Below are 283,397 nucleotides of genomic sequence, written 5' to 3' on the forward strand. Positions count from 1 at the left end.
TTAACTGAATATCCCACAGGCAAAGCGCTTACTGAACAAAACAAATTAGGCTGGCAATTTTAATTATCGTTGTGCTGTTTTCTCAAACATTGCTTGTCTCCTTTTCTGCCTGATGAGATCTCAACAGCAGATGTTTTAAAGGAGAGAGCTAACGTTAGACTTCTCATTCCCATTACCTCTAAAACTACGGAGCAAACTTTAGCCAACACGCTCAGCAGGATATATAATGTGATAATTGAAATTTTCACTGCTGCAGTTTTCACACTCGTGCTTATGCAAGTTGGGCCAGTGAGAATTTGATGGTGGTCTAAATTGCTTGCAATCTCATCTAACAGCACAAGCACTGTTTGAATGTTTAGTGCCAACACATTGTTTAGTGTTTCACATTGATGTAAAATAAACAGGACCTCTGATGTTTTTTTAAATGCATATCAGATGCTCTGTGAGGTTTGCAATACAAGTAAGTGTATCTAATGCCAAAACCAAAATGGTGAACAGGAGACTTCTGTGACACTAATGGAGATATTAAGATACTCATGTCTGATGAGTTAGGGGCAAAATATGATGCTGGTTGGAACCTGCACTGATGCATTTTATATTTACACTAGTTTCACTCTTTTCATTACACATGTACAAGTGGATTTAAGGCATTTATTAGAACTTCAGGGGCTAAGGGTTTTACGAAAACTGGTGGACTGGGGTCACTGTGCAGGTGTTACTCTTGACAATTAATGACATGCTCATAACTATGCCTTCATTGCATTGTATCAACAGCAAAAGGTAAGCAGCATCAGTTGCAACATTTGTGCATTCATTCATGCGTCTTGTAAACACCACCAACATCTCACCACTGCGTTCCAAATTACATTGATCATCCCAAAGGGGAACATCAATTACAGCTCCAATGGAGGTGAATGAATGGCACAGGTGGAAACTTCACCATGCGTGGATGATGACATATGTCAGCTATTTCATCAATATCACTATCAGTTTTCTGGGAAAGAGGTTGGCTTCAAGCACTTTTTATTGATATGAAATGTTAAAATAAACTGAATTTTGTGTGTGGAAACACATACTGGGTACTGTATATTATAATGTATTAGGGGTAGAAACATAATATACAATTTTATATCAGTTTTTCTTCTACGATAGATGAACAAAACTCTAAAAAATCTGTATACAAAAGTGCTTTTATCATCTATTTTTGACAAGGTTCAGAGGTCAAGCCTGCAGCTTAGCCTGCTGCAAAACAGACACTAAAAAAAGTTAACCAGATTTCTGCCTCATTGAAGCCCACTGCAGGAAAACAGCATAAAGCATTTCTGTAGTTTGAAGATTGGACAGTTCAGTCCACTTCAACCCCCTCAAACAATGCCCCACATTGCATGCATCTATAAATAGGGTTACTTGGCTGACTGTCGTCGCACTGCTCCTCCTTGGCTGCTGTTTTAGCCTGTAGCATGGCCTGCCACAGCAGTGCACAACCATTCGCCATGCTCTGATGCAGCATGCCGCACTGGTGGTTGACACCCCTGACTTACTGGATCACATCAACATCACACGCAGCTCCAACTTTGCTCTGACCTCCAGCCTGCGAGGACTTTGCAAAGATATGGACTAGACCGCATGAGTGTATTAGACAAATTTGTTTGAAAAAAGTTTAAAATTAATTTCCAAAAGTTTTATCTTCATCCAACAACTGAGAATATGATGGCATTTGTAGCTTCTAATCCTCTAATCAAGCATTTTATAAATTATGTAATACTCCAGGCAGCTAATTACAAAGGAAACTACTGGGATATTAAAAACTTGATGGTTTTAATAATATGTTTTAGAGACAGCTATGTCCTTGAGAGAAAATAGATGGTAAAAACTGACCAGTTTTAAGGATTTTTATAGCGTATTCCAGTCACTGGCTGCAGCAAACTTGAATGAGGACTAGCCCCAAGAGGACCTGACTTTGGGGACATTTGACAAAGTGTGACAGAATGTATTGCAGGCGGAGGATTTGCACAACACTTCAGACGTGTGAGGTTTGAGTCTGGTGGTCAGTTGGCAGTGCAGAAGACTTGTGTCTGCTTTTATCTGCAAGGACTTGTGATGAGCAAAGATAGAAAACGTGACAGCAAAGAAGGAAAACAACCTTGATGAACCATGATGTTTTAAACCTGTCCACTGGCGTACATTTGTCAGTGTGGTGCATAATACGCAGCTATGTTTCTAATCTCAAAGTATTTGAAGGAATTGGTTTCCATGTTTGCATTGTCATACATATTTGACCCAGGCTATAGCAGTAATAAGGCTATTAATAACAATTTAATAAATAATAAATTATTACAGTTCATTGGAAGGGCAAAATTATTTCCGCAACATCCAAACAGTAGCACGAACCTGCAGGTTGGGGCATTTTGTTTACACCAGAATGTTTTTACCGAGGCTTGATGCAGACGCTTGATGACAGGCGGGGCCGATGACAGCAGATGTTGTGGTTTGACACGCTGCACTCTGACAGCACAGTATCAGCGTCAGAACCACAGGGAGGACGGTTCATACATACACGCACACAACACGATTGGTACAGACACATTGAAAAAAAATAACACACATTTGGTTGGCACTTGTTTGTTTGGGACACTTATTTTACATGCCATTAATTCTGAATTGTTAATAAAAATCCACTAGGAGCTTATTGATTGTTTTTTTATTACCTCGTTTATTTCATGTCTTGTGTGGAGTGCAATGCTCTACTGAATTATTTACAAGTTTACTACAGTGTTGTCTGGCTGCTGTGCAACTCTTTCCACACTGCTGAGACAATAAAGATGTATAAAATGCATTTTTTTCAGGTTGTATATAGTAACATGGAACAGAACAATTTTGCATCACGTTGAACGTTTATCACCAGAATCCAGTTGTCATGTTGTTTAAAAGGTTTTAATTTGCCATTGGTGCAGAAACAGAACACAGCACGGGTGGCATGAAATGCTGATGGAAAAGTTTCCTTTACATTTGATTTTTTTTTTTTTTTAATGAAGTACTGATAGTTGGTTGATTGCTTATCCTCCTACACTCACTGCCCAACTTAAAGCTGCAAGCAAAAAACACTTGTATAACTAATAGAAATAATATTGTTCTTTATTATCTAATCATTATATTATTATGAGGAAACTGCACATCACAGAGGTTAGCTTAAAATAATGGTGGACATCACTGTCTGTGCTGTTCTAAGCTTTGACAACACTACCCTCTGCTGGACTTAAACTGCATGAGAGACATTTGCTTTCAGCTGCCTTTGTGTTACACTCAAGTGGGCCCACTTGTACATTTGCTATCATGACTCAGTTATTAATATTACAGAGATATTGATAAAAAGCTGCTTCTCATATTAATGTATGATGTTAATATATAATAAGATCCAAAGTACAGCACATGAAAAGGCAGACGGTCAAAGATGGAATATTAAATTGGTGGCATGTTCCTTTAAAATTATTCATCACAATACATGTAAGTTTAAACAATATACACATTTACTTCACTGTGTAAGTTACACTAGTTGTTTTTTATATTAATCCTTAGATACTAAAATGTCCTCATACTTTATGTGTTGTTCTGCAGACTCTGAGGCACCAGAAATAAGCAGGAGTGCACTAGTGAAATCCAATAATATTCTTTTAAAAAATTTAATTTGATGCATTCGTTTTCTGCTCTGCAAGATGAATCACCTCGCCAGTAACCAGTGTGTCCCTGCAAATGATTTTTGATGCTCTTAGAAAATGGAGTAGGAAAGTCTCGGCTTTATTAGTATTTTCACTCCGTTCTCAATGAGATGCTTTTACCTAGAGGCTTGCAACTTTTGAACTATTGCAAAATGTATTAGCAATCATGACAACATGACAAATAGCCCAATTATATGGTTCATCATAATGTTTATCAGCGTCCATCCTATGATTGCAAAGTCATTTTAAAATTGACCTCTATAGAGGAACTTCAAATTGAAAATATAGATCTTTTTCAATATGAAATCATATATAAGTCTTCCTAAAAAAACTAAAACATTCGCAAACTGAATAATCGCAGCAGCTCTACAGCCCTGAAAAGATTGTGTATATTTTAAATTCTTAATGCAAAAATTAATTTCTAACTTATTTAAAAACTTGCTTTAATGTTTTATATGAGTTTTGACCTCACTACTGACCATTAGCTGTGAGCTGAAGTGATGCCATGATCAAATTATAACTTTCTTCATCATCATTACCCAAAATACTGTTAAAAACATGTCGTATGACACCATAGAACTTGCAATACAAAAATACTTTATTAAGTCACAATGAAAATAAGACTGCATAATAAAAAAAACCCACTTGGATCATCACATGAACTTTTAAACGAGTACTATGTCAGCTGTATTTGTATCCGTCCAGCTTCTCTTTGCCAATGAATAAAAAGCTCACTGAAACTGACAAGTCTAGTTAAATATTTACATTTAATGAGGTTGTCACCATGTGTCCAGTTATTTTCCATTGACAAGTTATTTTTAATCCTGTTATTTTATCTGTAGTTTTTGCGGATATATCTTCACAACAAAAATCATCTTGGAGGTAGATGCAGAAGATATATTAAAATAAATGTATAAAACCTCTATTTATATTTTTGTTACATTTAGTTATCGTAGCTTTTGTTCTAGTTATACACCCAGTAACAACGTGATATCCATGTTTTCCTGTTATTTGTCTCCAGTAATTGCATTTTTTGTCTCCCAAAGCATCAAAACTGCCCACCTGTCATACAAATTAAATGTGTGTTCACTGGCTCCAGGTATCAGCTGTGGATGGTCCCACGCCTTTCATGCTGCCCCTCCTCTTCTGCAGAGTCCTCAGAGCTGTTCGCCACTGCAGCACTGAGAGTGTGGAGCTCCTCCAAAACGGAAAAGAGTCTCACTAACAGGATACAGACAGATCATTGGTCAGATCAATCATATCTGTGTAACTGTTAAGACTCAAGAACAGGAAGCTACTTACTGTCTGCAGGTAGTTGGATTATTGCTTCTGCAGAGCGACTTCTATCTGCAGGTTTTTCTCGTTGTTCCCAGGGAGCAGTAGAGTTTTGTAGAGCTGGTGTGCAAGCTCTTGTAAACTCACTCATGAGCCCTCTCTCAGATGCCTGGAACAAATTCAGGTCAGAGGAGGTCATCAACAGCAATGAAGACAGAAACAAAATATTCCACAACTGACTTTTCCTTTAAATAATGTTACCAGCAGAGGGTTTTTGTCCCTGTCCGTCTCCTTCTGTTGTTTATACTGGACGTCCCTCTTTGTGTGTTCACTCTGCAAATGCTGGGTCATTTGGCTCTGTTTCTTCGCCGTCTCTCTCTCAAACTGCCGCAAAGTCATAACTGCAAGAGACAATACAGACATATCAAAAGCCGCAGGGACATGCTGTTATATACTGTGCAAACAATTCCCATCATATTAGATCACAGTCGGCCTTACAGATATGACTTCAGCCCCCATGTTAAGCTGTTGTGGGCTGAGGTAGCATGATGTTAATCCTGCTACCTGCTTTGGTGTGCTCCTTCCTGGCCATATTGACTTGAATCTCCATCTGTCTCAGCTTCTCAGCACAGCAGTCTTCGATCTCAGACACTCTCTCCTGCAGGGCTAAGGGGAATAACAGATACATCATCCCTCAGTACAGAATCTCACACAAAGGGAAACAATGACTCTTTAATTGTGTATTTGTATGGACCTAAGGGGATAAACTGGATTTGATCAAATCTTTTAGCTTATTCTCATAGATAGCGAAACCTCCACAAACGAGCAGATGTTTGAATCAATTTCAGAGTTATCTATTTTTGCTTTGTGTCCATGGTAATGCATAAAAGACTGACAAACAGCAAGGTAGCAGAAGCCTTAAGTTCTGACAAAATATCAATTCTATTTAATTTTAGAAATTATAGCTGGTGGCAAAAACTAGCAAAGCTTTTATTTCAATAAAGGCACAGAAATATACAGTGATGCATTTCAAAGAAATCACATCCAACAGTGTTTTATTTATTTTAGTGTTTTATTTAATGTCTGCACCATTAAGGTGGCTATAATCAATATCTTTATATTAACAATGCATCAAGTGACTACTTATATGTGAAAGCGTTCCCTTGTTGTGATGGATCCACAAAGAATTAACTCCTGACTCTGTAGTTTATCATTGTTTTGGTTTTGTGGCTGCAACTTTGCTGTTTTGGTTCACTCTCTCATGTCAATGCTTTCCAATGCTTTCAGCTGTTTCCATCTAAAGAACTCTAAAATAACTTCGCCATATCAATTTAAAAAGGTCATGATATTGCAAGTTTACGAAACTCGCAAGTGGCCAAAAAAAATCAGTTATTGCAGGTTTAAAGCTTAGAAGATTTAAAGGTGGCCAGGTTGAATCCTTGAACCAGCTGGGAAAAACTGATTGGGGAAAACTGAGTAACACTGTCCATGAACAACTACAGTCAAGGTGCTCTTGAGCATGTCATTTAATCCCCAAATGCTCCAGTAAAGCTACAGAGCAGACTGAAGTGGCAAACTGATCCTAGGTGTGAATATGTGAAGACTGTGATGAAGGACACTTCTGAAAAAGAGCATGGTGCTCAGTCTGCTCTCTCTGAAGGCTGAAAAACAGTCGTGCAGCTTTAGGTTACTGCTGCCTCACCCTGCTCGCTGTGCTCCTGCTGGCTTAGCAGTTCAGATTGGAGTTTGTCCAGGTTGACCTTGCTCTCGTCCAGCTGGGCCTGGGTCTGCTGCAGGCTATGCTGGGCCTCCTCTTGGCCAGCCACAGCCTGCTGGACTTCGACACAGCTCTGCTGCAGCTCCTCCTGCTGCTGCCTCAGTCTGCTCTCATCTGAGGACACGTCCAAAAGGTAAACTGAGACACATACATCGGCAAAACATGGATGCAAACAGATCATGAATTTTAATGAGGTGTTGAGAGTTGTGAAGATGCTCACATTGTTCTTTCAGATCAGCCAACGCTTTCTCAATGAGCTCCGGGGTTCTTTTGAGTTCCTGTGTTACGTTGTCCCTCTCTTCACACACCAGACTCAGCTCTGTCTGCAGGTTTCTGATGCTGCAGGGAACATAAACAAGATGGCAGAGCAAACAAAGTTGCAGAAAGTCAACCAGAGGTGGAGATGCAACAGCATTACGTGTATAACAAAACAAACCTGCCACAAATCATGTGTTATTTCCAAGAAGACTAATAACCCCTTAAGAAGTACTGACTTTGCATATAAATGACATATTGTGATATGCTGACAAGATGTCATTTTCATTTTCTGCTTTTATTTGGACACTGTATAAATCAAGATTATACTTAATCAATACAACATGGTAAATGGGCTGCATTTATACCAATCAGTCGACTGCTTATCTGACCAGTGACACATTATTTACATAATTTAACAAATAAACACATTGTATCTGCTGGTCGCAGCCTAAAGATAAGAGATGGGTTTGTTGGTACTGTGGATCAGAATAACTATTGACGTTCACAAATACCTGTCAGCAGCATGTTCTGTCTGTTTACTGGCCTGCTGAACTTTCTGCAGAGCCTGCCTCCTCATGATCAAACCTGTAAAGCAGAAAACATTGAGACATCCTTTATATATGAGATATATGCAATTTGAATTGAAGAATTGCTATCAGCTCATTAACTGCACCATGGATGGTGTCCACTCGTCTTTTAGCGAAGGTTAGCCTCTGGGTAAAAGTGTTGAGCCTTGTTTGAGCTGCGTCCACATCCCCCACTTTGCTTTCAAATGCCAGACTGAACCTGTGAGGCACAGCAGATACACATGAGAATATGGCATTAACTATAGTGAAACTTTAACATTGACAACACTGAGTTCAAATAAACGTGTTTTACCTATGCACTGCTTCTGTTATGGTTTTGAGTTCAGTCTCTGCTTTGTGACTCTGTGACTTCAGCTGTGAGTTTTCCCTGTGAGCCTGGGCAATGTCCTGTTTCAATGTCTGGGAAGAAAAACACACATCCAAATAATGTGGTACTGGTCTTCATGCCCAGCTGCTGTTCTGAAAACCTCAACCCTGCTACTGGAACCTTGCAAAATGTTCATATATTCTTTTACTTGTGGTAAAAAATGCAAGCATTTATCAATTTTCTAATCGCCCCCAAATTCATTGTGCATCATTAGAATTTCAGACAGTCACATCACTTGCTCTGTTACTAACCTCCTTCTCAACTCTCTCCAGGTCCAGCTCAGCTATCCTGTCATGTAGACTGTGTTGGAGTACACTTGCCTGGTGCTGCTCTTGCTGGAACTGCTGCTCTATGAATCTGACCTGAAATGCAGCATAATACAGGACCCCATTTCAAACACTGTTTCAAACACGTTGGAAATGATTGTACTGTGGTGTACTAGAAGACGACTGTTTTCATACTTTTGACAGAAGTTTATCCTTCTCTCCTCGTAGTTCAATGTCCTTTGAACGAAGCTGGACACATAACTTGAAGACTTTCTCTCTCCAGAGGTGAAGCACATGGAGGCCTTCAGATCCATTTTTCACAAGTGGGTCTGTTGAGGTCTATTTAAACATGCACTTTTTAAAAAATGATGAATGATTTTTCTTTTTCTCCCACAAGTATATTACATATAGTATGAAGTATATCACAACAAACATGTAACGTCCAAAAAAAACTATACAGAATACACGTTGTTTACTGTGATGAATTAACAATCCTAAACTTTCAAGTTTCTGCAAGTTGGCAGTTGGAATTCATTCCACAATAACATGAATGGAAATCAAAACCTGGTACAAAGGTTAAGAGAAAGGTTATATTTGTCACACACAGCACCAGAGTCAAACTGTATACACTCAAAACTGGGATGGAGTACATCTAGTAAAGTGCTCTGCTACCTGAATCACTCCCTGCAGGGCTCTGTAGTCCTGTCTTCCATTATCAATCTAAAACCCTGTGATCTGCTTTGGAAAATGGTTGGCATGAATGTCATCCACATCTCTTCAGACCATTTTTCCAGACTTCTGAGATAGGACCACCCTTGAAAACTTTACAGCCTAAAGCCAACAGCACACTGTGATAGGTAATTACAGTACTTGGTTGGCACAGACATATACAGAGGAAAGCAGTGGCTCAGTCTGCAAACAGCAGTGGTACTGCTCAACGTATGCTCTCAGCCAAGGCTTGTATCCATTTGATTGACCTATTTAAAGATTTATGATTTGACTTGTGGCTTTTCTGACAGTTTTTTGAGTATCCTTGATGTTGACTGTAACCGTAGTTGCTGATTTGAATTCTCAATAAACCAAAAACATTTACCATCTTCACCATGTTTTCTTCTTGGAGGGCGAGTATCTCGTTCATGGAGGTAAGTCTGACTGTCAAAAGCTCTGCTGTCATCTGAAGAGCCGCTTTCTCCTTCTTCAGCCTCTACAAAATGTGCAAGATTGTAATGAAAAAAGTACACATAATAAAATGAATTAGTATAATATGCAAATGTATCACTCATTTCCTCCACAATTCTTTCAGCAACCTACTGAAAAAAAAAAACATTTAAATGTGTTTTCCTGTGCAATTACTTTACAGTAGGCTGATTGCAATCAATACAGTTTATATTGTCTCCACCTCGACAGTTTCATTTAATTGTTCCTTCTCTCCTTTCTCGGGGGTGAGCTGGCCGATGTAATTTCTGAGGCTGTGCAGAGTTGCCGATTGTGTCTCAAAAGCTTGTCCCATTTGTCTGAAATATGATACACATAAAAAAATAAAGAAAGTAGTTTTTTTTAATCAGTGACTCTGACTACAAAATGAAAGTCTATTTAGTTTTATTGAATGTGGCACCTTAAATGTTCTTTTAGCCCGTTTCTCTCAGTAGATACCTCCATCAGACTGCTTCTAAGCTGCAGCAATTCTGAGGTCGTTGCTTGAAGTCTGTCCTGTAGTTCACTGTTTGTTTTTCTTGCTGCGCCCAACTCTGCACATTGGGAAGCATTTAACTGTTGCACCTGAAAGTGAAACAAGGCAAACAATGGAAATTTTAAGATAGATACAAATAATGATGTAACACTGTAGTATAAATCTTCCTTTCACCCTCCTAAAGAGGGTCAGAGTAAAGAAAAGCTCAGGGACATTTCAGCAGGGTGGGCAGTCGCTAATGCGAGGGGGCTTGGGCTGCAGGGCCATTAGCTGAATGGAGGTCACTGAAATCACTGTTTTCTCTAAAATCGTGTAAAATGTAGGATGGTATCAATTCCCTTGCTGTTTTGCCACATACCTCTCTCTCATGCTGCTTCTCCATTTCCGCCAGTTGCTTTGACACTCTAAGAGTATGTTTTTTGGCCTCTTCCTCTGCTTGTAGCCTGCTCATCTCAGCCTTTAGAGCAAGCTCCCGGGCTTCCTCTTTGCTCCTCTCTACAGCTCTCCTCATCTTTGTAAGTTCCTCACCAGACTCTTTCTTTAGTCTTTCATGCTGCAAGACAGAAATGATGTTGAACACAACTTGAAACATGAAACACAGAAGAATACTTATATATGAAAGTAAGCAAATTTGTTGTTGAATTAAAATTGCCAGGTGAAAATAAATTATTAAGACTACAAGACTATACTAAAAACATCAGGCTACAAGCTGTCAAACTAAGTTATATAATGTCAGCAACTCTCTAGCGATCTTAGTCAACAGTAATGTCAAAATGAAATGTTTTTTCAGTAAACAACACCACCTCTGAGCTTATTTCCTCCTTCTGTCTGCTGCTGCGAGTGAGCTCCTCTCTGACTTGGCCGAGTTCAGACTTTGCCTTACAAAGCTCCTCACGCATTGCTTCCAAATCATGGCCCTGTCTATTGTACAAAGGTTAAGGTTATTCATCACTGATTTCTAAAATGTGTAGTTACACAGAGAATACCAGACTCAACAATAAAAGGACTACATTGCCAAGCATCATCAGCTACAGTACAAGAAAACCACTGCTTTGCTACATAAGCATATCCTCTACCTGTTCAAGGTGCTGTCTTTGTCTCTCATCTTTTCCCTGAATCTCCCTGCAGTCTCCTTTAGGGCCTCCACCTGCCCCTTCAACCTGTCAGCTTCAGCCTTGTGCTTTTCTGCCTCAAGACGCCACTCTGACTCCCATCTGGACCACTGCTCACTTTTCTCTGTAGATCTGTGTTTGAAAAAGAAGAAATATTATATATATATATACGCATTTCCAATATGGCACCCAACTTACACATAATAATGGTATACCTAACCATATAAAACATATTGTGGGATACCTTGCCCCAAAGTCTGATGGGTGATCCACAGGGGTTCTTCCTCTCACGGTGTCTCTTTGCATTATCCTCATCCTTTGATTTTCCTTCCTCAGCTCCAGTATTTCTTGCTGGGCCTGAGTGATGACCAGCCATGGGTTGGCAGAACTGGGATCCCCTGATTGTGCTGATGATACCTTTGGGTTTATCCAGGAGATGGATGGTGGGGTCCCTGAGACTTGGATGCCTCTGTGTGCTCCAACAGGCTGGGCACTTGATGCAAAATGCGATGGGGGCACCAGGCCATCCTGGATATTCCCTGCATAACATAAAATGACGTAAGTGAGTATGTACACGTTAAGCAGTCAAGACCTACACCAATGTATTATGCTGAAGTTAGCTTCCAATTCACAGCTTAGGATTCAGGAGAAAGTTAAGGGAAACATAAATAATGATAATCAGCAGCTGTTTCTTAGTTTTTGCAACACTTCCACTTGTGAAAAAGTGTTAGACATGGTAGCAAAAGCCTAAATGCGTTCAAACCCACTTTCAGATTTGTGAAACCTTTATGAAAGCAGACAAACAGGCAATTTCAATCGTTTTCCCAAAAAACTACTATACTACAGACTAGATTGACGGGGAGACACTAAACAATCATTAAAAACAGTTTCTAATTGGGTTAGGGTTAGGGTAAGCCTTTATTCTCTTCGTGAAAACAGAAAAAATAACTTATCTGAATGGAGAAATAGCGGTGAAATTGCCATTTGAGAAATCTGAAAGAGGGTTTCACCGTGTTATATCTTTTTATACGATGTTCAACACTTTTCCACAAGTGTATGAGGTGCTAAAATAGAGTATCAGCCTCTTGTGTTTGCCTTAACTTAACCCCGAATCGGAAGCTAACACCAGCGTTGTCAGCAATATAGGTTACTGTCATATTTCTGCTATCCCAAGCCTTTTGACAATGAACTTTAAAGAAATTTACCAAGATTAACATGACAACTTCCTTCTCTTTAAAACAGCCTATTCTGCTTGACAATAATCAGTAAACAGCAGAGCAGAAAGACGCGGAATAGCTCAGTTCAGTTATTGTGTTAATGTAACACAAGCTACACTGAAGGCTAGCTAACGTTTGTTTTCACTGACAAGCAAATGTCAGCTTCAACACAATGCGGCTGGGAAAAGCGACTTACTTGAAACCGGCTGTGATGTGAAGTCAGTGGGTACGATTAGCCTGTCGTTTCCAAAGTTATGTCCCTCCATGTCATTTACATATCACTGGAAATTATAAACTGAACAGGAAAGCAAACAGTCCCCCGGTTGCTGTCGTGTTGCTCTTGTAGCGTTTATTCTCCCGCGACTGACGTAATGCGTCGTTGCCTTAGTTACAAGTTAACAACGGTAAACTCTCCGCCTGAGCTACGTTTGTAAGCCAACTTTTTATGAACAAACTAAACGTGGGTTAAATTAGTTAAAGGTCTGCTGTAGTCAATACAACCTGGCTAATATTCATGTTTATGAGTTTAATATACATACACAACAAATTACAACAGCGCGGTGCATCACGGGAGAGTGGAAGAAACCTGAAAGTAAAATTGTTAGTCATTTACCCTGAGTCAGGTCTCGCAGGGTGGACTTCCTTCTGTATCATGCTGCCCCATTTATCGTCTCCTTCCTGAGAGAAAACCCTGCATTGGCCCAAGCTAAGTGACTACATTGGTGCAGAGTTTACCTGGGACGGATCCAGTACCCATCCTTTTTTGTTACACATAGGTGGAACTGTGAGTTTGATTGGCATACAGTATTGTATGACAGGAGGTAAATGATACAAGGGCTCTAAAACTCCTCAGGGGATCCTTATCACAGGTTATACTTCAGTGCAGGGTAAATTACAAAGCATTATAAGCTGTAAGGTACTGATAATGAACACTGGTTGGGAAATCACAGTGGGGATAGCAGCATACATCATGTGAAAATCATTATTTCTGCCTCCCTGTCCCTTAGTGTGTGCAATTACAGTTCTGGTCCACAGGAGTATTCACATGAGATGTATTTATATATATGTGAAATCATGGGGCATGCACCACTGTATTCCTTTTAAGGTCATTCCATCAGGTATTTTCATTCAGATAGAGATATCATTGTGACGATGAGTTGAAAAGGGGCTCGGTGGAAATGCATCTAATGAATTAATAAACTAGACCTTTCCTTCTTTGCTCAGGATCTGTCTGACCGACTATTTCCATATGATATCTTTTCCCACAGAAAAGGGAACAAGCACACCCCTAAGAGTAGCAAGTAAATGCAGAATCGAATGGTTTGGTAATAAATTGATTTTTTAGCTAAATTTTTGGCATGAGGTGCATCTATAAATGTGTTACCTCCAACTGTAAAATTATCAGCATATGAATAATTTACATCATACATTTGCATATTTTTACAGATTTCTGTGTACTCACTATCCTCCGTCTGCAGTGATACACATTTTGTATTCACTGCATCTATAACCTAAAAACTTGCGCTCACCATCAAATTAATGACTATCTCCATCACTTATTATACAACTAGCTGTATATTCAGGGTGCAATATTCACTATAACCACCACATTTTATTCATATATCCTGTGGTGTTTTTTCATCTAGTGTCTTCAGCAACCATTTCTGTTTGCTCTTTTCCTATCTACAGTATATCTCTACAGCTACCATGACCCACTTTCCCCTGGGGTTCATTAAAGTTTCATATAATCTAATGTAATCTATTTATGGTGTATTCAAGGAACACAGATACATTTTATTTTGTTTCATTTACATTAATAATCAAATAATATAACAATACAACCTGATATTGACAATACAATAACATACAAGTAAATTAACTGAAAGGAAGTAAAAGTAAGATGGATCAACAACAAAAGACAAAAATGTATAGAAATATGGGTAAACTGCCAAGAAAGAGGAGAGAAGCCAGGACAGCATGAAAGACTTTGAATCTTGTATCATATCCATTTTGTAGTGAAAGTAGTGCTGTTTGAGGAGAACACTATTAGTGCAGTGTATTATTTGGGCATGCTGGTGTTGTAACGTCTCAGTACTCGACAGACACTGCAGTAGGTCCTGAAGAACAAAGCAGAGGAAAATAGGGGTGGGAAAGGGCCACTGGGAATCCAGAAAGCAAAGACAATACTGACCCTTATTAGACAGAGGGCTGAATTAAAATGCTATATCTCCTTGAGGATACTTAAGACATAATGAAGGTGGATGTTCGCCGACTATAGTGCTTGAAACACAGACATGACAGCTGAGCTGAGAGGAGTATTTTTAAAAGCCAGACAGCAGACTGTAGCAGGTTTATGAATTTTCGCCAAAAAGGTTTAATATGGCAAATTGATCTGGGATTAGGGTGCAACGACAGCAGCAAGGTAGCACAGCTGTCCATCTCTTCAGTTACGTCTTCCAGCTCCTCGTGGGTTATCTTGAGGAGTTTTCAGGGCAGATGGGGTATGTAATCCCTTAACTGTGTTCTGGGTCTTCCCCAGGATCTCCTCCCAGTTGGATGAACATCCACAGGGAGGCATGCTTATCAGATGCACAAACCACCTAAGCTGAGTACCTTTCATATGTCTGAGGTTCTTACTAAAACCCTTAGGGTGAGCCCAGACACCCTATGGAGGCAGCTGAATTCAGCCTCTCGTGACCTCGATCTTAATCTTTTGGTCACTCAGTTGTGACCACATAGGCCCTGTTGGTAGTTGTTCACAGTTGAGTTTGCCCCACTGATGCTCTTTCTTCCTGCCAGGCCCGCAGGGGATCTTGTGGGCGAATGTCTGGTGGCCAAGGCCTGCAACCATGGGGCCCAGTCAGGCTCAGCTTGAAAAAACACAATATTGGATTATTGTCATGTGGACTCACCAGGGCAGGCTGGTTGGGGCCTTGATAGGCTGATCCCAGGCTGAAAACACTGGGTTTTGTGACGTACTGGTGCAAATATATGCAGAAATTAAGTATATGGTGCCTGAAAGACTGACATGAATATGCCTTTTGATGCCTGAGGCACCATAGCAACAGTTCTCTGAGTACAAGAGCTCGCTTGCCACAGGACCTCCTATTTTATAAGCTATGCTGAGGACTGTAAACTGGCAGAGAGTTCAGAGACCCATGTCAGATGCTGCTGAGGTGTCCTTCAGCAATGCCCTGAATGCCCACCAACCCTTGATGTGAATCTTTGTATTATTAAAGAAAACACTGAAGGATAACGGATGCTCTCTAGCACAATCATGGGCACGGAAGCTGTTTCATCTTTCTTCCCAATCAAGCTGATTCAGCCCACACTTAGAGTTCATGTGGAGAAACTATCCATGACTGCACATATCTGGAGTGGAAATTGGGTCCTTAATTAAAATGTCTTCCTTTCAGAGTGTACTTGTTGGACTTTTCACATGCAAGGGTAATGCTGATAAGTCCAGTGCAGAAAAAATGTCCTCTTCAGAAAGTCTGCATTTTCATATCTGCATAGTGGTGACCTGCAGTATAGAAATAGAAATAGATATATAAACTAGATATTGTGCACTGCATAAGCATCCGCAGGAATCTATGCAGGCCATTTTCTACTGTAAAAAACCTTTTCTCTGCTTTGGTAACACAGCTTTAAACAGACATCAAGAGACAGCATCTCTCCCAAGGACTTTAGAAGCAATCCCTCTGCTCTCAACATGCCCAGATCACAGCTATGGCCACTGGGCATTGTGGAAAAAAACGATATGTGGGGAAAATGTTTGCTTTGTCAGCAACTGTCTGGATTTCATTTCTGTTAGTGGAGTTCTAGTGTATGGTCAAAGCAGATTCCATTTGGGGTGGAATAGCCAAAATAAGCTTAAATCTCTAAATTAAAAATATTTAAAATGAACACGTAAGCAATATTTATAGCAGCCAGCAGGCAATGAGTTCAAGAAGCACCAGAAACAACACAAAAACACCAGTAATTTTCAAAATGAAACATGAAAAGAAGTAACTTTCACTTCCCTGTCTTCCACTAATTACCTGCCACCTGTGGTCATTTTGCCTCACAACAGTTGTAAACGAGGTTTCTATTGTGTCTTAATGGGTTCAGACTCTAAGCATTACCCATCCAATCTGGCATTAAACAAGAGTGCAGGCCTGATGTCTCAGCGCTGTCATTAATTTGCAAGGCTCTTCAGCACTGAGTTGTTCAGTTTGTTTGTTTTTAGAAACACTTCTCATAGTGATGAGGTTTGATTAGTAAATTCATTTTTTCATTAGGCTACAAGGTGGTTTATTAGGAATTGAATTTAAACCAACATATTACACATCCTAAGGGAAAACATATTGGAGGATAGTTTCCAGTTTCTTTTTGGTGCTTTTCTTTAATCTTCCTATATCCCATTTTGCCATGTCTGTCACAAATTTGCTAAAAGGCTTATATGCCAATGAAATGTAATGTATTCGCTCTGAACAACCCGCACATCTTCTCTCCACGCAGGCCTGCACGCTTCTTGTTTATCTAGTAAAAAAGGTGTGGGTTTTTGCCGGAGCACAAAGCGTGTGAGTACGTGAGTGCTGTCCGAGGTTTAAGGTGGTTAGTTAATGGTTTCTAAATTGGGATTTTGTCGGTTGTTAGAGGGTGAATTTAATGCACTGGCGTATCCCGGTGGTTGCCTAGTAACGCGCTGGCAGTGGGCGCCGTAGAGAGATCTCTATGGTGGGCGCTCCATTAAAACCGTTGGCGCTCCTGACCTTGGCGTCGTGAATGCGCAAAGCACGCAGACCGTGCAAAAGCAGGAGATAAGAGTGAAGATCTGTGTGTTTGATGCTGAAACTGGGAGATATTTCAGCCGCGGTCCGTTGTCTTTTTGCGAAACAGACGGGCATGGTATGGAGGAAATCTCGAGATGGAGCGCGTATCAGCTTCTGTAAAAGCAGGTGAGTTAACCTAATGATTCTGTTTAAAATATATATATATATATATCCGTGGGACGAATCCTTGTTCAGATTGATCACAAACATCTGGGCTGATTATTTAATCTCGAGCTACTTCTCAATGATAGACCGTGTTGGAGCAGTTGTTGGCTCGTTAATTTTTACCCCCATTTTATCCAATATTACACCGTCCTAGACCTAGATTAAACAAGCTTCACTGTCACAACGTGAGGCAGCGCGCGTGCACACACACACACACACACACACACACACACACACACACACACTACAGCAGTTTGTCGATGCTATCTGGGCTGTGGCTTGGTTTTTCCTCTGTGGGTCGGAATCATTTCATTAATTTATAAAGCAGTGATCATTATGTGGAGTGCTACCTGCATGTTTTCTGTAAGGTAGTTTTCTCCGCATCAATCCCTCCTCCTCTTTATTGCATTGCTAAATTAGGCGGATTTTGGCGGGGGGGGGGGGGGGGGGGGGGGTCCACTAAAATGGCTTAAATCCACACCAGTCGAATTGCAAGGGCATTGGGAGTCCAGCACTGCTTCTGTCTGACATAGTAGGGGCTTCTCCAATGCTTTCATGACGAGGGGCCCCTCCGGCTACCAGAACCCAATCAATAAGATGCTGTCCCAGAGATTTTTATTAGTGGTGAATTGGTGTTGACTTGTGTGCCTGTCAATGATGAAGGTGTAGAGATGGTAATGGGGAGAGTGAAACATGATTATAACAATCATTCTAATATGTTTTACCTGCCATCAAAGTCTGTCATACTGATTTAAAGGCTTCAGGAAACCCATGAGACCCAGCCACCACTGTGATGCATCAACATCTGGCTGCTGCTGCAAAATTGTGTTAGAATAAAATGTTACGGCCATAAAACATGTTGATTTTTGAAGATGTCACTCAGCTGCTGAGTTATCGTAGGCATTTAATTGGAAAAAATATTTTACCCAGCCAGTGTTTTTCCTTTCTTGTTGCCGGGCACATTGCCAGTCTAAATTGCCCAAAAACTTGCAGTGTATCAAACTTGACTGAGTGATGGCTCACTTTTATTACAAGGCCCATTTGGTGTAAGCTATAAAGCTTTTAACCACATCTGTCCCATCGCAGACCACAAGTTGGAAAAATTAGACTTTGCAGCTTGGTTGAAGGCAGTAGCTGTTCAGTTGACTGTCTGCAGTAACATCAGTAAAACAAAATGAAAGAAGTGTATATCAGATATAGTCTTTTTTTTTTTTTTTTTTAAAGAAGAAGCTACCTTCATTTGAAGTCAAACTGCTATAAAATTCAAATCTATTGATACAAATATCACAAATGGATGTATAATTTAAATGGAAATGCTGCTCATTTTAAGAATTCATTTTATCCCATTGATCTGCAGCTGCCAGGGCTGCATCTTAAGCTCGAGAAAATGAACCAAGTCTGATTGGTGATGCCCACTGTGCAGCCTCTGTCTGCTAATTTGTTAACTGATGATGATTTTACATCAGATTTTGAGGATTTTTTTTACCTCAAAATTGATTCCAATTGATTTATTATCAGCATTTAAAAGAAAATGTATATCAGGTTCTCTATCTTTTCCATTTTGATATCTTGGGAGCCGTATATATCACTGTCACATAACAGATAAGAGAAGGAGCAAGTCTAAGTGTTAATTAATAAGACAAAGCTGGCCCAGGGCAGAGGGGTACAGTATTTCTCAAATGAACTTTAATATTACTCTAATTTATCTTGTTCTTTTGAAAGATGTACAAACAGTGATGATCTGCATATCAGGTAATGTGCTGCACCTGTTTCAGAGAGAGGGAGTGGGCTGCCTTTATTTGTGTTTATTTTCCTGCTAGTGTAAACAAAAGTGTTGCAGTGAGAGAGAAAAGCCAATGCACCACATCTACGGTTAATTAGTCGCTCATATTTGAGGGAAGAAATTGTCTCCCGTCTTTAATAGATAGGTTCATCAGTTTGAAAGAGAGCTGTTTAGCTGCAGTGTTTCACGGCGCTTGAGGCAGCGCTCGGTTTGATTAGGTTAACAAGCTTGTTTTTGCTTTGTTCATTGACAAGCCGGCGAGAACCTGATGTCGAGCAATATATCCTTACTGCTATGAGGACTGAAACGGGATGCAGTATAGATTATAGAGTTGAAAGAGGTACAGCACAGTTTTTTCTCTGTACATCTGAGCATACATTCAACGTACAGTATGCAGATGTGATTAGAGTTGAATGTCTATCTCATGTTTACTGAAGTATACACTGTGTACACTGATGGACCAGCTACTAGTTAATTGTCTGAAGCTCTGGTAACAGTGGTTTGGGTTAGAAAATAGATTGTAACAGTTTATATCTCTACATCATGTAGTGTAGCTACTAACAAAGATCAGGGAATGTGTCACTGAGAAAAATGTGGAATCAACAGGATTTTTTGTAAATCATTTCTTAATACTTGATTTAGTGTTAAAATAAAATAAAAAAAACAGTAAATAAACAATAAAAGTTTAATAGCATGCACTTTTCTTCCATTGACTAACCATTTGTGTTTGCTGATAGAGGAGAAAACAGAGGGGAAATGGATTGCAGCACACTCAGGCTACAACAAATCAGCTTTTCAAAAAGAAGTGTCAAAGAATCCTTTTTCCTTGAATGCTGAACACAAACGGCCTTTTGTTGCCTGTAAACCTTCCTCAAGTCTTTCAATTAACCTGAAATTACTCTGCTTTATGAGGAGGGTTTGTGCTGGCGTAACTCCCATCTGACAAGTTTGTTCTGGGAAACATTTCCATCAAGCATCTTCATGTCAGCAGCTGAAAGTGTTTCTCACTGAAGACGTCAAACAAAACAGAAACAAGCATTCCCTATTCAGGATTTGAGATAGCCTGTTTTGTGCTTTTGAAACACCGAAACGTCATAATAAACTCAGAGATTTCCTTTCAAAGACATTTTTAATCTCTCTTCAGTGCAAATTAAAGATTTGTCTTTCTTTGCTGTTCACTGGGTTGCTTTTACATAAGAAACAGGGTGCTTAACACCTTTTTTATCTTGAGATGCTTTCGCAGCATCACTTCAACATCACAGCAGATGGGTCTCTCAGATTCTGCCTCCTCCACTGGTACATAAAGATCAGTATTCAGTGATTTGCACACGTACAGTAAAAGCATACATTTTCCCTTTTAAGGCTGCATTTTGTCCAAAGAAGTTATTAGCATTGAAGTAACACAGGATTGTATTAAGCTTATGGATTTTGAGCCCTAATATTTAGTAGGAAGACACTACTTTCATCAAAAATGTGTCTTATTATAAAGATTTTCAAGACTATCTCCACATATGTCTGATGTTTAACTGTATAATTTCTCTCATCATCTTGTTTTCAGATCTGTGTGCACTGCAATGAAAAGCGGAAGTGGGGGCGGTCCATACCTGACTGAGGTGTATTTGGATTTGATAACCGTTGGAGCCAAAGGCACAGTGAGTGATGTCTGTTTGACAGGGTCAGTGCAGAGGGACTGAGCGGACACTACAGTGCGCATTCGTGTTTTGCAAGGGCACCGTCTTGCCCAGACCATGTGGCTGGCTACATTTAGAGACCATCTGTTGCCTGCACACCTGCCACATCAACAAGGGACTGTCACCATCACCCACTGTGCTCTTCTTTGGTGGATATTATGTTCCTGCTGGTCATTCACCAAGTCAACGAGCCAGAAATTCTACCCGACAGTGACCACCCAGTTTGGGAAGCTGCGGGGCCTCAGGGTGCCCGTGCCCAGTGAGGTGCTCAGGCCTGTCGACCAGTATCTGGGGGTCCCCTATGCTTCTCCACCAGTGGGTGAGAAGCGTTTCATGCCCCCAGAGCAGCCCTCCTCTTGGTCAGGTGTCAAGAATGCTACCCACTTCATGCCTGTGTGCCCTCAGAACATCCACAACACCGTGCCAGAGATCATGATGCCCATATGGTTCACCTATAACCTGGACACAGTAGCCACATACATTCAGGATCAGAGCGAGGACTGTTTATATCTAAACATCTACGCTCCGACAGAGGATGGTGAGTCGGTGTGGTAAAATGGACAGCAATGATTCTCCATGTCCATTGATCGCCGTTATCATGTCCCTGATGTCGTCCTGTGATCATCATAAAGCATGTGTGAGACCACCGCTCATGTCATTGCTGCCATCAAGGGCTGATTCACCATCCAAAGCATCATCGTCTCACCTGTTGCAGTCATATTATATTTAAAATAACAACCATGCTCCAATTGATAAGTAGGAAATTACTTTTGGTAGTCAATGCAAATGTAGATACTGACCTGATGCCACTGAATGAATCTTTTATTCAGAGAAAGGCATAACTAAACATAAATATACTGGACTATGTCTATATTTTCCCACTAGTAGACATCTAGTGAAATATTGCTGAAGTAAGGTGTTCAAGTATTGGTCTGCCTAAACTAAGCAATAATTTTCAGCTTTTAAAATGATGAGTCTAGCATATTCAGCTGTCACCTCTGAGCATCAAAAGTAATCATGAAGACTTACTTAGTTAGGAGATCTGGTGAAGCTAGCAGTGCCGGCTTTTCATGTTTGTTCAAAATCCCAAATTACTGTTTCTTCATATTTTACTGAATCGTAGCTGTGTTCAGACAGTGTGTCTGTTGGGGGCCAATTAGTGAGGTACAAGAGTCAACTTCTGTCTGTCTCTTGCTGAATCTGTCCTATTTTTGTATCTAATAGAACAGTAAAATGAACCAGCAAGGGAACGTTTTGTGTGTCTGCTGTGAATCTATAGATTAGCAGTACAATGTAATACCACAGTGACTCTGTATCTTCCCTAAATCCTGTGCTGACAAACAGATTTATCTAATTCAGATGACTTCAATGCACCAATTAAACTCAGTTTCTGACAATATATTGCCTTTCTCACAAGCATTCAGTGCAGTATAATACAAAAAACATGCAGCATTCAAACTTTAACTGTGCTTATAAAGCAGCACTTCTTGACTGGCTTTATATGGTAGCGTAGCAACAACAGATAAACAGCCTGCTTGAGAGGTAGCTGTCCAAAATGGTGCAGCCCACGTTTTATAAAAACCCCTGGTCTGAGTTCTGAGTAAAAGCCTCCTCACCTACCACACAAACTGGTTAATTAAATTTCACATTTGCATTCATATTTCAAAGGAAATAACACAACCCACTGGTTCTGTACATTTTCAGCCTTTAGACTGTCATTGTTTATTTAAAATGCACCTTGGGCATTCTGTGACTTCATCATTTCTTTATCACTGATGTGAAACCTTTGCTGTTATCCTTTCTGCTTGTCTCCGGTAGTCTTTTTGCTGTGTCAAATTGAAGAGTACGTTTTTGAAATTCATGCTATTTAATAGCTATTTTTGCGGCTTGATGGCCCACTCAAGGCAGAGTAGATGTCTACTTTGTTCATTAAATTATTCGTTAATAAACCATATGCCTCATATCTTCAGTAGCTGTCTGAAAGTGGTTTACCTGGAAAATTAACATGATAGTTTGTGGAAAAAAGTAAAAGGCATAGAGAGATAAAAACGAACCAAGAAAGATGTATCATTCCAGTCAGAGCCGAGGCAGCCGAGTCAATATAATGATGTGTGTGTGTGTGTGTGTGTGTGTGTGTGTGTGTGTGTGTGTGTGTGTGTGTGTGTGTGTGTGTGTGTGTGTGTGTGTGTGTGTGTGTGTGTGTGTGTGTGTGTGTGTGTGAGTGTGTGTGTAAATATATGCATGCGTGCATGTACAAACTGTGTCATCCTTTACAAATATCTAACAAGGAGCAAGAATTTGTTTACTTGATCAAAACAGAATTATGAACACTTATTATTTTGTTAGAGCTTTAACTCTTTAAATCTCATCTCTAAAGATTTTACATAATATTGTCCACATTTTGTACTAAAGTAATTACAGGGCAAAGTACAACATGAACATACTGTATGTAAATTGCCTTAATTTATGGATTTTTTTCTCCGCATTGTGTCTGTTTGATTGGACGGCATTTCAAATAAGAGGCACACTCAACCACACTTTTTTTCCTTTTTTTAAAATCCTGTACTTCTTTTTTTTCCCTCATGTGAATCCCAGGGAGCCAACACAGGAAAAAGGGGGCGGCTTTCTCACATGCTGAGACTCATATATCTGAAGGTATTTTCAAGAGCTCAAAGTCTTGATGCATGGATTCTTTCAGTTTGAGTTTGGCGAATGAAGATCTCACAAATCTTGTTTTTTACTTTACTAAGAACTTCTTTACTTTGAGTGGAATAAAACATTTTTATCTGATTATATAAGTCTGCTGTTGCTGCACCTCATGTCTTGAATCGACTACTGTTGCAGTCCTCTCAGTAAGGGCTACATCTCTGCTGCATGAACATTGATCTACAGATTGTATTATCCATTAATCCGTCTTATTGTTCCTTTTTAAAGACAGTTGTCGGTCAATATAACAAATCGGTCTCAAACATGAAATATTGGAACACTCATGGTGCTTTTCTGCTCTCAAAATAATAACAGTTTCTATTTATATACGTATTCGGAGATAACAAGCTCAGTGTAGTGTGGTACATTTCAGTTGGAGTCCGAATCTGCTCTGTTCTCTCATACATGCATAAAACACGTCTTTAAGCTTGTGTTGAACTGTACAATTTCATCATTACAGAATTTTCTTCTCAACTGGGACTAAACAAGTCAATTCAACTGATTTTTTTCTCCTTGTATCTCTAATCCATTGCATTTTATAATAAACAGCAGTGTCCTGATATGTAACACAATTCCTTAAAAAATATGCACTCTAAAAAACTGTTTTGAATGACATTTGACCATTTAATTCATACACCCCCTGTCAGAGTGTATATGCCATGCATTTTCTGAATGTCATTACAGCTTCCAAACCACAGGCCTACCACCCTAGCTTGCTTCTCAGCTCCTTTTCTATGCAGCCTTTACCCACACCTCATACACAACAGTTGGGATATAAAATTTTAGTAACTGTGCTCCATTAATTCTCCATTTCATTACTGTTGTCTCTGCAGTTGTTTGCTCAGCATGCGTTTGTGTGTTGACGTTGCAGATATAAGGGACTCGGAGGCTCGCCCTGTGATGGTCTACATCCATGGAGGCTCCTATATGGAGGGCACTGGGAACATGATGGATGGCAGCGTGCTGGCCAGTTATGGGAACGTTGTCGTCGTCACGCTTAACTACAGAATTGGAATATTAGGTGATGACAGCGGCTCTGTGTGGTAACTTTTAATGGTGTTACAAATGAGGCATTTAGCCTCTGTTTGATCAGAGAGAATAAACTGTAGTAATGGTCGTTAAGTTCCACTTGTGATGTTGTTATTAACCTATAAAAAGAAGGAGAGACATGAGAGGAAAAATGTAAAATAGCAGAAGAAAATATATAGATCTTGGTGGTATGGCATGGCTTGATTTGCATTCAAATGTTGTCCTCAGAGGAAAAGTGATGCAAATACTTATCACACCCTGTCCTTGTTCCACACAAGCTGCTTTATACCCACTCTGGAAACACAATTTATCTTCCTTTAGATGGATTTATCTAATCTGTACAAGAATATCAGCCCTTGCCACTGAAAACAAAATGATTTAAATACAGTATGGAGGAATGCAGCATACACAAGGTCAAGAGAATTTCCCTTTGTTTAACATTCAAAAAGAGTGCGTTGTTTAAAGTGAGACTGGAATACTAGGCATCAAGTAACAAGATCAATTGTAAGAGCACTTGTGACCTTAACATGCTTTTATGAAATTCATTTAAAGAATCATGCACAAGTAAAATATTTATTTATTCATGCACACTGAATGTTATGAATTCACTGCTGCGAGGAGAGTATTCAGATTTGATGAGCAGGCTCCCAATCACTTCCTGAGGCGCACTGCTGCTTGTAGACTATTACAAGAACTTGACTAAAATAGTCACTGTAGGAGAGAAAGTGAAGGCATATTTGCACCTGTGGGGAGCGGTGTCAGTTTCTTCAGATGTCCTGCCGAGCTACAACTTTAGATCAAAGCGTTGATGTATGCTGTGTATCTACTGCAGCACTAGCTCTTGTCTCTTTCTATACGTTCAGGCTTCCTCAGTACGGGTGACCAGGCCGCAAAAGGAAACTATGGACTACTGGACCAGATTCAAGCTCTCCGTTGGATCAGTAAGAACATCGGTTACTTTGGAGGAGACCCCGGTCGCATCACAGTGTTTGGATCCGGAATCGGTGCCTCGTGTGTCAGTCTGCTAACACTGTCCCACCACTCAGAGGGTAGGAATCAGCTATTTACCACATCACAGTTACAGTATCTCCAACTTTGATCAATACAAATTCCCTTAGTTATTAAGTTGAGTGGTAATTAATGCACAAGCGGTAATTAATGCACAATTAATCCACATGTGGTAATTAATGCACAAAAAAATATGTTAACTTATTTTAATAAGCTGATATAGGTTTCTAATTTTTTTCCTTACCAAATGTTCTTCTTATCTTAAAGTTGTCAATACTGCTATTAACAATAATATTTAATCATTTTGGAAATTTGTTCTTTGTTTCAAGTGCAGCTTTAAATGGTCTGTCAGGGAGATGAAGTGTTATGATATGGGAGCAGGGTAAAGTGTGTATTCGTTAAATAAGTGATTGCTTTTGTTCCCCCTCCACTCAATCTAATCAGCCTAAAAGCATTGCCTCTTTAAATGTGAAGCTCTTAAAGAAGCCCACTGGCATTATAAAGTTTTCAGCATGTCATCACATTCACCTGTGTCCGTCCGTTTTGTAACATTGCAGCTGATTAATATTTCAGTCTTTCAGCGTAACATTTGTTTGCCCTTCTTCTCCTACTTTCATAAACTGTTTCAAAATGTGTCCAAAATCTATTTTTAAAAACCCTGTTAAATTTCGTTCATTGCTTTTCTGTAATTGCAAAACCTTGGGTGAAAACACCAAAAAAAGGGTTGGTGTGAAGTTGATGCAGGACCACAATAAAACATCCAAACTCTTCTGATATTTTCTGTTTAAAAAAAACTTTTTTTTCAACCCTGCAGATGTATCAGTGTTTTTTTTAATTTAAAATGGCATACTGCAGTCCAGCGTCCATTGTGTTATCAATTGCTGCAGTATTATTTTTGAAATGACAACATAAATCAATATAAATTAAATGACACACACTATAAATTACCCTAAGGAAACTGGTATCTGATATCCACTGAAAAGATAAATAGGTAACATGAAAACATGCCATTTGGTGAACACTTATCCAAAGCTCCTTGCAAGAATCAAAGGTGCGCATTTTAATATGGGTGGCCCACTGGGAATTGAACCTCTAATCTCTGCGGTATTATTGCCCCAGTCTTCCCATTGATGCTGGACAGAATCACAAGAAGGGCAGGAATTGTGTGTTTTCATCAATGCCAGGGAGGCTGCAGCAACTGTCCTTTGTGAGGTTAGTATTTGATGCCCTGGCTCGGCTGCATCAAATGCACAAAGACCTCTGGCAGTCTTTGAAGTAGACTTGCTCGCTGCTGCCCTAAAAAAATGTAAAATAAATGACAGGAGTGGAGGGAGAAAGTGACACTGTCCCTGCGCTCTTTTTCCAAAGACTGCAATGCCTTAACCTCAGCAGAGTATTTTTTGAGTCAATACATATCACTTGTCATTTTTAGGTGGTAGATACAAAATCCATAGAGACAGAGGTGACGCACTGCATATAAGAAATTCAACAGAGCAGCGTGTTTACAGTATCAACATTGAAGGATCAGGGTTACTTGCATATTCAGCTCCCAACACAGACCCTCCACCGCACAGTTGGCATCAACAGTCTACATGTAAGCTATGCAGCTTGTTAGACACACAGTATTAAAGATTCTGCAATTACAGTACGCCTGTGAATAACTGGTATTGGAAAGCTAGCCACATCCTCACTGAAACAAAGCTGCAAATTGATCATTAATTTGATGTGTATTCAGTGTCATCTGCATACAGCAATGACACCACATGAAATAAATAAGGGGATCAACAGACACCAGCAAGTATTTTTTTCATTTTTTCATCATTATAATAACCAAAGAAGGGCCCAACATCCTATTACCAGTTCTGTGCTTTCCACTTAGTGTAATATGTTTTTTGTCCCTGGCTAATATTCAAAGTACATGACATCTACATTTGTTTGCTTTTATATACCTAATTTTTGTGTGGCAACAAGCCTTTGCTAGTAGCAGTTAGTGTAAAGTGAATCAGTGAGGGCATGTATTTGCTTTGGGCAGTTCACCATGTTCTTCCAGTTTGTCCCGTATGATAATACTTTTAATGATGGTCTGAAGCGGTAGAGTACTAACCACTGTTCTCTGGGCCTCCTGTGTCTTTTCGTTCTGCATTCTGTGTCCCAAGGTTTGTTCCACAGAGCCATCATCCAAAGTGGTTCGGCACTGTCTAGCTGGGCTGTCAACTACCAGCCAGTCAAATACACTCGCCTGCTGGCCGAAAGAGTTGGCTGCAATGTGCTTGACACAGTGGATATGGTCTCCTGCCTGCAGAAGAAGAGCGCAAAAGAGCTGGTGGAACAAGACATCCAGCCCGCCCGATACCGCGTAGCTTTCGGCCCCGTCATTGATGGAGACGTCATTCCAGATGACCCAGAGATCCTAATGGAGCAGGGCGAGTTCCTTAACTACGACATAATGCTTGGTGTTAATCAGGGTGAGGGACTGCGCTTCGTGGAGAACGTGATGGACCTGGAGGACGGCGTGTCCGGCAGCGACTTTGACTTTGCTGTGTCAGACTTTGTGGACAGTTTGTACGGCTACCCAGAAGGAAAGGACACCCTGAGGGAGACAATTAAATTCATGTACACAGACTGGGCTGACAAGGACAACCCGGAGACCAGGAGGAAGACCCTGGTGGCTCTGTTCACCGACCACCAGTGGGTGGAGCCTTCAGTGGTGACCGCTGACCTACACGCCCGCTACGGCTCGCCTACATACTTCTACGCCTTCTACCACCACTGCCAGAGCCTCATGAAGCCTGTGTGGTCCGACTCAGCGCACGGAGATGAGGTGCCTTACGTGTTTGGCATCCCCATGGTTGGCCCAACAGACCTGTTCCCCTGCAACTTCTCCAGGAATGACATCATGCTCAGTGCTGTGGTTATGACGTATTGGACAAACTTTGCAAAGAGTGGGTGAGTAACAGCAGGCACAAAAAGTATTCAACTATACATAGTCTCATCTCATTCAGTCTCTCATTTTACATTCCAGCGTTGGTTTAGAAATGGTCGATGTGTTGGGTTTAACATGACAGCCCTCTCTTGTGCAGCCCTTATTTGTGTTGAGATCTTCAACCTTGAACTTCTGCTACTTTCGCTCTTCCTTTATCACCCTGATTAAAGGACTATAGCATTCACTCTTAAGTAGTGCCTCCTAATTAAGTGCAGTCTGAACTCCCACTGTCATTTCCTCCTGCCTGATCTCCTTTTCTCCTTTGTTAGTTCACAAGAATTCACACAAGAAAAATGGTGCTCCGGTTTTTATCAATTACTCTGAATTCCTATAAGTCTGTAAATTGGGTTTATCATTATTATTCTGCATACTGTAAACTTCTTACTGTAAGTTAGGTGTACTTCCACATGTTCTAATTGTATAAATTATCCACCCTAAACATATCAACATGTGATGCTTAATTGTATAGTCACATTAAAAGATGAAACTGCAAAGCACACACCATCTTGTGGAAGTTGTGCCAGGCTGTCTTTTCTTAAAGAGTCAGTGTCCAGTTTAGTTTTCCATAAAATTAAAAGTTAAAAGTTTCATCACTTTGGGCAGGTTTCCTAAAGGTGACGGATCTTAACCTTTACAACTTAATTCACATTAATGTTTAAAGCAGTTCCTCAGTGTTGAACAAAACGGTTATAATGGAAAGGAAATTTCAATAGGCAGTTAAGATGTACCCCATAAACCTCTATGTTATGTGGGGCGGAGCAGGTGAACCCAAGTGCAGAAACACAGAGGCAAGAGGACAGGGACACGGTCGGACAAGATATGTATTAAAGCAGGCCAGGGGGGAAACTAGTAGTGGAGCTGAGGCAGGCCGGGGCACGGTCTGGAACAAAATTCATGGAAGCTGGGTAGAGCGGGGGTCCAGAGCAGAGAAGCAGGGCTGATGAGACTAGGGACAGGATACAGGGACCAGAGACAAAGCAGATGGGACTGTAGGGAACAAGGTACAGGGTCAGGCTAGGGAAAACAGGCAACAACAAGAAAACTGATAAATGCAGGCAAAAAGCGTAGACTGAGTGGTGCACAGGTTACCATCTGCCTGGGCTGAATATAAGTTGAGCTATCTCCACTCACACAATCACACACACAGGGAGAGAGTGGCAACAGGTAGAGAGACACAGGACAGAGGCAGGAATCGTGACACTCTGCCCTCTTTACTCTGAGTTGTGATTAAAGTAAGTTTGGTATAAATAATATATTCATAGATATCATACCCATGTTTACTTGTAGTATATGATATTGATACATTGGTAATAGGTATCAGTTTAAAAAAAAATTAAATGTACTGTTTAGATTTGAGTATGAAGCTTTAAAAGCTTCATACTCAAATCTAAACAGTACATTTAATTTTTGCAGGTCATGTTCTGTAAAAGGCAAAAATTGCCAGAATTTAAAAATAAAGCCCTCATAATGCAGGTCTCCCCCCTCCACTCTCTGTCCTAAAGCCCGTCCTGGACATGGAAGCATGGACATATGTATGTGCTTCACACGAGCACGCAACACAACAGTTACTGCACTCACTCACACAGACAACCTCCGCTCAAGGCAAACTTTAAGTAAACCGTTGAAGTCCACCACAAAAGTAATGAGTGCTCCCTCTAACCGCTTGAGTTCACTTCCATTGAAAGTCTCTCGCTTTGACGTCACTGATAAAATTATGCGCTGTTCAGTTTCTCCCTACAGGCAATAGTGTGATTTCATTCTACTTTCTGTTGATATTTCCATATTTTTCTTTTCTTCTCTTCTTCTGCAATTCATGCAGTCCCTCACTTCCTATCCATCACTATCCCACTTCTCACCTGGCCTCTAAACTTTCAGTGTTTCACATGCGTACTGTGCGTACTGATAGGCAGGTAGCCCATCCAATCATTTATTCGGGCCGAATGAAATGATTGCAGGCTCATCACAGGTCTGCAGCAGCTACAGTTACCAGATTTTTTTTTTCTTTACAGAGAATTTCAACAAATATAACACAAGTGCTTCTAAAGTACATTACCTACACTAGCTTTAATCTAATAGGTGGAGGTGAACTGACTTTACAAAAACATGAACTGTTGAACATCTTCCGTTTTGTCAGTTATGGGAGATTTTACAAAGAAACAAACACAAAAAATATATGCATCTATCTTTCTATAGCTCTCCTTCAGGTACCTGTGATATATAGATTTGGGGTTATTGTTGGAGGCAGTGACATTTTAAGGACTTCAAAGGGAGGCAGGAGACATTTTCGGGTTAATAAAGTGCCCCAGTTTTCCAGCAAATGAGAGTTTATTAGCCAAGACAAGCTATGGTCTCACGTTGAGCTCATGTTACACTACAGTAACTCAGCACTTGAAAAGCGGGCTGTTGAAAGTGCAACAGAGTGAAGCTCTGCAGCACTCCCTCCGGGCAGCTTTTTCGTTTTACAGTTTGCCATGTCGAGGTAAAAAATTGCTGTGTGTTTTTGTAGATAAGTGATCTGTGTCGTAGTAGAAGAAGACTTCTGCTGCCCTGCTGGAGTCTTTACTGAATATTGAATGCAGAGCTGCAATTAATCCTTGTGGTTGTTGACTCAAGCAGTAGGAGGAGGCACAGTGCAGGTCACTGTAGGCTACTGTGTTAGTGTGTAGCATTGAGGGAGTGCTGAGCCCTTGAGGGCAGATGGTGATATTACATTGTGTTGATCTTTCCTTTTTGTTCTTTTGTTTTAACAAACAGGACTTCTCTTTTGCATTTGGAATAGCAACATTGTATTAATATTAATGGGAAATGAGGCTAAAATCATTATCACAATAATAAAGAGGACATTTTCCAGTAATGCTATATGTCTTTAAGTGTTTAAAGGAATCACATATATAATCGTCAAACTAATATTCAAAGTGAAGAACTGTGTTCTACTGAATGGAAAACAACATTAAATAAATAATTTTGTCAGGTTTCAAGATTCGGAATCATTAATTAGGGCAACAAAACATAGGCATCAAAAACGAGATAAGATCATATTATCGCAATATGATTTTGCTGGAAGTTGATAAGATAATGATGAATCCTCACCCTGCCTTAATATTAGCATTTCATTTTCTTTTAACACATTTGTGTTTTATAACATAAGTTTTTATGTCTGTTGTGTGTTTGTAGGGATCCTAACAAGCCAGTGCCGCAGGACACCAAGTTCATCCACACCAAGGCAAACCGCTTTGAGGAAGTGGCCTGGTCTAAGTACGACCCCTATGACCAGCTTTACTTACACATTGGCCTGAAGCCTCGTATCCGTGATCACTACCGCGCCACCAAGGTGGCCTTCTGGAAACACCTTGTGCCCCATCTCTACAACCTCCACGACATGTTTCATTACTCATCCACCACCACCAAGGTCACCCCGCTGGATCCCACCCAGTCCAACAATAAGAGGCCCGGCAGCACTGGTCGGTCTCCTGTGTCCACAGCCCACAACGATGACGATGGTGGGAGAGAGATGGGTCCTCTGATCATGCCGAACCCGAGAGATTACTCCACAGAGCTCAGCGTCACCATTGCTGTAGGGGCTTCACTGCTCTTCCTCAATGTCCTGGCCTTCGCCGCTCTGTACTACCGCAAAGACAAGCGTAGTCGTCAAGACACGTCCCAGCAGCCCAGTCCCCAGCGTGACAGCAAAGGCAACAACGTGAGCCACACCACCACCATAGACGAGACCCTGTCATCCCAGCAAAGGAACCAGTGCGAGGCCCTCCACAACCCTCACCACGTCTCTCCCAGCTTGGACTACTCGCTCAGCCAGCGTCGTTCCCCCGACGACATCCCTCTGATGACCCCCAATAACATCACCATGATCCCCAACTCTCTGATGGGCCTGTCCAACATGAGTCCATACAGCACCTTCCCTGCTGGTTACAGCTCCGCAGGCCTGCCCAGCACCCACTCTACCACACGGGTATAGCCTGCCCGAAGACGAGGGGAGACGGAGAGGAGACCTGTGACGTACATAAAACACGGAAATGTAAAGCTGTATTTAGGATGTGTAGGTAAAATAGGATTGAATATGTTCGTTCTGTCTTTTCCAAAGGTGTAAAACCTCCAACATCCTGCCTTTGCTCTCTCATAATAGGAAGTCTAACTGCAGAGTCATTTTATAATAATCATTTTCAAAGGCAGTGAAAAAGAAAAGAAAAAGTGCATTTCATTTTCCACTTTGGCTTTTTTGGAACTTTACCTAGCAAGAACTTAGTATAATGTTTATACAGTTGGATTTGTATGGGAAGCTTTTTCTTACTCTGTGATATCTATTTTGATCTCGTGGAACAAAGTGACATTACAACTCGTGGAGGACAGAGATGAGATCTGGCAAAAGCTGAAAAGCAGTATTATTATTACTATTATCAAGCTATTTTATACATATTTCTCATGGTACATTGCTTATTATGAAAATGTATTTTTACTGTAATTACTTTAAAATGCCTTGTAACTCGCTCACATAAGGAATTGCTGTGGAATCATAACAATAATGGATTGAAATTTTACTCAAATACTGGTCTCACATGTGTTAACAATATCCAGTTTAACCAAAATATGTCTTTCTGGCAATGCTTAACATAGCACCCCCTTGTGTGTGTGTGTGTGTGGGTGGGTGGGTGTGTACTGAGAAGTGCGCTACAAAAATGTAAATTAGGCATTGTTTGAAAGTAACCATTCAGTTTTGCATATGTAGTGTTGTGTAATCTATTGTAGTCTTTTTTAGTATCCTTGCTATATTTTTATTTCATGTGTCTCTGATTTGCTTACTACACTGTAGGAATATGAATTCTGCTTTACTATAAAAAGAGGCTCGCTTAACATGTGTTTTCCTACTCTAACCAACACATGGTTCTTTTGGCTTGGCTTGTTTGTACAGAATAACGTTAGACCAACATTTTATTTGTCGTTTGTTTATGAATACTGTAAGGTCTTCAGAAAGATAACTGTAATTACATTGTATTGTATGTATACCAACTCAATTATTCACATTTTAAAGAGGAGTTTCATGAAACTTACAGATTAATGCTCCAACTCCAAAGTGGTTCGGACCCTGTGCGTACCAAGATATTTCCAGGGGTCAATCTTTACTGAATGGACATGATGGACGTCAAGCTTTGAGATTTGATGTCTTTGAACCTATCATAATGTTGTTTAACCTAAATGAGACGACTATTAAAAGATTTTTGGAACTAAAGATGAGTCTTGTCAAAAATTGGGATTTGATCACACTTTGTATGAATAACGCAAGTGTAATAACTGGCGTTAAAATGTCCTAACAAGTTTACAGTGATAAAGAGATACTCATAATTGTGTGAAATGTATAGAGTTGGGGTTAATGTTAGAAAAAGGATCAGGTTGGGAATAAAATGGGGTCAGGGTCTAGTTTAGTTTGGTGTTCAGGGTTAAATCAACACTGTAATTTATGTAAAATAAATTATACATTCTTCCTCTAACAAAACTAAAAGTTGACTTTTTAAGAAATGAAATGGAACCTTTCTCTAGTTCCTCACACTCAAGTGTGCAGCTTTACTTGCTCTAGTAGCTTATGACACACCATCCCTGAACTGACATATATTAAACTACAGACCCCAATTTGATTAGACTTTGTCAGTCATAATAAGTTTAAAGGATGAGTTCACAACAGCCAGGTGCCCAAATGAGCACTGAAACAGGGTTTTCTTGCTTTAATCCTTCAATCTGTTCATACTGACTGTTAGAAGATCCCTCCATAATGCACTTACAGTGATGGAGGACTAAATCCACAGTCCTCACTTTAAGCAAAAATGCATTCAAATGTTTATCTGAAGATAATAGGAAGCGCCAATAGTCAAATAGAGATATCTTTCACAGTTAGTCTTTTTAGTAGAAAATTCACACCTTGTGTCTCGACAATGTTTGGGAAGTTGGCATCAAAAGGATTTAAAATTTGAACGATACTGAATTGATTTGACTAATTTGGGCAGCTGAAGCTTCAAATAAATACTTTTTTGCATGGCAGTAGGACTGTGGATTTTGTAAATAATAAATTATAAATGAACAGGAGGAAGTAAATCCTGTTTCAGTGTTCATTTGGGCACCTGAACATTGTGTTAGGACACACTTGTAAGTCTGAATCTATCCTTTAACTACCTCTAGCAACACAATAGACACATCTCTCCCAGGTCTCTTTGCCCTTCCATCTTCTTGTGCTCCTTCACCTGCAGTTTTAGGGCGCGTCTTTGAAAACGTTGAAACACGGCAGTGTCTGGTTGCAGTTTCCCCAGGCTTCAAACACGCAGCCAGGAGATTATCACGACAGACAATCAAACACGCAAACAAATAAACACCCAGTTGGAGAAGAGCTCAGTCCTCCCCTTACTTCATCATGCGGTAAAACAAATAATTCAGGCGTCCACCACAGGAGGTCATTGCCATTGAATTCTGACTGAGCCTGACACGTTCTTGTCCTCCAAGTGCTTTTTTGTTTGTTTGTTTGTTCGTTTGTTTGATGTCAGTTTGTTCACTTTGTCACAAGATAACATAACACAGATTACCATAGCAGGGATAGGAGGTGGTGCAAATATTTTTAGAGGGCCCCCTCCTCCCCTGTACAAACACATGCATATTATCATGTTCAATGCGCAAATATTAGCAAGTGTCTCTATCACACAACAAACATTCATGAAAATGACATACAGATAGATTTCTGTGCCACATACATATATACAGACAAGGTGCATTCATAGTGTTGTCTACTAATATAGATACACTTTTCTACCTGATTATGCAAAATGTGTTATGATATATGCAGCTAAACAGCATTTTCAACTAATTTGAAAGCTTGGCGAGTAAAGTGTTTGTTCAAAATCAGCTCATGCATTAACTGATGACTGTTGGTCGGCCTTATTAAGTGTTACCCAATAATTCATCATCTGAGCTGCTCACATCCCTGACCACCATCTGCACCCGCTTTATTGGAATATAGTTTATTCAGAAAATTAATGAATAACCCTCTTCCTGTCACCCAAGCTAGCGAGCCTCTAAAACGTATCCTCCTACCTAATCCCTTCCTTTGATTGTCAACATCATTGCTTATTCACATCTCACAAGTAAAGCTGACAGCCATTATACACACTCACATGCAGTACTTCAGGTTAATGAATGCTTCTTGCCCCCCCCTCCCCCCATTCAGCCCCCCCTCTCTCTCTCTCCAGTCTTTTTTTTCTCAGAGATTTTAAAGGCATCATTCCTCTCCACTCTTCTCCTTCAGCTTAACAATGCTCATGCCATTAACCCTCTCTGCATACTAATTAGTGATCTGTTATTTATTATCTCAGGGTTTTTAGGAGACAAAAGACAACGGACTCACACCGAACAATTTACCAATTATGTGGGTTGTCTGAGGAGTGAGTTTGTTTTCAATAGCAGATCACTCTAAAATGTTCATCATTTTTAAATGACCATATGATCTTTAAATGGACCATTATCTGTAAGTGATGCTGACTTACAAAGTGTAATCTGTTACTAACTACTGACAGCATTTCATTAAAATGCAATGTTATATAATGGCATGATTATAAATGTCTTTTGATAACATTGTCCAGTTGTTTGTCATGGGTTTAAAATGGCAAGGAAGATGAGGGGCTTCTCCAAAAAAAAAACAAGATAGCATGGTGTTTTCTCCTGCCCCACACTAGCCTCTTTGTACTGAACCCAGCTTTGACATCAACTGGGTCAAACATGAGGGAGGGAGGGAAGGAGGGCAGCAGCTGGACCCGACCTTCAATGTTACCCTTGTTAGTCAACTTCATCAATGTCGTTTCGATTTATTTCACTCTTTTGTCTGCACTTTACCTCTTATCTCTTTGTGCTTTTTAAAGATGCTGCTCCAAGGACACTCAGACCTGCTAATTATATCTTGCGGACATGCAGCATGTGGCGTGTGCAGACAAACAACACATACATTTTAACCATAAATAGAAGAAGTGAATGAAATGTCATGCACTCTACACTTTAAAGTGCACAATAATTTAACAAATCTGAGGTGACAGTGTGTAAAAATTGCTAGATAAATGTGTAAATTAATTAACATTGTACACATTAAATTAAAGAAAAAATATTTCATCTCTAAAAATGAAATCTACATGATTTTAAATTGGCCAAATTGTATAAACTGATTAAATCTGATTTGTGGCCAATATACTGCACTGTATTAAGTGTGCATGTAAAAAATGTCTTACTTAATTACCCAAATATTTGAGTCAAACTGCTAAAATGCAGTAAATAGCACCAAATACCAGGGAAAAAAACTGCTCATATTGGAATTTGTGACCCGTTTTTGTCCCCAGTACTGAACCCAGGGCTCTATAAATAATGATTGGCAGCTGAAATGGGACTTTGTGACTTTAAGATGTGACTCGGGGAGATGTGGTCTATCTATTGTTGATGAGACAAAAGCGCGAGTCAGATTCATATAGGAGTGGCGGGGAATAACTTCTCATATCCGCATATCACTACTCACAAAGCCACTCAGCAAAACTTCAATAACCCCCACACTTCTTTCTCGACATGGGTGAGTGCACAGAATCTTTAATAACTCTTATCATCTATTATTAATGTGATTTGAAGATGTGAATTTCAATAACTTACTACTGTAGCCTTTAATATGTCCTTTCTGGCCTTAGACATCATGTTGCCCTCATGCACCGTGGGCAAATTAATCCAGCGTTTTCATTTAGCAAAAAATATTCTGATATCCACCTATGGATTATTAATTTATTGTGGATTTACCCTTTGTTCCCAATATATGGTATGAGTTAAACATAGAATGATGATTTCAGGGGACTGAAAAGAAAACAGCTCATGGATTCAACTTGCTTTCCAGTGAAGAAAGAACTCCTCTTTACCTCCTCTGACCCCTTTTACCCATAAACTAGACTGGACTCGGCGGGGCTGACAGAGACAGGCAGTGACTTTCAACATGGCAAGGTCACGCCAGGTCACTCATGTCAAAGAGGTCACATACTCCCACATGTGTCATGGGTATAAATGAACAAATTTCCATGAGGACTGTGGATGCAAACAACTTCTGATAACGATTTTCTGCCACTTACATCTCGTGCCAACTTGCGCACATTTTATTTAACAGCTCTGTAGTCTTGATTTATTATCTGGCATCTACTGTAAATGCACTGATGGCTTTAGCAGCGAATTCAAACATAATGGACTGTTTATCACTCTATCACTCTAACCACTGTTGCAGGGTACAGCTGAGGCGTGGGCGTTCGCAGGCACTATAATTTTTGAGACTCAACAGTCTTCCTGCTGTTACTATTTATACTTTGGTAGCAATTTGTTTAACTAACAACTTCTGCTCCTTCCAAGTGAAATCCTGTTATTTGTGAAATTATCTGAATGTTTTATCATGCTGGGATACTTTAGGCAACAAAGGATTTCACAATGTGTAACCACAAAATATTTAGTGGGGCTGTTGTTGTTGTTGTTGTTGTTGTTGTGAACTTATTCAAATTGCCCCTCTCCTTCATTATTCTCCCACCCACTCTTTGAACACTTGAACCCAGCCCCCACCATCATTGACACTCAGTGCCATGGTACCAGTCTCAGCCAGCTGTGGATGGAGGATGGCATGAGTTGTGACATTGCCAGTGGTGTTGAGACCCCTCTACCACTTCTTACTGCTGTGTATGTGTGTATTGTGGCACCATGGTCTTTGTTTGTTTGACATCGCTGCCCTTTGTTCCCCCCTTAATCACCACAAACACAATGGATATTGTATTAGCACCCACAAAGAGAAGCTCTTTCTTCAGCCCCTCAACACCAGTGTTTCACTACCATCTCTCGCTTGCCTGGTGACGCCTGTGACCGCCGGAGAAAGAGGGCTGGACCAGAGTTAGTAGGGGCTGAGCTGTGAGCTGTTGGTACAAGCATAGGAGCTTCCACATACGGATGAAATCAGCACAGAGAGGCTTATTTTACAGTAGCAACACCTTGTAGGCAGCACTGTACATCACTGGTTGGCACTGGGATCTTTCTTGTTGTGGAGTACAGGATCAGAAGCAGCTAAATGTTTCCGGTCAGACAGCCTTGGCTTTGCAAAGCCTTAGGTGCTTTCCTCTATCCCATTTCTGCCAATGCATTTATTAACACTGTGGATATTTGCTACCTGCTTCAACAGTGCAGCTTATACTGGAAGAAGTGCATGAGGTTGTTGCAAAATCAGTGGTGACTGCTTTTGTTTGGACGCTTTATTGGGAACCGCTGCTTGAACTCTTGTTTGTCACAGCTGTCTAATTTTTTTTTTCTGTTGCTTTCTTGCCTGTTGGGGTTTGGTGTATGCTCATGGATTTGCAGATAGAGCGAGGCCTTTTTCATAGCTCCCCCACAGGTTGAAAGAGCTCCCCCATCGTGGCTTAGATGTGTTGTGTGGTTATATGTGCGGTGTGTGCCGCCTGTGTGCTGATATATTATGCCCCCTCAGGTTGCTATGATTGCTGTATCCGGTGCATTGGGGCAGTGCCCTACCCATCCCTGGTGGCCACCTTGCTGTGCTATGCTGGCATGGCACTATTTTGTGGCTGCGGACACGAAGCGTTGTCTCAGACTGAAGTCCTCGTCGAGACTTACTTCGCCCGCAACGCTCAGGACTTTGTGGTCATGGCCTCCTTGTGAGTGATGCTTCTCTGAATTGTGATTTTTGACCTCTCAAGAATTGCTGCATTTTTACCGCTTGACTGACTTCTCCCTATGACTTTCCCAGTATCAAATACTTCCAGTATGTGATCTATGGCCTGGCGTCATTTTTCTTCCTCTTCGGGATCCTGCTACTGGCTGAGGGATTCTACACCACGAGCGCTGTCAAGCAGACCTTTGGGGAATTCAGAAGCACCCAATGTGGCCGCTGCCTCAGCCTGACGGTGAGAGCAAGGAGGGAGGAGGGAGGAGGGAGGAGGTTTAGAGGTACAGAGGGATGGGAAATGTGATGTTAAGATGCTGAATGCAGGTTTGTTTTAGCTCTAAACCCGATAAAATGCCCATTTTTCCTGCTATATCTGCACAGAATCATAAATTATGGTTGATGGTTGAATTAATGACACCACATTTATCACACAGAGACCCAAGCTCCTATGCAACATCTCTATGACCTTATGTACCACACTTTTTTATTTCAACAGTTTATCATCGTGACGTACATCTTGGCCTTCATCTGGCTGGCAGTGTTTGCCTTCACTGCTATCCCAGTCTTCTTCTTGTTCAACATGGAGCAGACCTGCCACAACATCAACATCCTGGCTGAAACCAGCCCCAGCATTAATCAGCATAGCTGGATTTGCATGGACGCCAGGCAGTATGGTGCGTTGTTCTTATAATGACTGACTGCATGTCCACCTGAGGAGAATGTTAATGTGTCTTTGAAAGCAATGAATTAATCAGTGGATGCAAAACTAGACTAACTGTCATTGCATAGGTTATGAAATAATGAAGATAAGTACACTTTTATCTTAATTTCTTCACTGCTGCTTCCCTGATATGCTATATGCAAGCAGCATTTGGGGAAATATTAAACTCATCGTGATTCAGCAATGGTATGAGATACTTACCTCATGTCTTCATTTAAGGGCTGCTCCCTTGGAATGCAATGCCAGGCAAGTCTTGTGGGATGACCTTGGCATCTATTTGCAAAACCAGTGAAGTGAGTAGATGAATTCAATATTTCACATCACAATATTTTACACCGTTTAGTATTTAAAATTTGCTCACACTGGTCAAACTGTGGCAGTTTTATTAAGTCCTGGATGAGTGTATACGTGATCATTTTTACATAATGGGATGACTCAAACATAGAAGGGATTGGTTAAATGTTATGAATATGCATGAAACTAACCTGTGTTTGTTATGTCTTACAGTTCCACCTCACCTATGACTTGTACATAGCTGCATTTGCTGGTGCTGGGGTCACTCTCTTAGCACTGGTGAGCAATTGTTTTCATCATTTATATGCTTTCGAGTGAAATTACATATTTAAAATGCCCCTCTACTCAAACATGTGTTTTGCTTATTGGTACCTCATTTGAATGTTTGGGCTTCACTGTGCAGACTTTGGCACAAAGATACAGTTCCTCTGTGCTCACTTTAAATCTGAGTTTAAGGCATAGGCCAACGAGTATGACTTGTGACATGACAGCTAGTTTGGAAGCCAATCATGATCCAATATTAAATTTACACACGTGATGTAGAAACTTGAAGCCTGAGGATAGACAGTGAAGTAGGAGACATCTTGTATTTAGTAAACATCTCATGCTTTTTATGTAAATTAACATCTAGACCAAAGTTATTATTCCAAGCAAATAAGCCCTACAACATGTCTGGAGGGGATCTTTAAGCATACTATAGTAAATACTACAACTTTTAAAGGGCCTGTTCACTCAAATCACAAAATGACTGTACATGTTTATTTGCATTAAGCCATGTCAGTAGTTCTGTTTTATTCAACCACATCTTGAAATACTTGTTTCTGTTACTCTAATACAGTGGAGATGAATGAGATTTATTTGCTAAAATAATTGAGAAATAGTTAATGCAGCAGTAAAATCTCTTTCCAGGCCTTGGTGTTGAACTTTTTTCTACTGATTAAACCAGTGGTCTCCAACCCTGCTCCTGGAGAGCTACTGCCCTGCATGTTTTAGGTATCTCCTCACTCTAACACACCTGATTCTAATAATCAACTCGTTAGCCCTTTCACGAGCCTCAGCTGCTTGATAACGAGTTAGAGTGAGGAGATACCTAAAACATGCAGGGCAGTAGCTCTCCAGGAGCAGGGTTGGAGACCACTGGATTAAACTGATCACAGTGAAGTATGTAGATTATCTGGTGGTAAAAGGACAAATTCAAATTCAGTTTTCAATACAGTTAGCAGCACATACAGTCCGTTGCAAATGTCCTGTGAGCTTCCGTCCATCCAGGACATTTACAACGGACTCAGTATTATCAAAGACCTCAGCCTCCCCAGCCACGGACTGTTTTTAGCTGCTGCCGTCTGGCAAACAGCACCGCAGCCTCAAGGCCCGGACCAGCAGGCTCCGGGACAGTTTTTTCCACCAAGCAACCAGGCTTATGAATAATGGACACTATCACCCTGTTGCCTGTCTGTCTGTTACATACATACTACATACACACACAGAGATGAAGCTGTGCATACACAAACAAACACACACACACACAGCATTTTAAACACATAATGAATTATTTGTACTTTTATTGTATTGTATTTTTTAGTACTACTTTTCAACTACTATTTTTAGTACACACACAGCATTTCATGCACACTATACATTATTTATATTATTTATATTTTCATTGCATTATTTTTTAATACTATCTTTACTACTAGTTCTATTTTATTTGTACTGTTGCTACAATGTCAAGGAGTCAAACCCAATAATTTCCCTCTCTTATACTTGTATAATAGGATTTAACAATAAAGGAATCTTTCATCTTTAGTCTTGAGCACCACAAACAAAATTCAACCCACCTAATTGTATTGGATTGGTAGCAAACATCTTAGAAGTTGATATCTCAAACACTAGACAACTTTTTGGTTTTTTTTTGTAATTTGGGTATACTGACCCTTTAAAATGATGCTGTTCATAATTGCCAGAGAAAATATGTGTGTATGTTCAAATCAATTTTTTCACTCTTTTCCTTCCCGGTCCTCCTCCATCCATCAATGTCTTCCTTTGCAGTTTGTGTATATGATTGCCACCACCTACAACTACGCGGTGTTGCGGTTCCTGGGCAGGAAAGGCATCCGCTAATTGCAGTCATGCCCATCCTCTGGCTATGAGATGGACAGCCTACTCCGTCATGCAACACTACATTTTCATTCTTCTTCTGGGAAACAGCGATTTCCAAGCACCTGGATCACCTGCTAGTTTTTACTTTAGACATGTTCAATAACAGACAAAAATATTTCTCATCACTATTTTGTATGAACAACAGATAGAGAGATGAAGATAATTCATTCCCAGCAGCGAGCTCTGGCCTTCTCGTCAAATCCTCCTCTCAGATGATTCTCTTAGCTTTGTTGTTCATCTTCCTCCTAGCAGGTTGCATCTCTTATCTTATGCTTTTTTTTGTGACGCTTCATTGGTGCTGATGCTGTTGTCAGATTGTGATGTATGACGTTTTCATGAATAATTAAGAGCAGCTCGCCCCGCAAATCATAACCGCATGCACTTCATTCAGTGTTTACTGATGCACATTGGTTCTATGAATATGATTTTGCTGCTGCTTCATTATCACCATCTTGTATATCAACATTGTGTGAACTAAAGCAAGTGAGGCTGAATGTACCAAAGTTCTCTTGGGAGGGTTAGTTGTCACCCACCATCACTTCTGTTTACCTTCACTTACGATACATGTACTTTTCATTCACTCATAATGCATTTTTGCTTTGTTTAAACACCACTGTGTGGGGGGGAAACAAAGGCATGTATCCATTTTCCTGGAGATGTTTTGGTTACTGCTTAAAATAAGCTGTTTTTATGTTGCTGAAGTGTTGATGCTTCCACATTTAACGATAATTTGCCTCCAGGTGACTCATGTTTAATGTGTAGTCCTGCTGCTTACTAAGCTGGGCTGTGTTGTGTGTGCTCAAATGAAATTAAAGCTGATTAAACACTTTAAATCTGAGGCATTAAATTGTAATTTTACTTTAACCATGTACTGTATGTTGCAATAAAAATCTTCCATGATGATTGCTAGGTACTTCATTTAATCATCTTTGGCATTAAACAATATGCTGACAAAATACTTCATTACAGAATTCTTCATCCTTACAATACACTTTGTCCTCAAAACTTCAAGTGGGGAAACTGGTTCAAAAGGAAGATACAGAGTGAAGGCAACAGCGGTGAGGTTCTCAGTCCAAACAACACATTTATCACAGTATGCTTTGAGTCTTCCACAGTGACACATTTGTCCCAGTTATGGCTTCAGGTCTTGAGAGCTTTCGCAAAGCATTCACCACAGTAGATCACTTGGTCATGCAGGAACATGGAAGTCAACAAATCTCCCAGGGCCTCAGCGCACACAGCGCACTGCAAAAATATACTCAGTATTAACATTTATGCAAAGACAAGAGCATGCCAATGAATATACATATTTTCCAAATAGGTAAAGAAGACAAAACTAACCTTTAGACATTCAGGGTGGCAGCTTAAGAAAGGTTCACTGAGGCTGAGCTTGACAGTTCCATCAATTGTTTGGTCACAGAATGAACAAACTGCTTTGCCATCCCTGATAGAAAGAGTTAAAAACATCATGAGCTTTATTAACATTTGTGTTTGAACTTTGGGATCTATAACATATGACACAAAATATGTTGTCTCGCTATTGAGTCCAAGTGTTGACTGTAATGTAAGACACTTCACACCCACCTGGTCTTATACATGGTTTGTGTAGGTTGTTGCTCCTCTGCAGGTTTTTCAAACATTTCACCGCTACAAAAAATGCCATCAGCAAACAATAAGTGTGTTTTATTGTGTACAAGATAAACCATGTGAATATGCAAGACAGTTACTTTATATCAATTGATCTTACTCACTTGTTAGCGTCATCAGACTTTTGATTTGGTTTCACCTCCTCTGAGTCGGATTGTTTTGGATCTTCCTCAGGTTCAGGGTCAGTTTCAGCTGTGGGTGCCTCCACATCTAATGCATCTGTCAGTTCAATAGCTCCCACACCTGACTTATCCTGAACAGCTTCAGCATCTGAAGCTGTTGCGGGGTTAATAGCATTCTCGATCCTCAACTCTGCTGCATGCTCTGCTGGAGTCTCAGGTGCTGGTTGGACAGCAGTGTCCTCAGCATTCTGAACTTCACTCTTGCTTTCTTCTTCTGCTCTGGTGTTTGGAGCTGGCTGTGCTGGGGCTGCAGACGCTACAGACTTGACAGCAGTTTCAGTAGCAGGTTGAGTGGGCGATTCGGATACAGTATTGGCCAGTAAATCAGGGACAGGTTCCCTGCTGTCTTTGCTAGCAGTTTCTTGTGCTGCTGCTACTGCATTAGTCACAGCAGGAGTTTCAGGCAATGACTCCTCCACAACCACAGCAACAGCTTCAACAGTTTCTTCTGTATACTTTTCTGCAGGACATGCAGTCGATTCCACTCCTGCAGGCTCGTGATTTGTCACATCTGTTGGCTCTGTTTCACTTGAAGGTTCCACCTCAGGTTTCAGTTCGACTGTGAGCGCAGCAGGGACCTCAGCAGCCTCTTTATTCTCCTCTGTCCCTGCCTCAGATGAGGTTTTTGCAACAGAAGCTTCAACAGGAGCAGCTGCAGAGGCCTCAGCTGCACCCTTATTATATTCTACGTCAACTGGTGTATTGACATATTCTTCCTTCTTTTCTGCAGTTGTGTCTGAAACAGGTTGGTCCACTAACTCCACAGGAGACTCTGCCTCTGATTTTTCTTTTGAAATTGATTGTGTCTCACTATTTTGGATGATTTCTATGTGAACATCTGCAGAGCTCTGAGCAGCCTCCTCACTGCATTCTACATTTGACTGATCAACTTGTGCCTGCACATACTCTTCCATCTTTTCTGCAGCAACAGGTTGCCCAGCTGGCTCCACAGGAAACTCTGTTTCTTCCTTTGTTAAAAACACTGATGGTGTCCCACCATTTTGGATCACTTCTTCTACACAAGCATCTACAAAGCTCTTGACAGCCTCCTCATTGTGTTCTACCTCTGATTGTTCAATTAGTGCACCAACATTTTCTACCTTGTTTTCAGAAACTGTGTTTGAAACTGTTTGCTCAAATGGTTCCAAAGGAGACACTGCCTCTATTTTTTCATTTAAAACTGGTTGTGTCTCACCATTTGGGGTAACCTTTGCATGAGCAGCTATTGAGGCCTCTGCAGTCTCCTCACTGCGTTCTACATTAGATTGGTCAACAGGTGTAATGCATTCTTCTGTCTTTTCTGCAGTTGTGTTGGCAACTGGTTGCTCAGCTGACTCTACAGGAGTCACTGCTTCTGATTTTTCATTAGTCAAAAAATCTGGTTGCACCTCATCATTTTGGATAATTTCTACACAAACATCTACACAGCTCTTGGCAGCTTCCTCATTTTGTTCTACGTTTGACTCAACTGGAGCACTGACAGGTTCTTCCTTCTTTTCTGCAGTTGTGTTGGTAACTTCTTGTTCAGCTGGCTCCACAGGAGACACTGCCTCTGATTTCTCTGGTGGTGCCTCGCCATTTTGGACACGTTCTTCTGTGGATGCTTGGGGCCTGTAATAAGCAAACTTACTTATTCCCGACTATGCAGAATGAACAAATGATAATAAAAAAAAAATCCCTAGGCTCAGCATCTGTTAATTTAATATTTGCAGTTACAGTCAGTAGAGCTCTTATATACTTACTTTGTATCATTTGTAGTCTCTGCTGTTGACCCCTCAGGCTGAGCATCTTTTTGGGGAGGTATGACTTCACTATTTGCCTGATTAGTTGAATCACTAAAACAGAGAAGTTAAAGTAAAGTTAAATTAAATGAATCTTCCATTAACATTCAATATTTGGTGCAAAGGTTTGGATTTATCTGAGATTAATAATGAGGTATACACATGAATAATGAAGTGCATACACACCCCTCAGTGGAAATTAGCTCTGTCTTTTGGGGAGGAGGGCTCTGTGGAGTCTCTACTGATCTATAAGAATAAGAAACTCACCATGAATCTTAATTGGCATTTACAACCTTATTTCAGACTACAAACATTCATTACAATAAAACATACACTACATTATTATAATATTGAAATTACAATATTATACATTCTTCAGTAGGCTACTGATGAAAGATTTCATCAGCTTTAAGGTATTATGACTAAAAATTGCCATCAAATGTAGTTTATCCTTTGGGGATCAATAAAGCATACCTACCCACCTACCTACCTACCTATCTAATGCCACACACTCTACAGGATGGTTTTGGTAAGGTTTTTGCAAGGTATAACGTAAACATAAGGAATTACAATAGGTTATTGTAAAAAGTCCCCTTTTCTATTGAATATGGCATCAACAGAGAAAGCCTTTTCAGTCTGGAATGAGATGTTGATGCATATGGCAGTTTCAGCCTATGACTTTGTTTATCTTTTATATAAGTTAGAGATTCTTATACATCATGCACAAAAATGTTCATTTACAAAAAAGTCCGACTTGCAGTAGGGGGTGAGCACTAGAAATTACACATATAGGACATCTGAATATGAGCTGACTGGTGAAAAAATGACTTTAAAGCCAGCTACACATATTGATGAAGCAATGCTGACAAACAAAACCTTAAATGTCAAAACACTCTTTATTAAAGATGTAACCATCACCAAACACATTCCACTGAAGTGAGGGGGTGGAGCTGTTTTCCAAAGCAAGGAATGTGATCCAGTTACATGCATGAGTCAATTTAGCCCCACTTTCTGCCTCTCACATAGCCTATTACCATTGCTAGTAATACATGGCAGGAACTAATGTGAACTAAAACCAATTGTGCCATATCAAGACAATAGCTTTCAGTGTTACAGACATGTTAGTGCCAATGTCTCTCTATTTGTTAGCATACTTCCACTGCAGCTCGACAGGGAAACATTGCCCGAGGAAACACAAAGAGGGAATTTAATGCTAAAAAAGACTGTAAATGTGGCAGATGTCCATTGGATATGACTAACTAAGCCTGATAAAGCATCATATAAGCTTCAGATATACTTTGAAGTACAATTTTCTAAATGTGAGGACTGTGGATTTTGACCATCTCTTAAACTGAAAATACATTTGAATGAGATCTTTTAACAGCCAGTGTGAACAGTTGGAATGGGTGCAGCGAGGAAAACCCTCTTTCAGTGTTCATATTTGAAAAAATGTAAATGTATCCTTTATTGTGATGTAATTTGTATAATTCGACGACGCTTATTTTTGTAACGGAGCTCCAAAACTTATTTTGAAGACACCAACACAAAACTTCCGGGTTTGTCGTGCTTGGAGGCAGTGACGTTATTTTTCCCACCCGCATTCTGCGAAGACCCGTCCTACTCGGCCTCTGATTGGCTCTGATCCGGATATTCTTACCCTATTCCAGAACGATGCCTTATCCTAACCAATCTAACCAACGAAGACAACAACAATTAGCCAATCACAGGCTGAGTAGGGCGGGTCTTTGCGGAATGGCGGTGGGTAAAATATCTGCGGTGCAGCGTTGTGATGCTAGGAGGAGAAAGAAATGCTAAACTGTAAACTGTAGCCGGCTCATTTCAACTTTCTGTAACCGACAGACATTAGGTGACAAATGCAGAAGACACACTGCTACCTGGTTGATGATTTTAAGTGTAATTTGTTGTCTGAAAAACCACAACGGCTCCCATTAGAGTAATCTACAAGCAGTATAACGTTAACGACACGTAACAGCGTGTGGCGTCAAAACAACCAACATTTGACCAGTTTTCTTCTGTCCCCACTGAATATCTCTCCTGACTCAGCAAGACCAGTAAGTCAGTCGGTATTATAACAGTTTTCCCGACGTATAAGGGCAGCTTTGACTGTCATACAGTAGGAAATACATACATCTGTAGTAGCCTAGGTGAATGACGAATGTGAAGCTTGCTTCCTATTCAGGAAATTAAGGTTAATATTTCTGTTGTTAGGATATTTACAATCGTCCAATATAGATACAAATACAGATATTTTACAAGATAACATGAAGAGCATAAACATTGTTAACTTTTACTGTTGGACAACGACCAAGCTAGACCCTATTTGTGCAGAATAGGAAACATCCAGAACACATAAGTCAAGGTATGTACAACACCTGCACCGCTGACTAGTTAAACCTGAAACACTGTTGGCTGTATGACAAGGGAATACATCTAAATCCAGGACACATACATTACAACTGTCTTTAGGTTATCCATTTTAAAGGACAGGTTTACAATTGTTCAACTGAAACAATAGAAAGAAGTTTTCCTCATTGTGATCATTCCTCCTCTTCAACTATGCGTTTAAGGTCAGTGATGGGAGCCAAAATCACCTTCACCAGTCTGAGTTAGGCCAGTGTGAACAGGAAAAATGATTACAGAAAGAAAAACAAGTCAGATGTTTATTTTGGCATCTGACTGTTGTTTTAAGACAGACTTGAAAAAGTGTGAACTTGTTAAACAAAGGGCAGTTTGTAATCCTTTAAGACAGTCGTAATACATATCTGAATTTATGTGTCCTGAATGTAGATTTAATTCCTTGTTATACAGTCAAAAGTGTTTCAGGTTTGATTTGTCGGCAGTTCAGGTGTTGTACAGACCTTGATCTATGTGGTCTGGATGTCTCTTATTCTGTTTTAAAACTTAAAATAAACTGATTTGACCACTCCAAGTAATTATAGCATTTATGTAGAGCTGGTTTGTGTGTTCTGCATGACGGAAAATAGCAAAATGATAATTTTTTTGTCCTCATAAATGGCCTGAACTTATTGCTGCTATCCTATTTACATCATTCACGTGTGCATTTTCTGTGCCATCCTAGGAAAAAAAAATGCCATCGAGAAATCATCTTGACAAAATCGGGAGGAAGAAGAAGAAGAAATGGACAGAGGAGGCCATGGAGCGCGCACTAAGTGAGGTGAGGTCGGGGAGGTGCACGGTGAGACAGGCTGCCAAGGAGTTTGGAGTCCCTAAATCATCACTGGGGGACAGAGTCAGTGGACGGGTGACACCAGGGAGTCGCAGCGGGCCGGCTCAGCTTATAACCTCTGATGATGAAGACCTGCTAGTGGAGTTCTCCTTGTACATGTCCAAGCATGGATTCCCACTCACTAAGCAGCAGCTGGTGTCCTTCGCCTCTTCCATTTATAAGCGGCAGCACCGCAGGGTGGCCTTCTCTAAGCTGGGCCAGACTTGGTGGCTCAATTTTAGAAAACGGCAAGAGAAGAATATTAACATCCAACCGGCAGACAGTGTTGTCCGTGGCAGGACAGTGTGTGTGAGAAAGGAAGCGGTGGACCAGTATTTTCACTTGCTGAGCTCCATCATGGATGCTCACGGACTGAGGGACAAACCTCACCAAATCTTAAACTGCAATGAGACGGGCTTTCAGCTGGGCAGGAAGAGGGTGATTCTCCCCAAATCTGCCAGTCTTGGCTGCAAGCCAGTGCCAGGCTCCAGGGACAACATCTCTGTCCTGGCTTGCTTTAGTGCAGCTGGAGAGGACATCCCCCCGTTTATTATCTACTCAAAAGCCTACCCAGGCGGAGTGTGTTACAAGACTCAAGGCCCGCCAAATGCCCTGTATGGATGGTCGGACTCGGGGTGTATCAACTCTGACCTTTTCAAGAAGTGGTTCCTCAAACACTTCCTAATGCACGCACCAAAGGAGCGTCCACTGCTGCTGATTTTTGACGGCCACAAGTCGCCTGTAAACCTGGAGGTGGTGGAAGCAGCTCGCAAGGAGGACATTATACTTCTGTGCCTCCCACCTCATTGCTCTCACGTCCTGCAGCCGCTCGATGCAGGGGGTCTCTTTGCGCTCCTGAAGCGGCACTTCGCAGTACTCATAGGTGACAGTTGTACCACTGATACTCACTTTGCAGTCAGCAAGAAGGAGTTCTCAGGTGTGTTTAAGGGGACGTATCAGTTAGTGAAAGAGGAGGAGGGTGTCCGGATTGTCAAGGAAAGCTTTAGGAAATGTGGAATCTACCCGTTGAATGACTTTGCCATTAATGAGGCAAGTTTAATGCCACAGCACAGCACGGGCCCAGCAGATAGACCCTCCTTGTCCACACCAGTACAGGGGATGCACACTGTAGGGGACCTCACTGTTGCTGGACCCTCATCCTAACAGGGAAAATTGACTGACTTTATAATTTAACAAAACCTGAATGTATGACTGGGCAATATATCAATATTGTATCAATATCGTGATATGAGACTTGATATCGTCTTAGATTTTGGATATCGTAATATGGTGATATGGCATAATTGTTGTCTTTTCCTTGTTTTAAAGGCTGCATTACAGTAAAGTGAAGTAAAGTCTGAATTTACCAGACTGTTCTAGCTGTTCTATTTATTGACTATCTACATTACTGATCATTATTTATCAAAAATGTCATTGTGTAAATATTTTGTGAAGGGGCCTAAAATTGGGTTTTGTCCATATCACCCAGCCTTACTTGAATAATCAGAAAACATTTCTATTATTTCAAACACTGAATGCATTTACACTTCTGCTTGAGGATTGTGCCGCCTCCTCTCTCAGCGCTGTGTGTGTCTGCTCACCAGAAGAATGAGGCATGTTGATGTTAATTACTTGCCAACATTGTGCTCAGATTTAGTAACTGAGGTTTTATGTCTGATGTATTTTGTTTGAACGCTGTACAAGATTGTTTTCCAACCTGGTGGCATCTCAAGAGAAAAAAAAAGATATATTTCTGGTACACAAAACTGTGAGTTTCTAATTGTTGCATTTTTCTGGTGAAATATGGGATGCGTTCCCCTCTCCAGGCCTCTAAAAATCCTGCAAATGAAACAATCTGAGAAAGAAATGCCACTTTTTGGCCAAACTGCTCATTATTAAGGCGAGACAGGGGGTCGTAAGTCGATGTTGCTTTTTTGTAATGGGTCAAAAGTCACAAAGGTTTAGAACTACTGCCTTACAACACTCATATCAGTTTGTCAACCCAAATATAACCTCAGTTCTGTCATTTTTCTTGTATGCCAGCTAGCTAAGCTAACTAGCATTAAGCCCGGACAGTAAGGCGTAGGTTAGTCTACAAGATAGCACTGTGAGCTAGCGTTCTAATTCTGCCTATTTACTGATCAAAGTGGTTGTTTACTCTTTTAATGTAATATTTATTCAGCTAACAGAACATACAGTATGAGAACAGATTCACCTCATTATCCTGAACAAAGATAAAAGCACAGATTCACAGTCTGCTATCTAGTTTGAGACACTCATAATTGGAGTAAGGCATACAGCAAAAATGTAAAATTGTAATTGGAGCTTGAGGTTTTGTGAAATGTATTTTGGTCCAGTACCCATACAGATGATTTGCAAAAAGACTTGTGATATTTCCTCTGTGATGTTCTAGCCTGCTGTGAAACACTGAAAGAACAGCAGCATAAACAATGTTTCCTTCAAACTGATAGAAAGGAAAATGATGAAACTGTAGCCTCCATTCGACTGTGAATCCTCTGTTCCTTCGCTTGAGTATTCTGAACGTACTTGGCTTATTAAATAGTTATGAGAGCAACATTGTATATAAACACTATGAACTATCGAGGAAAGTTTAGTTCTTTTTCCTATTTGAGGAGAGGTTATACATGTTCAGATGTGTAAGGTTTCCTCTTCACTCAGTAGAAGGCAGTCTGTAGTAGGATCTCAGGGATAAAATCCAGAATAAATGTATTTTTGCAGCACAAACGTCTCCGTAAGCTAAATAATTTACGACAGGGGCTTGTACTTTCTTTTTCCCTTGTTTTTTTTTTTTTTTTTTTTTACAAAGTGTCTATGTGTTATGGACGTGTTCAAGTCTGGTGATGCAATATCAATGCAACAGCTTCAACTGGCACAATACCCAGGCAGGGAAGTGTATGTATTAATAATTACAATTACTGTGTAAACACTCACTGAATGTTTCAGATCTCTCCAGTCTATTTACAACATTAAGTACATAACTCTGAATATGGCTTTTAAAAACATACAATAATAATAACAAACACCATTTCCATGACTTTTTATACTCGAGTACAGCATTTAACACAACAATGTCATAATCGTTATGACTGTTAATCAAGCTTGTACAGCTGAAATCAAGGATATTTCAATAATGCTGAGAAGAGCCATTTGGCATTGAAGGGAAATATTCAGGTGTTGTATGTTTCTGCCTGGAGGGGAAATATACCCGTAAAGATTGTACAGTATTCAGATTAATGCTTCATCAACCAGCACAGGTCAGCCTGCAGCTCACTGAAGGTCTTTATGGATGCAGCAGAGCTGCCCCAGAGCTTAGTTAATGTTTATGTATGTTAATATCACAGATGGTGATTTGTGCCTGAGGCCCTTATACATTTTTTAGTTATTATTCACTGACACAACAAAGTCAAAGGACAGTTTCACTTTGACTTGCATGACTGTCACCACATGGTTTCATTGAACCGGTCCTCTGATATTTAAATAACCCATGATTCAAATGTATTTGTTTTACTGCATTGAAACCTCAAGGTAATAGATTGTTAATTACACATATAAAAGAATGACCATTTGTCAGAAGCAAATATTGTTAAACTGACCTTTACCAAATATTACTTCATCTGATCTCATAATATTTAATGTATATTACATTGATATTCGTTCTGTCCATTTAATCCTCTACTCTGTAATTGTTTCCCCTCAAATATTAAAATCAACCATCATATCTGCATAATTAAGAAAGCAACTCAGTATTGTTCTCACTAACATTACTGAGGGTTTTTTTCACCCATACACTGAGCAGCACTTTTTACAGATGAGCACTAACGTTCAGATCTGAATGTTTACAGCACTTACTCAAATTTCTTGGCTTGGCAGAGGACGAATGAAGTCTGTCTAGCAAGAACAGGTTTGGTCTCCGCAGCAACCTCCTCACTGCAAGACAGAGGAAGTTGTAAACAGGCAGCATGTTTGTAGCGCCATTTCTCTTGTAAAATGTCGGCGTTCATGATGTAGGACTATTAGAATAAACTGGCCAAATGAAAGAAAATGCAACAGCTTTTATGTTATGTTTTTTTGTGAAAATAGAATAAGAATGATGGTACATCAATAAGATACAGGAAAGCACATTCTATTCATGTCATTATTTGACTAAGACTTTATTTTTGACACTGCATCTATATCATTATCTACTGTATGTGGCTTTTGTCAGAATACCTCGCTTCCTTTTGCTCTTTCTTCGCCTCTTTGGATCTGTGGATCCAACTGCCATCATTTTTCAGCAAAGTCCGCACCCTGGTGGTTTGAAACACCCGGTCTCTGTCAACATCTACAACACACACACTTTCTGTCAGTGCTGGGTACTAAAACTCTTTAAAAGGAGCAGGATGCCGCAGCCTGCTTCATCTTATTAAGAGGTAAAATATTGGATGCAAACATACCTTTTGACATGATGCTGATATTTTCTCAGAGGTTCAACCTGATGAAATTATTTCAAGATCTAAAGGGTAAAAATACAGATTTTCATTTATTAATAAAACTGTGTACACAATTGTTATACAGAAATACAGCAAATATGTCTTTTTGTCTTTCTGTCTTCCTTCCACATTGTCACTGCTGACTTGGGGCTTGTTTAATGCCCTCTGCACCAAAACTCAGCATGACTCAGTATATGAAAGTGACATTTAAGCATTTAAACATCTCTACCCAACCATTCTGGACAACTACGTTCTGTTGAATCAGAATTCAGAGCAGTGATGAAAGCTGAACTGACATATTTTACAAAACACTCTCTTCACATTTCCTGTTCAAATACAACCAGAGTGGTGTGAACTATGTCAGCCTGACAGGATTAATAAAATAAACTACACACTCGGTCACTGTCCTTTCTCTCACTCTGAATGTTAACTCTTGCCCTGTGTTTACAGTTTCATGTCTCACTGTGCAGCCTGTCTGTATTCTCTTTGAGCTCCTGTTAACATTTTTGACCTGCACTCAGTGTTTTAATCTCCTATGATGAATCTCTCTGGAGATGCGCCAGTGCCAATTAACCAGATCAAATTCATTATGCTCAGAAAATTAAAGCAATTCCGACTTAGTATTGAGCTCTTAACCTGCATAGCCGATGAATGTGAAATGATAAGTGGTGTGAAGTTCATTGTTGCACCATGTTGTGTTCTCACCTGTTCAGGTCAGCTGTGTGAGCGCTGTCACTGTTGAGCCTCCTTTGGGTCTATGTCTCGCAGGCAGGCAGGTAGAGTCACTTCAAGCTGAACCCCCGCCCCCCGTCATTCAGATTCCACCCCCTTTTAGTGAGATGCCATACCTGGATGCTGCTACGCAGGTTGATCGAGTGGGCAGGTGGATTGTTATTCATGTCACCCACAGTGTGTGCACACAGGTTCCATTGCTTAATAGTTTCACATTGCTGGTTTCAAGTTTACAATTTTATACGCTTCTAATCAATAGTTTTTCCTGCCTTGTGTTAATCTCCTTACACCATTTAATCAACCCTACAATTTAGTACTTAACAGATTTTTTTTCATATACCGCTTTTAGTCTTGTACTTTATCCTAACTACACAGAAAGCCCACATCTGAGTAGCAGAAGACATTTCATCAGAGACATTTTAGTGTTGATTTACTCTCAGCTCCAGATAAGGATATTCCTTCACAAACACGTTGTTCCAGTCAGAGGGATGCCAGGAATCAAGAGAGACCTGATCTCAAACTGCAGCTCCTTTGAATTTAATCGGCTGCCTCATTACAACCTTTCAACATCATTTACACTTAAATGCCCCTAAATGAAATGTGCATTCTCTCCAAAGAAACTTAAATCACAGGCACATCAACAAGCTTCACCTCTTATGTGAAATAATTTTGTATTTTCATAAAGTGGAGGGTTCACAGTTAGGTCTGTGGATTGATAAGCATATCCAGGGCACAGTGTCTGTAAACAGATGTTGCTGCCACTGACACTTAACGTATCTTTTGTTCTCATCCAGTCCGAATCTGACAAAAAGACAGATGTGCATATTATGCATAAGATTACATCAAACAAAGCAGTCACAGTATAGCTTGCAGGAAACACTGTAAATAATTTGTTTGCAGGGATTTGTATTTTGTCTCCTCTTTTCTGAGTTTTATTCTCATGTTGAAACACTTGAACTTGACATAAGTAAGACCTTTTAGACACAGAATATGTGAATGCCATGTGGAATCCAGCAGAACCCCCTGCGGTGGTTTATCTTGAACCTCGGCCAACATCTTCAGGAAAGATTTCTCGTGTTGTCACTGCACAGAACGGAGGTTGTTAAAGTGACATATGACATGTTCATGAACAGTATGTACAGAAATGCTGGAATCTGAATTATATCATTAAAATGCATGCCATGGACATTAAGTGACATGCATAATGAACAGAGGAAATTATTTTTAAAAGAAACCCTTGCTGTAAGTCATAATGCGTTATGATTCTCCTACAGTTATTGTATCTACACAGATGAATAAACCTATAAACATTCAATGTAGCAGTATGTGTGTTTTGAATAACTTTCATTCTTAAAATGTTTTTCTTCAACACATTTTACAAAGATTTATGTACATGTTCAAGTATGCATGTGTTCTGTGTTTTACTTGGCTGCCAGACTAGTTTCCCCTCAGGGACACAAAGTTAAAGTTTAAAGTTGCTGACAGCTTGACATTGTCTTCCTGTAGCTGTTGTTTACACTGTCTCTCATTACTATGTTATCTTTAAGATGTCACTGGCCTGAAAAAACAGTGGTTCAAAAGGATGTTTTAGAAATGTGGTTTACCTTTCCCTGGTATTTCACCATCTCACTGTGTTACGCATATGTGTTGTGTACCTGCATTTCATGACTTACATATTATGTAGAATATAAATTACTATTCAAGCTTTAACACCTAGTAATTACTGCATTGCAGCCAAAATGCAACTAGTGACTTCTAGGGCATTCAAATTACCCAACCCTGATATGATCATGTAAAACACCGTACATAACACATAATACTAAACTGTATATAATTTTAATTTAATTTATTTAGTCCTTGTTTTACAGTGTTACAAAAGAATGCATATATATATATATATATATATATATATATATATATATATATATATATATATATATATATATATATATATATATATATATATATATATATCAATCATAACAAATTATATCAAACAAACAAACAAAGAAACATTATTGACCTAAAAGGTGTTGGCTCCTAAGGTCTGCAATTTTAGCCTCATACAAAAACAAAATATACAAAACAATAGTTCCAAAATACAAACTCAAACATTTTATTCACCATTATGTTCATATCTCAGTTTTATATTTGTTTTGGGGTTTTTTTACATTATGTTTAAATCACAAAGTGTACTTCACATTTTTTATACACATTCAATGACTGTTATACATTCCTTTAAATGTTATGCATTTATATTTTATATTTGTTTTGCCCCTGTTTTAAAAAAAAACAAACAAAAAACATACATATTCTCCTAAATCCATACTGACTCTCTTCGATTTTAAACATCTTTTGTAGGCAGACAAGAAGAAAATTATTTTTTATGACTTACATTATTTTTTGCAGTTTTAAAGTCAACCAGATCACTGAATTTTAAAGCATGAGAGTTAATAAATAGTGTATTGGCTGGTTAATATTAATCTGTTTGATGTACGTCTCTTCTAGCTGTGCTGGTTGAGTTTCTGCCCCCTACCTTCTCCACTACCACACTACACTATCTCATTATGAGAACACTTCATGTATCGCCCTGTGTTGTCTGAGCTTGTCTTGAAGCAAAGGTTGGAATACCTGATACAATTTCGAAACAGTTGAAGTTTATTAAATAAAACGTACATACCCGAAACATTTTTTTGCGCAGAATACTATTTAGACAAATGTGTGAATAACTGATATTCGTTTGGTAGATATATATACGGGAGTTTTCTCCACTCCGAGTGTTTTTGAATGCATCAAGTCTCTACAGGAAGTGACGTTCCTCGTTGTATCGGGTCTTCCTTTTTGTCGTGTGGGAGCAGCACGTAAGTGTTTTTACTTTTAAATTATCATCTAAAATACCTGTGAGTTGAGTTCAAAGGTTATTTTAATAAATAAATATATGTTTATCTGTGGTGATACACAGTCGGCTGGAAAGGAAAACTAGCATTATTTTCCTCATAAACTTAATTATTAAACCTTGTTAGCCTGCTAGCAACTCATTAGCTGTAATGGCTAACTGGTGAGGTGTCTGGCTTGTGTTTAGTTTGTTAGTTAATAAACAAACAAACAGCTTATATGTCTCCTAATGACAAGGTAGAAATAACTTGAGTGTTCTTATTTTTTGTCTTTGATCAGCCACACTGCTTACTTACAGATTTAATGTGTTGCTTAAGTTTTTTGTTGAATGCTCTTCAGTTGTTTATTCAGTGCTAGCAGAAAAACAACGTATCTCAAAGTCTCCAAACTGTAATGATAAAAGCCTTAAAGAAAATAAACTGTTGACCTCTTACCCAATACCTCAACCAAATCCTCTGTAATCTATTATATATGCACAGTGTATAATGATAACTATGTTCCTATTGTACACTGCACATCGTATAATACTAGTTTTTATTCTCTAATTTTATTTTAGTAACATATTTAATTATATATTATGTATACTGCACAATGGATAACTATTTATCTATTTCACCAGTCTGTTATTATATACCACATATTTAATAATTCCACAATGTATAATAACAACCTTTTCAATTGTAGTATATAACTATTTTATTTTATCCTTTAGTTGTGTGTGCTTTTGTGACACTTACATTTCCCTAAACATTAATAATTTACTTCTTATTCATATTCATATACATGTAATACATATAATTATATGGGATTTTACGCCCTTCCACTGCTGGCAGTTTGAGTTGTAAGACTTACAGCAGGGGATTGCTGCTTTGTCATGGTCAGGTTGGCTTGATATTTGTGTCAGGATCTGCCTGCTTCTATCTTCCCCACCCTCAGTAATTGTTCTACGGTCTTGCACGTTTAGAACATTACCTGGTTTTCATTTCACACTTGTTCTTCTTTCATGTGTTTGCCACAGCAGAGCCATCGAAGATGACTACAGCTGCAAGACCAACGTTTGAGCCGGCGAGAGGAGGGAGGGGTAAAGGGGAGGGTGATCTGAGTGCGCTGTCAAAGCAGTACTCCAGTCGAGATCTTCCAGGTCACACCAAGATCAAGTACAGGTCAGCAGATTGAACATGAATGAGGTTTTGTGTTGTAATCAGTCTAACGCTGGCTGGTTATCCAGTCTGTGATGCACAGTACACCCAGTGAGATACCTTTTGAACTCTTCGTACTACATCCTCTCTTTGCTCACTCAGAAGGTGGATTTATACTGGAAACAAAATATACAAGGAATTGTTTCATGAGCTGCTTTTTAACATTGAAAACACTTCACATGTCTAATAGTGAAAAAACAGTCTGACCAGAAACATACGTTCTTCCAAATCTGTACTAAAACACACCAATTCATCAGTGATGTTTTTTTCCCCCTCTTCATCTATTGTCTTGTCTTCAGGCAACCTACCCAGGATAACCCCGAGGAGGTGCGTGCCCGTGACTTCCGCAGGGAGCTGGAGGACAGGGAGCGTGTAGCTGTTCGTGAAAAGACCAGAGAAAGGGGACCAAGAGGTTGGTCTGTCTGCAGATATTAAACCCAATGTTTGTTAAAAAAAGGTCTTTTAGTGTAAATTTCTGACCACATCCCTCATTATATCAAAGAGTTTATGGCCACGTGAAAAGCCTCTTAAAATACTTCATTGACCCTCATTTTTTAGAGCATACCACATCATCTTCATCCTCCACCTCAAAGAGGCCCAGATTGGATCAGATCCCAGCAGCCAATCTTGATGCTGATGATCCTCTCACTGATGTAAGTACTTGCACAGCAAGACCTACTGGACACTTAATGATGATTAGCACTCATTAAGCTCCCTCACCAATGATTCTTGATTGCTTATAGGATGATGAGGATGAGGATTCTGAGGAAGACAGTGACGATGACGACACTGCAGCCCTTTTGGCAGAACTGGAAAAGATCAAGAAGGAGCGGGCTGAAGAGCAAGAACGCAAAGTAAAGTATCATTTCAGACTGATTTGTTTGTACTTTCTGTCTGACAAGAACCCAGACAAAAGTACAGTCAGCAAATAAGTAAAGACAAATGTTATTTTTTTACATTGAATTTTTTTTCCTATTTTAGGAGCGGGAGCAAAAGGCAGAGGAGGAGAGGATTCGCATGGAGAATATATTGAGTGGCAATCCGTTGATTAATTTGGCAGGGCAGCAGCAGCAGCAGCAGCAACAACAGATGACACAGACTCAGAATACATTCAGAGTCAAGAGAAGGTATTTCACACAAACACATTTGTGTGCATAACATGAGCGTTGTATTTTAAGAAATTAAGTTTTCTCTACTTGCCACTAAATCATCAATAACTAATTTAATGTCTTCCTAGGTGGGATGATGACGTTGTGTTTAAGAACTGTGCTAAAGGAGTGGATGAAGCACGCAAGGAGAAACGCTTTGTCAATGATACGCTGCGCTCTGAGTTCCACAAGAAATTTATGGAAAAATATGTCAAGTAAAGGACTTACGTGTTAATTTTATGTGATTTGTTTGGGTTTTTTTTAAATCTTGTTTGCTCTCCTCTCTCCTCCTGCCCTCTGTCCCAAGAATGATAAATCGTCATTCAAATGCATTCTGTATTTAGATGCATTAGTGTTTGTACAGTCAACACGTAAAAATGTACATAAATGAGTCGGTGAGTTGCATCCTTTCAATAAAGCTCGTAAATAGTTGAACGTAATTGATAACGTTTTCCTTCTGTAGGTTTTTTGTTTGCCTTTTTTTTTTTTTTTTTACTATTCAATAAACAAAGACTTGTGTTTAAAATGACTCAAATTTTTCCTAGAAGGATGGACGTCAAGAATGACACATTTACAGCGTTGTTTTTCCAAGTTCTTACCTTAGAATTAGTTAATGATACACTTTTTAGTTTTTAAAATATCAAAATGGATATAGAATACAAATGATTCTGTTTATCCCACAAAGTGGTCACATAGTTTAAAGGCTTTAATGTCATCTTAAGTATTTCAGGTTTTCTAGATTTGGGAGTAAACATGATATTCAAAATATAAAGTGGACTGTTGCAGATTACATGTAAATAACAACGTAACATTCAAATTGTAAAAATGGGTGCAGGTGCTATTCCTTGTGTTTGGGTGTGGTATGCATTTCAGAACTCACCTGAAGTTCATTTGCATGATGATATTGGAAAGATGCATGAGGATCTCTATTTGCCCTGATAGATTGTTTTACTCATTGTACTCAACAATATGCCAAGCAAAATAAAATAAAAACACATTGAAGGGAATTTGGTGCATCTTCCCACAAAAGACAATCTTCTACGTACTATCTATACTCAATTGTTTTATGGATGAAAAAGTGTCATTAAAATGTCAAAAGAGACATTTATTTTATGATGCACAAATTCATCATTTGTATTTGAATATTAAGGAAATATAAATGTTTTGGAGGCAAGGCAGCATGAAGCATCATTAAACTATGTTTCAGTGAGTGTGACCTTTTTCTGATGATTCAGCCAATGTCAAAGTTTTCTTGACAAAATGTGTAATTTTTTCACAAATTTGCTAGTTGATAAATTTGGACAATGAAGTTACAGAGATGGGAAACTTCGAGAATGTATGAAGATGTACAAATTAATATATGAAGGATATTTATTGGAAAAAATAGATTGTGCGAAATCATGGTTTTCCTTTAAAAAAAAGTGGAAAACAATGCTGGTAACTATGACTAACAGTAGTCTTCCAGTCCATCAGTTCCAATTATCTCCTTTTCCACAAAATCCTTCAGAATAAACACAATCGTTTCCAATTCCTGACAGTAATGCAATGCTGATGTGCATGATGAAACTGTTTTTTTGTGAAACCTATAGTATATTACAACTTTAATGTTACTACATTACAACTTTTAAAAAGTAATATTATTCATTCTCTAAATATTGTGACTACATTTTTCTTGTAATATTACGACTTTTTTTTATTTTTTAGAGAGGACCTTTCCTCTCAGTGTGGCATTAATAGGTAGGTAACAGCTGTGTCAATACAAAAACAACATTAATGCGTATGAACAGAAGTGAGGGCAGCATTTTGGATGTATTGGATCTTATTATACATCCATAGTCTACATACTAGCTGCATGTTGGCTGTAGATTGTATACAACGATTTTACAATCCATGGGCTGCATGTTGGCTGTAGATTGTATAATTAGATTTTACAATACATCCATGTGCTGCATGTTGGCCGCAGGTCGTCTGCAGTGCAGCAGGTGGCCTGCAGGGGGCACCATCTCCAACAGTCGCCTCCTTGTGACAGCCGGGGATTGGGAGGCTGCTGGGAAAACATGGCAGCTTCCTTTTGTTTGTGGGGATTTGCTGCACTCTGAGGGGGGATTTAAAGACATTATTTGGTTAAAGACACATACTCGGGGTTCAGAGCAGCAGACATCCAGCAGCTTGAGGCGGAGAACATGGAGAAGAGTGGGAGCACCGACAGTCTGGGCTCGAAGCGCTCCTCGTCCCGACAGCCAAGTGTTGATTCATTGTCCAGGTAGCTAAAACCAACACTTCTCTTTACCAGCTGGCTCAAAGTTTAAAGCTAACACAAGGTTAGCACTTAGCTGTATATTTATGTTGTATTACTTAAGTCAACGTGTCTAATTATAAAGCAGTTTTTGTAACTAGCTGATAAACGTCAAATAATGTAATCCGGTTAACAAACTGCTTTGCAATGAACACAGTAGCTAAATTATAGTTATTGTTGGCTAGTATCGTGTTTTAATAGAATATAAATGTTTTACTCACGTATTAGGATTGCGTTAATGCCCATCAGAAGTTACAAGAGCCAGTATATCATAACCTTATATACAGTTTATGGTCATAACCTGTCTGTTTAATTTGTCTGACAGACAGCTAAAATACTGTGTTAACTTGACATTATGGAATGATCTGTTGATTTTTCTTCAAATAATCGATTAATCACTGTTCTTACTGTTAAAACCACAACTCTATACTATTACTGTTAATGTGGGCACAAGTGATATACTTAAGCAGTCAATTAAGCTCCAATAGGTATGAGACACTAACTGGTGCTATTCAGGTCTGTTTTTTATCAAGTTCGGTTCCCTCTCACAGGAAAAGTTGTGAGAGGTTCTGTCATCTCCCCAGCAATCACAAATAGCTATTGAACTTTTATATTGCCACTGGAATTGGTATTGTTAATAATTATGACTATTTCTGGACCTGAAATGACCTGTACAAGAGACATAACCTTCATCTAAACCATAGAGCCACCAGGCTGCTCATCAAAAACATTGTCCCCCATTTGCAGTCCCTATGATGTATTGGGAGGATATGTTGCGTGAGTAAAATGACCCACAGACTATATCCCTGTCCCATCCCATCATGCCCCTTTTTGAATTGATTTGAAACTTTTAACGCTCATTTTAAGGCCGTACGTGGTCTGGCAAGCCAATATCTATCTGACATGTTTGTGAGCTATGAAACATTTAGACCCCTCAGGCCTTCTGGAACAGGCTGTCTGTTTTTTCCTGGATCTCCATGAAAATGGGTGAAACTGCTTTTAGCTTTTATGCTCATAAAGCGCTGGAACATCCTTCCCAATCATGTTTCATGTACTCCAGCGGTCTCGTCTTTTAAAACTAGACTGAAAACATTCATTTTTAGCTGCGTCTTTCAGGAGTCTGGTATGCCTGTTTTTTCTTATTCTTACTTTTTTAATGGTTTTATTTCACGTCTTATTATGTTTACTGTTCGGTTGCTAGGCTTTATTATTTTATTTTATTTTCTATCATCTTAATGGTTTTTAAATAGCATGTTTTTGTTTTAATTGTTTACTCATGTCTGTTTTGTCTTGTACACTGTTCACATCTCTATGAAGCACATTGTACTCTATCTGGAATGAAATATGTTGTATAAGCCCTAGTTCACGTCTGCTAATGAGCTATTTTGTCCAAACAACTGTCTAAAACTTTTTCAGTTTTAGCTGTTACCAGAGAATGTTTGACCTCTTTATTTGATAAATTAGTTAGACTAATCATCAAATATGAAAAGTGTTGATGATTAATTTTCAGCCCACTTTTGATCATTAATTCAGCACTAGCCTGCAGCAACATCATACATTTGTTTACTTAGTCTAATCATGAGTAAACTATCATTGTATGCGTATGTCAAGCAAGCAATAAATGGACAGTAGCTTTATTTGCTAAATATCTAATCATTGCTATTATTATTTAATCAAATAATGGTTTCATAACCACCAAAAAAACTGTGAAAAATCGAAAGTGACATAAGAAGAAAAGAGGTTGTGGTTAAACCCACAGAAAGTATTTCCTTTCATTATACAGTCTGTCTTATTAACTCTCAACAGCACTTCCACCTCTCGCTCTGACCGGTCTGCTCAGGCCAAGCCACCGTCTGCCATGTCCTCTGACTCTGTGTCCACTTCCGAGTTTTCTCCAGAGCTCCGGGTTGGTAGCCTGCATGTAGTTCACTGAGACCCTTGTTCGTCATTAAAACAACTAATGATAACAACTGAAGCATGACTCTCCTCTTTTCTGTTCCCTTCAGGTCAAGCCCAAAATACCCACCAAGGTATTTCATCTTTTAAATCACATACTACCCAACACATATCTTTGAATGATGTTAACTGGTGATTATCTGGGATTAAATCAAGACATTGCTCCACATTCAAGTCTAATTTGTATCTACTGTTTCCATCAGGTGCTCAGAGAGTCAGACAAGGAGGAACCACAGTTACTTCCAAATGAAACTGTGCAGGATATGGGTAGGGTCTCTCTTTACTGTCCAAATAGCTGAAACACATTGAATGCAAAGTAGCTTTTTCCCCACATTAAAGCCACTTGTAATATATGTGTCGTACATGGCAGGTGTTTTTTTGCCAGTGCCAAAATCAATACATTTTCCTTGTTTTATTCCCCAGCCCAAGATGTCACCTACTTCTGTCCTTTCATTGGAGCCCTAAGGGGAACAGTGATAATTACCAACTACAGACTTTTCTTCAAATGCATGGACAGGGTATGTTTTGCAATTCTTAAAAAGCCAGCGGATATGTAGAAGAATCTATTTGATTTTGTTAACACGTAGTTGTTTTCTAGGAGCCAGCATTTGTGCTGGACCTGCCCCTCGGGGTGGTGAGTCGTGTGGAAAAGATTGGAAATGCATCAAGCCGTGGTGATGTGTCCTATGGGCTCGTTTGCAAGGTGAGCCCCAAAATGGACTGATATTTTTTTGATACAGTAATTCAATCAGCACTGAGTATGAATCTCTAGCAGCAGTAAACCAAAGGAAACTTGTCTTGTCCGTTCTTGAATATATGGTTATATTATAAGGTGCAGTTTATATTAGAGTTTACAGTATACAGTATGATAGTCATGGATGATGATTGCATTGCTTTTAAGAGTATGACACAAAAATAAACAACACTGATTACAGGAACCTCTAGATAGCACCGTAGATAACAGTACACAGGCTTTTAATTTCTGCTGCCTAAACTACACTGGCATAAATCATAGTTATGAAGACAGTTAGCCAATGAACAATCTTTATGTCAATAATAGCCTACTAGGTAAATAACCTGTTATCAGACATGGCACTTTATATCCACATACTGCTGGTGATCCCTGTGCCTAACCATGGCCTGCTTCTCTGCCTCTCTGCAGGATATGCGTAATCTACGATTTGCACACAAGCAGATGGAGGACACACTCAGGAAGTCCATTTTTGAAGTGCTGATGAAATTTGCGTTTCCTGTTTCCAACGGGCTGGTGAGTAAATCTCAGCCTCACGGCCTCTCACATTGTAGCTCTGCGCTGGCCACCAACTGATAAATGTTCCTCACACTCTCTGCAGCAAATCTTTGCCTTTGAGTACGGGCAAGTGTTTCCTGAAAATGGATGGAAGGTGTATGACAGTGTCTCTGAATATAAAAGACAGGTATTTTTTAAACAAGTTTCACAGCACGATTGCTAAGCTAAATGTCAAAGAAAGCTTATCAGGTTGTGTGTTTGTTGGAAGGGAATACCCAATGAAAGCTGGAGGATCACAAAAGTTAATGATCACTACGAGCTGTGCGACACCTACCCGTCTACTCTGGCAGCGCCTGTCAACATCCCAGACGAAGAGCTGAAGAGAGTAGCTGCCTTCCGGGCGAAAGGGAGGATACCTGTGAGTAACCATACTTCACTCTTCAGCATGGGTGTAGTAATCCTCACCCATGAAGCCGGGTTTGTGGAACAGTTTGTGGTAATATGCTGCCTTACTCTATGTGTAGGTGCTGTCATGGATCCACCCAGAGAGCCAAGCGACAGTGACACGCTGCAGTCAGCCTATGGTTGGGGTGAACGGGAAGCGGAGCAAAGAGGATGAGAAATACCTCCAGGCTATCATGGATGCCAATGCTCAGTCCCATAAACTCTTTATTTTTGATGCCAGGCCTAGTGTCAACGCTGCTGCCAACAAGGTTTTTTTTCTCTTAAGCTTAAGCAATATTTCTTTAAAGGAAAGCAAGGGATTACTATCTTGAGTTTATTTCAGTTGCAGACAGTCTTGTTTGCGAGTGTCTGATTGCTACGGGTGAACCTATCTCCACTGTTTTCTTCTTTCCTTCAGATGAAAGGGGGTGGATATGAAAGTGAGGATGCTTATCAAAATGCTGAGCTGGTGTTCTTGGATATTCACAATATCCATGTGATGAGAGAGTCACTCCGCAAACTGAAGGATGTGGTCTACCCCAACATTGCGGACTCCCACTGGCTCTCCAATCTGGAGTCCACTCATTGGCTTGAGCACATCAAAGTGAGCATACTGATGTGTTGCTGTAATTGTGAACTGAGAGAGTATGAAGTAAAAAAAAAAAGAGAGATAAACCAATTCCAAGCTTTTTTACCAAGTTTTGTGTGTGTGTGTGTGTGTGTAGCTGATCCTGGCGGGAGCCCTGCGGATTGCAGATAAGGTCGAGTCTGGGAAGACGTCAGTGGTGGTGCACTGCAGCGATGGTTGGGACCGCACGGGCCAGCTCACCTCCTTGGCGATGCTCATGCTGGACAGTTACTACCGCACCATTCGCGGCTTCGAGGTGCTGCTCGAGAAAGAGTGGCTGAGCTTCGGTCATCGCTTCCAGCTGGTAAACAATTTGTCGTACATTTTTGCAGTTTCAGAAATTCCTGCTTAGAGTCAGGTGGCCTTTCCAGTTGTATCACCTTCCTTCTTTCCTCTGTTTCTTTCAGCGTATCGGCCATGGCGATAAGAACCACACAGATGCAGATCGCTCACCTGTTTTTATTCAGTTCATTGACTGCGTCTGGCAGTTGACTCGTCAGGTAAGCAGTACTGAAATGTCAGAAAAATCCTCAAAATAAAATTAACATCCATGAGAGATCATGGATGATAACAAAGCTGTTTTTATTTAAGTTTCCCGCAGCTTTTGAGTTTAATGAATACTTCCTGGTGACCATCCTGGACCACCTGTACAGCTGCCTGTTCGGGACGTTCTTGTGTAACTGCGAACAGCAGAGGTTGAAGGAAGTAAGAGCATTTTGTTTCTCCAACTGTTCTCTTCATTTGGTTGCTGATGGAAAAGTGTGCATTTCTTAATATTATGTGTGATTTAGTGTCATTATTTTTTAAGTTTGAGATGGAGAAATACGGTTTGCCAAATTGGCTTAAAAAATCCAAAAAATGCAGAGTAGAAAGACAATTACTTGTAAGGAGGTTTGTCGCACATTTAATGTTATAACAAGTGAATTTCTACTCAACAGGAGATTCCAAAGAGGACGGTATCATTGTGGTCTTACATTAACAGCCAGCTGGAGGAGTTTACCAATCCTTTATACGTCAACTACTCCAACCATGTGCTGTTCCCTGTAGTCAGCTTACGCCACCTGGAGCTTTGGGTTGGCTACTACATTCGCTGGAACCCTCGCATGAGACCTCAGGTATGCCAAGAAGCCGGTCTCTCATTTATCGGCTGCCGACTTCAGTGTCCGTCAAAGGAAATTGTTAGCACTTCACAAGCAGTACATTTAAGTGGTTGAACTTTTAGCTTTACACATTGCCTTTATTTTGCCAGGAACCTGTTCACCAACGCTACAAGGAGCTGCTGGTGAAGCGTGCAGAGCTGCAGAAGCGAGTGGACGAGTTACAGCGAGAGGTGACCAATCGCTCAGCTTCGTCTTCCTCTGAACGGGCAGGTTCCCCAACACGCTCCATCACACCAGTGCAGACCTTTGTTTGACACTACTTGATCCTCATGACGGTCGCAGAAGCTGAATCCTACGTATGAGAAGGCACTATACAGTCATAATCAGTAGGACACAACCGGCACCAGGAAGGTTCTGGGTGTCGAACTGCCTCTTTTGGTGGCACATCATATTAGTAAACCACTACCAAATGTCTGATAAAGCAGATTACTGTAATGTATCTATCACAGGTCATGTAGAGTCTGCTTCCAACAGAAGAGTGTCTTTCTCACACTACTTGACTACAGCCATATTGTACTCTTTCTCCAGGGTTGAGTGGACACTTAACCAGAATAGCGAGTACTTTTTAGCATATCAACCTACCTTCAATCAGTGATGATAGCTTTTGATGTACACTAAAATATTACTCGGGTAAAATATTTATGCCTTATACCCTTCATAGAAACACTCACTTCATTCCTCCATTTTGCAATAGTTTGTTCGGTCTTTGATTTGAGGGAAGTGCTGCTGAAGCAGTTTTAAGATGTCCTGTTGCAAAGATATTTTGAGCTCTAAAACCTACTAAATGCCTCATGAGTTGTTTTTGTTTGTTCAAAAATGTAGCTAAAGGGCTGGAGTGTTAGCTTCTTCTAATAGCAAAGAAAAAAGTAGTCAATGAGTGCATAAAAAGCGAGTGGTTGTCCTCACAAGTCAGTGCTTTTAGATTAATGTGACCAAATATCATTGTTTTTTTATGACTACATAATGTGTCATGTATGACATTCCTATCATTGAGTGATATGAGTTTTTGTAAGGTTCATTTTTCTTACTAGTTAACATTATTTATTATCCTTTAGTGCAGACTTGTACTTATGACACTCAAACATGCTCTGTCTCAATCATAAACTGATTAGAGATGTGCCCATGCAATATTAATAAGTTGCACAGAATATGCAATAGTTCCTTTGTCCCACTTAACAGTAATTTACTCAAAATGTCAACGTGTGAAGATTTTTTGCACATGCTATTTTAAAGCTAGTAGCAGCCAATATTGTTTTTATAGTAAGCAGAGTGTGTAACACAACTAATTATTAGCTTTGGATAGTTTTTTCAGTTTAATGAACCTGAATGAACATCTGTGCCTTGTTCTGGATGATGAAGAGAATAATAAAAGAGAAGTGTGCACAGTTCGCAATCGCCAACTGTGAATACAGTGTTCATTAGTATTTCCACTGCGCATGTGAATACTTGCAATAAACCTAGGACTCGACTTGAAGTAGTCAGTGTGTTACATTAGCTTTGGTGTGAATACAAGACCCTAAGGTCCATTTTTTTTGTGTTAAGATGTTAAGTGTTTCACATGATAGCAGAACTGCAAAGACAGCATTAATAATTGTCTCTGGCTGTGATTATGAGCTTGCCATAACAAATAAGAGAGTGCCTTTTATTATCAATGAAGAAATATAAAAGTGATTTAAAAGTCTGAAATTTACAGTACGACTCTGCTGGAGATAAATATTAAACTCCAATGCTCTGAAAATATTAGCATGGCCTTATTAAGTCTCTTTCATTCTCATACTTATATGTTAGATGACTCATCTTTAAGGCATCCTTTACCCATTATCATACTTGCTTCCACAAGTTAAATGTGACTTTCACTTGATGGTATCGCCACTGAATTTAAGCACTCTTAGGTAACCTTTAAAATGTACAATCTTACCATTTTTCCACAAGGTAACAGTGAGGCTACAAAGTTCTTTTTCTCTTCATTACTTTAAATTGTTTTGAAATTAGTGTACTTCAGTTGTCAGACTGTAATGTCAAAATGTAATAAAATAATTAATAAAAGTACTGATACTGTGTAGTCTTTTTTGTAATAATTTAAGCTTTTTAGACACTGTTTTGCTCTGATTTCTTTCAAGATTTCATTCTGATCTGTTCAGGCTATTTCTACTCCCTCTCTTGTTGTAAAATATACAGCAACAGAATGAGACTTTAGTAGATGCCACACAGAATTAGCCCTCCACCTCTCCCCGGTCACTGGATAAAGTGTAGAAAACAATAGGGCCTATTAGAAATGACTTTACCCTCCAATCACCCAATTCTGATCATGTTAGTTGAAATTTCACACAAATTCCCGAACTGAGATGTAATCACTTGGAATAAGCACTGAATGATGATCGTACTATATTATGACACTGTTTGTCATATAAATCACACTCTCTTAACAGGACCTTGTAGGAAAAAACTCAGATTTACAGAAGCACCACTATACACTGACAAAATGATAAGTGTAATTGCACTTATACCCTTAAAATAAAACATGATCTATAATTATGAATCAAATACAGTACAGGTATAACCAACCACTGTAATAAGAGTTTCACTTATTGTTTGAGGGTTCTTTTAATTCTGTTAATAATGATATCTTTACTCTCATGGCCACATACTATAAAATTTGAGCAATGCCTTTGATGAAAACATTTCTTAAAATTGAGATATAAATTAATAAGCCTGGAGCACAGATTTCTGGGACGTCTGTACAACCCACTGCAGAGCAAGCCATATTATTTGTCTGATATTTGCTTGGAAAATTCTCCTAAAGGCACCGACACCACAACCACAGCCGAGAAGTCAGGTTTAGTGACTCCAACATGGACTTGAATTAGCTGAGGTGACACCTACAAACCCATGACCGTACCACCCATACATACGTATGTCTATGGCCTGTCACCCAAAGCAACCATACCCTTAATTATGCATAACTTTGAGCCCTAATAAACCCGTTTATTGAACCAGGCTGTAACCATATTTCCCCTGCTTCAAGCGGCCACTCGAGAAACTGTAGCTTTGGCACTTCCACAACAGATTAGTTTTTCAGCCCTGGAGGTAAGCACTTGGTTTGGTAATGTGTGCTGTGTTTTTTCCCCAAGGTGTGTGCAAACTTTATCGTAATTTACCTGCAGTGTTGTGTATTGTGGGGTCGTAAGGTCGCTGCATGTGCCTATTAGGGGTTGATCTCTGTGGGGGCTTTTGCTTTGGGGTGTCTTTGTAATAAGATATGATAAGATACTTTTAGATAAAATGTATCTTTATTGATCCTCATTAGAAGAAACTCAAATTGACAGCAGTACAGTGGGAAAAAGCAGCATAAGGGTGAAAGTGATCAAATAAAATAAAATAGGCCTACTATGAACAGGAAACAATCTGTGTAAATAAATCTGCAATATATAAATGTGCAATATGCAGAAGTTCCTGAGATTATATACATGTGTGCAAATGTACATAGTAAGGACAGCTTCAGTCTTTTTTAGTGGGAGTTGGAGGTGCTTCAATAAAGGTTTTTGTGTATGTGATTAATAATCACGTGTCTCTGACATGGGACCTAATCAGATTAACAAAGGTGGTGGCAGCTTTATTCTACCTAAAAATACTTAAAGTTTATTACATTTTTTCATCCTTGGCCTCAGCTTAATTGAATTGGTTGGTTTGAGTGACAAAACCAATCCTGATGTATCATGACATTTTTTAAATACATGTTTAGTTATGTCTTAATTTTAATTTTAATTTTACAAAACTTCAATTTGTGTATCAACTTTAGTGATAATAGTGAATATAAAGATCTTTTGTGGTAGTAACTGACCCTGTTGAATGAATCCTGTCATGTGATTGGCTTTCAGCTTTTCAAATATGTGAATCCCGCGGACGGATATTATGTCGCGATCAACCTTCGTCGGTCACTTCCGGTTACATGACGACGACGACGACGGCGTTGATACAAAAAAGAGAGAAGGAAAACAGGAAAATACCTTTCTTCGGACGAGAACAGTGGAAACTTAATAGAAATAGCCAGATTTGTATTGACGGATTGCTTACGTTGCGGCGCAGCTAACGATCGACCTGAAGTTAGCCTGTACGGATATCGTGTGAGCGGAGGGAGATCACAGATATTTGGAGTTTATTGTTCCTCGCTTGCTGCTCAGCTCCCTCCAGCTTCTTAAGCTATTTCGGTGCTGCCCGACGCTACCTAGCCGAGCAAGCTACCGTGTGTGTGTTCGTCTGTGTGAGTGAGTCTCTGTGTGAGTGTGTGCTAAATTAGCAAGCGGCTAGAGAGAAAATAGCGCCGTTAATCCGTTCAGTTTGCAGCTGGACTCTGCTAACCTCTTCTAGCTCACTGACATTTATTTGGGCGAGAATGGCAACGTCGGCTCTGTACGCCTGTACGAAGTGTAACCAGCGGTATCCTTTCGAGGAGCTGTCGCAGGGCCAGCAGCTGTGCAAGGTTTGGGAGCCTGTCTTTGTATATGTGTACATGACCGCAAACAATCCTGACTTTTAAGTATTCAAAGTGTGCGACTGTTATTGTCGACTGGGTGTCATGTTGTAACAAGCAGCCGGGCTCAGATTATGTAACAGCTTATATATTTTCCGACCTGTAAACACTGAGCTGTTTGTTAAGGAGTAATAACGCTTTCATCCTGTGTAATTACGAGCGGAATATTTATCCACGAGACATTAATTATACTTTTAATATCTGCCAACTTGTTGCTCAAAGCTTCAAATATACATACTTTTTTTTATTAATAGAATGATCTTCTCTTCTTTACTCTTTCTTTACTTCACTCAATCTGCACTGATTCTTTTTTTTTCATCAGGAAGGGCAGTCTTATCTCTTCCAACACATTAGAGAGGCCTTTTTTCCTGATAATTCAGGTTTTTCATTGATAGTGAAAGCACAGCAACAGCTGATAAACACTATAATAGAGTTAGAGTTCAATTTATCTGCCAAGAAATTATAAACATTTGAGAATGGCAGCTAAGGTTACAGATTCCTTTTTATTTGCTTATTTTCCCCCCACATTGCCCGTAATGTGTTAGGTTGGCTGACACAGAAGCAAATTGTCAGGTGTTGGCATTTGCACAGATGTTGTAGCCCTAGAAGGTGTTACACAACAAACATTAAGCAGTGTTGACAGAAACAACAACTAATGAGGCAGTCTTGTTTCTGATGTGTTTATTGGGCATCATGTAATAACGCAATTCTTGAACATATGTATTTGTTTTGTCACCATAGGAGTGTCGCATTGCACACCCCATAGTAAAGTGCACATACTGCAGATCTGAGTTTCAGCAGGAAAGGTGAGCCACATGCAATTTAAGATTTCAGTTGTTCTAACATTGTGTTTTTTGTCATTTGCTTTGCATGTAAACCCTTCTTTATTCTGTGCAGTAAAACCAATACGATCTGCAAGAAATGTGCCCAGAATGTCAAACAGTTTGGAACAGTAAGTTTCTCCTGAAGCACTTTGACTCTAGTTGTATTTGTTGCTTCCACTTAAGGCGCTTTATGTGTACGTTGGACTTATAACATTGTCTTTTGTCTGCCTTTACAGCCCAAACCCTGCCAGTACTGTAACATCATCGCAGCTTTTATTGGGACAAAGTGCCAGCGTTGTACTAACTCAGAAAAGAAATATGGGCCTCCGCAGACGTGTGAGCAGTGCAAACAGCAGTGCGCCTTTGACCGCAAGGAGGAAGGCAGGAGAAAGGTATAAACCCGGCAAAGACTGCATGCTCTCTATTTTAGCAGTGGGTGTGTAACAGCAAGTTTTTATGAGTTACCGTTATTGTCTTACAGGTGGATGGGAAACTGCTGTGCTGGCTCTGCACTCTGTCCTACCGCCGTGTCCTGCAGAAGACCAAGGAGCAGCGGAAGGGCTTTGGCTCCTCCAACTCCTCGTCCCTGAACGAGAAAGACCACCACTCCAGACCGCACCATCATCACCACCATCACCAACACAGACACAGCAGTTCTCACCACAAGTATGTCCCCCTTTTGTGTCACCTCCCCCCACCTGCTCAGTCAGACTGTTAAGTTTTAACACAGAGTAGTTAAAAGATTTGATTGTGCTGATATTTATTAAGCTAAATTATCCATCACAGGCTGAGTGGGAGCTTGAGTCCTGAGCAGGAGCAGGGACTGTGGAAGCAGAGGTAAAACTTAACCTGCAGTGTGTACATTGGTAAAAAGTGTATTGACGGAGATTTTGGGCCCAGGTTGACACTTTGATGTTTCTTTGCAGCCATAAATCGTCTTCAATCCAGAAGGAGACTCCAAAGAAGAAACCAAAACTGGAGATGAAGCCATCCAACGGGGACAGGTATGATAACTGTTTGTTTGGGAAAGCATCCGATGCAATCCTGACTTTACTTACATTGTTGGTACACAAAGAGTCATTTCTTTTAGTGTAATCCTGTCTTCATCTGTCCTCTGCATGTTGATTACATTTCTGGCTTCATGCTATTTCTTCTTCTTTCATCAGTAGTTCCATCACCCAGTCTATGGATTCAGGAGGAACCGACAACTTCATTCTCATCAGCCAACTGAAAGAGGAAGTAATGTCACTGAAGAGACTCCTGCAGCAAAGGGATCAGACCATTCTAGAGAAAGACCGTAAGGTAGGTTCATCATCTTCATCCGACCTCCAGCTCTAATGAATCAAAGTTGCATCGCTGTCGCTTGTGTTCGTTTGAAGTATTAACTATTGAATTCTACTCCAGCTCACAGAGATCAAAGCAGACTTTCAGTACCAGGAATCCAATATGAGGGTCAAGATGAACCAAATGGAGAAATCACACAAAGAGTCTATGGAACTACAGCAGGTACGAGACTACATTCACACACCTGTTTTGTCACTAATGCTCATTTGTGCAACAGCATGTGCTCAACTGATCACACGTTGTACTTTGTTTCCATTAAATGTGTGTTCTGGATTATTTTGTGAAGAGGCTCTTGAGTTGTGGGTTTTTTTATCACTGTAAAACATCCCACAGATAACTAGTGGATGCTCCAAAAATTCTCAGCATCTCATTACCTCTAAGCTATATCTATCTATCTGTACTATCTATATGATTGTGGGGAAACATAACAAATGCACGTTTCCACACAGGTCTGGTTTATTCTGGTTTTGTATCAAGATGGCAAGAGGAAAAGATCTGTGACTTTGATAGAGGGTTCGTTGTTAGGGCACGGATGCCAGTAGCTTCAGTCACAAATACTGCTCAACTGGTTTGTGTTTCAATAGGAACAGCTACTTAAGTGACATCTGCATCTGGACCTATGGGAAAGACAAAAATAGGGTCAGATATTGTGGTCGACAGTGAACATTTTAATGAGATGCTTGTGCATTAGTGTGCTATGCAAGGAACTCCTCCTCAGGTGACTGACAATTATTTGCGTTCATGAGAAGACCATGAAGTAATATGTAGAGTCAGTGTTTACAGAGCCGAGTAGCTTTTAGCAGTATTATTAATATGAACAAAACATTTGAGAGTTCACTAGTGCGGAACCAAAGGCAGTGGTTTACAGAGATATGGGGGAAAAGTGATATGGTCAGATTAGTCATCTTCACTATGTAGTCAACAAGTGGGTGACTGAATGTGTGGTGTAAACCAAGAGAACGATACAGGCCTGAATGCCCCTACAGTGAGGGGATTTAGTGGCTCTATTATGCTGTGGAGGACATTTTGCTGGCATGGTTTAGGTCCACTTGTCCTCTTAGAGAGAGGAGTCACTGCAAATCAATACGAAGTAGTTCTGAGTGATCACCTTTATCTTATGATGAAACATTTGTATCCTGATGGGAGTGGTCTCTTCCAGGATGACAATGCCCCCATCCATAGAGCACAAGGGGTCACTGAATGGATTGATGAGTATGAAAATGATATGAATCATATACTATGGCCTTTACAGTCACCAGATCTCAACATCTATGACAGATTTTGGACCACCGTGTTAGACATCACTCTCCACCACCATTATCAAAACAATAAATCTTTTGGAAGAATGATGTAGAAATAATCTCACACTGCACTGGTCCCATCTAAATAGCCATACCTTTAATTTGTACATAAAATCATATGGGATTATTGTTGTTGATATATGCAAATACCCTTATTGGAAGTCATTAATCCTGAGAATAGACACAGCTTTCTCTGTGTGTTAATGACACAGAGAAAGTTGACTGATTCTATAATCTGTAATTAGCTTCTGATCGATGATCCGTAAAGGAGAAACAATTAACATTACAGATGTCTTGTGTTAACTTTGTTCAGCACACAGTGTTCTGAACACCATGTCCGTCTGACTATTGCTCAAGATATGATTTTTAGTTTACACGGTTACATAACATTAAAGAGGATCATGTGCTATTGTTATAGCACTGTACAACTATCTTTATCTTTTACATCATTGAACTTGATTTAAATAGTTGTAAAATCTTTTCAGATTTCTTCTCCTGTAGATTTTTGTCAACAGCCACACAGTTTTTGCACACAGCGTCCAGATTGTGGCTGTACTATAAAAAGCACTGCAGGCTGAACGTTTTCAGAAATGCCCATGTGATCTTCAGATTTTCTTTTTTCTTTTGGCAACTGGAGGTGCATGTTATATCAGTATAAATCATATATCACTATTGGGAAAGAACTACTTAAAATATATCTTTCCTTTTTGAAAATTGTGCAAGGTGTGTCATTATGTATGATTCACTTGTTGCATAAGTTGACGTTTTGTTATGGATACAATAGATGTATCAGTTGAGCAAAGTTAACCTTTTTAATGTGGTTGTTGTTTTGTAAGTGCGCTTTGTGTGTTTGATGCACCAATGGTGTTGTCGAGGAAAGGCCACGATGGGTTAAAAGCCTTTAGCTTCTAGCATCAGATAAATGAATCGCAAGTGGTAAAAATAAATGCTCATTAACTGCAATTTCATCTAGTCATCTAGTGTATGTGTATGTTAGTTTGTGTATGTGTGGTGGCACAATGTGTAATGTATGTGCATTGTGATTTTACAAAAACTTCCACTAAAGTATTTTTTAAAAACTGCAACCATACGCTTCATTTCTAACACTTTTAATCTTTTATTTCCACAGTCCAAGAACAGGGAGTTGATGAAACAAGTGGCTGCCCTCTCGAAAGGAAAAAAGTTCGACCGGACAGGAAGTTCACTGCTGTTGCCCTAACAATAGGCTGGCCAGCGGATAACAACACAGAGCGGCTTCATTGTTGTAACACTGTGAAAGTCTCCCTCCTGTGTTTCCTCATTGCCATCAGCATTGATTACTTCTCAATTGGTAAAGCCAGAGACCATGTTGTCCCTGGGGAATCAATTGTTGAATCCAAGAACAAGAAACCTTTCTCTAAATGTCAACATATTTTAGATATTTTATGGCGACTTTTCCACTGGATCATAGGGTTTGACTTTGGACGGAGGATGGAGCCCTCGTTTTTAACACTGCCGGGCCAAACAAACAGCATGGTGTGCATATGTGGATAACATTCTGTCGACTCGATGTATCCACTTAACTTTTATGGATGTCATGCAATTTATTTATTCAACTGTATTTCTTAGCTTTTTTATTTCCTCACAACATACTAAGAGAACATCCCACATTTTGGGGTTTTTCTTCAATAGCAATTAGTTATATTTTTCTAAATGGATGAGATTGTGGATGACACGTTCTCCTTAACGGAGACCCTGCGCAACTTTACAATGTATGCAAATGTGGGAAGGGTGACCACTGAGCCGCTGCTCGACGCTAGAGAACTCTCAGTAACAATTCATAAAACAACCAATGAACATTTAGAAAGGCGGTCTGATAAAGAGACACCTCTCGGCTGCCCTCTTTCTCACTGTGTGACAGCTGTAGTGCTTTGCTGTTTCTCTTTAGTGGAACGATTGTAATACTGCATGATTTTACTGCCAGATACCGGTTGGCGTTGTGGTCAGACTTCTTTATTTTCCCCCCTTTTTAATTAGTTTTTTAAGAATCACTTGTAAATGTATTCCTGGGATCAGCCATTGTATTTAAACTATTGCTTGTATCTGTTTTAGTGAGTACAGTATGTGTATGGTAAGGCCAGTTGAAATTAAACATGTCTGTAGAAGATGCTTTTTAAAGGAAACACACCTTTCACCTTGCATTATTGGACTGGTTTCATACTGTGGCGTCCAAGATCACTTTTGTACTTTTTTCCAAACCAAGTGTTTTAAAACTATTAAAAACTGGCTAAACTGTTACTGTTGTTTGTTTTTTTATTGGCTATGTAGCTATTCACTGTTTAAAATGTAACTTTTATATGTTTAGGACCTCCATCGTTATGTCATAATACCTCAAAATTAGCAACATGTTTCCATAGAACACATTTTCGCCACTACTTACTGTACTTGACATTGGTCATTATTTTACAATTCATTCTGTCTTGTGAATGCTGTTTCCTTTGGTAAATATCCACCCAGATAAAAGTCAGATTACAGTGACTTTATATTCATACTGAAACCTGTGACAAACTTTGGAGCAGATGGGATCTAATCTCTCATATGTGCAACATGGTACTGAATCAATGAATAGTCTTTCTAAAAGGGATGCATTCTACATACAAATTACCCACAAGAGGATTTACACATACAATCTTTTTGAGTAGCTGAGGAAAATCCCATTCCTAAAAGAAACACTGGAAACTTACGTGGATTGGAAAACTTATGAGTCTCTCCGCAGCAGTCTCTGTTCTCAGAGAAGTCTGCAACCAATGAGAAAGTGTTCAGTGCATTTTTTTCATTTGAGGGTGCTAGCAGTCAAAAACCACATTTATTAAGTGTGTATTTAGGATAGAAAAAGGAAACCCATAATAAATTGGGGAGTGATGGTTGAATCTTTAGTTTTAATGGGCCTCAATAGGCACAGATGAGAAGTTAAAGTTGAACTAGAAAGACGTTTTGAAGATGTTTGCGTGGACAACTCTGACCATAGACAGGAGATGAGAAAGGCCCTGCATGAAGCATAATGTCTGCAATCATTTAAAAATAGATGTACTAATTTATTGAACACTGAAGATGAACTATTCAATGAGCTACAAAATATATAATGTATTACCAAGTAAAAGCAACAAATATCAAGAATAACAAGGAAAACAAAACATGAATGATTGACCTTGTACTGTACGGCTGGTTGGTCTCTGAATGAATGAATTTATCAAGCTCAGCTAATTAAAAGCCTGTTTTGATAACCTCTGCATCTCAAACTAGAGGATTGTTGTTCACAAGCACATGAGCATCCACGCTGTGTGAGCAGCTCTCTACTGTGTGAATGATGTCCTGTCATTCACACAGGTGTAAGTGTTGTTAAATCGATTGGTATAATTAACGAGACTTTCCTCTGTCCATTAGTAATGTTTTGGGAGGGGTAACAGGTTGTCATCATGGGTTTGTGTCTGGCTATGGTTTATATTTTTTTAAGTACAGTGTTATCTGTTTGTGTGTTGTGTATTGTAACGGGGCTGGTAGAGGAGATACAGTAGATACATCTAAATGATTATTACCATCTTAAATAAAAATCATTCTCTGTAAAATCCATATAAATTCCAAACATAACAGTATTGATCCGCTATGGATGAGGATATAAACCTACAAATTCTACACTGGACAGGTGATCCATGGCTTCCTCTGTGGTGAGGCTCCAGAGTTTCACCATTTTTTTCTCTGGGAACAGCCATGTTGATGTATTTCCCATTGGAGTCACCGAGAAACAAGATTTCTTTGTTTGAGAATATGTTGAGTCTGTTCTCAGCAAATGTGTGTGTGTCTGTTTCAAAGGGCCTTGGAGAGGTGGGTGGGCCTGGAATCCGAGTGGTAGAGGATGTTAAGGAGGTTGGGGAGTTAGGAAGGAGGTGTAGGGTGTTGTAGGGGGTTGGTGATGATCCTTTTCCTGTAGTGCTGGTTCTGCCTTTGGTTGATGCTGGTGATTTCCTCTCTCATTGTCTGGAGCATCATCCTCAGGGATTGATTATTCTCCTCCAGCTTTCTCATGGCCGATTGCAGTTCTCTGATTTGGTCCCGTTGTTGGAGGATCAGAGTCCGGCTCTCGTTGTGTGGTTGGTCATTGGAGATTTTCTGATGCAGGATGACAAGAGTTCTCTCGCTGAACTCCATGAATTCCCTCTCCAACACTGAAAGTCCTTCTATGAGGGTTTTTACATTGTTGGAGAATTTAGTAGTGTTCTCAGGAGAGAGAGTAATAGATGGATTGGTGTATCAGGTGAAGCTCTCTATCTTGTTTGTGCTGTTTACTTTTAAATGTGCTTAGCTTTCCTTTACTTTCTTTTCTGCCCCCTTTTTATGCTATGGAAACTATATTTAAAAAAATATCCAGGCAGACCATGGCTGCACCATTATGATGAACATTAATGGTCAACATTAGGCAGGTTGTGTCTCCATCTTCATTGACAGAACTTGTCTTCCATTGCTATTTCCATTCTTTTTTGTATGCATGAAGGCTTCTGTGAAATTTGCCTCCCATGCAAATTTCACAGAGACATAGATTTATCTTTACTTTGCTATTTTCTGTTACTATAAAGTCTGCAACGCTTGTCCTCAGATGACTATCTTAGAATTTGAATTTTTTTGGGGGCCTTAACAGATGTGTTGTGACTTGGATACAGCATCTCACATCCTCACATCCAGTATAATTGTGGCACTTGCAGGGGGTTGACTGTGTTCTTCTAAAAAATATTGTTTTTTCTTTTCTTTTCAAAGACTACTTCATAACAATTAAAATAGTGTTTGATCTGGTAGTCGTCTTAATGATGTTTCAGTCAAAAAAAAAATATATATAATTAAAAGTCAATGCAAAAAGTCTTACTGTGATATCAATGACACTGGAAGATATTTATAATAAAAAAACATGTTGATACTGGTGCAAAACTGCAGGAATTGTTATTACCCATCTAAAGGACAGTTCACATAGGACTTAATGAAAACACTTCATAAAATTGGTAAACTCTCAGCTGGATCATGCTTTCATTAAAACAAACCTGAATCTGTTCAACATGTGCTACTGGAGTGTATGTGTAAAACTGGTAACAGCATTAAAAGAAGTAAAGTATAATATCACATTAGATAATCTCAAGGGGGCAGCATTATAGCAAATATATAAACAGGTTTAGTACAGAGAAGTTGATCCTTTTTTTTGTTTTCTTTGTTTTCTTTGTTGTCTGCTAAACTACTTTTCAACACTCCAGTCCAGCAGATGGCGAAAGTAATAATGTTTCCTTTTTCGAAAACCCCCCACGGTTTAAGGACAGAGGATGGTGTATTGCTGTAAAGCCCCGCTGATGCAAATGTGTGATGTTGTGGTATACAAATAAAATTGATTTGACTTAAACATAATCTAATATTTGCCAAATAAGGCAAGCACACTCTGTTATGCACACTTGAATATTATAATAATAAACGTTTTTTTGTAACGTTACGGGGAGTACCTGAACGCCTCACCGTCCATCCGGGTCACTGTTAGCTTAGCTTAGCTTGGCGGTGCTGCCTGCAGTCTGACACGCAAATAAATAAAAACAAAAGTTTAGTAATCTGGCAGCCTTAGGCTGTATTACATGCATTTGGGGTTTTTTTCTGTTGACCCCAAAAAGCTGGTACAGGGACAGGGGGGAAATGTTTGCATAGATTTTAGTTATTTTGTGAAAAGTTAACTTAGCCAATATGAAATAAGTTAGCAAATATATAGCTGTCTGTGCTAAACATTCAGCATTCATATCAAGCTGGATTCAACCTAAATGTACTAAATCTGAAGCGAGTTCACGAAAGGTAAGTACTAGCTGCATTTATGAAGTGTCTTGTTTTGTTTTTATCATATAACGATAGCCAGCTAGCTACGTGTCTGTGCAGCACAGCTAACGTAACTTAGCCTAAGGTTTTCATGTGTGTTTGTAGCAAAACTGGACAGTAAAGCTGTTTATTTTCCAGTTTGATCAGTTTGCATGTTTTTATAATTGTGAAAAGTTAGAGAATGAACGACTAAAGTTAGGGAAATCTTCGCTAACGTTGCAGTGTTAGTAGTAGCTACCATGCCTGCTCTATATCTCTACCAAAACATATAATCCAACCCAGTAATGATTAAAAAAAAAAGAAATGAAACTAGTTGTTTTGCAGAAAAATGTTAATAACACGTCAACGTTTGGAAATACAAACATGTACAATTCAATAACTGCATGCATAGGGAATTAAGTGACATTTCACATGACAGTCCAGGTAAGATCAGTTTATTTGAAAGTAAAGGTAAACACAAGACTGCAGAGACCCGGTCTTGACATACAGACAAGATATTTGATCCTCCTGTCAGTCCAGTGAAGATGCTGTAGTGGAGAACAATAAACTTGACTGAAAACCACCATCCTAAAAACAAGAGCAGCCCCCTTCAAAAGATGCACACTCACACTCACACTCATAGAGCACAGCTTGCAAAAAGACTTGTTCACAAATATGTTTCTGCGAAAATTGCAACATAAACATGTTTCTTAAAATACAGTTGTGTCACTGTAGTGTGCAGTGTAGAGCTGCAATGATAAGTCGATGTATCATTTAACTGTCAACTATTACATGAATCATCAATTATTTTAATAATCCATTAATCATATTGGGTCATTTCTGAAGAAGAAAATGCCCAAATTCTCTGTTTCCAGCTTCTTAAATGTGAATAGTTTCTGCTTTCGTCAGTCTTCTATGACATTAAACTGAATTTCTTTGGGTTGTGGCCAAAACAAGACATCTGAAGACTTCACCTTGGGCTTTGTGGTCACCATTTCTCACCATTTTCTTACATTTTATGGACCAATTAATTGAGAAAATAACTGATAGATTAATTGAGGATGAAAATAATCATTAGTTGCAGACTTAGTGCAGTATTATAATCACCCTACATGGGACAATTATTGTTGAAATTAAATGATTAGATGATGTTTTCTTTTTATATTAATGGTAAAATGAAGTTGTTGCTATTACATGCAAGTTTTGTAAGCAATGATTTAATAATTTACTATGTCAGGCTAATTGATATATGTACAGTTAAAAATAATAACTAATTGTAATTGTAATAGTATGAGAAATTAAGATATGGATCAAATTCAGGATGTATGCGTCAGTTATGCATGATTATTCAGGGATTTGTCTCATTAATGTTTCAATCAACCCCAGATAAGAAGATGAGCTGAATGCCTAAACTATAAATGTTATCCCATATCCTCTCAGGATGTCGGACTCAGACAGTGACGAGGACCAAGATCGCCCTTTCTCTCTAACTGGCTTCCTCTTTGGAAACATAAATGAGGATGGGCAGCTAGAAGATGACAGTGTTTTGGACAATGTGAGTATTTCAAACAGTTCAGCCTTTAGCATCATGCAAGAGTCACATTTTTCAATAGTGTCATTGCACATAGCATGCAAATTAAGATTAATAATCAGTGAAGGTTGTATACAATTTTCTGCTAAACTGTTCAAATTGTTCATTTTGTGCCTATTCTTCTCGTCCCAGGAGTCCAAAAAGCATCTGGCTGGGTTGGGTACTCTGGGTCTGGGCTCCCTCATTACAGAGATCACTGCTAATGAGGAGGGGGATCAAGAGGAAAACAGAGACCCTGGATGTGTGGATTCAGAAGGTGAGGGTACATTTGTAAAGGAGCATTACTGTAGTTCAGCCAGGAACAGGATGGAGTGACATTTTCATTACGTTACCTCATCCAGGTTGGGTGAAAAGCACGGAAGATGCAGTTGATTATTCTGACATCAGTGAGGTTGCTGAGGATGAGACAAAGAAGTACCGCCAGGCCATGGGGTCTTTGCAGCCCAGCAGGAAAACAGGTGATCATCTTACAGCTCCCTAGAGTCATATTCACACTTTCTATCTCCTTTCTTTTTATCTATCCTTTAAAGAGATAGAAATGTATTTGAATATATAAAGATTATCCTGAAAATCCAAAAGTTTGTTGACTAAATTTTACAAGATTTTGCACAACATTGTATTTTTTTATTAAATTGTATTTTTATACCACAAAGTAAGTCACCCTCACCAATAATTCCAAAATGTTGTTGGACTTTCTCTTTACTTATTATTTATTTAATGTATTTTCTTTTTTAATTCATATTAATTCTAGATGATGAGGATGACTATGATGCTGACTGTGAGGATATTGATTCTAAGCTCATGCCTCCTCCGCCACCACCAAGTCTTCCTACAGCTGCAAAGAAAGAGGAGCCCACCTCTCAAAGCCCAAACGGTAAGGATGTGTTTACTCATAATTAGTCCCTGTAGAGAAACTGTGCTGGGCTCGTCCCCCTCCACAGGGGTTTGAGCTGTGAACAACTGGAGTTTGTGAGGGAGTGAATTTGCTACTTCCATGAGGTTATATGTTACTATCAAAGGTTGAGATTGCCTTCAAACAACTGATGGTACATGTGATCATAATGTCATTTTAAGAGCAGTTTGTGCTTGGTTCAAGTATTTTGGATCAGAAATATCTGATGATGATGTGTTATTTCCTGGTCTGTCACTGTGTCTCCTCACAGCTGGAGAAGAGGGTGATGGCATCATCCTGCCCTCCATCATTGCGCCATCCTCTACTGCTGATAAAGTTGACTTCAGCAGTTCCTCAGACTCAGAAAGTGAGGCTGACCGTCCCTGCCAGGGCTCGGGGTCTGGGGGTGCCCAAGACAGGCTCTGCCTCCCTCTCGCTGGCATCATGCAGAAAGATGCTGCCAAAGCACTGCCAGGTGTCACAGAGCTCTTCCCAGAGTTTAGACCTGGAAAGGTAACACATCTGTAAAGGCACAGCACTGATCTAAACATTATCATTATGCATGCCAAAGGTTTATTTTCAAAATCAAGGAGTGCACTGACACTAACTGTTTCCGATGTCCTACCAGGTGCTTAGGTTCTTACGACTCTTTGGTCCTGGAAAGAACATGCCGTCAGTTTGGAGGAGTGCCCGCAGGAAGAAGAAGAGGAAGCACAGAGACCCTCAGCCGGGGACACCTCCTCCAGAGGGAGAGCCCACTGAGCAAGGCCAGGAGAAGAAGTCTGGATGGGATTATGAGTACGCACACCCTCCAGCCCCAGAGCAGTGTCTCTCAGATGATGAGGTAAATATTGCAGTTGTAAACTCTCATTATGTCAGTTAGTAATATGTCATTTTATCCAGCACTTCACAACACTCAATACTTTTATTGCCTTCCAGATAACCATGATGGCTCCGGTAGAATCAAAGTTTTCACAAACTTGCGGCGATGGTGACAAGGAAGCAGAGTCTCGACCTAAAGTGGCAGAATGGAGATATGGTCCTGCTCAGCTCTGGTACGACATGCTAGGCGTCCCTGAGGATGGAAGTAACTTCAACTATGGGTTCAAACTAAAAGAACTGGACTTGAGTGAGCCTGAGAACCAGGATCCGCCTAAACAAATAACAGAGGTTGTACAAGAGGTAAGCAGACATGGACATCTATAGCCACACAGACAAAGTATAATTACTGTGTTATTGATATTGCTTATTATGGATCTCTAGGTACAGCTGTTACACAATGACACTGATGCTAATGCTGACGCTGATACTGATGGTGATGGAGATGATGATGAAGACAGAATCAAGGACAGACAGGCCCTTGAGAATGAGCTCTTCCTGATGGTCACTCAGCTGCAATGGGAGGATGACATTATTTGGAATGGAGAAGATGTAAAACACAAGGGCACCAAGACGCAGCGAGCAAGCCTGGCTGGATGGCTGCCGTCTAGCATGACGCGCAATGCCAATGCTTACAATGCACAACAGGGTGAGAAAGAAGGAAAAAAAAAAAAATCTTGCTGTGACAGGATATTTTATCAGGGTGATGTTACTTGATTATTGACGTTGAGGCATCATGTTATAATATTTCATACGTTTGAAGGAAATATGATAATCTCTTTTAATTTTATAGGACTGACTAGAAGTAATTCCCAGTTAGTGCCACCCACACCTCCACCAATGCCCAAAGTTTCCTCGATCACAGGCTCCAAGAGGGAAAAAAACAGCCATGATAATCATGGTACGTTTATTTTTAGGCCATTACATAATTTTTAGTGAATACAGAGCTTTTTTTTTTTTTAAATTTCTCAATATCTGTTTTTTGTTTTTTTTCTTCCTCCGCAGCCTCTCACGAAGAAGACTCTCCCTGGTTCTCCATTTTCCCTATTGACAGTGAGGAGTTGGTGTATGGACGCTGGGAAGACAACATTATCTGGGATGACCAAGAGATGGATCACCTTCTTATGCCACCTGTTCTTACACTAGATCCCAATGATGAGAATATCATTCTAGGTATATTCAAAAATGTTATCCTGTTATGCGACATGTTTACTTCTGTTGTGATTCCTGTAAAATTGACATATTTCAATATAATTTAATGTAAAATATCACAGCAGATGGGATTGTTTTGTCATGTTCAAACAAAATACATAAAACATGCTCTACGCATACAATGTCATGATCAAAATAATACACCACGTATCATCTAATGTTAGTTTAGAAGGATATGATTGCCTCACTGAAAATGAAGAAGTGGAACACTTGTGAGCGTGCACGGTAACTTTTAATTCTATAATAATGTGTGCCTTTTTTAAATCTCCTGTGCTTTCTTGTAGAAATTCCTGATGAAAAGGAGGAGATGACGTCCCACTCCCCATCAAAAGAGAATAAGAAGGAATCAGCGCTCAAAAAGAGCCGCATCCTGCTGGGGAAGACTGGAGTGATAAAAGATGAGCCACAGCAGGTACCGTACACTGTCTCATCAGGACAAGCAAAAGCATGTTTGATTATGAGAACAGCAGAAAAAAATGTACTTCTTCAGGTTCGGGTCTGAAACAGTTTTCATATAAATGCGGATCGTAAAAGAAAATGAAAGCTGCATAGTGAAGGTGCTGATATGATTAAATGAAATTGACAGAAATATGTTTTCTCTCAACTCAGAACATGTCCCAGCCTGAGATGAAGGACCCCTGGAACCTCTCCAATGACGAGTTCTACTATCCCAAACAGCAGGGCCTGAGGGGCACGTTCGGTGGCAACATCATTCAGGTTAGCAGCGGCACACAAAAAGAAAGATAAAGCCGACATTCTATGATCAACATGGGGATGCTTTAAATTGTAATTTAATAGAGTAGATACAGAGCCTTTAATTGAAATGTACATTGTTATATAATTTGACTGAATACATTTTGTGTCTTCACAGCACTCCATCCCGGCACTGGAGCTGAGGCAGCCCTTCTTCCCTACTCATATGGGACCTATGAAGCTGCGCCAGTTCCATCGATCGACCCTGAAGAAGTACTCTTTTGGAGCGTTGGCTCAGCCGGGCCCCCACCCCGTCCAGCCACTGCTCAAACACATCAAGAAGAAGGCCAAGGTGGAGCCCTGTTCAAAATGAGCATTGTTACTCTGTGAATTAACCTTGTAATATTTTGCAATTTTTGTAATAACATTGATGACGTTCATGTTAAAATCTTTCGTGTAGATGCGGGAGCAAGAGCGTCAGGCATCAGGAGGAGGAGACATGTTCTTCATGCGAACCCCGCAGGACTTGACAGGCAAAGATGGAGATCTGATCCTGGCTGAGTACAGTGAAGAATACGCCCCTCTCATCATGCAAGTTGGCATGGCCACTAAGATCAAAAACTACTACAAAAGGGTGGGTGTAATCTTTGATTATGCCTAGATGTGTACATTTAAAAACTTGAAATAGTAAAACATATCAATTTAGTTTTAGTGAGGAATTAGCTGAGAAATACAAACCTACTGCTGTTACAATCATAATATCTTTCTGTTAATTTATTCTTCAGAAACCTGGAAAGGATCCTGGAGCACCAGACTGTAAATATGGAGAGACTGTATATTGCCACACATCGCCTTTCCTGGGTTCTCTGCATCCTGGACAACTGCTACCGGTCAGCACAGTCAAAGATTCAATAATCACATCAAGTGAATATATGAAACATTACTAGTCTGTTATTGTGGCAAACTGTGAAATGGTGTGTCTTTTTCTTTTAGGCGTTTGAAAACAACCTTTTCCGCTCCCCAATCTACCTGCACAAGATGCCAGAGTCAGATTTCTTGGTTCTACGAACACGACACGGCTACTACATCAGAGAGATTGTGGACATTATTGTAGTCGGTCAGGAGTGCCCCTTGTATGAAGTTCCAGGGCCCAACTCCAAACGAGCCAATACCCACATCAGAGACTTCCTCCAAGTATGTTTTTATGTTGCCTGACCTCTCCCGGAAACTTGAGCTAGTAGCTGCAAATACTAAACTTGTCACATCTGTATTCTCTAGGTGTTCATTTACCGCTTATTCTGGAAGAGCAAGGATCGGCCCCGCCGGATCCGCATGGAGGATATAAAAAAAGCTTTTCCATCACACTCAGAGAGCAGCATCAGAAAACGACTAAAACTCTGTGCCGACTTCAAACGTACAGGTATATCTCATGTTTTGATTAATCTGATCATCATTTATTGGTTTAACCTAACCCAGTCACGTTGTATCAGAGCAGTGTTGAGGTTATAGAGAGATGCTGTGCTGTGAGGCTCAGCAGTGTGTGTGTGTGTATGCCTTGAATTGACAGACAAGAATCTGAACAGGGAAAGAGCTTTTTACACCTACTATGGATTTTAGCCAAGAGGTAAGATGTAGTCTAAGGACAGTATAGCACACAGGGTTCAAATGTTCATTATGTACAGTAGGTGAGCCTACAATGGACAGTGTTTTGTCCTCATGCCAGGGATGGACTCGAACTGGTGGGTTCTGAAGCCTGACTTCAGGTTGCCTACTGAGGAAGAAATCCGAGCCATGGTGTCTCCAGAGCAGTGTTGCGCTTATTACAGCATGCTGGTGGCAGAGCAGAGACTCAAGGTAACAGTGTCTGCTTCTAAATATCTCCATTCAGATGGTGCGTACAAGTGAGCATTATGTAAACAGCTTTACGAGAAATATTTGTTTTACCTCTTCAGGATGCCGGATACGGTGAGAAATCATTCTTTGCTCCGGAGGAAGAGAATGAAGAAGACTTTCAAATGAAGATTGATGATGAGGTAATGTGCTTGCTCCTGATTGTTTCAGTGTCTTCAAATAAAAATTGAAAAAACATTTCAGATTGATGCTTTGCTGACTCTGTCTCACACATCCTAGGTGCGGACAGCTCCGTGGAACACAACAAGAGCCTTCATCTCTGCCATGAAGGGGAAATGCCTGTTGGAGGTGACAGGTGTGGCTGATCCTACAGGCTGTGGAGAAGGTTTCTCCTACGTCAAAGTGCCCAACAAGCCCACCCAGCAGAAGGTCTGACTGTCTGAGGCAAAAGTCTGCCACCCCAGCAGTATTCTCTGTAGATGTTGTGTGTAGATAGAAAGGGTAAAAACTTTTGTCCTGTGGGTTTTTGTTAGGATGACAAAGAGCCACAGCCTGCCAAGAAGACTGTGACAGGGACAGACGCTGATCTGAGGAGACTCTCACTGAAGAATGCCAAGCAGCTGCTGCGCAAGTTTGGTGTTCCAGAGGAAGAAGTAAGACCTTGGTGATATGCAAGCACGTGAAACTGATGTAAAAATCTACTGATTAAAGAGACTGTCACCTAATGAGAAGAACCAAGGTTTGATCTCTGCAATTACCATTGTGTCTATCAAAGCAGTAGATAACTTAAATGACCCACTTTTATTGAGGGTTTTTTTCCCACCTCATCGTAGACGCTTGTTAAGAGATATTGCATGTTTGTGTGTGTGTGTTAGATCAAGAAGCTCTCCCGCTGGGAGGTGATTGACGTGGTGAGAACCATGTCCACGGAGCAGGCTCGTTCTGGAGAGGGACCCATGAGCAAGTTTGCCAGAGGCTCTCGTTTCTCCGTTGCTGAACACCAGGAGCGTTACAAGGAAGAATGCCAGAGGATCTTTGACCTGCAGAACAAGTAAGACTTATTCAGCATTATATATAGTATGTTAGTCAGGATTCTGTCTGTGGATACTTTAAGTTCATTTCCTTGTCACACTTCCTCCTCAGGGTTTTGGAGTCGACAGAAGTGCTCTCCACAGACACAGACAGCAGCTCGGCAGAGGACAGTGACTTTGAGGAGATGGGAAAGAACATTGAGAACATGCTGCAGAACAAAAAGACCAGCTCCCAGCTGTCCCGCGAGAGGGAGGAGCAGGAGAGAAAGGAGCTGCAGAGGATGTTGATGGGCGACGAGAGCGACCGTGACAACAAGGGACGCAAGGAGCGGCGCAAGGGCTTGTGTGAGCTTGCGTTTCTGATAGTCAGATAGCAGTGTATGGATGAAAAATGTTGTTTGTGTCTCTTAACTGTAAGCTTTTCTTCCCTTCACTCCACAGCAAGTTCCTTGTCCACCGGCTCCCACAAGGATGACGACACATCCTCCGTCACCAGCCTCAACTCCTCAGCCACGGGAAGGAGACTCAAGATTTATCGCACCTTCAGGGACGAGGACGGCAAGGAATATGTCCGCTGCGAGACAGTGCGCAAGGCTTCAGTCATCGATGCCTACACCAGGATCAGAACAACCAAGGATGATGAATTCATGTGAGTCCTTTGTATTCAGACTGTGAGCTTTCTCAACTCGCTGCAGATATTTGATTCTAAGACTGTTAATAACCACAGGGCCACATCAGAGTAAGATCAGAGTTTCAAAAATAATGTGTACAAACCAAGTCTGATCTTTATTTAGCCGAGCAGCGTCTAATTAATGAAAGAAAGCAATGATAATATTCACATCTTGGCTGCAACTGTACACAAAATGTCTATAATGAGTATGCAAATTAGTTTTGATGCAGCTGCACATTATCTTTCATTTCAAAACAAACATTTATCACCAGCAGTGTTTTTTTTTGTATTTATGAAAAATGGTAAATGTTTTGCTTGTTAATAGTGAAGCATCGAATGTTAACCAGCAGGGGGTCAGAGTAATGCTGCTCTATTCTCCATACTGGAGAGATGAATGGAGCTCATTAAGGACAAACCCAGAGAGTTTACAACAAATTAACACGAACTGCCAGTTAATCAGCCCCGGGCCGTCATCACAAATGAACGAGCGAATGTTCAACAGCCTGTCTTTGTTGCCGCAGACGAAAGTTTGCTCTCTTCGATGAGCAGCACAGAGAAGAAATGCGGAAGGAGCGCCGGCGTATTCAGGAGCAGCTGAGGAGGTTGAAGCGAAATCAGGAGAAGGACAAGATCAAGGGACCTCCAGAGAAGAAGGCCAAGAAGGTCAAAGAGAGACCAGACCTCAAGGTAAAAGTAAGCTTGCTGATTCAGTACTTTACTTCTCGCTTTCACTTTTTCTTCATCAGTTTTTTTTTGTAATGTTACATAGATATCATATGAACTTATTCAACATTAATATCATATTTTCACAGGCAGATGGTTTGTCGTGTTCCTTAATGTTTTTCTCTCTTCCCTAGCTAAAGTGTGGAGCATGTGGAGCCATTGGGCACATGAGGACCAACAAGTTCTGCCCGCTGTACTATCAGACCAACGCCCCACCTTCTAACCCGGTTGCCATGACAGAAGAGCAGGAGGAGGAGCTGGAAAAGACCGTCATCCACAACGACAACGAGGAATTGATCAAGGTGGAGGGAACGAAGATCGTGCTGGGCAAACAGCTCATCGAAAGGTTTGTTTTCCTAAACATGAATGCCTGAAATACAGTTTTAACAAGTTGTTGATCTGGGGCCAGATTTGTATAATCACTCTCCCATTCAGTGTGTAATGACATTTGTATCTCCTACAGTGCCGATGAGGTGCGAAGGAAGTCTTTAGTGCTCAAGTTCCCCAAGCAACAGCTCCCACCAAAGAAGAAGAGACGTGTAGGCAGCGCTGTGCACTGTGACTACCTCAACGTAAGCAGTGATACTTTACAGCTCGATTTAACGCTTTCGAAACCGAGAGATCCTTCAGCTGATCTTTTTGTTTTCATTTAAATTCACAGAAACCGCACAAGGCCATCCACCGTAGACGGACCGACCCCATGGTGACGTTGTCGTCCGTGCTTGAGAGCATTATCAATGACATGCGGGATCACCCCAATGTAAGATCTGTCATCCACGTCAACTACATTTCATTGATCCTCTACTGCTCTACAGACTCTTACTACCTTTGCCTCTTCCACATAGACCTACCCGTTCCACACACCAGTCAACGCCAAGGTTGTGAAGGACTACTACAAGATCATCACTCGGCCCATGGACCTGCAGACCCTGAGGGAGAATGTGCGCAAACGAATGTACCCATCAAGGGAGGAGTTCCGGGAAGCAGTGGAAGTAATCGTCAAAAACAGCGCTACTTACAACGGTAAAGCTATAAGTTTAACAATAACACTCTGGGTCCATTTAGGCTTTTAATTTAAACCCACATCAGTGTATTCAGATGGCACTCTGTTCTGTTTTTGTTCTTCTAGGTGCAAAACATCCAATAACACAGGTAGCACAGTCCATGCTGGACCTGTGTGATGCCAAATTGAAAGAGGTGAGTGTGAACGCAAATATTTTATCTTACATTAATACACATCTGTCTGTGGTTTTCTTAATTTCCACTTTAACCATGAAACCTGTGTGTGTGCGTGTAGAAGGAGGACAGACTGGTGAGACTAGAGAAAGCCATCAACCCCCTGCTGGATGATGATGATCAGGTGGCCTTCTCCTTCATCCTGGACAACATTGTGACCCAGAAAATGATGGTTGTTCCTGATGTAAGTCATTGCTTCTCACCGTTTCCTGACCACAGTCGTTTTATCTGTGTAGGTGAGATGAACAGATAGCATTCATCAAAAGTCATAGTCTGCAACTCACCTTTTCCGTAATTCCTCCATCCTCTGTAGTCATGGCCGTTCCACCATCCTGTCAACAAAAAGTTTGTGCCGGATTACTATAAGGTGATCGTAAGCCCCATGGATCTGGAGTCAATCCGCAAGGTGAGGGCCATACTAAGATGTGACTTTTGAAACACAAATCTATTTGATGTTTTAACACAAACAATACAAAAACCTTGAATAAATGTATATAATATCTCTAATATCTTTGTCTGTATTTCATGCTTCAACAGAACATCTCCAAGCACAAATACCAGAACCGAGATGCTTTCCTCTCAGATGTCAGTCTCATCCACACCAATAGTATCAAGTACAATGGTAAAGGTGTTGACATGAGTTATCTTTTCATTCTTCAATCACTATCTCATTCACTTAGAGCTTTATCATTTAGAATAATGTTGTCTAAAGCATTGTTTCTTTTTTGTCTTTGTCTCTCAAAGGCCCAGACAGTCCTTACACCAAGACAGCACTGGACATTGTTAACGTGTGCAAGCAGACCTTGGCAGAGGTTTGTTGAGACTTGGCATTAGTCTGCTCATTGCATGTCAGGGGAAAGGTCATGAGTATTTATGTAGTAGATTAAACTGGGCTGTGTTAAACCATAATATCAGAACAGCCGCAATGCAGTGATTTAAAAAAGATGAGATATTTAGAAAAATATAAATCTATGAACATAAATCTTGATGTAACGAATAGACATTGCACCAGCTTTACACACAAGCCAAAACAAAATTAGTGACATTGGCTTAATTTGGCTTTAACATATATGTATTGTGTAACTTTAAACAACTCAGAGAGTAGTAAAATAAAAATAATTGCTGCCTGTTCCTGATATCGTTACCATAAAATCATGAATTCGATTGGGAAAATCAAACAAGAGGCAAACTCCTGGTAAGACTAAAAAAGCAACTATGAGTTATTAGTATTGTTTGTCACACTTGACAGTAACCCCCCCCCTCCCCTCCCTCAAATATTTAGTTTAAATGGTCATGACTGTATTCTTGTAATAAGTAGTAGTCTAGACAATGCCATCACTGTAATAGATGACTTTAAGCTAAATATTATTTTAAAAAGCAACCCAACATTTGATTCAGGGTATGACAACATATATTAACTGTACTTCAGGAAGACATTTATCCCTTAAGAATGAAACTGGGAAATGAATTAGAACAGATAAAACATTAATCAGTGTTGTAATAATTGCCTGCTTGTTTGCCTCCAGTATGATGAGCACTTGACCCAACTAGAGAAGGACATCTCCACAGCTAAAGAGGCTGCTCTGGATGCAGCAGACTTGGAGAGTTTGGACCCAATGACCCCTGGACCATACACACCACAGGTAGGAGAGCAGTCGGGGCCGTGGTTTTATTTACTAGTGTTGCAGATATACTGAATCACTCTGACAATAGACTTCACACCTCCTACTGTTTGTAACAGGCCACACCAAGTAGTCTAAACTTTTCTGCGTGCAGTAGTCTCCTCACTCACACCTTGTAGTTTTCCTCCTGCCCTTGGTGTTTCTTCACTCATTCTCTGCACTAACTCTCCTTTCTAGACTTCTCATGTTACATTTCTACTGTAGTTTCTTCACTTTAGTGTCTCCCAACTTGTGTTTTTCTCCTTCGCTCCTGTCTTGTCCCGTCTCTCCGTATGTGTTCACCGCTCTGTGTGGTGGTGTTGGCCAGCCTGCTGATCTGTTTGACAGCGGGGCTTCAGGAAGTCTGCCCAGAGAGACCAGCAGCCTTTTCTCTGAGGGACCTCTAGTGGTTGCTCCAGAGAAGAGAGGGGGGCAGGTATGGAGAGAGACAGAAATAAGGCTTGCAAACCACACGCCACCTCTCCTCAAACCATCCTCAGAGCATGCAGCTTCACTAGGATTACATGCTTTTGTTTTACCTACTCATGTAAAAGTTTCTCATGCTAGAACATTAGCAATAACATACGTTCTTTTGCTTTTTTTTCTCTAAGTGCTTCTCAGACTTGACCTTTTACCGTGCTGCCCCTCAGGGTCGCCACGGCCGAAGACCCGGGGAAGAGGAGTCAGATGTGGACATTGAAGGCTTTGAGGAGGACGACGATGGCAAACCCAAGACCCCTGCTCCTGTAAGAAAGACGGACTTATTAAAAAGCTATTTAGTTCGTCAAGTTACGTATCTTCGACTCATTTGTCCGTGTTGTCACTCTAGGCCGAGGACGCGGAAGGAGATCTGGAGGACGAGGATGACGAAGAGGACATGTTACTGCCACCTCGCCGACGGATGCACGACCAGGAGGAAGAAGAAGAGGAGGAAGAAGAGGGAGAGGATGGAAGATCTAACCGCCCGGCACAAGCCAGCGTCCTGTATCAGGATCTGCTCATGTCTGACGGAGAGGACGATGCCAGCGAAGAAGAGGGGGACAATCCTTTCTCCTGTAAGTCCACCTGCTCTGCTGGAATGGAAATTCAGTCTTTAGCCGCATATAACGGTCATATGTCAGCACTAGAACGACCGATAAACATTAATGATCAAGCTGTGGCAGAACACGTGACATTTTGTCGTGATGCACTGTGTGTTTCTCCTCCAGCCATTCAACTGTCAGAGAGTGGCAGCGACTCCGACAGAGAGGTGGACGTGCGACCTCCACCTCCACGGAGAGCCCAAGAGACGGCGCGCATGGGCATGGAGCAGGAGGAGAGCATGATGTCATATGAAGGGGACGTGCCTGACGAGCCTCACATGGAGGACAGCAATGTCAGGTACAGCAGGGTGGAGGTTAAAGTCGGAGAGAAGCCAAAAATACAGTGCTGAGAAAACTCATTTTACAACCTACAAAGTGAATCACATTACTTTTAATTTCTTTTTCTTTTTCATTTCTTTTAGAGTGTACTCAGCTGCTGTGGCTTTTGTTTACAACTTCAGCAATAATGCATTTTGAAATCATTACATAGTAACAGCAACTGAGGTTCATGGGTATTGTAATATTTGTAGCCATTTGCCTTCGCAAAATCACTGATTTCTTAGAAATGAAGAAGAAATAATTAAAACTGGTGGTCAATATAAACCTTTTGGATGTTAACATTGAGATCACTTAAAGAACATTTTACACTTGTGGGACCAGTGGCCCCTCCCACTTCACAACTTAATATTGAAGCATTTAGATAATTTAAGCCTCTGAAAAGCCAAAAGTATTGAAGCAAGCATTTAAAAATAATTACAGTAGACCTTTATTCACACTTAAGTTATTGGTTCATTTCTAGATCAAATTCATAGGATGTTTTCACATTGCTTTACTTGAATCACATGGTTTGAACTGATGTGGTACTTTAACACTTCCGTCACTCTCTTCCGTTTCAGTTACGGCAGCTACGAGGAAACGGAGAGCCGCAGTCAGATGCAGCCCATGAGCATGGGCAACGGAGAAGAATACGGCATCAGCGAGGAGGAGGAAGATGAAGAAGATGAAGCACGAAGGAGAGGCCCAGCGGTGCTCTCTCAGGTCCAGCTCAGTGAGGATGATGAGAGTGAAGAGTTCAGATCTATCGGGGGAGACAGCGACATGGACTCTGACAACTAGTTTGTCTTTTTTTTTTTTTTTTTTACACAGTATCAAGAAAACTGTTTGTAATCTCAGTTGAAAATGGAGAAATGTAAGATTTCTCAGATGAATATATTGTACATTGGTTTTAGTTTGTAAATGATGGTTAATGTTTATAGCTTCCTCATGCACTGTTAGGTAAGCTATACCTTCAGAGTACACAGCAACATATTGTAAATTTCAGTTTGCTTTTTACACGTTGAATGAATATTTCATGCTATTATGTACCTTGAAATGCAATTGTGTTCAGTTCTTTTGTACTATTTTACCTAATTCACATCCTAGTTAAACACCGCTGTTGTTTCTCGACAAGTGTCTGCTTCAAAAACAGAATAAACATACTGAACAATGACAAAAAGCTCTCTCTTTAAAAGAAATAGAATTTCAGATCATTTGTGGTCACATTTCAATGAAAAGACACACACCACTTCGACAAGTTTAGTTCATAAAAGCAAAGTGTAATAAACAAAAGGCTCACAGTATCTTAGCAAAAGCAAGAACATGTTTTTAATCACAGGAAAAGCACAGGTGTAATTAATAATGTCATAAAAGCAGCATTACATACAGGAGCCCTGTCACTGTACATGCAGTCCAGGGCTACAACTTATTATTTTGACTCTTACTTTATCAGGCATTATTTATCAGAAATACTTATTGTCTTTTTTATCTGACCAAAAGTCCAGAATCCAAGCATGTTCTTTTATTATGATACTCCAGAAATGACTGAAATGGTCCATTATTACAATAGTGAGGTGATTAGTTGTAATGCCGGCTTACTGGGATGAACTGAGTCGTCATTAATGTCATTTAGTACCATACTGTTTGTGTTCTGGTTACACTGACTTTGCTGCTCTCTTATAAAAAGTTAAGGTATTATCAATATGAAGAAAAACATATGTAGGTATTTAGTTTTTATTTTCTATTTAACTAAATTTTTTTTCAGTGATCTGTTTTATGGAGAAGATCATGTTGAATAAGTTCAGTTTGACCTCCTAAGCTACAGTCAGTGAATTAATAAATAAAACTTAAAACAACAGTATGAACAGCAGAGGGTACTCCAATGCCAAATTATACTTCCTGGATACAGACTGTTAAAAGTGTCTGTTCCACATATTGTATTTTGGAAAGATTGATATTTGAGATGCAACAAACCAACTTCAACTTCTGTTTTGTTACATACATAATCTGAACTAATATAAGCCACCCACTGTAACATTTGTACTATGAACTCATTCATTAAATATTCATATTGTTTGGGTACACAATGCAGACAAGATTTTATTATCTATTGCGACCAATAAAAGAAAGCTTGATGGCCACAGCAATGTAAACACAGGATTAGACATCAGCTGATATGTAGGAACACAATAAGAGAAAATTTGCTTTCCCACAGTTACAACATCAACTAGACCAGTGCTGCAGCAATTTAAGCATCGAAAGGCTTAAAGTTTAGATGTCACATCTCAGTAGGTGATTTTAGGATAATCCTGTGTTTAGGGCTCAAATTGGGAAACTGGAATATTCAGCCAATAAAAAAGTGAACTTCATGGGTTAGAGGTTGAGCTAAATTATGTCATCAACAGAAAAACATCTGCAAAATGTTGTAACCATCAAAGCAGGGATTGACACTGAATACGTCTTCAGAAGAAACCTAACCAAAGCCACACCTTTTTCTTTGTATGAAGCTAGCTTCCTATTATAGGGAGGTCACCTGTTATTTCGGTTTTTGTTACATGATGACAAACTGCACACTTCCTGTTGCAACAACTCTGCAAAAAAACAGCCAATTCTGCAATCAGCCACACAAAAGTGAAGTTCAGTTGCACTTCCACATTCAAATAAGTAGTAAAATCTACACAAATCACTTTGTGACCTTTGCTGATATACTCTGAATTCAACAATGAGCTGTGCCAATACCTCTATTCGAGCATATTGTGTTCAATGTCAGGTATCGAGCGGTGCAGCGCACAGCAAAACCACAAGTGTTACAGCACGTAGAGCATTATTCTAATTCAAGGGGGTCTCTCTCACACGAGTCAATTCATCAACAAGCAAGAAAACATCTCCAGACATTCAATTTTTTCTTATCATAAGCCACATTATTTCAGCTTCTGTACAGATAAACACAACACTGTGCAATTTCTCTGAACAGGATGTATTGAAAATATAAAATTCAGCTCTTCAGGATGCTTCTGTCTGCTGTTGTTGCTGCTGTCTGTATTTATCTATATTTTCAAAGAAAGATGAATCAGACCCTTCTTGATGGAAACCTTGCACAGACACAATGCATACAGTGTCCTCACTCAGAGCAACATGCTTTTTAACTAACTTAAATTATTCTAAAAGAGCTATTCCTTCATAATCTAAAGCCATTTTTATGATTATGCCGGCAATAAAACAATTTAATTATATAAGATATGACAAGAATTTCTTTATGTTTAAATTTTTCACCAGGAATTCACTACTGATACCTTTCACCTTTGGGTGAATTGCGTATCTCTGCCCCAAGCTACAGTGGTAGCTTTGGGCAAAAGGTGTGCGGCAAAAACGCGTCCATGAGCAGACAGATGTCCCCTGTGAGGGATCCTGGAGGGGCTGAGAGACTGAGACCTCTGCAGCTTCTTCATGGCCGTCACCCGTTCTGATGAGTCTCTCATTGAATTCAACGAGCCATTGGAGTTCATAGATGCTGTAGAAAGTGAAGACGACCAGCAACTCATCCCCATTTTAGCAGATGATACACCTGAGACACAAAGAGAGCGTTTTTATTGCTTTGTGTGTCTCTGTTTTAGTGAAAGGAATACACAGACAGCAATTTCAGCTGCTTGGACAAAAATGTGAGCTATAGGTTTTAGTTTTTTTTAAGTATTTGATGCTTTTAAGGATACAGAATGATATCTATCTGCACTATGTGTTTTGTTGGCATTTTACTTTTTTAAAAATGTGAGGAAACAGATCCAAACCTGGTGGAGGGTAAGTCATTTGATCATCAGGCTGGTAGTCATCGATTTCTAAACTTCGGCTGTTCCTGACAGCCTGGAGGGAGCGGAGGCTGGTCCGCAGAGGTGTACCGGTCCTGCCTGGTGATGTTGCTGCAAAACACAACAGGATCATATCCAGCTTACATGGAAATTCAAGTTTGTGCAATGTCAAGAGAGATTTATCTTATAGAGTCTTTCCAGTGATGTTTCAATGCAAATAACCACACAATCCATAATTTGTTTCTGATATGCTTTTTACTGCATCAACACTCAAGAACCTAGTTTTACATTTCTTTAATAATATACATCTTTTTTCCCCCTTTCATTTAATATCCTGTCCTTAAAAATAATTCAGCATCTCTGTTGATCTATTTTCATGTATTGGGGAAGAACAGAGAGTGCTCTTTTCTTCAAAAGCAGACCGAGTATAAAAATATCTAAGAAAATAGTGAATTGCTTTAAACACCATTCAAAGGAGGATTTAACTGGCATGTTGGTATTCTGATTGAGACCGCTCCCACCACACACTGAAATTCTTCAATCACACAAGAATATATAGATAATATATCAACCTAAAGTGGCATCTGATGATACAGGAGGATGTGAATAAAAATAAAATATAGAATTGTCAGATCAAACACACATATTATGTAGAAAAAGTGCTCTGTGTACCTTGATTCTGAGCAAGTTTCAGCAGCTTGAACTGAGTGACTTGCTGTTGAAGTCTGGCCAATTTTGGACTTTGGCAGCTCTGCTTAGCTGATGGTGTTGGTGACTGGAAGGAGGATGACAGGCGAGGCTGCCAACAAGAGGAGAATGAGCTCTCAGTTGTATTTCCTGGAGTGAAGTCATCAACATCGGCCTTTTTAACATAAGACGGAAGCGTCACTTGTGGTTCAGGACTTCTTGTTGAGGTATTGGCAGGCGTGGAAACATAATCCTGTCGTAAACCTGAAAGATGTAGACCAAAGTTATCTTTACTCAGCATTTATTGAACATGCAGTTTACACTAGATTAAAAAAAAAACAACTATACTCACTGGCTTCCTGCATACGGGCCAGAAAGTGAACGTCTGTGATGTCCTGCAGTGTGTAGCTTGTGGTTATGGACTCACTGGAGATACCCAGCTCATTGTTATCTGTGTAGATTAAATGCAAGAGATGCTGCTGAAATCTATGATAGTAAAGACAGTTCTGTGAATGACCTGTCTGCTATCCTCTGACACTGGCTCCCTCAACATCCTCATCCTCCTTGACCTCAGTGCTGCCTTTGACACGATCCACCACTCCATTCTCATCTCCCGTCTTCAATCCACCCTCGGCATCACTGGCACCGTCCTCTCCTGGCTCAGATCCTATCTCTCCGACAGACACCAATTCATTGCCATCAACAACTGCCAATCAGCCACTGCTCCTCTCATCCACGGTGTCCCCCAGGGCTCTGTGCTTGGTCCACTCCTCTTCATTCTATACATGCTTCCACTTGGTCAGATCCTCCGTCACCATGGTCTCCAGTTCCATTGCTACGCCGATGACACACAGCTTTACCTCCCCTCCAAAACCATCACTGCCTCCACCCTCTCAACCCTCTCCAACTGTCTGACTGCCATTAAGACCTGGATGCAAAATAACTTCCTCAAACTCAACTCCAACAAATCCAAAGTCCTCATCATTGGTCCTGACTCCCTCACCCACTCCACTCAGAACTTCTCCCTCAACATTGACGGCTCCACCATCACCCCCTCCACCAAAATCCGTAACCTTGGAGTTATCCTGGATCCCACTCTCTCCTTCCTCCCCCATGTCAACCATATCACCAAAACCGCCTTTTTCCACCTCCGAAACATCGCCCGCCTCCGCCCCAACCTGTCTACTACCGCTGCTGAGACACTCATTCATGCTTTCATTACATCAAGGCTCGATTACTGCAACAGTCTTCTCTACGGCACCACCACCAAAGTCCTCAATAAACTCCAATACGTCCAGAACTCTGCTGCACGCCTCCTCACCGGTACCCGCTCCAGAGAACACATCACACCTGTCCTCCGTGAACTTCACTGGCTTCCAATCAAACACAGAATCAACTTTAAAATCCTCCTCACCACCTACAAGGCCCTCAACAACTTAGCACCCCCCTACCTTGCTGACCTCCTTCATCACCACGCCCCCTCCCGATCCCTCAGGTCCGTCTCTGCCAACCTGCTACAAGTCCCCCGGACTAAGTGCCGGACCTGGGGTGATCGGGCCTTCTCTGTTGCTGCCCCCACCCTATGGAATTCACTCCCATCTCACATCAAAATCTCCCAAACCCTCTCCTCTTTCAAATCTGCACTAAAAACACACCTTTTCTTACTAGCCTTCAACTCCTAGCTCCCACTGGACTCGTCATGTTTTTAACCTTTGTTTTTGTGTTCTTTCGTTGTTTGTTTTTTAACCTTTTATAACTTATAAACATTTGTTTCATAGCTTTAAATAGGGAAATAGGGAAATTGTAAAGCGTCTTGGAGCACCGCATAAAGCGCTATATAAGTTTGATTTATTATTATTATTATTATTATTAAAGGGTGACAATGTAAAGAGGCTCTTATGGCACTTGTTATTATATTACCTAAACTGTCAGAGTTGTTGTGTGTTGTGTTGACAGATGTTTTGCCCATAGAAAATCCTCCAGATGCATCCCCAGTTTGATTGAAAACTCCAGGACATCTGTAGAAGCGAGCGCTGCTAGAGGTGCTTGATCCTGACAGTAGAGAGAGCAGACAGGAGGGATCAGTCACAAAATGTTTGCGGGACAACGAGTGAGTCTGTGCTTACTTACTTTGATCCAGCCTGTTTATGAGCAGACGTCGTGCTGCCTCCATCTTAGGACTGGGGTTATCCAGGACTTGTCGACACCATCTGAGAGCAGACTCCTCCACAAACTCCTGCTTCTTTAGAGGCTCATATAACCTGTGAGGAATAACACAGCACATTCATTTTATTCACTGAGAACATGTCCTACTCCCGCTCTGCCTTTTCACAAAGAGTTAATGCTCTCCTGATCTGCATCCACCTCAACATGTCTTTATAAAATGTATGATGACTTGAGCAATGTATTAAACCTAAAGGCTTGATGGTACCTACCAGCTCTCTTCATCTCCCACATTGTCCTCCACTTCAAGGAGCTCCACAGAGTCCAAAGCAGACTGAACTTCTTGTGGCTCACTGTCCCAGAGGTCTTTTTGATAGCTGTACAATGTCCCATCCATGGCACAGGAAGGAGATGGCGAATTTGACCTAGACTTCAAATTATCCAGTCTTATTCTAGCATCCATGGCGAATGACCGACCATTACAACTCTTAGCTCTTGTCGGTTCAGCGCCAGTCCAGATGAGGGCTGAGTTTCCCTCCAGCCTGACAGAGCTGCTCATCGAACTATCATTGTGGAAAAGATGATGGTTTGAACTTGTACCGAACTCCACTGGTGACTGATTGCAAAAATAGTGGCTCCAGTAGCTTGTCATTTGGTCTTGGAGCTCCATTTTTTCGATTAAATCCTCAAATCTGGTCACTTCTTCAAGCTCTCGTCCGTCTATTCCATCGCCTCCATCATGAGGATGGCAGCCGTTGCCAAACCAGAAACTGGGCTCAATGTGATTCTTTAAAATGTTAAATTGTAATCATTTTGCTCTGTACACACAGCAACAGTGTGGCTTCACCAGACCATCTATTGACCCACATTTGTTGAGTGGGGCTGTTAAGTATAGACACCCAACAGATTGGATGGATTTAGAGAGCCATCATGAGCTTATGTGGATTAAAGAGTTTGTGTGTTGCTGCTAACAGAAAAAGAGCCAATCAACATCACACCATGAGGGCTAACAGTTTCTGAATAGGCGTGTCACAGTATTGGTTGTTGAAAATAATTAGTTTGCTTTCTGGTGAAAGCATCTATGGTGCTGTTTGTCTGTCCATGTTTGAATTTGTTACATTCAAGTACTAACAAGGAATTTTACAGAAATGTTAACTGGGGGACAAGAAGTGTTGCCTCATCTTTATGTCGGTTAACACATCAGTTTGTGTCACTATTGGCGTCACTATCGGTTGTCTTTGGTTCTCATATTAAATACCATTCTCACTCAGTCATTGCATGTGAGGAAGTGTGGTCAGAACCGTCTCTTTCTCTTTTTTGTCTCTCTCTCTTTCTCTCTCTCTCTCTCTCTCTCTCACACACACACACACACACAGAGACAGGCAGAATAGCACAAGACAGTTTCCTTCACATCAGAAACCTCATCGTCCCTCTGTCACTAGACTAAATGAATGTGTTACAAAAGTGTGAAAAGCAATATCATGCTTAGATTATGATGGTAAATCTATTAAAAACCTGCATTTATCTTTCCTGTTCAAAGCTCAGCCTCTTATAACAAAAGGGCTGCTACACGCCCTTTTGTTATAAGAGGCTGAGCTTTGAACAGCCTGCGATTAAAACACTACCAGTAATTTCACATGCAGCTTTTAGACAAATCACAACACAAACACAAAGTGAGCACATTACCTATGGCGCAGGTGTTTTCCATATTAAATACTGGCAGTGGTGGACAGGATAATATAGCTCAAGGTCTACCAAGTAGCTTGAAAAAGTACTATTTTAAACTATCATTACCAAAATAGCCTGATTATATAATGTTATACTACGTGTACGAGTATTTTCATGCAACTGTGCAACTTTAATGACATTTAGTACTGTGTCTGTTGTTGGCTGTAACCCAGGCTCCATGCACTTTACTTTCTTTTTAAACATTTCAGTTTAATATGAAAGCTCCACCTTGACTTCTTTGCTCCTCCCTAAACATCTCCTCTACAGCACTACAGGACAAAGCAGGTTTAGAAGAGGAGGTGTCTGTACTGCACCTGCGCCCTGCCTCCCTGCCCTTCACCCCACCACCCACCGGCCGCTGCTTCCTCATCCTCAGCGACCACTGCACATCTTCAACTGCGACTCAAACTACAGCAGCACGGCGGACTTAAACAAGGACTTTCACGTGTAAAATGTGGACTACCGCGCGACAGATCAGACAGTGAAGCGCCACCTGTGTCGGGCGGGGAAATGCAGGACGAAACCGGCAAAGCAGCAGCCGGGAGCCCCGCAAACACCGTGCAGGTAAGAGCGGAGGAGGGTGGTTTCGTTCAGGCTCCACATTAAACAAACAACTCTGTGCGGGTTTAACGCTTATGTCAGACTCTGAAAGTAATGTGGGACCCGTTTACGACAGCCCCCTTAGGTGTCTTCGTATAAGCAGGAAAGATAAAAAATGTCTTCAGATAAAGCAGTCTAACCTGTCCGTCCACAATGCTCGTCTTCAGCTACAGGAATACAGACACGCTGAAGACCAAGTCCACCAACTTTTTTCACGTGAACGACCCCTAAACTGACAAAAACAAGACCATGGGACCCCATTTGATAACACTTTATCCCCGAGTCCTCCATCCTCCATCTGATGCGACTTTTGGTGTTATAGGGTGGATTAGGGTAATGTGGGACACCTTTTGCAATTCTGACTTGTTCACCATGTTTAAATATGAATCCAATACTATATCAACACCTAATATCATTATGAAATCCCTGAGATGTTTCCTTGTTTAATCAGATGACAGTTTTTAGATATTGTACTGAAAAGGAAAATAGCATGTATATTAATGTTCCTTGTGTCAAATCGTTTCATAATTGGTAGATTTTGTAATCTGGGACACTATTTTTTAGGCTTATATTTTGATTTATACAAAGCAGCTTTATCTGCCCAAACTTTCTGATTCTGAACTTTCTGCCTGTATGTTGTTTTTTTTTACTTTCTCATCAGAAAGGTTAAAAAACTAGTAGCCGGTATGTTCACAAGTTTGCATATACTAGTTAGTTTTAAAATAACTGGATAGAAAAAGTGATAAATGCACTGGAGTCTAGTTGTCCCACATAAGTCAGTGTCCCACATTACCCTAATCCACTTTACACAAAGTGTCTGAGACCCATGGGAAAAATAGACATAGGCCTACATGTTTTTATTGTGTTAATTATAGATTCAGTTTTAGTGAAAATAAACAATTCCCCTTTTTTCTGGAGACCCTTCAAGGACTCCTGGGGGTCCCTGAACCCATTGCTGTACTGTAGCTAGTAGAGATAAAGCTTGATCACCTGCAGTGCTCATTCAGCAGATGTGTTTGCCCAGACTTTTCTCACACACACAGCTGTGACTAAGCTGTTTTTTGTAGTTCTGAATTGGTGTCACATTGAGTTATTCAGGTGTGTGCTGTTTAGATGAGGGCGAATTAGAGTAAGGTGGGACAATTGTGCAATGGCTGTTCAGCAATAAATTTCGAATTGAAGCCAACACACTATAATCCACACCCAACACCATTCTGAAACCCCTGAAGTATTTTCTAATAATATCAGAAAAGAGAATGCAGATATCACACTTGGAGAAGAAGTGTTCCTTGCTGCTAAACTGTCCCAGGTTATTTGTCTTTCCTAATGTGGAACAATTCAGGCTGAAACCTGGGACACTCACTGAAACGTCTATATCATGTTAATTTATTGCAATATGTCTAGAACTAGAAATTGAATGTGCTAAAATGCATATTTCAACAATTTAACAACTTAAATGACTCTCCTGTATTAGTCAAACTATGCTGTCCCACATTTCAGACCACATTTTCTAAAGTGAGATGATGAAAACGCATATTTAGATGCAAGAATGAATCACAAACACCATCTAATAACAATCTGCAACATTGCTTTATTTATGACAAATGTATATGTAACATTAAATTAGTCTTAATCTTATGCCACTAACCTTTGTGGACTCACAATATCTATGTGATGCACCCACTTTACTTACATGACACACCTACATTGTTATGTTTGGGCGTTAGTAGTTAGATGGTTAGGGTTAGGGGTCAGGAGGTATATCATGTAGGTATGTAAAGCTGCAGATATACCCTTCTTGACCTTTGACTGGACTTCACAGCATTTGTTAGAAGAAAATATAGATGTACTTGAATGTAGCTGCCCCACATTAAACTAATTCATTCAAAGACGACCAAACTTATGAGGTAGTGTAAACATTTACCTTCTTACTGAAATATATAGGACTGTTGTTTTCTCACTTTGACCAATTTGGGTAATAGTGGTTTTAGTTTCAGCTACTATTCAGTCTAAAGTCTAAACATCTCAATAAATAAAATATAATCTCTTAGTTTCAGTCATTTTAAAGCAAAAATACAAACATTACCTAGTTCCAGCTTCTATATTGTTATAATTTATGAGGATCAGACAAAACAAGCTATTGAGACTTAAATTTAGACTGTAGGAGAGTGGGCCTTTTTGTCATCCTTGATTATTCTTTTCACATGATCTCTAATTCATTCATTTTTTTAAACTTCAGTTTTATATGTGTAGCTGCTATCTTGGCAATGACATTTCTGTAATATAGATTATTGTTCTCAATGAGGATCATAAAGTTATGAGTCTGTTTTTCAAAGACATAACCTCAGTTGCAGTTCAATACATCTACGTTGTGCAATACCTCAACTTCCTGGATGCTATTTTGCCTTCACATGTTTACATATACTGTAAACATTCAGTATATTCTATAACTCGAAGACATTTTATTTCAGATGACTCAAAGCTCGAAACAATAATGAAACTATCTTTATTATATTTGTTATAATGGAATAGAAGATTATGATTCATGTTTAGAGATAACAACAGTGACAGTAGCGTCACCTAAAGCAGAAGCTGAGTTGTTATCTTGGTCAGACTTCCTCCCTGGTAAATTACATGAGAAAAACTTCCCCTCTTGTTTAGAGGTGTTTAGCGTGCAGGAAGGAAGAGGAAGAAATGGTCCAGTTGGTGATTCAACACCTTAGTTACTGAAATCTGCCACAAAACTTGTTTTATAGTTGACATGAAAGTGACTCATAACATAAAAACAATGAAATGTGTGGCTGATTTTACTCTATGACGTCATTCAATATTGACATTTTCATTGATTTATTTACTGTTTCTTGACTAATTAAATAACAATTTAAGCTCTAAATAATCCACATATAACTATTTTGGGTGCTTTATTAAGAAAAGCAAGCAAAAAAATTGGTCAGGTCTGGATTTTGATTCATGTCTATTACTGTGTATTTCCTCTCTTGGTCTGATTTCATTGTCGTAATTTATTTTCTAGAATTCGCTACATTTGAACGGACATACTGTCACTCAAAATGGCCACAACCAAACAGTTACACCTGCACCACAGCCGCAGTCTGAATCGCCACCCCGGGGTTCGACACCCACTCCAACCATCCCGAGGGAGCAGTGGGGTGGGAAGTACGAGTTCCTGCTGTCCTGTATTGGATACTGCGTGGGACTGGGGAACGTGTGGCGCTTCCCGTACCTTTGTTACCGCAATGGAGGAGGTGAGTGGTCTAAAAGAGCTGCCCCTGAAGGCCTCACGTGCTTTAAATGCCTGGGCGTATGTCTGTAATCATTTGTCACACCCATGTGAGCAAGAGGCACTCCTTGCCATACCCTTGTGTGTGCGCTGTCCTCCAGATCACGCTGGCTTATTTTGCACTTTCAGTCCAGCGTTGTCCGTAAAAGCCCTCGGTGCTGGAAGCTAGAACACAAAGCATTCGCTAATCCTCTAAGTAGAGACAGTGTTTCCCTCGATTAAACACCAGACATGTGGTATGCCTGCGCAGCACAGCTTTACGAACTATGCACCTTCATCTGAGATCAAACATGTTGGAGCTTGAAGAACAGTAAAGCGGAATAACATCTGTCTGAAGCTGCCATCTACTGTAGATGGAGGCTGTAACCTGCCTCTACAGGCAGTCTACTTGTACCTGCACAAAACAAGTCATTGCTGTGGATGTCTTCCCCAAGCACCCACCTTTCCTCCAGCTGACCTATTTCTAATCTCTACAGGTGTGTTTCTCATCCCCTACTTCATTATGCTGTTTGTTACGGGCGTCCCGCTCTTTCTCATGGAGCTGAGTTTAGGACAGTATGGAGCAGCTGGCCCCATCACCGTGTGGAAATGCTGCCCTCTGCTCAAAGGTGATGAACTCCTCCATTGTGCCTTGTAATCCAATAATAACACACTGACAGACGCTGTGAAAAACAAAAAAGAGATTATGTTGGAATGGTGACTTCATATTTACAAAACAAGCTTGATTGACACTTGAGTCTAATTAGCTGGAGGATGTTAAGTAGTATAAAAATATCTGTCTCCAGGAATCTTGATTAGAGTAAGGAGTATCTCAAGTTGACATCAAAATGCCTGTGTCACCTGTAAACCCAGACTAGCATTGTGTTCCAAGAAAGCATCTTGCTGACTCACAGCAGCTTGTCACCTCACTACCATACGTCATGTGGCTCGCCTGAAAAGTCAGCTGAGGTGCTTAAAATACACATCTGATAAAGAAACTTAAAGGAAGTATTACAGGGATAAAATCAGAGCCAGTAATTCAGGTTCAATTGTAAGAGAAGTTTTTATTTTTAAACTGGGAATACCAGTTAAGGATTTTAGCTCAACAGCAGGTTAGCAAGCTAATTTAAGAGAAAGTCAAGATGATCCTTTAAGTGTTACAGAAGGTTAATGAGCAGTTTCAGGCTAACAAGCTTAACATTAAGGTATGATAGACTCTGAATTGTTCATTAAATCATATATATTTTTATTTTAGGGAGTAAAACCACCCCTTTACTTGGTAATTAAATGTATCCAATAATCAAGATAATCAAATGTGTTCATGAAATAATCCAAAGCATACCTCATACAATATGCCCCACACAGTAGTCTGTCCTGTTTTTAGGTACTTAAGGTTGTGTGTTTTCTCACAGGTATCGGCATCGGGATGCTGTGTGTGTCCACGCTGGTGTGTCTCTACTATAACGTCATTATAGCGTGGACGTTTTACTACCTGGGCAGCTCGTTCCAGAGCCCTCTGCCTTGGTCCTGTGATGCTATATCCAATGCTGCTCTCTGTGGTAATGGCACCTCTGTCAATAGCTCCACTGGTAAAGTCCTCAGCCCCACAGAGCACTTCTGGAAGTAAGAGCAATCATTCAGTTCTCTATCTGTGAAGAATACAGGCTGCTGTGACTTAGTGTTTCATTACCTCAGACTGTAAATGGACTGTATAATTGTACATCTTGATGCAGCTTTATAATGCTTATGTTCAAGTGTTATTTTCAGGTCAAATACATTGCCATTCTTTTCTGACAGATTTGTAAATTGATCTGAAGGTATGCATTACCTTTTTATGCCCACAAAGGAAAACTTCCTCCTGCACGTTGACTATCACCTTTGCTGACCTCACCAGAAAACAAACCAAAGCCATCTAGTTGACTGAAAAAGTATATCGATACTTGGCATCCGTGTATCGCTACAATATTGCCATGCAAAATATCTCGATACTATGTTGTATTGATTTTTCCCCCACCCCTAGTATGCAGCCTGCAAGCCTTGTTCAAATAATCTGTCTTTATACAGCAAACACTGCTATTGTTTATGACGTCAAACTAGTTAAACTGACACCTTTTCAGCTAATATGATTGATAAACTTCATGTATGATGACTTGAATTATAATAAATTCTAACACTAAAATGTAAAATGTATAAAACTAAATAATGCATAAGACTTGCCTTTGGCTTACAGTATATACAGTATAAAGTAGTATGATGTTTTATAACAGTTATAACAGACAGCTGAAGACTTATGTACAGCAAATAAACCAAAGGACTCAGACTGGGGCAACATACAACTTCTATGTGAGACTGTTTGTTGACCCTAAAACCAGAGTCCCCTTTCAAAAGAGAGTGGCAGGCATTTAGAGAAGAAGTATCAGCACAAAGAACAGAAACCATGTTAGATGTTAGTAGAACATCTCTAATGAATTGAGTGGGACTGCAGGACCTGCAGATGTTAATTGTCTTGAATCTTTATAATGACGCACATTTAAATACCTGGCTTGCTGACTGCATCTTTTCCTTCACTCATACTGTATTGAAGTTTGTAAAGCGTCATTGCATACATGAGCATATTCATGAATATATCATGCTGGTGTACTACATCTTAACCTTCCAGCAGAGAAAAAAATATTAACACAAAGACTACTATTGCAAAGGCATATGTAGGAAAAAAAGTTGTTTAAAGCCTTATAGTGGCCCCAGAGGAACTGTGTAAAGTCTGATATCCCTTTTCTATAAGTTTGAAACAAAAAAATTACATTTTAAGTTCAAAGATGAAAGTTAAAGCTGGGGTGTGGAGTTACAAAGAAGAAGTGAGGTCTTCAGACCACACCTCGTATTTGTCTCAAGTGATTCCAGTTTAGTAGCATTGTGGGTAATGTAGGCATCAGGATTTGACAAGGAAGAAGAACACATGTAATAATAATAACATAGTTCTGGTTCTGCTGCATCAACTTTGATCTTTAAAAACTGTCCATGGGTAGTTCAACAATGTTAAAGGTTATTAGTGTGATGTTAAATAGGTGGAGTAGTATTTTAAAGCAAAGCAACAGTGAGCTGTTATTTTAGGTATGGCAGCATGCAACAACACAGTAACGAAGAGCACCGTGTTCACAAGACTTTATGATCTTTCATGCAAAATGGATAAAGCAATTCATCGTATTTGCTATGAGTACTAGTGATGTAAAATGATGAAGAAAAAACCTTTAAAAGAATGAATAATTTATCCTCGGACAAATATCTTCAAAGACTCTCTGAAGTCCAGTCCAACAGCAATGTCTCGTTTATTTAGCGTCAGTTAGTGTGTAAAAGGTGTGGCTTGAGGTGTGGTAATACTGTAAGTGTGCTGTTGTACTCACATATATTTGTGTTTGACTTGTGTGTCTTGTAGTGAGAAAGTGCTGGGTGTTGTAAACAGTGAGGGCCTTCATGACCCGGGCCCTATCCGGTGGCAACTGGCCCTCTGCCTCCTGGCAGCCTGGATCATCATCTTCCTGTGTATGCTCAAGGGCATCCGCAGCTCTGGCAAGGTGAATCAACACAATGTTGGCATTGTCAGCTCCCACAGAACACACACACACAATAAATCCTAACAAACTGTCGGCCTAATACGTGTTTGTGCTGACTGTGTTTTCAGGTGGTTTATGTAACAGCTACCTTCCCATACTTTGTCCTCATTGTTTTGATCATCAGAGGGGCCACACTGGAGGGCTCTCTTCAGGGCATAACTTTCTACCTCACACCACAGTGGAGCCGATTAGCCAATGCACAGGTAGGTACTTCTATGCAGCTGCTTGTCTTTTAATCAGTAAAAGAAAGCGTGATTATATAACACCAGTATTTGCCTTTCTCCACTGGCTCCCTGTCCTTTTTAAGGATTGATTTTAAGATTTTATTCCTGGCTTTTAAGGTTTTAAATGGGTTGACGCCACCTTATCTAACAGAACCCTTGTATATTCAGATTCCAGTTAGAGCGAGGTCGACCAACTAGATGCTCTCAGATGTTCTGATATCCAGGCACAAAAATAGAGGCGACCAAGTCTTTGCAGCGGTTGCCCCAAATCTTTGGAACAGCTTACCTGTTCAGAGAAGAACTGCTCAGACCCTAAAAACTTAAGTTGCTGCTGAGGACCCATTCTTGAACCACTAGACCCACTATTTTCTATACCCATTTTTCTCGTTGGCATTCAGTTTTAGTTGAGCTTAACACGTTAACTTTATCTTTTATTGTGCCACAATTATTCTATTTCTATGTGTTATTTAGTTGTATATTTATTTATTTTGGTATTTTAAAACCTCTTCAGCACTTTGGTCCACTTTGGTTGTTTTAAATGTGCTATGCAAATACATTTTGACTTGATTTGACTTGACGTCTGATGGACTGGCACATGAGGCTTATAAGTCTATGAACAAAGTGCTTTTTTGTAGACATTTTCAGTGTTTAAAGCATTTTTCCCTCCGAAACATTCCAGGTGTGGAACGACGCAGCCTCACAGATCTTCTACTCATTAGGTATTGGAGTTGGAGGTCTGCTTTCTATGGCCTCTTATAATAAGTTCGACAACAACGTCATCAGGTGAGTGTGCGCTTCACCACAACAGTTGCTCTGTTGCAGATGTGATGTTTTCAGTCTCTTAAATCAAGGTTCCTTTGCTTTCAGGGACACTATAATTATCACAATAGGAAACTGCAGTACCAGCTTCTTTGCAGGATTTGCCATTTTCTCAATTCTGGGTCACATGGCATGGAGGAAAGGAGTGCCTGTTGATAAGGTGGCAGATACAGGTGGGTACTTTTCTCATTTTTGGGATTTTGTGTCCTTTCATGGTAATAACATCTTTAAAAAAGCCTATCACTTATATTAATAGATTGTGTTAAACTTTCATATTATTGCATTCTGAGCTTGATATTTTCTTTTTCTGCCTCAGGTCCTGGTTTGGCCTTCGTTGCTTACCCAGAGGCACTTGCTCTGCTGCCAGGCTCCGTGTTCTGGTCCATTCTCTTCTTCCTCATGCTCTTCATGCTGGGGATAGATACACTGGTAAGGCCTCACACTCTATTATGCTTGATTGGCAGAGACAAAAGCTCATGAGTCCCTTTCCACATGGATGATATCTTCTGCTCTGCCGCCTCACAGTTTGGCAACATGGAGGGCATCACTACTGCCGTGCTGGATGAGTTTCCGCAGCTCAGAGGGAACGCGTTGCACAAGTCCTTGTTCCTGGGTGCTTTGTGCTTTTGTTTCTACCTGATGGGTCTCCTGTTAGTCACTGATGTGAGTGTGTGTTTAAAGAACTTTTTGAAGTGGCTAAATTTGCATCCCTTGTGCGATCAGGCTCACCTTTCCAATGCTGTCTTTGTCTTCATAGGGAGGGATTTACTGGTTCACTCTCATTGACTCCTTCAGCACTAGTTTCGGCCTTATCATCATCACCCTCTTCATGTGCATTGGCATCTCCTTCTTCTATGGTAGCCCATCTCACACCCCTAACCTTCACATCACACTCCTTTATCACCACATCATTCAGTTTCAATCATCCAGCACATGTGATGTTTAGCAAGATGTAAAAGATTTTAATGCTATGTCACACCTTTTCTCGTTTTTTTCAGTTTTCACTTTTTTCACCCTGTTGCTCTCATATTGAATATGTTATTGTATGTTGTCCCAATAATATCTTGATTTTTCCAGGTGTCCTAACATGTGTCTCTTGAATTAATTTTGCTATTAGGAATCAACCAGTTTTGTCAAGACATCATCGACATGATCCGCCACTGCCCTCCCTGGTGCACCAAACTGCTGCTTTACTTCAAAGCATGCTGGGTCTTCTTCACACCGTTTCTTCTGCTGGTGAGTCAACACGTTAGCTTTGCTAATGGTAGACATGGGTTCATCATAATCATGATTAGTGTGACTGATGATGAAACTCCCAAAACCTTCTTGATATGCTCTCTTTATGCAGTCACTAGACAAACCCAGCAAGTGATAAAATGGGGACGAGTTTATGACTGTTTTTATCTTCTGTGATTCGACATTTAATTAGATTGAGCAGACATAAACAAATTCAGTTTGTTGTCTTTTATAGCACAATGTTTAGTGATTTTCAAGGCATGAATTCATTTAGGGGTCACTAGTTTATGACCGATGTTCTCCTTTATTTCATAGCAATTCTCACTTTTTTATATCCAGCAACAATGTATTTTCTTTTTATGTGTCAAACCTCCTTTTACATAATTTCAGTATTGGAGACAAATCACTACAGCCTCTGTGGAGCACTTAAAATAAGGAATAAGGAACATTACTTGCCAAATTAACAATTGTGACCGTTAAGGATATATCTAGTAATGACCTCCACTACCAGCTAAATCTGTTTTGTGTAGCCCATGTTACATCACTCCCTCTCTTATTAATGCCACTTTCCATTGTATGTTACCTGAAGCAGAGTTACTATGCACAAAAAGGCTGTTTGATGTAGAAATACCCGTTTGTTGTGAGGCATTGTTGCACTTTCCGTCAGAGGGTAATTTGATGAGGGTTGAGATGCTGTGCTGTTCCAGTCTAGAGTTAAAAATATCCCATCAAATAAATGCAGAGTTTATTGGAAACTGAGGGAGAGAAAAGACAGATCAGTTGTATAAATAGAAACAGTTGCTAAAAAAGGTTGTACCAAGAATAACTTGAAATTTGAAATGTAGCCAAGTGAGCCAAAATCTTCACAACAACAGCTTTGAATAATTCAAGAGGAGAAACTGTCATTCAATCTGAGCCCCCCTGCAGAATTTCGCTGCTAGCTCTTCTTCAGTTGCAATTGTGGCTTTTTTTTGTTTGGAGGTAACATTCCTCTGCTAACTATGTGTCTTTCCCCTTGTGGCTGTAGTTCATCCTGACCTACATCTTCATTGAGATGTACAACACACCACTGCGCTACGGCTCCTATGTGTATCCGCGGTGGGGCAAAGCGCTGGGCGTGTGCATGGGTGCGACCTGCTGTCTACAGATCCTCATCTGGGCCATTGTAGCCATCAGCAAGGAAACTGGGACACTGAAAGACGTCAGTACCACCTCTCATGTCATTCTGTGTGTGTGAGGTCCAGTTACACCTCTGCCACGCTCATACATAGCAATACTGATCAAATTGTCACTGCTGCACCTGATTACATACAGTAGCTGGTAGATGAAATGAAATCTCCTGCATAGGAGGGTTAGTAATTGTCTCTGGCTTCTTCTTCTTTTTTTTTTTTTTCTCAGCGTTTCCAGAAATCAATTCGACCTCTGAATTCCTGGAGGGTAAACTTGAACAGCGTTGAGAGAGCGGAGGAGCATGTGGAGGGTCCGTTCACTGTCACTCTCACAGACATGGACTTTACTGCGAGGAGGTGGGAGATGGGAAGCGAGGCGTGACAGTATGGAGAGCAGCAGAAAACACAAAAGAGAAGAGCAAACTATGTCGTCAAGCAACAAAGGAATTTATTATGTAATTTGCCCCAGCGAGGCTCTGGTGGCTGAACAGACTGTGGGTCCTGCAGGGCAGTGTGTATTAATGGTTTTATTTATACTGTAATGTCTGTTTTAAACCATGTTTTTTAACGTTTTTTTTACATTGTGTATAATATAAAGGTTACAATGAATCATGTTCACCTTAGGTAGCATACCAGCATCCTACCAGACCATTTTGGATGATGATGATGATCTTGCAGTGTGTCTGTTGATCTGATTTATTCCCAGTGGTTTTATACTGATGCCAGTATCAGGAGGAATGACCACAAATCATCAGCCTGCCAGACTAAATGGTGTTAATGACACCCAGCCAGAAATGCTTTTAATCCATCTGACTCCATCTGCAATTTAATGATTGCTAAAGTTATTTCTAGAATATATAAATAAATAAAAACAACTTGCCAAATGGACTGTTTTTCAACTCTTCATGTATAAATATGATAGTAGACACACAGATGTCTTATAATGTACATTTCAAATAGCCAGTTCCTGCAGAAAATGTACCAATGAATTCACTCATAATAAAAATCATGTTACTCAGAATACATTAATATTACCACTGTTATAACTAAACTCTTTAGTAGTATTGTAGATAGAGAATAGAATAGAGTCAGCTGGTCATTGTATCGACAGAAACACACAAATGTTCTTATTTTTATGTTTACTGGATTTTTGCTTGTGGCGATCTTTCAGTGTGGATTTCCCCTCTCATTGAATGTAATTAGTTAAATGTATTATTCCCCTTCAAGCCATTCTCCCCCTGGTTTGATATATGCACTGTATTTTCCTTACTTTTCCAAACCAGTTCACCCACATCATCAACATCATTATTGTCATATTATCAGTCTAACTTTTCTCACAACTGTCCAAGCACATAAATCTTACTCTGATTTGAGTGCTTACTTGGGGAAGACATAAAATCTGTTATTTATTGGCAAATTTGCTTTACTGCCTTAAGCAATTTTTACATGTTATTGGACAATCTGATCAATGCATTTTTAGCTAGAAGTATAAAGATGTTCAACTTTGGAAAGATTAATATGAAGAATTACAAAAAGACCTCACACAGTTTGCACAGCTTATTTCAACACACCGGTCACACCTCTGTTTTGTTCATTACATGAAGCGACTGACTGAAATAAACTGTCCCAGATTGATATATATAGTGATCCACTACTGTAGTTACACTTCTCTCTTAGTGAACTGAGGCTTTAATATTGTCCTCTTAGCCTTAAGATTTAATTTGGGGTAACAGATGAAAATTCACCATATTTTCTCTGGCTGTTTTTCACAGGGCATTGTTGCAATTTTTGTCACAGTTGTAAATTATTAGATAAAACCCTTTCAGTAAAATGAAATGTTTAGGATTTAGGATCACTGGTTTGTGTCTTTTTAAAGGCAATTTCAAGCAGAATAAATACCTTTTAAACCTGTGATTCTGAACATTTTACTATCCTTTGTTTTAGGATTTTACGTCATATAAATGTGTCACTCACTGTTGACTCTTAACTCTGCCTTTGTCCACCTTTTGTTGCCGTTCTCTTAAATTAAATTGTTGTCTTCATATCTTTATATGATCATCCATTCCTTTTTGTTGTGAATGATTTCCTTTAAAAGATGTCTAATGATCACTAAACTGAGATGGCCAGAATTCACTGAAGAATATATTAGTTGAAAAAATATATTAAACTAATAGTGGTTTGAATAGTGGTGGCCTGCTGGGATACACACATCCAGTCTAAAAACAAGACAGACATTATTTTAAACATTATTTTAGGAATCAAATGCATCAACTGTCTGGCCATGACAAATTATAGTGTGGATTAAGTTACAATATGTGGATTTACCGCAAGAGGGCAATAGTTGCACAAAGATAACATTTTATATCTACTGCCTGTCATATGGTAAACGATAAAACAGGAGGGACGGACTCTCGCGGGGTTAGGGTAAGGTTACGGTTTTCTCGCGAGAGAAATCCAACCCCCCCGGCCCTTCAAATTAGCGCCTAACCTGTAAAACACAAGAGAAGTTTTTACATCGACAGAGGATAATTAATTGCAGCATACTGCATATGTCAATGCTAAAAATGAATATTACTTTTAGAATCAATCAATCAATCAATCAAACCATTTATATAGCACATTTCATACAGGCTAGTGCAGTTCAAAGTGCTAAAGTTGATTGACAAACTGATAATGAGACGGAACAAGTGACAACATAAAGAAAATTCATAAAAACGATGAGAACAAAAACAAAGAACAAATAAAAAAAATAGAGACCAATGCATGCAAGAGAAAATAAGGAGGATAAAAATGTTATAACCTTATAAATAAATAAAGTAATAAAAAAGGTTTATTAAAAATTTGAGTAAAAAACAAGTTTAAAATAGATTAAAATACAAAATAAAAGTAAAATGAAAAAGAGACAAAGTTTAATAAAGGCTAGACTGAAACTAGGTTAAAACAAGAGAAAAGACAAGAGAAACAGACGAATAAAATCGATAAGATAAAATATATAACGTAAACTGAAGTAGAACACATGTTTAAAACATCAAAATAAATACAATAAAACAGAATAAAAAGACTATAAACAATTATCAATCAAAAGACAGAGCGAACTGGTTGGTTTGGAGTTTTTATAAAACCAAACCAAAAAAACAACTTCCATAAGTGGAAAAAACATTCCCTATGTGAGACATCAGTGAATAATGACCAGTAGTCAAAACACACAAACATTATCTAAATGAAGTGAAATAGGGGCGGTGTAATTCCAATGAACTCGTCATAATCATACAATTACATTACATCGGATATAATGAGCGGTCGAGTACTTTCTACAGTGACGGTCCTGCTCGACAGACCCTTTGTGATTTGTCTGGATGGCGCGATATATGCAGATGAGCGGATGTTGCGTAAACACTTTCCCGCGTTTTCTTCTGCTCAGTTTGGGTTCGCTCGTTTGCGGTATTGTCACGTGATCTCGGTGAACGCACACTGCGGTTTAGTTATCCTCGTAGACCAACGACAGTCAACAGAAAACGCCTTATCGTTGTTATTTAATGTTAGCTTGGAAAGCATCGAGTTTGAACGAAGGCATACGACCACAAAAACAGCTCAGCGAAGAGGTTCACATTTACGAGCCTGTGGGCGGCGACAGTGGTGGAGACACCGGCGGGCCCTTACGTGACACAAAACGAACACCCTGCTTCAACACAGTTCCAGGAAGTCAGTGAGGTTTCGTTGTATTGTTGCCACGGAACTCGTGTAGTGGGCTTTAAACTTAGTCAACATTATTTGTTGTCTTCAACAACAAAAAATAGTTTTAAAAAAAATCATACTATTTAACCGTCAGCTAACCGGATACCAAGATGCCACCTAAGAAGCGCAACACCGGGACGACACAGAGCAAGGAGCTGAAACCCGGTGCTGAAAGTTCCTCAACAGAGAAGAAAGAGAGTCCAGAGTTATCTGTGAAAAAGTAAGACAAGTTATGTTGACTTATTCGAGCCTGAATGTATGGTAATGCAGGTGTTTAACTCCTGCTAGCTAACATATGTGACTATACGTCAGGCTGACTAACTTAGCTGCTTCAAACGAAGCCAGGCCTGTATTTACAGCTAATACCAGCCAGTCTCTCAAACCCACACAGCTGGCCACAGTGGGTGACTATTCAGTAACACAATAACACGAGTTAACATCTGTAATAACACATTATTACAGCTCCTGTCTGGCACAGACTGTGGCTAACACACATGGAGGTTATTGTCACCTATGCTTACTGTGTGTTTGTGATGTTTATTTTTGTCCTCTGTCCATCCTCTAGACACAGAGACAAAGATGCAGAGTTTGTCACTCTGTGCAAGAGCCTTCATGTGACAGACCTGGTGTGTGACCGAGCCTGGACGCTGTGGAAAACTGTGCAGGAGTCCCTGGATGAAATCACTGTGTGTATTTATCTAGTTTTCTATTCATGTGACAGTAAATATGTAATGTTGTGATCCTGTTGGCTGACATATTGAAGCAATAACATGAATGAAAATCACACAATAAAAGCAACACTAAAGTAACCATTAAAGTGGACATGGCCCTTTAAGTATTTTATCTTGTTAATTGTGGCATAAATGCCAAACAAAATGCAGACTGCATTTTGTAGACTGCATTTTGTGCATCATTTTTAGCCTTTTATACGAGCAGCTGAGTACAGTATCAGTCAGTATGCTACATGTAATAATAAATGACAAAGTCTACTCAATTGTAGTTGTTGCAAATAGACACCTGTCTCTCCTGGTTAAAGGATAGCTGATGAGGATGTACACAAAATAGACTGCAAGGAACAGACAGATGCCTCATATCAGACTGTCTCATGTATTTTATGACAATTAGAATATATTAACAAACTCCTAAAATTGAGATATGATGACTTTAAGAAAAAGAAAGAAGTGTTTTTGATAAAAGTAAGTACTTAATGTAAAGGGCAGGTGTTGCTTTGTTGTAACAGATCTATTGGATTCTGGCTTTAATTAATAATATAAACTTACCCCACCAGGTCTCCATGTTCATTGATGTCCATCATGAAAGCATATGATATGTTATTATACCATCATTTTAAATCTTTTCTTTTTCCATTTAATTTCAGGACACTCAGAAAAGACTGTGGGGTGCTTGTCTGTTTGTGACTGTGACGGACACGGATGCCGCATGTTTCACCTTAACTCAGGCTCTGAAAGCAGTCAGTCTGAAGTAAGTACTTACTCTCTATAGTCTATACCATATCAGTGCATGCAATTCAGTCATTTGAATAGGAGTTCTGTAAAAGGATAACAAATGGCTGCTCTCCAACTCCTAACTGCACACAAAGTAAGAGGTAAATGCTGAGGATTTCTGTAGTTTGAAACATCCTCATCACAAGAGCACCTTGTTCAGGAAGCTTTCTGCAACATAAAACTGATGTCAGGTTTTTACTGCCCAAAGTAAAAATCGGTTAAATGTATTTTTTCCCTTCTGTGGAGTAGAAACAAGAGACTGTAAATGGATGTGAAGTCTTTTCCTGATAAGACAAGCACTTCAGACATTGGTATTTTGGATAATTGTTTAACCAGTTTTGACAAATTTCATCACCATTATTTTTAAAATGAAATCTGCACCCTTGGTGTGGTTTACAATTTTATCCTTCATGTAATTGCTGTTTATTTTACCCCTCACACAAATTCATCCTTTCTTTTGCAGTGTAAAGCAGTTCATGGCTCTGGTGAGGAAGTTGGATGTGAACTTGGATACGATAAGCACCAAGGTGAATTCAGCACTGTCACGACTGGAGAAGAAATATGATGTGATGCTGGCTCTCTACCAGAGGTTTGAGAAGTGAGTAACATACAGTTGAGGTGCTTGATTGATTCATACGTGTTTGTTGCAAAATTATAATTGATCAAAATATTTGTTTCGTTTCAGAACATGCAAGAAAATCTTAATTTCTGATGGCAAGTAAGTAGAAGATTTATCTAAAACATGATTGAAATCTGTTTGTCACACTCCTTTTTTAGTATTTTTGTGGGGTTGTGTTTGATAATTGCAGGATTGTTATAATAGATGTGTTGCTGGTGCATGGTTAATAGTTTCAGTGTCTCATTTTTAAGGGAGAGGGAGACCATGCGGAGCTGCTGGACAACGTTTCTTTTGGCCAAAGGTAGGTTAAACATCTTAACACTTCAACAAACACACTGACTGGCATCAACAAAAAAACAATAGGATCAAGCTGTTAACACACCAAACGGAAAAGTTTCCATGTTGCTCCTTCTTCTTCTTCCCCTCCTTCCTTCCTCCTCCAAGCTCAAATTGATTGGAAAGTTTTCTCTCCTCATGGATACAGTTCTGTAGTTTCTATTCGGCAGCAATAGTATTATGATGATGCTTCTCATGTGCTGCATCTCTGCTGTCTGCAGGAAGGGCCTTGCAGATGGAGGATGACCTGGTCATATCATTCCAGTTGCTGCTTTGTACACTGGAGTTATTCATCAAGCGCTGCCCTCCAGACCGTCTGCTGCCTCTATACCGTAAGCTTCAGTCTCATATACTAATGCGCACAACTTTATTTAATAAACTTTTATAATGTGTCAGTGTACACCCAGGTCTGAAAGTCTGAAATGTCAAGTTGAAGACTTTAATTACCAAAGACTAGAAACATATGAATCGAGTCCAAATGTTAACATGATTGCACATTTTATGTTGATGTGCACCCAATGTGACCAAAAGTATATATTTGTTTAAAAAGTATATGCATAATACAGTAATATGCCTGTGAGTCATGTTGCCCAGACATGGAAAATGTGTCTGAATCTCAACTTTGGATATTCTTGTGTTATAAAAGATGTATTATTGTATATGATTTATTGTAACATCTTTCTCTCAGAATCAGCCATCAGCAAAGTTCACAGTCCTCCGACAAGAACAACTCGTCGCAACCAGAGCAAAGCCAAATCTCGACCTCCTGAGCCGGAGATGGACGTGCAGCTTCTTGAAACCTTGTGCAAAGAGAACGAATGCAACGCTGAAGAGGTCAGAGCCCTTTAAACACATCATATAAACACATTTCTGTTCCTGTTGTCGGTTTTTAGCCTAATTTTCTATGACAATTGTGTTAACAGGTGAAGAATGTATATCAGACCAGCTTCTCTGCTTTCCTGGACTCATTGGATCTTTCAAGATGGCCAGACTTTCCTCAGGTAGGCAGTGGACTTTGTCACAACATGTGCCTGACTGTTTGGTTTCCCTCCGTCTGCGCCACACTTACTTTTTCCATTAGTTATCTCCCTGCTTGCTGATATCATTGTTGATCATTCGAGTGCCTGAAAGCTGTTAGCTGCTAGTTCTCTTTGCTGCTCTCACATGTTTGTTTTCACATACATGGTGTCAGGTAAATGTGTGCTTAAGTGTGGGATCCGTTGTAGTGTGTGAGCGTCATATATTACAGAGGCAGGTATAAATACAGCTCTAAGACATGATGCTACTGTTTGCTGACAGCGACACACTCCTCTGAAGGATACTGAACATATTTAGTTTACTGTTAAACTACCCCAGTAACGGACAGGTGGTGCGTGTTATTTAAGTGTCTTATGTAAATAAATGTGAGTCTCAACTTATTGGTTTGACTTCTGAGAGGACAGACAAGGTAAATTTATAATAGAATACAGGTGTTAGCATCTCTCCGTGTTAGTATAAAAGTAAATCATTTCCCATTCAAATTATTTTGCTGCTATAATTGTTTGCAGACAGTTTGAGTGAGATTGTGGTCCAGATAGTTAACGACAGATTTTCCTAAGAAATCTATTTGAGTCAGAACTGTGCCTTATTGATGTTTATTTTATTGAGATTCAAATCTTATCAGATACACACAAACTCTGGCACAGTTCCTATCATGGTGTGAGAGTTGCAACCTGCACAAGCTCACCAAAACTATGTTCCATTTTCCTCGGAAGTCGGAGCAGGGAATGACATCACACATGCAAGTTTGAGTCGTTCCAGTTTAAAGTCAGAAAAACAGTTCTAGCCAGGCTAGCCATTGATAGCAATAACAGTTGATCAAAACACATTTCAATGTATTTTGCACATACAAACAGCGTAGCAACATGTCCACAAATAGAAGTTGGTCAGTGCTGTGTGTACGACTGATTTGGAGCATGGTGCTTGTGTTTAATTGTGTATGTGGGGAGACACCTTACTATGATTAACCCTGTGCTTTCATTTTGACTCCAGGTGAATGACCTCAACCAACAATATGAAGAGCACTACCTCAAGACTAGAGACTTTGATGGACGGCTGTTTTTTGACGGAGATGAGACTGTTCTTGCACCTAAAATTGAAATGTAACTTCTTCTTTTTCTTCACCAGTATTTTCATGTTGGTCTGGTTGATGTGTTAAAATATTTGAAATAAAAAGTTTTTAATCATTTTTTTTCTCCTGCATTCAGAGCGCAGGTGGAGAGAACGCCAAAAAAGAACCTGGCTGAAGAAGATGCTGTTCTCATCCCTCCCCAGACTCCAATCAGGTGAGCAAAAATCTGTCACTCACTTGTTATTAATTGTTTTTTATAATTCTTCATCCAGAGGAAAAGGATTGAATATTCATGTCTGCTTTCTGCACTGCAGCATCTTTTAAAAAAAATATTTGTACAGTTCAAACCTTCTCACCTAAGAGTCTGTACACACTGTCGGCTGCTCAGCTGTCAACTGGTGCATGTGGGAGTTGCTGAAGTTGAACGTTCATGGTAGCTAGAGACAGACAGAGCAATAGACAGTATGTAGGGTTAAAACCATGCTTTACAATTATATATGTCCACAAATGGAAAACCACATTTTTGACATTGCTCTTAGAATTTGTTGCTCCGTGGATATATTTAATTGTGTGAATTGTTGTGTATTTATGTTCTAGTCTGTCCTCCAGCACTGTCTGATTTTTGTTATATCTCATCAGAGCTGCCATGACCTCCATCCAGCAGTTGAGGGGTGATCTCATCTCGAGTGGGGACCAACCATCTACTAACCTGGCTACATATTTCAAAGTGGGTCTTTAGTCTGTCACGGCTAATTAAAATGTCTCATGAAACGTCATCTCTAGATCTTAATTTCACGGATTTCTGGTTTCCTTCTCTCCCGTGGTCAGAATTGCACAGTGGACCCAACGCAGGATGTGCTGAAGCGTTTGGAGACTCTCGGACAGGTTTACAGCCAGAGGTTTGGTCAGGCAGTCGGCCCGCGGAGCACAGGTCTCGGCATGCAGGTAAGAACTAACACTCAAAAAGAAAGTGAGCAAAAATGGCAATACATGCTGTGCTCGAATGATTGTGTGTCTAACTTATATATTTCTTATGCCTGTCAGAGATTTAACCTCGGTGTCAGGCTGTATTACCAAGTCATGGAGGAAATGCTCAAAATGGTACAGTGACTTGTCTAATTTGTTTATTCAACATTTTTATTTTCTGTTGACTGTAGAGCACAAGAGCTCACATTTCACATAAAATGAAGAATTGTTATTAATATTGTCTTTCCTGTAATTGATCATACTGTTTTCATTTTGTAGGAAGAGAAGCGACTGTCTGTGCAAAATTTCAGGTATGTTTTTCTCAATTTTCATGTTACTGGTGGGTAATAATGAAGCTAGTCAACGCTGCTGTGTACTCGCTTACACTTCAGCTGAACATTGGAAGTGCATGCATGCTCTCTGTTGTTTTAATATGTAGTGAAGCGTTATTTGTCTCGAGCTGAGTCACATGATTTCCATTCCAGTAAACTCCTCAACGACTCCACATTCCACACATCACTTTTGGCCTGCGCTTTGGAGGTCGTCATGGCAACGTATGGAGGTGTGTCCCGTATTTTGCTTACAAGTTAATAATGGACGTTATCGCGCAGTAATAACTAAATATCTTTGTTGTGCGACACATTGTGATAATGTTGTTTGCGTGTCACGATTAGAGAGCAGATACAAGAGCGGAGGTGTTGACTCGGCTGAGACGGACCTGTGTTTCCCCTGGATACTGGATGTGTTCAGCCTCCCCGCCTTTGACTTCTACAAAGTCATCGAGAGCTTCATCAAGGCCGACCACACTATGAACAAAGACATCGTCAAACATCTGGAGACATGCGAGAACCTCATCATGGAGAGGATTGCATGGAGGACGGTCAGTTTTATCTCTAATCACTACAACAGTATGCTGGTAATAAGACCACAGCATTTTAATAAGATTCATAAAGTCACATAGATACTGTAAATATATGTAGCTTTTATTGGCTCATGAGAAGATACAATCTTTGGTAATGAAATATTACTACAATCTAAGAGTAACACAAATTCCATTTAAGATGAACATAAACTCCTTCTTGATGTTTGAGCAGCACTATTGTAAAATGAAGCAAGTTCTACATAAATCCAACATTTATTTTATATATCATCATCATTGACTGCTTCTTAGCACAGCAGTGAACCACACAGTGCTCCAGAGATGCTGCACTCAGCAGTGTGATTTAAAAATGAATAAACACAAAACTGGTTCAACCTTTTGCAATTCATGCAAAAATACAGATTATATATTCAAAACATAGAGATTTGCTGCAGTATTTGTATGTGAATAGATAAAGACCTGTCACCTTGTACAAATCATCCCAGTAAAGTGATCAAAGATTGTCCTTTTTAAACGGTCTACAGTGGTGTAACATGATCTGTGTCACTGGCTGCCACTGCCTCCACCACCGGGAGCCTCTTTGTGTACCAGGCTCCTGGAGAAGTAGTAGATTAGCGGGTTGAGGCAGCAGTTGGAGCTGGCCAGTGACATCACCACAGGGTGCACAGTCTTGGTCACCTTGGCGAGGCCACAGCTGGGCAGCAGCCCCACGTGTGTCAGAGTGTATCCCAGCAGGTTGATGTGATAGGGCACAAAGCAGAGCAGAAAGATGCCTAGCACCCAGTAAATTACTGTGAGAGTGTGCTGGCGGCTGCGGCGCTGGCTGCGGGAGCGGTGTCTTGGCTGGCGAAGCACGCTCAGCACTCGGCAGTAGCTGTAGAGAAGCAGCAGAGTGGGCAGCAGAAATGACCCCAGCACTAAGCCCAGGGCCACCAGAATGATAGTGCGGTGGCGTTGAGAGGATGGGTCCAGCAGACAGGGCTGGTGTTGTCGGGCAGCTGCAGAGCGCAGCAGAGGCAGACTCACACTGAGCCCTAGCACCAGGCACCAGATCCCACCACTGACCAGCTGTGCAACACGGAGCCTGCGGAGCGTTGATGCGAGCGGGTGAACTACAGCAAAGTAACGGTCCACAGCGATACACACCAGGAAGAAGATGCCTCCATACAGGCTGATGTATTTTAGGGTGAAAGTTAGCTGGCAGTATGCTGCCTCGGGAGTCCAAATTGACGAGTCTGCTGTCTTGGAGGACAAGGCTCGGGCCTTTTGGTGGTAATAATAAATCCTCAGGGGAAGAGAGATGACGAAAAACATGTCGGCAGCTGACAGACTGATGAGGTAGATGGCTGTGCTGTTCATGGTGCAGCGAGATAGACACAGTCTGCGCAGAGCCAGGCTGTTGGTGGCCAACCCCAGCAGGAAGATGACACTGTAGGACACTTGGTAGAAGGTGAAGCGGTAGCTGGTGTCCACAGTGCAGTTAGACAGAGGCGAGTCCAGCTTGGCTGGCACATCAGTCATATTCCAGAGCTCCATGTCTCAAAAGGATTTGTAAATCACTGTGTCGCTTTCATATCTGGAGGAAATTAAGTCAAGGCAGTTAAACCTGTGGCAAGTAAAGACTTCATGAACTCAAAATAGCATTGTCTTAAATAATGTAAATTTGCACAGATGACATAAATACATTGCTGCTACTGACACAGCTGATTTAATATTTGCTATGCAGGACGAGAGTAAGACAGATTTTCTCAATAAAGTTTTAACTGCCTAACTTCCTGATCTTGTAAAACAGACAAACAGCAGTTTTTACAGAGTTGGAAAAAAAGACACATTATAGTGTGATAATATTACCCTGCTGTAAATACACATTTAATTTTCGTTGAGATTGTCACAGGTGTTTTTTGTTTTATTTAAACCCGATAGTAATCTTTTGTTTTGTTTTCATCAAGAAGGGTCTAATGTTAAGTAATCTTTACAGTTTCTTTATTAGCACATGATATTTGAGACGTTTCTCTCTGTCTTTTGACCTAAATTGGCTTTATTGTGACTAATTCAAGTGTGAGCTGAATCAAAACCACTGAGGAAATTCAAGAGAGCTCCCATTAACCTAATGATAGCAGTGATACTTTGAATTATTTAAAAAATACTGTTCAATTATCTCCATTATCATTTTATGTTAACCTTCACATAGTCTGACTAAAAACATTTTTCATTCTCAATAACAACAATAATAATAATAATACACATATCATAAAATAAAATATTTGATACATTTGTAGTTTTTTATGTTATTGACATTTTGATGCATTTAAAATGACATTTTCTCCTTCCTATCTCCTATTTTTTTTTTTAAAGCTGTATAATATTGGCTTGCTGTCAAAGACAAAGTCATGCACAAACATCACACACAAACATATTATTCCTGATCTTCAAAAAATAATTCAACATTTTTCATTTGAAATTATAAATTTCTATCAAACCTTGATAAGTTGATGCAGTTAATTGCTGTTTAAAAAAAAAAAAATCTAAATTCCATATCTCTGTTATATATATGTATATATATATATATGTATATATATATATGTGTGTGTGTGTGTATATATATATATATATATATATATATATATATATATGTGTGTAAAACTCACATTTCAAAGCTCTACTGGAGAGAATATTGAAACAGATAAATCGTAACTTCATCACTCACCAGTATGTGGAGCTCATCAATGCAGTGACCCTGTGATGAAGTTATGTTTCCAGTCCGCTGATGTTCAGCTGCAGGTTAACTTGTCAGGATGCTGTAACAGTGTTCCTGCTTATGATTGGTGCGGCTCACGCCCACACTCACACTCACACAAACCAGGGTCTCTCTCACTCCCTGTCCCCCTTTTTCTTCTGTTCTATACTACACACATGTTGTAGTTTGTTCTTATTGTCTGATCTTTTTATTTCAGCTCATGAAAATGTTTATTGAACAATATAAATTCAGATAACCTTATTTAAACTGAATTCAGCCGTTAGATGAAGCACAGATGGTTTGATTACCTTCATGGCGGAAATCATGTTTATGGCTGCTTGTTATAAACCTACATGAGAGACTGGAGTTAATCATTAACTATAGTTGTCTGCCTGCTGATAAATCACTGAAAGAAGGTATTGTAATCAGAGGATCAGGATGAAGTCACTGTGCGTGTCAGTTCTGGGACCGGCACTCTCAGAGAAGAACAAGTCTGTGTCTTAATCAGTCAGACATCAATCAATCATTATTTATATAGCGCCAAATCATAATAAAAGTAATCTCAAGGCACTTTACACATAGAGCAGGTCTAGACCATACTCCTTAAAACAGACATTAAGCTCGGAGTTTAAAAACAAGTCTTTACACTGATGAAGAGTAATATGATGTTAAAATGTTAATAGCATATTAAAAGCATTCATTCACTTATTATCCTATGTTTCACATGTTTAACACCACTGACAGCTGAATCCCACCAGTCAAATTGGGATGTAATTAAAGTTGTGTTGAGAGTTGAGCCTGTTTGAATAATCTGAATTTGGAGAAGATTAGGCTAATATGTTAGATGTATTTTGAGACTTTGCTACATACTACTATGTTATATCCACGGCTCTTGTGAGACAAATTTGAATTCCATAGAAATCTAGTAAACAAAGGAGATAATAGCAAAAGTAATCAGGTATGGTTTATTCTCCTCAGCAGTTGAGTCAGGGTTACTTTTGCTCCATAAAACCGTTACTGGGCAAATGATTTATTTTGAGCTCAGGTGATAACGTCCATCTGTTTCCTGAATGTACAATAAGCCTGGTTGTATTACATGAATCACTGTGAGGAGTCCAAACATGGCAAATTAGAAACCACTAATAGTTTAGTTTGTCTCCAGGATGCTTGTATATAGTTTATCTTATCCACTACTCACTGGATTTGTTTTAAGATTGCAGAAATCACCACAGTGCTTTGTTGTAAATGCACTTCACCCTAAAGAGACATGTTGTTGCTCGCATGCTTTAGTTTCACAATCTTTCTCCTCAGTGCAGTGGAGGTGATGAGTCTAGCCTTGTCAGTGCGGACCCTCGGGCAAAGCCTCTCAACAGGAATGTAGTAGCGCTTGGTCTTGCAGCACACAGCTTTTACAAGAAGGAACAAATATTTCAAATGCATTCAAACTAGTCCATTGGAAAAACTTGCAAACATGTAGTCAGTCTGAGAGCTGAGATGCTGCAGTGTTTTTTGTTGTTGTGATTCTTAAACCTTAATAGCTTGCAAAATGTGGTGTGTGATTAGGACTTTGATGTAAAATTCCTCTTGTTTAATTCACCTAGAAATGTAGCTTCCACACACTAGGTGTGTTTCATATACAGACATACTGTTTGGTATATGCTGACTTCTTGATTTGTCCATGTTATTCACCCTTCCTACACTCAAATAAGTCACCATTTAAGATAAGGCCATTGGCAGTGTTATTGCAGTGTTTGCCGGTGCTATACAGCTGTCAGTTATTGACCACACCTGTAATCTGCATTTGAAATTTACTGAGTCATTGAGCATTCACAGCAGTGGGCACCTATAGTTAACTGCTATGTGTTGTTGGAACCTGTGTGAGTAATTGGCGTATACAAACGATTTGGTAGTACGCAAAATGAACAACACCAAAGTGACATTTCAAACATTTCACAACACCCCACTCAATCAAACAACTAGTTCATTACATACTCCATAAAACAAACTTTTTATTCAAGTTAATAATGCTTTTATTCACTTTAGTAATAAGGGGTAAAGCTGTTACAGAACATGGTGCTCTATAAAGTGCTCTATAAAAGCCTTAGAAAAGGCCTCAAATACTTACAAATGGCACAGTACATTAGAAAAAGAGCTGTAATACTGTTTCAGCTTTGCCAAAGCAGAAGTTTCCTCAACGAGAATCTTCTCAGAGAAATAAGACTGAAATGACAATGGCATGTTATGTGCAAAAGCTGGTATGTATTTGCAGCACCATGCATATGACTATGGCTTACATGCCTGTCATTGCCATTAATACACATTATAAATACAGAGTCTTTCCTTAATAGGACAAAGTGTTTTCTTACCCCGACAAAGGGTATTCATGCCGCAACACAGTTTATTATTCTCAAATCTTCCCTCTTTGACGGGATCCACCCTTTTTATTCACTAAAGAGGGATCAGTGTCTTAAGTCCCAGTCAAAAGTCTCTGTGCTTTCCATTAGATATGAAAGTGACTCCTTAGAAACCATTGTGTTTGTTTGTTGTTATAATCTCCACTCTGCTTCCACCTTAGTTTCACCAGCAATACTGACTGAATTATTTATCATGTCACAGAATAAAGTTGTCATTAGACTGTGGACTCGTTGTCAAGGATTTTGGCTCTCATAGTCCTCATGTTCATGGTTTTGGGTGTTATAGTTGGACTGCCTTGCGTACTATTTGTGTGTAGTCGGTCCAAAATCTTAACTCCCTTGTTCCACGCTGTGGACTTGCGTTTAATGGAGCTCTGAATGGTCTCTGAGGTGAAGTAGTAAATGACTGGATCAAAGCAGCAGTTGGTCACCGCTATGCACAGAGCGATGGGGTAGATGGTTCTCACCACATGTTCTGCGTCGCATCCCTTTAGGATATTTGAACGGACCAGAGCATAGAAGATGAGATTGACGTTGTAGGGGATGAAACAGAAACAGAAGATGAGCAGATGCACGATGATCATCCTCAAGATTTTAGCCTTGTTGAGGTTGCTTCCACGGCTGATGGTTTTGGGATTCTTCAGCGTCCGCAGCACCATGACCGAGCAGAAGACATTTAGCAGCATTGGGATGATAAAGCCCACAGTCTCAATAAACACCACCACCTTGGACAGCTCAGCCTTCCACTGTTTTTTAGAGTAGTTTTCAAAGCAGTACTGTGTGTGGTTGGGACTGGGTGAAGTGGTGTCCAAGAGGAACCCCGTGGGTATACTTCCAGAAAGAACCATCACCCACACTGTGCAGCAGGCCAGTTTGGCATTCCTCTTAGTACGAATGGTCTGGGACCGAAACGGGTGCACAATGGCCAAGAAACGGTCAATGCTAATGCAGGTGAGGAAGAGGATGCTGCCGTACATGTTGGTGTAGAACAGGGCCACAGAGATCTTGCAGAGCTCACTCCCAAACATCCATTCACGTTTAATGAAGTAAACAATCCGAAAAGGCAGGCTGAGGACAAACAGAGAGTCTGAAACAACAAGGTTCATCATGTATGTGGTGGTCTCATTCCGCAGCTTCAGCGTGCAGCTAAAAATGTACACAGCCAGCAAGTTGAAGAGAAGTCCAAAAACAAACACCAGGCTGAAAACCGTGCTGTACAGAGGGTACTTGAAGTCATCACTCTTGTTGCAGGGTTGAGTGACAGTGAATGTGCTGGCGTTAGACATCTTTAAATCACGCTGGTAATTTTTGAATATTTACAGTGATTAATAGTTCTTCTCGGTCGTGCACCTTTGTCAGTCATAAAAATCCCATCTTGTTTCTCCAACCATGTGCAACGGGCAGGGAAAATTTACATTTAATTTGGTTGGGAAAAAACGGTTCCCTCAAAATATTGTTTGGTTTTAAGTTAAATATGGCTCCACAAAATACCTGCGTCGGTATCCAAAGTTGTGCAATTGTCCTGCACGTCCTATAATCCTCAGACAGGTGAAGATTTCAGTTGTCCTCCACAGTTCAAATGTTTATTACCGTTGAGTCATACACCTTTCGTCAGCTCTTTGAACAGTCGAGTGGTTCTTCCTGTATCTTGTTCTACTGTCTGTTCCTACAGCAGGCCTGAGGGTGCATGGTGATCTTTTGCTCGAGAGGCTGTACTCTGCTCCTGACTAACTGTGTATGAGAGACAGTGGAGCAAGCTGCATGTCAGACTACTCCAACACAAAGAACTCACTGGACTGTTGAAACAAAGGGAGGAGCCTCTGCCAGGGCCAGAGTCCTCCCATCTCTGCTTTGTTATTGCACCTATCTGAAATATGAATAGTAGGATTCTATCAGAAGTTTGTGTGGCACATAATTGTTGAATTTTCTTTTGAAATTATGAACTTAATTGAGGATTTCTCTTTTCTGTATTTATACCAACCTCTCAAGACATGAAACTAATTCATATATTTGGCCAATACCGTATACTGCATGGCTTTATCTTTTTTTGTTATATGTCTGAGGTGTTTCTCTTTCAGTTTACAATCAAATAATCTTGTAATTTATTAAACTGATAATTAAGTATGAATCTACAATGAACACTGAAATTGCAAACAATGAATTTACCAGTCAATTGTTGTAGTATTGGCACCTATTCCTGTATACGTCACTGAACGCTGTTAAAGCAGCCAAATACCAGGTGTAGTTTTGAAATTTGTCAGTGACGTCAGCAGGGTGGGGCAAGCATGACATGAAGAATGTGCTATTAGCAAGTCTGTACTTGCATCACTTGGTCGGAAATCACATCAACTTTCCCATATGATCTTATCTTTGTCCTTGTGTGTACACGCTGATGTTCACATCCAACGTTAACTGAATGTCTACTAATCTGGATTTAAATGTTGTTGCATAGTTGCCAAGGATTACTTTGTGTGTAGGCTGGATATATATTTCTAAGTCAAATAATTGTTTGGGTTCACTTTCCATGACTATTTGTTCAAATAAGATACTGTAGGGAGTGTATTTAGGTCAACAGAAAATGAGGAACGTTATCAGTGTTTCTCCCTTGTTATCATTTAACTGTTGGCTTCTGGTAAAATGACTTCATATATATTCTTGTTTGTGCTGATTCTGTGTCGCTCACAGCAAAACCAAACAGATCGACTCTTCATGAAGTTAATGAGATAATATACACCAGTTGCAATTGACTCATTTATTCTTATGGAAATGCTAGTATTAAAATATTTTTCATAATTGATCAACATCAGTAATAATTTATATTTACATTTAATATATGACTTATTTATCAGCCTATTTACAATTTTTCTCTTTTTGTGAACAAGTGATTTTTGCAAACACATACATCTAAATAAATGACCTTTCCTCTAATTTAACTTAAGTTTAAATCAGTTTGTGCTTTTGATTTACAGTAACAAAAGTAAATTTCTGTTTTGGTATTTCATTTTTGAAAAGGTTTGGAAAGATTTTTGAAGGGCTCTCAGGTGTACAGTAATAAAAGTTGGTTTGGGATGACATTTTCTCTAATGTCAGCATTGTTCAAATCTTATTTTTTGACATAATTTACAGTGAAGGAGCAAAAACATTGATTAGTTTTATTATGATTTCGATGCACTTTAACTGCCTTGTTAAGTGTAAATCATTGTGTTTGTGTCTCCGCAGGGCTCCCCTCTGTTTGAGCTGCTGAAACAGGAGCATGAGGGCGGCGCAGCAGAACAGGTGGAGACCCCGGCCAGTTACAGCCAACCACTGCAGCACAACCACACCGCAGCTGACCTGTGAGTCCCCCCCTCCCCCCCCAATGTATCTTTCTGTCTTTCAGCATGTATGCAGCTAAGGGATTTTGAGCCCTAAAATGTTATTTAGCTGTTGCGAAACCATGTGAGTCAGAAGTACAAGAGGTTGTCTAATTGATTGTCAGACCTTGTATGTTGCAATGGGGAAAAATACAGTTAAGTAAACCTAGTTGTAAAGTGAATGACTCATTCTCACTCACGACATCCTGTCTGTACCTTTGAACCTCTTCTTTTATTACATTCTAAACCATCTAATTATCTTTGGTTTGTGGTTCACATTTAAAGCAAATTTTCCAATGTCAACACTGGTGTCTGTGTCCTTACAGATATCTGTCGCCTGTGCGTCCGGGCATTCGTATCTTGGCCCCCGAGTCCCCCAGCTCTCAAGCTGCCTCTCAGCCTCCGACCCAGCCGGCCGCCCAGACTGCTGGCCAGACTCCACGACACACAAAGTCTAACTCTCTTAGCCTCTTCTATAAAAAATGTAAGATTATGTCCAAGCTCTCACACATAGTTTATTTGTTGGTTCATTTATAGTTGCCACAATACACACTGTACAAAATTGAACTTATTCTATATAATAAAGATGTGCAGAAAAATTACCACTCTCCAAATATGATGGAATTTTAGAGGCTAAAATTAAGTAATCATCTTTTTTGTCACTGATGTATTTCCAATTTGACCATCTAATAAACTTGAAAAGACTACAATACTAACATGAATCATTACATTTGTAAAATCCTGAAGAAAATAACAAAAAACAACAACTAATATTTGTTCTGCTGGTTTTACACATATTCTTCAGGTTTTTTCTTTATTTCCGTTGCTGTCTGCTTTTGCTCTCTGTGTCTAATTATGTCTGTGGTGCTCTCTGTCTCTGCAGTGTACCGCCTGGCCTACACAAGGCTGAAGATGCTCTGCTCCTACCTGCTGTCCTCCCATCCTGAACTGGAGCCCATAATATGGACCCTGTTCCAGCACACTCTGCAGCATGAATATGACCTGATGAGAGACCGTCACCTCGACCAGGTAACCAGACAGGAGTTTACTTTTCTACCACTCTCTCGCTTTGTTCTCTCCTCCTGTTTTTACTGTATTTTTTCTCACAACCTCTTCTTCTTGTCTTTCTAGTTGATGATGTCAGCCATGTACGCCATATGTAAAGTGAAGAGTGTTGATCTGCGTTTCAAGACTATCGTCACGGCATACAAGAACATGCCCAACGCCAGCCAAGAGGTGATGCAACCATTCAAAAACATCCATGAATTAGTCATCCATTTGTCCATCTGATGTAATCAGGCTTTATGTTGAATTATTGCATAAAATAATTCTTGAACTTTGTGTCTCTTTGTGTCATTGTTGCAGACTTTTAAGCATGTGTTAATCACTGAGGGCCACTTCGACTCCATCATCGTCTTCTACAACCAGGTGTTCATGCAGAAGTTAAAAACCAACATCCTGCAGTACGCGTCTACCAGAGTGAGACACCTTCCCAGTCAGAGGCCACACTTTGATTTTGATACATCAGACCAATGATTATGTATACTATACCTTCTCATTATTGTTTTGGTTTTTTTCTCTAGCCGCCTACCCTCTCTCCAATCCCACAAATACCACGCAGCCCTTATAAATTCCCCAATTCGCCACTACGTGTGCCTGGGAGCAACAACGTGTACATTTCCCCTTTGAAGAGTGCACGCATGTCCCCTGGAATCATGACTCCTCGCTCCAGGTGAGTTCTCCATATTCTCAGCCGACTGATGATGACTTGATTCATTGTTTTAAAGACCATTAAAATGCATATTCATTTAATCCATTTAAGCCTCTGAATGAGTTTTCTCATGTTTGTTTTTTGCCTTTTACAGAATGCTGGTATCCATTGGTGAATCTTTTGGGGTATGTAACTCTTTTGTTTACTCTGAGGCTGATTAAAAAAGATCATCTCAATCTGACAACTGCAATGGCAATGATTTCTTCCTCACACACCTTTTTTGTTTTGCTTTGTTTTCATCTGTAGCCGTCCAATCGGTTCCAGAAGATCAACCAGATGGTCAACAGCAGCGAACGCTCCTTTAAGAGGACCCTGGATCTCGGCACCACTCCAAAGCCTTTGAAGAGGTTACGATTCGATGTGGACGGGCAAGATGAAGCTGATGGCAGGTTGGTCAAATACCCTGTTATTTAAAGAACAATAACCCTTCTGCTTTGCTGTTTTAAAACAACCAAGAAAATAGAACAAAGGGAAAAAAGAGAGCCTCATTTATTTTTCTCTAACCAAAAATTCTACATATATAATTTAGTAAATATGTATATTACAGTAGTGTATACACATATAGCAACTAAGTTTTGTTTTTTATTTTTTACAGCAAATCTGGTGGAGACTCTACACTGATACAGAAGCTTGCAGAGATGAGTAAGTGAAAACAGTTTTTTATATAAAGTTTGCCTGATATTCCTTATTATTGTACTACAGGTTTTCTTACGGTCGGTCATGTTGCTTGCAGCAGGTGGATGTAAGTTCCTCTAATATAGTGATGATTTTTTTCTTTCATGTAGGCTCCACCCGGAATCGCATGCAGGAGCAGAAGATGAAGGAGGACGCAGAATCAAGGAAGGAGTAACTCTAAAACCTACTGAACTGACCTGCACTGTTTGTCACAATGTGAACACTACTTTCCGTTCACATACACAGAGAAACATGAGTTTCTCTTTACATATAGTATTGGATTTTAGTTTGTATTTAACTTTGTCTTTGAGGAGTAATATGTGAATATAGAGGACTGTCTCCTCTTTTTTTTGTTAATGCTTTAACTGAGTGTTTTAACCGAATAATGATTGACATCATTGAATTTCATTTGAATTTGCTGATTGAGTACGTTTGTTTTTAAGAGTGGTGTTAATTTGTTGATAACAAATCATTGTTTTCACTCTCATACATGTTCTCAGTTACCAAGAGTGTTGAGATACATCAGTGGTTTTGTTGTTGTATCACTGGCTTGTATGTTGGCCTGTTTCTTTTTGGCAGAGACATTTCAAATGTTTCAATCATGATGCAACAGTTCAAGTGTTAAATCATGATCACTCGCTTCACCGAGGAGTAAATGTCAGGATCTGAGGGGAATCAATACGTCTCTCCATGCAGTGGTTTTACTTCTTAAGTGATATTTTACTCTGGAATTTGCATTAACGTCTTGGGAAGGTTTAGTTTGTGCCACTGACTGAGAAGTGTAAAATAAAATGATATATCACTTAAAGGAAAAATCATACACTACATGGTTTGCACAAAATTAATGTAGTTTCAGAGGATTTGGTTGCAAGTTATATTTTTTTTGGTGTAATGTATATAGTTTTATAGTAACTTTTTTTTTTTTTTTACTTCTAGGTGTTCAAAGCAAATGCAAACACCTCATAATGTGGTTCAACTAAAGGATTTTTAAGATATTATCAGACATTTTTCAACACATGATGCTGTTTAATTTTAGTTTTTTTGAATTGAAGTTGTTAAGTTGAGTATTCCTAGAAACAGGGAAAAACATTTAAGGGGATGAATAACACCACATAAAGAAAATGAATATGTGGACTTCACTCCAGAGTTTTTAAATTAAAATGTGTTTATATTGTACTTGAAGTATTTCTTTTAAAATGTAGTAAATATTGCTTTTGAAAATATTTTCTTCTTTGATTTTGTCATTGTTTTTTTTGGTCACAACATGTAGGTATCTTCTTGTAATTAAACACTGCTGTTTTGTTCTAATTTTATATTTAATATGCTGTTTGGTTTGAGTTTTCGACAAGATTTATAGAGAGCATTGTGGGAATTCTTACTCTTTGTTTGATCACAAAGAGTAAGAGGTAAAAATACTATTTGAGCGTTTTTTATATAAAAAAACCCAAAGACGACAAATTGTAGTTATTGCTCTATTTTTAAGGCTAATATGCTCATGACTCCATCATAGGAATCATAACTTTAAAGGAGTTTACAAACCAGTGATAGTTTAGAAAACTCATTGTGTTAAAAACAAGAACAGTCCTGTTCACCAAATACTTTGAGACTGATTACAAACCAATAAAAGAGAGGAAGTGACATATTTATTTTCCTCCCGTATCCCCAAAAGAATTTCAGCACAACGCAGAGCTTACCCGCAGTCCTTTTTCTCCCTCTGCTGTGCAAAGTCATGCACGCAAGAAGCTAGTCAGGCTTCACTTCCAGCAAATTACAGTTGAGAACGAGGACTGATAAACACGTCCCTGGACTGGTAACTGGATTTATGAGTGACAGGGTTGACTTAATCAAAAAATAAATTAAAAAAAATCTTTTGAATGTAACATTTTACTCATTTGGTGAGCCTGGTATCAACAATCTGATTGACAAACATTTCACAACATTTGTATTTTACAAGAATCTGGAAACTGCTGATGATGGCACAGTCTCTATGATAAAATAACTGCTAATTGTGTGGGGTGGAAACACTCAACACACATGCAGTACAAGATATTCCTGATGTGCCTGAAGACTCTCAAAACCATAAAAGATTTAAAAAAAATAGTGATCCAAGCTGAGAGAATATTAAGAAATTGTAATGCTCAGAGCAAGATTTAACACAAACATTCAAATGTGCAACACCAATTTTAGCAACAGTACAGAAATAAACCTCCAAGAGGAGAACTGCATATAAAGAGACACTAGTGAAAATAATCAGTATATCTTTTACTTGCGGCTTGTTTTTCCACTGCTGTGAACTCCCTCCAGCCCCTCTGGGAAAACGATGACAGCTGCTGCCTGTTCAGTAAGAGCTACTGTTATTGTACCATTGCACTGTTTCCAATGGGGACAGCAGAGTTAATTCCTGTTTAAATGCAGAAACAGTTTGGTTTGGGCTCAGCCAAGCATGAAACACTTTGAACGGGTTACATTTTAATTGGCTTTGTCCCATGGGGGACTTGAAGTGTGTTATTGAGTTTGTGGGTGCTGATTCCATGCAGTCAGCCGGTAGCACATGATCGCAGGACACCAAAGTGCTCAGTTCTCTTCCTATTGGAGCTGCCTGTGCAGTCTACTGATATCTCTCACCTTCATCTCTGAGACTCCAAATAGCTGGCAGGATATACTTCATGTCTCTGGAGAATGTGATTGGATTTTCACATTTTTCACTAGGACTGCTGCTCAAAGTTGTGCTCTTTTTCATCTGGGATGGAAAACCTCACGGTAAGGAGAGTTTTATTTACGCATGGTTTGTTGAATTTGTCATTCATTAAGTTGATTCAAACTTTTTCGGTGTGTTTCCAATTAGGTGAAATCCCAAAATAATAATACGATCCTCTGAGCAGTTTTATTTTATCACACATACGTATATTTATTAATCTGTTGTGTTTTCTTTGATGTCAATGAAAATGTGTCTTTAGTCACACGTGTTTTTTTTTGTGTATCCCTAAATTTTCCTAAAAAATCTTAAGACTTTACCAACACTTTCATTAATGTCATTAATTTGGTAGTTAATTATTCCTGGAGGTCTGGCATGTATTTATAAAAATATGTGACATCTAATGATGCTGCTAACACCCCTTTTCCGTCACTCAGCCAGAACAATGGCGCGAGATTATGAACAAGAAGATGCAGTTCCCGCCGGAGCTCATCAGTGCTATTCAGGAAGGGAAAACAGAACTGGTACGTGGACTGTTGAAGACCGGTGATGGCATCATCCGACAGCTGGATGACTCAGAAGATCGCCTGTGGAGGGAGGCCCTCAACTTGTCCATCCGCCTGGGAGGCGAGGATGTCATTGATGCCCTCATGCAAGGGGTCAAGTTTGACTTCCGGCAGATTCACGAGGCCCTGCTGGTTGCTGTAGACACTAACCAACCTCATGTGGTAAAGCGCCTGCTGGACCGCCTGGACCAGGAGAAAGGCAACAAGATGGACGTGCACTCTTTCTCTCAGGCCATCTTTGACCACTCTATTGACAACTCCCAGTTTGCCCCTGGTGTGACTCCTCTGACCTTAGCCTGCCAGAAAGACCTGTATGATATAGTCACAATGCTCACCCTAAAAGGTCACGGGATCCCATGGCCACACAAGATGTCCTGTGCCTGTCTGGAGTGCCGTAACGGCCGGCAGTATGACCTCTTGAAGTTCTCCTTGTCTCGCATCAACACCTATCGTGGCATTGCCAGCCGCGCCTACCTGTCCATCACCTCTGATGACGCCATGCTCAGCGCTTTCAGCCTCAGCAGAGAGCTCCGCAAGCTCTCACAAAAAGAGCCAGAGTTCAAGGTGTGAGGACATTGATAGATATTGTCCTCTTTAACATTCATGTTGGCTGTCTCTGTTGTTTCTTTACTATGTGCTGTGGTGCCTTCTCTCCTGCAGCCTCAGTACCTGAGCCTTGAGGAGCTTTGTCAGGAGTTTGCCGTTGAGTTGCTGGGCATGTGTCGCAACCAGAGCGAGGTGACCACTATTCTGAACAGCTGTGGAGAACAGAGCCAGGACTCCTTCGACCAACAGGCCTTTGAGGAGGGAATACCCAACCTTTCACGTCTGCGCCTCGCTGTCAACTACAACCAGAAGCAGGTGGTTAGATTCAGAAATGAGTAGAAGACTATACTTGATCCTGCACAGTCGGGTTCATCATTTTTCTCTCCCTCCGTATTTGTTTTTGCGCAGTTTGTAGCCCATCCAATCTGCCAGCAGGTGCTGTCATCAATCTGGTGTGGGAAGCTGGCCGGCTGGCGAGGCAGCAGGACAATCTGGAAGCTGTTTGTGTCAGTCGGGATTTTCATCACCATGCCCCTCCTCTGCCTTGTGTACTGGATTGCACCAAAGTCAAAGGTCACATCACCCAAAAATCGCTAAATGTAGAGTTCCTTTACGCATTTTCTGATCCTGTCCTGATCTGCGATGGCAAAATTATAATAGCAAGTATAATGCTTCCTTAATTAGGAATATGGACTATCCTAAAAGATATTTGATAAGAAAACAGGAAGGCATTGTTCTCACCTTGACAGGTCATCGTCTTTTGTTGTTTCACCAGGTAGGAAAGCTGCTAAAGATACCTGTGATCAAGTTTCTCCTTCACTCAGCCTCCTACCTGTGGTTCCTCATCACATTACTTGGAGAATCAATAACCATGGAGATGTATCGAGACATATTCGCTTCAAGGCAGCAGAACATCCTGCACAGTTCCTTCCACATGGTGTGGGTGGTCGGTAGGTTCACTCTGTAGTCTGTTTCTAACTCCACACATAGGAAATTCATGCTGGATAAAAGGTTCATACTCTGCTGTTTCATGTAGGATTCTTCTGGTATGAGTGTAAGGAAGTGTGGATTGAAGGGCTGCGGAGTTACTTCCTTGACTGGTGGAACTGCTTGGACATGATGGTGCTCAGCATGTACCTGGCGTCCTTTACATTACGTGTGCTCATCATGCTCAAAGGTTACGTCCTCTGCCCTGATGCTAACAGCACAGAGGAGTGTGTCTACTTCACTCAGACTGGTAAGAAAATAATGCCAGATCTAGCCATAATGGTTGTTGGATGTGTTAAAGGCTGTTAAAAGATGTCTGTTGTTATGTGAAACTGTCCCACAGTGCGTAAAGACTGGCATCAGGAGGACCCCCAGCTGATTTCAGAGGTGCTGTTTGCAGTGACCAGCATGTTGAGCTTCACACGGCTGGCGTACATCCTGCCAGCCCATGAGTCTCTGGGAACTCTGCAAATCTCCATAGGGAAGATGATTGATGATATGATGAGGTAAGACCCCTTTTTATTTTGCCCCCTGCATTATACAAATTCTATAATTCAGGGCACATTGTACACATGGCATTTGTTCTTTTACAGATTCATGTTTATACTGATGATCATTGGAACAGCCTTCCTCTGTGGCATCAACAATGTTTATGTTCCGTATGTCATCTCTCCACACCTTGGCAGGTAAGAATACGTGATCTTAAGCTTCTTACATATCATTGTTTCAGCTCAGTGGTTGTCAATATGAACCTGCAGCGGTTAGCACACACCAACACAAGGTTTCTGATTTGAATTCTCATTCAAATATTCAAGCAAAGCACTTATCCACCAGCTGCAAGGTTGCATTAGTACCGTCAAGGGCCCCTGGGCACTGCAGCTCATGTCCCCCAAACAACTTTTATTTTATGCTGATTGGATAACGCTGCTGTCGGGTGGAAACCTTCTAACTCCATATTTTGTATTGGACATACTAGATTTCCAACAGTGACCATAATTGTCAACATCAAGATAATGGTTGTGTCGTGTTTCTGTAGAACTGGGAAAAAAAGCACACACATTTTTACACATTTTTTTCTCATTATTGAGGGCCCCTTTCCACTCAATGGCCCCTGGGCACTTGCCCAGATTGCCCGTATGGTAGATCCGGCCATGACCAGCTGCTTTGGTACAGTTTCTCATAAGCCAGAAGATTATAGTCTTATATAATTAGTCCTTATTTGTGCTGACTGCTGTGATCCTACAAATGTGTTCACATGGACTGAACAGGGAGAGATGCATACACATTTTCAAAGGAATAGTTTGATATTTTGGGAATATACTTTTGCTGAGAGTTAGATGAGCGGAGTGATACCACTCTCCTGTCTGTACACTAAATATGAAGCTAGGGCCTGGGGGTGATTTGGTTAAGGTTAGCATACAACAGATGTATCGTATTAGTGTATGTCAGCTGAAAAGTTACAAGAAATGTCAGTTACCAGAGTTAATATTTTCTTTAAGTGACACTTATCAAAAATGTTTGTATGTACAAAAATGTAATATCAGCCAACATTTCATTATCTGATCTTTTTCATTCTCAAAAATAAATATCTGTTATGGGGAACAGAGCAGGTGGGCCCAAATGCAGGAGACTGCAGGCTGAGTGAGGCTAAAGAAACTTTATAAAAGTCTCATGCAGGCAAAACAAGGCTGGCAGGTCAGCGCAAACAGAGAAGAACAAAAACAGAACAAAGTATCCAACAAAACTGAACTGAAAACCAGGACTTAAATACAAACTGAACCAGTGAAACAATAAGGAACAGGTGGCAAGATACAAGGGCAGGCGGGGCGCTGAATGGCTAGATAAGACAGACACAGCAGGGCAGGGCTAAAGAGAGATTGAATACAGGGCGGGTGTCGAGGGAAAAGCAAGCACAGGAACACAGTAGGAACACAAAGCAAACAGACAATGTAAAGCCCAGTAAACACATAAAGTAGGTTAAAGAAAGTCTTAAATGCCAGCAGATCAAATGTAAACAAAACAAAAAAATGCTGTGCTACTGAGTTTAGTGTGCTACAAGGTAATCTGAGAGACATGTAAACTCAAACTCCAAAACAAAGATCTGTTCCATTTTTTTTTTAAACTGAACATAACCACTTGTAATTTGAATTGCTTGATAGCGCTAAACCTGGCAGCTCAGTGAAACCAATCTGATATACATTCATAAAACAATTAACTAAAACATTCATACAAACTTCTGTGTGCTCTTCCAATAGCCTATGTATCATGCATGAGGCAGTTAAATGAGTAGACAAAGGTCATTGCAAAGAGCAACACTATCTCAAGTGGTCCTTTAAATACAATCTTCCACTCAGTCCACTTCAACAAACAGGGACAAAGTCTGAGGACATATGGTGATCTGGTGGAGGGGCATCGAGCCGTGACAATATCTTCATATTGCCATTAAAAAACAACAGTATCACTCAGGCTCTATATTATATGCTAATTAGTAATGCATATATATTTATTTTTATTACAGATTACGTGTTTTAATTAGGAGTTTTGGTAATGAAAATAATATACACCACCACTGTTAATTAAATTATGGTACATAAGGTTCTCATTATGATAACACTCCTCATTGCACAGGTTTAATGAGACGTTCCACTTCCTGTTCTGGACCATGTTTGGCGTGGCCAACCAGGACTATGTGGATATGCCGCAGTTTGTGTTAGCAGAGTTTGTTGGAAGGATTCTGTATGGCATCTTCACACTCGTCATTGTGATCGTCCTCCTCAACATGCTTATTGCTATGATCACCAACTCTTTTCAGAAAATTGAGGTAAAGAGAAAATATAATGTCAGCATTCTAATGTAAGTATAGGAACCAAAACCCGGCACTTATACCTCAACATTTTTATTTCAGGATGATGCAGATGTAGAGTGGAAATTTGCCCGGTCAAAGCTGTATCTCAGTTACTTCAGAGAGGGCCTCACCATGCCTGTGCCCTTCAATATCATCCCCTCACCCAAAGCCTTCTTTTACATCATAAGGTGACCTTAAACGCTTCAAAGAATCTTAACCTTCAGTGTGACTTCATTGTCTTCCTCTGTTTTTATTTACTAATTTCAAATTCTGTTTCAGGGCTATTTGTAGACGAATCTGCTGCTGCTGCTGCTGTCGTAATTCTGAGACAAAATACCCTCCCATAACCTCAATGGTAAGTTTTCTCACATACAGGAGTTCATAAAAAATCTTCTAAATACCCTTGAGTATGTGATGTTAAATATGTGTTTTATGTTTTGTTTTGTATTAAGTCCGATGAAAAGAGATCTAAAGAGAGCCAGTTACCTTACCGGCAGCAGGTGATCAGAGCTCTGGTGCAGCGCTACATCGAGTCAGCTCGCAGGGAGTTCAAGGAGACCAAGAGGAAAGGTAACTGTGACTCTGACACCAATCCATCAGAGAGTCATGACTTAAAGACACCTGTTGGCCTGTTGCACATAGCCCCCTTCAGTCTTCTGTCCTTCTTCTCTCTCTCTCTACTTCTGGCTATCAGATAAAAAGTCTAAAAGGGCTGAAATACAGTCAGAAAAACACTTAATTTGGAGTATACAGCTTGAGAGGTTCAGAGTAATTTTGGAAACTTTACAGAGGGAAAAAGGAGTGGAAAACTACTTTGATTTTTAAGATTCAAATGTATAAATAAGACATAATGAATCAAGAAAAGAAAAAATAAGATTTTCAAAAGTATAAACGAGTTGTCTCATAAAATTGTTTCATGGTATTATTTATCATTAATATGCATTTTTGTGCATTTTTCCCTCAGATATTGGTAATCGGATCACTGAGCTGAGCAAAGCCATATTCAGGATGCACAATGATATGAAGCTACTGCATCAGTATCTGGTGGAAGAAGGAAACCCTGCAATGACCAAGGACAGCTCCTCTTTTCTGGGGAAATACATCATTGGTGCCAAGAACAATTTCAGAGGTTTTAACAGCAAACAAGATGATACAAATACATTGCTTAAAGTGACAGTGCATAACGGCGAGGAAGAGGAGGATAAAGAAAAGGTTGATACAAAGCAGGAGTCAGGAGCGCAACAGAATCAGGTGGGCGAACCCGGAGCGGAGGGATCAAAGCGGGTAACCGACTGTGATGTGGTGAAGATGGAGGAAGGCAGAGCTAAAATAGAGCAAGGAGATAAGAAGGAAACAGAGAAAAAAGAACAGGCGGAAACAGACAAAAATGACAATAGTGACAATGAAGTGAAAGGGGAGATAGCAGCAGGCGCAAGTTTTAATAACGTAGAAGAAAAGGTAAAAGTCGAGGGCACGCAAGATGAGGCAGATACAAGAAAGGAAGGAGAGGCCCTCACGGGGGAGAAGGTGGATGAAAAACACACAGACGCGAGCCCCGAACAAACTGAAAACATGAAAGTCAATGATGAACACACTGACACAAATAAAGTAATGAACAGCTTCAAAGACATAGAGCTACAAGAGAAAACAGTGGAAGCAAGGTGGGTGAAAGGCAGGAAGTTCGAGCGTAATATAGCAGAGAGGTCTGGGGTCAAGGAGAGCAACGAGAAACCTGGAACCAAGAAGATTATTCCTTCACCGACAGGCAGCAGCAGCTCGCAAGATACAGGCTTTGGTTCCCAAGAGGGGCAGGGATCGATTGATGGGATGCTAGTGAGCCCGTAAACTTAGTGATTCTCCACTAAAAGGACCACACTTTCTTCAGAGTCCAACCCTTTGGTCAACTCATCCAACATCTGTTAACAGGATTTGTGTCAAGGCTGCACAATGAGTCACTGACAATTTGGAGTTGTAGCCTCAAATTTTAGACTGTCAGTTGGTCCATCCAAAGCTTTGGTATAAAGATTCATATTTCTACAGCTACAAGCCAGATTACAGTGAGATCTGCTATAGCTTTGTGACCCCCCCCCTCCTTGAGCAACACAAGGTCTGTGATAAGGTAAACAAAAGGTCCAGGCAATAAGGTGTCAGTATGTACACGGGATATTTCTCTTATCAGCCTATTGCCATGAGACTTGCTAAGCACAGTTATGCTCACAGGAGATGTGATTATAATAAGCCGCCCACAGACTACTTCAGACAAAAACACTTTCATATTGTGAGGTTGTAATGAATATTGCAGCCTCACGGGGATTCTAGCACAGCTTTCAGGTGTGACCACAGAACAAACACAGACACAGAAAGCCACAGGAGAGAGAGAGAGAGAGAGAGAGAGAGAGAGAGAGAGAGAGAGAGAGAGAGAGAGAGAGAGAGAGAGAGAGAGAGAGAGAGAGAGAGAGAGAGAGTTTCTGCTTTCTTCTCATTTTGTCAGATCTTTTATTTCTTCTTCTCAGTCATCTTAATGTGTCAGATTTAGTCATTAAGTCATGAGTCTATTACAAATGAGATTTTTTAGAAATAATGCTTCTTTTTCCTCATTATTACTTATGTCATGTGTTGGAGAAAGAGCTATCAAACTGAGACAGAGATCATTTAGTTGACAATCCTCTCATCACATGTTAAGAAGGGATCTGTTTACCATAAAAATCTATTTACACTGGTACACTGAGCATTGGTGGCAGTAAAGTAGGGTTACAGTGCCATTAGGAAATACACCAATTAGACCACTTAAAAAGGTAGAACAGGTCTTTTTTCTTTTGGTCAGTTAACTGGGTACTGTATTGTATCACATTCAGGGTTCACTGTTCATTTGTGCTGAGTGTCCGTTTCTTCACTGTCATGTTTCAATAGCAAGGAGCCTCCGTAGGGCGCTCTAATTTTCAATGTATCACAAACAAAATGGCGATGTGTTCAATTACAGTAAGCTTTTGCACAATATGGGTACTTTTTAAAACAATTAAAAGACTTGAAAATACAGTACTTCTCTGTCACGTCATTTTATCATCATAAACACGGCTGAGGGTGTGAATTAGTGTTGCTTTAGTGTTTCTCCTTGGCGGCAGACCTACACCTGATGCTACAGTGTGACAGTGCAGGTCTCAGCTTGCTTTACACATACTGGTCCCACGAGGTCGCGTGCATGAAAACACCAGTTCATTAATTCATCACCTGCAGTCTCACCTGTCCCCAAGGCATGCCACATACAAAGTCCTCCACTGGAAAAACATTGAGGCATTGTTGCAGTATTGTCTATATGATGTTATCACTTCTCCACCTGTCTGACATGTTTGTTTTAATGACAGGATGCATTGATGCCACTCAGTTTCACTCTTTTCCCCCCCTGGCTAAAAAACACACATGTGGACGCTTCTGGTGTATGTGTATATGGTATGCAATCTTCTATGGCTGTATATGTAATTCTTCTATCACAATATCAATATTTATCCAGCTATATGACATGTTCTCGAAATGAAGGGAAAAATGTTTATAGACGAACATTTTGGCTGATCCAGAGAATTAAATGCCTGACATAAAAAAAGATTCACATTGATACATACAACATTCCTATTAATCCTCTATTTCTGTGAAGCAGTCCTGTTATTTATCAATAAAGGCCTAAGGACACCAGGAATAATAAAGGTGTACCATGATATGAATACTCAAGACCAACAACAAGAAGCATTGCCCTTTTTATTGAAGCAAATGTTGACTAATTGTTCTTATTAAACATTTTTAATAATAATAATGTTTGCAGACTTTTTTGTCAACTTCTACTATTGAGTTTTCCACAACAAACTTGTGTACATTTTCAATTGATTAAAAAGTAAGGCAACGTTGCAAAGGATTTTTGAGTATACAGGGGAAATTGAAGTAATCCCTGGCCGCCTTCCCCATGCACACCCCTTGGGAATGTGAATTTCTGCTTCTAATTACTCTCCCAAAAGTTACCTGATTACTTGTAATTTGGTTAATCTCCCGAAAGTAAAGCTGTTAGTTGGACTTGCCTGGCTGAGTTGATATATTGCTTTGGTTGATTTTGATAACTATCCTGAACCACCATCTGTTTTTGCACCATTATCATCATCATCACCACATACTTTTAACACCTTCAACGTTGTGAAAAAAACCCCTAACAGACCGGGTCACCATGTTGTCTCTGGAATGAGTTGGTTTATTTTCCGTAAACAGTACTGACAACAGAGCTCCTCTGTCTGCTATGCTTGTGTGCGGTGTCTGCCAGATAGCTTCTTGTAAATGTCAGTTGAATTACTTGACTAAACAATACAAATATTAACTGCCATAAATTAGTAGTTGCCAGTGAATCATGTCCACCTTGCTAAAAGTATTGTAGTTTAATACAACAGTCCTGAGACAGAGGTCATTTTGGAGCTCTATTGTTCTCCTCACTGACATTGCGCTTGAGTTCAAATTGGAAAAGCTGAACAGAAGACATGTTTGTCTCACTGTGAGGGAAACAGACTGGGACCAAAGACCACTGCGACCATTTGATATCACTACCCAGAATGCATTGGGACAATGGCGACCTACGAGTGAAAGTATTTTTCCCAATTTTATGAGTGTCATAGAATAGTATAAAAAATTATTTGAGTCAATCAACATCTTTTTTAGTATTATAGATATCAAATGGGAAATATTGTGTGTAGTGTCAACACCTTCAATTATTAAAAGAGCCAACTTGTCCATTCTCCTTTTATTTCTCTCCCTGAATGTAGAAAATACATTACAAAAAATAAACAACAAAATTTCAAGAAGTTTACATCTCAAATAACTGTTATTGTGTGAATTAATGATAGTCTGAAATATAACTAGATCAGTTGTTCCCAACCTGGGAGTCACAAGGTAAATCTTAAGGACTACAAAATAGGAAAGTAGAGGGGAAAACATATTTACACTACACAATATTATGTTTGTATAATCTTTGCTCCTTTTTTTGTGAATTATTGATTTCTTTACAACTATTCAAACAAATCTGAGAAGAAATCTTTGGTTGACCTGTAAACATATACAATCTTTGACAATGTGTCACAAATAGAGAGCATCGTTTCGAGAAAAGTTGAAGTAGTCACAGGCCAGAAAAGGTTGGGAACCTCTGAACTAGAAAACATATAGTACATGGTGCAGGCTCTGATCCCACTTTGACTCACATATTCTTTACAATAATGTACTAACTAATGAGACTTCATTTAAATTAAAAAAGTTTAATATGTTATCTAAAATACAGACCATATCATTAGTTATTTCATTGCTGCCACCAAAATATTACAAAACAGTTGATTTAAATAAAAAAAACCTACTGGTAAATATTAATTCACTTCATCCTATTCATTCTATACAAAACAAGCATATAAACACACACACACGTCATGATGAAAATCCAACAAACATTAAATAGAAACTGCAAAGATTTATAACCTGAAGACAGTGGTGTATGTAAAACATGTATGAAAATAGAAGAATGCAACTATGAGTAAACCACACTTTAATTAAGAGCCACACATCAGGCACTCGTCTTTATTTGCTAGTGAACAAACCATGGCGGCAGTGTTGCGTTCTTTGGTCTCCTCCTCCTCGCTCTTGGCTGACTGAGCCTCCTTTAATTTCTCTTTGTTCAGGGTGAACTGAATGGGGTTGGCAGCGGGCTTTGTCCGCAGGTAGTACATGCCAGTTTTCAGGCCCTGTGGAGAAAAACAAAAGTGATGTAAGGATTTAAGAAGCAGCATCTCTTACCCCTCAGTTTCTAAAGCATGTGTTTCCTCTGTCTTGACTTACCAACTTCCAGCCGTAGAAGTGCATGCTGGTCAGTTTGCCATAGTTTGGCTCAGCAATGTGGATGTTGAGGGACTGACTCTGGTCAATGTAGGCGCCACGATCTGCTGCCATCTTGAGGACAGTCTTCTGGGAGATTTCCCACACGGTTTTATACAGCTGCTTCAGATCATCAGGGATCTCTTCAATATCCTGTGAACAAGTCAGAGTCAGACATTTTTTAAATATTATAAGTCAATTAAACTAGAGGATAATTTAGAGCAGTGATGTTGAATAATCTAATCAGATATGACTTAATTAAGATTTTAGTATGAGCCTTCACCTGGATGGAGCCGTTCTGAGCAATCAGCTGGTTCTTCATTTCATCGTTCCACAATCCTTTTTCTGTTAAATCCTTCAGCAGGTGAGGATTCACAATCTGTGGGAGAAGCAGAGATGAAATTTAGAAACCTGTCCTGCTGTGGACACATGAGTTTGGAGACAAACCGCAAATACATTCAGCGAGTGCTGACCTGAAACTCTCCTGAGAGCACCCTACGGGTGTAGATGTTGCTGGTGTAGGGCTCAATGGACTCATTGTTGCCGAGGATCTGTGCAGTTGAGGCCGTGGGCATGGGGGCCAGAAGCAGACTGTTCCTTACACCATGCCTGAAGACACACAGGGGCGGGGGAAAGAGCTGAATCAGGGATGATATACAGCCTCCACATACAGTATATGTGACATGAGTGATGACAGAAACAAGGGTGACATTCAGGAAGACTTACTTGGCAATTTTCCCCTTCAACGCTTTCCAGTCCCACAAATCTGTCGGGGTCTGGCCCCACATGTCATACTGAAGGATCTGGGGAAAAAAATGAGTCAGGATGTGAGCACACACTGATGAAGTGTCTGCTGGGATGGATTTGAGACATTGTAGAAACTACTCACTCCCTTGCTGACAGGGGAGCCAGCGTAGGTTTCATAAGGGCCGAGCTCAGCTGCCAGCTCACAGCTGGCCTCCAGGGCACCGTAGTAGATGGTCTCAAAGATCTGGATGTTGAGAAGCTGGGCCTCCTGGCTTTCGAATGGGTAACGCATAAGGATGAAGGCGTCAGCCAGACCCTGCACTCCGATACCAATCGGCCTGTGGCGCATGTTAGACCTTTTAGCCTGTAAAGACAGAGGTTCAGAGGATACATCTTTTAACATTTAACACGTAAGACTCGGCTCAATGATTGAAAGAGAGTCAACAGTAGACAAAAAAGCGTACTTCAGGAACTGGGTAGTAGTTGATGTCAATAATCTTGTTCAGGTTCCTGACGATGACTTTGGTGACAGATAGAAGCTTCTTAAAGTCGAACTTCTTCTCTGGGGTGACATACATGTTGAGGGCAATGGATGCCAGGTTACACACTGCAACCTATATAGAAGAAAAAAACAAAAACATTTTAATTCTGCAGCAGCTCAAATTAAGTTTACAAAAGCAACAGCTAAATGCTCAGATATCATGTAATATTGTCTGCCCTCACCTCGTCTTTGCTTGTGTACTCTACAATCTCTGTGCACAGATTGCTGGATTTGATGGTGCCCAGATTCTGCTGGTTGCTCTTCCTGTTGCAGGCGTCTTTGTAGAGCATGTATGGTGTGCCGGTTTCTGTCTGTGACTCGATGATGGCGTGCCACAGCTGCTGAGCCTTCACCACACGCTTAACCTTGCCCTCCTTCTCATAGCTGAAGGACAAAGGATTAATGGAACAGGTTAGAAGCGAAGAAATGAGCCGTTTGTTAAGAGCAGAGTTTAATGGGCTGCTCTTACCGAGTGTAGAGCTCCTCGAACTCTTCTCCCCAACACTCATCTAAATCAGGACAATCACTAGGACACATCAGGGACCAGTCCTACAAGAGCAGGATATAGTATATAGTAGATTAAAATAATTAAAAAATATATTGCCAAGTTCAAACAGAAACTTATGTGGGGTCTGAAACTGTGAGAAAAATTCCTCCAATATTCACCTGATTGCTTTCCACTCGTTTCATAAAAAGGTCTGGGATCCACATTGCGAAGAACAGATCTCTGGCCCTCTGCTCCTCTTTACCAGTGTTTTTCTTCAAGTCCAAGAAGTCAAACACATCGAAATGCCACGGCTCCAGGTACATAGCGAAGGCCCCGGGTCTCTGAATAAGCAAACACAGAGTCAGGTGATTAAATGTACTACTACAAATGTCTCTAGAGCAACAATTTAGAGTATTATTACACATCTTTAAGACAATAAGGACCGTACCTTGTTGCCGCCCTGGTCAACATAACGTGCTGTGTTGTTGTAGACTCTAAGCATAGGAACCAGCCCGTTGGAATTGCCGTTAGTCTGAAAAACAAGAACCACATGTTTTAAAATACAAAAAAACTCCTCTATATCTGCTTGACTCTCTGTTGTTGTCACTATACTCACCCCAGCAATATAGCTGCCTGTTGATCTTATACAGCTAACGGCCAATCCAATACCACCAGCTGATTTAGAGATGAGGGCACACTGCTTCAGTGTGTCGTAAATGCCCTCGATGCTGTCGTCCTTCATGGCGAGCAAGAAACAACTGCAAAAACCCAAACACATCAAATCAGAAAGAAAAATCAAGTTTAACATAAAGCATCATGGAGTTCCTGACCCTCCTAACCTTGCTCATAGTCTACCAAGTGTCGGAATTTTCTGCAGTGTTTACCTGGACAGCTGTGGCTTGTTGGTGCCGGCATTGAACAGAGTAGGTGAGGCATGGGTGAACCACTTCTCTGACAGCAGGTTGTAGGTCTCAATGGCGGCATCAATGTCTCCTTTGTGAATCCCGACGGCCACTCTCATCAGCATGTGCTGGGGTCTCTCAGCAACTACAGAAAAAACAAAACAAAACAGTTTAATTAACAAAAAACGAACTATTAAAATGTCAAAATGACAAGTCTGTGCAGCAAAAAGTATGCTTCTCAATACGTTTTAGAAAAAGCAACCCTTACCTTTGCCATTAATCTTCAACAAATACGACCGCTCCAGAGTCTATAGAGCAAAAGAATAAATGAGATTCATATACTCTAAGGATCTGCGTGAAGTGTTGAATATAACTGGCCAGTGAAATTACCTTAAAGCCAAAGAAGTTGTAAGAAAAGTCTCTGTCGAAAATGATGGCAGAGTTGAGTCGCTGCAAAAATTAAGGACATGATGTAAAGAAGCGCAAAACATAACTGCAGTGAAGACTTGTATAATATAACGCTGAATGTGACTTACAGCTTTGTTGTCAAGGACAATGTCGAGCGTCTCCTTGGCGATCATAGGTGAGTGACGCTTATTTAAGGGGTTGACATAGTTGTACAGGTCCTCCATCACATCTGCAACAGCAAAACAGAAAGAATGTGTATAATATTGGTGCAAATTGTTCAATGACAAAACCATTTAAAACACTGAAACATCACATTGTGCAGAACCACCATGTATTATAAATCTTGCACCAAATAGCATCATGATGGCTCACATTTAGGAAGTACGTGTATCACATCAGGCATCTTACAGTGAAGCAGTACATTTGTGATGTTAAAACTTGTACCCACCACTGAAGACTTTCTTCGTCTCTTTGTGCAGGTTAGACACAGCGATTCGTGCAGCCAGGATTGCATAGTCAGGATGTTTGGTGGTGAGGGTGGCGGCGGTCTCTGCTGCCAGAGTGTCCAGCTCCACAGTGGTGACTCCACTGTACAGACCCTGGATCACCTTCATCGTAATCTGAGCCTGCAGAAACAGGGATAGAGATTTATAGAGTACATAACAGTATAGAGCCTGAAACATCAATCCAGAACTTGATGTTGTTGGCGAACTTTTTAAAGTGGATTGAACTTACAGGGTCCACAAAGTCAGAATTGAGCCCATAGCAAAGTTTCTGGATGCGAGATGTGATTTTATCAAAAGTAACTCCCTCCTGCCGTCCATCTGGAATACAAAAAGACAACATTATTAGTCCTCCAGCTTTGTTATTTGGTTCATTTCTAAATTAAATTCTCAGTGTAGTTGATGAATATAATTGCAGCAGTCAATACATATACTGTTAGTTAGCTTCCCTCCTCTGATCAATTAACTCCAATCTAGCATGCCTGACCTGTCTAACCAGTTACTGTTAAGTAGGTCATTTATTTTCAAAATGTCAAAAAGGTGCCCAGCCCGCACAGGCTTATGAGACACTACACACACACCAAACAAGAGCAATAATCTAACATGATAAGAGAATACACTTAAACACATGTAAAACTAAATGAGCAGTGCCGCTCCCTACATATTACAGCTATAAAACATAACATAGGGATATCTGAGACACACTGTGCCTTTACCACATCGAACATAAAGCACGTTCATACACTTTTGTTGAGTATTTAACATAAACTGAGCTACATAAAACACTTTGTCTGCAAACAAGTACTGAAGTCTACATTCATATTTTAAGAAAAAGCCTACACAGTATCTTATATTGTGATATAATGGACAATGAAACAAAAAGTGCATTTCCTTTTCGATCTCTGCCAGATTACACAGGTGACATTTTCTGTTCTCCTTTGTTTGCGGTTTACACTGCTAGAGATGTACAACATATCAGCTAGGAACAGACAAATGTCTTTAAAAAAAACACTATCAAAGAAATATCATACACAATACATATAGGATACACAAAACAAACACAGGGTCCAGGTAATAATCCAAGGACAAAAAGCCTCTTCATTAAAAAGTCTAAATTATAGCATCAACTTCAGCCACAGATGCTACAATATCAGTGTGTAATAATAGTCTTTACAGCTTAAGTTCTTATGGTATCCACATATTCAATGCGTTCATTCTTCAAACAGGAAATAATGGTTAAGCAAGTAAAAAATAAATTATTACAAAATAAATGAGATACTTCCCCTCTTAAAGCCAAACATACCAAAGAAAACATCCTTAAACCAAAAAGAAAGATCTGCAGTGAAATATGTTTGGATGAATGTCTGACCAAAATATCTATATAAGAGCAACCTGCTGGTAAATGCACTTTAATCACTTAGGACGTTCTCAGTTTAGGTTTATACTAAATATCTTCTGACCTTTTTTATTCATAATCTTCAGTCATGTACTGTGTACATAAGTACAATGACAACAAAAGGAAGACAACTTGCTACTTCGCGCCAAACAACAAATGTCGATAATAAGTCTGTTACACATTCATTTCATAGGAAGACTCAATGGACTAGAAATCAAAATCAGATTAACAAAGACTCAAAATCAACTCAAAGCATAAACTAATGTGTATATGCTCAAAGGTTAATTGTATTAAGGATAAAGACGAAACTTAAAACTTAGAAACATAAACTGTGTCTTTGTTCTGTCATTGCTGAGGTCTTTGTTTGGCTTCTCAACGGAAACTCACCGCATAAAACAATAAAACTACATCACTGAAATTGAGCTGAACACTTAAATGTGGTGTTTCTTTGAACTACTAACATTTATGACAGCACCAATACATTTTAAGACAGTTGAAGGACCTGCAAATCCTCCGCAGCCCAACATTGCATCACTCTGTGTTAGACAGCAGGAATATTAAAGTGAGTTAACTTACCTCGCTTAATTACGTGCATGTTGGCAGTGAAGCAGCTGGGTTCTTCTTTTTTGTTTTATCTTCTCAGCTGGAAGCTTGAAACTTCAAAGATAACAGTGAGCCAACGTTTCAGCTGGATGTGACAGTGGGAACAATCAGCCGACACAGTTGAATCTCAAACTGAGGGCGCCAACGCGGGCAGGCCAGTTACACTGCATTGTGTCAGCCGCTCAGCCAATCAGAGACAACGCCGGCAGACTCCTCAACCAATCAGAGCCCAGCACTCTGTCACTTTGTCATTTCCGGTCGTCTTTTCCGGGTGAAAACTGGCGGGATCATTTCCAAATAACAGGTTCAACTTGTAATTATTAAATGATTTTAGCGGCGCAGCGACATGATTGCAATTATCTGTCCACTTGGATCTTTATACATATGACAATGACGCTCCCACGAACACTTATGAATGTCTCTTAAATTGTGAGCAAAGTGTTACACTGTAGGGGTTTGCTTCCTTTCATTAACTAACAATAATAAATGTTGACATGAGTTTAATCCTCAAAATCCGCAGCACAAATAATCCTGTAAATCATGAATACACTGACACTAGGATGACATCCTTTACAATTATACTCATCAATTTCAGTAGCAATTAAAAAAAACTAATGTGCACTTTCAAGTTACAGATTACTAGTTGCCCTATTCAAAATGTAATAAGTAATGTACATATTTCAATTATTTAATCAAAGTAGGCCTAATGTAACTTATAACATTTGATTACTTTTTGATTACTTTTCAAATTTTCTAACAAATCTTTTCAGCTGTTAGGGTAAGTTTAGCCATTAAGTCCACCAAAATCTAAGTTCAGGTGTTTTTTCATGGATACTGACATGATTTATAAGGGAGATAATGTCTTATAAAGCAAGATTTATCTCTCATCTGAAAATATATTCACTAGTTCATGTAGATTTTGGAATGTAAACAATGTGGCTTGATTTAAGGGTTAGACTTGGGTAGACTTGGGGAGCTGCAAATTCAAACAAGTTAACCAATCAAAAGCATCAGAATAGCATCAAATGGCTTTAATAAATGGCCTTGACTGGAAATGGCAAAGGAAGGCATTGTGCACATCAAAAACATTGCAAGGCAACAAAATGAATATTATTCTGTAAAAACTTATAGCCAAAGTTTTTACAAATATCCTTTGTAATCGGCATTTTCTTAAGTAACTGAAATTTAATTACATGTTTTATTCTCAGTGACACGGATTGCAGTTACATTTATTTTTTAAATAAAGTCGTTACATGTAGTTACTCCCCAACACTGCTGAACATTAAGTATGATAATGTTTTAGTAGTCAAATATCACAGGTAAGTATGCTATTCATAAAATGTGTGTGTGCAGTGTTTCAGTGTCCGGATGTTTTGAATATTTTACTAGATTATACTGCTTTGAATGATGATAATCAGCCCACTTTAACCGGACCCAGCATATCAAGTTTGATAAGTCTGTAATACAGCTCTTGTCTATATTTTCTTTTACATTTAGATGTTTAGATTTCATAATACTGCATAAAATCCAGATACAAAAAAATAACAGGTTATACAACAGACCTCCCTTACAGAGGAAAACAAACAATAACAAAAGAGGGGAGGAATACAAATTAAAACCAAGTAAACTAAGCTAACATCATTTAGGAAAATATCACAATAAATAAGTGACAACAAAAGGGTAAATATCACTTTTTATGCCCCCCACAGGAGGAGTTCATCTTGGACAAAACAACATCATCACATTAAGAACAATCGAATAAAACCCAGACGCCTAAAATAAAATTATCAAGTTTGTATAAAAAACATTCACTAAGTGGTAAAAAAAAACCTGCAGTCTAAGACAAATTTTATTCATAGCTAACTCTTATTAAATTCCCAGAGAAGTTTACTGTTTCAGTGCACTGATGTCATTTTATACAATAAAGTTTATTGTTAAACTGTAAAATACCACACCTTCATTACATTTGAGGGATCATTATACATTTTTCTATATATTCTGTACATTTAAGATGAATTTACTCCCTAATATAGGTATCAGCATCAGCCCCAAAAATCCAGTATAGGTCGGGCTCTACAAATGACAAACATATCTCAGTTTACTGAAGCACACAATATGAACCAGTGGACAAGTATCCAATGAAGAATTAATAAATAACAAACCATTGACTTGTTTGAGCCACCATTGGACTCTAGTACAACCAGTAAAACTGAAAAAAAGAAAATGCCCGAGCTTTTATTTTGAAGCCCAGCAGTACACCAACACCGGAAGTGACCTTCTTAGTTTTGTTGCTAACGCTAATGGCCCCGGAACGGTAAAGCAGCAGCACTCCGAAGATGGCCGGGGTGTTTGAGGTGGAGGTTGATGGTGTAGAGCACGACCATGGACTGGAGCATCACGATGAACCGATCCAGGTGAGAGTAACGGCCCTGGGACAGATTAAACAGATACATCGGAGCTCTGTGTTAGCTTCAGCTCCCCTGGTTTAGTTTAGCCTAGCGTCAGCAGCTAGCAGCCGTGTAGCCATCTGCTACCTAGCTCAAGTATCCGGATAAAGTGATTTCACCACTGAAGGCAAATGAATGGGCTTCAGTCGACAAAACAACAGCTTTTCAGCCTGATAATATAGCTAGTTAACGTTCAAACCGTGTTGTTGGTTGTATTGGGCAAAATGAGACCTAAAAGGCGCAGTTTTCTTAAGTCTTTCCACCACCATGTCCACGTTAACATCCAGAAACGCTGTGACAGCTTAATTAATGATATCTGCACCTAAAGGTGATGTGGCTGATGAGGGTCAAAGGTCACACCTTTTTACCTTCTATGTGCTAAATTGGTTATCAGTGTCAAGGTAAGGGAAGCAACCCAACTATTTCCGGTGGCATTTCAACACATGCCACAGTAGCTGAGTCTGTTTGTTAAAGGTTATAACAACCTGTTATGTTGCTGCAGTTACCTCATTTGCAGCAGAGACCGAATCAGTGGACAAAATAGTGATGAATGAAAATGTTCCTTGTTGCCTGCATCTCAGTTTGTAAAGCGCTACAAAAAAGAACATAAAAGTATTTCAAAATGTTTTAATCTGATATGAAGGAAATAAGAAAGTGTGTGCTTTTCATACATGTCAGTTGTTTTTACTCCTAACTGTTTTCATTCGGAAACATCAGTTAAAATGTAAAAAGGTGGTAAATGATTACTCAAACAGGGAAATACCAGCATACACAGCAGGATGGCAATAAATGGGTGTGAACCCTTAGCTGGATACGTGGTAGCGGAGCAACAGCCAACATTTATTAATGTGTTTTTTTTAATCAGATAAGAAGCTCTAATAACAAGATAACATTGCATCAGCTCTTGCTGTCAGCCTTTAATTTCATTCTAGGTTAAGTCTAAAGTAGTTTAACAAGCCCAACACTTAGGAGGGACTGTTTAACACAGTTAAGTGTGTTTGTTTTCTGTGGGGTTCAAAGTAAACTGTGCGATTCTCAGTCAGTTAAATGGATAATTAAATATAAATGGATGCTTTGGGGTTTAGCTCTATTATGAGTTTTCACCACTGCTTATTGTGTCAATACTAATCATTATTTTGCCTCTCCCTTTCTTTAGTTCGATGTGTCCAAGCTCTCACCAGAGGAGAAGTGGAGGTTTGTCTCTTTGAAACACTTCTAATGGATCATGCATTTATTGTTTCCATTTATTAATTGATTTGTATGATTATTGAAATGAATTTAGATGGAAAGTCCACAAAAGTGTAAAACAAAATGCAGTTACTGGTCTCAAGGAGATGGATTTACACACAATCTACTACCTACTGTAGATTCAATAGTTTGCCTGTCTCAATCTGTTTGGTCTAATAATGTGACCAGGCTGATCAATTCCCAGTCATTGCCATCAGCAACTCCAGTCTACAAAGCTGTCCATTTGCAGCTTTAAGGGCACGCCTGCCCTGTATTGTTATGAATCAACACCTCATGTGCCTCCTAGCTGCATAACATAAGTTAAGTATGTGCTTCTTTTTTCCACAGGGTGGAGCATGCAAAAATGCACGCGAAACATAAAGGCCATGAAGCCATGCACGCGGAGATGGTGCTGATCCTCATAGTCACCCTGGTCGTTGCCCAGCTAGTCCTTGTGCAGTGGAAACAGAGACATCCAAAGTCATACAATGTAAGATGCAAAGAGAACATGTACTAACACAGTGTTGTCCCTTTATGAGTTTGCTTTTTCTATGGTTTTTTAACTCCTGTGTGGCAGCACATGATTGGATCAATACTTATTCCTCAAATGTGATATTTTCCTTTTTGTTCCAACCTATCCCACATATAAAATGTTACGTAGCGTCTCTGTCTTCATGTTCACACAGTGTCAGTCGTAACTTCTTTTTTTTAATTTTATTCTCTGTGCACATCTTCTAACATCCTTGCTCTGCTGTCTTGTAGCTGGTGACTCTGTTCCAGATGTGGGTAGTTCCTCTCTACTTTACTACCAAACTTCACTGGTGGAGGTTCCTGACGACATGGTTTATCTTCTCTGTCATCACAGCATTCGTCTCCTACCGTGCCACTCGCAAGCCGCTGGCCTGCACCACACCGAGGTAAAAGCCCGGTTTACACCTTACACCACTTTAGAAATGAAGATATCTTACCTGTTAGATTTTATGAGATCACCTTCTCTTACTTCTGCAGGTTGGTGTATAAGTGGTTCCTCCTCCTCTACAAGATCAGCTACGCCACAGGAATCGTTGGCTACAGTGTCGTCATGTTTACACTTTTTGGTATTAACTTGATATTCAGGTAAGTATTTTCAGTTGCATATCACTTCAGTAGTGGTTATTTCCCCCCTCAATTAAACTCCATAAGAATTTGTAGATTGACTGTTACACAACAGAAAATCAAACCCTTCCAACTGTAGGCTGCATCATTTCCAGCCTATCCTTTCATATTAATTTCAGATCCTGCATGTAGTACTTTGTTGCCACTAGATGATGTTGTTTTGCCATTTTGACCGACCTTTTGATCATCGCGGCTCCCACAACAGCCACCATTCACCTGATTCCCCCAAGCCTTTGTTTTTAATCTGTCTGTCTCTATTTTCTCAATTAATCAATTAGGGTCTATAAAATTAAACCGTCAAAAAATGCAATTCATAACTTCTCACAAAGTTTGATCAATTCTTCACATTTTAGAAGCTGAAAGCAGCAGATTTCTGACATTTCTACTTAAAAATGACTAAAATGATGATTGGATTATCAACATACCTTATGGTGTATAATCCACGGCTGGTCAGGTGTTTGTGCGTAAAGGTTAACATGTAAAGGTTGAATGAAACAAGTCACTACCATCATGTGACAAGTTAAAGAATACATACATTCACAGTGACATACAAACATGCACAGTCATTACGGAAACTTCCTTTTTAACAGCAAAATGGAAATGTTGGCTCTGTCTTTTCCTAATGCTGGTACAAGAATAAAGGTACCTTAGAAAAGTAATCTACTGAAGGAAGTGAAACTAAAAAAAAGTTCTACGTCCAAATGACACTATTGGAAAATCATTTTACTAGTAATTTTGGTGTGTGTGTGTGTGTGTGTGTGTGTGTGTGTGTGTGTGTGTGTGTGTGTGTGTGTGTGTGTGTGTGTGTGTGTGTGTGTGTGTGTGTGTGTGTGTGTGTGTGTGTGTGTGTGTGTGTGTATAGATTGTGTTGATCCTGAGTATTCAGTTAATTTATTGCTGTTAACAGGATGCACTTTAGTGATTGTGTCACACAACTATTATAAATGCCTTGTCAAACATTACTTACTGCTCGTAAACATAATTGTTGACAATTTATACTACAAATGAAAGGGTGGGCGGGGGGAGGGGTTCTTCCTGTAGGTCTTATTTGTCACAGTTGTAAATTCATTTCCAGAAAACACTTTTTTAGAAACAGGAATCTGTCCACCACTCATTTAGCAGATGATCTCATTGATCATCATGATCTCTCATCATGGGATTGCCTACTCTGCCTAGGGAATCCCTGCATGCTTTAAAAAAAAAGCCGGTGACTTCTCTTCCTTGAATGTTATGGCCCAAGGGCTTTTCCACTTCCTACCTAGAAATGCCACCCAGATAGGATACTTCCTTGCATACATAACCTTTGGCCTAGCACCTTAACAAAAATGGAAATTTAATTTTACATTTAAAAGGAACCTTAAAAATAGTTTCAAGGTGTTTCCATCCATAAACATTTTTTTTTAGCTTGACATCAAACACACTATAATTAAAAACATATATATATGTAAACGTAGCTTCATCTCTAGCTATTTGTAGACCAAAAATATACATCAGACATACTGTATGTTTTATGGACATTTAAGATTAATGTGATTCATGATATCCACACATTGCTCTCTCTGTCCAGGATAAAGCCAGAGGATGCAATGGACTTTGGTGTTTCTTTGCTATTCTACGGTCTGTACTATGGGGTCTTAGGAAGGGACTTTGCAGAGATGTGTGCAGACTTCATGGCTTCAACTGTTGGGGTAAGTAGAGAGGCTCCAGGCACTCTGATTCTGTTCCCTGGATGTAACCTAAAATGTAATTTGGACCGTTTTCTCTCTCTCTCTCTCTTTTTCCTTCAGTATTACAGCGCATCCGGCATGCCAACTAAGCACCTCTCTGATAATATCTGTGCTGTGTGCGGTCAGCCCATCCTTGTGGATGTCAGTGAGGAAGGTATAATTGAAAACACGTACCGATTATCCTGCAACCATGTGTATCCTTCGTGAGAAATGCTGATGTTTTTCACGCTGCTATCTCTTTTATCAGTGAAAGAGAAGTTCAGGTGCACGGTCGAGTGTTTATATAACAGGTGTTGTCATGGTTTTGTCCTGTGTTAGAGACCCAAAGGGGAATTGAGAGACTTAGCTTGACCTTTTATGTGAATGATGATAGGACAGTCTGTTTGTCTGGACTTACATTACTTCCCTTATGATAAACGTGTGCTGCTTTTACACTGTAAACAACACGCAACCTTGTCTAGTCTTATTTGGATATTTTTCATACCCAGATTTGCATTTTTATTTTTAATTACAACATGTTGTAAAACTTTTTTTCTTTGGTGCTTTCAAACCTCTTGCACAGTCGAACTGAATCTCATCAAATGAATCAAAGGAGAATCCCTTGTTTACAGACAAGTAGTAAGAACTGCATGTTGTGTACTGGTGTGACTTTCCAGTGTAAAATATTGCCAAATAACGAAACATTTAGCTTATGGCTAATGTTGCAGTATTTACTGGAGATGAATCCTTCTTTGCCACTCTAAAACAGTTGTTGCCAGTGGCTGCACAGCACAGCTTGCTATGTAGCAAAGTTCTGGGAAACATGCCATTTTATCCAGGTGTGAAACAACTTTAAAGTTTATTAATAACTTACATAGTTTTAGATTGGTTACACAGACTCGCGTACTCATTGATACCAGATCCAGCATATTAGGCAGTATTTGAGGCATTGTAGTTTCAACTGTAGTTTGATGTCTTAGATATTTTTTCTGATCTGGTCTGATTTTTGATTATCTATTCTTTATAATTGAAGTTACAGTTTAGTTTAGTTTCTTTTACTATTAACTATTAAATTAAATATTAAATTAATTGGTAATCTGCAAAATATCCTGCCAAATGGGGAACCACTTTTGGGCATCCTCACCAGCATTGTTATTAAAACATATGTATTTTATCTCTCCTCAAATATGGATATTGACTTCAGAAAAATACAAAATTGGTTGAGTTCCAATAATCATCTTCTAGTTGAATTTGCAAATATTAGTTCAGAGTTTCACATTGAAACATAAGTGCCTTGTCTGCCAGTGTGGTGTGCAAACCCATTAGATAAACCAAAACTGGTTGTAAACCATTTAAAAAGTTATTTTCTGTCTTTATAAGGTAACTCAACTGTTATTACTTCTTGATTGAAATTCATTTTTCACTTTAACACCTTGTCTTCTTGCCTTTGGTTTGAAAATGACATCATATTTTAACAGTAAGATGCCATTTTCAAAGTCTGTGTATTTTTAGGCAGCACTGGTTTGTTGCTCATATGCTGCTGTGTTGAGCCTTAACTCCAAATCCAGGTTCCATGAGTTCTGCATAAGAGGATGGTGCATCGTTGGAAAGAAGCAAATGTGCCCGTACTGCAAAGAAAAGGTGGATCTGAAGAGGATGTTTAGCAACCCGTATCCTTTTTTATACTGTAATTTTCATGCATATAAGCTTTGCCTATTGTTTGTCTTCTGAGCTGCATTGTTTGTTTGTTTTCCACTGAATATCTTAATGATTCACACACTCATATAGAGTAATATACATGCACAGACTGTATAGAAAGCAGATGACACACACAAATATTACTACCGTCAGTACCATCAAATTCAAACTGAAAACAGGCATTTTTGGTCTCAGGTGACATCTAACCAATGTCTTCCTTGTAACTGAGAGGAAGTGTTTGCAGTAATGTTTAGGTGGATTTTTCAGTTGGCTCATTACAGGCAATTTCGAACAAGAGATAAAATATTTATAGGTTGTTTAACAAGTTCCTGTTCCTTTTTGTGGTTCAGATCGTAAACTTCATGTAACTATGCTATGCCTGTAACATAGTTACAATTTATAGCTTGTCTTGGTCATGTGTTATCAGTTCTATATTGTTTAGGCACACATTTCATAATTTCCCAGTTGTTAAAAGTTTGTTTCTTTAACCTATTTTTTTTGCAGCTGGGAGAGGCCACATGTCATGTATGGACAACTATTAGACTGGCTTCGGTACTTGGTGGCCTGGCAGCCCGTTATTATTGGATTTGTGCAAGGTATCAACTATGCGCTGGGTCTGGAGTGATCAGGCTAAATGGACATAATACCGTACGGAGAAGATAATGCACTGGCTCAAAGACTTGGGGCCTAACATTGAACTAAAACGTCAATAAAAAAAGAAAGTGTCTATACTTTTTGTATATATTTATAGGCACATACTGTATTATCTGTATTCACAGTTTATTTGAATTTTATTAGTAATCAGAATTTTGGTGTCTGTGTCAATTTCCCAGGATTTGTTTCACACAGCATTACACCTTTTAATAATTGGTTTGTCCATCTTACGGCCTAGTAAAGCGGTTCTCGAAATCATTAGAGGTGGCTTTTTTTTTTACTAATTATGTCTTAAATGTTTGTTAATACTTAGTTGAAAGATCTTGCTGGAGTTTCTCTCCTATAGTCTGATGGCAATCAGACCTGATTAATAAATACTGAATGGAAATCATCATTATTAATTACTCCCGTGCCTCCTAAATACATGAACTCAGTATCCAAAGATCTCCTCTGGAATCATCCTGCCACTGTCATGAAATGTAATCATGTCATAGTTGTTAGACCTGCTTTTAACATTTCGATATATTGAACTGAAGTGACATGATTGAGAGTTTCCCATACGCTTGAAGTCATGCTCCATGTGAGTTGAAGCATTGTCATCATGGAGGGGGGGGGGGAGGGGGTGTGTGTATGTATGTATGTAAATGGAGGATTCCTCATACTGTACTCATAAGGATGGAACTTTCAGTGTTGCTGGATTTTAAAATGTCTACGTGGGTATTCATCCGTATTAGCCAAGTCAGTCATGTTTGCTTTGACCTTCACCCCTTACACAATGTCTCACTTCATTAAATCTGTATATGAGTTAGGAGGATGTCACTGTCCACAAAACATAGTCTTCTGTTTTCACTCACTCAACTGACTCTCTTCTTTTTAAACATCAATTCACCCAAATTACAGAAAGAAAGATTTTCTCACTTACCTCTAGTTGTATCTAGCCTCGCAGATAGTTCTCATATTTGATGACAGTGTTGTGTGGGTTACTCAGGGTAATGTGCACACAGTTTTTGTAAAAATACATTGCTGTTAAAATATATGAATCTAATTTTTCAGTGCTGTGCGCCCTAATAACAAACTTTAACTCATCTCCACTGTACTGGAGTGGCAACAGAAATCTTAAGAGATGGATATCATAAAGCCTGGCCAAATAAAACTGAAACTCTGTATGGTTAAATACCACAATAAGTAAATGAGAAAACATATGTTTTTGCAGTTTGGGTCAACAATTCTGAAATTGGGAGTGACCAAGTGATCACAAACCAAAACTTAAAATGAAACCAGTGACTGTTAACACCCCTGATAACACTGTTATAACATACTAGAATGAAGATTTAACTGTATGAGAATGTTGATGGTCTTAATTTTATGTGATCTATTCAATATGAGGTTCCTTTATATGCAGATTTGCTTGAAGGTGATGGTTGACATGCCTCATAATGCCAACTTCCTGAAAGGGATGCAGTCTCTTTATTGGGACCCTCACATTGTTTAAGGGACTAGGCTACTGAGAACATTTTGTTTTGTTGTCAATGTTATGATAAAGATCCATTAATAAACATCAAAGTGGTTTAGATTCTGTGTACCTGTTATTTCAAGTTTCTGTTTCCATTATGTAAAGTCAAGCTATGACATACATATATATATATTGACACAATTGAAGTCACAAGACTGAAAGGGGTGAATTAGTCACAACGCTTGATTTATGTAAGTATGCGTCAACAACTTATAAAAACATGAGTGGCCCAGTTTTTGAGGAAATCCCCACTTACTGGGTGTCCGAATACAGAATTAGTGTGAGTGGGTGTAGGGAAGTACACATGAATAAAGGACCACACCAGCATCAGTCAGCATCAAAAAGCCCTCACTGGAAGACTCAGTATGAAGCTGTCATCCGTTGTCAAAGGTAATTATGTTTAAGGATACCAGCCCAGTTGTTTTCATTGTATTATGACATTGGTTGTTAATTTGTATGTTTGCAACAGCTTTAGGATCTCTGTGCCTGCTGCTTGCAGATGGATCTCCAGGTACGTTGCGTTTTATGGTGACAAAGTTAGATTTTTATATAATCTGGTAGTTTTAGTGCTAACCTACATTTCTCCTCCAGTTTTAGGAAAAGCTCCACAGATAATTGGGCCACATAACACGCATGTCAAAGCTAAACCAGGTAACACTTTTAACAGCTGAGAGGCCCAGTTATTGGGTGACTGCTCAGGGGTTTTTGTTTTTTTTATTTTATTATAAAGTTGTTTTTAAGGGAGATCAGTGTTAATGTGTTTGATGGGTCTGGATGTATTCTGCCTTACAGGAGAGGTACTGTTGCTTCACTGTGACGCCTGTACAGATTCTGAAGATATAACACTAATCTACTGGCTTGTCAATGGCTTGTTCCCTGAAGAAGCAAACAGCGATGGGAGAATAACAGAATTAGAGGAGTGAGTATGAGTCTAAATAGAAATTTCTTTAACACGCCCATTAAAGCACAGTTATCCATCCTGTGTTGGAATGTATTTTTTTGCTTCAGATTTACTTTTTTGCAGCCCATTCTCAGAAAGATGTGTGAATGAATAATAATTGACATCTGTTAAAGATCAACCCTAGAGGACGGTAAAATCCTGCAGAGAAGCTTGCTGCTGAAGAATGTCACATCAGGAGACCTCAGATCCAACTTCACCTGCGTAGTGACGAACTCCATCGGGATGGGGCAGAAGACTATCACACTATCAGCTACGAAAAGCGATTGTCGTACAAGAAGAAAGAGAAGAAACTGAATTATGTTACTGCGGTAAAAAAAAAAGCATATCTGAGCCATGTTTTATCTCGCAAGCTTGACATGAGTTATGTAATTTTACTATTGTGTGAAATGCACTTTAGATGGAAGCAGCAGGAGCACTCTAATGCATGAAATGTATTAAATCTGGGTTCCAGAAAACCACATCGTTTTCCTTCAGTGAGACCAGTGGTGATAAAATGTGATGTAAAAATTGAGCCCTTCTGATCCTTAAGGAGAGAATACAGACAAGGAAACAAAAAAAGTTGAGCTTGAACAGCAACTGAAAGATATTATCACCCTTCTAATATGAATCCAATTGTTTCCTCTTAAGTCAAGGAAACATTGTCCAGAGGTGACATTTTATGTGGGACTGAATGCTTGTTAAAACTGTGCTAAACTACCTGAATTACTATTATTTACATGACTGTACCGCACAATGGCTTGCTTGATATACATAGAATAATGTAACAATAAATTGCTAAGCTACTTGATATACTTGTGTAACAATCCAGTGTCTGTGTTTGCTGGCCATTAGCTATCTTAAACTACATCAAATATACTCCATAATGACACAAAGACCAATCATTCCATTAATCCACTCACAAACAGGTTAATTTTTTCTTTTTTCAATGATTATTTTCATATCCTGTATAACCATGGGTGAATGTATAGCAGAGATGTAAACTACAGGGATCACAGATGCTTTTCAAAATTTACTCAATGCAATTAACATGTACAAAGCAGTAATAGCAGCAAAAACAAGCAGAAATATCTAATTAACAAAACTTAATAGTAATTGACAAACTTTAAAATACACCATCGCAATAATAATGTTATGCATTATATTTTGTCACTAAATACATACAAAAATATTTAAATTAATTTTAAGACTAAGACATTTTAGGCACAAGAATAGACTGGCTGGAAAGGCAAGAAGTTATAAATGTCAATCAAAAATCTGTGATTGTGCATAAGAGGAAAAACATAAAGGCCACTCGTATCTTATGGATTCTGTAAATCCACACAAACATCCTTATTTCTTTCAAAGAAAATTAAGAGTATCACATCTTTGGTACATCAGTGTATGCATGTTTAGCTGTTAAATGGTTTAAGGCTTCATTAGTGCATTTGTTTATTCTATGATTGGATTTCAAGTGAAAGCCTGATACTTGCACAATGATTTTGTACAGTGATCATTGTTTTAAAGCGACGACGCCTCTCAGGTACTCACACCCAGCTCCTCCAAGCAGCGTCGCAGGTTTTCATTCCTGCCAGGATACTGATTTTCTTTGATCCTCTTCTTGATCAGGGTGGCAGCATCATCGACCATATTCGGCCACTTCGAAGAGTTGGTGCAGAACGGTTTGAGAAGGTCCACGTTAACGTGAAGCACCATTCCAAACAGGAAACGCAGGAACATGTCCAGTTTGCCATCATCGTAAGTGAGGCTTTTGTCCACAGCGCTCTTGTACATCTCCATAGCTTTGTGCCCCTTGAACATCCGCGAGAACCTGTCTTTCAGCTGCTGCTCAAAAATGTTCTTCCCATGGTTTCTGAAGGAGAGAAACACATAAAGGGCAGCCAGGTACTCCTGCATGGTGGGGTGGATAAAGCTTATGACTCTCTCTTGAAACAAGATGAATGGCTTCGTGACATATTGTGTGCACAGTCCGCTGTTAACCACTGCCTCATCATCGCTGACTCCAACCTCTTTCCATTCACACCTGGTCAACTTGAACTGGCCTTTTTCAAGCATGGTGAGGGCCGTCTTTCCAAGTTTCATCAGACAGTCTCTCTCTTCTTCTGGGCTAAGAGGTGGAGCTCCATCTACACGATACTGCCGTGTGAGCGCCAGTAGCAGCTTTGTGTACATGTAGGTGAGGCTCTTGGGCAGCTCTGCCTGTAGACCCTTTGCCCGAAAGATATTCTCACACTCATCTGCCACCAGTGAGCAAAACAGGGGCAAGTAACACATGATGCGGAGGGTTTTCAAAGACTTGGTGTATGCGATGACTTGATCTGCATGATCTTGGTTCTTAAACCTCTTCTTAAAGTACTCGTCCTTATCAGATTCCAGGAAACCTCGCAAGTCGAGCTCATCATAATGCGTATCCCAAGGGATGCAGCGCCTTACCAGCGGCCGAGAAGTCAACATGAAGATGTCGCGGAACAGCAGCCTTCCTCTGAGGAGGTTGACCATGATGATGTTCAGGCTAGTGGGTTCTGCGTGGTCACCGAGAAGCTCGGTGTTCTGAAAGTCAAGCTTCTCGCAGAACTCGTCAAGGCCATCAAAGACGAACAGTATTAAGCACTCGTCACTTCTGTAGTCCTCATCCCTCAATTGTTTTGTTTCCGGGTAGAGTTCATTTACTATGTCCAACAGGGAGATCTTCTTATCCTCAAACTTTTTGAGTTCTCTGAACGGCAGAGGAACCAAAAATGACACGTGTTGGTGAGACTTTTCTTCAACCCAATCGAGGATCAACTTTTTGATCGCCATAGACTTCCCTGAGCCCGCCCCTCCAGTGATCAAAAGAAACCTCAGATTTGTTTTGTCCAACCATTCTTTACTCATGAGATCTTGGACAGAAAGCTGTTTCCCTTCCTTCCGGTTGCTGTCAAGCTTATCTATTTTCAAGACCTCATGTTCAAGAATTGGGCCATTATCACTTGTTGACTTTATGTTGAGATTGGTAAAGACATCATCAATGGACCTCATCTCTCCCTGCTTGCTTGAATCGTCTCCCATTTCCCCGTATATCCTCTTCAGAGATTGACGTAAATCGTATCTTACCTCATCTGAAAAAAGAAAATGAACTTGTGTAAATACATCGACCAGCCCTTTGGTTCAATTTAAGAGTCATGAACCCTTAAGACATGCAGCGGCATACTTACTTCTGATACGTAAAGCCTGGAGATAATCAACCATCTTCTTTTTCCCTATTTCCTCAAGAACGTGTTTGGTCAACTTCAAAGAAACCTCCAAGTTGTAACACTCGAGCAACCTGTCCACAAGGTCCACCAAGTCCATGCCTTGGGGAGGAGTATTGAACGACTGCGGGAAACGCTTCCACAGAATCCTCTTGAAGTAATGCATTTCTCCCTCTGACAGCTTCCCAAGGGTTTTAGAAATAGCCTGATACCAAAAGAGGGATACAATTCAATAATACTCCTTCTTAGGGGGAGTGCATTTTAAACTTAATTTCTTTTTAAAAAATGATAGAGGACAAATGGGGCTACAAACTGACCTTAAAAGTAAAATCCACTGTCAGGGAAGGATGCCTAATCTCATTTGGGTCATGCAATAACACAAGGGCGTCAGGAGACTCTGGGACGGTATCCTCTTTGTTTCTAACCCTGGTGAGATATGAGCATACTTTAGTGTCAACCTTTCTAATCACACACAATAAAATGTGTAAGTAGTTTGCCATGAATGTATTTCTTACTTGGGGATTCTGTTTTCACAGTCATCACTGTCCAAGGTGTAGCAGCTGGAGTATGAGTCTGCTCTAACCAGCTGGATGCTAAAACCAAGATGACAAAAGTGTTTTAATTATATTCAGTGCAGTTACAAGATGTCATTAGTTGGGACAGGGGGGTCAAACTCATCTTCGTTCAGGGGCCACATACAGGCCCATTTAATCTCAGGTGGGCCGGACCAGTAAAACCATTGCAATAACATACTATATATGTTATAACTTTACTATAAAACTATTTATAAAACAGATGAACAGCCTAAGATCTCTTTAGTTAAGTTTTTTTCCAGATTATTTTGCACAGAAGCTGCCGATTGATGTTCAATATATGAATTATATAAATATGACTAAAATATGTATTCATTGTTTGTTAAGATAATTGTTTTCTGGTCAGGGTGGAAATATTGGAATTACTTTTCTGTAATTTTCATACTTTTCAAAGTTATCCAGTGGGCTGGATTGGACCCTTTCACGGACCTGTTCTGGCCCGCAGGCTGTATGTTTGACACCCCTGAGTTAGAAAGTACAACAAGGCACAATGTATTAAAACATGCATATTATGAGCATAGCTACTTGCTAAATGTGATGAATGCCTTAATTTACAGACGGATTTTAGCTTCTCTGTATACTTTGTCTTGTTCGTACCTTGTCAAAGATTCATCGAGTTTTTCCATTTTTTCAGATTTCTCACTTGACATTGAGCTGTAGCTCAGAACTGGGGAGTTGGCCTGATCCACATAATGCCTGCCAAAAAAGAAAAACAGGATGTCAGTTTTTTCGATTGCTTCGTGGCCACATGACAAGCAATCACAAACTTCTATAGCATGTACCAGATAAGGAGCCACACTCTACCCTTTGCTTTTTTCTTTCTTTTTTTGTATTTTTTATAAAAAATGTTCCCATTTTCTTGGAATGGATTGACTCTGCTTAGACAAGTATACATATGTTGTATTTCTTATCTTTTCTTTCTGTGAAAACTGGGAAGGTTACATATTCAGATAGACCCCTCAAACCTGGATCATCCACTGTTGAAAAAATATCAGTTTTGATTTTCATCAAAGATATCCAAAATACAAAATAAACCTGCTGCTGTTGTATGTACATATTTAAGGGCATAACAAAAATAAAAAATAAAAAATGTATTGATGATGGAAACATTTAAAGGATGAGAGAAATACTTTTAATTAGTTACTAGAATCATTGTTCAGACCAAAATAGTTAGTTTTGAACTCTATTTTCACAACTTGCAGTAGAATTATGTTGCTACCATACAGTGGGGTTCGTACATAAAATAATCTCTTGGTACCATTGGCTAGTATCCATGGGACTTGTCCCCAGGTCAAGAGAAGGTCTTCTTTCAGGGATGTAGTAGAGACCATCATCTTCCTCATCTTCACCGTATGCACTCTGGCCTGCAGCAGACGCTGCATCCCCAAGGGAGCTGCCCGAAGGCGTGACCCTATCCATTAAATCACTGTCGTCCATGATGTCTTAGAAAGAGTCAGCTAACAGGTAACATGACAAGCACAGTAATCCCTTTTTTTCTCCACCTGGCGTGGTATCTGAACAGTGGGCTGTCTGTACCTGCAGAAGAACATGGGAAAAAATAAAACAAAACAAAACAGGCATATCAATTCTCAAATTCTCCATCAGGGTGTACAAGGACATTTACACCAAACCTGATTTTCAGGTGTCTACTGATGGAAGCTCAGCTGCATGATACTGCATTACATTATTAAAAGAAAGATACATGCAAAGAAATGTAATGCCCATTACATTTCCTTTGAGCATATTTAAACAACTGATAACATTAAAACATTGTATCATCACTCACTCAATACTGACATTAATTATACTAGTATCACAACTGTATGGCTCAATTTTTAACAATGTGTGTAATTTACAATGTGTAAAACTACAAAAGGCCAAACTTGTTTGCTAGATTCTTACTTCTAAGCACAAATGTGTGTGCTTTACATAACATATGCACAATCACATTCTCAGCAACCTAATATAAGCAAAAGGCTCAGTCAACATCCAGATCACCAAACCTGTTCAACATGTATTTGCAAACTTATTTTAATGCATGAATGTTTATCACTCCAACCACCACTACCATGCCTTTTATTGCCCTTTTCACTGTAAAATGTTATAATGTGCTGAACTTCTGTTAGTACATGTTGTTTTATGCTGTTCTGCATTACTATATTAGCTTTCTGGATTTTGGATTATTTAATCTCACGAGTGACTGAAATATGGAGGTAAAGACACAATCATTATTTATTCCTTATACGGATGTAGGATTAACTGTAATGTAAATGTTATGCAAATTCACAGAGGCAATACTGTGAATGTAAAGGTTATTTTTAATTATTTACATCTGTCTCTATTCATTTCTGTGCCTGTTATCCTTTTAAATATATGTTCCTGGAGTTGAAAAAATGATTTTGTTGTACAGGAAATGTTCAATGATTAATTTGAAGTGTTTATTTTCAGCCTAAGATGAAAAAAGGAACAATCTGAGGAAAGCAGAGGAGAAAAACTGCTGACACGTTTGTTTTTCTAGTCATATCTATCTTATGGGCCTTTGGAGAGTATTGATCCCAAGGTTGGAACACAGGTTAATAATCTTGCTTCCGGTTATGGTGAGCAGGTGTAATGTCAGTTATCTAGTAATGGGTTTCCTCTCCAGTTGTAATACAATGCCTAGCGAAAATGAAAGGTTTCTCTCTCTGGATGTGAAGCGTGTTCACCTCCATGTGTTTAGCCGCAATGTGTGCCTCTGTGGTCCACAATTAGAACTCAGGCCCTATAAAGCCCAACCAAAGATTGAACTTTACCTTCACGCGGCCTAACAATGACATTTATGGTGTTTCTCTTTCTTCCGCTTTGTGGTAAAACGTCAGGAACAATGTGTGTAATGTCTCACAGCCTCTCTCCACGTGTCATTAGCAAGAATAATGTCAGTTATATCGTTGAAGTTTACGACTGTAACTTTTTAAACTTTGAACTTTGATAGTTAACAGTACTACGACAGTAAGATAAGCACACCAAAACGGCTTTAAACAGGAATATAACGCGAAGGTTAAGCAAAGTTATACCATTTCCCTAATGGTAGAAAATGTAAGTGAAATGAGTAATTACACAAATGTTCACACAAATGTTCACACAAATGATTACTACTTCATGATTTATGCCATGAAGAGACTCACCTTCGTTTCTGTTGGACGTTTTTCCGTTTTTCCTCCTCCTCCTCTTCTTCTGCTTCCTCTTCTTCGTCCTCTTCTTTGGTGGTTTGTTGGCGGTAGTTTATAGTCGCATTACCGCCACCATCTGGATTAAAGTGCGGATCAGAAAGGCACAATTACATTCAATTATCCAAAATAAGTCCTGTGTTCATAAAAGTCTGAAAATAATTATTTACCCCAAATCACCTAAAGTGCGCGACAACTTTTATCTAATGTCTACGTCATGTGATTAAAAGTGTCTTCTTCTTATCAAATGAGTTTCAAATATTATGAAGAAATTACATACTGCCACCTACAGGCTTGGAGAGTGAAGTACAGTTAAAGAAGTTACAAATATCATAACAAAAAGTGAAAGTTCTGCATTAAAAAGTACATTTTATGCTTAATTATTATGCTGTTGTTTTATTTATTATTATTATTTATTTATTTAATCATTTATTTAAACAGGTAGTCTCATTGAGATATGAATCTCTTTTTAAAGAGATACCTGTGTACAAGAAATACACACATACAATAATACACAATCACACGACAATAAACAAGTCAAACATATATTACACATCAAGAGAAACATGCGCAAACATTACTGACAACAGGCAAGCACAAGCTTTTACAAAGCTCTAATGAAATAAAACAATCCAGTTTTAACATCTTCTGAAGCTCGTTCCATTTGTGTACAGCAAAATATTTGAAACGGTGTTTACCAAGTTTTGTGTGTGTGTGTGTGTGAGCAGTACAGATAAAGTTAAAATATCCTGCCACCTGACATTATAGGTGTTGTGTTTGAATGTAATCAATGAGCAAAGGTAACTGGGCAGTTTTTCCAATAAGGCATACAATGCCGCACCCTTCTGTCTGTTAAGGCAGGCCAACCCACCTTCTCATAAAGTAGGCAGTGGTGTGTAAAAAATGTAACACCTGTTATAAAGCGAAGTGCACTATGATACACAGAATCAAGATGCTTTAGGGTGGAGGGAGAGGCATGCATGTATACAATATCACCATAATCAAGCAAGGGCAAGTTTGTACATTGCACTATTGTTTTCTGACTAGCAAAAGAGAAACAAGATTTATTTCTATAAAGAAATCTTAAATTTAACTTGTAGTTTACGTAATAGTTTTTCCACAGGGACCTTGAAAGTGAGCCAGAGTCCCAAGTATTTATAACAATAAACAAATTCAATAGGGGAACCTTATAGGGTTTTGATCTGTGTAGTGGGCTGGATGCTCTTAGGTGACCTGGAGAATAACATGCATTTTGTTTTGCCAGAATTATCAGAATATTAGTGGTGACTTTAAATATAAGCAGTATTTTAATGTTATATCTGAAGCTAATGAGCTATTATTTTATAATCATGCCTCATATTTTATGAACCAATGAGATATTTTATATTTGAAATGTTCTGCAAGTGACTATAGCTGACAGATACATGTAATCATACACTCAAATGGAAGCATGTCAAAACTGTACTTAAGTACAGCGCTTCAGTAAATGAATCTGATTATTTAGTTTATAATGATGGAAATGACCATGCTTGCTTAGTTTAAAAGTGCAGTTTTTTTTGCTTATATTCTAAATGTTTAATCTAAATGGTTAAATGCTGTATGTGAGGTCCACAATAACTGTGAACATTAACAGCAATAGATGTTTTTCACTTTTTTTCTGATATGTCTCAGTAGGGAAAGCAAAGGTTTTAAATGGTAAAATCAATAATTTCTTTATTCCATTTAGCTGCTTTATTTTTGGGGTGTGAATATTGTCACACCACCATAGCTTATTTGGATACGTTAATACTACATAGCCATCATTAATGTCATTAGTAATACCTGTGTCTTTTGTTGGCCTGTAAGAACATCATGTGGACAGCGTGTATATGTATGTATTTATACTCTCGTACAGTTAATCAAATAACAACATTTATGTTTAACACTGCACATGGTTCCAATAAACAATTACTACTTCTAATACTATCACTTTCTACTTCTCATCTACTCATTTGATTTGTTTTAAATATAGAAAATAAGCCTAATATTAATGACTGTAAACAACAACATAAACAAATAATGCTTTTCAAGTTGAACTTCAGGGCGCACAATACATTTAGGATAAATACCATTAGACCCAAATCAGGCCTGAATGATGACCAAAGATAATGAACTGCTTACCTTAACTGTCTCTTTTTATTTTGACTTATTGTAAATTAATAAAGATTCAGTGTTTTCAACATGAGGGGAAAGTATTCTAATGGGGTTTCTGTTTCTAGTATGATTTTGTCATTTTACTTGAATGGCATATTTATTGCATCCCTCAACAAAACATTTTTTAAATATAATGATTTAACCTTTTTATATCAATGCTGTTAAACAGGCTGATACTGTATTGTAGTGTGCTGTGCATGATGTGAGCATATCAAGCATAATGCTTGAATTTTCTTCTGGCAGGTAGCTATTGCAAAGAAAAAAAGCAATTACAGCGTGTGTAGCCTACATAAGAGCTTTACTGTATGATGGCTGGTATGTCATTATTGTTTCATTATCTTAAATTCCATGAATTCCAGTCATTTCATCAGGCGTCACACAGTATAGTTTCCTGCCACTGTATTCATTAATGATTATTGATTATCTTGAATGTCAGCCAACTGTTTCTGCCACTGGTCTCATTTATCTTCTTGTTTAATAGTCAGCATGTCAAAATAGTATTGGTGGCAGGCATGTCTTGTCTTGTTTTTGTCACATTATTGCTTCTTACACGACCTCAGGAGAGTTTTAATTTATTTTTACTTTGGCCTATAGATTTAATGTGCTTTAAATTGTCTTATATCACTTTTCATCATCTATTTGTGCTGTTAGAATTAAATCAACAAATTATTGATTAGTTGTTGGTCCTATTGACAAAACAATACATATACAGTAGAAAAATAGCAAAAATAAAATAATGGCTACTTTAAAAAAAATAGGAAATTTGTGTTTCAAGGCTATCTATAGGCTATAAGATAATGAGCATGTTCAAAATCTGAATGTAACTCGTTATATTTATTTTAATTTTTTTTTTTTATCAATATGTGATATGACATTCAATTTAAATGTAGTATTTGCTCTATAGCTAATGAGTGGCCATGTTATGAAAATAGGCTTAAAACCTGAAGCTGTTTCCCTATAGATGAAAAAAAAGGGGCGCATGTCAGCATCCCTGTCTCGTTGATGACCGTCGTTTCCACTACACTGCGCTTTGTGTGATGGAGGCATGAGCAGCGACAAAGACGGCAGGAGGAAACAGTGGTGGCTATGAGAGGTGATTAGTGCCCATAGGATTGGGAGGAGAAACAGAGGAATTATTGTCAAAGCAGCCATTGTGTTGAATGGACTTAATAGTGGCTTATGTTGTATTCACATTGTGGATTATTTAGGAGTATTTAGAAAAATAAATGCAGCATAGCTCTATCTGCGGTAAGCTCACATTATCCAATTGTTTTTTCTGTATGAAAACAAATCGGATGTTTGAAAATCCATTAAAAACAGTCACCAACAATCACATAGACCTGGGCAAAATCAACGGCTGCAATATTTTCAGCTCAGTCTATTGACATTGTCCACTGGTTGTGGGAAGCCAGTGAGGGATCATGTTCTTTTTGTTGCACTCCTATCAGTAGGTTGGGGCTCCTCTGTGAGTAAGACTGTCCTCTCAAGGAAAACAAGAGCATCAGTCATTTCAGCAAAACCCCCCAAAAAACATGAGTTTAAGTTCAAGTGACAAAGCCCTCCAGCAGCCATCGAAAGTTTGACAGTTTTCCACTGGGAGCAAAAGAGGAAACAGAGTGACATGATTATATAGCCACAATTTCTGCAGGGGGAGGAGGTCAGGATGGATCAACAAAATGTTGGGTTTTAATATAGGAGACTGCAGTTTGATTCCAGTTTCCTAACAATAGTCATTGTTGGTCTAACCCATGCAGTCGTACACTAACCATAACCAAGTTGCTATCATCGAAACTATGAAGACAAAGGTCCCCTAATTTTAACAAATCGTATTTTTCATCCAAACCACCATGTTTCCTTAACCTTAACCTATACATTTTTGTGTCTAAACGTAACAAACCCTCAACCACAGTGCTGTCAGACCGTATTTTTGAAACGCTGTCCTGCCCATAGAGGTGTTGAATCAGAAAATGCTTATATATGTCCTTCTGGAGGGCATATTGTGTTGTTTAGCTTGGAGGAGTTGTTGTGATGGGCCCTTGCACTGAAGCTGTTCTGATGGCATGTAGTGGCACCATACCTTACTAATACACTTTGTTGTTTTTTTCTTTCATTTGTCACTCATCTAGATATAAATATACAGTAAAGTCTCTCTGAAATGTACCTCTTTACTTCTTTCTCTCATTTCAGTGTATGCGTCTAAAGGGATCTTTGCAAAATAAGTTATATAAAAAGGTTAGGTGTAATAAGCTAAGGCTTCAGCCTGCACCTTTTTGGTCAGTGTAAACTTACTTTAGTTTGTCACTGCTTAAAAGTACATATTTATTTACATGTGTATTTTTGTTTTATGAGTTTAAAAAATAAATTAAAAATAAATAAAACAATATTGGTGGAGATGTGTTTCTGTAAACGTTTTCAAATCCATTACATAAAGGTACAATAAATGACATTCATCCATACTGAATGTCTGCAAACAACTGCTTGTTATATAAGAGCATAATGAAGTAATAGCGACCGGAACAGAGAATTAAGCCTCACTACCTTTGTGTACCACACTACCACATCATTTACAAAATACTAATCTTTTCAAAAACATTCAGCACTATCTTGTTCACTTATTCATTTCTGCTTATTCATGTCTGTACTGAAAGTAGGTGCCGTCACTCAGCCCTGCCTTTCACTGGATTTAGCACGCTTTCTTTCTTTTTTTTCTTTTTTCTAGCTCAATCCAGTAGCTATGATCAGCATGCCATTAATTCCCATTAGTACCCATCTCCTCCCCAGACTCACCCTGCCTCTGCGTGGCGTTAATCACCTCTCATAGACACATACTTTGCACGGTGAGGACTATGACTCCATGTCTGTGTGTGAGGGAGGATGCTCAGAGCGAAGCCAGCCTCTACGGACACAAGTACGGAGTGATAGTGTGCGCGTTGTTCCCGCCTGCTCTGGATGGTACTGGGATGTATTTTGGAAGAGGGGTCGGGGCAGCGGCGACCCAGCAGCATCCTCACCGCCACTGAGTCTGACGTGAATGACAAACAAAACAGCTATTTTCAAACGAGCAAACAGCAAAGGAATGTGCACAAGTCCGCTGGGCTGCACTCAGGCTCCTCAAAGCGACATTTTGGACCTTTTGGACCTACCTCGTTTTGTTTGTAAACACCAAAACCCCGCAGAGCAGAATTGACATCATTATTTTCCCCCTGTTATTTGATTTTTATTAGATTTTTTAATTTTGGAGGCGTGGTGAGGTTGTTGGGAGTGTTTTTCTTTTGTCAAGCGTGAACAGGACAAACTTCTACCATGGCACTGGTTATGGAGCCTGTGAGCAAGTGGAGCTCCAGTCAAGTGGTTGACTGGATGAAAGGTAGGCTTTGGACACGATGGTAGCCAAATTAAAAACAAACAAAACAACAACAACAACAACAACAACAACAAAACAATTGATCTATGCAAACTGCAATGATAAGTGTTGCACAGCGAGTCTACATGCATTTCAGCACACATTCACTCGAGATGCCCAGAGAGAACAAAACACCTGCTGAGCCTCGGGGTTTTGCCTAATCTGTCGCTTCTACAGGCATTTAATTGCAGCCTTAAATCATTTGATCGATCCCCCCCTCCAGGCAGTGTGAATGTCGACCTCTCAGACCAACATCTTCTCCGGAGCCTAACAAATCCAACGGTTTAAGACAGCTATTGTGTCCTGTGGTGGGTATTGTTAACGTGGGGGTTGGCTCGCAGGAGGCTGGGAAACATGGGGCACAAATAACTACCCTTCACTGGATCTGAGCTCAGAATCTGTGTTTAGAAAAAGGGGGTTTAAGTTATCGACCCAGCTTACTGTGTGCAAAGTGTTACATTAGAGCTATCACATCTGAGCTTGCGCAGCCATCTGTGCCAAATGTTGATCCACAGATGCTCCAAGTCATTAAGAAGTCACAGCTGACTTACAAGATCATCATGTAGGACTGGATTAAATACTTTTAAAACCTCATAGTGCACTGGTACTCGAGATGATGCTCATCCATTAGTAACTAGCTCTGAAGACGGAGATTTACTGATCCCCCCTCTCATTTCATTGTAAACCAGAGCTATTCACATAATAAGAAACATGCACACTGCCAGGTTCAAATGCACAGGATCAAATGAGGCAATGTGGGACTCTCAGCCTCCAAAAGTTGAAAGTTGTTAATATTAATATACAATTGTTAGAAAAGTTTCTTTCTTTTTTTGAGATTTGGTGAGTAATCGTTGAGTGGTTATTCAGCCTCCAGAATCCTATAAATAGTTCACACACACCTACTTGCATACAAATAACTCATCAGCGTTGCTGCTTTTTTTTGTCTGTTTGCATTACAAAGTTATTACCACAAGCGCTCTGTTGTTGCCAAATATGTACAAAATGCAAGAGGGGATGTTGAACTCAGGTGGGTGATGTTGTGCAAATGTGTGTGTTTGTCTGTTAAAGCTGTTATTGTTTCAGTGCTGTGTGTTGTGTTTTTTCTTTTCTTTTTGTAGAGCCACGTGCTCACGTGTCAGGCCACAGCCCTTCAGTGATGCTCCAGATGAAACGTACATACATACATCTTTCCCGCCTCGACACACACACACACACAGTCATAACTCTAAGCCTGTGAGCCTTTTTCTGCTGGCTCAGACGTATTATGATTGCAAGGATCAGACCTCTCTCAGTATGACTATTACAAATTGTACCTGAATCTGGCACTTCCTTTTAACATGGTGTTTATTTGTGAGTGGGCCAGCTCAGTAAAAATACAAATGTTTGGGTAGCTGGAGTATTCGATACAGACAAAGGAGACACGGGGAGGAGAAGACGTGGGGAAATGCAAAGACAGAATGACCACAGCAGTTGAATTGAGATTTAAGATGATCTCTAAATAAGCTGATAGCACGAGTGAGAAATGGAAAGAGCAGAGACTGGAAACAAGGGAGGGCTCTTTAGTGTCCCACATCTGACAAGTGGAGCAGAGACGATTCTTGTGCCCAGAGCCCAGTAATGGTAATTTAAAGTGAGGGACAGAGTGGCACTGAGAGACACTGAGGGAGAGAGAGAGAGAAAGGAGGAAGAGTAGGAGGGGGGGGGGTCCATTCTTGTCTTGCATCCATTCTCAGCTCCTGAGGACTGGCAGCATTTTGTCGTTAGCATTCACAGGTTCCATTATTAGCATACCGCTCCATGATGTCACTGGAGGCCAAATAGGGGCACCCCATGACCTTCCCACAATCCAGCTCTCCACCCCCACTTTGGCGTTTTGTGTGAGCAAGACGCTCTATATTCCCAGCTGTGACAAAGCCTCTTTAAAGAAGAGATTCTCATCACAAAAGAGAAAAGAATCCCAGCTTTGACTGACAATTTGTTCTTGACATTGCAAGTGCATGGCAGCAGTGCAAATACATATGATATATACGCACTGTCAGTATTGTTTTTGTGAGTTGTCTGTGTGTGTTTTTGAGGCACAGACCTAATGCAGGCTTAGTGTAATCTCTTTACTCTTCCTGATAATGTGCATTAACATAATTCATGTTTTGTGAAGTGTATCAGTTTTACCTTTGTGCTCTCTCAGTCTCTCGCGCACACTCACTCTCTCCTTGTCGCACGCGCACACACACTGGCCGTGATCAATGACAAGTCAGATTAACACAAATCCATTATAACAGCGTTAACAGCCTTAAATATCTCTCTTACTTCACATTACCAGTGGATTATCTAGAATTGGGATCAGGATGTGTCAGCGCTGTGCTTTTAATTTCTCCTCAGGGTGCCTGATAATCTGACTCGTTCATGAAATGGACAGGAACATTGATGTAGCTGAGATTACTTAGTGCAATCAGCAGAGCATACTCTGAGCAGCTTTCTATTACACAATGCTACAGTCCAAAGAGGACAAACATGAAACAAGATATGGCAGCTTAGCTGAAAAGGGGAAAACTAGTAGACTTCATGTATATTGTATCTGAGGTAACAAATCCAACATTTCAACTATAATAATGACCTGTATTTCCTAATTAATTTAGCAGATAGCTGTGTTAGCTAGATGTCTCATGCTACCATGTAGTCACTTTTTCGGAGAGCGTCATGCCCTTTCTTCACACATTTCTTTACTTTGTCCTGCGGTCAGGGAGAATCACTGCCAAAACCCTGCTTCATGGTTTCCATGGGAACATGGGGAATACTTCATTGACATAATGAGTCTCAATTAAGTTGGTAAAGAGGGTGATTAGTTAAGCCTTTAAATTTTATGCAAAACCATGAAACTCCCTACGTTTCCTCTCCACCGTTTAGCTGCCAGCTAAACCCGATCTGAATGCTTGATCAGGTTCAGGCACAGGACTGAGTCACATGTGTATGATTGGTCCACAGCGATGAAAAGAAGAGATGAGCAAAGAGTTGTCAGTGTGTGCATATGTGTGTTGGTCCCTCACTCACTGAGAAGATAGAAACAGACTGAGTGTATAGAAGAGGCCCTACAAAGGCTACTCTCTCTGTCTCCAGTGGTAAAAGGATGTCTGGTTAGCATGCAGAGCCCTGTCCACTGACATTCAGCTGTGGCCTACTGTATATATAAATTAGTATATATAGGATCAATGAGAATAACTTTTCTGCTCAAATAATATGTTTGTTTGATGTGACAGTGAATGAAAATGTAAATAAGAGTCGAGATCCAGGATACTGAACCATCAATTCAAAATCTATTTTAAAAAAAGTAAAATCAAATGATTGTTTAACATCTAACAATGTAGTTTCAACATAATACTAAATCATTGGGGCAGTGTTGTGGTCTATAGGAAGCTAAGAGTAAAGAGAGTTGACAAAATATCATCATCTATAAAATATTAAATCCAATTAAAAGCTTGAATATCAATATTGTACATAACAATTTATTTATAGTTTTTATGTGATGCTGTTGTAATATATGATGATTCCTGTCTTTGTGTCCACACCCTGTACTGTGTGTACTGTATTGGTGAAATCTGTTGACGCAGATAGAAGGAGCAGATTACATCAGTTTGTTTTAGTTGGCTGCACTTCACCAACTGCTTCAACAAAAGATTTCACACCTGCTGCAGCAATGAAAGATGTAAAACAAGCACAGATGCACTGCTCCTTTTAGTTGAACGCCTTTTCTATTTTAAAGCTGATAATGCGCTGCGGAAGTGTTGACGAGGGGGAATCTGTCGAATTTGTCGTCTGACACGGACTGTTTCACACATAAGACATGGCAGCAAAATACAACCTGTGCACACAGTGAAATCAGATTTACAGCACATATTTTGGCAAGGGAGGCAATATCAAGACCTATTAGAAGATTAGAACACGTAATGCAAATTAATATTTAACAAAAAGTTGACTGACTAATAAAGTGGAAAATCTGATATTGCCAGCAAACAAAACGTTTGGCTCGCCGTGCTGTAGTGAAAGTTTTCCCATCTTGCTGTGTGTTTCCCTCAGGCCTGGATGACTGCCTGCAGCAGTACATCAAGACCTTCGAGAGGGAGAAAGTAGGGGGGGACCAGCTGCTGCGTATCACCCACCAGGAGCTGGAGGATTTGGGGGTGTCCAGAATCGGCCACCAGGAACTCATACTGGAAGCTGTGGACTTGCTCTGTGCTTTGGTGAGTCCAAGCTTCCCGTGCTGTCCTCCCACCACTCTGTAGTCTCACTTTAAAGAGACTGTTGTTGAAGTTTCTGGAACACATTTGGTGCCTCCTCATAATTCACTGGATAAACCTCAAAATGTGCTGTCATCAAGCAAAAAAAAAAGTTTTCTTAGTTCCTAGAAAAATAATTGGTAGGACATCTATTCCAGGAATAAGGGGATTTTTATTGATTTTTGGCAAAATGAACAGAATATTCCCACAAATACTGATAGCTTTTAAGCCTTTGCCCATCACACCAGATAAAATTCTTTAGGCCTCAAAAATTAGAGCAAATCTACCAGAGTTAATAATCTGACCAAAATATCCTCTACAGGCAATCTTACAGCTGTCATCAGTGCTGATATGGATTACGAAGTGATTTCTTCTCTCAGTCTTAGACCCACAAGTTTTGTGTGTGTCAGCGTTGCATGCTGCTGTTCTGCTGATTGGGCTAATGCGCTGCCAAAGGAGTGAAAGCATAATATTTATTTTAACAGTCACTCTACGTGTCACTGCAGCAACATCAGACCTGTGATACACTGTGATCCAGGTCAGCGGGATCACAAGGTGTATGTAAGAGAAACCAATGATGATGTAACTTCTTGTTCAGTCTCTTCCACCAGTGCGAAACCCACTAGATCCTGATAGAAGAATGTGACACACTTTTAATAATAATTGTTCAGGTATTTTGTTAAGTTTTCTTTTAGATTTGATGGTTCCATGTTGTAAGATGTGAGAATTAGCTGCTTTTCTTGGACTTACATGGGAGTAAATTGAAAATGTTTCAGGTTTTGGACTGTTTATTGGACAAAACAAGACATTTAATGATGCAACAAAATAATTGGTAGTTGCAGCCATAATTATACTCAATTTAGTCAAAAGCACATTATTTAGTCGTAGAATATGTACTTATTTTCAAAACCTACATTAATAAAATTTTTGACTCAGAAAATCAGTAGTAGATTCAAAAATGTAAAATCTTAACTCTTGAAAACATTTTTATTTAATTTGTTTTCCAGTTGCTCAATGTTTTTTTTATTGCTTTGCTTGGGCATATTTTGGTGTCCTTGTTTGCTGATTTAAACATCTGTTAAATTACTAAAGTTTGAAATTCATGTGTCATCTGTTTGCATCTAATTGCCAGCACATACTGTAGCCTTGCTGTCCATAGGAGATAGAAGTTACAGTATTCTTCTCGACAGTTTTAATCAGTGCAATTTAACATAGTGCTGCAATTTCCTTCCTTTTCAGATCCTTATTTTGATTCGCACGCTGAGGACAGTCAGTGCGACTGTCAGTGTTAGAGCTGAGCAGTTGGAGGAGACATAAAAAGAGAAGATAGTAAAAGATGAATGATAAGTAGGAATGAAGTAGAGAGGGTGGGATATAGCGATGAAGATGGGTCTACGTTAGCCCTAGAGACACATAGGGACACTGGATGGAGATTTGGTGGACTGTGGTCACAGATGCAATCTGAATCTAAAGTCCCCTCATCCTGCATCACTGCACGGGGGGCCTTGCTTCAGCCTCAAAGCTCCTTACGTAACTGGGATTTAGTTTTAAGTCTCTCAGGCACTGCTGTATTAAATATGATTAGTGGCCCTCCTGCTGCGCTCTCCCCTCCCAAGAAAGTCTGACATGACAGACGCCCACAGGCCTGCACGTGCGGCTTGGCATACAGGGTAATGTGTGTCCTGCTTTCTCTAGACATGCAAAGTGACAGCTGGAGGGGAGCAGGGCAGGGTGGACGGGTCAGTGGTTTCATTCTTCACATGTGTCTCATATGAGCAGCATTCTCTGTAGTGTTACAAGGTGGGCTGATACCCCGGTGGCCTTTTTCTGCACAGAGCAGTGTCAAGGCAAAAGCTGTGTTTCCATCTCCAGACTGGAGATATTCTTGGAATGCCTCACAGTCAGAACAAACACTGACACACTGGTCAAACAAAGTGAATTTACTTTCCTCTCTCCTCTAGAATTACGGGCTGGAGACTGAGAATCTGAAGACTCTTTCTCATAAGCTCAATGCATCGGCCAAGAACCTGCAGAACTTTATCACAGGGAGGCGCCGCAGCGGCCATTACGATGGCAGAGCCACCCGCAAACTACCCAATGACTTTCTTACCTCTGTTGTGGATCTCATCGCTGCCGCCAAAAGCCTTCTGGCGTGGCTAGATAGGTGAGATTTGACAAAAGTTTGCATGTGCGATAACTTTCAAGCATGTTAAAAGGCACTTGGATACACATAAAAAAAGTTAATGTACAGACACACACACACACACACACACACACACACACACACACACACACACACACACACACACAGACACACACACACACACACACAGACACACAAACACACACACACACACACACACACACACACACACACACACACACACACACACACACACACACACACACACACAGACTTTTTTGGGCTGATTTTGTCACAGATCTTTGCACTGTGATTGAATGTCTTTGCCCCTAGAATAATCTTAGGTACATGCTTGTGACAACAGATTTTTAAGCCACAACATTGATGTGATGGAATATTTGAATTTTGCATTTTCTTTTAATTTCCCAGTTGTTGAAAATAACCTGTTGTGCTGCTGTACTGCAGCAAATTAAATATAGAAAGACTGCCTTCAGAAAGAATAAGACAGTCTTGTCTGTCATGAATCATTGGGGCATGCAGTGTTTTGTAAAGACTCCAAATGATACCACATGCACACCAGTTTTGTCGTTGTTTTTTACAATATTTCCATGACCAATCAGCTGACAAGAAAAATGAGTAAAGGCCTTATATAAGTAGATTTTGACAGAGTGGCCAAAAAGGCACTGAGCAAGTCTATTTATATGTCGCTTTATCCCTTGCTTCTCTGTGGGATTGTGCCAATGTGTGTGTGCGTGTGCGTCTGTGTGTGTTTGATTAATTCCTAAGTTCAAAGCTGACAACATTCATAGAAACAACAAAGTGAATTGCTATTTTGTTTTCCATATAGGCAAATCATAATCTACAACAGCCGTTCTAATTAAAATTTAGCAACATTTTCATGTTCCAAATACGTCATTATTGACAGAATTACACTGCAGCTTAAATGTGACAGGTCTTTGGAGTACAGAGGTGGAAATTAAGATAAAAATGTGATTTTTAGGATGTGTACAGTGTGTATTGCTGCTCACATTTGGTATCCTTATCCAGGGTCTTTGAAGTTTTGGTAAAAAGCTTAATAGTAAACTAATCTTTACTGTAAATAAATGAATGTTGTGTTTGTGTTTGGAAATGTCTCCACAAATTGACCAATGATTTAGTCTCAAAGGAAGAATGATCTAATGGTTCATTCCAGGTGTTCCTTCTTTTTCAGGTCCCCATTCGCTGCAGTGGCAGATTACTCTGTAACCAGAAACAATGTGATCCAGCTGTGTCTTGAGCTCACAACAATTGTACAACAGGTAAACAACTGTTTTAATATAATTCACAACTCAAACCCAGTAGTTAACTTTTTATCCCAGTGAAATGTTCCAAATACCTCATCCAGACAAGAGTTCTATGATTCATGGTGAAGCCTAAATCCATTTAACTTGTCTTCATTGTACTGTAAAGTTTATTTATGCACAAGAAAAAATATAAATGATGAATACATGCGCCTACATTTTTAAGAAGCTTAAATTGAGAAAATAATGTGTGTAATGCTCAATACAGAAAAAAACTGAAGCTGCATTTCATTTAATGCCTTGTATAAACATCAATATAAAGCCTCCAATACCCTAACAAAGCTCTCATTTTTGCACAAATTGCATCCTTACATATGTCCAAATATAAATGAAATTTCAAGGCCAAACAAAAAGTAAATGAAGACACAACCCTGAAAATTCAGTCAATAATGAGAGAAGTGATGCTTAATAATTTAAGGATGGTCACTATGCGGGATAGTGTTTATACAGAGTTAAGATAAACATTTAAAAGGGAGAGAGTTGAAGGCTGATAGAGAAAGAGAGAGAGAGACATGCCTCCGCATCGGTGATTCATTTGTTTTGTTTGTGCATGCATGTGTGGGAGTGTTGGGGGGTTATAGGTGCCAAGCTGCTCGGTTTTTGCTTATATCCACCTACAGCAAAAATGCCTATAATAACTCAATTTTGACACATTCTCTGGAGGTAATAGTGTTCTCTGAATGTTCCCCAGGACTGCTCTGTATACGAAACAGAAAACAAGATCCTGCACGTGGTGAGTTGCTGACTTTATTCCACTGGATCGATTGTTAATGAAGCTACATTGCACACACTTAGATTGTACTCATGCCTAATTTGTCCCCCTCCCTAGTGTAAAACTTTGTCTGAAGTGTGCGACCACATTATCTCTCTGTCCTCGGATCCCATGGTGTCCCAGGCTGCACATTTGGAGGTTGTGCAGCTTGCCAACATAAAATCCACTGAAGGATTGGTAAGACTTTTGCTCACTCAGACATAAAAGAACCAAACTCATTTTTGGGGGAGTTTCTCATTGGTCATCGCACCCAGTCGGTCATGAGAGGATGCTCTGTGTGTTTCTGTGGTGTTACAGACAATTTGTAATTCTGTTTTTCTGCAGTTGTAAATTTATTTTAATATACTTAAAAATCAAGATGTTAAATTGTTTTTCCAGTCTTGATGAAATAAACACAAGAAAAGAGCTACCAAAGAAAGTAACGTATGAGACTACTAATAATACTGGATAATGGTGAAACCTACTAGACTAGAAACTGCAACAGCATGACGGGTGACAGTATATTGACTTCTGTTTGATTCAAATACAGCATGTACAAATTATTATGCAGCATGTGTGTCTCTCACTGCATACGCCCAGAAACATCACAAACACAGCAAAAGAATAAGAAAATAAGAAAATACAGGCAGGGGGCAGAGTCTCTGTAGATACATACACCATCACACACTTGTAGTGGGTCATACTCGTAAGTTATTATCTAGAGGGATTATTTTTGTATGAGTCTATACTCATAGCAATCCTCTATAGTATACCTTTAAAGGGCTAGTTGACCCAAATTACAAAAAGCATATTTGCCTCTAGTGGTAATGACCCATACAGATAGTTTTGGTTTTATTTGCCCCATGTGTTGAGATAAACATATTTCCCCAGTACAATACAGATGAAAGACATTTTATTTCTGTTGTTCACAGTGTTGAACATTTTTCATTAAAAAATAAACAGAAACAGTTTCCAAGTCTCTGGGTTTTATCCACAGACCTGGATGTTAATGGTTTTCATCTGGTCATCCAGAGTAACTGGGATATTGTTTCTGGAAAGACAAGTGGCTGTTGAATTTTTAAATTGGCACTTTAAACAACAGTCGTGGTATCATTTCACATTTCAAAGTAAGTACGAATATTGAGGCGAAACACTGCCTGCTGCTGCTTTGTCCTATATCTAATGAAGCTGATTGCAGCTGTCCCAAAACTGGGTTTCACTGAGCTGGTGGGCATATGAGTCAGCTGTTGAAAGGCAACATGAAAAGAACATGTTGGCCATGTTAAAATGATGAAATTTCAAAGAGCTGAAATTCAACAGCTGACTGCGTACACGCTTACTTTTTTGACACACTGTAGATACTGTGTGAAGTAACATAGAAGACACTTATTTTTGCAGCCACAGTATAACCATCGGCCCTTTGTTGGACTCCATCTTCGCACTGACCTACACTCAGACACAAGCGCCCTGCTTGGGGCCACAATAAGAGCCCCACCCCCCACACGAATGCTAGCAGGGGGCATGAAAGTTCTCTCATCCGTTCAGTGAGACCTGAACAGAACAGTGGGCCAAGTGGCCTAAAAATAAACCTCTTAAACTCAAGACTGGCATGCTGCTCCTGTGTATCAGTTTGAGTGTACTCATGCACATCTGTGAGTGAACGTGTGTGTGTGTGTGTGTGTGTGTGTGTGTGTGTGTTTGTATGTAATGCACTTCCGACCCCTTTTAGTGAAAGCTTTGAGTTTTAGCTTTCCTGCAACAGACAAACAGTATTTGCAGATAAATAATCCCCCATGTTTGATTCAATCTTCTTGGAGGAGAATTTGAGTGGGACTGGCTACAGGACATGACATTAATTTGCGTCGCGTCAGGTATTTTTGTAAAGTATAGCCATGTGACCTTCCTGGGGTTGTTAAAACATTTGTCTGTTGAGGCAGATGCTGGCTCAGTATGAAAAAAAATCCACTGGAACTCAACAAGAATTGAGATAAATTCAGGTTCCTGTCCTTTCTTGCTTGATAATCAGATTAAAACATATGCAGGGTCATAGCATATTTGCAAATATGCCATGACCCTGGTCTGGTCTATAAATGGCTGTGTGACTTAGCTAAGATACACTGTGTTTAATGAGCCTTGTTTTAGAGTTTGTTTTAAAACGTTAATGTAAATGTATGCTCCTGCTTTCTTTCCACAGGGCATGTACATCAAATCAACATATGATGGCTTGCATGTAATTACTGGGACAACAGAGGGAGTAAGTGTCTTATTGTTCACCTACTGTATGTAGATATTCACAGTTAAATGGTGCAGCAGTTTATGACTCTGCTTCTCTGTGTGTCTATCAGTCTCTGGCTGATCGCTGTAAGAAAATCCATGCTGGAGATGAAGTCATTCAGGTCAATCATCAGACAGTGGTAAGACCCTACTTTTTGTTCTCTGCGTAATTTGATATTTTTCATGTTTTCTGTCTGAAGTTGTTCTGTTTGCATTTGTGGATTGATTCAGTAAATTTGTTTCATTTATGCAATCTTGTTTGTATGCCCTTAGATTGTGTGTATGGTGCGATCGTGTATGCATTTCCTTTATAAACTTTCATGTGTGCTGCAGCACATCCACTGTGTGCCACTGCAGCAACACTAGACATGTTACTGTCTAAGTGGCTGCTCTGACTGGATGAGTCTGTTGCTTCTTGGCTAGTTGAATGGTCACTTGACATCACTGAACTTGTGCTCACAATAGCCCTTCAGTCAGGTGGCACCTTTGTAGGGTTATCAACAAACTGAAAAAACTTTTTTTTTTCACTTATTAATTAGATGTTTTCTCAAGACTGTATGGGCACATGCATGGACTGTGCCTTATTATATCTATCTCACATTCTAATTAGATGTGTTGTTCATTAGAGCAGGACTTTCCAGTTTTACAATTATTTGGTAGGTGGCTGTGGCTCAGGAGGTAGAGCGGTTGTCCTCCAATTGGAAGATTAGAGGTTCAATTCCCGACTCCTCCAGTCCACATGTCAAAGTGTCCTTGGGCAAGACACTTAACCCCAAATTGCTGTGCCAACGGTGTATGAATTCTCCCTTGTAAGTCGCTTTGGATAAAAGTTTCTGCTAAATGTAAACGATGACCTCACATTATTTTTTAGCGTTGCACCACCCAACTTTAGCAGAGCCCAAAATAACTGAAAACACTTGTGTGTACAGGACCGGTGTAGGTACCAGATCAGCTCAGTTTGCTCGAGGTCCTAGCTGGTCCTTGTGGTCTTTATAAGTTAGCTAACGTTAGCAATTTCAGCTATGTAACGTTAATTGGCCAACTAATCTAATTCAAGAATACTGTTCTACAAAATGCAATTACTTATGTTTGTTAGTCAGGAGTTAGTGCGTGTATTATTTTGGAGACTTTATCTTTTTTTCGGGTTCTAGCATACATGCTACAGCTAAGTGATGCACTGATAAATGATTATGGATGGAACTAGCGCTCCAGAATTATTGTTCCACATGTCGAAGTTAGTGTATTTTTTTATTTATCATTTGACAGTAATTGTTTTGGTCATAGCATATTGACAAAACATTTTAAAATTAACAATCAAAATTTCAAGTTTGTCTTCTTTTTTCTTTTTTTTGGTAAGGTACCCAGGATGGCTTTTGCCTTTTCATTTCCTCTAACCCAATCACCATACTCATCAATGCTCTACCATGTTCTGACTGTGATGTACACTCACTGATAGATGCTTTTATATTTTTCTGGGCGCAATTTTAGTGCCACCCAGAGGCGGCTGCTTGTGCTGGCCATAGGAAGCGCCCCATCCCCCTTTGTGTGTGTGTGTGGGTGTGTGGGGCTTCTTCAGTGCTATTTGCTAAAGTGTACGTTGCACTGTATAAATTCAATGGAATTAAAAACAAAAACTTTCTGTGGTGCACAATCTATTTATAGCACCCTTTGTCTAAAATAATTGCTACTTGTGAGCACAACAGCAAAACGTATGATAATTACACAGCTCAAGTCAGGTTCATTTCAGTCCGTCAACTCACCCACTGAATGCAACCGTTTTTAAAGAGAATAAGTGCAAATGCAGAGTTTATTTTGTTGTCAGGACTCTTTCATCTAACTGTGAGGTGTTATTTAAAGGTAGGGTTAGGGTTAGGGTTACTTGAGTATTTCAATTTATGCTCCTTTATACTTCCACTCCATTCCATTTCAGAGGTAATTCAAACTAGATCCACCTCGAGCAGCTATAACAGTAAAATGCTGCTTACACTGATGCTTCAGTATTAATAATTATGTCCTGCTAGTCAATGCACAGACGTCTGATAATAAACTGGACAACCACCATGTCTGCATGTCAGTTTTTCAACAGAATATCAGGAATTGTAATGTCCTGTGTTTCACTGAAACTGGGCTAAATCCTGGTATACTGGACAGCAGCATTCACTCAGGTGACTTTTTTCCTGTATACCGATCTGACAGAACGGAGGATGTTGTCAAGGTAAAAGGAGGAGGTGTGCTTTATGGTGAAAAAGGACTGATGTGACTGTTGGAATATTAAAATGCTATCCCGTTCCTGCTCACTATTACCACATCATTACCACAGCAGTCTCTATCACACCCACATCCACATCCCACCACAGGCAAGTACACAGGCTGCATGTCAGTCTTTGCAAAGACTTGAACTGCGCACAGACTAGTACTCCTGATGCTGTGCTCATTGTAGCTGAAGTTATGCTTTATCAACATAATAGACTGCCCCATAGGGAGAATAAACCTTCTGGATCACTGCTACACACCATTCAAAGATGGTTACAGAGCAGAATTGCTACCCATGTTCGGGAAGAGCGAGCACGCAGTCATCTTCCTGAGGTCAAAGTATGTAAACACAGTACTATACAGTCTGCACTACATAATGCAGTCTGGTGCATGTTCCAGAATACCACTGTTGATGTCATTGACCACTTCAATGGATTCACTGAGTCTGTGGTGGATATAATTTGTGAAACAACAGAAGCAACTGTACCCAAAACTAAAGTTAAATCATATAAACCATGAATAACCACAACCATCCGAGATGCCATAAACACACACGCACTGCAGCCTACAACTTTGGGCTGTTGTTTGGAAATATGGCCAATTATAATGCAGAAGCCTACACTGTAAGAAGAGCAACATAGTGCTGATGTGTCTCTAGTAAGTGAACTAAATCACCTTTATGCTTGCTTTGAGGCCATCGGCCGCCAGCAAGCAAAATCAGCTGATGCAGAGGTTAATGGATGGGTGGGTGCACCTTTCATATCTACCACCCTTTCTGAGCATGGTGTCAGGAGGGCTTTCAATTAGTGAACACCAAGAAAGCAGCAGGACCAGATGGTATCAGTGGGTGGGTCCTCAAACTATGTAAAAACAAGACCAGCCTGACTGACTACAGCCCAGTCACCTCTGTAGTGATGAAGTGCTTTGAACAGCTGGTCAAGTATACATCTGCTCCTCACTATCCAGCACACTGGACCCACTATGGTTTGCCTACTGTCCCAACTGATCAACGGAAGGCGCCAGGGCACACATCCTCTATACCACCCTATATCACCTGGACAAGAAGGGGGCGTTGTGAGATTATTGACTACAATTCATAGTTAAACACGATAATTCCAAGCAGGCTCATCACAAAGGTACTATGCCCCCTTAATATCAATGGGTCAAGGGTGGACAGCTTCAATAACCCTGGTGTCCACAACACAGATGGCCTCACCTGGGTGCTACATACTAACTCAGTGATGAGAAAGGCAAGGCAAAGACTGGTTTACCTCAGATGCCTGAGAAAAAATTCCAGGTATGCCCTCAAATACTGAGGAATTTCTACTACTACACCATTGAGGGTTTTCTGACAGGGAACACCACTGTCTGGTACGGAAAAGATAAAGGATAAAAAGGATATATAAAGGATATTTGCACCAGGATCTACAAGAATAAGGCTAGAAGAATCATCAAGTATCTAACCATCCAGATAACGGCCTTTACTCCCTGCTGTGAAGAATGTTGCTCCTGCGAAGAATGTACCAGATACACTAGGCTCAAGGAAGAGCTTCTACCTTCATGCCACTTAGATCCTAAATGAGATCACTGCCTAAGACTGCCTCCACCCATCCAATCACACACAATTCCAGGATGCTGGAGTGGTAGTGGAGCTGGAGATGTCCCACTGCTGCAGCACCAAAAACGAATAAGCATATTTCTCTAAAAATTTGAACTATTAATTAGAAAAGTTCATGATGGTTTATTATTCATGAGCATCCTGATTAAAAACACTGCTGTTGGATGGATGGAACTACAGGGAACCCTTTATAGAAACAATGTGATATTGCGCTGAACACTAGATCTGTGAAAAGGTCTTAATTATAACACAAAAAGGCATCTTCAGGCTTGCAAGACATTGAAACAAACTTTGGGTCCTAAAAAACAGTACTATGAAAAGAGGAGGTGTGTGAAAGAGTTCAGGAATGACTAATCTACAATTAAAGCAACTAGGAGAAGTTCAGCAGAAAGACATTCAAAATATTCATTGGTTTTCAGCATCCTTCTCCATGCAAAGCAGACATACTGTAAGAAAGGCTTCTAAGGCAAAGGATGTACATCAACCAAAGGAAAATTAATTTAAAAAAAATCCTCAGGGGTAAAAGCTGCCTATAACACGTGTTATAACTTCATGTTATAACACGTGTAGAGTAAGCTAAAGAACTGGCACATTATTCGGTGCTGTTGAGCACAGGATTGGAAAGCTGTAAAAAATGAAGACAGCATGTCAGAAATAAATAACTCCAGGCAGCAATGATAGATTGAACGTCTGGTGGAATGGTCAATAAATGGGGAAGGCTCCAAACACATAAAAAAGCTCCATGCAGGACAGTAAATTTAACACTGGAGAGTGCTACCACAATCCTTAGAGGAACTAGTGACACAATGTTTCATAAGAAACACCTAAAGGGAGGACATTTCTTAACAAAAGTAGAACTGTAAATAGCTGAAAACAAATTGAGAATCAGGGACACTTTAAATAAGCAATCTGTTTTGGCCAGACACAGCAATTCAATCTTTGTATTATGGAATAAAGCATGCTTTTGATTCTAAAAGTGTTTCTGCCTACCTGTCTCTTTAATGCACTCTCTTTGTGTGAAGGATTTCTGTGTTGTCGCTGTCAAGGTGAAAAATTACTTGGAAAGGAACAAAGTGATTGCTAGGTCAGTGCCTGAAAAATGCCAGCTTTCTCAGGCTGCCTGGAATACACAAGATGTACTGAAATTCAGTGCAGTCAGCCAAGCAAGAGAGGATATTTCCTCCCCAAACTGGACCTGGCATATTTAGTTCAGCAGCAGACAGTGTTTCTCTGGGCGGGGTATTTTTTGTGCCAAATGTCTTCAGAACTGGGTTAAAGACTATTTACAAGGCATGCAGATGTTTAGGACACACAACATCGAGGCTTAGCACAATGTGACAGCGTCTGCAGATTGATATAACAGGAGCTGTACGAGCTGCCCTTTGGCATCCAACTTTGCATTTAACATCATCAACACGAAACACAGATGCTGTAGAATATGCTGCGGTTCCCGGCCATCAGGATCCATGTGTATTATTAAAAAAACAAGTAAAACAATACCTTGAATAAAAAGCCTGTGTGGCAAGCTGAACTTCAGCATAAAATGGGAAAGAAAAGTTAAAATTATGTGCAAAAAGAGACTGATTAACAGCCACAAAGTATTTGAAAGGTCAAATTGTATTGAATTGAATCATTGTTTCTGTGGTGAGTAAACTTTTTAACTTGCGTTTGTTGTGTGCTAGGTGGGCTGGCAGCTGAAGAATCTGGTGAACTTGTTGCGTGGAGACCCTGCAGGTGTCACCCTGACGCTGAAGAAACGCCCACAGAGTACGCTCACCTCAACGCCTGCTCTGCTCAAGAACATGAGATGGAAACCGTTGGCGCTGCAAGTATGACTGCTTCTTTCATCCTCCACAGATTTGTTGGTGCATTCCTGTTTCTGTATGTGAATATGGATGTGCATCACAGTGCTATGTTTGTATGTGTGTATGTGTCTGTGCTTCTGTCCCTTTTCATGTTAAAAATAAGACTGGACTGACTTCTGACACAAGGCCCCAAAGTGAGCCAGTGAGCCAAGATATAAAATAAACAGAAAAGTACAAAGTGAAGATGGGATTGGCACAACTAAAATAGCATCTTTAGAATACAATCTAATGCAAGAGCCCTGAAACAGACAACATCTGTAGAGCTCATAATGTTCAGTTTCTTTGCAGGGATAATTTTGGTATATGAGCTGGTATTGCTATGGGGGTTGCACTCTATTGTACAGGTTTTGCTTCTATTGCATCCACCCCTGTTAGGTAGCACAACTTGTTAATAATCGGTTGACGCTTCCAGCATCATTCATTCACAAGTTGACATTTCAGCCCTAAGTGGCATCTGTTGTCCTACTTTGCCCAAACCAATTATATTATTAGGATTGTGTGCCTGAGCCAGAATGGGTGGAAATGAAATGAGAGGGATGTGTATTAATGTAGCCCAGCCTTTGAGTCCCAGGCCAGAGAAAATGTTTTTTCCCCCCTGAGGCCCTGAAGCGCAGCACCACTCAGCCTCCTCCTCCCTCTTCACATCTACACATTCTTCTTCTCTACCTAAATCCAATTTGCTCTCCTGCTGGCATTTTTAAGGACAGAAAGTTGGGGGGGGGGGGACATATAAATTAATGTTTTCTTTTCTGAAATGTGACTAAAATTAATAATGTTACGTTATTGAAGAAAACATTGTGCTGTGGAAGCCCTGCAGTGGCTCTGACATGCATAATGGTCTTATGATGGAGCACAACGCCCGATAATACATCTCTGATATTAGTCAGCTGTGAGTTATGCAACATATTAGCATAGTCTGAGCAGTGACAAATTAGTATGCCATCCCTGAAAGAATTTCAGTTCTTACACATTTAATAAGCTCTGAAGCGTTTTTTGGATAAATCTATCAACGTCAAATGTTTTATCACTGCAAAACAGGCATCCTGTGATTGAATTACATCTCTATTGCCAGTCAAGTTAAGCTGGTGACTTTAGTTTGATATAATACATGTTTTCAAGAAGTTAATATTTTGTTATAAAGATAGCAGGCATAATCTATCTCCATGTACTGCATTAACAGACTATGTAGGCTATGACCAGATTTTCCTTGACCTGAATGAGGGGGATGACTGGACTGCACACCAACCTGTCTTCTTGTGTGCACCAGTTAGAACTGGAGCATCAGAAATGTACAGTACACTGCTCATTTCATGGTTGAGATGCTCAGCGGCACAGCATGAACCGAACGAACCGTCCCTGACTGACTGACTGAACTGCTGCGAACTCCAAATTTTCAATGTGTCAATCCTTGTAACTGTTCCTCTCTCTTTCTCTCTGTCCTGCTGTCTCTCTCTCTTTCACACACACACACACACACACACACACACACACACACACACACACACACACACACACACACACACACACACACACACACACACACACACACACACACACACACACACACACTCTCAAACACATACACACACACACTCAATCACTCACACGCAGCCAATCTTCCCTCAGAGCCCCAGCAGCAGTGTCGCCACACCCACCAGCACTTTAAGCACTCCATCCAGGAGGGGTAGCTGTGCCCTGCAGGACCTCTACATCCCCCCTCCTCCAGCAGAGCCCTACACCCCCAGGTGAACACACACACACACACACACACACACACACACACACACACACACACACACACACACACACACACACACACACACACACACACACACACACACACACACACACACACACATACATAAAACATACAGTGCTTGTTTCCCAAATATTAAAGGTACCCTGTGGAGTTTTTGACCACTAGTAGTGCTGTGGAACAATGTTTTTACAAATGGCATTGCGATACACTTTCCTGCCCACAAGTTACAGGCCTGAAACACATGCAATGAAGCTTTGCAGTATGCCATCATAGGCACAGTCCTGCCAATGTTCTCAAACTATTCCAATCTGATCTTTCAGTGATCTACAAGTGGCTGTAATAATCCAAGAAACACACCAGCAAAGGCAGAGAAGAACACTAGCTAGCAAACCTGGATTTAAACAATGTACCACTTAGATTATTAAATATTATATAAAAAGTCTGCTTTGCAAATGTTGCATTAGGAAGGAAATGAATTCAACACTATTGTTGTTGTCATGGATACACATGGTGATAATAATAATAATGATGATAATAACTTTTTTTTATATAGCACCTTTAAAAAAAGAGTTTACAAAGTGCTTTGACAGACAAAGCAACGGCAGTGCAATACAAAGCAAAGACACATGACACAGAAAGCAATAACTAGGCCGACATTGAGAAGACGACAGTAGAAGACAATGTAAAACAATAATGAGATGATAAAAAAATTCAAAGATGATGAAAAGACGATAATGAGATGACATCACATGAAAGCAAAACTGTAGAAATTAGTTTTAAGAAGTGATTTAAAAGAAGTTACTTATTCTGGGAGTCTTACTGGATAATAGACTATCATTATATCCTCATCCTTTACGATCTCAAAACATGGCTGTTTTTGACTGATTACATGCTGAATGTGTAAAGTTTCCACCCTACAGAGCAGTTTGATGTTGCATTTTCTTTTCTTTTTGTGTACTAGTTGAAATAATTACTGACATTAAGTTACCTCCTGCTTTTCCTTTACCACAGAGATGACAAGGGAAATCTACAGGGGGATGATCCTGTGTCGGACGTCCATGTCGCTAAGGGATCTGAGTCACCAAACTCCTACCTGGACCAGGAGTGTAGGCAGCGATTTCCTCTGGTGGAGGAGGACGCTATACTGTACTGTTATGAGTATGACCAAAACCAAGAGGTGTCATCAGTCCGCAGGGGGAGCACTCCCACTTATGGTAAGACTTTGGCCCTGTTAGACAACTGTAATCGTGAGAGCCAAGAGCTCAAAGCCCTGCAAATTTGACATCTGTATGTTTTTTTGAGACGTCTGCATCTGTTTGATGTGTGTGTGTGGGCAACTGTGTGATATTGACGTTCCCTGTGCCTCCTTGCTCCAGGCAGGCTCAGGCCCATCTCAATGCCAGTGGAATACAACTGGGTGGGAGACAACGAAGACCTGGCCAAGCTGAAGAGAGACAGCAGGAGAGGTGAGTGGGTGGCAGTGGGAGAGAGAAAAAAAAGGGTGGCAAAGAAAGGAGGGAGAGACAGAGAGGGACAGAGGGAGCTGAGGTGAGTGGGTGGATATCTCATAATATCCTCACCCTCTCAGATCTCTGAGCCAAAAAGTACAAGGATGAGCTGGCCTGTCAAAACTGATAACATGCCAGATATCAGTTCCTGCCTCTATCTCATCCATACGTTCATAATCTATCGCTGCTCCTTTTTCCCATTTCATCCTTCTCTCTCTTTCTTTCTTTTTCTCTCTTTCTCTGTGTTTAGATATGAAAAGTTCGCCGTTGCTTTGGCAACTGTAGGAATATATTTTCCTGAGATTTTTACATTTTGTTGGTGACTGTTGCACTAGGTGGTAAATGGAGTGGGCGGAGACTGAATTGCTTTATTTCAGTCTCAAAGAAAGATTTGAGTGATGTGTTTGTTTCCTTCAGGGCTGGTGGTGATATGTTGTTCCTTTGGGCTTTTTTAGAAAAAGAAGATATGGTGCTATATTTATCTACAAGAGACAGCATTTGAAAGTTTTGAGGGCTTCCTGCCTGACAGTCTTCCTTTGTAGATATTAAAAATGTCTTTCATGCCTTTTTTGAAACTGGTATGTGGTTAAATGTCCCTGGTCCAGGTAAAAGAAAATGAATTGACAAGCTTCTTCCTTAGGTTATTGAATTGCTGCAGCATCATGAAATGCAGATGCATTTTGGGGAACTGTACAAAGCATTAAGTATGTAAATGATTGTTTGTTAAAGTTTGATTTCATGAAGTGCGTGCAGTACTGAGTTTGCCTCTGTCGTTCCCCTGCAGAAAATTCCCTGCTGCGTTTTGCGAGTGAAGACAAAACGCCGGGGGAAGAGTTCCTTCTTGGACGCAGCCTAAGTCAGAATAGGAGGAAGACAGAGAGGGGAGGCAGCCCCACCCATTACACACTCGTCCCCGCCCTCCAGATGGAAGTCTCTCTGTCCACATCCAGCTCTGACTCTGCCTCCCTCTACCATGTCAGTCCCTTGTACCTGTGTGATCATCACTGAAAGTCAAATTTTTTTGTTGCAAGATAGCATAGAAGCGGGAGCGCTGGGGTCCTCTGCATGTCGTCACTCTCTTTTGCTTTGCAGGTGTTTGAACGATCATCACTGCTGTCAAGGTCAAAGAAGAAGAGTAAAAGTAGGAATAAGTGGTTTCACTTGAGCACTCACATGTACTCACACCCAAACATGAGCAGGTGTTTCATAAGGCGTGTTTTCTCACCTCCCGTCTGTTCTGATCCCCTGCTGGTGACTGCAGCTGGAAGCCCCATGTCTTCAATCAGTAAGCGGCGGATTTCCTGCAGGGACTTGGGTCAGGGGGACTGTGAAGGCTGGCTGTGGAAAAAGAAGGATGCAAAAACCTATTTTTCACAGAAGTGGAAGAAGTACTGGTTCATTCTGAAAGGCACGTGCCTGTATTGGTACATGAATGAGGAGGTGAATATGATTTTGAATTTTTCTCTAAGCTTTAAAAAATTCCAATTTTAAAGGCTTTTTTTATATTAAAGGGGCAATTTGATTTAACTCTGGTATTGCTCATCACAGGACGAGAAGGCAGAGGGCTTTGTCAGCCTCCCAGAGTTCAAGATTGATCGTGCCACTGAATGCAGAAGGAAATTGTGAGTACTTTTTTCTCCAAGCTGTCTAGATATGCATTGCTTTTCTATTTATTTTGTAAAAATGAGACAAAACTGGATACAAATTCTGTCAGTGCAGAAGTAATCTTGTGCAAAACGGTTTTTGGCAGGATATAGAATTGGCATATATATTGAATGACTTGCAGTGTTGACCATGCAAAAAGACAATTTACAGAGGAGGCCTAACTCACAAACAAAATGCACTCACCCTATCAACTAGCATAATTTAATGCTATACCAGTGGGACAGCAGATGCATACATTTATGCCTTTATTATAATTTTGTGTAGGATATGAATTTAAATGAGTTAAAGAACAAAAAACTAAAAGAGTAGAAGCTGTAGTAATACTGTCATTGTCATGAGAGTAGTAGGAGCTAGCGCCATTTGCAGGACAAAGCAGCCAGTATGAACAGAACAATATCTTTTTAATCAAGATTCAGGCATGCAGGCACAAGACAGAACAACCAAAACAGAGGATCCAGAACCAGGGTTTAAATACAAACCAAACTGATGAGGGGATGAGGAAGCACAGTTGGAACAGGAGAACAGGAAAGGAGCTGATTGGCTGGAGAAGACACAGGGAGCAGAGCAGGGCTAACAAGGGTGATGCAGGGAAGGTGCGGAGGGAAGTGTGGAGGGAAAAGTAGGCTGAGGACACAGGAGGAAAAACTGAAAACAAGAAACCCTGAAACACAATCCTGTTATCTATCCAACAAGCCCATTGTATCAGAGTCTGAGAGCAAAGTGCTGCAAGTCCATTCAATAATAAACTCTAAAAGGCACTATGAGATGGCAGCAGCAAAGTCTGAAACAAAGACAAGGTGTGTACAATTCTGATTCATGAAAATAACTTAAATACATGAGTAACACTTAATCCACTCAGTCCAGTCTTCGGAAAACAGGGAGAAAAGTCTGAGAGCATCCGGTGGACTTGTGGATAATGGCAGGATCATAGAACCAGACTGTGGCAGGATCATGAAAGCAATACAGTAATAGAATAGAGTTATAAAAAGTTAGATTATAAATCATACAACAAGAAATGTGTGGATCACATTTAATATTTAAGGGATATTGTAAGCAATTCTAAGCATAAGCTGTCATGGCTTACTGGGATACATCATTAATGTTATTAATAACCTGTGCACAGACACTTCTTTTTATTTGGTAGCAAATAGCTGTTATTACATATGATGGGTTTTTTGTTCGCTAATTGGTTAAAGGATAGTTTCGCAGTTTTTCAAGTCTGTCTCACGTTAAGCATTCCCAATATTCATACTGGTTCATATCATGTCTTTTTTAGTAAAAATGTCCCTCTTTGCCTCTCAGTGTTTCCCAGTTCAGCTGCAGTGGAAGGATAGTAACAAAAAGAGGGAACTTGGCACTAAAAAGACAGTAACTTGAAAACTTAATTACATGATTTGACTAATTTGGATGGCCGAAGCTTCAAATTAGCGTCAAATAAAGTTTTTAATACATTTTTGCACGCAGGGAAGCTTTCTGAGTTTGTCCTCCATCCCTTACATTGTAAGTGCATTATGAAACCATCTCTTAATATCCAATATGAACAGAAGGAATGATCACAGCAAGGAAAACATGCCTCAGTGTTCATTTGGGCACCTGACTGTTGTTTTAAAACAGTGAACCTGTCCTTCGAATGCCAGCAAATACAGTAGCTTTTACAGTGGTGTTTTTATGACAGCCTTGTGACTTATAATCTATGTATATTTATCTTGATTATGCAACCCAGCTTTCACACCGTGGATGCAGGATTGTGTTTGCAATGCACGCTAATGAAAATGACTCAGACTTTCTTACAGCTCCCAAAAAAAGAAGCACAGCAGTTCATCTTATGATGCAAAGTCTTGCTGTTTTTGCGTCAGTCTGGATTACTGTTTGTGTGATCGCATGCCAGTTTATCCTGGTAGTCTTCTGTATTCATATGTTAATGTATGCTATATATCCCCGTTCTTCTGCTCACATACGATTAAATATACTCCTGGTTCTCTTTCAGCGCTTTCAAGGCTTGCCATCCGAAGATAAAGACCTTCTACTTTGCGGCGGAAAATGTAGACGACATGTCCCGGTGAGTTAATGAGGCAGTGATAGTCATGCTGTTAACTCTCTCAGTCCCGTTGCAGCCACATTTAAACCCCCCACTGGCTGGAAACTGAATCCCCCTACTGGACTGCCCACTCTCCTCGAAGCAAAGCAGTTGTGTAAGATGATTGATCAAACAGGGAGACACACACACACACACACACTCAATCACAAGATGTTTTATTGGATGTCAAGCTGCTGTACGTCATGACTGTTGTTCTCCCCCACAGGTGGCTAAGTCGTCTGAGTATGGCGGTGTCAGGCTACTCCGAGCAGGAGAAAATTCGACAGGACCAAGGTGAGATTAGTCACAGATTGCACTGCAAAGCAGTCGTTGTCTGCTTCACATCACTCGTCAACAATTATATAAAACTGGTGATATTAAGCAGTGGGATGTCAAGCTGTTAATGTTAGATCAAGGCATCGTATATAAATACATAATGAGCAATGCATAGATAATTGTTTTGCCTAGTCTTCACTTAGTTAGGTTTTAATTTGCTACCACAGGTTCACAGCAGTCACTTCCCATCACAGTATATCTGCTCCTTCTGCTGCTCTATATAATAAATGCTGGAAATAAATAGCTACAGGCTTCATGACTTTAACACCAGACCAACAAAAGAAATCTACTTATGAACACATTTATTTCACTGCTTAGGGTGAGAAAAACTTGAAAACAATGTGTATCAAAATTGCTGTGGATACTCGGATCATGTCAGGTGTATACCAGAAGATTCAGACTACATGCATCTTAGCAGAGGAAAGGCTTGATGTCCATGTCTGCTATAATGAATACATCAGTTTTTTGTTTACCTAATTTTGTACACTTGCTTCAAAGAGACGACTTTGGAACCTTTAGTCTTTTTTTAGTTGCTACCTGTATTTGTCCTGACTATTTACATTCATTTCAATATATTTTATGTATTGGTAGCTGTTACTCTTTTCTTTAGGCTCAATCATACCATCTCCCTATCGCTGTCAGTCAGAGGGATTATGAGAAAATAAATGGGGAATCAAAACACTTAAATCTTGAGTCATCTTGTATAACCTGGAAAAACCAGACCTCATGTGGAGAATTCGTAGGTCTTATTTCAGGAACAGCGGCAGAGGCTTTTTAGCGACTCTCTTGCGGTGTCGCTTCTATTTCACATCTCACACAGAAGGCGTGCTTGTTTTTCTCATGTTCTGGCATTCTTCGGCTTCTTATACACGAACAGGAAATAATGTAACTAACCTTTTGTGCTATTTAGAGAAGCCTATGTAGAGACCTTGCAAAGGTGGGTGGGTGAGAGCTGCTTTGTCATTGGATTTATGAAGGAGGGGGGAGGGGCTTTTCTAAGTTTCTAAATTAGACCCTTAACACCTCCAGAAGATGTAACAGGAAGTTCTTGCATCTTTGATTCATCCTTTCTCACACACACTCTACATCATGTTGTCTAAATCACTCCTACACCTCAGCGACACTGTAGCTACACCTGTCAGAACACCTGATCAGTCTGACCTGAAGCATTAGTTCAAAAGCTAACTCAGAGACTGGACACATGAATTATTTGTTCCAGCTGCCATAGTCATATAAGCCATGATAAGCTTAATTTTTGCTCTTGTAAAATGTTATAAAAAGATATCTGCTGCATTTAAACAGCTTGGTTTTGATTCTGATAATATTAACATGACACAGTCTGTTTGTCCACAACAGATTACTGGAGTGAGAGTGATCACGAGGACATGGAGATGCCCCCGATGCCCAAACAGGATAGTCCGCCACCACCTTATGACACCTATCCCAGAGCGTCTTCAGTGAGTCTATGAGCCTGTAGTTTAATTAACAGACTAATCTCGTTCATTTCTTACTAACCATCTGTTTGTATTTAGGTGAGTCCCTACATGGAACCGAAACGTAGCCATCTCTCCTCCTCTGACACGTTCCAGTCACGTTCGTCTCATGAGGAGTTCCACTCTGAGCCTCAGGAAGGCGGCAGCAATAACGGCATCTCTCCCGGGCAGAAGGCAAGCAGCCACCGAAACTCGTGGCAGGACCAGATGGAGAGCAACACGAGGATGCACTACCTCCAGACGTATCCGATGGAGGAGACCCTGCTATCTGAGGATCGAGAACAACTGGCAATGGAGTACCGCAGACAGTCCACCCTACCTGCACAGCGCAGCCTGCTGCAGGAACAGTACAGAGCCCTGCCTCTGCCCCTCAGGTCCAGTATGGATTCAGAAGCGGGAGGGAAACCCCGCAGCTTCACGCTACCCAGGGATAGCGGGCTCCACGCTATCCTGGCTGCCACTGCTGGTGCAGCGGATCATAGAGAGCCTCAGCACTACCAGCTGGAGAGGCCAAGAGACACAGGTCAGACACCAGGAGATGGAAGATTCAGAACCTGTGTTTTACACCTTTTCACATGCACAAAAAGCATTTCATATTTAAAATCATAGCAATTTTTGAGACTGCAGTAGAGCTGAATCAAAAACAACTTCAGTCTTTTAAAAAACAAAAAAACACTCACTAGTTCCAGCTTTGCAAATGTGAGATGTTGCTGCTTTTCTGTATTTTATATCTTTGTAAATTAAATATCTTTATGAATTGGACTGGTGGTCGGATAAAATAAGCAATTTGAAAACATCACCATGAGCTTTGAGACTTGTAATGGACATTATTTACTATATTTTTTATTTATTTTAGACTAAAGGATTAATTGGCTAATTAAAAAATTAAATGATAAAATTGATAATAATTAAAGTTATTGTTAGTTGCAACCTTACGTTACGCACTTAATGAGATTTTAAAATTTAAAATCTCACACTTGACCTTAAGATCATCCTGATATCTCTTGATAGTAAGACCTTCCCTGCTCACTATTACAATATATCAGTATTTCACGTATTTGTATTTTCAGGGTTTTTCTGTAAACAAAGCTGCTAATCGATGGTCAGAGTCAGCAAATGTCAAAGGTTGAATACTGGCTGTTATTTCTTTATTGGATTGGATTTGAAGCCAGCCCATTTGCTGTCCCTTGAAGACCTCCAGGGCAGTTGTCTAAGTGAGATAAAATTGAGTGTCTTATTTGAGACTGATTTGTCTTGGCAGTCGCACTCTATCTCACACGCTCATGCTCACTCTTTCTCTCTGTCTTTTTTTTCCTTCCCTCTCTCTCTCTTGCCCGATCGAGATGTCACTGTGCCTGCGGGCAGTGTTTGGATGGTGAAGCGAGGAGGAATCCTTTCAGTCCGTGTTAATGTTGAATTCTGAACAGGATAAAGAAACACGCCCAAGGGTCCTTGCTTCTTGTCCTCATTTATCTATTTGCTCTTCCTTTCACTCTCTCCACCACTGCCTGTAAAGACTAGAGAGGAACACAAAACAGGCGGCAAATAAAGCATGATACATTTCAAAGCACAGCCCCAAAGCTTCAGAACGCACCACCCTCCTTCCAAAACCCAAAATAGAGTGACGACTAACAGATTCAGAGCTCTAGTGTAGAGTTAGTATCATGCCAACAGAGGGCAGTGTATGTAAACAGGAAACAAGGAGGGTCCTGGTGGTTTATTAGAATGATGCATTAGCTGTGTATCCAGTGCTGAAGGTTCCTGGTCTCCCTAAAGAAAAACACATAATGAAAGATTTAAATGATTTATTAAAAAGAACAGAAATGTGGATCCAAAAGTAAGCATGCATTGTGCGCAAGGAGAGGAGGATTCAGATTGCGCTCACATACAGTAGTTCAAATTAGTGTGATTTGAATATGTAGGGAAATGGGGAAAATACTTCAGACATAAATTGGACTTCAATAACTAAAACACAGAATTAGTACATTTCTGCCTTGCTAATTTTATTTTAGTGTTTTATTATAATGTTTTTTATTTATTATTGTACATATCTTTCATTTGTTTTAGGAATGTTGTAACTCAGTGTCTCAGAATGTTAGGTAGGTTTATTTTCATCATCGATAAACTTCTGATTATTTACTCGATGAATAGAATAATCGTTGGTCTGTAAAACATCAGGGACATGTGCTAAAATGTCTTGTTTTGTCCGACCAGCAGCCTAAAACCCCAAAGATATTGACTATAATGTGAAGTCAAGTAAAATCAGCAAAGTCTGTCATTTGAGAAACATTTAATTTGGGGAATTTTTTGCTTAAAAAATGACTGGAACGATTAATCAATTATCACTATAGTTGCTAATTGTAGTTGTTAATTTTCTGATGATTGGCTAATTGATTAATCGCCTAATAGTTGCATCTCTAAAATTGATTTCACATCACAGCTGATCACTTATTTGCTTATTTGGAAGTAAACTAAAGGGCCAGTTCACCCAAATTACAAAAACACATATACATCATTTAGTTATAGGTTTTGAAGTTTAGAGAACTCTAGACTATCTAGACTTGTAGCATGCAATGCTGTGCAACCCACACACACACACACACACACACACACACACGCACACACACGCACACACACACATACACAGAGCTTCAAAAATCACTTTCCCCTCCTGCCTGTCAACTTGCTTGATTTTTGAGACTTCTCATCAGCCACTTGTTAACTTCGGGTCTTTGCCATGACATGCTGGGCAGGGAGCACACAACTGGCTCGTGTGAACGTGTGGGCAGGCAGAGGTTGCCTACAGTTTCGTACAGTGAAGTGATGAGAGATTCACTACAAGATAAAATATCTTGTTAATAAATCTTACCCTTTAGTTCAGTTTGCTGTAACGTTTTTTGTCAATAATTGCTTGTCTTTGTTGCCAGGCCATGTACGGGACTTCAGGATGCAGGCAGACTCTCTGGGGGATTTGTACCGTGCTCTGGAGCAGACCAATCTGTCTACCTCGGCCGAACACAGATCAGCCAGCCGCCTGGAGTACAAGCGCTCATTTGTCCGCAGAGTGAATGACCCCCTACTCAATGACAAGCTCCACCGACTCCGGATCCTCCACAGCTCACTTAAGGTACGACCACATATTTTTTTGAGCATTCACGTTCCTCCATATCTGTGCGTTTTATTATTTCATTACTAATTATTTCTTCCACCTCTTTGCAGAATGTCCCTCTTCAAGACACAAACCGGCCATTAGGTTTTTAGGGTGAGCTTGTGAGGATCAGCTTGTCAATGAATCCTCGAACGTATCACCTCTGCCTGTGCATAACGCAGCCGGCATCCTGCTGCTGGAGATGAAAGGCACCGGAAACCCTCTTTCACCTGCTCGGCTCTCCATCTCCCCTCCTTTCACTTCTCCTTCAGCCTCGCTCACCGCGCAGGAGCACAGAGACTCGGTGTCTCTCTCCATCTGAACTCTCTCTTCTTCTTCTTTTTTTTTTTTTTTTTTTTTTTTTTTTTTTTTAAAGATGAGGGCTTTCTCAAAAGGCAAAGAAGATGGTTGACTTGATAAAATAAATACAGTCTCACAGGGTTTATAACTGGAAAATAAGCACTTTGTGTCCGTGTCAGAGACTTGCTGGAGAGTTTTGTAACTCATCGCTCACATGCATGGCCACTTCTTGTCGCTTTTGTTGAACCATTTTGAAGATCACGTTGGAGTTGTGTACAGCCCCGTGATGGAGGATTTAAAGCTATTTTGGATGTACACAACATTTTGTTATGCATGTGTGTATGATTGTTCCATGAGTGTACAGGGTGTTAAGCATATAAATATATATATATACATATATATATTTAATATTACGTTACTACGGCAACAGTGACTACACAATGTTTTGGGGTACTTATACAAATTGTAAATCAAGTGCTGTGCCTCAGTGATTGCGAATGTACATTGTACTTTTCCAAGAGAGACGATACAGAAAGAAAACTATTCCACAAAACAGGAGCACAACAATATAACGCTTGGCAATAATGAACCAGTATTGTAAATTACAAAGGAATGATCAGACTAGTCGTCTATTTTTGTATGCATGCTGTCTACTTGATTGTTTGTAAAACAGTTTTGTATTTCTAAGTGCGTCTGGAGAATACTGGTGTCAACCTCCCCATCCCCACCACTATCCCCTAAACAACCACCACAATGTGTTTTTAAGACTTATTTTAACCCCCCCACGAAAGCTGATTTATTTTCAAGTGGTCCCTGCAAAAAAGAGGAATTACTGTGTTTATTAAATGTTTAATGTACAAGCATGCTTTGTATAACTAAAACACATTACCATGCCATCTGAAATTGACTGACATTGCACAAGTGTGCCATATTGTAGCTACATTACTTTTATATTAAATAAAGTATGGCATGGGCACATGTAAAATGTTTTCTTAAATTATTTTGTTTCTCATGATCATTACTGTTGTCCAACACTATACTCTACTACTAGGGAGCCCAGCAAATGTTGACTCAGCAGATGGTAATAATAAGAATATGCAAACAGTACACACACACACACACACACACACACACACACACACACACACACACACACACACACACACACACACACACACACACACACACACACACACACACACACACACACACACACACACACACTCACTCTGTACGGAGCCTCAGGCATTCTTGTAGGATGTAGTATATGTTTTTATTAATAAAGAATAACACAGAAGAAGACCAACACAGAAAACTAGTGCAATATCTCCAGTGTAGGTTTGTAAAGCAATATCCAAAAAACACAGATGAAACCTGTCAGGGTGAAACAGGAACATCACTGTTTCCACATGCAGAAAGGTAGAAACCATCAAAACTTTGCTGCAGTTTAGCAGCAGGGTAAGGCTCACTCCCATGCAAAAAGAATGACAGGACGACTGCACCATGTTGCCACAGCTAGATTTTTAATACATAGACAACATACATTATAATCTGTTTTTACATCATCCTGGAACAAAACATGTCTTCTAGATATGTGAGGAAGGTGACTAATGTAGTGTGAATTCTTGGATGATTTGCAGTGATTCTGATTACCAGAATGAAGGTGAAGATTAAGTGTGAGAGGATGTAGGTGGCAGTAGCTTTTACATCAGGTCATAATTTTCATGGAAAAATAACGTTTTTAAAATGTGACTTTGTTCACAAAAATGAAAAAGCATGGAGACAAGATTCTTTTAGTTTTGTCTACAGGAAGCAACTTTCTTTGTCTGTTTAGTCATTTTCTTTTCACTTTATCTTATTCATTATTAGAGAAAAGGAGTGACTCTGTTTTGGTTGAACCTTTATCTTTGTGTTCAGTCTTCCACAATATAATGAACACAGAGAGCGGTAGGGAATACAGCACATAGGACAAATTTAATTTACCAATTTTTCACAGTCACAGTCCCATTTCTCTACAGATGTTGAACTGTATTATAACCATGATAATACTATCTTCTCTCATAATATGAGTAATGTAGGAGGTCTTGGAGATATTAATTGTCCTCAGTTGGCTTTTGAGTAAGATCCTTCCATCAGTTGCATTATGTCAACAGTAGCCCAAGAAAAGAATTAAACTAGAAATGCAAATTTGGATGCTACTTATTAGAATTAAAGGAGAATCTTGTGTAAATTACTGCAAGTGTTTTCATAAACACACAGGATGAGGCACAAGTAAAGAATCAGATAAATAGTCATGCAGTCTGAATGTAAGCACTGCCACCAAACAAAGTCACTATTATGAAACTCAATACATTAAATGCACAAAGCCTGAGTTTCAGCATGCTAATGCTCCTGGAACAAAACATGGCATGACATGAATTCAACTATCTAAACTAATTTTTCTTAGCACTGCCTGATCTGATCCTGTTTTAGTAGCAAATGTAATTAATCAACAGGGGGAAACAGGAGTTTATGTATGTCATGTGTTTCCAGAGGCATCAGTCGACACAGCACAATGCAGGACACACTCTAAATGCACAACAACAGCTGCTCTGTTGGCTACATTATTTGCACTTGCCTGTTTTTGCTGCTGAAAAGCCTGAATAGTCGCAGTCTTATGGCTTGAATACTCAAACCGTAGATTGTTGGATTAAGAATGGGTGGAAATATCAAAAAGTACAGAGATAAAAACAACTTGGTTTGGTAAAGCATACCACTACTGTTGAATCGACTTTGTGCTATTTCAAAAAAGCACCCAATTGAGTAGTTAGTAATTGCTAGCAGGTGGGGGGTGCAAGTCCGGAGAGCTTTCAGCTTGGATTTGCTGAATGAAAATATACATATTCTCAAGATGTGTGCATATGAATAAAAGATCATGATGAGCTGTGGAAGTGTAAACAGAGCTACAGATAGCAGGCCAACTATGTTAACAACTGACGTATCTGTGCAGGCAAGTTTCACCAGTAAGTAATTAACACAGTACACATTTTCTATAGTTCTCTCACAAAACCGCAGCTGAAGAGTTAAAATGAAAACAATAAGAAATGCCAGCATGGGGAAAAGCCATGTAAAAACAATCAGTTTCACAACTCTGTGTGACATGATTGTATGATAAGTCAGTGGAAAACAAATGGCCATATACCTGTCATAACTCATCGCTGCTAGAATTGTGAATTCAATGATGGCATATGTGTGTATAGTGTAAATCTGTATCTGACAGAACTGTAGAGAGATCTCGTGTGAGTGTGAGAGCATGTTGCTCAGCACTGCTGGCAGTAAAGCAGTGCTTCCATAAAGACCATTCACAGCCAGGTTACACAGGAGCAGGTACATTGGCTCATGCAGGGTTTTTTCAGAATAGATCACTCCAATTAAAACTACATTTTCAGCAACAATGGTCATGTATATAATCAGGAACATGCAGAAATATACTGGCTTCAGGTCATCCATTCCATAAAAATCAGCCAAAATAAAATATGTCACTTCAGAAAAATTTCTCATGCTGACACAAATTAATTTAAAAACATCTGATCTCACCAGTATATACTTCACAGTGCCCACTCAACAATTGGAGATCAAATGTGTGTGCTGACCCCACACCCCACCTGCACATAACTGCACTGAGCAGCAATTATACTCTGCATTTCTACTCTTGTGAATTGAAATTATCATGTGTTCCAATTTGCTTAAATGTATGCTGAGTAATTTCCTATCCACTCATCACGTGATTTCAATGGCAAAAGTTGAACTGACATCTGCAATCATTTTACCTCTATACTTAGTGTTTACTTTGAGATTATCCTTTGAGTTTGAGATGCTTAGGCTACACATGTTTCATCACAATTACACCACAGTCATTTATTCTCCAGGTATTGTTCACAGGTCAGGTCAGGTCTCACTCTCATTATTAAGTTCCTAATTGCTTCCAATGGGATGTAAAACACTGACCGCTAATGAGATTACTTGTATTCCACAGTTCCCACTTTCCTGCTTATTCACAAAACAGTGAAAAAGAATTCCAAATAGTGAACCAACTAAGTAGTATTCTAAAATGAGCTAAGCTAAACTAAATTCCACGACTAAATTCAAATAAGGTTACGGTCTTTGTTTCAATTGCTGGATTTGGACATAACATTTTACATAATATACAGGACTGGAGAAACTACTGTAATAACTGCATAATGTGATAAAAAAAATGTAATAAAAACTGAAAATGTAATAATCTGCCAATACTGTAACAAAAATGGTGATCACATAAAGTAATATCTTTTTCATTTTTTGACACCATTCCTTATCTATCTATAGTACCTATAGTACTTTTGTCTTTTCAGCAGTCCTCACCATTTTATGATATGTGTTACAGCATATTAAAACACATTTAAGGCAATCGGCTGGGCTACACAAGTAGGTCTATCTGCAGACCCCCAGTATCTACATTACTGCACCCACTGTACCAACAACGTAATTCTAAAGTAACAAAAACACAATTCTTAATTGCAGGTGGTTATTATCATGCCAGTAAATTCTACATAATACACCTTTAATCTAAGAAGTTTGGACTTATCATTGTTTCCTTATTAAGTTTATACAGTTAGGGGATCCCAGGATGCTCAGTTACAAGTCCATTACACTATTCTATGTGTCTTAAAGAAAACTGACACTATACTATGCAAAACCACTTTATTCAAATTTTGCATACATGAATACTTGCACACCTGGCAAAGAACTGCACTCTACTGCATGAACACATGAATAAATGCATTCATTATTTATGTACAACAAACCCACAAAGCCACCGTTTTTCTTCTTCTTTTATTTATGCTTGAATATACATATCCAGCTGGAGTTCACAATACATAATTTCTTCATACAAAGTCAAAACCATGTTAATTACTTCATAAAGATCATTGTATGTATTATAGTGTCAGAAACACTAATAATTCTAATGAATGGGGATGAATGTAATAGTCTATAATTAAGCAGCAATCACTGCCTTTGCTAACTGTGTTGGCTTCTTAAGTGTGAGAGGATGTAGGCGACAGTAGCTTTTACATCAGGTCATAATTTTCATGGAAAAATAACGTTTTTAAAATGTGACTTTGTTCACAAAAATGAAAAAGCATGGAGAAACGATTTTTTTAGTTTTGTCTAAAGGGAGCAACAGAAACAAGTGATTTTTGCTCATGTCCTACAGTGTCTTTCTTTGTCTGATTAGTCATTTTCTTTTCACTTTATCTTATTCATTATTAGAGAAAAAAAGTGACTCTGTTTTGGTTGAACCTTTATCCTTGTGTTCAGTCTTCCACAATATAATGAATACAGAGAGCGGTAGGGAATACAGCACATAGTACAAATTTAATTTACCAATTTTTCACAGTCACAGTCCCATTTCTCTACAGATGTTGAACTGTATTAATAACCATGATAATAATATCTTGTCTCATAATATGAGTAATGTAGGAGGTCTTGGAGATATTAATTGTCCTCAGTTGGCTTTTGAGTAAGATCCTTTCATCAGTTGCCTTATGTCAACAGTAGCCCAAGAAAAGAATTAAACTAGAAATGCAAATTTGGATGCTACTCATTAGAATTAAAGGAGAATCTTGTGTAAATTACTGCAAGTGTTTTCATAAACACACAGGATGAGGCACAAGTAAAGAAGCAGATAAATAGTCATGCAGTCTGAATGTAAGCACTGCCAGCAGACAAAGTCACTATTTCTCTTTTCTCCTGAAGTGACATTTTTGTGACTTTACATGTTTCACGCATGATGCACAAATCAAAATGTTTGATTAACATATACAAACATTCAGCAAGTGATTTTTCTTTTTAAATTGTATTTTCAGCTAACACGCAGGGGAAAACAGACACCAAACACATGGCTGGAATAATATAAAGGAACATCTCTGCAATGACCAGATGAATTATACTTTATTAACTGTACCAAATGAGACAAAAAAGGACTTTGGCACCCAATAATCTGGACACTCTATCTAATAACATATGCTGTCAGTCATTGCATAAACAAACTACTTCCAATGAAAATGATTTATGTTTCAAGCACATTGTGGCACTCAGAATATGAATGGACCAAATAGAACAAAAAGAGTTTTTAAATCTTGTCAAAAGTCAGAGAGCATAAAATGCTCTCCAAAACACAAATATATTATTTATGTTCTAAACCTTAACACCACATGCTGAAAAATCCCCCACAACATTACAACTCCATTGCTGAAATGACTTTAAATGATTTCTTTTAGTATTCTCTCTATTAATTTGCAACTAAAAATATTGAATCAGCATGATTAAAACAAACAGTGGTCATATATATATATATATGAGAGTTTGCAGCGCAGGCAAGACAAAGTGTGAAAGACAAACTTGATGCATATAAAATGTGTTTTAAAATGTTCTCCACATTTGCTTGTTGATTTTTACTAATGAATATATGCAGGTTTCAGCGTCTGTTTAAATGTATGTTTAAAAGTCCCAGCACCATATTTACCCTTCTTTAGCAAGCCAGTTGAAACTCTGAAAAACGTGTTTTATTGCATTCCTGCATTATAGGATCCAGCGAGGGGCTGAAAAACTCACTGAAACTCAATACATTAAATGCACAAAGCCTGAGTTTCAGTCTGCTAATGCTCCTGGAACTAAACATGGCATGACATGAAATCAACTATCTAAACTAATTTTTCTTAGCACTGCCTGATCTGGTCCTGTTTTAGTAGCAAATGTAATTTATCAACAGGGGGAGACAGGAGTTTCTGTATGTCATGTGTTTCCAGAGGCATCAGTCGACACAGCACAATGCAAGACACACTCTAAATGCACAACAACAGCTGCTCTGTTGGCTACATTATTTGCACTTGCCTGTTTTTGCTGCTGAAAAGCCTGAACAGTCGCAGTCTTATGGCTTGAAAACTCAAACCGTAGATTATTGGATTAAGAATGGGTGGAAATATCAAAAAGTACAGAGATAAAAACAACTTAGTTTGGTAAGGCATACCACTACTGTTGAATCGACTTTGTGCTATTTCAAAAAAGCACCCAATTGAGTAGTTAGTTATTGCTAGCAGGTGGGGGGTGCAAGTCCGGAGAGCTTTCAGCTTGGATTTGCTGAATGAAAATATACATATTCTCAAGATGTGTGCATATGAATAAAAGATCATGATGAGCTGTGGAAGTGAAAACAGAGCTACAGATAGCAGGCCAACTATGTTAACAACTGACGTATCTGTGCAGGCAAGTTTCACCAGTAAGTAATTAACACAGTACACATTTTTTATAGTTCTCTCACAAAACCGCAGCTGAAGAGTTAAAATGAAAACAATAAGAAATGCCAGCATGGGGAAAAGCCATGTAAAAACAATCAGTTTCACAACTCTGTGTGACATGATTGTATGATAAGTCAGCGGAAAACAAATGGCCATATACCTGTCATAACTCATCGCTGCTAGAATTGTGAATTCAATGATGGCATATGTGTGTATAGTGTAAATCTGTATCTGACAGAACTGTAGAGAGATCTCATGTGAGTGTGAGAGCATGTTGCTCAGCACTGCTGGCAGTAAAGCAGTGCTTCCATAAAGACCATTCACAGCCAGGTTACACAGGAGCAGGTACATTGGCTCATGCAGGGTTTTTTCAGAATAGATCACTCCAATTAAAACTACATTTTCAGCAACAATGGTCATGTATATAATCAGGAACATGCAGAAATATACTGGCTTCAGGTCATCCATTCCATAAAAATCAGCCAGAATAAAATATGTCACTTCAGAAAAATTTCTCATGCTGACACAAATTAATTTAAAAACATCTGATCTCACCAGAATATACTTCACAGTGCCCACTCAACAATTTGAGATCAAATGTGTGTGCTGACCCCACACCCCACCTGCACATAACTGCACTGAGCAGCAATTATACTCTGCATTTTGTCTCTTGTGAATTGAAATTATCATGTGTTCCAATTTGCTTAAATGTATGATGAGTAATTTCCTCTCAACTCGTCAAGTGATTTCAATGGCACAAGTTGAACTGACATCTGCAATCATTTTACCTCTATACTTAGTTTTTTACTTTGAGATTATCCTTTGAGTTTGAGATGCTGAACTCCAACCATGAAACCTTTCATGTTTCATGTTAAACGTTCGTGTTAAACTTAAACTGTGCTATAATGAATATGATACAGCTGCTGCTGTTCTGTTTTGTCAATTGATATTGAATTTCTAACTTTGTGACAGTTTTGACAGAAACTGCTGGCGCTTTTAATGAATATGGTTGTCTGAATAAACAATACCAAATGCATCTGTATTTTAAAAGTTATTTGAAGATCTGCGGGATGTTTGATTTCATTTCTCTACCGGCAATAGTTGAGCGCCTTGTCAGGGGTTAAAATAAGTTGCAAGGTCTGTCGGTAAATTGGAGATTTATTACTTTAATGATCCCTCCTATTGGGAAAATTGTCTTTTTATTAATCCATTATTATATGATATTATTGTCCAATAATATTGATTATGGCCTATGCTTAGGCTACACATGTTTCATCACAATTACACCACAGTCATTTATTCTCCAGGTATTGTTCACAGGTCAGGTCAGGTCTCACTCTGATTATTAAGTTCCTAATTGCTTCCAATGGGATGTAAAACACTGACCGCTAATGAGCTTACTTGTATTCCACAGTTCCCACTTTCCTGCTTATTCACAAAACAGTGAAAAAGAATTCCAAATAGTGAACAAGCTATGTAGTATTCTAAGATGAGCTAAGCTAAACTAAATTCCACGACTAAATTCAAATAAGGTTACGGTCTTTGTTTCAATTGCTGGATTTGGACATTACATTTTACATAATATACAGGACTGGAGAAACTACTGTAATAACTGCATAATGTGATAAAAAAAAGTAATAAAAACTGAAAATGTAATAATCTGCCAATACTGTAACATAAATGGTGATCACATGAAGTAATATCTTTTCCATTTTATGATATGTGTTACAGCATATTAAAACACATTTAAGGCAATCGGCTGGGCTAAACAAGTAGGTCTATCTGCAGACCCCCAGTATCTACATTACTGCACCCACTGTACCAACAACGTAATTCTAAAGTAACAAAAACACAATTCTTAGTTTCAGGTGGTTATTATCATGCCAGTACATTCTACATACTACACCTTTAATCTAAGAAGTTTGGACTTATCATTGTTTCCTTTTTCTTCTTCTTTTATTTATGCTTGAATATACATATCCAGGTGGAGTTCACAATACATAATTTCTTCATACAAAGTCAAAACCATGTTAATTACTTCACAAAGATCATTGTATGTATTATAGTGTCAGAAACACTTATAATTATAAATAATGGGGATTAATGTAATAGTCTATAATTAAGCAGCAATCACTGCCTTTGCTAACTGTGTTGGCAGGATCTTGTACTTAATAAACAGCTTCAGTATCTGAATTCTCACCATCTGAGTTCCCAATCCGTACAGGATCGGGTTTGTAACTGGTGGAATGATGACAAAGTATAAAGAAAGGAAGATCCTTGCCTGGAAAGCCACATGACTCATGTTAAATCTTGTTTGGATAATTTCAAATAAGGAACCAATGGTGTAGTTTATCAAAGATAATACATGTGGGATGCAAGTTTTAAGTGCATTGCCTTGAGATTCTTTCAATAATGTCCTACATACTCTTAATATTTGCACATAAGAGAAAACAGTCATTATTACCTGAGGGGCAATAAGAATTAGAATAAACACAAGTCCCACTACACTTATGTATGATGCATTCGTGCATGAGTTTTTGACCAGTTCCATGTTCACACAGTATAATTTTGGCATGACTTTTCCACAAAAGGACAGTCGTACAGTTAAGGAGTACAAACACATAAATAAAACTAGGGGATATAGGCTTGCTAATGCAACAAGTTTGCATACTTTTGAATTAGACATGATGCTGTGGTAATGAAGTGGGTAACAGATGGCAACATATCTGTCGTATCCCATAACAGCTAAAATACAAAACTCAGCACTCGCATAAGTGTGTAGGAAATAGACTTGAGCCATACACCATTTTACAGTTATTTCATGCGTCTCGGATACGAGCACGCTCATAACTGCAGGTAACAAGGCGCTGCTGCCGTAGATTTCATTGATGGATAACATACACGCAAACACATTCATAGGTTGGTGCAGCTTTTTGTTTTGGTATATGACCGTAATCAGCAGTGTATTCAGAATAATAGTAATAAGATACAGTAGGAAGAATGCAGTAAACATCCCGTGTTTGTAGTTTTCCATGACAGCATATGCAGTCATTGTGAATGTTAGTGACGTCTGGTTGTCCATTTTACTGCGAAATTCTGTAAAAAAGGAAAAAAGGAGTACATTTTAGCACATTCTTTTTTTTGCCGTTCGATTAATGCATTATATTCACCTTTTTATGTTATGTGACAAGGTACAGGAAAAACACAAAAATAGGAAAAGCAATGCAGTTATTCCTGTTAAAGGGTAATTTTGTGACTTTGAACACTGATAAGATAATGATAAGACTCAATAAACCAGATTAATTACTGACATTGTCATGGTTCGGAGTATAGAGACATACATTGAGCTACCTGTGTGATCCTCCTCTTCATGCAGTGTGTCTGCCGCTCTAGCTTGGGTGGTATTTTAACATTGCTCAGAGAGGAAGTGGTGTGGCAAAAAAATGTTTTTCCATCAGTGTTTTTTTTTGTTACTATGGTTACCAAAGTTTGTTACTCATGTTCAGAGTGACTCTAATTACCCCACTGGTCCACAGCTGCTCCAAACTGACCACAAACCTGCAGAGCGACTAACAAAAACTTAGCAGCCATACTTCAAGTGTACAGGTTGTGAATTCTGCAAAGCATTGCCATTTGCACAAAAAGACTTCCTTCAATCAGGGGGAAGAAATTAAGCACTGGGTAGCATCTGAATGTCTTGTGAACACAGATGAGTTTTGAAGGGTAGCATAGCTGATACCCATAAAAGTGTAGCTTATGTGAAGTGACAAAGTACACAAGATTCTTGGTCAATTCACTGTTTCTCCAAAACATTTCAATTTATCAGCTTAGATGGTGGACTGAACCCATGTGCTTTTAATTGTCCGCACCACAGAGTTGGACAAATCTGATTTCACCAGTTGATGCCATTCAAGAATAAAGGGTCTGCTACTCAGCTGAGACAAGATTACATTAGCGGTGTCGCAAAGGTGATTTGTTGCTAGACTGTGCACTACCACAATATCACATGTATGTAATGTAACTGACTTTAAACCTGACCCTAGGAAGAATAGCTTCAGCAAGGCTGCAGCTAATGGGGATCCTAATAAAACTAAACCCGTCAAGGCAGATGGCCACCCACCTAGAGTCTGGTTCTGCTTGAGTTTTCTTCCTGTTAAAGGGGATTTTTTCGTTGTTACTGTCACCAATTGTTTGCTCATGGAGGAATGCTGGGTCTCTGTGAAATAAAGAGTACAGGCCCTAGGCCTGCTCTGTGTGAAAAGTGCCTTGAGATAACTTCTGTAATGATTTGGCGCTATATCAAAAAACTGTATTGAATTCAATTGAATCGAAGTATCAGAATGACTGATAAACATTTATGTATGACTCTCTCCAGCAGGAAAGGAAAGCACAGTGAAAAAAAGACAGGAAAACAACATTAATTGATTATTTATTTGTAACAGAAATTTGCAGTCCTGAATATCAGTAGCTTGTGTTTAAAATTGCTGTTTATGTTGTAATTTTACTAAATGTAATTTTTTTTAAATGTCACACTTTCTCTAAAAGCTTAAACTTTTTTTGTAACCTTTACATATCACTTAAATCAGTGAATAATTCTGAGGTATGAGGTTACTTGCAAGAATCACCACTGATCTATTATAACCATATATTATGTTAAGGATTGATGTTGACTTTTTTTTTTAGCATTGATGATGCAAGCTGTACATGGATGAACACACTCCTTACAGGTCATTAGTCCATTTTGTCTTTCCATTCCTCTTGAAAGCAATTAGACTTCTGTTTTGCCACAGGTGAGACCTCTTTGGACAGCACCTTGAGAATAGACACAAGAGATGAGAACAAAACAGTAATGACTTCCCTTTGGAGAACACTGATGTAACACTGATGAAACTGTGTCTGAAAGGTCTGAAGGCACAGGTTGTGACCTTTGAGCAGCAATAATTTGTTATAGCATTTATTTTTTGCATAACTCCATACACACACCTGATATATCTGTTATACAACCAGAACCACAAATATTTGTTTTCTTTTCTTTTCTTTTACTTAGCCATGTAAAACAGTTTTATGTTGTTTCACATATATTGTAGCAAAGCACTCTTTTTTGAGAACAACTGAACAACGTTGTAGACTATTATTAAACAACAACTCCATTCCAATGCAGCACCTATATGTTTATATATTTTAAAGGTGTCCATAAACAGAAATAAAAGAAGCAGTAGTAAACTGCTTTGATAGAGAGATTAATCTGCACATAAGTGGCAGTGTAGCAGGTGTTGGTGCTCAAAATGATCAACAAAGTCAACAACTTACTGCACTAAAAAAATACCTTTATTAAAATAGAAAACTAACTTTATGAACACTTTCAGAAAACCCACACCCACCCAACACCTTGCTGTAAACTTTTCCCCTGAACAATAACAATCCTCCAACAACAGCTGAGCACAAACTAGTTCTGCTAATTCAAAGTCAAGGGGAGGGATGCCGAGCACACTGAACCCCCATCTGAGGCCTCAGCTGTCCATGGTGATCTTGGTCTTCTCATTGGTAAGAGAGACTAGTGGACTCTATCAGGTCTGTCAGTGGGGGCTAGCATTGGGACATCCTTCTCTGACCTACCAGAAATATTGCAGGTTGCTCTTATCTTACTGGAAATCTCGCAGGATTTAATTTCTAAGATAACAGAAGCCCCCTGAATAAGGATACTGCTGGCCAGTGAGCGTCAGTTTTCTATGAACCTTTTTGCAGTTGTTTTCCCTTTCTTCCTGCATGTTTTCCTCTGCAACCTGCATTTTGATATTTGGCAACCAGTCAATTATAAAATGACAACCGTGTGACAGTGACACTTTCTCTGATTTTACAGTACGGTCAAGGATATTGAAACAGCAATGCTGCAGTCATGAGTTTCCCTGTCTAACCAGATTTAAAATGCAAAAAAATCCGTATAAAGAATTAAGCCAGTTCCTCTCTGATGTAGGGAGGCCACCACCCCACCACATGGCAACCCTGTCAGTTTTCACTCATTTAAAACCAATTTGCACTTACGACCCGTGACAAAAGTCCTTCCTGCACGAGACACTGAAACACAATTACATCTCTGTCATTAAAACAGCTGTAATGCAGCTTGTATTATTGAAGACACAGCACCAAACAAAATCAACCACAAAACTAAGAGGCAGTAATGTGATTAAAGAAATTAAGTGCTGTTTGTGAGAATGAATAAGCTCTTTAAAAAACAAAATAGTGTCAAAGTTTCATGTTTTCTTTCTAAATTATTCAAACCTAAAGGATTTCTTTCAGTGGGGTTTTGATTGATTCATACTGGGAAAAGTTGAAATGCTGAACTTGCGATTTCAATCCTAATGCTGTTGACAAAATGCTCCTTTCTATGTGCTCTACCCAACAAAAAAAGATGCATTAATGACAATTTCTTATAAAATGCTTTCTCTGACCTTTAACACAGAAAAAAAACCTTGTCTATATGTGCTTATTATCTCAATCTCAGAGAGTAATGAAGGCTAAAGATGTGCATGTGTTTTAAATCAGCTGAAAAAAGTGTTTTCTTGGAGATGTTTGTCTCTTGTCTCATGACAACACTGGGTCACGAGTTGGGCTCAGTGATGTAGTTTTCTTAAATGTGATTAAGAAAACTATGTTCTCTTAAGGATGCTTATAATTCTATAATATAAAACCTAGTGACCAGTATGCTGCTTCATATTATCTTCACTCCTCCCCTCAGACTAAAAATACAATCAGACCCGGACCTAACCCGCATTTTGGAGCGACAGTATCAGAAGCAAGAATGTCTGGTTATCGTGTTGTGGTTTTGGCGCTCTTGGTTGTCTTGCTACTCAATGGTAAGTCCTGATATGATATCTCTTCATGCTCGCTGCACATTTTTAAGCTTCCAGAAATGATAGATGATTGAACGTAATTATTATCTTCTTCAGGTAAAAGATTTGACATTAAACATAGCTGCAATGTTTCCCATCTTTGATTACAGCTGTTGAAAATGAGGCTGCATCCTTCCCGTGGTCTTGCCCCAGTCTAAGTGGAGTGTGTAGAAAGGTTTGCCTACCAACAGAACTGTTCTTTGGACCTCTGGGCTGTGGAAAAGGCTTCTTGTAAGTTTTGATGTTCAGCTGTAGTTATGTGAACATACGGTTTACATTTTGTTTGCTGATGAAAATTAACTCATTGTTTCTTTTTTTAAATGTTTTATTCCCAGGTGCTGTGTGTCTCATTTTCTATGAGAACTGAAAAAAGTGGGACAGGAATGCATGTCCGCTCTGTCGATGCTGTTCTGAAAAATGTGATTCAGCCTGGCCAGAAGACACCAAGCATTACAGAAGATGAGACAGCTGTGGATGATTATTTTGGGCTTTTTACTCTGATGTAACATGGCAGATTTTAAAATGTTAAATTAGCTGCTTTTGGAGTATTTGGTTTCTTTTTGCTTATTTTAATACAGTTCAAATGGCTTAGGTGGAGTAAAATACTATATTAAACAACCTTGCTTGTTTGTATTTTTTTTTTTTTTACATATAATGTAGGATTGCTTATCAGAATGTGATTTGATTTTTATCTAAATTCATAGATATCTTGGTGGTCATACATCTGCATGTCTGTCTCTACTCTGAATACAGTTCATAATGTGTTTCATTACATTTGAAAGTTTCAAAAACTCCCATGTGTGATGAATCTTAACCATGCTTGTACCCATCAGTTCATATGTTTTTAATCCAAGTTGGTCTTATTTCAGTTAGGGACAGTCATGCTGAAATCTTTCCCCATATTTTTCACTGCACAAACTAGAATTCAGAATGGACTCATTGAAATCATAGTTTTACATCTTCAGTATTTAGTAAAATATTTTGTATTGAAAATATAAGATCATGTAAAATTATGAATTGATGGTGAAGAGAGCTCATATAGCTTTTGTTTAATATCTTTAATTTTCCACTAAAGCTGTGTATCCATGTCTCTTTTGTTTGGTTGGTTGTTATAAAAAAACATGTCAGGCTGCAGACTCATTTGCATTTTCTTAAGCATCTGGAATTTGATTATGGTGACTGGTGTATGAAATTTGTTGGAGGCCTTGGTGACATATCACATGACAGACTGCTCAATTTGATACTCAAGACCATAGACTTTATTCTTTATACTTAGCTATACACCAAATGTTAGTCCTCTGTGCAGCAGGGATTGTTGTGTGACTTGGGTCTCAAATGTATGCAGCTATAGGGCAGGTTTCAAATATACATATTTACATTTACATATTTCATTAACATAAATGCATATTCATCATTCACACAATGCTACAATACAACAAACAAGCTGAATGCAGGTGCCTAGCTTTAGAAGTTCATCTTTCTTGATTCATTTGGCAATGTGCATCATATCTGACTGTATGATGACAAATTAATTGCGTGATTTCCTCAAATCTTGTTTGTTTTCATTTTCTTTACATAATCCTTCTTACATCATTCAGTGACAAGATTATATGATGATGCAATGGAAACACTCACAAAAGAAACTCTTTCATCATCCGTGGGGTCAGGATCTGTACAGACAGGGTGTGACCCGGACCCCAAGGTCTGTACTGTACAGACTGTACGGGGACACAAGTCAGCTTTGGGAGCCTGAGTCTTTGGCAACTGTAATAGTGGACTGACTTTCAGATGATGTAATTATAACTCCCAAAGGCAAGTGTTTGGTTGTTGTTCAGTTGAGAGGCAGGCAAATGGTGTATTTTTATAACATTAAAGATTAACATTCAGCTGGTGGTGGATTTTAACAAACCTGGCTGATTAAAGGGGTTCAGACATCACACAGCTCTTCAATGTACTGTACATGTTGCTTTAAAACATGATGAATATTCTCCAAAGATTCACTCAAAGGTTTACTCTTCAATCTTTTGACAAATGTGAGAGAAAGGAGCCTTATGACTACTCACAAATTACAGCAGCTATGCATGAACAATTTATGAAAAGCAATTCATTTTAAAAAAGTATTCATTCCTCACATATGAGTTTCCCCAGTCAGGGTTATGGGAGGGCTGGAGGCTGTCCAAGCATATAGAAAGCAGAGGGCAGTAAAACACTTTTGAGTGGTTGTCAGAGCTTTGTTTGGATATATGCTTGCTTGGCAGGACCTAAAAATTCATACAGCTGGCTTGTTAGTCTTAAAGACTTTGGTCTTTAACAAGATATCTTGAAACTGAAATATGGCACTCATAATCTTAGACATCAGAGGATCATTCTACTGATACTTCAGTATAGTACAATAGTTTGATCAATTTTTTTTGGAAATCAAGCAATCATGGAAAGAAGAACAAACTCATCAGTTTTATTCATCCTATACTTATTTACTTACTAATTTTCTAAAGAATGGTAAGCTTAAAGCTTATGTCAGATTTTCATACTAAGACTGTGAATCTCAAGACCATTAATATTATACTGGTCAGCAGTAAATGTATGGGTGGATAATTCACTATGAAAAGCGTATTTGTCTCCTGACAGGCAGTCTGAAATGCATGAAAATTGTAGATTGATTCCACAACTGACTAAAGACTGATTTATTTCTTCTGTAAAAAAAGAAGAGCGTGCAGACAATCATAAAAAGGATGAGTCATTGACTCACCATGCACCTCATGAAAATATCACTACAGCAGCAGGCATCACAGACGCCTTACAGTGCAGGTTAGTTTTTGACATTGGCAGTAGAGGGATTACTCAGTAGGCCACCTAACTCCTATTAGACGTAAGATCAGCGTGAGAGCCTCACAGGAAAAAACATTATCCTGTCAGCATCCTCAGATTCTATTTGCTGCAGAAATGCAGTTTACCCTTCATCTCAATAATTTTACAAGGCAACATGCTCTAAACAGGGTGTAATTGAAAAATTATATATTATTATACAAACAGTTATAGCAGTTTTAGACTTTCTTTTCAAAGACTTCTTCAGCTGTGTGTTATTAATGACTCTCTTGTTGCAGACAGTAGTTATTTTTCTTTTTCATTTTCTTTCTTTTTCTTGTCCTGCTAATTGCATATGGATATACAAACAGGTGACAAATAAAATGACAAGCTGGTACAGGCCTGAATGCTTGACCCCTACAGTGAGGGGACCTGGTGGCTCTGTTATGCTGTGAGGGGCATTTTGCTGGCATAGTTTGGGTCCACTTGTTCCCCTAGAGGTAAGTACAATCAATACAGAGTTGTTCTGAGTGATCCCCTTTTATCCTATGAAGAAATATTTCTATCCTGATGGGAGTGGTGTCTTCCAGGATGATGATGCTCCCATCCATAGAGCACAAGGGGTCACTGAGTGGTTTGATTAACATGAACACGATGTGAATCATATGCTGTGGCCTTCACAGTCATCTGATTTCAACCCAGTTGAACACCTATGGGAGATTTTGGACCGATGTCTTGGATAGCACTTTCCACCACCATCATGAAAACACCATATGAGGGAATATCTTTTGGAAGAATGGTGTCCATCCTTCCAGAAGAGTTCAGAGACTGTAGAATCAGTACCAAGGTGTAGCTGGTGGTGGCCTAACACTTCTCCTTAAACTTGTCACCTGTCTGTATGTATGTATGTAAGTGTGTGTGTGTGTGTGTGTTACTTTGACTGCCTACTTTCATAGTCTCACTGAAGCATCCTTTAGTTTCTTCCTTCTATCAACCCCTGGTGATCAACTAGAGCCATTACACAGCTGAATATTCATTTATATATTTGCACTGCAGTTGGACAGTCATGATAGATTGACCACAGTGAAAAACTGTGTGTGATAGTACAGAGATCCTACCACTTGAGGGCAGTGTTGATACAGTTGTGAAGACCTCTGTTTTCAGACAGTATGTTGCCCTCTGATGGATATTAGTTGCTGCTTTTGTGTAGACCCGCTACAAACCTGTTAGTTTTTCAATGAATTGAATCACCCTCTGGTAGGGGGCCAATCATTTGCAAATGACATGCCTGAATCATGGAAAATTCCTTGTTGTGACCTGCAGACGTAAGTCTGAGGCCTGGCTGACTGGATCATTTGAATGCAGTAAAACCGGTCTGTCTCATCTGTGCATGAGGCAAGCTGTGTTTTGTTTGTGTGCCTTCATTAACTTTCTCAACAACAACAAAATGCAGCTTGAGATCCTTAGCATACAAACTCTTTTCTTAAGACTCAGTTCATATACTCCTTTATAAAATATCATAATCACTGGCTGCTACAGATATTTTAAGGTCATCAGTTTTTCTTAATCATATAATTAGAGCCATTGTGTTTTCATTAGCCATTTCAGAATAATTTGAACCACATGTTGCCATCCACGGGCCATAGAAAGCCCAGTAGGTGCCCTGTTTCTGGGCAAACCCGCAGGGTCGTCAGTTCATTGCTGTTTCTCTTTTGGCCGCTGGTGTCGCTGTGCGTCAGGATGCTGTGAGTCACTCTGCCATCAGTGCACAAAGAAGAGCCAGGGCGCAAGAAGCAATAACAAACAAACCTACAGTAGCAGCAAGCTAACGCAACTTTGGTAAACCGAGCAAACGGGCAGAGTTTCGTCTTCACAGCAGATACACTTAGTATCAGTTTATCCTAAAAACTTTGTATGATAGGATGTACTCGGGCTTTAAATGAGACATATAGTAATCTGTCACGGACCCGACTTTAACGTAACTGTTAACGTTATCTAACATCTGCTAACACTAGCCAGCTAACGTTAATCCTTTCTCTGTTGGTCGTTTTCTTGAAGAATTACCGGTTGTCGAGAAAGTAGCTAGTTTAGACATTGTGAAGAAAACCGAAGTTTATCGTTTTTACACGGTGACATGTGAGAAAACCAAGGGAAGACAGCTGGGATAACCTGAACGGTGCCGATATTAGCAGGATACTAAGGTTTGTGCTACTACACACTAAAAACATGAACTATGGTGACTTTTGATTTGTTATTGTATTTTTTATATCAATCGTAAAAAAAACAAATTACTAATTAACCCAAAGTCCAGCAGGCCAAGACTACTTTGACCTAATTAATCGCCCGTTTGGGACCAGGAGTAGCTAACTTATTTAGTTTGGTGTTGAGTAAACAGGTTTAGTATTGCAACACAGCTTTACCCGCTAACTTCCTACTGGGAGCACAACAATGGGTGCTACGTCGATTATATGTAGGCACTGTTTAATTTCAGCATGTTTTATGGTTATTCAAACTAGCAGTATCTACTGGCTTGGGTTAATTACTAACTTATGTCATAAAGTAGACTGCACATGTCTGTTAACATCACAAACAACACGGGCTTTGCTTTTATCTGACCTCACCCTAATGCAGCTGGCTCCTTCAACATGTTTGTCTGTTAATATCTGAGTTACTGTCACATGTATAACTGGAGTTAAAAAGTCTCTGTACCCCGTTATAACAACATAAAGGCCTCCACGTTTAAATTATGTGTTGATCATGCTCTGCCACATTGAAAATGACATTATGTAAAAAACAACAACAAAGTTTACAATTTGGCCATTCAGTAATTTTGAGACTATCTGGTCCTCACCCCTGAGATCTCTTTATACAGAGTAGCTTTTTACTGAGAAACTGAATTGCTGATTTTGAGGTGTTCATGATTTTTAATGTGTAGTATGAATTTGATTACCCATAGTGCCTTTGACAGGACGTGTAAACAAAAAATCAGCAGTGTTTTGGTACAAATGTGTGAAGACATTTGTTAAAATACTTATCTGCTAGTTTTTGTTAATAGTCTTCTTATCGCTACTTGAGTGATTCTCATGAATGTTATGCATGTGAGAGTTGTTTTTCATGCTGCTCAAGAATAGTAGCACTTAATTGCTTTTTGCAGGTAACTACATTGGAGGTGTTGCTTTGCAGATAATGAATAATTATTGGCTGAAAAACCTGTGCACACTGCAGAGTTAAAATCTATGCAATGTGCCTCCATGTGTTGTGCAAAAGATGTCCTTTTGTTTATATAAACCTAGTCCTGAGAGGCCATTTGTATTGTTGTAGTTGTATTATTTGCTTAGATCTTCTCTGCCACCCCATGAAGACAGAGTATAAGAAGTAGAGAGTGCCTTATATCTTTATGCATGCTGATGAGCCAGTCTTGTTTGCATATTCATGCAAGTATTTACACACCACCTGAATTGTCTATTTGCATTGGTATGTTAATGCAAGGCCGTTATCAAACTGCACCATCAGCCTCAGCCTTAAGCCTAACCCATTTTCCCTTTTGTTGTAAGTAATTATTCACTCTTGATTGTGACGTGTTGCTTCATACCTTCCAGTGCAACTGTAACTGACCAAGGATGGTGCACCTCAGTGTGTGGTGCATGGGAGCTCGACTGAGTATCCCTATACTGGTTTTCTGCAGTATACTGGCTCCATCACCCACACATGCCTATATCTATGCTGTAAGTAATCTTGGAGCTTTAGCTCATAAACTTTGAAAAGCTTCAACTATAATAGGTTTCCTCAAATTCACCTGGAGTTTATTACTGTTCCATGTATTGTTTTGACAGCATCACAGCAATATGACCTCCATGTTGTTTGAAGACCTACCTGCCTTGTTTGGATCTCCGCTTCCTAAGGATGGATTAATGGTGAGAGCAGAGTATTGCAGAAAGGATGCATACACAAAAATATATGTCGTAGTCCTTGATGGTTGACATTTTTGTCTCTGTATTAAAGGGAGTTTTGGTGGTGTCCCGTCCTCTTAATGGCTGTACAACAATAGACCCTCCTCCTCCACTGCCACCGTCTTTCGATGCCAACACCACCAAATTCGTAGTTCTTATCAGACGTTATGATTGCAATTTTGATATAAAGGTGAGAAATGTTTGTGATGTAGTCTGAGTGACACTGAATACTTTGAAGTGTTTTTGAAGCAAACTGGTCTAATCTGAGGGAGTGGTTTTCAGGTCTTGCATGCACAGCAAGCTGGATACAGCGCTGCGATCGTTCACAACATGTATTCAGAGACTCTGCTCAATATGAACTACAGCAATGGTAAATCGTCTTTATTTATTTTTCTACGTTTACACAACAAGCCCAAAATTAAAATCTTGATGTCATTCTCTTGTTTTTTCTTCATTTTTGCAGACACAATTGCAGAGGAGATTGTGATCCCCTCAGTATTCACCAGCTTCCACGCCTCCCAAATGCTCAGGACTTACATAATTCCAGAACCAGGGTGAGTAAAATCCTCAACAGTGCAACATTTGTTTTTATACATTTACAAAATCATTGCTATGCCTTAACAATTGTCAAAACTACCTTTTAATGGTCAGCATTAGATTTGCACAGACCATCACATACAGACTTTGGCAGTTCTCGTGCTGATGGTAATGTTGTTATCTGATTTTTCATATCTCTTCTTGACATGCAGAGCCTACGTGATCCTCAAGCCAGAGTTTTCTTTTCCACTCTCATACTACTTGATTCCCTTCACTGGAGTAGTTGGCATGATCATTCTTGTGATGTGTGTTGTTTTGGTAAGTTTGCACAGTGTGAGGCCTCTTTTATGTGGGTTAAATTAATTTTTAAACTGCACTACATTATATTTTTCTGTCATCAAGATTTTAAAAAATTGACTATTTGGATCAGTGGTAGCAGAGGGGAGCCTAGAATATGTTTTTTTTTTTGTGTCTTATAAAATAGTGAACGAATGGTCGTCCAGCAATGTTTCCTCTTGAGTTATTATTTATTCAGTAGACATCACATCTTTTTATTAAGTTAAAAGGCTGTGAAGCCTTTTTTTCTATCAGCTTCTTATCATAGGTGACAGGTTCCTACATGAGCAGAAAAATAAACCCATCCTTGCATGTTGAATGTCAGTATAGATCTTGTAGTGTCATTAATGTTGTCTTTTCATATTTTTCAGGTCATACGATGTGTACAGTACAGAAAAAGGTTGAGGAAAAATCGTTTGTCAAAGGAACAACTGAAGCGGATTCCAACCCACAGGTTCACTAAAGGTAATAAGATCGTACCGTTTTCACCATTTTGACAAAGTGTTAACATTAATTTTAAATTAATTAATTAAAGTATGTTTCTTAATTTGAGGCATTAAGCAACTTTCTTATGGAAAGACCTTCTGTTTTATTTGGTTTTAGTTATACAGGGGGAAAAATCAGGACAGCACTTTTAGGGTTTGTTTCTGATTTATGATAATTACATGGTTTCTTGGCTTCAAAGTTGTGTCAAAACAAGACGAAGCCGAATTTAGCATCTCGGTTTAGGTTACCAACCATCTGTGATGCTGTGGGAAAATATCCTAAAGCTACTATAATACATTGCAGTGTTTAAGAATATTGAGAAGCAGTTACAGTGATTGTGATAATCAAATTGTCCTTCCATGTGAGTTTGAAGTCCATTAAGATTCTTTCATCTATAAATGTAACCTAGTGGTAGACCAGAAGATAGTTAAAATTAAATACATGATACCTCATGTACAGTTTGTATGATCCAACTGAACTTTTCTCTGTTTCAGGGGACGACTATGATGTGTGTGCAATCTGTCTGGATGAGTATGAAGAAGGAGACAAGCTGCGTGTTTTACCTTGTTCACATGGTAAGATTTTAGATGTTGATATCATATTATTGTGAAATGTTATGGTGCTGTATTTTGGGTCCTTATCTACCACACTTACATCAACTACTTTTGTACAACTTGACTATAAAGTATAAGATTGTACCCTGACTTGCAAGTCAATATTTATATTATTTATATTTTGACATTTCAAATCAGGAAAAGCACAGCTTGGAATAATAACACTAATGATGGCTACATTTAGTGTCACAGTAATCCATGTCAGTGAGTGAGAACGGACAATGAGTGCTGGAACTGGCTGACCTAAATACACTGCAGCGATCAATAAAGTTGTTAATTCCACCTGTGCTTTTCCTGCTTTGACGAGTCGACATGTTTGTTGTGAAAAAGGTCTGTTCCCAGTTCCTCTGACCCTGCGGTCCTCATTAATAACTTCCACACTTAGCCTGGAACAGTGTAGACGGATCAGCCCGTAGAAATCACTAGTGCAAAGATATGATCCCTTCACCAGATTCTCATTAGTGAACATGGTCTCTGGTGGTAGGAAAGTGCTTTTTACCCTGCGTCATCTGGTTGCCTCAATTTACCGTCTGTTTATTCACTCTACAACAAAAATGCTGCAATAGAAATTGTCCTTTGGTGGGTCTTTTCTTAAGTTTCTTGACATGCTTCTTCCTTTGCAGCTTACCACTGCAAGTGTGTAGACCCGTGGCTCACACAGACCAAGAAGACGTGTCCCGTGTGCAAACAGCGCGTCACTCGGCAAAACCAGGAGCCCTCAGAGTCGGACTCCGAGGAGGAGAGTGGAGGACGCAGGGAGGAAGAAGGAACAGAGGGCGAAGCAGACTCTGAACGCACCCCTCTGCTTCGGCCCTCCAACCCCGGATCCCCCTCAGGGAGCCCAAGGGCCTATTGCGCCACCACCACAGTGACCACTGCCCAGTGCCTCGCCTCCCCTGCACGCTGCGACTCACCCATCGTAGGTTATGAAGGCTACTACTCCCCCCACGAGGAAACAGACTCTGAAAGCGATGACGCTGGAGAAGACAGGCACCACACTGACGATGACACCACTCAGCTCATTGGTAGGGATAGAGTGGAGGTCTGATGGTTGGAATTTAGCTGCAATGAGATTACTTGGTTCTACTTAAAAAGGGTCTTTCTGTCATCACGTGTGCTGTTAACACACTGTCATAGTTTGAAGATTTGTGGTTAGCTAAACATTTAGTGTACCTGCCACATTTGTTGATTGTAACAAAATCTTTTACCCAATAATCAAAGGAGGTCGTTTTATGAGTGTCAAAGCACATGCAGCACAAATTGATCTGTTTTACCAAAAAAAATCTAATATTGTGGATCAACCCATTTCACTCCATATATCCAATATTTGTCCGTGGACATCCTTTTTTAAATGCATGTTGTTATTCATAACTTGACCACGCCACATGACCTAACCACTAGTGCTGCACAAAACCAATGGGCCACTTTTATGTCTCTGTAATCTAAAGCCGCGTTTCAACCACAGGAGCTTTCCCCAGTTACTAAAAACATGTTGGTTGAGGAACTCAGTTCCTCTACCTGCGTTTCCACCAGAGGGACCAGGGTCTAAATTAAGATCCAGGGAGATTGTTTTACCCCCCTCCCTGCTCAGGGGTGGTACTTTCTAAAAGTACAAAAACTTATGTGCCACTTTATTCATAAACAAGGAAACAACAAGGATTTTGGACCAGTTTAGAATAAGATAAGCGAGAATAAAGCAATGAATGAGAGAATTAAAACATTTTGTGATTGTTTCACAGCACTTACAGTCTAAAGCACAAATACCATCAAACAGTCAAACAGATGTTACGCTGTGGAGACGGATGCTCTTAGTTTCAGTGTGATTTTCCACTGCTGCATTTCTCCTTTTCACTCATTCATCACATCCAAATTGTGCAGCAGTAAATACCAAGATCAGGGCCTGTTAAAACTGCCAAACGCTGCCATCTTTGTTACATTCCTGTAACGTGGGTCTAATTTGCATGATCTACCTGGTTCCTCAGATGCAGTGGAAACAGTACTGTGTGCTACAGGGAGATTAGTTCCTCTGGGTCCAAAGTACCTGGAAGTTTGGGTGGAAACGGGGCTTAATGTGCTGTTGAAATAAGATTATGACTCAAGTAGATGAAGTAGACGAGGCCTGTGTTACTAAACAGAATGAAGTCTGTGCTCATACAAGGTTCTCCATATGTTAGGGTTAAGGTTACTATTGTCTTAATCCTAAATGTTTTATATCTGACAGTCCTTTTACCTAATTTTGAATGGTTTCCAAACAAGGACATGAAAGGAGAATGTTTGTCCTCATTTTTACTTTTAATCACTTTAACTGTCTTGTCACGTTTTTAATGCTAAGTTTCATTGTTTTGAAATGTATATATTTCTCAAATTTCACACTAAAACTACGCTATGATAGAATAATGTTCTGCTGCTTTTACATTGTTATTGATAAAACTGTGCGGTCAGTTTAAAAATATGTTTTAGCTTTGTCCAGTTTGTCACGTTGAACAAACTCAGGTTTATAGCAACAAATGAAAGGTCAGTTGGTTTTATAAACGAGTCACATAGTGAGAATTAATGGGTTTTGGTCATACAAGTTGTTTTATTTTTTCTTTGAATCAAATGTAGATTCATGAATATCTAATGGATTTTTTTCCATTTTTATACACGGAGAAAACATCAACGTAATGATAAATCGTGGGACCCTGGAGGTGTTTTAGGACAAAAAAAGAGCATTGCCTTACATTGGCCTTGACGTACATGTAAATGTTAAATTAAATGTTTGGAAACTGAAGGGACATGATTCACACTCCTTTATGTTAAGTTTTCCTCTTGTCTAGCTGTATATTATACTGCTGGTTAGCTTTGATGTTGTTCCCCCCGGTGTGAAAATGTGCTTCACCTTTGTTTTGATAATGACGAACAAGAAAGAGAAAGCTTGTGCTTCCACATGTTTCGCGTGATTAATCTACAGATAAGCCAGGGTTAGCTTGGTCATACTTGATTTGCACCTGCAAGTTTGGACAAGCTAATGAGCTGTCAAACAAGATATGGTATCTTGTCCGTCCCCCTCCCCCCTACTTTTAAAATTACCTGAATGGAGTCCATGCAGTGTATTTATTTTAAGAGCAGTACAAATGGAAACCTTAAAAAGCTGTTTCAGCCAAACTCTTTCACTGCTCCAAAATAAATACACTGTTTATTTGAGACCATAAAGTCATAATATTATATTTGTTTTTTTAATGTTTTAATAATTAAACAGAGTGTGGGCATTTTCAAAGTACTGTATAAATGTACCCACATTTCATATTTGCCTCAATGTGACTGTACATATGTGATCAGTATTCATTTCATATTGCTACAGAGAAATCAAAATGTTTTAACCATTATTTTATCAATTAAAATGAACAAGTCCTGCAGTATAAACTCAACTTGAAACCTAATTTATACCTTTACCACATCAGATAAGGTGACATAATATATCCCCTCAAATATCAAACACTGCACACAAAGATTTGTTTTAAAGTTGAAACAGTAGGACTGTAAAATCCTTACATTCCATCTTTATATCTCACTGATGATTGATTAAATGACTCCACACTATAAAGGTTTGATCGGGACGTCTTTGGCAATAGTTTATATTGTAAAAAATAGAACAGCTGTTTTCCTATTTGCAGTATGCTTTAAATGTCTTTTGTACTGTACTTTTTTTTTGCTTTATATGTCTCGATTTTAGAGACTCAACTGTGGACGTGGAGAAAAAACCCCCCAGAGTTAATATTTTTTCCGTCTTCTTTTAGAATGTGCCTAGTTTATCACACTTAAATAATACATGTACAGTGTCAAGTATAACTCCCATGTGTAAAGAAGGTTTAATGATCTTAAGGATGTCTTAACATGATCAGTGGAAAGATGCGTTGAATGTGTGATTTGTGGAAGATTAAAGGACATTGAAATGGGACTGTGTGGAGCCACTTTTTTTGCGAAATTAAACTTCAATCCTTACACATGACATACGTTATTACACTTTGCTTTATAATGGCTTTATTGTAACGTCTGTATCATTATCTTGTGATTTTGCAGATCCTACACTTAAAATCGTAGTTTGACACAGATGTAAATATCTAAACCAGGTGCATTTATCAAACCTTTTCTAACCTGGAATATATGTCACAGTGGTGAGAAGTAAGCCAAAATCAAGGAGTGTATCTTAAATTACACATAATTAGAAGTTTGTGTTTTTTCACAGTATGAGCTAATGAGTAAAGGTGTTCTGCTGTGACAATTTGTCATGTGGAATAAATACTAAAACAAATGTATATTAATGTTTTTTAAGGTAGTTTCAGTGTCTTCTTCACCGCCTGCCCTCAGTGAGCAGAGCCTTAACGAGGTGGGCTCGTTAATAATGATGAAAAGACGGACCTTATTTAAAAGCGTGGCTCACCCGAGAAAATCCTCTGGTAATTAACTTATGGTCTTTGATCCTATTGGCGTCAGCTTCACAGTATCCTCATTGTTTTAACTGTTTTAATGAGTTCTCTATTTTTCAGAGGGTCACATTCTCTTAAATCAATGATAAACAAAAGCCTATATTATTAATCCTCTTTTTAATGGCCATTTGGTTGATGGTCTCTACGTTCAATTGGCTGCTTTAGGGTGTAATGGTGATTCATTCATAAGACTTCTTGCAGTTGATGAATCCAGTTCCTATAATCTTTGCTAACAAGCTCCGAGTCTTTTCATTTTCACCATTTCATGTTCTTTAAATCACATCGCCTGCTGCTTCGAAGAAAAGACAATTCATATTTGAGCTGAATGACTTCCAAATAGAAGGTGGATGTGTGTAGGTTAGCCAATGGCTGGATTGTGTGTGAGACTATAGGCCATATATATATATATATATATATATATATATCCAAGAAAAAGAACCAGTAAAGGGATGTTCTTCATAAATTTGAGTTTGCTTTTGATGTGAAGCATTTTGACTCATTAGAAATATATGAACTTTCTCTGGATTCTGACTAATGCAGTTGTAAAGAAAGATGCCTGGGTCACTGTCATCACACTCGGCTGCGCTGAGATCGCCTTGCTTGCTGTTCTTGTTTGTCTCTTTTTTTGTGCTGTTGGATTCCAAAGAGACGCGTCATGAGGTAAAGTACACATTTATAGTTATATTTAAATATCAGATTATTTTGCTGCCTGATTTTCACCAGTGGAGTCTCAAACAGGATGATTTATCTTGTGTTTCTCTAACTTCTGACATTATGTAATGGCATAAAATATGTTTGACATCTATTTTTTGTGGGTCAACATTTTTAAAATGGCAAATATTGGTGGATATCTCATTGAATTGCATCTAAAGGAGCTGCAGTGTGCAGATGTTCATCTTTCTGTTTTCCATTGTTTCTTTGTTCCAGCACCTGTATTAGATATGGACGTCCACTACACGTTTTAAATTTTTCAACAAACACTTAAAATATAAATTGTCCAAAATTAGAATTTAAAAGTTGAAAAAATGCTAATCTAAGAGCAGTGAAAGTATTCAAATGCTATTCAAATGACCTCAAATGGAGAGTGACAGCTTATATCTGTATTGTCATGTCAAACTCCACTACATTGTGAATGTGTGTGAATATTAGTCTCCGTCTGATGAGCAGGTTGGCACCCTGTGTGGTAGCTCCTGTATCAGTGTACAAATGTTTGTGAATGGGTGAATGTGACATGTAGTGTAAAAGCGCTTTGAGTGGTCAAAAAGACTAGAAAAGCACTATATTAATAAAGTCTATTTACCATTTACCATTTACAGTTCGGCTTTTGGATGTCAAATGAAACCAAAGGGCAATCTCTACAATTATAATAATCAGATTGAGGTGGATTAACCTGTACTGTTCCATAAACAGATTCATTTCATGCTTTCTGCTATTGACATGAGGCATTGCAATCTTTTATTAAACATAAAGATGAATAATTAATGAAACTTGTTCATTGTTTATGAATGGCATTATGTGTGTCATAGTGTACAATCATAAACCTGTTGTCAAAGTGAAAAGTTCAAATTCTTTACGTCACAAAATTGTTATGTAGTGCCTTTCTGAAATTATATTGTACAAATAAAGAGGGATTAACACTGTATGACATATGAATGGTTTATCGTCACATATTTACAGAGTTGTTTGGATCATCCTCACCACTCAAACCTTATCACCACTCCTTTGGAGTTCCGTGGTGGACCCAGACAAGACTTTGCATTTGGACCCAGGGACATCCGGACCCTCCCGCAACAAGAAGAAGAATCTGCATTTATCGTGGAGGATGAAGCACAGACTACTCAAGTGTGGCCACGCGTAATCCTGGATTATATGAAGCACCAGCTGAGGTTCAGAGGAAGGACGAAGAAACGCACAAAACAAGGAAAAACATAGCAGTTTATTGGATAATGTCAAATAAAATAGAATGAGAGATGAATCTATTAAAATATAATTCAAATACCAAAACCTTTAACAGTGACTTTTTTCACAACACCTCTTATCTGATACTGAAAAGTAAATTTGGAAGATATGAATGCTACATACACATGAGGTTTAAAATAACAGTACAAACTGGTTGTTTTAACACTTAACCTGCTAATACAGATTTAATGGTTATATCAAGTCAAATAATTACAGGCCCAGTGCCCCAGAATAAGTATTTTTGTATAGTTTGACTGATTATTAGACCTGTTATCTGTGTGTACAGTTGCATGACGACATTGAGGTCTCATCATAAACCACCCACTCACTGTACACCCACCCCTGATAAGGTGATGCTGCTGCAACAGTGCCACAAATCCCTGAGTCAGTGACTTATGGCAGATTCACGTGATTTTTAATTTTTTTAAACAAATGCCTCTATATAGCATATTTTACTCAGAAATATTAAAAGTGAATTGGGAAAATTAAAATTGAAAATGCAATGTTTCTTGAAACAATGTGACTCAGGATAAGAGACATTTAAAATATTTCCAATTGGTGGAATAGTGACACTTCATAAAAGCAGTTTTAGGTTTTGTTTTTTAAATAAGTGTACATCATACAGCTTTGATGAATGGTAAGAACTAGCTCATATATATATTTAACAGTGTGAAATAATGATTTTTCCAGCCTTTACAGATATAATTGAGATTTACACTCCACACCAGGTGGTGGCGGTAATGCGCCACCTTGTTGTTCGTCAACGACCCTAAAACATGAAGAAGGAGAGGAGGGAGTCGAAGAAGAAGACGACACGAAGCTCATCCAAGTAAATAATAATTACTGAGGTACAGAAGTGTTTTCCTCACATTGTGTCACATCGTATAAACTGGTATTTAAACACTTAGGGGGCAGTTGATGTCTCATCTAGAAAAATATTTCTCTGTAGCCTTAGATAGACTGTAGCGTTTCATTTTTAGCTTGCTGCTAGCAGCCTGGCTAACACGAGCTAACCCACACCACAATAAGTTATTCCCTTTGTTTTGACTTGGGAAGACACACATTTATCCTAGTTAATGCTAACGTTACAGTTTGTAATCTATAAATATTTGACAATTTGGCTTCCAAAGTCCTACGCCATCAGCTAGCAGCTATGTCGTTGTTTCAGCAGCACAGTTTATGCTAACTGTTAGCCGCCTCTCAGACAGACCATCTTAGTATTTTAGCTTTAGGGTTTGATAGTTTATCTCCACGTGTCCGGGTTTATCAGCAAAAGTTTGAATCCACAATACAAACAGCAAAGTTGAGTGTTGGTTAAAATTCAGCTTCCAGGTTTGCATCATTAACCAGTCGCCTTGTTATCACTCATGCCTGCTAGGCTACATGCAGGCTCAATGTCACGGTATTGTGTCAGTAATAAATGAACAAGCTTTACTAGCTTTTTGACAATTATCTATCTGCTGATGATACAGTTAGGTCCGTATATATTTGGACACAGACACAAGTTTTATTATTTTACCTGTCTACCAAAACATATTCAACATACAGCTATATAATGTATATGTGTTTAAAGTGCAGACCCTCTATGTGTCTTATGAAATGTATATGTATATATCATGTGATATGTCTTTTCTGACTTCATAGAGATGGGAGACAGTGATGATGAGTATGATCGAAGGAGAAGGGACAAATTCAGACGGGAGAGAAGTGACTATGATAGGTCCAGAGAGAGAGAAGACAGACGCAGAGATGACTGGAACGACAGGTAAGAAAAAGAGATTTGTCAAAGCTCAGAGAACTATCATTCATGACAGTGATTCAGTTCAACCCCATGCAGCCACCTCATCTCTAAAAATCATACAAAGTGTAGCTAAATGGTGGCTCTCTGATCCTCTCACTCTGAGTGTAATTATGTTCAGTATTAATATTTGTATAACTTTAGTGTTCCTGTCCTGTTTTTTTTTCTTCCTGAAATCACCTTACCAGAGAGTGGGACAGGGGCAGAGAACGGCGTAGCCGCGGAGAATACCGGGATTATGACAGAGGTCGTAGGGAGAGATTCACCCCGCCCAGACATGATATGAGTCCCCAGCAGAAACGTATGAGGAGAGACTGGTGAGATCAGCAGCAACACTCTTCCACAGTCTACACACCTGGTATCTGCTGCTTTTTAATCTCGTTTCTCTCCTGCTTACAGGGATGACCATGGTGGAGAACCTTACCGTGGTGGATACGACTTGGGTTATGGAGGTGGAGGAGGACCCAGCTATGGCCCACCACAGCACTGGGGCCACCCTGAGCTGCACCTCATGCAGCCACATCATGGCATCCCCATTCAGGCGAGGTGAGAGTTGCAATCAGAGTTGAAAGAGTAAAATGTGGTTTGTTTTACATGTGTGTAGGAATTCAGTATTAGGATTCTAACAACTTCTAGATTTGGTGGGTATTCCAAGTTAATTTAATTGTTTTAAAAGCAAAACAAAACAAAGGACAATATGTTCTCTGTTATCAAAAAACTAATACATAGAATAATTTAAAAAAGAGCTCAGCCACTCATAACTTGTCTCTCTTCTGTCAGGCTTGGTAACATACATGACATGGATTTGGGTCCTCCCCCTCCGATAATGAAGAGCTTTAAAGAGTTCCTGCTGTCCCTGGATGATTCTGTGGATGAGACTGAAGCAGTCAAACGCTACAATGAGTACAAAATCGACTTCCGCCGACAGCAGATGCAGGATTTCTTTTTGGCTCATAAGGATGAAGAGTGGTACGATCTTAATTTCCTTTACAACATAAACTCTAATCATGAATAGTAGTACATTTTCATGTAGATGTACAGTTAGTTATTTTATTAATTGAACTCTTATAGCCACCTAAGCTTTGATTGTCATGGCCAGATTTCCTTTTTTTATTTTTACAATGTTTCATTACCATAATTTTTTTTAGACATAATTGCTTTTTTTGAATAACAATCTAATAAGTGGTGCTTGGTCCTATGGTGGGTGTATCATAGGACATTATCCATACATTGATATTTTTTTGATGGCTGATTAATCAAGCATTTGCATTAACATCTTTGACCATATAATATAATGTTATATCTCCACTTATGGCTTTTTTATGAGGGCAGTTACACCCATGTACTAGGACCGGGCCCACAATCAGCACAGATTGTCTTATTAATGATTTGTGTTACAGTACTTGTAGTTTATAAAGGAAGAAAATCAACCCAAATTCAACATCAGTCCAAATGACTACATGCATATCGAAATGACTCAGCAGGTCTGAGATAGAGTAAACTTCTTCTTCACAATGATGTACAGTAAATCAATAAAAGCACTTTTCTCTAAATTCTTTTCACAATCATGCAATAAAAAGATTAAAGCTGAATTAATTCAATTTTATTTCAACTCCATGCAGCCTTGGCTATAAAGACATCCTCATTGTTTGGGTTGATTTTCTCTTTCTTGTTCAACATTTTAACCGTTTTTTAATGCCCGTTAATGCTTATTGCACTTATTTCACAGGTATCATGCAAACTTGTTTTGTTGTTGTCATAACCCATTTTCCTCCCTCCATTCCTACTACTACGTTGACGACGTGTTTTTTTCAAGATGAGAAAAAGTGGAGCTCACTCGCAGGAGTCGGTCTTAGACAGTGAGGGCATGCACTGCGCACAATGCAGTTGCTATTAGACACACAGTATCAGGGATTTTAGATAGACAGTCAAGTAGTCTTCCGCGCATGGAGATTTTTGTTTTCTTGTTTTATGCTTTTTCCTCACTATTTTCTTTTTACATTTGGATCAAATCGAATCCCAAAACCGAATTTGTGTGTATACAGACACACCATTGGGGTGAAGTGGAGCGCATTTTCACAGAAGAGACCCCTCTCTGTATTTATTTGTTATTAAACTGGCAGAGCAAAAGGTAACTGTAGTCCACTCACTGATAAACATTTATTATGTGACATTTTGAATATGTGAATGCTTAATTTTACATTCTCTCTGTTGTGTTTTTTTCCTTATTTTTTGGTGAGTTAACCTCAAACTTTTTAGTAATGTGCAATAATTAGCTACAGCAATAATAGAGTCTAAACATGCATACACTGAAAGACTTAACACAACAAGTAGGCTTTACAGCAGATGCAAATCACAGTCTTGATTATGGTAATCATCTGTTTAGATACTTTAATTCCACTGACTGATTTTTGGCATTTTTAACTTTTCCCAACAAACAACCATCTGGATGTAAAAGATATTTGTTAATGATGTGGTGATAAGACAATAGTAATATGCAGCTTAATTAATCAATGTAATTTTGTGACAGCACAGATGCAGCATAAACATATAATATGAATTTGTTCTCTAACTTTTACATCCCGTTCATCCCAACCCTCGTCATTCCCTCCCCACTCTTTTTTGGACCCCAACTGTGGACACAGGTTCAGGTCCAAGTACCACCCAGATGAGGCCAGCCGACTTAAGGCAGAGGCCCACGGTGCCCTGCGCAACCGTGTGAATGTCTTTGTGTTCCTGATGGAGAATAGCTGGTTTGATAATGTCTCCTTGGACATTGAACAAACACCAGCCATCATCAAGGTTCTGGATGCCGGTGAGTCCCCCGGAATAATTGTATCTAAAGTATATAAACAGTCATCAACTGTGTCCTGAACCACAAAACCTATTGCTTTCTTTAAGCTGTGATAAAAATGGAAGGTGGGACAGATCATGATCTTCGCATCTTGGACTTGCCGTCTGAAGAAGAAGAGGACAGGGAAAAGGCGGCGTCTGTTTCAGGGGGAGCTGAACCTCCTAAGAGAGAAGAGCTCAAAACGTTGGATGCCGACCGCAAACCCTCAGAGGAGAAAGACAAGACCGAGAAGGTATGCTTTGTTCTCTGTCAGCCTCTCCCAGGTAGTAAAGGTTCCATTGTGCTGTACTGATGTCAGTAAACTTTGTTACAGGACGAGAGCGATTCTGCCAGCACAGAGAGAGCTGCGGCCAGAGCAGAAGAAGGGGAGGATGTTAAAGAGGAGGCAGAGAAAGAAGCTACAAAAGAAGAAATGCCCGAACCCAAGAAGGTTAGTGTCACTTCCATTATTTTACTGATTTTCTAATGAGGAGAATGGACCGAATGGCTCTCATTGTTCTTTCTTTCATTTACCAGCCAAGAAGAAAGAGAAAGCGCAGCGGGGATAGTGATGATGAAGCCAGTGCCTCAGAGAGTGATTCAGACTCAGATTCAGACTCCAACTCCAACTGCTCTGACAAACCCGTGAAGAAAGAAGAAGTGGAAGACAAGGATGAGGAAGAAGAGGAGGGTGAAGGTGAGGAATGAAATTCATAGAGTGATGTCCGATTTAAAATGTTTTTCCGCTTCTATATTTCCAGTAGTCATAACTCTCTCTCCAATCTAATGACAAAGAGGTGAAACCTAAGGAGAACACTGAGGAGGAGAAGAAAGAAGAAAAGAAGCCCAAAGATGACTCTCCCAGACCTCGGCCCCTCCACAGGACCTGCTCTCTGTTCATGAGGAGCATTGCTCCAACTATTTCCAAGGCTGAGATTATCGCAGTGAGTTGACACAGGCTCTGTTCTTCTCAAGAGAATCATGGTACTAAATAAAGTGTCTTTGTTTAAAAGTCAATATGCTTATCTATTTTTCCTTTCTCAGCTGTGTCGTAGATACTCTGGCTTTCTACGTGTTTGCTTGTCCGACCCTCATCCAGAGCGCAGGTTCATTAAAAAAATATCTGTATATCTGCGTATGTGTCACATATTGTGTAAAGCAAGAGAGTACAAGACTACACACTGATGTTTAAATTAACCCTGTGCTGTCGCAGGTTCTTCAGACGTTGCTGGGTGACGTTTGACCGCAGCGTCAACATCAAAGAGGTCTGCTGGAATCTGCAAAACATTAGAGTAAGTGTGTCAGACTCAGCTAGTGACAGTCAATACAGCAGTGTATGTGTTACAGAGCAGGCGAAAGAGACAAAATGATCCCATCTAATCTGTTTTATATGTTTTTGCTGTGTTTTTTTGTCTTAGTAAATTACTTTAATGTATGTACTGCAGAATGTGTTGCTAGCATTGCACTTTCTATGCTCAGCGTTTGATATTCTTTCCTAAACATTCATGTCGAGTGCGTCGTATTCTCGCCTCTTTATTGTTTTATTTTATCATGTTAGCTGAAGTGAAAGATGTTGTATCTCCAAAAAACAACACTTCTGAACAGTTTCATCTCAGCATGTTGGACTCAAGCAGCCTTGGATAGATTTTTTGCTTCTGTTTGTAGAACAAGTGTAATTTCCCTAAACTGCGATTAAGGCCTTTAAAAGGTCTGTTGTACACTGTACACTTCACAGCTGCGAGACTGTGAGCTGGCACCAGGGGTGAACAGGGACCTGGCGCGGAGGGTGCGTAATGTTAATGGCATCACTCAGCACAAGCAGGTGCTCCGCAATGACATCAAGCTGGCTGCCAAACTCATCCATGCCTTGGACGATAAAGGAGACCTGTGGAGCTTGAAGTCTCAGGACGAGGGTCAGAGCACAGAGGTAAGTGCATTTTTGGATGTGTTTGTGTTTTTCAAAAACAGATAATTTTCAAATGATCCTGTCATCACTAAATTATTTATTTGTGTTTCCCAAAGCTGCCAGCCCAGAACCCCATCTTGAAGAATATCACTGATTACCTGATAGAGGAGGTGAGTGCTGAGGAGGAGGAGCTCCTGGGCTCTGCAAGCGGGATGGATTCTGAAGAGGGCACCAAGGAAGGAAACCCTACAGAGATGACTGTGGAGAGGGACGACAAGCTAGCCAAGGTTTGCCTGTTGCAGTTATGAATTTGTAATACATGGCAGCACTTGAGAAAACAATTCCTGATCTAAAACAATCATTGTATTTAAAAAACAAACAAACATTTTAAAATATGTTGTATTTGTAGTGTTCCACGCCTATCACTCAAAGGGCTGGCTAAATTTGGCTAATTTATTAAATTATCAAATCTGTACATTCAGTTTTAATGAGGCTTCTTTGCCTTCTACCTTGTTCCAGGTTTTGGACCGGCTGATCTTGTACCTGCGTGTTGTGCATTCAATTGATTACTACAACACCTGTGAATACCCCAGTGAGGATGAAATGCCCAATCGCTGTGGCATGATCCATGTACGTGGACCCATCCCCCCCAACCGCATCACACATGGAGAAGGTCGGTCTGCTTAACTCGTTTGTGTTATGTAACATTGGGGGAGGGCAGTGGGAAGAGAGAGAGTAAATATGTCAATTGTACAGCAGTAGCTTTATTGCAAAATTGAAATGTGTGTTCCTCTTGATTTATGTACAGGAGTTGAACTGCAGTTTGAATTGTAGTTTTGTGTAATTTTTATTTATCTAAAAATATGTGGAATTATTGATAATATTATTATTTAATATATTCAGTGCCTGCTAAACCATGTCTTTTACATTTGTTTCGCTGTTTCTCGCCTCTCACATTTATGCTTTATGCATCTAATAGTTTTAAAATTTCTTTTAAAACTATGACAATTTTTATTTATTTGTGCATTTATGAATGTTTTCTCAGGGCAAAAATTCATATTTGATACTGTGTTTTCATACATGATTTACCTGCATGTTAAAGCTGCTCTTTTTTTTTCCAAATAGTGCAACAATGGCAGAAGATGATGGAGGAGAAGCTGTGTCCTTTGTTTAGTTTAAAAGAAGTACTGTCTGAGGATGAGGCATTGAAGATGGGCCGCAAGGACCCTGAGGAGGAGGTGGAAAAGTTTGTGTCTGCAAACACTCAAGAACTTGGAAAGGACAAATGGCTCTGTCCGCTTAGTGGCAAGAAGTTTAAGGTGGGGCGCTTGTAAAGCAAAGAATTGAGGACTGTACAACACAAAAAGATGTGATTTTGTCCAAATTTCAAAGGATTTAAAATGTTTATACAAGTTATCTATTGGGCTGTCAAACTATCAGAAGACATAAACATTACCTGTATAACCTGTGTACATAGTCATACACTGTTTTGTTGTCTAGTTCTTTTCATCACGCTAAGATTTCATGCATGTTTAATTAAATCATAGGGGCCAGAGTTTGTACGGAAGCACATCCTCAACAAACACGGGGACAAAATTGAAGAAGTAAAAAAGGAGGTGGTGTTCTTTAACAATTTCATGATGGATGCCAAGAGACCGTCTCTGCCAGAGATGAAAATTCCTCCTCTTCCAGGCCCAGGTCAAGGTAGAAATGATATTTCTATCTACTCAGTTCAGATACTAATAAAGGATTGTAAGCTCTTTAACAATGACTGACTGAATAAATGAATTAGTGCACCAGAGCTTAAATAATGGAATCATCTTTCGTCCACAACAGTATGAGCTCATTTTTTTCTCTCTGTTTGGGACTGTCCTACAGGCTTGCTTTCTCCCAGCATGCCATTTCCTCCCCAGGGTCCTCAGGTTCCAATGGGTTTTGGACAGCCTCGCCCCCCACTGATGGGCTACGGTGGTATGTTCTCTGACTTTACTTGTTTTTGTCATGTTGGATGGCAACCTCTATTTTTTGTTCTGATTTTAAAATCCTTTGTTGCAGGAGCACCTCCCTATCCCCCCAATCAGCAGTACGGAGGAGGCAGAGGCAACTACGACAACTTCCGCGGACAAGGTGGCTACCTTGGGAAGCCACGCAACATTAGGTGAGACCACTGTACGTCTGACCTTTATTTTGCTTTGGTCTGTGTCTGTTTTCTGGTCTTGGAGAGTTATGATCCACTTTATTCATTATCACTTCTGTTCTTCTTTTCTCTTCTTTTTTTCTCCTCACACCCTCAACTGTCTCAGAATGTCACGAGGTGATCCACGCAACATCATTGAATATCGCGACCTTGACGCACCTGATGATATGGACTTCTTTTAGAAGGTTCACTTAGTCTTTGGTCTTAATTCTTCCCCTGTGTCATGTTCCGCTCGCTGTGTGTAGTGATTAGCTTATCTGTTTTCCTAAATATTTTATTTTGCAATTATTGTGCCACTAGAACAAACTTCTGCTGTAAACTTGTTCTTCAATAAAGTTGTGTTCTAATTACATTAATATGTATTATGTGGTTTATCAAATGAATACTACGCTGTGTGTGTGACTCTAGGAAGATCAGAGCATCGAAAAGATTCAGTCAGAATTAAAAGGACAAGCTTCAGATGAAGAAATGTGCTCTGGTCACATTCATCCCAGACGTCTCATATCCTTCTGTGGTCACATCTGCATTTAACAACTTGGGATCAAGGCAAGTTTATTTGTATAGCACATTTCAGCAACAAGGCAATTCAAAGTGCTTTACATAAAACATAAAAGGCATCAAGACAAAATGCAAAAAGAAACATGAAGCAATTTTTAAAAACTTCTATATTTTATTTAATATTTGAATACTACTAAAAAGTTAAATAGAAAATGAAAATAAGCTAAAATAGAATAAGAGATAAAACTGTAGAGTAAGTGACAGTGGAGTGTAAGACAATCAAAAGCCTCAAGTTAGCTTAAATAAAAGGCAGCGGAAAAATAGAAAAGTCTTCAGCTTTGATTTAAAAGAACTGAGGCTTGCAGCGTACCTGCAGTTCTCTGGGAGTTTGTTCAACATATGTGTAGCATAATAACTGACTGCCTCTTCATGACTCTGGGGATAGCTGTATTTAAAAATCAGAAAAAGTCAAAATCAAAAAAGTCTTTGACAAACAGGAAGCCAGTGTAAAGATCTGAGAACTGGAGTGATGAGATCCACTTTCTTGGTCTTTTTGAGGACTCGATCAGCATCGCTCTGAAACAGCTGCAGCTGTCTTGAGATTGTTTATTTATAAGAGAGACCTGTAAACACACCATTACAGTGGTCGAGTTGACTAATGTGGCTATTGAAATTCAGGTCTGGGTCCATGACTACACCAAGATTTGGCTTGGTTTGTCCTCTTTAATGAGACAAATTGAAGCTGAGTGCTAACTTTGAATCATTCTTCCTTAACTTCAAAACCAATTATTTCAGTTTTATCTTTGTTTAATTGATGGAAATTCTGTTACATCCAATCATTGATTTGTTCAGTCCATTGAGTCAGTGCTTGTATGAGATTATAGTCCCCTGGTGATGTGGTTATGTACATTTGTGTGTCGTCTACATAATCATTAGACTTTGTTGTTTTCCATAATGGGAGCTTGTAGATGTTAAACAGAAGAAGCCCCAGAATGGAGCTTTGGGAAACTCTGCAGATCATTTTTGTCCACTCAGATCTATAACTACCTGTAGACACAAAGTAGTCCCTGTCCCTTTAAATAGGATACAAACCAGTTCAGGCCTGTCTCCACACAGTGTTCCTATCAGTCGAATAATATGTTTTGGTCTAATGCAGTACTGAGATCCAATAATACTAAGTGGATGACACTGAAGACCTTAACCATAGCAGTCTGAGTGCTGCGGTGTGGTTGATGTCCTGACTGTAACAGTTACTGTAAGTGCCAAGAAGTTGATCAGCTGTCAAAAAAATGCTTTTTAAATATGTATTTTACTTAAGGATAGGAGGTTAAATATGGCCCTAGAATTGTTCATCAGTGATGTGCAAAAGTGACTGCACTTCTCAGAGCCTGTGAGAAGAAACCTCAGAGGAGATTTGTTGATAATTTGTACAAGATCGAGTTTTTGTGGTTGATAGGATCAAATTGTATCATGTATGTTTGAATTGATTTTAAGTGGACATCAGGACAACACAAGCTTAAACACATTAGTCATTAAGAGGGACTAATTAGTATTTGAAATTGTGTACATTGATAGAAATTTTGTTTTGTTTTGCTAAATGTATAAAGTAATTAGATGATGATATTGGGTTTTTGTACACCTGTGCTCATGCCCAGTCCAGAGCAGCGCACATTTGGAGACCCCCGCCCCCTCCCAACCCTTATGAGAAAGGACTTGAAACAGATGTGAAGACTGTGAAGACTGCCCTCTAGTGGGTAAAGCATTGAATTGCATAATGTGGATGTCTGCTGGCCATTTGATTTGGCACAGAGGCTAACTGGAAAACTGCAGGAGGCTGTCATTACTGCAGAAACATTCAGAACTGCTGAATTGAAATAAAATGTACTTTCTTCACATTACAAATACACCAATTACAAAGAAATTACTGAATTATTTTACTTAAGTATGTGTATACAACTGTTGGTAGTACCATGAATAACGCATTCTTGTGATTTTCTACATAATTCATCCACTTGATTTCTGTTCTCCCACAAATTGTTAGAAAAAGAAGCAACACATTTTGACATAAGCAATCATTTATTACCAGTAATTCACCATACCATAACCAGATTTGTGTAAACATATTAGAAAAGACATATTTAAGTGTGATGTAAACATAATGTCAAAAGCATAATAATACATCAATATTCTCAGTGCTTTGGGAATGTGGTTTTCCCAAATCATGGCCTTCACATTTCAATAATTATGAGGCACATATTTATGTTAAATACTTTCACATACAGTCAACACTTACAATATGAACTCTGAAGATCAAGTTCATTACTTCATCAGATGCACACTGTAAACTCTTATTGATGGAGTACTGTTGAAGGCGAGTGTCATTAAGCGCAGCATATAAAAATACAGCGGTGGAGTTCAAGCTAAGTGAAACGTCTAAATGATCTGAAGCTTGTGAGTTTCTGAAAGTCCACAGCTGACCTTGTGTTCATGGAATAATTTGGACAGGCCCTCCATGTAAAGTTTATGATAGTGGTCGACCTCCTCCTCAGTTGGTGTGACACGTTTTGGCACCGAGATGGGACTTCCCACTGCAAGAAGCACAGTGTTAGAGTAAAGTGGGGTTCAGTACATTAAGTTAGTAATATTAACTATCTCCAGGATCATGAAATACTCACCAACAGTGGTGACTGGAAACCTGTAGGGCAGCCATCCGAAGCGCTCACCAACAAATAGACATGGGGCGAAACCCATTATCTTTTTGAACAGGTCCTGTAATCTCCGACCTAGGCTGCCATCTGAGAAAACGACCTGCCGAAAGAGTTCATTCTCCCCAAATAAGTAAACAGGCACCAGGTCAGCCCTGAGGAAAGTCAGCAGAGGATATGTCACTGTGGCCAGTTGTTGTCAGTTGGCTGCATGTGAGTATAACATTGATTATGGTTATTTTTCTGTGTTCTCACCCAAACTCAAGAGCCATCCGGACAAATCCCTTTCTTTGCTTCATGACCACTGTGTTGACTCCAGGAGAGGATGCCAGAGACTCTGCAGCGCCCCCAATCACAATCACCACTGCATTTCCTTTACCACTTTTTGAAAGGAGGTGGGTGAGGCTTGGTTTGCTGACTGGATAAAGACCTAGTCATATAGAAAAAAATAAGAGAATAATAAATAATTGGTTTGGTGATTCTGTTTAAAGACAAGCAGAACAAAATAACTTCTTCAATGACTGATCTATGTGCAATCGAACAAACTAAAAGTCAAATTTCACTTTAATTATTAACCTCATATAAACTGCTTATCAGACCATGAAACAGAACCGTTCAGCTCTTTTGCTGAGCTTGTTTTAAATACCTGCAGCCATTATGTAGTCCCTGAAGAGTGGTATCTTGAAGAGTCCTGCCAATACCGCCAGGCAGGAACGCATCCCAGGAAATGCCTCCGCAAAGCCACAGCTCTCTGTGGAGAAGCAGGCAAAGCCTCCAGCACACATGATACCGTGCGGGTGACAGCCTAAGATGTAGTTTTTGTTTGGATTCAGCTCGGCCGTCTTCACCAACTGAGCAAGAAAATGAACACGAGGGGATTAACAGAGTTGATCAATCAATCTCTGCTCTTCACATTAAAATAACCAAGTTTCACTGTATGTAATTTGAATAAGCGATCACAGAAGAGTCACACCAGATGAGTACCACAGGCATACGAGTGAAAGAAGTATTTAGATCCTTTTGTTGAGAAAAATTCCCAGTGCAACTATGTCAGAATACTTAATTACAAGTAAAAAGTCCTTCAAAAAAAACCCTACTTAAGTAAAAGCAGTAAAATGTAGTAAAAGTAGGTTTAGTCCCTCTGACTGATATATTATTAATATGACATTATTAGATTATTAATACTGAAGCATCAGCAGCATGTTACTGTTGTAGCTGCTGGAGGTGGAGCTAGTTTCAACTACTTTATCTACACTTAGCTAGTTTAGTGCAGTGTTTCCCAACCTAGGGGTCGGGCCCCTCCGATGGCTCACCAGATATATGTGAGGGGTCATGAAATGATTAATGGGTTAGGAAAGTAGAAAAAACACAAAGTTTTGATACAGAAATTTGTTTTCAGGTTTTTTAGGACATCTTCTCTAGTCTTTGATTTTTGGTGAATTATTATATGACATTATTAGATTATTAATACTGAAGCATCAGCAGCATGTTACTGTTGTAGCTGCTGGAGGTGGAGCTAGTTTACACTACTTTATCTACACTTAGCTAGTTTAGTGCAGTGTTTCCCAACCTAGGGGTCGGGCCCCTCCGATGGCTCACCAGATATATGTGAGGGGTCATGAAATGATTAATGGGTTAGCAAAGTAGAAAAAACACAAAGTTTTGATACAGAAATTTGTTTTCAGGTTTTTTAGGACATCTTCTCTAGTCTTTGATTTTTGGTGAATTATTATATGACATTATTAGATTATTAATACTGAAGCATCAGCAGCATGTTACTTTTGTAGCTGCTGGAGGTGGAGCTAGTTTACACTACTTTATCTACACTTAGCTAGTTTAGTGCAGTGTTTCCCAACCTAGGGGTCGGGCCCCTCCGATGGGTCACCAGATAAATGTGAGGGGTCATGAAATGATTAATGGGAGTAGAAAGAAGAAAAAAAACACAAAGGTCTGATACAGAAATTTGTTTTCAGGTTATTTTGGACATCTTCTTTAGTCTTTGATTTTTGGTGGATTTTTGGGTCATTTGAACACTTATTAAAATGAAACCATGTGAGAAGTTTAGAGGGAGAAAGCACTGTTTGGTGGAGCTGCTAACAACTCATAGACATCTGAAATGTGACCCCGACAACACACTGCTTGTGTCCAAAATTAAATGATTTTTTAACATTTTTTTCATTTTTTCACCAATGCACATTTCATTTTTTCATGACAATTGAAGAGTCATTCTGTGCACGCACCATTTTCCTTCTGTACTGAGAGAGTTAGGATATAGCTTACTTTTGTTTCAAAATAGTTTTCCAGTCACTTTGAATCAATATCAGAACCATTTGTTCCAAGTTAAGTGAATACAATTAGATAATAAGAAGAACACCAGAACTGAGGCAAGTATTAGAAGATGCATGGTGAATCTTACCTTGATTGGAAAATAGTCTCTCAAGTGTTCCCATACCTTCCACTTCCTTAAAAATAGTGTTCTCCTGCCTCCTGATGGATACATTATAAATCTTAGAGACACTATGTGTGGGTGTGCCCCAATTTCACACTACATACTAATTGTATAAATTATATAATACACACTAGAGCTTGGTATTGGTACTTAATACTTTAAGGTTTAAGGTCAAACAATACCTGCATTTGATCTTTTTTCTACACAGGTTTGTTTGGTTCTGCTCTCAGCCCATCCCCACAAGTGTTCTTTGATTTAATGCATCTTATGATTGGCCCACTACCGCAGTAGCTACAACCCATACAAATCCATCTGTGGTGATAATACTTCATTGTAACAAACAACTGAATGCTTCCATTCACATGATGAGTATTGAGTGAAGTAGAGAAAAAATGTATTGAATGAAGTACTCTATTGGTACCAGTATCATTTTAAGGGTACTGGAATTGATACTAATATTGTAATTTTAAAAAGGTACCCAGCCCTCGTATACACTTATTGTCTTAGTGTACAGTTTTTGCAGTTGATATACAAAATATTCAACATAGCTGTTTTAGATGATCAAACTGTGACTTCACAAATAGAAAGTAAAATGTGTTTCCAGTTTGTTTTTATATTTTCCAGCTGTGAGTAGCTCCACTGTTTCCTTTCCAATGCATTATGGGACAGCAGTGTGCACTCTCAGAAATCTAGTGTTTCAGTCTGTACACTGCATGTTGTTTTGACAGTCATGAATACTTGAATGATGCAGTTTCCTTTACCTTTTTCAGGGGTTTGCCAGTCCTTCATTAGCCATATGAAGTATAGAGTGGGGAGCGACCACAGTGAGGTAAACATGAGATACACCATCAAGATGATACAAGACACCCCTGAATGTGTATCATGTTGGATGATATGAGAGACCATATGTTAAGGGTACAAAATATGTCTTAAGTTAGCTCAGGTGCACATGTTAATACAGCATGGTTAAACAGATGTAGCAAAAAGCTTATGAATAAATAGGTGTGCTAATGTACTGTAGCAAAATGTATTATTAATATTATACAAGTTCAAGCAGAGTAAATGTAGTGGGACCTTACCTAAAAGGAGAAAGGTCAGTACCCATTGCAGAACACTCAACACCTCTAAAATCTCCTTCCACTTAGTTTTTTCTGTAGTCATTCCTGCTACCTGCAGAAAATACCATTAATGTTCGCAATCAATAGCATTTAAAACTATGCTTTCATCCAATAAAGGTCACAGGTGTAGAAATGCTATACTGCACATATGAAAAATGATAAAAGTTGCTTTATCTGAGATTATGATTCAATTTTCTATCAATGTCTTCATCAGTAATCGGCTCTTCAGCTTGTGCTCTTAATCTCCCTTCAGGGAAGACGTAGACTTAAAAACTTTCAAGGGTTCCAGCAGCCTGATCAAATGACTTACTTATGAACAAGCTCACAGGCAAACCTAGACAGAAGGAGTTTTAATTTGCTCACAAATAAAACTTTTATCAGTCAAGCTGGAAGGACCACAAAACACCTCAGGCTTCAAAATCATTACAGGAATATAAAACACATTTTATGACCAGGCTGCTAAACATAAAACATAACACTTTACCTTATTAAAGTTTATTCCAGAGTTAATTTTGAATGGACTTGGCTTCACCAGTGCAAGAAAAGCTCAGCATGTAGTATGAACTTTGACCAGACCACGTAAAGCCACTGATAACAAATCCACTCCCCCAATACTTTGACACATAAGCAGGCAGTGTCAGAGACCAATGCGACAAAGTGTTAGAATCAAATTCTTTGTGCACTGGATCTTCAGAGTGTCTTCAGGAGGACATGCCATTGGATCCGTGTTCATGTCTCATTTGTTTTTGATCACTCTAGTGGCCCACGTGTCAATCTGTTCGGCTGTTATTATTCAACTTCATGGGAGCTCAAACCTCATTCAGCTGTAGTGCTCTTGTTTTCCTCTGATATTGTAAAATGCAAAACATAGTTCCCCTTGTATCTCCCTGCTTTTCTCATTAGTTATGTTAGCTGTGCTGATATAATACACAATCTAGTTTTACCAGAAAAACTTTAACAGAAGTGTTGTCTTTAAACTGAAATATTTTCTACCCATCAATTCAATCCTATCAACTCTAGTCGTTGTCTTTATGTTTCGCTACTGTTACTGTTACTCATAGTTTCCTGCAGACGTTTCACAATACAAGCCTGTCATAAATTCAAGGGATCCTGCTTCCTGAACCAATGAAGGCTTTTAATGTGCAACAAAGTGAAGAAATGGAGGAAGTGATGAGCAGCAGCAGTATAACAGCATGATAAATTGGATCAGATCACAAAACGGGAAGGCTTAACAATACTGTATGTTCAGATGGATCAAGGCTGTTCTTTGGCTCCATTTGAGAAATAAATAATTGAAATACTGTTAATAAGCTCCCAAGTCTTTTCAGTGTCACACACAGTTAGTTTTGGACCATGTCTTGCATTCATTAATCAGTAAGACTGTATGTCACAGACCAGACATTTGCAATAATGTTGTTATAATGCTGCAACACCTCTCATTTCAGTAACCCCTGGTCAGCACCACGGACAGCTCCTCTGATCCCCAAATCATATAGAGAGTGCAAGTCCTGCCCCTCCTCCAGGTCAGCTCCTCTTACACTGACTCAAATTTTTTTAAATATGGTTTCTCTTTCAACTGTTATTGGATCACTTTGTATGATAAGTGAAATGGGGGGAGTGTAGGGTTAGGGTTAGGGTTAGAGTTAGGGGGGTTCTGTCCTGAATTGTCGTCCAGAGTTTGACACCGGAAGGCTGTTTTCACATTCATCTGCTGAAGGAGAAAGGTTTTTCTGTGCTGATTGAATATCCGAGTTTAAGGCTTGCATCCATTACTATGACTTTTGACTTCACAACTAGTTTGGAGCCAATCCTGGCTCAGTCTTCAATTCACACAAGTGGAAGGCGTGTCCAGGCTTTTGACTGGTACTGTAGGCATGTCAAAGCCTCATGGGAGATATATTTGTTGAATGCAATCAAAATAATGGAAGTTTTAAGAGTCGAGGTGCTGCATCTGATAGAGATTTACAAAATAATCACAAATACGTCACATGTCTGAATTCAGTTGCAGCTCTAAATTACTCAACGTCTGGACAAAGGTGAATCACTGATTTGATTCATGGACTTTGGCTTCAGCTTTGTCCAGATGTTTTTACAACCAGATTATTGAGATGGAGCCTCTGTAATATACTTTGACCTCTGCACAGTGCTTTACACCTGTGCTAGTGACAGTCCAAAGACTGCACTGATACACATGATTAGAGGAATGTGTTTCTCAAGAGGGGGCAATGCCTAAACTCTCTACCTGGTAGTTAAACCTCCCACATTTCACTACTCGGCTGTCCTCACCTATATAATCTCCCGATTTTAGGGGGCGTGTCAGCCTTACACAGGCCATGTGTTGGCTAGTTGGTCATGTGACACCCCGCCCTCCCTCCACCCACCCTGCCTCCCAAAACACCCACATTTGTATGTTCAAGAACCGACACATCGCGTTAATATCTGTGCTTTTTTTTTTTTTTTTTCTCCTGCCTGAGCTGCAAGCATGTTTCTTTGGCGGAGGTCGAGTCGGAGGCTTTTCTGAAAGGATGGCGACGTACCTGAGTGTTTGTTTTTCAGAGAAACATTTTAATAACGTCGCATTGAATTGCATCATGGTTTTCAATCAGCTCTCAACACCGGCCAGGCTACACACCGAGCCTCGGTAGTACAGTGCGCTGTTTATCATAAAAATGGAAGACCTTTCACGTCAAGAAAAGGCGTCAGTCCGGTCATATGCGTCTGAATAACTGATTTTTGATTTCCACGTCAATTGACACATCTGGGAAGGGTTTTCTTTTCCTTCCCTCCCGTCTACCAAGACAGCTGTCTCAGAGCCTGTTGGAAGAAACCTCAGATGAGATTTGTTGATAATTTGTACAAGATCGAGTTTTTGTGGTTGATAGGGTCAAATTGTATCATGTATGTTTGAATTGATTTTAAGTGGACATCAGGACAACACAAGTTTAAACACATTAGTCATTAAGAGGGACTAATTAGTATTTGACATTTTGTACATTGATAGAAATTTTGTTTTATTTTGCTAAATGTATAAAGTAATTAGATGATGATATTGGGTTTTTGTACACCTGTGCTCATGCCGAGTCCAGAGCAGCGCACATTTGGAGACCCCCCCCCTCCCAACCCTTATGATAAAGGATTTGAAACAGATGTGAAGACTGTGAAGACTGCCCTCTAGTGGGTAAAGCATTGAATTGCATAATGTGGACGTCTGCTGGCCATTTGATTTGGCACCGAGGCTAACTGGAAAACTGCAGGAGGCTGTCATTACTGCAGAAACATTCAGAACTGCTGAATTGAAATAAAATGTACTTTCTTCACATTACAAATACACCAATTACAAAGAAATTACTGAATTATTTTACTTAAGTATGTGTATACAACCGTTGGTAGTACCATGAATAACGCATTCTTGTGATTTTCTACATAATTCATCCACTTGATTTCTGTTCTCCCACAAATTGTTAGAAAAAGAAGCAACACATTTTGACATAAGCAATCATTTATTACCAGTAATTCACCATACCATAACCAGATTTGTGTAAACATATTAGAAAAGACATATTTAAGTGTGATGTAAAGATAATGTCAAAAGCATAATAATACATCAATATTCTCAGTGCTTTGGGAATGTGGTTTTCCCAAATCATGGCCTTCACATTTCAATAATTATGAGGCACATATTTATGTTAAATACTTTCACATACAGTCAACACTTACAATATGAACTCTGAAGATCAAGTTCATTACTTCATCAGATGCACACTGTAAACTCTTATTGATGGAGTACTGTTGAAGGCGAGTGTCATTAAGCGCAGCATATAAAAATACAGCGGTGGAGTTCAAGCTAAGTAAAACGTCTAAATGATCTGAAGCTTGCGACTTTCTGAAAGTCCACAGCTGACCTTGTGTTCATGGAATAATTTGGACAGGCCCTCCATGTAAAGTTTATGATAGTGGTCGACCTCCTCCTCAGTTGGTGTGACACGTTTTGGCACCGAGATGGGACTTCCCACTGCAAGAAGCGCAGTGTTAGAGTAAAGTGGGGTTCAGTACATTAAGTTAGGAATATTAACTATCTCCAGGATCATGAAATACTCACCAACAGTGGTGACTGGAAACCTGTAGGGCAGCCATCCGAAGCGCTCACCAACAAATAGACATGGGGCGAAACCCATTATCTTTTTGAACAGGTCCTGTAATCTCCGACCTAGGCTGCCATCTGAGAAAACGACCTGCCGAAAGAGTTCATTCTCCCCAAATAAGTAAACAGGCACCAGGTCAGCCCTGAGGAAAGTCAGCAGAGGATATGTCACTGTGGCCAGTTGTTGTCAGTTGGCTGCATGTGAGTATAACATTGATTATGGTTATTTTTCTGTGTTCTCACCCAAACTCAAGAGCCATCCGGACAAATCCCTTTCTTTGCTTCATGACCACTGTGTTGACTCCAGGAGAGGATGCCAGAGACTCTGCAGCGCCCCCAATCACAATCACCACTGCATTTCCTTTACCACTTTTTGAAAGGAGGTGGGTGAGGCTTGGTTTGCTGACTGGATAAAGACCTAGTCATATAGAAAAAAATAAGAGAATAATAAATAATTGGTTTGGTGATTCTGTTTAAAGACAAACAGAACAAAATAACTTGTTCAATGACTGATCTATGTGCAATCGAACAAACTAAAAGTCAATTTTCACTTTAATTATTAACCTCATATAAACTGCTTATCAGACCATGAAACAGAACCGTTCAGCTCTTTTGCTGAGCTTGTTTTAAATACCTGCAGCCATTATGTAGTCCCTGAAGAGTGGTATCTTGAAGAGTCCTGCCAATACCGCCATGCAGGAACGCATCCCAGGAAATGCCTCCGCAAAGCCACAGCTCTCTGTGGAGAAGCAGGCAAAGCCTCCAGCACACATGATACCGTGCGGGTGACAGCCTAAGATGTAGTTTTTGTTTGGATTCAGCTCGGCCGTCTTCACCAACTGAGCAAGAAAATGAACACGAGGGGATTAACAGAGTTGATCAATCAATCTCTGCTCTTCACATTAAAAGAACCAAGTTTCACTGTATGTAATTTGAATAAGATATCACAGAAGAGTCACACCAGATGAGTACCACAGGCATACGAGTGAAAGAAGTATTTAGATCCTTTTGTTGAGGAAAAAGTACCAGTGCAACTATGTCAGAATACTTAATTACAAGTAAAAAGTCCTTCAAAAAAAACCTACTTAAGTAAAAGCAGTAAAATGTAGTAAAAGTAGGTTTAGTCCCTCTGACTGATATATTATTAATATGACATTATTAGATTATTAATACTGAAGCATCAGCAGCATGTTACTGTTGTAGCTGCTGGAGGTGGAGCTAGTTTCAACTACTTTATCTACACTTAGCTAGGTTAGTGCAGTGCTAACCAACCTAGGGGTCGGGCCCCTCCGATGGCTCACCAGATAAATGTGAGGGGTCATGAAATGATTAATGGGAGAAGAAAGAAGAAAAAAAAACAGTTCTGTTTTCAGGTTATTTTGAACATCTTCTCTAGTCTTTGATTTTTGGTGGATTTTTGGGTAATTTGAACATTTATTAAAATGAAACCATGTGAGAAGTTTAGAGGGAAAAATCACTATTTGGTGGAGCTGCTAACAACTCATAGACATCTGAAATGTGACCCCAACAACACACTGCTTGTGTCCAAAATTAAATGATTTTCTAACATAGTTTCACCAATGCACATTTCATTTTTTCATGAAATTTGAAGAGTCATTCTGTGCACGCACCATTTTCCTTCTGTACTGAGAGAGTTAGGATAAAGCTTACTTTTGTTTCAAAATAGTTTTCCAGTCACTTTGAATCAATATCAGAACCATTTGTTCCAAGTTAAGTGAATACAATTAGATGACAAGAAGAACACCAGAACTGAGGCAAGTATTAGAAGATGCATGGTGAATCTTACCTTGATTGGAAAATAGTCTCTCAAGTGTTCCCATGCCTTCCACTTCCTTAAAAATAGTGTTCTCCTGCCTCCTGATGGATACATTATAAATCTTAGAGACACTATGTGTGGGTGTGCCCCAATTTCACACTACATACTAATTGTATAAATTATATAATACACACTAGAGCTTGGTATTGGTACTCAATACTTTAAGGTTTAAGGTCAAACAATACCTGCATTTGATCTTTTTTCTACACAGGTTTGTTTGGTTCTGCTCTCAGCCCATCCCCACAAGTTTTCTTTGACTTAATGCATCTTATGATTGGCCCACTACCGCAGTAGCTACAACCCATACAAATCCATCTGTGGTGATAATACTTCATTGTAACAAACAACTGAATGCTTCCATTCACATGATGAGTATTGAGTGAAGTAGAGAAAAAATGTATTGAATGAAGTACTCTATTGGTACCAGTATCATTTTAAGGGTACTGGAATTGATACTAATATTGTAATTTTAAAAAGGTACCCAGCCCTCGTATACACTTATTGTCTTAGTGTACAGTATTTGCAGTTGATATACAAAATATTCAACATAGCTGTTTTAGATGATCAAACTGTGACTTCACAAATAGAAAGTAAAATGAGTTTACAGTTTGTTTTTATATTTTCCAGCTGTAGGTAGCTCCACTGTTTCCTTTCCAATGCATTATGGGACAGCAGTGTGCACTCTCAGAAATCTAGTGTTTCAGTCTGTACACTGCATGTTGTGTTGACAGTCATGAATACTTGAATGATGCAGTTTCCTTTACCTCTTTCAGGGGTTTTCCAGTCCTTCATCAGCCATATGAAGTATAGAGTGGGGAGCGACCACAGTGAGGTAAACATGAGATACACCATCAAGATGATACAAGACACCCCTGAATGTGTATCATGTTGGATGATATGAGAGACCATATGTTAAGGGTACAAAATATGTCTTAAGTTAGCTCAGGTGCACATGTTAATACAGCATGGTTAAACAGATGTAGCAAAAAGCTTATGAATAAATAGGTGTGCTAATGTACTGTAGCAAAATGTATTATTAATATTATAAGTTCAAGCAGAGTAAATGTAGTGGGACCTTACCTAAAAGGAGAAAGGTCAGTACACATTGCAGAACACTCAACACCTCTAAAATCTCCTTCCACTTAGTTTTTTCTGTAGTCATTCCTGCTACCTGCAGAAAATACCATTAATGTTCGCAATCAATAGCATTTAAAAATATGCTTTCATCCAATAAAGGTCACAAGTGTAGAAATGGTATACTGCAAATCTGAAAAATGATAAAAGTTGCTTTTATCTGAGATTATGATTAAATTTCCGATCAATGTCTTCATCAGTAATCAGGCTCTTCAGCTTGTGCTCTTAATCTCCCTTCAGGGAAGACATAGACTTAAAAACTTTCAAGGGTTCCAGCAGCCTGATCAAATGACTTACTTATGAACAAGCTCACAGGCAAACCTAGACAGAAGGAGTTTTAATTTGCTCACAAATAAAACTTTTATCAGTCAAGCTGGAAGGACCACAAAACACCTCAGGCTTCAAAATCATTACAGGAATATAAAACACATTTTATGACCAGGCTGCTAAACATAAAACATAACACTTTACCTTATTAAAGTTTATTCCAGAGTTAATTTTGAATGGATGCAGATTCACCAGTCCAAGAAAAGCTCAGCATGTAGTATGAACTTTGACCAGACCACGTAAAGCCACTGATAACAAATCCACTCCCCCAATACTTTGACACATAAGCAGGCAGTGTCAAGACCAATGCGACAAAGTGTTAGAATCAAATTCTTTGTGCACTGGATCTTCAGAGTGTCTTCAGGGGGACGTGCCATTGGATCCGTGTTCTTGTCTCATTTGTTTTTGATCACTCTAGTGGCCAACGTGTCAATCTGTTCGGCTGTTATTATTCAACTTCATGGGAGCTCAAACCTCATTCAGCTGTAGTGCTCTTGTTTTCCTCTGATATTGTAAAAAGCAAAACATAGTTCCCCTTGTATCTCCCTGCTTTTCTCATTAGTTATTTTAGCTGTGCTGATATAATACACAATCTAGTTTTACCAGAAAAACTTTAACAGAAGTGTTGTCTTTAAACTGAAATATTTTCTACCAATCGATTCAATCCTATCAACTCTAGTCATTGTCTTTATGTTTCGCTACTGTTACTGTTACTCATAGTTTCCTGCAGACGTTTCACAATACAAGCCTGTCATAAATTCAAGGGATTCTACTTCCTGAACCAATGAAGGCTTTTAATGTGCAACAAAGTGAAGAAATGGAGGAAGTGATGAGCAGCAGCAGTATATTATGTATGTTCAGATGGATCAAGGCTGTTCTTTGGCTCCATTTGAGAAATAAATAATTGAAATACTGTTAATGAGCTCCCAAGTCTTTTCAGTGTCACACACACTCAGTTTTGGACTATCTCTTGCATTCATTAATCAGTAAGACTGTATGTCACAGACCAGACATTTGCAATAATGTTGTTATAATGCTGCAACACCTCTCATTTCAGTAACCCCTGGTCAGCACCACGGACAGCTCCTCTGATCCCCAAATCATATAGAGAGTGCAAGTCCTGCCCCTCCTCCAGGTCAGCTCCTCTTACACTGACTCAATTTTTTTAAATATGGTTTCTCTTTCAATGGTTATTGCATCACTTTGTATGATAAGTGAAATGGGGGGAGTGTAGGGTTAGGGTTAGGGTTAGAGTTAGGGGGGTTCTGTCCTGAATTGTCGTCCAGAGTTTTCTGTGCTGATTGAATATCCGAGTTTAAGGCTTGCATCCATTACTATGACTTTTGACTTCACAACTAGTTTGGAGCCAATCCTGGTTCGTTCTTCAATTTACACAAGTGGAAGGCGTGTCCAGGCTTTTGACTGGTACTGTAGGCATGTCAAAGCCTCATGGGAGATATATTTGTGGAATGCAATCAAAATAATGGAAGTTTTAAGAGACTAGGCGCTGCATCTGATAGAGATTTACAAAATAATCACAAATACGTCACATGTCTGAATTCAGTTGCAGCTCTAAATTACTCAACGTCAGGACAAAGGTGAATCACTGATTTGATTCATGGACTTTGGCTTCAGCTTTGTCCAGATGTTTTTACGACCAGATTATTGAGATGGAGCCTCTGTAATATACTTTGACCTCTGCACAGTGCTTTACACCTGTGCTAGTGACAGTCGAAAGACTGCACTGATACACATGATTAGAGGAATGTGTTTCTCAAGAGGGGGCAATGCCTAAACTCTCTACCTGGTAGTTAAACCTCCCACATTTCACTACTCAGCTGTCCTCACCTACATAATCTCCCGCAGACTTTAGGGGGCGTGTCAGCCTTACACAGGCCATGTGTTGGCTAGTTGGTCATGTGACACCCCGCCCTCCCTCCACCCACCCTGTCTCCCAAAACAACCACATTTGTATGCTCAAGTATACCACAATTCCCCACCTGTAAGTCTATTATTGAAGAGAACATGCATTATGAAGATGGTGTTTTCATTCGTGTAGATTATTTTCACATCTTTCCCCTCACATCCAATTATATTTCCCCCCACTGGCTTTAATTGAATTGACTGCTCATGCAGATACAGTCCAAACAAAATGTCATACCAATATTCCTGTGACGGCTTAGCCTACTTTGTGTATGTGGTACTCAACACTGGGTTTATGGAGAGCTTATTTTATACTAATAGTATTTTATCCCCCATTGCATCACTGTTATTCACATATAATATCCCCATATATGAAAGTGTTTCTTTAGTTTTGTGTATCCTGGTATTCCTGTGAAATAAATATAGCCCACGTTTATCATAGTTGGAAAAATCGTCTCTATCGAAAATCCATCCGGACATGTAATGAGTCTGCCGCTGAATCTTCTGCTGCAGATAACAGCGTCTCCCAGTTGGACTCCAAGCCACCTCTGATGCTTTTCCCCCCCTGAAAACAACCAGTGGTCTGCTTTCAGGAAGTACTGTATGAATATTAATATGGATGCAAATACAGTGTGAGGATGCCCAGCGCTTGAACCGACACAGCGCGCTGATATCTGCGCATTTTTTGTTTTTTTTTGTTTTGACGTGTTTTTTTCCCCTCCTGCCTGAGCTGCAAGCATGTTTCTTTGGCGGAGGTCGAATCGGAGGCTTTTCTGAAAGGATGGCGACGTACCTGAGTGTTTGTTTGCAGAGAAACATTTTAATAACGTCGCATTGAATTGCATCATGGTTTTCAATCATCTCTCAACACTGGCCAGGCTACACACCGAGCCTCGGTAGTACAGTGCGCTGTTTATCATAAAAATGGAAGACCTTTCACGTCAAGAAAAGGCGTCAGTCCGGTCATATGCGTCTGAATAACTGATTTTTGATTTCCACGTCAATTGACACATCTGGGAAGGGTTTTCTTTTCCTTCCCTCCCGTCTACCAAGACAGCTGTGTCATCAACAACCGGCGTGGTTTTGTTGTTGTCTGATTTTTACGAGTCTGAGCAACTGGATATCGGCACAGTCTGCCTCTGCGCCAGCCATAGGCTACCCTGTTACTAAGGTAGGTATCACCTTCATTAATATTATGTTTTGCTCTTTAAATCACCGCATCAGTTGCTTACATCATAGCCTGTATAGCCAGCTGTCATCGTCAAAAATGCACTGTCTGCCTAATTAGCAGCAGAAAATGTGTGATGCTGTATTGCGGAGGAGACGTCGGGGCCTGATGGCATTTTTACAGCTAAATTTCAACAAATGCACGCTTGACAGTGAGCCGTTGTGTTTTCACAAGCCAAATTATTCAACCTTGAAACCTAGCAGCCCACGTCGGTTGAATGTAAGGCCTGTATTATTATTATTTTTAGCCCCCCAAACACAAAAGAGATGTAAAGAGACGGCGAGGGCTGACCATAACCCACAGCCCGCGTTTTAAGTTAAGTCGTGACAAGCCTTTATAAATATTTCACCCAAAAACAAGCCTCCATCAGCTGACTGGTGGTGCTGGAGCATGGAACGGTGTTATTGATCAGATACAGCAGTGACAGCGGCAGCAGTGTTTCTGCAAGGCCATGGTGGAAAACATCTGCATGTTTACGGTTGATAAGAGTATAGCAGGGTTGTGCTGTGTGTGTGTGTGTGTGTGTATGTGTGTGTGTGTGAATGGGCGGTAGTTACTCTGATTGTGAATATACGAGGTGGTGTGTGTGTGTGTGTGTGTGTGTGTGTTTGTGCGCAGCCAGGTGAGGATGTGTTGGCGCGTCTGGATGAGAAGAACCAGATCATTAGATTTAAAAAGAAAAAAAAGAAAAAACATCTGATGAACAAGACTCATTAACTGCCGCAGTATCCCACCTTAAATTCCCTTATAAGACGATCTAAAAGGGTCCAAAGGTTGTGAATCAAACGTGTAATTAAGGTTAGTCAACACTGTTGTTTTTTTTTCTTTTTTTCCGGGCGTGACAGTCACGCAAACCGAGCTTCATTCACACATACTGTGAGGTTTCTTCATCACCACCCCACTACAGGCTTAAAATATCCCAAAATGCAGCAGTTATTTGGCTGATAAACTGTAAATGTGTGTTGTAGTTATTTCATAGGCTTCTTGACTTGGCAGGAAATGTAATATCTACACTGAGTAGACATTTAACAATGACATGAATAGGCTGGCTGTCACAAAGCACATGGAATATTTGAACCTTAAGGGAATATCACAAAACTGCAATTCATACAGGAATATTACACACACTCCTGTTTTAATGTAGAAATATGATTATTTTCTTTTTTTGCACCAGCATGTTGGATACTTCATTATCTGCCTCAAATTGAATTGAAATATAAAATGAAATTAATTACCAGCCACTCTCACATGACCTTGGAGCTGCATATGTCAGTAAAATCTACATATCATTTACATGACTTTAAGTCTGTCGTAGGCAGATAAACAGGATGTGATATGTGACTGTTTCTCGTGCTGTTTGGTTAAGCTTTCCTTGGTACAGCAAGAGGAGTAGAGCAGGGATGGGTGAGAGCAGCTGTGAATGTGGGGTCATTGAGTGCAGGCTGTGAGCGCCACACACTGTGCAGTATGTCTTTTATGCAGGAGAAACCGGGGCTTGCACAACCCGTTGTTAGCTGTCATGCTCACCTGGTGATCCCAAATTGAGTCCAGAAATGTGATTAAATCAGAGAACAGCAACACAGACAGAGATAAATGCAAAAATGTTTCATTGGAAATCTCAGTCCTTGAGGATTTATTCTACTAAATCAAAATGTAGTGGTTTACTTTGTGAAGAGTTAATGGAATTGGGTATGGGTAGTTTTGATTAAACTGAAAAAAACCCTTTTAATGATGGAACAAGTATTCTGACTGCATTTGAGTTGTTTTTTTCCCATGAAGGGGATGATTCGGTTGCTCTGAGCAGCAGCTTCCATCATGTCTGATTCCAAGAAGGATGAGATATCCAGATTGGAAGATTGAAAACACACAAATAGACCGGATCCAGAGAGGGCGAAAGAAGGCTCACGAAGGACTACAAAGTAGAGGGACTGATGCGGAGGGAAGAAAGGGAGTGAGGGCCTGATGGATGTGAGACAGACGTGGCAGATGCTGACATTTTAAGCTCATTTCTCTAGTCGAGTGGATACCCCTGTCTGGCTGAGCAATAATGGATTTTTTTTTTTTTTCCTGTGGCTTTCCTGGAGCGCCCAAACACATTGTTTCCCAGGAATTTGAGCAGCAGCAAGTCAATAGGTTGGTAAAAGTAATATAAATGGCTAATACTGACCAGTCGTGCAGGTATTTCAAAATCAATACCACTGTGGTTATGTTTAACTAGCTTCAGTGTACATTGTTGTGTTTTTCATGGCAAAAGCAGGTGCTTCTCCCATCTGTGGTGTCACCATCTTGATTCTCTCAGCTCTGTCAGAGTGAGATGGCATCAGAAATGACAGAGGAAGAGCAGCATAAATGAAAGTGGACGATATTCGATATTCAGTTTTCATCCGTGCTGTGGAGAAAAATTCAGGATATCTGGTCTGAGATTCACTTTGTTTACTAGGAGTAGAAAATATGAGCATTTTGAGCCCAGTTTATGTTTGCCCCTAGTGGTTTCAGATTGAATCTAGCTACTGTTTGTTCTTCTACATGCATCACTACCTCTCTTATTCCTATACTTACTCACTGTGTACACAACACACTAGTGAAAGTGATTGAACAGCCTGCTCTCTTTTTATAGCTGACAGCATGACTGGTTTGTCTTTAAGAATATGCACTGTGACCAGTTTGTATCATTCCTGTACATGTGTGAAGAAGTTGGCTGGCATTTTGAAAATGGTTGTGTTATGGAGGCATCGGTTGACTGTTGCAAGTTAAAAAAATTTTACCTGTTGAAAAAGGAGTGGACATCCTCGAGGGGATAAAGTTAAATTTCCTAGTATGTATAAAAGTTTTTAGTCAGAGAGCTAGAGACACTTAAATCATGTTTTTATTTGTAGGAGCTGAGAAAATAAAATTCAAAATTATAAGGGTATCACAGTCAGTAACAATTTTTAAAGGGTTAATCCAGCTATTTTGCACTGCACTTTCACAACAGTGGGATACTTCGCCACAAGCACATTAAAAAGAATGGTCAAGATGGGATCAGGAGAGTCTGAGATAACCTGACTTGCAGTCCCCAGTAAGGCTGGATCCTACACTTCCCATAATGCAATGTGTTTGTGTCTATTAAACATTGTGGGTTATTTTCTCACTTGACAAACTTCTCAAAAATCTAACTGAATTGGTAAAAATTGGTGGACTTCCCTTTAAATCTTCTCACTGTCACTAATGTGGCTCATATAAACTTAATAAACTAAACTTTTGTTTTTACTTCAACTGATTGTCACCATAAATTCATCATGACATGCTGTTGACTGAGCTAGTATTCAGACCCACAGTTTCCATCGACTAAATTAAACCCTGCGTTTCTTGAGGATCAAATCAACTTTCTCACACACTTGAGTCAAGTTATAAATAGGTCTAAAGCTAAAGGTTCTCTCTGGTGGCTCCTTGATTAAAGGGCATGCCATTTAGCAGCGATGTCCTGGGTACAAATCCAGCCTTAGACGTTGTTGGATGTCATCCTCCTTTCTCTTCTGCCTGTCCTGGGCCTTTACTCATAGACTGTCCAATAAAGAGAAATGAATCCTATTAGACTTTTTCAGCGGTCTTTCCCGCTCTAAACTCCTTTTCTCTAAATAGATACCATAAAGTCGTACAGATTGCTCTCTCTCCTTTGGAAATGATGCTCTTTGTCTCATCTTTGATGCACTTGAGTGCTGGGGCTGAGGGAAGAAAATGATGGAAACCTTTAAATGGACAGACTTCCCCTGCATCCACTGGGGGAAGAGGAGGGGGAGGGATTATTTTGCTCGACAAATTACCATAAAACTCTTCTGTGCTTCATTTGGGAGCTCCCTTTGCGGCTGTGTTGCTGGATGTTGTTGGCTCTCTGGGTGCTCGGCACTTTAAAAGGTCATACATGCGTGTCCCTTGTCTGACTGGAGGATGTCTGTGGATGGATATGGCCAAATTAACGAGTGAAAATTTGAAATTAAATGCTTCCTTTTAAATGGTTCCTCTCTGGATTGTAAGCATTTTACAGCATCCAGTCTTCATTGCAGTGTGTAGTCAAGAGTAATGATGTGTGCTAATGATTTCCTTGAGGCATCTCATCTTTGTTCATTTCCCCTCTGTTTTCTTCTCATTAAACCTTTCAAAGTCATTTTCATGGTACCATGCAAAATAAATAAAGTTGGGAGCCAACAGTTACTTCTCTCTTGTTGGCATAGAAGAGCCAGTGTCAAGCCATGTTGATCACCACCTGTTTATCTGCATCTGTACAGTATCTTCCAAGTAGATAAACATGCAAGTATGTGGGACAGAAAACAAATGTATTTACAGTTGTTTGTGTGCCATTTATGAGTTTTTTCTTCAAGAAGCCTTTAGCGAAGTAATTTCAGTGTCATTATGTGAGCACAGTAATTCTCTGGAATTACAAGAATGGCACTTTGTAGCTCTATTTTGAATTATGCATGTTCAAGCAAGCGTAAATTAACCACACTGGCCCAGAATCTTTTGTTAAATTTCACCATTATAATTAATTTGCTACGTTGATGCTTAAGACCTTCAGAAGACCTTGAATATGTTAACTGAATCTGGCACTAACATGTTATTTGTGGCAGCTGTGTGTTAAAAACAGAAAACTATGTTTTACAGCACAAATCTCACAGTCCTAAAATGTCACTGTTGTGTGAATACATGGGACTAAAAATGATTTGAAGCATATTGGTCTTAGAAGTACCACAGTGGTAATTCATAGTCTGTGGCACTTCTTAAGGTCACAGTAAGCCAGCAAAAAATGCAGGATTCAGCAACAGTGTGTGAAAAAGACGTGATTGTACACAGCAACTTTTATGTGGAAGAAACAGAAGCGTGAATCTGAACACAGGATAATTTAAGTGTGTGTTGCAAATGTCAGAGCAATCTTCACTGATACTGGAAAGAATCCCAGCTTGCCTGAATAAGTGGCAGCAAGAGGAGCTCTGTTGTTACTCTGATTTAAGAAAAACTAAGATGTTGGAGGTTTAAATACCCCAAGACACTTCCACTTTTAGGAGGAGATTTTGGGGCGTCAAAGCTTCATATAGATCAAAAAGTGAATTTTAAGTGTTTGATCTATAGAGCAGCTATGATCTTTATTCTAGTCTTGTTATTGCATAGCCCTGTCAATACTTGGTAAATTAAATTGAAATGATTTGAAATAATTTACATTTTTTTGTATACAATCACTAATGATGCAGCAATGCTGTTTGGGAGCAATGTGCTGAGAACAAGCGGTTGGTGTATCAAAAACAAATTACATGCTTACAGCTGATACCGCAGAGGTGAAACCATAAACAGCCTGTACGAGTGTCACACTCTCATTTTCTGGATGGGAGCCACCTGGGCCAAAGCAAGTCACCCCACAAGCCACTCATAATCATCTTGTTAAAAGTCAGGGGTATTGTTCACATTTGCTATTTTCCCTCCACCCAATCACAAGACTACAATATATAAAAACACTGCCTGAATTCGACATCCTGCAGTGTGTAATCTGCTGTCACAATGTCATTTGCCACAGTTAGTACCTTTTCATTTCATCATTGTCAGTACAGTGAACAGCGGGAGCGACAGGAATAGGAATTGCTCAAGTGAGACCAGGAACTGAAAACCTGCCAATCACACCTGTAAAGCCAATGAAACCTGTACATTTTCCTCTTCACTTCTCTCGCTTCTCAGCTTGCAGTACAGACCCTCAAAATGCTCTCAGACATGCCTGACTTACTGATTTTCAACAAGTCTCTAAAGTGCCTGATGTGATAGTATTCACATATATTTAAAAAAAAAAAAACGATAGAGGGGGACAGTGTGTGTGCTCTACCATTACCTTTGTCAGGCAAAAGTTTTGTTTTCTCAAACTTGCCCTTAAAGGGGAATTTAACCCATAAAAGTCTGTTCATGTGTCTTCAATGTGTGAAAATTAAAAAAATCTGGAGGTGTGGAGTTAGAAAGAACCAGACCAGTGTAGCACACTCCTCATCTCTCCTCAAGGCTCAAGGCTACATTAGCAGTTACTAGCATAATACAAAATCTGTACAGTTGAGTAAATCAAGTCAAGTTGAATTATGGGTAATGTAGGCACAAGGTTTTGCTGCTTCGATTATGATCCTAACTGTCCGTCATTAGTCCAAAAAACGTTATACGATTGCAATGCTAAATCAGTGGAGTGCTTTTTTAACAAAATCTCCTCCACCGAGTTATCATCATGCTGGCAAACACAGTGGGGTGGAAATAACTGGGCCATAGGAGACATGATCTGTATGTAATGAGATGAATGAGTGGGAGAGCTGTGTGTGGGCATGTGTGTGCTTATCCTGTGCAACCTACGCTATGACTCGCTTATTGGGGGACTGTGAGCACAAGGAGTGGGATGATTCAAACATTGGAAGACCACTTGTGGCCTACCTGGTTTGCTAATCACACCAACACTTTCAATGAAACGATAGGTAGCTCAGAAAGTGCAGTGCAATAACATTCTTGGAAATTTACGCGACATATCATGGTACATCTGATCTTTCTTCTTGTTTGTTCTATAAATAATGTGTGAATTGATTTTTGAATAGAAGTTACCTGAGATCTGTTCATTTTGCTTTCTCCAGCTAAACTGATAAAGCTGAGGCTTTTCTAAGACAATTCATAGCAGTTTGTTTGCACTAGCTCGTAAAAGTTATGAGTCAAGCCCACTGCAGGCTGCTGTGAGGCAAATCATATGTCTAATTTACAGTGATGTTCAGCTGATCCTTGTTTTGCTTTGGGCTATTGGGCTTTGCTTAATTGTTGCTGAATAGTTTATGAGGTTTGTCATGTTGGGACAGGGACAGCCTAAAGTGCTGCAGGCTAGGATGTTTTTAGCTTTTTATAGGTGGATCAAGTAAACAAATCATCGCTCTGTATAATAAAAAATAAGGTCAACTTTGGTTCAAGCAGGAAGGGAGTTGGTTTGAGAGATCATCCATACAGCCCACAGCGTGTGTTTAGTCAGAACAGACAAAAAATGCTCTACTTCCATAAGAGATGAGAACATTAAAAGATTAAGGGTTAAACATGAACCCTAACAGTGCATCATAGTATCATCAGTTATATGCAAAATATAATAAAAAAAGACTTGAACAAACAAACAGGGAGGCATGCAGGCAATATTTCTGGGTAATCCACATCTAAAATACAGTAAGTCAGATCTTGGTTAGAGAGGGATGCTGGCTCAGTGAAGCGTGTGCAGCTGCAGAGTGGAGCTCTTCCCCTCGTGCACGAGCGCAAGCATGGAGGTTTTTTTTTTTTTTTTTCAATCCTCACTCTTTTTTCCTGCAGCCCTACCTCATAGTCTTGGTTGTAGCAACCAAATAGAAAGACACAAAATAGAGACTTTCTTTTTGTATAAATATATTATTTTTTTTATTTGATGGACAAACTCTTGCAGAATTTCCTTGCAGTGCTGGATGATGTGTCTGAAAGGAAGAGTATCTTGAGGGAACCCTGCAAAAAACATCTGAACACAGCAATTCTGCACTCTTCCGTCATACCACATCCAGTGACAACGCTCCTGCTACACATATTCTGAGCATCCAAGCACATGGCTTTCTTCCAATGTCATTGTTCAATTTTTGTTTCTTCCCCATGTCTTTCTCTCGACCTGTCTTTCACAATGTGGCGTTTCCACAGCATTTTAAACCACATATGTGTGTGTGATTGAAACAGTAAACAAGATAGACTGAATGAAAATGGATCCAGTGAGGTATAAGGTCTCATAAGCCAGTAAGTGTTCATGTATGCTAAGTGCAGTGGGTCACCTTGGTTACTGCAGATTCCAGCAGAAGATGATGAAGGCAAGGGCAAGCTGAGGTGGGAAATGGGGAAGCAGAGTGGCGGGTGGATTGGGAGGTCATTTATCGGCCGTCTCTTTAAAAAAAAAACAGAAACAGACTGAAAAGTGCTGTGTTATTTCATTATTTTTTAATTCACTGTGGTTGCAGCTCTTTCTACTGCAATTTGAACTATTCATAATCCACATATTGTTCATATGTTGCTTAAAACTACCCAAAAGATGAATTTGTTGGCAGAATACGTGTATATTCAAAGCAAACATCGAGCAGGTTTGTTGTGGTCCAAGCCTGAGTCGTTGTAGCGCAGGGAAAGGAGAAACAGGGAAAGCTTTTTTGTAGGATATTTTTGGTTGCAGTCCATGAAAGATTTAGTGGTCACTCAGTTTGTACAACGCTGAGGAGGGGAATCCAAAGTGTGTGAAGCGTCCTGTGCATCTGTATTTACCTGTATTGGGGTTTTTGGCCTAAGTATGTTTAGTTGGTTTTTTGTGTGTTATTTAGTCAAAAAACAAACATGACAGCAAATGCCATCATACTTTGATTTATTCAATGTGACAATTGATATAAAACATTGAGGTTTGTCTTTTTATTTCATGCCCAAAACCACCAGAAAGAGGTCAAGAGAAAAATCCAGCAAAATTCCTCTACGCCTCTCATGTGCCTTCCATCCCTGGCCCGGACTGATACATCAGCCTCTACATCTTCCTCCTCCTCATCCTCCTCCTCCTGTCCATTCTCATCAGCCACAGGCATTTCACTGCACAATGCAATATTGTAGAGCATTCAGCACACAACAGCGGTACAGGAAGAGAAGTTCAGGCGTGCTTTAACAGCAAAGAGCCCTGTATAACCCAAAGGTGAAAATGGTGGCTTCTGGTTTAGTAATGCACAATAAGGGATTTATTTGAATAATCTCCTTACCACAGACACACTTCAAAATACATATTTAATTAGGCTCAATGTGCAGAAAAAAAATCTGCTCTCAGGTTGTTTTTTTTCTCCATATTTTGAATTAATACAGGGCCATTGAGTCTGGTTAATAGACCAGAATATCCAGCATATCAATCATTTTTAGCAGATTTTAGCCTTAGGAAAGTAAAGGAGCGTCCTAGAGGTGGTGACGGCAATGAAAACCAAACTTGGAAATGATAAAAACTCTGAAGGGAAATGAGGACCCCTGTAGTAACAGTTACAAACAGAAGGCACGTCAAACTACCAGTAGCAACTGTCGAGTACACTGCAGTGTGAGAGGAATCAGATGGGCAGGTTTCACCTCAACTAACTGTTTTGTTGTTAGGGAAGGTTAGAGTGCTTCCATTTGTAGAAGCCCACAAAAAGCAGTATATGTTTCTTGATAGATTTTCTAGCCTGCGAGTCAGCCTTGCAAAAAAAGGATAAGGCTGGAGATTTTCTATGTTGTTCTTACTGTCAACTAATCTTACGTGCAGAGCCAAACCAACAATGAACTCATTCTGCTTACAAGAATTCTGTGTTTATCCAAAGTCTAATGTATCATATTCCTCAGTGCTGTAGACCTCTGCTGTTGTCCAAAAACTACTAAAAACATGTCTGTGAGCCTTACCGCTGCACGGGGTGACACAGTCTTTCACCCTGAAAGTAATGGCTGCCGTTGTTTGTTTGGAAAGGGAGAGAAGTTCCTTGTATGGCAGACACCACAGAGCATGTGCAGGAATTTGATTTGGTTTACAGAGCTTCGAAAAGTGATGATTTAAACAACAAGGAGCATCTTTTGTCTCCTTGAAAGTTTATTGGTCAGTTGGTCATCAGAGGAAGTTCTGGTTAATGTTTAATGAGTAGTACAGCATCATTCATCTCACTGACCAAATGTTTAGGGTTGCATCTCTCATTGAGAGTTGAGCTCCTGTGAACAGAAAGTGTGAGAAATCCGGCCATTCATATTTTGCAAGCATGTTTGTACTTTGTCAACACAAAGTTACTTTTGTAAAATGAGCTAGTGTTTGTCACTTTGTCAGAAGGCATCAGTCTGTCTCTTATTGGATTCTGATTGTACTTAGCTGAAATACAGCATACATTTGATATACTATGGGATTCAATAAAACATTTAAAGGAACAGTTTGACATTTTGGGAAATATACTTTTTTCTTGCTGAGAGTTAGATAGGAAGATCAATACCACTCTCATGTCTATACAGTAAGTAGGAAGCTAGCAGCAGCTATTAGCCTAGCTTAGCACAATTACTAGAAACAGAGAAGCGACTAGTCTGACTTTGTCCAAAGGTGACAAAATCCTCAGACTGGCACCTCTAAAACGCTCTATATCCTGTTTAATCTGTGCAAACACCAAAGCCTAGTCATCACCACAAAGTTACCAGGCAACAAACAGCAGGAAGTTACTGTACCTGACTGAGAGTTGCTCCATCACATAACCTCCCTGTGGACACCCCAACTTTTTGTATAGGTTAAACAAATGAGAGAGAATGTGTTAATTAGTGAGCTTCAGTGAAGCTGGTAGGCAGATGTGGTCATGTTTGAACTGAGCCATGCTCGCTGGTTTCCCCTGTTTCGAGTCTTTGTGCCATAAGCGAACTGGCTGTTGGCTGTAGCTTCATATTTACCATAAACGTATGAAAGTAAGTGCAGTCAATCTTCTCATCTAACTCTCAGCAACAAAAGTGTTTTTACCCTAAATTCAGTCACGCAATTAGTTTGTTTCCCTCTATTACAGTGCAGCTTGTATCATACTGAGTCATTAACGACATCAATTGTCAGGCATCAGTTTTGTGACCATGCTATCAATACTCATGATCACAGCTTTTACCCAAGTAGTACCTTTAAGATTTTGACAACAAATTCTCTGTGCATTACAATGTCAAAAAGTATATTTAAACTAATTGTGACCTGGCAAAATAACGTCAAGGTTTTGTGTCACCTCAGTCCTCTGTAGTTCTCAGCACTGGCTGGCCGGCCGGCATGTATCATCTGATAGCTGGTTTCGCTTTGCTGAGTGTTTAATGGCGATGAAATTACACATCTTGTCACGTCACGCAAGCCTCTGCTCTTGAGGTTTTGTTTGATGAAGGAAATTAAATATGATGAACAAGTGGCTGGGGACTTTTTGTTCTTAATGGTGACTGACTTGCTTAAATGCAGCAACAGAGAAATAACCATACTACGGGCAACATAGGCCACTGTGGCTCCAGAAAGTAGACTGAACCCAATTAGCAGCGTCTTTGTTTTGCTTTTACTGGCAGATTAAGTCAAATCTCAAATGCTGATATATTTGTGTGTGTCTTTATATCCAGAAAGTAAAAAACACATCTTGTTGTGCCTTTAGTCAACAGTTTACTCAGACAGCATCTGATATCTTGCGGTGGATGCGGTTCATTTCTTACAAGCTACCTTTGATCTCGTCCCAACAGCTGGCAGAAGAAAGATTTATCAACACATCGATTGTCTGAATTTTCTTCAGACCATCGAGCACATATGGAAGTCAGTGTTTGACAAGGCAATCGTGAGCTTTTGTGAATAGATGAGTAAATACACCCAGTTTCTTGAGAGGAACCGGTGTTGTTGGTATATGTGTGATCTCATGCAGCTCCTGTTGAGCTATTCCAGTCTCAGTATTGTCAGCTGGTGCAGAGATTCTCCAAGCTCAAGTTGTCAAAGGTCACATATTATATTCCTTTTCAACAATATAGGTGTCTGAGGTCCCCAAAACACACCTTTGAATTTTTTTGCTGAAAATACCACTGAGATTATGCATTCTAGCATACTTCTATACCCCCCTGTTTCAGTCATGTTCTCCATGGGCTGTTTCTGTGTCCATGCAAATGAGCTGCTGCTCCCCACGCCCCACTCAGGAACTGGGTCTGACTTTACCGTCGTGATACAATGTAAGATTATATGATCACGACAGGAGAGACCGAGGGCTATTGACAGTATTCATATTCATACTGGAACTGCAATGGAGCTGCAGTAGCATCATTAATACTAGCACAGTGCAAACCGCTCATAGTGTTAACAGTTATAATGATCAACCGTTTATATGGATCAAAAAGCTTAGGACAGAAATAATTTATTTACAAATACTGTGTAAATTATTTGCTTATAGTAGTATAGGTTAATTCTTTTTTCTTTTTTTTTAACTTTACACCCACGATACACGTATCATATATGTACTCAGCAGCTGTGGCATCATAATTGCTTTGTGGTAACTCATCTGTCTCTGGCTGGTTATTTGAGACTGGTGCTTTGTGCACATTGAAATCATGACAGGAAAAAGAAAGTAATTTTCTCTCAATGAAACATCTTCTCCTCAAAGCTATGACAACCTGCCAAAAACAAGCCAAGAAGGTGCAGCAGCAAATCAACAAGCATTTGAAACAGCTTTACAGAATTTTGAAACTGTCAGTGAAATTTAGTAAATAGCTTTCCTTTTTTATTACTTTATATAAATGTAACAAATATATAAATAGCAATTAGATGGTACTTTGCATGAGTAATATAGAAAAAGAAAAAAATGGTTTTAATAATCATCTATTTATTGTGATCAATATGACCCGGATATACATGATCACTATAAGCGATTTCTACTGTATTCCATTAACAATAAGTGTATCTGTGGGTGAGAATGGATGTATTAGCCTCGGATTGACTTTACACACACTACCCAGTGGGTCACTACAGCTTTGTGGTCTGAGCAAGTTAGCTGCTGGGTGCTAATCCAAGTTACACAACAGTTTGACCATAGTAGCTGCGCAACATGCTGACTCCAAGTTAGAAAAACATACAGCTTCCAAGTTTGAGGTCGGGTCACAGACAGCCAGCATCGATCCATCACACATATACACTCATACAACACTTTTCCATTTGTGGAGACATTTCCATCAAAAAATATAGTGAATCCAACGGGACTTCCTCAGATGATGGGAGGACATAAAGACTGTTGTTGATTTTGCAGAAACTTTGATTCAGTTCGAAAGTTGATTCAGTGGGGACCGTCAGCCTGCTGGGGGGAGGTCTATGTTCAACAGATCCCTTTTTGATGATATAAAGGTAGTAAAATCAAAGTGTTTTTGCACACACCTTTACTGAAAGACAGTGCAGGAGAAAAAGAGAGGATCATTCTCATAGTTTGGGGGTCTCTAGAGTCACCAGGGACACACATTTATGTTGAAAAGACATGAAAAAGTGCATTTTGCATAACATGTGACCTTTAATATCTCACTTCACCACAGTTCAATGTGACAGATTATAAAATAATACTCTGCTGAAATATTTACACCTGAATTTATTGAGAAAGTTTTCATTAATAATGTCAGATTACTTGTTTTGCATAGTTTTCTTACAGATAAGTAAGATTGAGAGAATGTGCAGTGTGGCTGACTACATCATGCCATGTTAGCAGCAAGGTTGTGTGGTGGTTGCTATTGGATACAGATGTTATCATCATTTAAATACATGGATACATTGTTACAGGAGCAGGTACAAATGAAGAGGCAGTGAAGTTTAACCCAGGGATCATCACGTATGACGAGGCTGACGTCCTGCTTTGTGCATATTCAGTAGCTAAGGAAGAGATGCATGGCTGACAGTGTTGCTAGGAGACCACACACAGCGACTAGTGTGAGGCTTGATTTCACCTCCCTCCCCCATTCTTGTAGTCTAGCTGCCTTTCACTGTTTTTCTATCCTCTATTCCTCTCACTTGCCTCCATTTGCTTATTCCTCCACTCTCATATTCCCTGTCTCAATACTCCATCCATCAGTCTGTCTCCAGCACGTTTTTTCGCCTAATCGTATTTATCTCCAGCCTGGTTGATCCCTCAGTGGCTTTCTATTTATTGGCTTTCCCCCCATTTTTCACCGCGTCCCCTCCCGTCTCTTTCCCGCTGCCTCAATCCTCTCCTCCTCTCTGGTGGTATGTCTCAAGCTGCTCATTCTTCTCCTGAACGTTTTCACTCCATCCCTCTTTCATGGCTTCCTCTCCGCCTCTCTCATCCGCTCCCTGTTTGTTTCTCCAGGCTGAGCCGCAGCGTTGTCTGGCTCGAGCGTGGTGACTGTGGTTTACAGTGGCTGTGGGGTCAGATTATGATACTGTACAGTGGTGGGCAAAAATATGTTTGTGGTATTAGGGACATACCAAATAAACTGAAGCCTATGAACAGTATCTTGTATTTTTAAAATATAGAGCCCATGTCATCTGTAGGTTACAAAATCCTATTGTCTTTTTTTCCTACTCACCTTATTTGTTGTCACATACAAAGTTACAAAATGTGCTGTTTAATTCAGGTTTAAATGATTACAAACATGAACATCCTATTAATGCAAGAGAATGCCAGTCTGAGGACTGCGTGTGCAGCAGAAGGTAGATGTCTTTAATGAACGCAATTTTCTGTACTATCTGCCCTCTCACTGTAATTACACCTGTTTAAACAGCCTTAAATATCTTCTGGGTGCTATTTTCTCTAATCAAAAAAGGAGGCACGTTAGTGTTAGGTTTTGTGGATGTCTGAAAACACATGTATTTTGAATATGTTTCATAGAAATATTGCTCTTTTGCAAAGGCCTGGCCAGCGCTGTGATGGGTCCCTCCAATCTGCAGCACTCCTGCCTCACTCACAGCAAGATGCAGCAACACTACAGGACCACTTGCTGAGGTGGAGGCTGGAGGGCAGAGGGCTGCAGCACAAAGTGTTACAGAAGTGTTAAATTCAGCAGCAGTGAAAGATGAAAAGTGCTTCATGGTCCAGTTTTGACTGAAGATACTGTAACTGGTCAAAGCTCATTCTTTAACTGCACAATTTGTCCATCATAACTTTGCTCTTTCTTTCTATTGAGCTTTATTTCTCTCTTTGAAGTCCCTCTCTTCAGTCAGTCACATTCAAATCAGCTGCTGAGCATTTGCAATTGCTGCTTCACAGCCTGTGTGTTTGTGTGTGTTTAGCGAGTATGGGGGGATTTGAGTGTGTGTGTGATCTGTTTGCTTATGTGCATGAATGACTAGTCGGTAGCGTTGCATGCAGATCCATTTTCATGAATCATGGCTCCATCTGCCTCCTGGTTCTAATCAGAGGAATTCAAGCGACTCCTGACCCTACAGATGCTCCTGAAACAACTTGCTAAATGCTCTGAATTTTTTTAGGATTCAAAGTTACCATCAGGAATAATCACAGCCAGCATGCATGAGTGTACTGTATCTGTGAAAATGATATTCATGGCCCGTTCAATTAGAAAAATGTGTCTGTGGATGTACGGTGGTATTCTCCTAGTTCTTTTAGCTGGGCTAATTGCACACCAACCCACAGAATGTAATGCGGCAATTGCAGGGGTGCCTGCTCAGCTGCCAGATCCTAGAAACCCAAATCAAAGCTCCTGTTAACAAAAGCCCAACCTACAGTCGCAGCTCCCTAACCTAATTAACAATGAGTCAGCAAGCATGGCAGAAGCAGCGGTCGAGGTTGTGGTCAGGGCTGTGGGATACAAGAATAGCAGTAGCCACGCTGACACGCTGGATGACACACTGGGCCATGACAAAAGAATCACACGCGGCCACACAGCTCAACATGCTGCCTGGCCCAGGTAACCCTGCCTGACGCTCATACTGTGGATTTAGATTTTTTTTTTTTGTCTTTACATTGAGACATGGTTAAAATATTCTTCTAACAAAAATGATGTGAATTTCTGAAGCTGTACAGAATTAGAGGAGCAATTATCTTTCTGGAAAATGTAAATATCATGTATTCTTTATGCCCTTTTCATGCTGCTCGCATCCTCAGGGAATATAAAGGGAATATAAAAGCATAATTCAGAGCTCATTAAATTGGATTTACATGCAGTTTCATTGTAACATGCTGTGAATGCACAATAGTGACTTTAAAAAGTATCAAGTAGAGAACATAATTTGTTTAATATTTCTCTTTGGGTGTCTTTTTTCTGTCACTTTTGGCCATGAAAATCACTAACCAAACACCATATATGAGTCTTATTTCATTGCCTCTCATGTGAAGTGATTTATTCAGTTTTGTTGCAAAACAACAATACTGTTCAACACAAAACAAACTGATGCTACAGTTCCAGATGCCAGAAGCACAGATGATAATGCTCCAATGTCCTACACCGAAAACCCTCAAATGCTCTGTTTCCATTTATGATGGAAAAACACTGGAAACATGCATCAGCTGACAGCTGTGCTTTTCTTAGCCAATTGCATTGCGCACTTCCATTCACCAGCATGAAAACACTGTTGGGCCCTCAAATATCTGCCCCACAACAAGCCTGACTTCTCATGGGGTGAGCGTGAGTAGGAAGCTGTGCATGCGCTACATATGACAAACCACATTACTGTCTGGCTAGCAGACAGGCTTAGCTAGGCCATCCCAGGGCCTGCAGCCAGAGACGCTCTGCAGCTGAGTTACCATGCTTACTCAAATATTCATAACTGGATAATGAAAGTATAAATAGTTTTTCATGTGATACACTAGAGGTTGAGGTAAACAAAACTGCAACCTCCATCATTATGCATCACTGTGTCTGCTTTGAAGGCTGCCAGTTGGAGTAATGGGCAGGATTGACCGCTTTGACACAGTGAGCGTGATAAGCTTTGACTCTCCTGAAGTTCTGCTAGTAATTTGGGTTTGATTATTTGGGTTTCTAAGTGTGTTGCCGCATCACAAAGCAATCACTGTCAATCTTGTCAGCTGCAAGTAGGCTGGAAAGCTGTTGAACATGTTTTTTAATGATTGATGAGCTCAAACATTTCCCTTGTTTCTTCTTGTTTAGGTGAGTTGGAGAAGGCTGCCTGTAACATACGTCGCCTTCTCCCGAGTCTTCTTCTATACCATGAACTCTGGCTCTGCCCAGGATGTGGCAGTCGAGCATTTCCTGCGTGACATAGAGAGGCGAAGCAAGCGGCTACACTGCGCTGTGATAGGCTGCGAGGAGGAGAGACCCCGCAGCGACATGAACCTGCTGTATCGTAAGAGCCGTTTGGACTGGAGGCAGAGGGACCAAGAGGGAAGTAAAAAGAGGTGAGAGGATCAGCTCACACGAGCTCTGCATATATGGGATTACATTAGGGTTCAGTTCAGTGGGGATATAAACCTCTTAGCCAGCGTGAATGAGTTTAATTTCCAAATCTCAATTCCAAGCGCAGTTCATGAAGTCAGACGGGTTAGCCTGAAAAGTCTTGGGCGAATTTGCATAACAGCACTTCATAATGAAGTTAATATGTTCAGCAGATGAGATAAACTACTATAATATCAGCCAAAATGTCAGAGGGTAAAAGGGGAGCAAAACCCATAAAAAAGAAAATGAAATCCAGTTGTTGCCTCATTTGTCTCAACACATGATTATTTTGACTACATACTTTCATTTGAGGTTCTAACCTTTATGCTTTAATGAGACCATGCATTAGAAGTCACAGCAATGCATCATGTCAATGCAATCTTTCATGGAGCAACTGCTGTATATAGGCCATACACTCCTTTAGCTCTTTTTTTAAATCCAGTTTTAATGTGTTGTACTGGTGACGACTGAATACGATCTAATTGTGTGTTAGCTGAGTGAATTACACACTAGAAAACCTTACCTGTTATGACTTGGAATATGTAACAACTGTTTTGCTATTAGGTGCAGGCCTCAAAGCTCATCCTACCAGCACCCTTTCAGTAGGATTGAAGAGTTGTTGTAAAATTAGGCGCAGTGTGTGTGTTCAGTCACTATAGTGACACAGCTAGCTGCTGATTTATCAGGCCCTGTTCCTCTTTTTGGACGTCTTCCAGTGAAAGTGAAAAGTGATAATAATAAATCACCACACAGACGGTAATAAAAATAATAATATTAAAAATCATAATAACTTCTGCCACTACTACTGCTTCTACTAATAATAATATTAGTAACTTCTTCTATCTAACCAAGTTGTTGTAATTGCAGTTTTTATGTGATTTCAAAGTCAAATTAAATAAAATGTACAGTATGCAACAGCATTTTACAGTCATCCAAGCATCAAAACAAACTAATTCAATTACAAAAGAACCAATTCAATCTCACTACATAAGTGGGCAAAACAGTTGACAACAGCATAACATCATCACACTCTGAATCATAATCGTGACAGTGTTGACTTGAAATGAGTGTGTGCATGCCTGTGAGTGAGTGATTTCGTGTTTCTGAGTGTGTGTTTCTGGGACAGAGGAGAGATGTTCCGTTCAAATGTGAGTCACCTATAATCCACCAATTCCACGCTGTTTGAGGGGCTATTTGTGCTGTGGAGGGAGAGCATCAAAGTCAACAATTCAGTTCGTCTCCAAGTGTCATCCAGTGCTTCCTGACTCACAGCAGTAATTTGAGGCATTCGTGTTGGCAGCAGAGATCAACGTCATGGCAGCATCAAGCCAGTGGAGGTGTAGGGCAGTGAGTGGGACAACGGGACATGATGAGCGATGAAAGCAGAGCCAGGCAGGGCCAGAGCAGCAGAGGTGAGAAGCAGGACATGACCGGTGATGATTATGAACAGGAAAGGGTCAGGGATGAAACCGTACTGGGACGAAAGGATGGAAACCAAATGGACTCGAGGCAGGACCGGTGACGACTGCAGGGCCGGTGGGAGCGAGGGAGGGAGGGAGGGAGGTGGGGGCAGGATGGAGAGACAAAGAAAGCGACGTGAAGGGCACAGGTAGACAGTTTGAGATCTCCAGCAGGCCCTCAGGAGAGAAATCACATTTATAAAGCACAGACGGCGGTGGAGATACAGAATGGTAAATAGGTGAGTTTCAATATGAGTTTTAAAAATAGAGACGGTTTCTTATGGCAGACAGACTATTCCCAGTAGTGGTGACTGGTGGAAGAAAACCTTGCTGCCAGCTGAGGTTTTATTAATTCTTGCACAGAATTATGAGACCAGTGTGAACAGGCCAACATGGGTGTAGTCTGGCACTTTGCAAATCCCTATGAAGCAAGTCAGTAAGTGATATTAAGTTGGACTATTGGACTAAGATGGATGAATAATAGAAAAATGTATAAAAATCTTTAAAAGAAACCCAAAAAACATGTAAATTGCAATTCATTATATCAATCAAATTAAAGGTGAAAAGATGAAATCGTAAACAAATAATTGCATTGACAAATTAAGTTGAGAGAACACACACATATATATATATATATATATATATATATATATATATATATATATATTTATGTATATATATGAAAAAAAATGCTAATACATTTAATGAAACATTTTTATGGGTGAAAGTAAGAGGGGAATTTAGTTTGCTTTCATCAGCTGGATACCAATTTACATTTCAACTTTGAAGTCTTATTGCAAAACTCACTTTCAAAACTTTTGCCATGAATTTCCAGGATGCAGTTTATAAATTGGTTATGAACTGTAATAATCATTAGCACATCTCTCTTGGTTCTCCATATATAAGCAAGTGCAAGGCCATGTTTGTATAAATAATAAAATAAATAACTTGCACTCTGCTCAGTGTTCTGTAATATTTGTAAGGTTAAAAAAAAACCTGAACATTTAGAAATATTTTTAATGCCAAGAGAAAATTCAGCTTCTTCGTCCAGTCATTTTAAATTAACTGTGTCGTTGTCGAATCTGAGAAAACAGCTAATTTTAGGCAAATATAACCCATACCTAACAACGGAGGCCAAGAGCCAACCTCTTTATGCATGCAATGATTTTCTCCAACGTAGCATAATGACTTACAGACTGGTCTCAAGCAAGCATGAAAACTCAGAATCCAGTTGAGTCCCTTTACAGACAGACACTAAAAGCACTTAACTAAAAGGCCAATAGCCTAATAGTTTTAAACATTCTGCAGGTGCGCACCTCATCTTGAAGGTCTTACATGGGCTTGCACTCTCTCACCTCATCTCTGGCACCGCCTTTACATACTCTCATTTTTAAATATATCTCTATTACTTCTCTAATGTATTATATTGTATTGTAGTACTTGTTGAAGCATTGTATTGATGATATTAGGTCTCTCATTTGTAATAACCTGCCCAGGGACTACTGATGAAAATTTACATAACTCTGGCACATTTACATTGATGTGGAAACTGAAATGTTGATTAATGTGCACTGGCCCAGATTGTGAGCAGGTTTCTCTCTCTCTGCATATTTGTCTCTGCTACCCACTGTCTGCATGTGACTGTTATTCATGCTGAGCTCATCTGATGTGGGTATAAATGTGGGATGATGTTAAATTTGTTAAATAGATAAGGTTGATGAATATTGATTGTTTAAAAAAAAAAAAATCTTCATTTCCTTTTAGTGACACTGAACAAAAACTCACATACAAGTTCAGTTCAAAGCTCTGTTTGAACTCATTGACCCGACCTGATCACTCTTATCTCTCTTTTATGCATACATCAAACCCAGAGAGGAGAGATATTTTTTTATCCAAACCATGATATCTTAATCACATGTTTCAAAGCACTTTCAGACCATTAAAACATATTCTGGCTGATCTAGCATCATCCAGTTTAGTTTTGAACATGTGAATGCACAAACAGAAAACAGTCTTTATCACATCAGTTAAAAGTGTGAAAGTTTAGGTCAGTGTTTAAAATGAGTTTCAGGCAGGCAAAGATCATTATTATCCTGCTAAAGTTTCAAGAAGTCATTATCTGACTGGTTATTCATATCGGAGATATAGTTATAAATAAAAATGTATTTTTGTCTTTGGTTGCTTTAGGGCCACCTACGAGT

The 283,397-nt window shown here is 39.5% G+C and overlaps 26 protein-coding genes and 1 long non-coding RNA gene across 49 annotated transcripts in view; 16 read left to right on the forward strand and 11 right to left on the reverse strand.

Moving 5' to 3' along the window:
• Positions 1–4,345: 4,345 nt before the first annotated feature.
• On the reverse strand, positions 4,346–12,596 carry cchcr1 (coiled-coil alpha-helical rod protein 1). Its single transcript, XM_062433469.1, has 19 exons — positions 12,462–12,596; positions 11,293–11,587; positions 11,013–11,180; positions 10,740–10,857; positions 10,295–10,489; positions 9,862–10,025; positions 9,646–9,760; positions 9,340–9,450; positions 8,442–8,585; positions 8,232–8,342; positions 7,906–8,012; positions 7,700–7,812; positions 7,539–7,611; positions 6,989–7,107; positions 6,694–6,882; positions 5,556–5,657; positions 5,253–5,392; positions 5,019–5,160; positions 4,346–4,937 (listed from the first exon to the last, which is right to left on the reverse strand). Exons 1-19 carry the CDS (start codon positions 12,529–12,531, stop codon positions 4,819–4,821), a joined length of 2,595 nt encoding a protein of 864 aa, XP_062289453.1. The 5' UTR covers positions 12,532–12,596; the 3' UTR covers positions 4,346–4,818.
• Positions 12,597–20,775: 8,179 nt separating this feature from the next.
• nlgn3b (neuroligin 3b) lies at positions 20,776–32,417 on the forward strand. Of its 5 annotated transcripts, XM_062432985.1 has the most exons (6): positions 20,776–21,256; positions 23,314–23,373; positions 24,296–24,445; positions 25,317–25,502; positions 27,618–28,407; positions 31,619–32,417. In XM_062432985.1, exons 1-6 carry the CDS (start codon positions 20,776–20,778, stop codon positions 32,415–32,417), a joined length of 2,466 nt encoding a protein of 821 aa, XP_062288969.1. The 5 variants fall into 5 exon arrangements, with proteins under 5 accessions (XP_062288969.1, XP_062288970.1, XP_062288971.1 ...); XM_062432986.1 differs by lacking the exon at positions 23,314–23,373; XM_062432987.1 differs by lacking the exon at positions 23,314–23,373 and having other exon boundaries at positions 20,959–21,266; positions 24,270–24,445.
• Positions 32,418–36,939: 4,522 nt separating this feature from the next.
• Positions 36,940–43,245, forward strand: plp1b (proteolipid protein 1b). 2 transcript variants are annotated; one of them, XM_062432992.1, is made up of 7 exons: positions 36,940–37,043; positions 38,970–39,156; positions 39,249–39,405; positions 39,664–39,841; positions 40,108–40,181; positions 40,396–40,461; positions 42,232–43,245. In XM_062432992.1, the coding sequence occupies exons 1-7, from the start codon at positions 37,040–37,042 to the stop codon at positions 42,301–42,303; spliced, it is 738 nt and encodes a 245-aa protein (XP_062288976.1). In that variant the 5' UTR covers positions 36,940–37,039; the 3' UTR covers positions 42,304–43,245. The 2 variants fall into 2 exon arrangements, with proteins under 2 accessions (XP_062288976.1, XP_062288975.1); XM_062432991.1 differs by lacking the exon at positions 36,940–37,043 and adding an exon at positions 38,400–38,595.
• Positions 43,246–43,482: 237 nt separating this feature from the next.
• si:dkey-125i10.3 (fibrous sheath CABYR-binding protein) lies at positions 43,483–45,085 on the reverse strand. Its single transcript, XM_062433622.1, has 4 exons — positions 44,094–45,085; positions 43,927–43,989; positions 43,684–43,786; positions 43,483–43,587 (listed from the first exon to the last, which is right to left on the reverse strand). Exons 1-4 carry the CDS (start codon positions 45,083–45,085, stop codon positions 43,483–43,485), a joined length of 1,263 nt encoding a protein of 420 aa, XP_062289606.1.
• A 2,644-nt stretch (positions 45,086–47,729) lies between these two features.
• Positions 47,730–50,410, forward strand: LOC133994358 (uncharacterized). Its single transcript, XM_062433604.1, has 2 exons — positions 47,730–48,024; positions 49,053–50,410. Exon 2 carries the CDS (start codon positions 49,062–49,064, stop codon positions 50,361–50,363), a length of 1,302 nt encoding a protein of 433 aa, XP_062289588.1. The 5' UTR covers positions 47,730–48,024; positions 49,053–49,061; the 3' UTR covers positions 50,364–50,410.
• Positions 50,411–57,253: 6,843 nt separating this feature from the next.
• On the forward strand, positions 57,254–60,183 carry cwc15 (CWC15 spliceosome associated protein homolog). The gene is made up of 7 exons (XM_062433212.1): positions 57,254–57,282; positions 58,335–58,479; positions 58,815–58,927; positions 59,074–59,168; positions 59,259–59,369; positions 59,497–59,642; positions 59,753–60,183. Exons 2-7 carry the CDS (start codon positions 58,349–58,351, stop codon positions 59,880–59,882), a joined length of 726 nt encoding a protein of 241 aa, XP_062289196.1. The 5' UTR covers positions 57,254–57,282; positions 58,335–58,348; the 3' UTR covers positions 59,883–60,183.
• Positions 60,184–61,757: 1,574 nt separating this feature from the next.
• mtmr2 (myotubularin related protein 2) lies at positions 61,758–69,411 on the forward strand. The gene is made up of 16 exons (XM_062432752.1): positions 61,758–61,926; positions 63,766–63,865; positions 63,966–63,989; positions 64,119–64,182; positions 64,339–64,433; positions 64,514–64,618; positions 65,078–65,182; positions 65,268–65,351; positions 65,433–65,582; positions 65,689–65,877; positions 66,027–66,212; positions 66,334–66,540; positions 66,644–66,736; positions 66,828–66,941; positions 67,175–67,351; positions 67,486–69,411. The coding sequence occupies exons 1-16, from the start codon at positions 61,847–61,849 to the stop codon at positions 67,648–67,650; spliced, it is 1,938 nt and encodes a 645-aa protein (XP_062288736.1). The 5' UTR covers positions 61,758–61,846; the 3' UTR covers positions 67,651–69,411.
• A 1,927-nt stretch (positions 69,412–71,338) lies between these two features.
• fam76b (family with sequence similarity 76 member B) lies at positions 71,339–77,673 on the forward strand. The gene is made up of 10 exons (XM_062432915.1): positions 71,339–71,876; positions 72,669–72,733; positions 72,825–72,879; positions 72,988–73,143; positions 73,233–73,417; positions 73,538–73,588; positions 73,678–73,755; positions 73,918–74,053; positions 74,156–74,257; positions 76,526–77,673. The coding sequence occupies exons 1-10, from the start codon at positions 71,790–71,792 to the stop codon at positions 76,613–76,615; spliced, it is 1,005 nt and encodes a 334-aa protein (XP_062288899.1). The 5' UTR covers positions 71,339–71,789; the 3' UTR covers positions 76,616–77,673.
• A 3,283-nt stretch (positions 77,674–80,956) lies between these two features.
• taf1 (TAF1 RNA polymerase II, TATA box binding protein (TBP)-associated factor) lies at positions 80,957–96,250 on the forward strand. Of its 12 annotated transcripts, none has more exons than XM_062432839.1 (41): positions 80,957–81,246; positions 82,687–82,801; positions 82,970–83,093; positions 83,179–83,295; positions 83,589–83,711; positions 84,001–84,242; positions 84,358–84,573; positions 84,669–84,911; positions 84,993–85,257; positions 85,402–85,509; positions 85,614–85,781; positions 86,105–86,232; positions 86,430–86,537; positions 86,692–86,865; positions 86,974–87,147; positions 87,299–87,403; positions 87,507–87,707; positions 87,792–87,933; positions 88,237–88,367; positions 88,466–88,546; positions 88,644–88,793; positions 88,898–89,017; positions 89,240–89,415; positions 89,508–89,740; positions 89,837–90,044; positions 90,587–90,758; positions 90,923–91,134; positions 91,252–91,360; positions 91,450–91,548; positions 91,634–91,811; positions 91,918–91,985; positions 92,086–92,208; positions 92,338–92,430; positions 92,562–92,652; positions 92,769–92,836; positions 93,551–93,667; positions 94,014–94,121; positions 94,297–94,431; positions 94,515–94,740; positions 94,894–95,065; positions 95,664–96,250. In XM_062432839.1, the coding sequence occupies exons 2-41, from the start codon at positions 82,688–82,690 to the stop codon at positions 95,881–95,883; spliced, it is 6,042 nt and encodes a 2,013-aa protein (XP_062288823.1). In that variant the 5' UTR covers positions 80,957–81,246; position 82,687; the 3' UTR covers positions 95,884–96,250. The 12 variants fall into 12 exon arrangements, with proteins under 12 accessions (XP_062288823.1, XP_062288829.1, XP_062288825.1 ...); XM_062432845.1 differs by having other exon boundaries at positions 94,336–94,431; XM_062432841.1 differs by having other exon boundaries at positions 92,562–92,646.
• A 7,522-nt stretch (positions 96,251–103,772) lies between these two features.
• On the forward strand, positions 103,773–115,508 carry slc6a7 (solute carrier family 6 member 7). The gene is made up of 14 exons (XM_062432910.1): positions 103,773–104,027; positions 107,095–107,326; positions 107,838–107,969; positions 108,753–108,963; positions 110,774–110,912; positions 111,020–111,154; positions 111,855–111,958; positions 112,043–112,167; positions 112,311–112,423; positions 112,520–112,657; positions 112,752–112,851; positions 113,112–113,230; positions 114,258–114,431; positions 114,629–115,508. The coding sequence occupies exons 1-14, from the start codon at positions 103,974–103,976 to the stop codon at positions 114,779–114,781; spliced, it is 1,929 nt and encodes a 642-aa protein (XP_062288894.1). The 5' UTR covers positions 103,773–103,973; the 3' UTR covers positions 114,782–115,508.
• Positions 115,509–118,158: 2,650 nt separating this feature from the next.
• rb1 (retinoblastoma 1) lies at positions 118,159–136,734 on the forward strand. Its single transcript, XM_062432911.1, has 27 exons — positions 118,159–118,354; positions 118,700–118,820; positions 119,513–119,616; positions 120,103–120,237; positions 120,325–120,357; positions 120,510–120,559; positions 120,816–120,926; positions 121,283–121,428; positions 121,518–121,595; positions 122,626–122,735; positions 122,841–122,918; positions 123,344–123,431; positions 123,533–123,649; positions 123,749–123,805; positions 123,950–123,981; positions 124,156–124,232; positions 124,345–124,550; positions 132,921–133,036; positions 133,381–133,538; positions 133,938–134,083; positions 134,186–134,290; positions 134,420–134,533; positions 134,638–134,786; positions 134,920–134,950; positions 135,072–135,214; positions 135,421–135,467; positions 135,611–136,734. The coding sequence occupies exons 1-27, from the start codon at positions 118,245–118,247 to the stop codon at positions 135,673–135,675; spliced, it is 2,727 nt and encodes a 908-aa protein (XP_062288895.1). The 5' UTR covers positions 118,159–118,244; the 3' UTR covers positions 135,676–136,734.
• Positions 125,094–126,086, reverse strand: LOC133993724 (lysophosphatidic acid receptor 6-like). Its single transcript, XM_062432755.1, has one exon. The coding sequence runs from the start codon at positions 126,084–126,086 to the stop codon at positions 125,094–125,096; it is 993 nt and encodes a 330-aa protein (XP_062288739.1).
• On the reverse strand, positions 129,917–131,365 carry LOC133994290 (lysophosphatidic acid receptor 6-like). Its single transcript, XM_062433539.1, has one exon. It carries the CDS (start codon positions 130,985–130,987, stop codon positions 129,917–129,919), a length of 1,071 nt encoding a protein of 356 aa, XP_062289523.1. The 5' UTR covers positions 130,988–131,365.
• A 1,508-nt stretch (positions 136,735–138,242) lies between the features above and the next one.
• Positions 138,243–144,984, forward strand: LOC133994403 (short transient receptor potential channel 2-like). Its single transcript, XM_062433650.1, has 13 exons — positions 138,243–138,260; positions 138,633–139,325; positions 139,422–139,622; positions 139,716–139,880; positions 140,083–140,257; positions 140,344–140,544; positions 140,638–140,800; positions 140,888–140,980; positions 142,923–143,115; positions 143,200–143,327; positions 143,419–143,494; positions 143,592–143,709; positions 144,104–144,984. Exons 1-13 carry the CDS (start codon positions 138,246–138,248, stop codon positions 144,982–144,984), a joined length of 3,102 nt encoding a protein of 1,033 aa, XP_062289634.1. The 5' UTR covers positions 138,243–138,245.
• A 2,917-nt stretch (positions 144,985–147,901) lies between these two features.
• On the reverse strand, positions 147,902–152,729 carry LOC133993747 (ribonucleoside-diphosphate reductase large subunit). The gene is made up of 17 exons (XM_062432795.1): positions 152,559–152,729; positions 152,239–152,339; positions 152,093–152,152; positions 151,971–152,010; positions 151,685–151,847; positions 151,417–151,558; positions 151,249–151,332; positions 150,980–151,141; positions 150,783–150,862; positions 150,496–150,697; positions 150,237–150,386; positions 149,915–150,136; positions 149,752–149,828; positions 149,499–149,634; positions 149,309–149,404; positions 148,990–149,178; positions 147,902–148,895 (listed from the first exon to the last, which is right to left on the reverse strand). Exons 1-17 carry the CDS (start codon positions 152,722–152,724, stop codon positions 148,704–148,706), a joined length of 2,262 nt encoding a protein of 753 aa, XP_062288779.1. The 5' UTR covers positions 152,725–152,729; the 3' UTR covers positions 147,902–148,703.
• A 4,173-nt stretch (positions 152,730–156,902) lies between these two features.
• On the forward strand, positions 156,903–165,070 carry rnf121 (ring finger protein 121). Its single transcript, XM_062433049.1, has 9 exons — positions 156,903–157,026; positions 158,216–158,253; positions 158,635–158,776; positions 159,049–159,203; positions 159,295–159,402; positions 161,009–161,129; positions 161,229–161,362; positions 162,716–162,817; positions 163,350–165,070. Exons 1-9 carry the CDS (start codon positions 156,949–156,951, stop codon positions 163,468–163,470), a joined length of 999 nt encoding a protein of 332 aa, XP_062289033.1. The 5' UTR covers positions 156,903–156,948; the 3' UTR covers positions 163,471–165,070.
• A 295-nt stretch (positions 165,071–165,365) lies between these two features.
• LOC133993917 (uncharacterized) lies at positions 165,366–165,856 on the forward strand. The gene is made up of 4 exons (XR_009927083.1): positions 165,366–165,402; positions 165,482–165,523; positions 165,604–165,663; positions 165,805–165,856. It is a non-coding gene; the product is annotated as an uncharacterized LOC133993917 (long non-coding RNA).
• A 1,069-nt stretch (positions 165,857–166,925) lies between these two features.
• On the reverse strand, positions 166,926–173,073 carry nlrc3l1 (NLR family, CARD domain containing 3-like 1). 2 transcript variants are annotated; one of them, XM_062433058.1, is made up of 8 exons: positions 172,958–173,073; positions 171,052–171,329; positions 170,391–170,489; positions 170,179–170,256; positions 169,716–169,793; positions 169,518–169,626; positions 169,165–169,405; positions 166,926–169,068 (listed from the first exon to the last, which is right to left on the reverse strand). In XM_062433058.1, exons 2-8 carry the CDS (start codon positions 171,228–171,230, stop codon positions 167,489–167,491), a joined length of 2,364 nt encoding a protein of 787 aa, XP_062289042.1. In that variant the 5' UTR covers positions 171,231–171,329; positions 172,958–173,073; the 3' UTR covers positions 166,926–167,488. The 2 variants fall into 2 exon arrangements, with proteins under 2 accessions (XP_062289042.1, XP_062289043.1); XM_062433059.1 differs by lacking the exon at positions 170,179–170,256.
• Positions 173,074–178,495: 5,422 nt separating this feature from the next.
• LOC133993919 (connector enhancer of kinase suppressor of ras 2-like) lies at positions 178,496–207,209 on the forward strand. The gene is made up of 22 exons (XM_062433057.1): positions 178,496–178,559; positions 182,667–182,830; positions 184,828–185,030; positions 186,202–186,307; positions 187,041–187,082; positions 187,179–187,298; positions 189,295–189,354; positions 189,446–189,514; positions 194,928–195,074; positions 196,722–196,855; positions 197,881–198,083; positions 198,246–198,335; positions 199,162–199,352; positions 199,470–199,518; positions 199,639–199,817; positions 199,926–199,999; positions 202,030–202,101; positions 202,346–202,413; positions 203,812–203,912; positions 203,988–204,471; positions 206,876–207,075; positions 207,168–207,209. The coding sequence occupies exons 1-22, from the start codon at positions 178,496–178,498 to the stop codon at positions 207,207–207,209; spliced, it is 2,862 nt and encodes a 953-aa protein (XP_062289041.1).
• A 2,785-nt stretch (positions 207,210–209,994) lies between these two features.
• On the reverse strand, positions 209,995–210,936 carry LOC133994398 (olfactory receptor 52L1-like). The gene has a single exon (XM_062433645.1). It carries the CDS (start codon positions 210,934–210,936, stop codon positions 209,995–209,997), a length of 942 nt encoding a protein of 313 aa, XP_062289629.1.
• A 3,353-nt stretch (positions 210,937–214,289) lies between these two features.
• Positions 214,290–215,231, reverse strand: LOC133994399 (olfactory receptor 52L1-like). The gene has a single exon (XM_062433646.1). The coding sequence runs from the start codon at positions 215,229–215,231 to the stop codon at positions 214,290–214,292; it is 942 nt and encodes a 313-aa protein (XP_062289630.1).
• A 1,600-nt stretch (positions 215,232–216,831) lies between these two features.
• LOC133994538 (olfactory receptor 52D1-like) lies at positions 216,832–217,794 on the reverse strand. The gene has a single exon (XM_062433824.1). The coding sequence runs from the start codon at positions 217,792–217,794 to the stop codon at positions 216,832–216,834; it is 963 nt and encodes a 320-aa protein (XP_062289808.1).
• Positions 217,795–226,199: 8,405 nt separating this feature from the next.
• Positions 226,200–231,336, forward strand: rnf167 (ring finger protein 167). Its single transcript, XM_062433768.1, is given in 11 exon segments — positions 226,200–226,608; positions 228,007–228,132; positions 228,241–228,321; positions 228,410–228,547; positions 228,640–228,727; positions 228,821–228,911; positions 229,107–229,212; positions 229,602–229,695; positions 230,211–230,291; positions 230,954–231,165; positions 231,167–231,336. Coding segments are annotated over 10 exon segments (1,032 nt in total). The 5' UTR covers positions 226,200–226,608; positions 228,007–228,027; the 3' UTR covers positions 231,203–231,336.
• A 6,191-nt stretch (positions 231,337–237,527) lies between these two features.
• srrt (serrate RNA effector molecule homolog (Arabidopsis)) lies at positions 237,528–245,839 on the forward strand. Of its 6 annotated transcripts, none has more exons than XM_062432978.1 (20): positions 237,528–237,603; positions 238,400–238,520; positions 238,742–238,870; positions 238,953–239,099; positions 239,334–239,522; positions 241,199–241,368; positions 241,455–241,639; positions 241,721–241,837; positions 241,924–242,083; positions 242,182–242,330; positions 242,431–242,492; positions 242,600–242,678; positions 243,122–243,313; positions 243,409–243,579; positions 243,812–243,965; positions 244,418–244,611; positions 244,840–244,996; positions 245,171–245,263; positions 245,348–245,461; positions 245,596–245,839. In XM_062432978.1, the coding sequence occupies exons 2-19, from the start codon at positions 238,402–238,404 to the stop codon at positions 245,452–245,454; spliced, it is 2,574 nt and encodes an 857-aa protein (XP_062288962.1). In that variant the 5' UTR covers positions 237,528–237,603; positions 238,400–238,401; the 3' UTR covers positions 245,455–245,461; positions 245,596–245,839. The 6 variants fall into 6 exon arrangements, with proteins under 6 accessions (XP_062288962.1, XP_062288960.1, XP_062288961.1 ...); XM_062432976.1 differs by having other exon boundaries at positions 245,348–245,450; XM_062432977.1 differs by having other exon boundaries at positions 244,840–244,990; positions 245,348–245,450.
• Positions 245,840–248,051: 2,212 nt separating this feature from the next.
• On the reverse strand, positions 248,052–252,758 carry LOC133993667 (diacylglycerol O-acyltransferase 2-like). The gene is made up of 8 exons (XM_062432670.1): positions 252,744–252,758; positions 252,221–252,311; positions 251,903–252,010; positions 251,109–251,179; positions 249,339–249,543; positions 248,948–249,122; positions 248,663–248,847; positions 248,052–248,575 (listed from the first exon to the last, which is right to left on the reverse strand). Exons 2-8 carry the CDS (start codon positions 252,300–252,302, stop codon positions 248,421–248,423), a joined length of 981 nt encoding a protein of 326 aa, XP_062288654.1. The 5' UTR covers positions 252,303–252,311; positions 252,744–252,758; the 3' UTR covers positions 248,052–248,420.
• Positions 252,759–256,021: 3,263 nt separating this feature from the next.
• LOC133994157 (diacylglycerol O-acyltransferase 2-like) lies at positions 256,022–259,856 on the reverse strand. Its single transcript, XM_062433373.1, has 8 exons — positions 259,843–259,856; positions 259,318–259,408; positions 259,002–259,109; positions 258,208–258,278; positions 257,035–257,239; positions 256,644–256,818; positions 256,359–256,543; positions 256,022–256,271 (listed from the first exon to the last, which is right to left on the reverse strand). Exons 2-8 carry the CDS (start codon positions 259,397–259,399, stop codon positions 256,117–256,119), a joined length of 981 nt encoding a protein of 326 aa, XP_062289357.1. The 5' UTR covers positions 259,400–259,408; positions 259,843–259,856; the 3' UTR covers positions 256,022–256,116.
• Positions 259,857–279,511: 19,655 nt separating this feature from the next.
• The window catches only part of LOC133994400 (neuronal tyrosine-phosphorylated phosphoinositide-3-kinase adapter 1), a 15,277-nt gene continuing 11,391 nt past the window's right edge, over positions 279,512–283,397 (forward strand). Inside the window, exon 1 of the mRNA XM_062433647.1 lies at positions 279,512–279,699. Coding sequence (XP_062289631.1) covers positions 279,512–279,699 — 188 coding nt within the window. The remainder of the gene's footprint in view (positions 279,700–283,397) is intronic.

The sequence above is a fragment of the Scomber scombrus genome, chromosome 14 (genome assembly GCF_963691925.1).
Source record: "Scomber scombrus chromosome 14, fScoSco1.1, whole genome shotgun sequence".
In the NCBI taxonomy this organism is placed as follows: domain Eukaryota; kingdom Metazoa; phylum Chordata; class Actinopteri; order Scombriformes; family Scombridae; genus Scomber; species Scomber scombrus.

Coding starts and splice junctions, on each gene's coding strand:
- cchcr1 (XM_062433469.1), bottom strand. CDS start 12,531: ATGGAGGGACATAACTTTGGAAACGACAGGCTAATCGTACCCACTGAC. Junction 11,181..11,292: donor CCATCAGACTTTGGGGCAAG/GTATCCCACAAT, acceptor TTTCAAACACAG/ATCTACAGAGAAAAGTGAGC. Junction 7,108..7,538: donor ACAGAACATGCTGCTGACAG/GTATTTGTGAAC, acceptor TGTTCCCTGCAG/CATCAGAAACCTGCAGACAG.
- nlgn3b (XM_062432985.1), top strand. CDS start 20,776: ATGTGGCTGGCTACATTTAGAGACCATCTGTTGCCTGCACACCTGCCA. Junction 23,374..24,295: donor TGAGACTCATATATCTGAAG/GTATTTTCAAGA, acceptor TTGACGTTGCAG/ATATAAGGGACTCGGAGGCT. Junction 25,503..27,617: donor ACTGTCCCACCACTCAGAGG/GTAGGAATCAGC, acceptor CTGTGTCCCAAG/GTTTGTTCCACAGAGCCATC.
- plp1b (XM_062432991.1), top strand. CDS start 38,556: ATGTTTCCGGTCAGACAGCCTTGGCTTTGCAAAGCCTTAG. Junction 39,157..39,248: donor TTTGTGGTCATGGCCTCCTT/GTGAGTGATGCT, acceptor TGACTTTCCCAG/TATCAAATACTTCCAGTATG. Junction 39,406..39,663: donor GCCGCTGCCTCAGCCTGACG/GTGAGAGCAAGG, acceptor TTATTTCAACAG/TTTATCATCGTGACGTACAT.
- si:dkey-125i10.3 (XM_062433622.1), bottom strand. CDS start 45,085: ATGGAAGAGTATGTGCAGGCACAAGTTGATCAGTCAAATGTAGAATGC. Junction 43,787..43,926: donor CAAACCATGTATAAGACCAG/GTGGGTGTGAAG, acceptor TCTTTCTATCAG/GGATGGCAAAGCAGTTTGTT. Junction 43,588..43,683: donor GCCACCCTGAATGTCTAAAG/GTTAGTTTTGTC, acceptor ATATTTTTGCAG/TGCGCTGTGTGCGCTGAGGC.
- LOC133994358 (XM_062433604.1), top strand. CDS start 49,062: ATGCCATCGAGAAATCATCTTGACAAAATCGGGAGGAAGAAGAAGAAG.
- cwc15 (XM_062433212.1), top strand. CDS start 58,349: ATGACTACAGCTGCAAGACCAACGTTTGAGCCGGCGAGAGGAGGGAGG. Junction 59,169..59,258: donor CTGATGATCCTCTCACTGAT/GTAAGTACTTGC, acceptor GATTGCTTATAG/GATGATGAGGATGAGGATTC. Junction 59,370..59,496: donor CTGAAGAGCAAGAACGCAAA/GTAAAGTATCAT, acceptor TTCCTATTTTAG/GAGCGGGAGCAAAAGGCAGA.
- mtmr2 (XM_062432752.1), top strand. CDS start 61,847: ATGGAGAAGAGTGGGAGCACCGACAGTCTGGGCTCGAAGCGCTCCTCG. Junction 65,183..65,267: donor TTCCTGTTTCCAACGGGCTG/GTGAGTAAATCT, acceptor CACTCTCTGCAG/CAAATCTTTGCCTTTGAGTA. Junction 65,352..65,432: donor TCTCTGAATATAAAAGACAG/GTATTTTTTAAA, acceptor GTTTGTTGGAAG/GGAATACCCAATGAAAGCTG.
- fam76b (XM_062432915.1), top strand. CDS start 71,790: ATGGCAACGTCGGCTCTGTACGCCTGTACGAAGTGTAACCAGCGGTAT. Junction 71,877..72,668: donor AGGGCCAGCAGCTGTGCAAG/GTTTGGGAGCCT, acceptor TTGTCACCATAG/GAGTGTCGCATTGCACACCC. Junction 73,418..73,537: donor CACAGCAGTTCTCACCACAA/GTATGTCCCCCT, acceptor TATCCATCACAG/GCTGAGTGGGAGCTTGAGTC.
- taf1 (XM_062432839.1), top strand. CDS start 82,688: ATGTCGGACTCAGACAGTGACGAGGACCAAGATCGCCCTTTCTCTCTA. Junction 88,547..88,643: donor AAATGAAGATTGATGATGAG/GTAATGTGCTTG, acceptor CACACATCCTAG/GTGCGGACAGCTCCGTGGAA. Junction 88,794..88,897: donor ACAAGCCCACCCAGCAGAAG/GTCTGACTGTCT, acceptor GGTTTTTGTTAG/GATGACAAAGAGCCACAGCC.
- slc6a7 (XM_062432910.1), top strand. CDS start 103,974: ATGCAGGACGAAACCGGCAAAGCAGCAGCCGGGAGCCCCGCAAACACC. Junction 112,168..112,310: donor TGATAAGGTGGCAGATACAG/GTGGGTACTTTT, acceptor TTTCTGCCTCAG/GTCCTGGTTTGGCCTTCGTT. Junction 113,231..114,257: donor TCACACCGTTTCTTCTGCTG/GTGAGTCAACAC, acceptor TTGTGGCTGTAG/TTCATCCTGACCTACATCTT.
- rb1 (XM_062432911.1), top strand. CDS start 118,245: ATGCCACCTAAGAAGCGCAACACCGGGACGACACAGAGCAAGGAGCTG. Junction 123,432..123,532: donor ACCTGGCTACATATTTCAAA/GTGGGTCTTTAG, acceptor TCCCGTGGTCAG/AATTGCACAGTGGACCCAAC. Junction 135,215..135,420: donor CAAGATGAAGCTGATGGCAG/GTTGGTCAAATA, acceptor TATTTTTTACAG/CAAATCTGGTGGAGACTCTA.
- LOC133993724 (XM_062432755.1), bottom strand. CDS start 126,086: ATGGAGCTCTGGAATATGACTGATGTGCCAGCCAAGCTGGACTCGCCT.
- LOC133994290 (XM_062433539.1), bottom strand. CDS start 130,987: ATGTCTAACGCCAGCACATTCACTGTCACTCAACCCTGCAACAAGAGT.
- LOC133994403 (XM_062433650.1), top strand. Junction 140,981..142,922: donor ATCTCTCCACACCTTGGCAG/GTAAGAATACGT, acceptor CTCATTGCACAG/GTTTAATGAGACGTTCCACT. Junction 143,328..143,418: donor GCCTTCTTTTACATCATAAG/GTGACCTTAAAC, acceptor ATTCTGTTTCAG/GGCTATTTGTAGACGAATCT.
- LOC133993747 (XM_062432795.1), bottom strand. CDS start 152,724: ATGAAGGTGATCCAGGGTCTGTACAGTGGAGTCACCACTGTGGAGCTG. Junction 152,011..152,092: donor ACAACTTCTTTGGCTTTAAG/GTAATTTCACTG, acceptor TTTGCTCTATAG/ACTCTGGAGCGGTCGTATTT. Junction 149,405..149,498: donor TGCTCTCAGGAGAGTTTCAG/GTCAGCACTCGC, acceptor CTTCTCCCACAG/ATTGTGAATCCTCACCTGCT.
- rnf121 (XM_062433049.1), top strand. CDS start 156,949: ATGGCCGGGGTGTTTGAGGTGGAGGTTGATGGTGTAGAGCACGACCAT. Junction 158,777..159,048: donor GACATCCAAAGTCATACAAT/GTAAGATGCAAA, acceptor GCTGTCTTGTAG/CTGGTGACTCTGTTCCAGAT. Junction 161,363..162,715: donor CGATTATCCTGCAACCATGT/GTATCCTTCGTG, acceptor CTCCAAATCCAG/GTTCCATGAGTTCTGCATAA.
- nlrc3l1 (XM_062433058.1), bottom strand. CDS start 171,230: ATGGACGACAGTGATTTAATGGATAGGGTCACGCCTTCGGGCAGCTCC. Junction 170,257..170,390: donor CTCGATGAATCTTTGACAAG/GTACGAACAAGA, acceptor TTTCTAACTCAG/GGGTGTCAAACATACAGCCT. Junction 169,069..169,164: donor CCAGGCTTTACGTATCAGAA/GTAAGTATGCCG, acceptor TTCTTTTTTCAG/ATGAGGTAAGATACGATTTA.
- LOC133993919 (XM_062433057.1), top strand. CDS start 178,496: ATGGCACTGGTTATGGAGCCTGTGAGCAAGTGGAGCTCCAGTCAAGTG. Junction 198,084..198,245: donor GGGGAGCACTCCCACTTATG/GTAAGACTTTGG, acceptor TCCTTGCTCCAG/GCAGGCTCAGGCCCATCTCA. Junction 199,519..199,638: donor GTCAAAGAAGAAGAGTAAAA/GTAGGAATAAGT, acceptor TGGTGACTGCAG/CTGGAAGCCCCATGTCTTCA.
- LOC133994398 (XM_062433645.1), bottom strand. CDS start 210,936: ATGAGAAATTTTTCTGAAGTGACATATTTTATTTTGGCTGATTTTTAT.
- LOC133994399 (XM_062433646.1), bottom strand. CDS start 215,231: ATGAGAAATTTTTCTGAAGTGACATATTTTATTCTGGCTGATTTTTAT.
- LOC133994538 (XM_062433824.1), bottom strand. CDS start 217,794: ATGGACAACCAGACGTCACTAACATTCACAATGACTGCATATGCTGTC.
- srrt (XM_062432974.1), top strand. CDS start 238,402: ATGGGAGACAGTGATGATGAGTATGATCGAAGGAGAAGGGACAAATTC. Junction 241,640..241,720: donor AGAAAGACAAGACCGAGAAG/GTATGCTTTGTT, acceptor ACTTTGTTACAG/GACGAGAGCGATTCTGCCAG. Junction 241,838..241,923: donor AAATGCCCGAACCCAAGAAG/GTTAGTGTCACT, acceptor TTCATTTACCAG/CCAAGAAGAAAGAGAAAGCG.
- LOC133993667 (XM_062432670.1), bottom strand. CDS start 252,302: ATGACTACAGAAAAAACTAAGTGGAAGGAGATTTTAGAGGTGTTGAGT. Junction 251,180..251,902: donor CTGGCAAACCCCTGAAAAAG/GTAAAGGAAACT, acceptor TGTATCCATCAG/GAGGCAGGAGAACACTATTT. Junction 248,576..248,662: donor GTTTCCAGTCACCACTGTTG/GTGAGTATTTCA, acceptor TGCTTCTTGCAG/TGGGAAGTCCCATCTCGGTG.
- LOC133994157 (XM_062433373.1), bottom strand. CDS start 259,399: ATGACTACAGAAAAAACTAAGTGGAAGGAGATTTTAGAGGTGTTGAGT. Junction 259,110..259,317: donor ACTGACCTTTCTCCTTTTAG/GTAAGGTCCCAC, acceptor ATACACATTCAG/GGGTGTCTTGTATCATCTTG. Junction 256,544..256,643: donor CGGATGGCTCTTGAGTTTGG/GTGAGAACACAG, acceptor GACTTTCCTCAG/GGCTGACCTGGTGCCTGTTT.